General features: G+C 42.4%; 19 protein-coding genes across 25 annotated transcripts; 9 read left to right on the top strand and 10 right to left on the bottom strand.

The window, feature by feature from the left end:
• Positions 1–766: 766 nt before the first annotated feature.
• Positions 767–2076, top strand: mrpl35 (mitochondrial ribosomal protein L35). The gene is made up of 4 exons (XM_070842718.1): positions 767–822; positions 1058–1211; positions 1584–1728; positions 1829–2076. Exons 1-4 carry the CDS (start codon positions 792–794, stop codon positions 2015–2017), a joined length of 519 nt encoding a protein of 172 aa, XP_070698819.1. The 5' UTR covers positions 767–791; the 3' UTR covers positions 2018–2076.
• Positions 2077–2158: 82 nt separating this feature from the next.
• reep1 (receptor accessory protein 1) lies at positions 2159–9861 on the bottom strand. Its single transcript, XM_070842031.1, has 8 exons — positions 9792–9861; positions 8154–8226; positions 7955–8031; positions 7719–7839; positions 7177–7290; positions 6772–6934; positions 5297–5544; positions 2159–4343 (listed from the first exon to the last, which is right to left on the bottom strand). Exons 1-8 carry the CDS (start codon positions 9821–9823, stop codon positions 4272–4274), a joined length of 900 nt encoding a protein of 299 aa, XP_070698132.1. The 5' UTR covers positions 9824–9861; the 3' UTR covers positions 2159–4271.
• A 1548-nt stretch (positions 9862–11409) lies between these two features.
• Positions 11410–14289, bottom strand: chmp3 (charged multivesicular body protein 3). The gene is made up of 6 exons (XM_070842945.1): positions 14148–14289; positions 13561–13621; positions 13144–13323; positions 12872–12993; positions 12618–12732; positions 11410–12446 (listed from the first exon to the last, which is right to left on the bottom strand). The coding sequence occupies exons 1-6, from the start codon at positions 14190–14192 to the stop codon at positions 12307–12309; spliced, it is 663 nt and encodes a 220-aa protein (XP_070699046.1). The 5' UTR covers positions 14193–14289; the 3' UTR covers positions 11410–12306.
• A 1492-nt stretch (positions 14290–15781) lies between these two features.
• On the top strand, positions 15782–23507 carry hspa4l (heat shock protein 4 like). The gene is made up of 19 exons (XM_070841887.1): positions 15782–15888; positions 16910–16967; positions 17082–17222; positions 17477–17599; positions 17686–17785; positions 18049–18182; positions 18269–18513; positions 18601–18677; positions 18765–18916; positions 19034–19140; positions 19326–19459; positions 19824–20020; positions 20642–20716; positions 21294–21437; positions 21720–21845; positions 21966–22073; positions 22253–22372; positions 22698–22859; positions 22960–23507. The coding sequence occupies exons 1-19, from the start codon at positions 15782–15784 to the stop codon at positions 23146–23148; spliced, it is 2499 nt and encodes an 832-aa protein (XP_070697988.1). The 3' UTR covers positions 23149–23507.
• Positions 23508–24920: 1413 nt separating this feature from the next.
• On the top strand, positions 24921–31470 carry plk4 (polo-like kinase 4 (Drosophila)). Of its 2 annotated transcripts, none has more exons than XM_070842273.1 (15): positions 24921–25075; positions 26017–26112; positions 26439–26534; positions 27185–27299; positions 27414–28398; positions 28483–28574; positions 28879–29225; positions 29316–29420; positions 29549–29651; positions 29745–29894; positions 30026–30254; positions 30351–30453; positions 30558–30695; positions 30785–30891; positions 31011–31470. In XM_070842273.1, exons 1-15 carry the CDS (start codon positions 25046–25048, stop codon positions 31120–31122), a joined length of 2808 nt encoding a protein of 935 aa, XP_070698374.1. In that variant the 5' UTR covers positions 24921–25045; the 3' UTR covers positions 31123–31470. The 2 variants fall into 2 exon arrangements, with proteins under 2 accessions (XP_070698374.1, XP_070698375.1); XM_070842274.1 differs by lacking the exon at positions 24921–25075 and adding an exon at positions 25790–25880.
• Positions 31471–31754: 284 nt separating this feature from the next.
• itpk1b (inositol-tetrakisphosphate 1-kinase b) lies at positions 31755–61503 on the bottom strand. The gene is made up of 11 exons (XM_070841956.1): positions 61239–61503; positions 60195–60336; positions 56023–56047; positions 48281–48406; positions 44063–44180; positions 37790–37888; positions 37507–37547; positions 37048–37213; positions 35755–35822; positions 35504–35666; positions 31755–34525 (listed from the first exon to the last, which is right to left on the bottom strand). Exons 2-11 carry the CDS (start codon positions 60287–60289, stop codon positions 34206–34208), a joined length of 1221 nt encoding a protein of 406 aa, XP_070698057.1. The 5' UTR covers positions 60290–60336; positions 61239–61503; the 3' UTR covers positions 31755–34205.
• A 2152-nt stretch (positions 61504–63655) lies between these two features.
• Positions 63656–67780, top strand: LOC139211690 (putative E3 ubiquitin-protein ligase UBR7). Its single transcript, XM_070842017.1, has 11 exons — positions 63656–63772; positions 64118–64251; positions 64341–64401; positions 64510–64605; positions 64727–64780; positions 64889–64994; positions 65120–65262; positions 66341–66535; positions 66710–66866; positions 66970–67031; positions 67173–67780. Exons 1-11 carry the CDS (start codon positions 63656–63658, stop codon positions 67254–67256), a joined length of 1209 nt encoding a protein of 402 aa, XP_070698118.1. The 3' UTR covers positions 67257–67780.
• Positions 67781–67796: 16 nt separating this feature from the next.
• Positions 67797–89321, bottom strand: btbd7 (BTB (POZ) domain containing 7). Its single transcript, XM_070842016.1, has 12 exons — positions 89208–89321; positions 89014–89093; positions 83129–83356; positions 80218–81360; positions 75505–75713; positions 74592–74667; positions 73986–74146; positions 73729–73872; positions 73075–73264; positions 72692–72870; positions 71262–71666; positions 67797–71117 (listed from the first exon to the last, which is right to left on the bottom strand). The coding sequence occupies exons 3-12, from the start codon at positions 83208–83210 to the stop codon at positions 70338–70340; spliced, it is 3369 nt and encodes a 1122-aa protein (XP_070698117.1). The 5' UTR covers positions 83211–83356; positions 89014–89093; positions 89208–89321; the 3' UTR covers positions 67797–70337.
• Positions 89322–93419: 4098 nt separating this feature from the next.
• On the top strand, positions 93420–125581 carry LOC139212036 (protein unc-79 homolog). Its single transcript, XM_070842477.1, has 51 exons — positions 93420–93441; positions 94849–94969; positions 98210–98523; positions 99240–99410; positions 99558–99653; positions 99751–99806; positions 100722–100851; positions 100987–101051; positions 102458–102546; positions 102935–102975; positions 103412–103440; positions 104722–104951; positions 105215–105386; positions 105538–105768; positions 105974–106164; positions 107332–107455; positions 108212–108352; positions 108856–109071; positions 109449–109676; positions 109970–110111; positions 110337–110416; positions 110514–110662; positions 110742–110899; positions 112077–112258; positions 112824–113025; positions 113168–113350; positions 113960–114028; positions 114472–114809; positions 114951–115133; positions 115310–115472; positions 115682–115831; positions 115975–117249; positions 118297–118398; positions 118857–118973; positions 119341–119443; positions 119534–119674; positions 119801–119839; positions 119967–120079; positions 120333–120418; positions 120807–120980; positions 121293–121361; positions 121448–121558; positions 122839–122943; positions 123039–123116; positions 123228–123317; positions 123407–123582; positions 124105–124288; positions 124390–124593; positions 124800–124877; positions 124970–125011; positions 125126–125581. The coding sequence occupies exons 1-51, from the start codon at positions 93420–93422 to the stop codon at positions 125312–125314; spliced, it is 8142 nt and encodes a 2713-aa protein (XP_070698578.1). The 3' UTR covers positions 125315–125581.
• Positions 125582–129791: 4210 nt separating this feature from the next.
• Positions 129792–139983, bottom strand: prima1 (proline rich membrane anchor 1). Its single transcript, XM_070842940.1, has 4 exons — positions 139357–139983; positions 138373–138514; positions 135795–135927; positions 129792–130458 (listed from the first exon to the last, which is right to left on the bottom strand). Exons 1-4 carry the CDS (start codon positions 139636–139638, stop codon positions 130359–130361), a joined length of 657 nt encoding a protein of 218 aa, XP_070699041.1. The 5' UTR covers positions 139639–139983; the 3' UTR covers positions 129792–130358.
• Positions 139984–144915: 4932 nt separating this feature from the next.
• Positions 144916–145715, top strand: LOC139212476 (protein FAM181A-like). Its single transcript, XM_070843023.1, has one exon. It carries the CDS (start codon positions 144933–144935, stop codon positions 145713–145715), a length of 783 nt encoding a protein of 260 aa, XP_070699124.1. The 5' UTR covers positions 144916–144932.
• Positions 145716–146287: 572 nt separating this feature from the next.
• On the bottom strand, positions 146288–158579 carry LOC139212335 (ankyrin repeat and SOCS box protein 2-like). Of its 6 annotated transcripts, XM_070842864.1 has the most exons (13): positions 157026–157093; positions 155768–155880; positions 155147–155275; positions 153191–153290; positions 151919–152048; positions 151190–151394; positions 148662–148831; positions 148323–148478; positions 147989–148234; positions 147734–147905; positions 146926–147529; positions 146688–146841; positions 146288–146538 (listed from the first exon to the last, which is right to left on the bottom strand). In XM_070842864.1, the coding sequence occupies exons 6-13, from the start codon at positions 151309–151311 to the stop codon at positions 146408–146410; spliced, it is 1755 nt and encodes a 584-aa protein (XP_070698965.1). In that variant the 5' UTR covers positions 151312–151394; positions 151919–152048; positions 153191–153290; positions 155147–155275; positions 155768–155880; positions 157026–157093; the 3' UTR covers positions 146288–146407. The 6 variants fall into 6 exon arrangements, with proteins under 6 accessions (XP_070698965.1, XP_070698967.1, XP_070698968.1 ...); XM_070842866.1 differs by lacking the exons at positions 155768–155880; positions 157026–157093 and adding an exon at positions 158554–158579; XM_070842867.1 differs by lacking the exons at positions 155768–155880; positions 157026–157093 and adding an exon at positions 155546–155665.
• ccdc197 (coiled-coil domain containing 197) lies at positions 153977–156223 on the top strand. Its single transcript, XM_070842868.1, has 9 exons — positions 153977–154083; positions 154173–154218; positions 154420–154596; positions 154705–154862; positions 154950–155032; positions 155142–155314; positions 155403–155513; positions 155599–155715; positions 155797–156223. The coding sequence occupies exons 1-9, from the start codon at positions 153977–153979 to the stop codon at positions 155980–155982; spliced, it is 1158 nt and encodes a 385-aa protein (XP_070698969.1). The 3' UTR covers positions 155983–156223.
• LOC139212339 (ubiquitin thioesterase OTUB2-like) lies at positions 157196–159093 on the top strand. The gene is made up of 6 exons (XM_070842870.1): positions 157196–157260; positions 157346–157426; positions 157515–157633; positions 157719–157803; positions 158573–158764; positions 158887–159093. The coding sequence occupies exons 2-6, from the start codon at positions 157346–157348 to the stop codon at positions 159091–159093; spliced, it is 684 nt and encodes a 227-aa protein (XP_070698971.1). The 5' UTR covers positions 157196–157260.
• Positions 159094–159349: 256 nt separating this feature from the next.
• Positions 159350–164651, bottom strand: ddx24 (DEAD (Asp-Glu-Ala-Asp) box helicase 24). Its single transcript, XM_070842861.1, has 9 exons — positions 164568–164651; positions 163469–164364; positions 162888–163373; positions 162646–162799; positions 161238–161753; positions 160609–160684; positions 159918–160106; positions 159705–159834; positions 159350–159609 (listed from the first exon to the last, which is right to left on the bottom strand). Exons 2-9 carry the CDS (start codon positions 164358–164360, stop codon positions 159350–159352), a joined length of 2703 nt encoding a protein of 900 aa, XP_070698962.1. The 5' UTR covers positions 164361–164364; positions 164568–164651.
• A 1196-nt stretch (positions 164652–165847) lies between these two features.
• On the bottom strand, positions 165848–167466 carry serpina10b (serpin peptidase inhibitor, clade A (alpha-1 antiproteinase, antitrypsin), member 10b). The gene is made up of 4 exons (XM_070842995.1): positions 166863–167466; positions 166504–166777; positions 166129–166276; positions 165848–166039 (listed from the first exon to the last, which is right to left on the bottom strand). The coding sequence occupies exons 1-4, from the start codon at positions 167464–167466 to the stop codon at positions 165848–165850; spliced, it is 1218 nt and encodes a 405-aa protein (XP_070699096.1).
• A 1561-nt stretch (positions 167467–169027) lies between these two features.
• On the bottom strand, positions 169028–173800 carry atxn3 (ataxin 3). The gene is made up of 11 exons (XM_070842869.1): positions 173735–173800; positions 173041–173205; positions 172903–172947; positions 172726–172811; positions 172564–172630; positions 172403–172490; positions 172193–172322; positions 171881–172044; positions 171500–171656; positions 171131–171195; positions 169028–171020 (listed from the first exon to the last, which is right to left on the bottom strand). The coding sequence occupies exons 1-11, from the start codon at positions 173777–173779 to the stop codon at positions 170968–170970; spliced, it is 1065 nt and encodes a 354-aa protein (XP_070698970.1). The 5' UTR covers positions 173780–173800; the 3' UTR covers positions 169028–170967.
• Positions 173801–174828: 1028 nt separating this feature from the next.
• Positions 174829–192325, top strand: ubr1 (ubiquitin protein ligase E3 component n-recognin 1). Its single transcript, XM_070841886.1, has 47 exons — positions 174829–174879; positions 176171–176430; positions 178708–178786; positions 179572–179682; positions 180894–181021; positions 181111–181249; positions 181358–181420; positions 181549–181672; positions 181808–181915; positions 182012–182100; positions 182186–182284; positions 182441–182598; positions 182685–182784; positions 182906–183034; positions 183162–183342; positions 183430–183482; positions 183624–183734; positions 183846–183911; positions 184010–184111; positions 184202–184265; positions 184349–184473; positions 184567–184619; positions 184706–184808; positions 184901–184949; positions 185071–185225; positions 185317–185416; positions 185540–185643; positions 185745–185825; positions 186054–186235; positions 186361–186566; positions 186660–186759; positions 186865–187017; positions 187107–187207; positions 187525–187624; positions 187718–187866; positions 187951–188006; positions 188109–188205; positions 188387–188454; positions 188722–188869; positions 188964–189051; positions 190114–190250; positions 190336–190444; positions 190540–190596; positions 190699–190776; positions 190870–191040; positions 191171–191272; positions 191826–192325. Exons 1-47 carry the CDS (start codon positions 174835–174837, stop codon positions 191965–191967), a joined length of 5223 nt encoding a protein of 1740 aa, XP_070697987.1. The 5' UTR covers positions 174829–174834; the 3' UTR covers positions 191968–192325.
• A 2385-nt stretch (positions 192326–194710) lies between these two features.
• Positions 194711–197198, bottom strand: LOC139212291 (photoreceptor outer segment membrane glycoprotein 2-like). Its single transcript, XM_070842806.1, has 3 exons — positions 196618–197198; positions 196003–196249; positions 194711–194983 (listed from the first exon to the last, which is right to left on the bottom strand). Exons 1-3 carry the CDS (start codon positions 197196–197198, stop codon positions 194711–194713), a joined length of 1101 nt encoding a protein of 366 aa, XP_070698907.1.
• Between the last annotated feature and the right edge of the window lie 11258 nt (positions 197199–208456).

Raw genomic sequence — 208456 nt, 5'->3', positions numbered from 1 at the left:
ATGACAAGTGAAAATGTCTGCCATGAAAACTATGTGTTCAGTGGATACTGTAAGTGGATTTACCGGACTAAAGAAAAGAGAGAACCAGGCTGTGACTTGGTCCCACAGCACTAAGCAATTCTTTCCACATTATGTAAACATCCAGCAGGACACTGTGACAAATGGCAGATCTCAGCATCAGCGAAACAAGTTTACAGAGTGTGACAACCATAAAGTAGAAAGACAGATATACAGCTGAAGGTTGCATACAAGACAGTGAGTTACAGAAATACCAGGAACAGAAAGCAGATACTAGAGTACATAACAGAATTTCTGGAAGCTGAGACGTGCCTCTACAGTGATTTTAGGTCTTTTCATTTCATCATTTTTATCTCAGTACCAGACAGTAGGGGGAAGAGGCACTTAGGTCCTTTACTTAAGTAATAACACCAATGCTATAAGTAGAAATATCCTATCACAACTATTGTTAGGTGTTTACAGCTAAATATATAATATGTAAAATATCAAAATATATAGTAATGCAGTAACATGTAGGAAGCAATTTAATGTTGAGGCTGGTAGAGAAACTTATATAAATATTTCCCTCTGAAATTTGGTCGGTACACAGTAGGAAAGGAAATATTCAGGTGAACTACAAGTACCATAAACCTGCAATCTCTACATTGAATCGGATAATTTTCTGGTTATTGTGGAGGTGTCCACTAACAGGTGCTAGGTGGCGTTAAAGCGCTGTGTCGTACTAAGTTTGTCCAAACAGGACTCCGTACTGACACTGACAGGCAGGAGAAAACATGGCGGCCGCCTTGGCAAGGAGAGTGTCCGGTGTGTACCCACTAATGGAGATTCATACTATCTCAATTGTCTTTCCTCAATATGTAAATTTTCAGAGTTTTATTCATGTTTAGTGTTCTGTACTAATGTTGGAGTAATTGTGCGCACGTGTAGTTTATTAGCCTCGTAAAGTCGGGACATTAGCTAACTAGCAACAACGCTAACTACGTTTTCTCTTGACTGTGATGCCTCTCATGTGGTTTCATGTTGTCTGTGTGTCTGACAGGGCTGCTGAGGCCACTCTCTGTGTCTCTGTGTGCCAAGACACCGCAGCTCTGTCAGTTCTCCGGCCTCATCCAGCCGCAGCCTCTTTGCAGCTCCACCGCAGCCGCTGTCCGCGCTCCTGTGTGTCAGACACCCCGGCTCAACATCCTCCAGAGGTAACTCTGCTGTTCCCTCGGGTTTACCCTTCCTGGGGCTGTTTATATTGGTGTTTGTGGGGAGGAAGTCCCCCGCTTCCTGTTCATAAATAAATGCTTTTAAAAAGTTGGTGAATAAGAGGTCAACTGGTCTGCACAGAGCTCTTACCTAACACCTTTGGGATGGATGCTAATAGACTTGTGGCTGAATGGGAGCAAATCTTTGCAGCCAGGTTACAGCATCTTATGGAAAACATTCCCAGAAGAGTGGAGACTATTATAGATTTCCTTTGATCAATATCAATTTCTTGTTGTTTGTGGTATTGATGTCCAAAAAAAAAGCTGAACTAAGCACCCTGAACAAAACAAATAACTGCTTCTGTGTTGTTGCAGGGTAACAGCACTTATTCCCAGTCTGACACTGCAACCAAGCAGAAATCTGACATACTACAGTCTGAAGAAGGGGAAGAGGAAGACTGTGAAATCTGTGACAGAAAGGTTCATGAGGCTGCATTGTGGCCTTTGGGTCAGACGTCAGGTGAGACTTTACTTTTAAATACACTGATATCATTTCACTGATTTTGTGTTCTTCAGACCTTAAAAACACAGCGTGACTTCTTGTTTTCGGGTGTAAACAGGCTGGATACAAGAAGAAACTGTGGAAAAAGAAACCTACCAGACGAAAGCGCCTGAGGGAGCATTTGCTCTGCAACAAAACACAGAGCAAGCTCTTGGATAAAATGACATGCTCTTTTTGGAAAAGGAGGAACTGGTATCCTAATGATCCGTACCTGAAGTACCACGATCGGGTTAACCTCAAATATTAATTTGCTGATTCATGTAGTGACATGTTGTTTCCTTTAAGTATAATGTAATAAAGCTATAATCGTACCAAAGTCATGTGTCTTAAATGATCCTTTTCCATAAGATAAGAAAAACAACACTGACACACAAAGTTTTGCTTCATATTTAATGGATGTAAATCGATTGAAACAGAAATATTTAAACCAGTAGAACAATAAGTTGATAACCATAAACCATCATGTCATCACTTCACTGCTTTTTGTTTCATAATTCCCAATCAAGTTGAAATTTAAGTCATGTGACATTCTGGCCTGCCAGAACAAAATTTCTTAGGATAACCTAGTAAACTGGTGTCTCTTCATGATTACAGTCAAAGTGGCAAATTGATCAGTAAATAAGACATGTTAATCATATATATGTATAGCCAACATGTATGGATAGTCAACATTTTATATTCTTTCTACAAAGCAACCGAAAATGACAGCGAGGCATCTGAAGAGGCCAACAGCTTCTCACAAAATCATTTAAGAAATCCAATTTTCATACAACTGGAGAACAAACATCATGCAACGCTGAGTTTCAGTCTACGCACAAGTGTACAAATCCGCTACTTAACTTGTTTTTTTTTCTCCGTTTTACTTTGCATGAAATTTAATAGAAGAAAATCACCTCCAACACTAACACTGATACTAATGCTGAAACACATAATGAGATTTTTCCTGTTTTATTTTCTTTTTACCATTTATCCATTAAAAGGACATTTCATGTGCATAACAAGTGTATCTACAACATCGGAGTGAATGATGTGTAAACGAACAGTTGTACCTGAGAAGCTTTTGTTTCAAACTTCAAATCACCGTAAATGATACAGATACAATAAGGAAAATTATAAATCTACTGCGCAAGTCCACCCATCGATAACCAACACAGTGGTACTTTGTGTAAAACGTTGCTATGATTCAGGCTCAGTGAATAAAGTACTGGATGAAAACATACAGTGTCTCACCACGCAATATTAAGTGAAATGTAAGTCTGTAAACCTCCAAACCAGGAAAGTCACTCTAATGAATTCCTAAAAACTGAAAGAAGCAAGCTGAAGGTAAGATGGTCGGGTTCAGTGTTGCTCAGTTAACAGCAGAGCACGACACAGTGATTTCAAACATGGAAAAAGAACCATGTTTAAATACAGTAAATATTTACTCATTTTATATCATATTTCTGCTACAGCTGAAAGTGACATATTCCTAAACGGCCATAAATTGCCAAATAAATTGTCAGTTAAATGACACAATGTGCATACAAACTGAACGGTAGATTGTCAAAAACAGTCTGCTCCACTGAGAAAAAAATCCTGTAGTAGTCACCTCTTTCATTAATCTGTGATGTAAATGCTATTACTTGTTACACAAGTAGTTATTTCTTTACCACAGAGGAAATAAGCAACAATGATAAAGTTATTGGTGATAATATTCAGCAATTAATTTATTATGATTGTTGTATTATGTAACTTTTGGCCATTTCAGAGTATCAAGGGCAGTCATTTTATATTCTAAACATAGTGCAAAATGATTGTTTATGACAACATAGTTGTGATAGAAATACTTAAATAATGTGTGGAGACATTTTATATTTTTATGTCTTTCTTTAAGGCTTTAAAAGAGAGGTAAATAACAGAATATTGTCTGTTTCATTACTACAAAGGTAGGGTTGTCTTTTCTTAGAATATGTTCTTGGGTTATTGATCGATACCTTGATGTGAAAATGTATCAGTGCAGAGTTCAGCTGCTCACAGATTGAATATGGGTAAAAACAGCCATGCCTTTTCTTTTGATCCTTGGCTTTTAACACATTCTCCAATAGTGACCACGTCACTCTCAATGCCAGCTGTAGTTTTCAGTGACAGTACATTCTGTTTGATAAACAGCAGACTAATGACAGGGAGGACACACATGCAATTGCCTACCCAAACCCGATATATAAAAACAGTCAAATCAGAAAGATGAAGAACACACAAACTGTACATAAATACATATGCATTAACCCATAAACTGAAAATATCTATCAGCACGGAGCCCATTCATTCATTTGTTCTATCTCAGTGTCACAAACCTCATTTTTTAATCATGAGCCACAAGCTATGTACTATAGAGGGGTCATCATAGGTCACTTTGGTAATACCTTATTCCAAAGCAAGGCTGCTTCAGTCATGTAGCTTTTGGCCATTCAGTATTTTCACTTCTTGCAGCAAAGGCAGCTGGAGGAGTCTTTAGGACAGTTTCACATGGCTTCATTGTTTGAAGAAAGAGCACTCCTGGATCTTGTGAGAGGCCTTAAGACTCTAAGAGGAGGCTAGAAGCAAGGACAGATGAGGATAAGAGCAAAGAAGGAGAGTTTAGTCAGCTAATAGCTACAATGAGTTCACATTTATGTAAAAGATACAACTGGCGTTTGTGCTTTTCATCTTGTCAACAAATCCCAAGCTAAGACCAAAACTAACAATGTGTTGGTCTGTCTCAGTCCACAGCCCACTGGTTCCCACTGAAGACATTTGATGGTCCTGTACTGAGTATTCATGGCAGCAGGATGGTGTATCTGGGATTGCCTTAAATAAACTACAGTGCCCATGTTTATCGTTAAGAAGGAACACATCAACCACTGCATCAGTTTGTCTTATTGAGGCGGTTTTAGTAGTTTTTGAACAGCACTAGACGTCTGTGGTACACAGGAAGAGCAATATCAGGATTCAGCTACAGAGACCATGTGTGTTTATAGGGTCAATTTTATTGTTGGTTTTGTTTTTTTCATGGGATTTGTTGAGAAAAACATAGAAAATTGCCAGTGCTATCCTTTAAAAACTGCTGCTTTATTTAGTTGGGCATCCCCATGCCAAACAAACTGATAGTAGATGTTGACATTTATTAATGATTATGCAGAACCATTTTAAATATACAGATTATCGGAAAATACTGAAATATACTGGAAGGCAATCCATGTCAGTCATGTTTGGACATTTCCCATGCCACATTTCCAAACAATGGAGTAACTGCAGTCATACTAGAACAAGATCACACATTCATTTGAACAAAACAATAATTCCACTAAAGGTAATGCATGATTCTGCTTCATCAGTGCATACGTCCTATCAGCAGCCAGACTCTCCACAGTTGCAGTAGTGCTGAACCATGATGATTCATTTAGCTACACAGCAGCAGAAATTAGTTAATGGGTGAGTAAATCACCACTCTCGAAGGGCTGTTAGAATCAGGTAGCAGCTGAGCAGCCACGTTGACGAGGCGGTGTACCTCTGGAGCCTTCCTCTTAATCAGCCCGAGCTGTGGAGAGCTTGATTTGACCAGCTCCTCAGGCTGCTCCGGAGCTGGAGGAGTGGGGGGTGGAGAGGGCGTGGGAGGTGGGGAGGACTGTGGTGTCAGTGAGTGCGTAATGGGGGTGGACTCAGACTCAGAAGGTGAAGTGGTCTGGGACGGTGAACCCTTAGAGTCCCATTGGTTCAACCCCAACACCTCATACTCAGTCATGTCAAAATCCTGTCCTGCACCATGAGAAGAGGTTGGTGGAAGGGATGAACATGTAAATCCCGTCTCTGCTCGATTCTCTCAGCCCATTTTCAAGCCATGTAATGCCAAACATACAGAGTATATTGACAACATTGTTCAAATGGAGTTTTAAAATGACACGATAGTACTAAAGGACAATTTTGGTGGCAGTATATATTTTTTATATTGTCAACAAATCCCTCGACAAGATCAGAACCAACAATGGATTGATGCTAATAGCATATTCCTCACAGAGCTCCATTGTTGTCCAAAAATGATTAAAAACACATCAGTGAGCTGCACAGTTGCAGTGACATGTTCCTTCATTACTATGAAACTGGGCACTGTAGTTTATTTTGAGTCAATCCCACATAGACCATCCTGCTGTCGTAAATCCTCACTAGAACACTAAATGTGTAATTAATCCGTGGCTATAAAAAGTCGCCAACAAATGGACTGTTTACACCTGTTTTAGTAATGTTTCATACAGTTCCCAGCTGTTTTAGAAAAGTAATGAGCTTTTAAAAATACACATGGCATGGTTAGTTTTTGTCTATTAATGGGATTTGTTGACAACAAGAAAAATAGAGTGTAACACCAGTAGTGAAAAGCAAAAATTAAGTAAAGTCATAAAATGAATTTTAAGAATATACTCAGAAATTAACAATTAATTTGTTTGATATAATAGTAATAATAATAACAGATAACACGGATAGAGATATTTCAATCCAGCGTAAACAGTTGTGTCTGAACATTACGTCTAAATTTATCAATAAAGGAACAATTATAAGCTGAACCAGATCCAGATGAAAACAAACAACAGCTGTTTTCACATGATGTTAAAGTGGGAACAAATCCCCCCAGCTACATGTGAGTTTTATCACAGGATAATTCGCCTGGCAGCCCTGTGAGGCCTGACCTGCTCCAAACAGGAAAGCAGGACTGAGGTTTAGGGGCCAGTCAGGAAAACAGCGGTTCCAAACAATATCTGTCAGCTTAGACAAGCTTGAACAGGAAGACCGAAATCTACATGATAATCAGTTTTACACAAACGAACCAGGCACTCCTACTGCGTTATAATGGCACCATTGTAGCTAATGTTCTCTGAGAACTGGCAGTAAGTTACCCATAGTTATCAATATGTTGTATTACAAAACTGATATATCATTATGTTTCGATAGATTTTTAGCTTGCTAGCCTCTCTGCTGGCTATGTCTGCTCACCTTTGTTGTAGCTCTCTGACTTGCTGCGCATCATAGCTCTGGTCCGATTCTGTGCTGCTGCAGGCTGCGTAGTGTCAGGGCCAGAGTTAACGGCCTCAGACTGGTAGGAAGACAGATCCTGCATGCTGAAACTCCTCAGTCGGTCTGACAGGACCCCTTGGCCCTAAAGCAGGTAACATGTGACAGTTAGAGCAGGGATCTTCTTTACGGGCATAAATAATGTGATACAAACAGGTTACTGGATCTTCTACTAAAAGAACAACCATTCAAAGCTTTATTCAGCAAGCCAACTTCATGAATATTAATGTAGAGAAAACAACATAACATGTGTGATGCCCAGATCTACAATGACCCTCTACTGTACCCCCAGGTCAAAACAAAACAAATGTCCACAGTCTGCATTACCTTTGTTGCAGCCATGACTGCAGCTGTGGCTGCAACATTCAGCCCTTTTCTCCCAAAATGCACCAGTGTGTCATAGCTTTTGTCCTTCGCTTGACCAATGTACTCATCTATGTCCTGAAACAAATACAAAAAAAAGCACATAAAAATAGTGCCTCTCATTGTCATTGTCAAACTCATTTTATGCGCCGTGCTGAAAGATGTTTCTTCTATTTTATTCTCTGTCTGTTATTGTCTCGACCAATTCACAAATGTGTTTCCCGACTCTGCCAGGGAGGAGAGGAAAACGGAAAGGAGAAATGGAGTTACCCATATGACATTTCCTGTCTCCTGTCCTGCAAACCAATCTTTAACAGCTAAAGTGGAAAAGCAAATTAGGACTGAGGCACTTTAGTTCTCTATTCAGCAGTGAAGCTCAAATTCTATTAGTCACTAAACCATGCAGACTAACTATGATCCTACACTGAATAGTTTCACCTAAGCCTTTCCTTGAACCGCACCGGTGAGAGGAAAGGCAGAAGATACAACAAAGGAAGGGTTTTCACCTTTTCTTTTGAGGAAAGCGTGGGATGAACAAACTTCCTGTACAACACACTGGAGCCTTTGGTGTAAGGAGACAGCAGCCACACCACGAAGGCTATCTTCAGTTCATAGTAGAAAGGAAGCCTGCAATGGAGACACAATATGATGGAGCCGCTCGTACAACAAGGCATGATGAAAAACACGCTTTACATGCCATTAACAAAGTATGTTATGTGATACGGCCAAGTGGATCACTTACCAACAAAGAAACATATCTGTAAATACTTCCACAGTAGTGAATAGGGCAAATATTATCCAGTACATCATCCATTTTACCTAAAATGTGATAGAACAGTGAAAGTTAAAGTAGCTGCACATACAGAAACACCTTAAAGACTCACATCAGTAAAGATGACAGTGACTGATAGAATTTCATATCTAAATATAGAAATACTCACGTATTCTTTCACATCTTTTGACTTCACAGCTTTATAAGATGAGTATGCAGGATATAGTGTACCAAACACAAGTCTAGAAAACAGAAAATGTGTCAGTCAATCAATCACAGAAACACAACATTCAACACTGCTGAAAGAAAATGCATGAATTATACATCAAATCAAGACATTTCAAATGTAATAAATCATCATTATGGACAACATATTACAGGTAAAGTGGAGATTTCAAATTAGGCTATTGAAAAATACCTGGGCTAAAATGTTAACTTTATTTCTTTGTCATCATAAATCCGTGTACATTTATTTAGCACATTTTCATCTATGAGGCATCTGAGCTGCAGCCTATAAAAGTAAATTGATAATGTCGACAGGTAATCCAGAGGTAAATCACAAAAGATTAAACACTTTCCAGAAGGAACCTATTGCATCGACAGTGCCAAAAGTTGGATTTTGGCCTGGATGATGCAGCTAAACAAGTCGCCCAGGTACCAAAACTTCCTCACATTAAAATTAGCTCGCATGTGCTTTCTTATTTTTCACTTCTATTCCTGTGTAGACACCTGTGCTGCTGGGTGTCCGGACAGAGACAGGACCCCGTTCAAGTGCTACGGCCAGGCAACAGCTGTGAGTGCGACCTGATCAAATTACTGACCCACATCGTGTTGCACCTCTCCGCCCTGCCAGCTAACTGTGCTCTAACAGTGTAGAAACACAAGGACACTAAAAATAAATAGATCATCTGTGGGAGACGCAGCTAAACCTTTCTGTTGGAGACTGGGCCCGAAACGAGCGCACACAGTAACCAGGTTGTGAACAGACAGTCCTTTATATGCAACATGATCTTGTAATCTAAATTTAATTGCCTCACTATTTTGAGGCCGGACCTCCTGTTGGTATACTCCACACGCTCTGCAATGCTGATTCATACTTTGTGCAGGTTAAAATAGCCATAACTTAGTATAATAAATATTGTTTCATTTTGGTTCCTTCCTTTAAGGAATATATCGATATATGTGCAAGCACCTTATTGCATGGATAACGTTTGCATTGTAACCTGAGAGGGCTGACCCATCCCTGTTGGGTTTTTTTGTCCAATATGGGACATCAACAGAGAATACAGCTCCGGTCAGAGACCGCTCCTGTTGTTCGGTCACCTCGCCACTCATGACATTTAGGTCTCTACCAGTGAAAGGCGCCTCTCATTTCTAGATCTGACTCATATCACCATTTCATGGATGACATTAGATTATTCAGGCAATCGCGTCACCTCTTTGTCTGTAATAAAAAAAAAGCCACTTGATAAACACAAAGAGTGTCAGGCTGCTGCGCTCTGCCAGCCCGTTCACAAATACATGAGGTCCATGCAGGCCTTGCTCAGCAGTCCTGCTGAAATGGCAAAGTACAACCCTGAACAATTACGACCGTTTTTCAGGGAAAAATTAACAGACAGACAGCTGATCTCTTCACGCACTGACGTCTGATTCTGATTAAACATTAGACAAATTGCGGGGGCTTATCAAGCGCGCCGCTCCTGCACCGTCAATGAGCGACACAAATACCCGCAACAACCGCAATTTATTACCGTCATTATTCTATTCTGTGACAGAGAATATGGAGATAAAGAATTTAATTACTTACACCACAAGTCTAGAGATGATCCAGGAGACCATTGCGCTGGGAAGGCGACAGGACGCGCTGTCTGCGGGGAGGAGTTTCCTCCAGATGACAGGCGCGTCCAGGCGGCAGCGTCCGGACGCACACAGGCAGCAACGTGATGCAGGATAAACAGTGAGCGGGCTATAACTCTTATCCATAGATGGCAGTGTTGTATTGCACAGTCAACACAGACATCAGCATCCCGGATGGGCAAAGAAGAGTCCTCAGGTCGAAAGTGTTTCAATCTCATGTGACTGTATGTACTGCTTAGTGGGCCTGGAGGCAAATGTTTTCTGTTGGGCCCCTTTTAATACCCTTTAGCCCTTTTCCTTTGGAGTAGGGGCTCCTCAAGTTCCCACAGTACACCAGCAGACTTTTCTTAGCGGCCTCATTATTAGATCCAAAGACTAACTAATACTCTTATAGGTGAAATCATACCTGCCCCCAGTGTGTCAGTCAGTTTGTGATACTTGTGATCACACACACTACTTTATTAAGAATGATGCTCCATATGAGCAGGGCTGCTGATAGTAACAGTTACTTTTACTACAAATAAATCTGTTGATAATTTGCTAAATTAGTTGCTCTGTCTTTAGATTTGAAATTATTTATTGGTTATCAAATAAGTTCACCATTCATTTTCAATTTATGAATCTATTGCTTGAGTTCTGCAGGTTAGCATAATATAAACTAAAATACTGCAGCTCTAAAAACTAGATGTTGACACTGGACCAATGTTAAAGACAGAGGTTCAATATAACAGGAGCTAATGATTTAGGACTGCCTTTGCTGACCTTGTACTTAAGCAAAAAGGCCACTGTGGCGGTCATTGAATAAATAAATTGCACCTGAGTCTATGTATAGAATACTTTTACAAGATGAATAGGTCTAACAGCTAAGTTTAGTCTCCTTTTGCTCTTTGAGAACTGGGGAAACTCCCAAATGGAGGTTGTCTACAGAAACCAATGCTTTGTCCTGCCTCTACCTGGCCTACATAATGGAGCCAAAGAACAGAGACAAGGTTTTGTTACAGTAGAGCAAAAGCTGCAGAGGGAGGGCTGTGGCTGGTGGAAACACAATCCTGTTGTCCACTCTGAAGACAAGGAATGACTTCAAAACAAGGGTACCCACGTTTCTCGTCCCTCTTAAGAAAACACACTCATATTAACATAATGTAATTTGATCCCATCATCTGACAGGTTAAATATAAAAAGGCCAGAAATTAATTATTTGACATGGTTTCTGATTAACACCTGCAGCAGCTGACTACTGGTAGATTCCAGTCCCTTAACCTGCAGACTGATAAAAAGCAGCTCACCCATTCATTTAAGTCTTTTCTGTTCACACAGTTTGGTTTCAAAACTGCTGAGTGGGCCGGTTCATCTGTCAAGCAGGTGTTTTGTTACAGATTTAGATTGTCCCTGCAGTACAGTTTCTGACCTCTTGAGTGGGCTGTTGCAGGTCGGTAGATTCACACTTCTGAAAAGCTTTTTCCTGATTAGATTAAGCTTTAATGCATTTAGTGTTTATTGTGTTGTTGATGAGCTAAATGTACAGCTAATGTTTATGTGATCAACGCCGGAAGCAGAAACAGCTATAATCCGTTCTTCTTGTTGGCATCCTTTGTTCTTAAAAGTTTATTTCCTCATTGTTTCCCCCGTTCACATAGAAAAATATGCACACAATACTTCCACAATACATAGGTTCTGCACTAACCAACCTTTCCATTTCCGCTGCATCTTCCGGCTGACAAGGAACTCAACCGTGTTACAAAGTCAAACACTTAACAAGCTGAATGTTAATGCAAAAAAATGGGTTAGGTTAGTATGCGTGCATTTTTCTGATGAGTGTACTTTACATGTAGGACCACATATAGAACAGGTACATTTTGACTGTACAGAAAATTAATTATCAAAAGAGAAATCCACACATCACCTCTGGTGTTTCAGATAATGTGGGCTGGATACCAGTAAACAGAACAGCTGTTGTGTACAAAGTGTTTCCTAACAAATTAGAACAACGGCTGAGTAGTGATCTACGATGTGATTTAAGTGCAGAGTGACTTCCATCAACAGTTATTCAGTCACTTGTTTGGATCATAAATACCCAAGTACCTCCTCCACCAGTCCATGACTCAGGACACAAGAATATGACGAAGCACTGTAGGCACAGCAGGCTTTTCATACTTACATTATATACACTTTCTTAAACCTTCCGTTTGACTTTGGATAATAAAGACTCATCTTGGTTTACCCCAGATAATAAAAGACAAAAAGCAAAAACACCTTTTTCCCCAGAATGAGTAGACCAAATGTTCTATAAAAAAACTTTAAGACATTAACTGTCATAGCACAAAATTATCCCCAAATGATTATGTGAAGTAATATTTATAATATAAAGCGGCGAGGATGCTCAGTACTGTAAAACCTGCACTAGAATCGTCTCTGTCCTTATTGGAGTGAGCAAAGTGACTGTGACAGAATAGCGGCAGTTCACCTTAGCTCCTCAGAGCTGCCAATCTCGACTGCATCTCTTCAATGTCCTCCTCGGACTCGTCCTCTGAAGCTGCAGTGGCTCCAGGGGGCTCCACTTCGGGCAGGGCGTCAGTGACTTTGCTCGGCGCTTTGCCAAGGGCACCTAGAAAAGAAAATAGGACCATGAAACAGGGCTTTGTGTATTATTAGTTTGTAGAACAAGTCAGTCTGTGGTTCAGACTTAATTTCTTTGTAAATCTAGGCACCACAAGCTCATAACAAATCACCTATGTAACATTGCACTGCCATGATTTAGTTTGAAAAATAGCTTCACCTGCTGTGATCTCAAAGAGGATCTTGTCAACTTCCTCCTCTGCTGCTTCCTCCATCTCTTCTCCATCTTCCATGCTCTCAAATGTGTCTTCAAGCATTTCCTCAATGATGCCAGCCTGAAAGATGAATGTGTACATGATGCCATGGTTTAGCCACTCTGTCTTCAAACAGTGGAACACTGGGAGTCTTTTTATTTCTTGTAGTAACTTGATTGTAACTAAATTGTATTTGTTTATGTTGGAAACTGCTGCTGACCTTCATCATCTCCTTTGATAGTTCCCTCATGTTGGCCTGGATCTCTGGGATTTTGACAAGGCTCTGCATGGCTTTCATCACCTCTGTGCTTTTCTGCAAGGCCCCAGCTACACGCAGTAGAGCTAGAAACATGCAAATACATTCCTTTCACTAACAGTGCAGAGCAAAACATTAAGTTACATGATAAAAGAGCAAACTGTTCAACTGATGATAACAACATAAATTGACTTCTCCCCTGTGTAATGACCCTGCTACTGTACTCCCAAACGCACCAAGCTGTTGCTTCATGCTGAGTAGCACAGAGTTCATCTGGGCTTTGGAAGCGTAAAGTTTTGTGACCGCTCGTTTCGACTGAATCATCTCCTTTGCGAGAACCACACACACATCCTTCTGGCCCTTTTTGGCAGCATCTTTGATGGATCTCTTAACTTTTTCTTGTTCTCTTTGAATATCTGAAATAAAAGAGCACATCATTACATACATTACACACAACAAAAAAACTTGTACACCTTGTATAATTAGATTACTGTCTAATAAAACTATGCAACATTTTCCATCTTAATAAGTCACTGCCTTTTATGGTCCATATGCCAAGGAGATAACAAAGATAACACAGATCCGATGTTGTGTTTATATTCTTTATTGAAATTTAAAGGGGTTCAGTGGTAGTGCTAACTGCTCAGTCTTACCTCGAATTTGTCTGTCGATCACTCTCATTTCCTTCCTGATCTTTTGAGACCATTCGTTGATCTGAAATGATACATAATCTTATTTCAGTCTGTTCTGATACAGCCCCAACAGTCACAATAAGTTTATAATACCCATGTCAGCATAGCGTTACGTTTAACTTTAGACTGAACCGATAAATAACTTCAAACAAACAGGTAAACTGATGACAATGTAGGCTGGAGCGACCACAATCACGGTTTGTTTACGTTGACGGGACTGACAGCAGACTAGTTTTAGCTCGTGTGCTAACTAGCTAGCTCTCCAGTACAGAAACCAAGATAAAATTGGCTAATAGGTTGATGAGTCATGTACACAAACATACAAAATTACATACGGTATAAATGTTGGCGGTAAATGCCGGATACTATTAGAGGCTCATCTTAAACTAGAGTAACTAATTAGCATGAAGCAGCAACAGATTGGACGGAGAGAGCTGAGGTAAACTGGCAGCTAACGTTAGCATGGTTAGCAAACGCCGCTGTCGTTTTCTCCTTAATACGGACAAAACTCTCAAAGACAGTTCTGGTCCTCAGCAGTCAGTGCTCACCAGCTCTTTTGGTGGTCTCTGCGCTGTTCTGCCGAACAGCCCCATAGTGACTCCTAGGTTAAGTACCGAGCTAAGCTACCCCACTAAGACTGGCTGGCTAGCTCAGCTCGTTCAACCAGCAGCACTTCCTGCTCTGGCCCAAGGGAAGCTAAACAAGACGGACGAGCCATGGCGTCACCGTCCCGACGCTCTGCCCGGTGTCAGACGTCAGTCACATTGAAGTCTACGGGAGGTTCACGTAGCCACGCTATAAAACCCATCATGAAAATACATGGGATGAGCTTTGATAAAGAAATGCAAACAAAAGAACACACTCCAGAGAGCAAAATACTGACTGATTTCTCCAAATAAGACAGGATAAACTTTATTAAACTCACTTGTCACAACAGCTCAATAGTACGACAAATGTGAAAAGAGAGCACAAAAATAGACATAAAAATATAAATGACATAAATACACTGTCAGCATAAATATACAATACGCATCCTCCATATATACAGATAAACGTAAATACACTAGTGTACGTTTACGCGCTACACAGTGACGTAATGAACCTTCCTTTTTTAGTTTCCAAGGAGACGTTTAAAAAAAACTTCACAGGTGTGTTACTCTTTTTTTTTTTTTTTTTTTACTGAAGATAAGGCATCTGGAAATAGCTCATGTAAAATAAAACACAGAAATAAATAAGGAAAATTAAATTACATTTTTAAATTAAATGTTAATGCATTTAAAGAATACTCATAGATATCTGTTATCGAGATAACGAGCGATATCCAGGGTGGTTGGGGCAATATTGCTTTTTATTTTCACTTTTTCTTTCCTTATTTATGAATATTTTCCACATGTGCTATTAAATATTAAATTGTGGATGCACAACTCATCATCTGGCCAGACCACACCTGTGTTACTAGGGTTACGCAATGGGACCTTACTTCCCTGTAAGTAGCCTCTCAGGCAGCTCGTGCTTTCAAGCTGTGCGCCGCCCTTTGCACGCTCCAGATATCAATTTAATGTGTGCAACGCTGATTTCATAGATATGACAATAATGTGCACGCGTCAGTCCTGCAGCACGTGAGATGTGGACGCAGACGCTCTACCTGACAGGTTAGATTTAGGGCAGACATGTCCAAGAACCGCTGCTGTCCCCGCTGCCAGTGACGTATACCACGGTCTCCCTTCCAGGAGGTTCTAGATTGTTCCGTTATCGATTGGTCGTCGCACCAATCACGTAACGACAATGGCTGTGAGGCAGCCAATCAGAGGCGGCGGGGGGCGGACCTCAGTGCGTCAGCCTGCCGGAGCCGCTGGGTGATGTTTAGGCCGCCTTGGAGTGGGAGAATCCGCTCTGGACACCATTGCTCCCTGGGATTACTCTGAATGAGTTTGCTATAAACAGCCCGACTTACATAAGAGCTAGTAATTCAGTTACCCAGCATCCTCAACTAGCTTTCTCGTTTCTTTTCAGAACAGAGGACACGCTTAGTTACATTTCATCTTGGAGCAGACCTTAATTGTATATATATATATATTATATATATATACATATATATATATATACGTTTATTTCTGATAGGTGTCAAGTGCGGTCGTTGCGGAGGATAACTTGACAGTAGGTGAATTTCAGTGCGCTCATCATGTCAGTGGTAGGCATTGATGTGGGTTTCCAAAATTGTTACATCGCCGTGGCCAGGAGCGGCGGCATTGAAACCATCACCAATGATTACAGTGACAGATGCACACCGTAAGTATAAATACTGACAGGCATCATCACCGTGAAATGCGGTCTGGCTGTGGGGTTTGTTACGCAACGTTAGCGACCGGAGATGGTGACGGTGTGGACGCGGCAGGGATGGTGGCGGTGGCTGTGATGCGGCCTGTAACTATTGGTTTATTCACCGTCACAGCAGGTTAACGTAGGTCAAAGTGTCGCATGTGTGTCGCTTTCTAAAATGACCTCTTCTGATAACTAACAGACATGTCCCCTGATAACCACCACGGGGCTGCGCAGTGCGTCTCAAAGTTGCCGGAGAAGCAACTTTTAAGAAGACAGGATGTTAATTATGTGACATATCATGCTAATGTGTTAGTATATAGGTTAAATAGGTTTTGACCTGTCATGTTGCCAAAAAAGCTACATCCTTATTGTCTACAAGGAGAAATATCAGGGAGTTAAATCCCAGGACATACCATAATAGTGACATAATTTCATTTATAGGGGATATCATTAATTACAGTAATAAACATTTTCTATATGGGTTTCTGATTATAGCAGGCTAACTGGAGTACATCTGCTGCAGCATCCTGCAAACAGGCATGTGTAGCTGGGGAGGAGAATGAGCATTGCACCTTTAAGTGAATGAGGATATTTTTGTGGCAAGGTGAAACCAGGGAATGACTTGTCACTGCCGGCCGATGTGAAATAGATCCCTAAACCTTGAATGACTAGAAGCATTCAACTTTGTCAGTAAACACAATGATTTCCTGTTCGCTAAAAGAAGAGTTAAATGAGTTTGGGAGGGTTTTTTTGGGGGGACAGGATGAGCTCACTTTTGAAGGTGAAATGTTCTGTCTCACTGCCCTAGTTTGTGGTTCTTCCTCAGACTCCCATGTGAAATTCTTTTAATCGAAATCCGCCTCTCTGCACCCGACATTTGATTCTGTCTGCTGCAACAATCACTCAATTACAGTTCTGCCTCGTCTGCTAACAGGGTTATTTCTGTTGTAGCCCACCTAATTTGCTAATGTGTTTGTCTTCCATCAAGGGCTTGTGTGTCTTTGGCATCCAAAAACCGCATAATTGGAAATGCAGCCAAAAGTCAAGTAAGATCATCCATTAATTTCTGTAATAAAAGATTACAGAAATTACATTACACATTGTAATGACACATACATTTTACGAAATAGTTTATGTAAAACAGTATCTTCTCATTTTAGGTCATAACAAACTTCAGAAATACAGTCCATGGATTTAAAAAGTTCCACGGCAGAGCATTCGATGACCCGTTTGTCCAAGCGGAAAAACCCAAACTGCCTTACAGCTTACATAAACTGGCCAATGGAAACACTGGAATTAAGGTGAAGCACTGTACAAACTTCCAGCATGTTCTTCCTTACTGCTTTCTGTTTTCCCCCCTTTTCTCGCTGACCCTGACCGTTTTCTGCTGTCATTGCACACCTTTGTTCTTAAAATTCAGTCCTGAATGACCCTGATAAATGAGTGGGATGTACAGATGTTTTTCTGTAATTCACCCCAAAAAAAGCTTGCTGGCTTCATGCTTAACATGCCTTAGTCTCTAGCTAATGAGGCACTAACTGTATCATGTTTATAGGTGCGTTATTTGGATGAGGACAAAGTGTTCACAGTTGAGCAGATCACAGGGATGCTGCTCAACAAGCTGAAGGAGACGTCAGAGGGCGCCCTGAAGAAGCCGGTGGTGGACTGTGTCATCTCTGTGAGTGATAATAAACATTACATATGACCATCAATATAAATCACCAAGCAGTTCACTGAAATATATTGATTTGTGCTCTTTTACAGGTCCCGAGTTTTTTCACAGATGCTGAGAGACGATCAGTGTTTGACGCATCTCAAATTGCAGGGCTGAACTGTTTACGGCTAATTAATGACACTACTGCAGGTCAGTGTTCTTGTAAAAATGTAGTGATATTTGTGATATGTGTGCATAGGACTGAGGTTGTGTTCAAAGTTTTTGAATGGCACAAACCTTTGATGAGATCATTATAGTAAAGTATGTACAGTTACACAGACAGTACCCGAGCTCTTGGTTGTACCTTGAACATTAAATTGAGTTTCTGTACCATATTGTCTCTTGACATTAGGACAAATATTTAATTTATAACTCAACCTAAGATGACAATAAATGTTTTTTATTATGAACAGTGGCTTTGGCCTATGGGATCTACAAACAGGACCTTCCTACTCTTGAGGAGAGGCCAAGAAATGTGGTCTTTGTGGACATGGGACATTCATCGTTCCAGGTCTCCATCACTGCCTTCAACAAAGGCAAACTAAAGGTTAGCCCGTCATCTTTTTCCATCTCAACCTGCACCTACACCTGTACCTCCAAACTCCAGGCTCAGTGTGAACTCCTGTCTGTCAGGTCCTCGCCACGGCGTTTGACCCATACCTCGGTGGGCGCAATTTTGACGAGGTGCTGGTTGATTACTTCTGCGAGGAGTTTAAGGGCAAGTACAAGCTTAATGTAAGGGAGAACCCAAGGGCTCTGCTGCGGCTGCACCAGGAGTGCGAGAAGCTGAAGAAGCTCATGAGCGCCAACTCCTCCGACCTGCCTCTGAACATAGAATGTTTCATGAATGACATTGATGTTTCCAGCAGGATGAACAGGTATGAGTCACAAGCGTGCTTCCTGATCATGCATCTCTAAGGTGGAAATCGAGCCTTACGTGTTTCTCCTTTATTTGTAACCGACAGGGGCCACTTTGAAGACATGAGCGCTCAATATCTGATGAGAGTAGAGATTCCACTGAAAACAGTCCTCGAACAATCAAGTATGTCCCTCAGATGTGGTTACATTTATGAAGGCATAGTGGTTGAATTCTCCTCCACTCAGTCCATTTTGTGTGTTTTGTTGGCAGAGCTGAGCAGGGATGATATCTATGCAGTGGAGGTAGTTGGAGGAGCAACGAGAAGCCCAGCTATCAAAGAGAGAATCTCCAAGTTTTTCAACAAAGACATCAGCACCACGCTCAACGCAGATGAAGCTGTTGCCAGAGGCTGTGCACTTCAGGTGTGACAAATGCATTTTTTTTTTGTTTTCATGTGCTGTACAAGTATTCTGCAGTTCATAAAAGATAATGCAGAATTGTGGTGTGTGTATGTGTGCGTGCTGATGGTTTGGGTGTAGTGTGCAATTTTGTCTCCAGCGTTTAAGGTGCGCGAGTTCTCCATCACTGACGTGGTTCCCTTTCCTATTACTCTGCGCTGGAAATCGCCAACAGAGGATGGATTGGGGTGAGGACTCAATTTGCCCTATGAGACAGCAACGCTACACAAAAAAAAGACATTATATTTCTCTGTAGTCATTTCTCTGTGTGGTAAAGCATTTAGGTCAGCGAGCTTGAAGATACAGTATTTGCTGACTGTGTTTCAACATCCTGACTTAGCTTTTTTTTTTTCTTACTGCGTTTCTGTCACAGAGAGTGCGAGGTGTTCAGTAAGAATCACGCCGCTCCATTTTCCAAAGTTATCACCTTTCACAAGAAGGAACCCTTTGACCTCGAGGCCTTCTACAGCAACCCTCAAGATCTCCCCTACCCAGACCAAAGGATAGGTAACTCTGCTCATTCTGCCCTCTGAAAGTCAGATGTGCGTTTTTACCCCTTGAGAGACGGAGCCACATGTTCTAGGCTGTAACACTACGCAAGTATATTTGGTCTACAGCAAGACAGGTTACTGATGCGTGTGCCATTAGTAGTTTTTTGGTTGGCCCATTTGTGCCTGAGTCCCCATAGGGACGTACATCCTGTATGGGAATTAGTAATATGGTGCAGTGTCCAACACCATCACTGTCTGTCTGTATGTGTTTGGTTGGGTTATCAGTCTGTAGCTTATACCTGTCTGTTAAGGGAACATGTAGAGGGCCGGTAGTTGATGCTCTTTAACAAACCACTCATTTTGTTTCCATCTGTCTCCAGGATGTTTTTCTGTACAGAATGTGGTTCCCCAGCCAGATGGAGACAGCTCTAAAGTGAAGGTCAAAGTGCGCGTTAATGTCCACGGCATCTTCAGCGTGTCCAGCGCCTCCTTGATTGAGAAGCAGAAAGGAGAGGGAGAGGAGATGCAGATTGACTCAGAGCCAATGGTGCAGAATGAGGGCAGGGCAGAGGACCAGGTAAGACGACTTGCCACAGTTGCTTTTGTGATGGCATGGTCAGCGTATTATGCTGCATTCACGTGGATTTAGGCAGACGGCAGAGAGCAAACCGGATGAGAGCAGGATGGTACAACTAGGTGAGGCTGGCAGAGAATACCAGCAACGGTAATGGTAGTAGGCATTGCTGTCCAAAGATACAATATTTTAACTTTTTGTGATCCTCTGCAACAGTATTTACAGCTGAATGTTACAAAGCTGCCTCACATGACGAAAAAACATGCAGTAATGCATAATATACAGTTTCATGCTATATTATAATAATCCAATGTATACAGTGATTTTACTTAATTTATTTTACTCCAGTCTTTGTAAATAATACAATATCACCAAAGCAACATTTCATCATGTGTATTTTGTTTTGCCGTTCTGTTGGACTGTTTGTTCACACTGTATTTCCTGTGCTGTCCAGAAGGTGTCCCACTGCCGTCTAATGTCTGCTTGAATCCATGTGAAGGCAGCAGAAGTCAAATGTGGAACATGTATTCATGATCCCCAGATGATGAGTCTTGATGAATTGTTTAGCCTCTGATTTTTTGAAAGCCTGCTTCCCTCTAAATCTCGGCCATGTATGTGTATCAGACCAAAATGCAGGTGGACCAGGAAGGCCAGAGCCAGGGGGACCAGCAGAATGGGGACAACAGCTCCAGCAGTAAGGTCAGACATGTTTTTTTTAAGATTTTACCAGGATCCTGAGTTTTCCTGCTTCTGTCAGACCATGCTGATATTTAGATATGACACAGGCACCAATCTTGCGGATTTAAAACACATTTTAGCCTTTCAGACTTACCGGTCTTCCATCCATCCATTCCATCCTGGACTGGTCACCAGTCAATAATCACAGAGCCAACACATAAAGACAGACAACCATTCACACTCACACTCATACCTATTGAGATAATTAAGTGTTTTTATAAAAATGACCTCATTACTTTTCTTCTGAAGTGGATTTGACAGCAGTATGACAGCATATTAAGTAACATACAACATAGAAAAATAGTCACAAAAAATGCAAATTCTAAGATAGTGAATTTATATAGATAGTGCATATAGATGCATTTCTACAGGAATACCATAACATTTTATTAATTAGGCTGAAAAATATTCTAATTAGTTTCAGCCTCCTGAAGTGCCCCTATATCTATAAAAATAGAAAGAATACAGAATAAGTTATAGAGGGAATACAGTAGAAAGACTTGGAGAAAGAGTTGTGTTTTCTGGTTTCCACATCCAGGACGGGTCAGCTGGGGAAAAGCAGGACCCAGCAGCAGGGGGAAGCAAGCCCAAAGTCAAGGTGAAGAGTATTGATCTGCCCATCATGGCCAACAGCATTCGACAGCTCGACAGTGATGTCCTTAATGACTTTGTGGAGTACGAGGTGAGTGCTCCTGCTGGCTTTTGGAAAAAGCTGACTCATGGTCTGATTGAAATGCCGATTACCTGAGCACTAATGCACGGAGTTGAATTAAAACCTGATGCATGCTTGATATGTGCTGTACTTGTTTTTTCTATTCTAAAGCACTCAAAGAAAGAGCCAAAGTCTTTATCTAATGCTTACTGGTTGGCCCAATCTGAGCCAGATTAGATTACATTGTATTGTCATGTATTGCTGTTATTGTTTGGCTCCTCTGTGACATTTTAGTGTGTTTTTTCCTCACAGCGTCAGATGATTATCCAGGACAAACTGGTGAAAGAGCTGAATGATGCTAAAAATGCCGTTGAGGAGTATGTATACGATCTGCGGGACAAACTTTGTGGGATCTATGAAAAGTACATCACCGAGGAGGTGAGCGCTGACTTCTTACCTGACCTAATAACGCTGACACTGACAAGTGTGAGAAAATTTACCAAGCAAATAATCTACTGCTGTGTGTACTTAATATCTGTTTTTGGCCATTAATAACAGGACAGTAACCGGCTGACACTGATGCTGGAGGACACAGAGAACTGGCTGTATGAGGATGGAGAGGACCAACCCAAACAAGTCTATGAGGAGAAGCTAGATGCACTCAAGGTTTGTTTTTTATTTCTTCCAAGAACATTTCTATTTTCAATTTCAGATGGGATTATGTAAGATACTAAGATACTACTCTATCAACCTGCAGAGCTTTACTGATGCTAAGAGGCATTTTAAAGGTTTTAAAATAGAAATAGGTGAACACAAATAATATCATAAATTCTGTTATTCTCCAGACGTTGGGTCAACCCATTCAGGACAGGCACAGAGAGCATGAGGACAGGCCGAGGGCTTTTGATGAGCTGGGAAAGAAACTGCAACTCTACATGAAGTTTGTGGATGCCTTTAAGCAGAAGGTAAATCTTTTAGATCTTGGGACGCAACGCCTTTACATTTTTTTAAATGATGCTTAAATGGCAGACATGATGATTTTAAGTCGTCCAAGTCTGAGAATTTACCAGTGCCATATAAAGTTAACTGTGATAAACAGCAATGTATTGGTGTTTTACCTGTGTGATGTTTAACACATTGGTCTGCTATGCTGCTTAACTCTAGCTGTCTTGTTCACACTCTCTAAAATGTGTGTGTCATACTAAGTTTAGTCTCAGTGACACCTACTGCCATTCATTTAGATTTCTAGATGTAATTTTAGTAACTCACTTGTCACAAACTCTTTTCTAGGATGAGAGATACCTGCATTTGAGTGCAGAGGAAATGAGCACTGTGGAGAAGTGTGTGAGTGAAGGCATGGGCTGGATGAACAGCAAGATGAACGCACAGAGTAAACTCGCCATCACTCAAGATCCCGTTGTTAAAGTAGCAGACATCATTGCCAAAATACAGGTATGTAAATTACTACGTAAGATTTCATGCTTAGCATTAGCAGCGATGAGATGTGCTGATTTTCTCATGCCGACATGTTCTACGCTTGTTCTGTCACCAGGAACTAGACGATGTGTGTAATTCAGTGATCAACAGGCCGAAGCCCACAGTGGAGGAGGCCCCTGAAGTGAATGACCAAAACAGTGGAGCTCATAACGGGCCGACAGCCAAGCAAGGAGCAGAAGGGAAGGGAGACGGAAAGGGAAGCCAGCAGACAAAGCCTGGCACGAAAGAGATGGAGGTGGACTGAGACCAGTGTCGGAGAAACAAGCTCTGTAGCCATCACTGCGTTTACCACAACTGACCATTTAGACAGTAGAAACATAAATACCTGGGACCATTTCTCCATCATCACCAGCCACTTTTGTGGATTTTTTTGTGCCCCTCCCTATTGGACTTTTCCTTCTGGGGTTTTTTGTTTTCACCCTTTCATCCTTATGTGTGACAATGGTGTGCTTTTACCCTCTCAAAGGTTTGACATCTTAATAAATGAAAGAATGATGCAATAGATTAAAATCTGATTCTGACATAAAACTGTTTCCTCTGTACCGCACAGGAAGGCACCCTTTGTGTTTGCACTCCATGTGTCTCATAAGCGTCCAGCATCAGCAGTAAATCCTTATCACTCATAAGAGAAATAGATAGTGCTGTCCAAAAAACTGCTACTGCAGAACTATTAGTTTGTACGAAATAATACAAATTATATATATTTGTATTTAAAGAGTTTGAAATGATATCCATGTTTAGAAACTGTAAATACTATTTTAGTAAATAAAAGCAGTCAGCATATATAATATATGTACATAAAGAACATATTCCTAGTGCAATGGCAATGCTTGATACACCAAATCTCTTTAGTAAGTGATTGGTTGCCTATTTCCCTTTTTGTTGTCTTGCATTTTTCCATACATAAGTCATGGGATTTAAAGATGGCAAAAATAAACACATTTGTCTGTAAGACAACATTTCTTTAGTCTGAAATTATTTGATTTTATAAGCTGAAACTGAAAGAAACAGGCCAAATCTCTGTTGTAGATGTGTCTGCGTGAAGCCCTGGGATGAGATCAGGACAGTTCAAAAATGTGTGGCAGATTGTTCCCAGTTGCAGATAAAACTATAGTTGTGGATCTAAAAGTGACACTTTTCTGTCTAAAGGTGTGTGTTTGTACAGACAGACACCTCTGTGTGATTTATTTTTACTCAGATGGTAAAACAAAGCTTTAAGGCATAATGTGTGTGGAGCCCTAAAGACTTCCAGAGTAAATGACTAAATTAGACATTAAGAAAAAATAATCATGTGAACTGCAACAGACAAAACGGTAAATGCAACCAGGAAATTATGAAATAACCAAATACATTTTTAAAGTCCAGCTTATTCTTCACTTTAAAAAAAACAAAACAATAAAATTTTTTATGTAGTTTTAACAGTTTTAACAAAGTCAGCATCTGTTTGTATCTCACAAAGCCATTTTTCCAAATGATAATTATTTCAGAATGCCACTTTTCATCATCAAGTGTTTGTCAATGAAGACAATCATAGCAGAGCCAGTTATGTGGTTTATGATTCAGGAAATCAAAGCAGAAATATCCAGTTGATTAATCAGTTGTTTGATTGCTAATAGGAATTGTTTAGGATTAGGATTGTTAGTTGCAGCCCTTGAGATGGGGAAATAACATATTTCTCCATGTCATGGTTGTATAACATATTGTCTGTGTGCACTGATCTGATTACTTATTGAAGCACTTACTTAGTTAATTTGAGTGAATGCACAGTCTATATGTTCAGACTTCAAAAACATACATAAACGACACAGACATAAACCTGTACAGATACAAACCTGTGCAGTGTAAAAGCCTACACCGTATGATAACAGGTATGACTCCCAGGCTTTAGTCTCACATGTGAGGGAGCCCTTCAGGGGGCGTGGCGAACCCTGCTTGTTGTCATGTGACGTAGCGGTGACGTAGGCACGGGAGTAACGGGCGGATATTTTCAAAATGGAAGAAATGGCGACGTTTTGGAGGGGAACACAGAAACAACATTTATTTACCCTGTGAGAGCTCCTGCACCGACGATCCATGCACTCAGCCGGCCGAGGAAATTTACTACAACCCCGCATGCATCTGTAAGACCAAAAGCAGGCACGATGAGTGTTTCGATCGGCGATAAAATTGAGGTGAGTTATTATTGCCAGGCTAACGCCCCCAAGCTAACTTCAAACTAACTCGGGCTGGCAACGATGTGTTAAAGTGAAGGCAGGAGTTGGCCGTCGAAGTAGCTGGTTAGCCGAGACTTAAACGGTGTTAGTCACTGCAAAGCGCCAAGAAAGCATTCAGTTTGGTACAATTAGCTGAATAAATGCGAATGTTGTATAGCTTAGCCTTGTACTAATGTAACTGAATGAACGCTATTTAATTAGCCAACATCATTAGCGTCATTAGCTACATTTTGGTCTCATCTTGTTGGTTGTTTCATGCAGTAGTTGTAGTGTGCTGCAGTAGTAGTAATAATAATAATAATAATAATAATGGCATTATTATGATATGCATTACTCTTGTTATTAATATCAGAGTCATCATCACGCTGCAGCCTCGGTACCTGGGTGTGTAGCCTCACTCTGGCTCTCCCGGGACAAACCGGGTTGTTTCTCCTCACTGTTTGGTAATTAAACATGCTGCTTGGAAACGGCTACAAGAGGTGCTCTTTAGCGGGAGGAGAGCCGGGATAATAACAGGCTTTGGTTGGCCATATGACGGCGTCAGGTGTTGGTGGCTTGTTTGACAGTTAACGTTTGTTGTGGGAGGATTTCTCCTGTCGGAGCTCGTTAGATGCCGGATGGTCCGTTTTGCTGCTCGTCCAGCATGTCGCAGGCTAAAGGGACGATGTTTGATCAAGTTATTCACTATTTCTTCCAAAACCTCTCTGCCGACACCAGAGATGATGAGAGAAGTTTATCTTGTGCTCGGGAGCTCAGGATCGAGGTATCATGTCTTTAAAGACCCTGTCTGTCTTGGGATCAAAATAGAAGTAAAATCTGAAATCATAGTTGTATTTCCCTGCAGATACCATGTGCTGTTTGTAAAACATCAGTGTTCATTTTTCTTTCTTTTCATGTAGGATTTTAAAGTCCTCACCCTCCTTGGTAAAGGCTCTTTTGCATGTGTTTACCGGGCAAAATCCGTGAACACAGGTCTGGAGGTTGCTATCAAAACGGTAAGAATCCCTCACCTACCATTTATGTCTGATGTGAGTTAATTATAGTGTGTTTTACCTGAAATGTAGACACTTAACCAGCACCCAAGCTGTTGTCAGTGACTGACAGTTGAAGTGTAACCTGGACCAGTTGGATTATTACACCTTAGTTCCCTCCCCAGGGCTTCATGTGGTCCCTCGGCTCCCCACAAACGACAACTGAATAGTTCGCTGCCTTTGTGGGAGACAGATTGATTATTAGCCATCAGACCAAACCACCGTACCACATTACACGTTGACTATAGAAGTGGCAGGTGTATAATTATCTCTGTTGTTGTCATCTGCAGATCGACAAAAAAGCAATGCAGAAAGCTGGCATGGTCCAGCGTGTGACAAACGAGGTGGAGATTCAGTGCCGATTGAAACATCCTTCGATACTTGAGGTAACGTTGGCTGGACACAATTCATTTCTTGTGACAGATTACTGTTGGTTCTTATTACGTCATATAAAGTCTGCTAAAACACTAATTTAATTGTTCTCCTATATTTGTTTTAGATTATCTATGTGATCATTCATTTTTATTTTAAATGTCTACGTAAAATGTACTTTTAAGTAGAAACAGACTTCACAATGTACTGTCTACGTAACTAAACTCTCCTTTATAAGAATTCAGTTGAGTTTTTGGAGCATAAAAAAAACCCCTCTGCAGTTACAGTTCTTCCCAAAACACTCTGTACGTCAGCTGTGTTTGAGTCTGTGTATATCAGCCTTCTGTCATTGTCGCCATGGTTATTTAATGTGGACAACTTGCTCCTAACTCCTCTCATTACTTTGTTCAGTATTATCTTCCCTCTTCCACTTTTTGTCCACTTGGAAAGCACGCTCTTTTGCTTTGTCTGGATATACTGGTGTGAATTTTTAGCAGTCCCACTGTTACCACTTTTCTGGACCACAGAAGTGCATTAAGTTTACTACTTACTACTACTTTACTACTCAAATCCACTTTAGATTTTGTTGCACTCATATTTTTGTGTCTTCTGACTTTGATACGATAATAAATTTTGTATCATATATCATGTCTTTGTATTTAAGCTATACAACTACTTTGAGGACAGCAACTATGTGTATTTGGTGTTGGAGATGTGCCACAATGGAGAGATGAGTCGGTACCTTAAGGAAAGGAAAATGGCATTTTCTGAGGATGAAGGTCAGGCAGAACTATTTTACATATAAAATGAAATGTGAATTATGTTGCAGTAAATTGTTTATTATAACATTATTGCTGCCTGCCTTTTTAAAACATTGTTGTTTTGTTCCACAGCAAGACATTTCATGCATCAAATAGTGAAAGGGATGCTGTATTTACATACCCACGGCATCTTGCATCGAGATCTGACCTTGTCCAATCTTTTGCTGACCAGCAACATGAACATTAAAATAGCAGACTTTGGCCTGGCCACTCAGCTCAAACTCCCAAATGAAAAGCACTTCACCATGTGCGGGACGCCCAACTACATCTCCCCGGAGGTGGCCACCCGCAGTGCGCATGGCCTCGAGTCAGATGTGTGGTCACTGGGGTGCATGTTCTACGCCTTCCTGATGGGACGCCCTCCATTCGACACGGACACAGTCAAGCACACGCTGTCCAAAGTGGTTCTTGGGGAATATGAGATGCCAAGCCATGTTTCACTAGAAGCTCAGGACCTGATCCATCAGCTGCTGCAGAGGGACCCCGCCCACCGGCCCAGCCTCTCTGCCGTGCTGGACCACCCATTTATGACCCAAAGCCTGCTGGTCAGGACCAAGGAGCTTGGGCTGGGGGATGAAGGATCCATGGACAGCGGCATTGCCACCATCTCCACAGCCTGCACCTCCTCCGCTTCAGCCGGCAGCAGCAGCCGCCTCCAGAGGAAAACCAGGCACATGATTGGCTCAGCCTTGCCCAATCGCATGGCGCCTATTGCAAGTCTCCCGCGGCAACCCAGCAGCGCCTGTTTTGAGGACGGAGACCAGTGGCGGCAGCAGCAGCATCCTGCAGACAGATTTCACAGAGAGGGCAGGAGCAGGGGCGTTCATGGTGGAGAGAGTGGGCAGCCTCAGTCTCGCTACCTGCGGAGGACTCACTCTTCAGATCGCTCCGGCTCTTCAGCAGCAGGTCAGGGGCAGAGTCACGGCGAGCTGGGGAGATGCCACTCAGAGGAGACCCTGACTGGTTTAGGAAGACCAGTGTTCCCCACGTCCTCCACTCAGCACCCATTTTCAGAGCATGGAAGGTTCCCGTCTCCCCCTATCAAACAATCAGCAAAGTAAGAAGTCTCTCTATTCATGATCTGACATTCATTTTTGCAAATTTAATAGACAGATTTAACAGACTGCACTTTCTGTTTCAGCTCTGGGTATTCATTATCCACACAGACTGCTCATCCGCCAAACCTGCAATTTCAAGACATGGAGGGAGTCACTAATTGGCTCAATAATGATGGTAACATTTATGCTTTTTGGCTTTTTGATCATCTGTGATTAGATTTCATCACTGTAACTTCAGTTTTATCACTCAGCTAATGTTCTTGTTCAGTGCAACGTTTAGTTTGATGCCTTGGTTGGGTTAAGTTCTAACTGCCTGTTAATGACATTATTCTTTGTTATTAGTGGATTTACCCTTATTAGATATAGAGGGAGGCTACTACGGGGTATAAAAATTGATAATTGGATCTTCAACTGTTTAAACACAAGTCAAACCATCCTGCTTAGGCAAATCTGTACAAATATTTTCTTTTCCATCTCAGCCTCTGGGCACAGGCCCGCAGACAGCAGCACTCACAGCAGCAGCGGCAGCTTCCACAGCAGCAGAGGACCTTCAGGGGTCCACAGTTCCTGGACAGACAAGCCCACGGGCCGAGGCGTGAACCCCCAACACAACCAGCACAACATGCACCACAACCTCCCCTCCGACTCTGACCCATACAGGGAAAACATACCCGGCGCAGAGTTCCAACCTCCTCACGGCAGAGAGTTAAAGCTCCCTTCAGCCAAGACCAGCGCGAATAAAGAGAAGAAAACACTGAGAGGAGTTGTCCCACCGCTGTGTGCGTCCAGACTGAAGCCTATCAGACAGAAGACAAAAAATGCCATTGTAAGACGATGCTGATATATTTGTTTATGTGTCAATGGACGGTTGAGATAATTGTTGATGTCTAATTTGTTTTGAAATAATTTCTTACAGGTGAGCATCATGGACACAGGTGAAGTGTGCATGGAGTTGTTAAAATGCCACAGTGGTCAAGAGAGGGTGAAAGAAGTCCTCCGGATTTCCTGTGATGGGTCAATGGTGAGTTTGATGTATTGCACTCTGAATTGATATTTCCATATGTGACTGATAGAGGGTAGTATAACAACATATGATGCAACGCTGGTGGCTTAATATAATGTAAAGCTCATGATTATGACCTGATGTAGGTGACAATATACCAGCCTAATGGTGGAAAAGGTTTTCCTGTCCTGGACTGCCCTCCTGCTCCCCCAGAAGATATTCTGATTTGTAGCTATGACGACCTTCCAGGTATTCAGATGGATGCATCACAGCCAATAACATCAGCTCATGTAAGGTTAGAAATTCTTCTATATGTTAATTAATTGATTTTTTCTGTCACAGAAAAATACTGGAAAAAGTACCAATATGCCTCCAAGTTTGTGCAGCTCGTGAAATCCAAGACTCCAAAAGTGACCCTTTACACCAAGTATGCAAAGGTCATGCTGATGGAGAACGCTCCCAACGCAGACTTGGAGGTTTGCTTTTATGACGGTGAGCCAAATGTGTCTGTTGAAGCATCACGTGATCATCTCACTGAGGGAGAAGCTGCACTTACACCCCCCCCCCCCCTTTTTTTTTTTTGAGCTAATCTGTAATTATTCATAAAAACTCACGCTGTATAGGAGCAAAGACCCACAAGACGTCAGAGCTCGTGCGAGTGGTGGAGAAGAGTGGGAAGTCGTACACGGTGAAGGGCGAGGTGGGGCTGAGCGGCCTGAGCCCAGAGAGCAGGCTGTATGTGGAGCTGTCTGAGGAGGGCCACAGCATGTGTCTGTCACTGGAGGCCGCCATCACGGCAGAGGAGCAGCGCAGCACCAAGAAAATCCCTTTCTTCCCCATAACTATTGGCAGGTGAGAGGATTGTGCTGTTATTTGTATATTCTTAGTTTTAATGTTGTCCTGGCCTTATGTGGCTAATGTTAGTTCTGCTCACGTTAACCCTCTTAGGAGACCTGCCAACCCAGACTCCCCGTGCTTGTCGTCACAGCCCTCCCACACGATGCCTCCTGATACAGCTTCACCTCCTCAACCTCCACAAATCACTCCTTCAGTGAGTGTCTCACAGCACTGCGCTTCAGGATGCACGAACAGATAGTTTAGAGGCATAAACAGCTAGACTATGTCTTGATTTTTTTTAAACAATTTTATTCCCAGATGATCTCCTACGATGGGTCTGATTTCACCACAGCCAGCCTGAGTAAGAAAAGCTCCCCAGTGCGACAGGACCTCGTACAAAACACAGGAAAAGTGGTCAAGTCGATATTTGTGCCCAATGTTGGCTGGGCATCCCAGGTAATTGATAAATAAATTAACCTAATATTCTGTAATCAGCACGAGTTGTCTTTACGATGAAAAGACTGAATCTGTTTTCCTGGGCGTAGCTGACGAGCGGAGAGGTGTGGGTGCAGTTCAACGACGGGTCTCAGCTGGTGGTTCAGGCAGGAGTTTCCTGCATCACCTACACGTCTCCAGAGGGGAGGATCACCAGGTGCGAGACATGTCAGAATTGTGTTTTGTCACTTCATGGGCTTGTGCGTTTAACAGCTTTATGTCAGAACTGTAGATAATGTCTACGGCTGCTCTTGCTGATATCTGTCTTCTTCACAGGTATAAGGAGAACGAGAAGCTGCCAGAGCATGTCAAGGAGAAGCTGCACTGTCTCTCCACCATCCTGGGACTGCTGGCCAACCCGACAGCACATCACCTACAACCTCATTAACACTGTTTAAAAAAAAAAAAAAAACCATCTCAGCAGCAGCCTGGCAGCAAACAGAAAGTAGCAGTGGAAACCTTTATACCGTCTCTTGTCTGGTGCTCTTGTAAATATCTGTTTTTTTTTTACATGTACAGAAAACTAAGATTATGAAAATATATTTTATTTTAATAAGAAACCATTTTGTATAGAGTTTCAATAGGCCTTGTTGGAAAGTTTGTGTCATGAAGTGTGTGTCATTTTTACTGCTTCTCCAGTTCTATGAAATGTGTGATACTGAGGCAATAAACATCTGGAGGCTGGGTGGAGAAATGCTGCATGTTGTTTTGCAGTCCTCTCTTTGCACTCGATACATTCATGAAGGATTTTTTTGTAAAAAGAAATTAAAGAATTTAGAGCTACCTCATGGTTTCAGTAATACAGACTTTCTAAATACATCTACTACACATGCTAAGTACGATTCAAACTTGGATAAAAGGTGTAAATGTCATGTATCGGCTATAAGGAGTGAGGGAATGTGCAGTAGAGGATTATCCCTCACTTTATTCAAAGAGACACATGTTTAAGGCTCTGTACAAGATGACATTTACCCAGAGATCATCAGTGAGGAAAACAAAGCTGAATTAACTAGAGCCAGATATGGTTTCACATGTTTATTTCGCCCCGTTGTTTTGGCCATTTAATTTAAAAAAAAAAAAAAAAGGTCACAAAATCGTGGATTCCTCTCAATTACAGAACTGATACAAAACAACATACTGTACGGATGTAAGCCTCGGCGTATATACACGTACTGTACGAGACACCCAAGACGTAAACATTCAGGTGGAAGCTGGGAGCACGATGACACTGTCTGGGCTGCAGAAATGACCACGGGTAGGATTAACCATTTATTTCCCATTTAAAAGCACGATAAGGAACACAACATAGGACACGCGGTATAGTGGTGTACACAGACAGCCTTTCCAGCCTAAACAGGGACGCACCCTCAACATTGCCCCTGTTTCTAGATGGGAGGGGAAGGATGTGAAAGGTTCCCCTGAACCTGCTGCAATACCTTTAAATTTTGAATTCATTCAGATACACTCAAATTGTGGGAGATTTAAACAGGATACAAACCCTGTTGTGGAAATATTCTCACAATATGAGGTGTCTAGTGAAAACCAGTTTACATAGAGCCATTTGGTATCCTTTTGTCCCAGAGAGATGCTGGTGAGATGGCTGCGCTGACACTGTTATTTATGATCACAGGGCGAACGAGAGGACGTTCGGTTCCCTCGCACTCTGATGGGGGAAATAAAACTGCTAGAAGGAGCTCTCTGGGACAAGAGAAGGAGGAGGAGCAGGCTTAAAAGGAATGCAAAAATCTGTATGCGCTGCAGGTTGGCACTCCTTCCTACGAGATGCTAGAGGGAGACAACAGCAGCAACCACAAGCTCGTGAGTCCCTTTGACAACCAGACCCAGCATTTTACTACACCTCTGGTAAATATCCACTGTTTGTTCAAAAACAGCCCGTGCTTTCATTTCATTTATATAAAACATTTTTTCCCATAAAATCTCAATAAAATAAAGTTGCTCTTAGTAGATATCAGGACAAAGATATTAACAAAATTGGAGTAAAAAAATCTCACAGTGAACACTGGGAACAAGAGCTGGACCATCTCCCCCACTTCTCCTCCAAATGATTTTAACATGTGACAAATACAGCAGCTGGATCAGAAGACGCGTCAGAGAATTTATGCATGAAGCAAATGAACCGACTAGACCGAAGGTTTCTTTAACTGCAGTTAGTATGACATGCTGTCATAGAGTGAAAGAAAATCAAACGAGAGGTAATAAAGCCGAACAAATACCTCAGTTATATAGAACTGTTGTCATTTAATGGTAGCAGAATAATTAATACCCAGCTGGCAGGTATTCAGACACACATTTCACCCTTATTTTAGTGGAATAATTGATTTTCTGATGAACAATTCAATGTAAAATGTCTGGCCTCAGGAGAACAGTTTGCTCACATGTACAGATACAAGCACTGAAGACACACGGAGAGTCTGTTTAAGGAGATTACACACCCATGAAGTGTTGAGAGAAATCTCACAAGATCCCACTGGAATTCGGAAAAATCATGGAATTCTCTCTGGAAACATCCACAAACACAAAAAGGAATGTGATCCTCGTCTTCCTGTACTGAAGCGACTCAAACTGGGACTCAAACAAGCACACGGTTTGTTTCTTGAACACTAACAACCGACATCTGACGTACAGTAAAACAAGACCGATTAACATTGACAAAAAAAAACAAAAACCAAAAAAAAAACTTGGTCACATGGTCATGGAGGCTTTCTTCTGTCTAATGTTTGAGGATGTTTTTTTTCTGCCGGCGTCCTTCCTACACTTGAAGTAAATTTGATGGCACTCGGAAAAGTAAACGGATCACCTGTTTGTTCAAGCTAACGAAGCCCAAAACTGTCGTCGTTCATGTTCAGACTCATTATGTCCTCTGCCAACAGTTGGCCACAGTCACATAGCAGCCTGGGATCTGAGGAGTAGTGTTCAAATGTCCAGCCACCTTTCCTCCCCCTCACTCTGTGCGGAGGAGTCAGTGGTATTCACCAGAACACAAACACACATGTACAATGTAAACGTACCTGTGTGTGTGTGTATGTGTGTGTGTGTGTGTGTGTGTGAGATACAACAGATCAATACATTGCACATCTAGTGGCACATCTTTCTCCAGTCCTGATTCGGCCAGTCCCGTTAGCTACCTCGCCTGGACCCTTTCATTACAGAGAACTCACACAAGAGAGAAAAATAAAATCAGCTATTAGGCAAAAGTTCCCAAAAGTTCACATTACAGTACTGTTAAGTCTCATTAGACAAAACGAAAAATACAAAAAGGCAGAGAGAAAAAAGCTTACACCCAATCACCATCATTTTCAATAACTATATAGGAAAAGGTTTGTTTTTGATTAGATATATTATCATCATTAACATCATAATTATTATGATTATTATTCATTATTATTGTCACCATTGTCATCCGTTTTTTTTTTTTTTTGTTCAGGGATCAAACGGAGTGGGGGAGATCAGTCACTGGGAGGAAGCCTTGGTAGCTATCGTGGAGACACAGTGCTGCTGGAAGTTGGGGGACATGGCCGAGTTGCAGCCCAGTCTCTGACGCGGGCCCTTCAGCCCTCCGTCGCCCTCTACGATCCAGGGGCTGCCACTGGCCTCTTTTCCCAGCATGCTGCAGCAGCCGGAGGCCGGCGGGGCGGCGTTGGGTACCGTGGTGCTCACTGGCAGGCCTTTGGGCTGCTCGCTGGCCGGGGCGAAGTCTGGGTTGTGGCTCTGAAGCACGCTGGTGATGTGGTTCAGGAGGTCATTGAAAAACTCCGGGACGCCCTCGTAACCTGGGAACACGTGAGGACATTCAGTCAGTTCTGCTGCTCCAAATGCTTAAATGCTTGTTGATGATATTCCTGTTCAGATGCTATGCAGCCGTCTTTTGTGCATCGTGAGTATACACGTATGTGGAGTTCAGCATATTTACTAGTCAGTAATAATCAGACTGAACTGAAACTCTGTTTTTATCTATTATCTGAGTCGCTTAAAGCGAAACAAAGCGATTCAGAGGTCTGGAACCAGGCTATCTATCAGTTTTATCCAGTCGGGTTTCCTTTTAAGGTTAGCAGATAAATCTAAAGCATCACCGTAGAGAGGAAAAAACACAAAGCTCTGCCACCCAAATTTCTAGTAACTGTTTTGAATCATCTATTCATTTAGTTTTGTAAAAAACTTTGGGAGGAAATAGCCAAGCTTTACTCACTCTGTTAAACACTAAATAAATACTGATTGTTCTGTGAGCTGACAGTCAGTTCAAACAAATGACCCCGTTTTCCCAGGGGACTAGTCTATTAGTAGAGAGCACTTGTAAATAAGAGGTTTGGAACAGTTTGTCCTCCTGCATTATCAAGTAAATAGGTTGCTGTAAAGGTGACAAAGTGCTGAAACTTCTAGAGTCACAATGTGATTAAGGTTTTTCTGCAATGCGGCTTAAATTGGAATAATCCATGTCTGAATGGAGGTTCGTAGAGGAGGAATAATACAGTGACTGAGACCTGCATGTGTGTTAACCTTAAACAAAGGTTTAAGTTTGTGGTTACGAAGGTGACAGGGGAGAGGCATTTATTTCAAAAGAACTGGTTGCAGAGGAGAATGACATCACCGTGTCTCTCAGTTTTCAGACAATGGCGCCTGAACGAGTGAGAGCCGAGAACCTGTTCACCACAGAAAGATGCCTCTGTACAGGTGAGGCCGGTTATCTCAGATAAACTAAACAAGATGACCAAACAAAATAAACAGACATACACACCATAGGCTGCACCTACCAGGGAATGCATTGATGTCAATGACGGCATGTTGGCCTGTTTGGTTATTGATGATGACGTCGATGCCAAACAGGGACACGCCCAGCGCCTGCCGCAATGATCTGGACAACTCCCTGATGACATCATCGCTGGGTGGCTGGGACACTCCCTCTACGTTCTCTCTCTGAGATACAACAGTAACATTTATTAGCAACAGAGACCACATCAATAAAAATCTTAGGGGACAGCAGCCGGTGACTGTTTGGACGTACCGTGGTCAGGTCAGAGGACGACTCTGGTTTGGAGACGTTGTGGCTGTTGAAGAAAATTGCTTTCCTGTCTGGAGAGGAAACAGACAAAAAAGGTGAGGCTGAATCTTAACGAGCTCAGACTGCACTTAGACGTCATTCGTCAGTGTAGTCGCCTACATACATGTTTCACATCTCAGGCACTAGGTGGCAGCAACGCTCAGCTGGTTCCACAGTGCAATGAGAGCTTTACTAATGTCTGTATTTACTGGTTCCGGCACCAAACAGAAACCTAAAACTAAACCATGCTGGCGTGACCTTTAACCCTCTCAGTCATAACGTGTCATGTTGAGTGTTCACTTAAGAATGAAACAGCAAGTAACTTGTTTGCCTCGGGTGAGGGATTTTCTTTGGAGCAGTAACAGGATGAATCGCAAAAATGTATTGCCCCTTTTTTCCTGTTGTCAACATTTTAGTGATTAACATTAGAGAGTGTTGGAGGGAAGGAAGAGGGGTAGAGAGTTGGGGGAAGAAGTAAATTCCATCACTGTCCAAATAAATATGCCCCTCGGCTTGTAGCGGGTCGTGGTAATGAAGTGTTACGCAGAGGAGCTCTGACACTATGACACTGGATGAACAAACACCAGTTTAACTTGACAGCAGCATGGGAAGGAAGGCTGGATGGGACAGACCATCTCTGACACTGTTATTTTTAAGTTCTTTCCAAACACTAACCCCTACTTCTCTTTACGCCTTTCATCCAGCCTTTCCCTCCGCTTACTGGATACTAAACACAATATATAGCTCTGGGCTGCGGAGCACGTTCATCCAAATGCTGTGCAGATGATGGACGCTGTGGTATGTTGCTTCATGTGTTTGACAAGGGCCGAGCTTTGCTGCCGGACCACTCAGCATTCCAGGATGAAAGCAACTGTTCTCTGTGCGCCGTTACACAAAGCAGACTAGTACGCTGATGGTCAAATCTGGTTTGCATGAGGGCCTCTACTGTATCACATGCAAATATTGGACCCGTCTGTATCAGGGGACAACCCTGTATTCAAAGCTGCGTCATGGGTAAAGCCTCTGAAATGTTAATGGGGAAAAACGCCGCTCCTCATGTTTGTTTTCAACACCATGTACCAACAGGGCAAGACCTGATTGCTCTCTGCTACATCCCTTAAAAGGGTGAGCAGGTCCAATCGCAGGGACTATAAAGCCATTTTATGAGGTCTTTTATTGGGTAATTTGCAATTCGCACAGTGTGGCTGCAGCCCTTGGACTGTCTCTCTCTCTCTGTCCATCTGCCCGTCTCCTCACCTGCTGGTCCGGCAGGGAAGTTCTTGAGTGAAGGTCTCTCCACCACGGTGTAGGAGTCTCCCACCACAAACACTTTGTAGAGCACTGCGTTGTGGTTGATGAAGCTCTGGATCACACATGGAGGCTTCACGTCCTTCAGGTCCTCTTCACTGAAGATAATGGCCATCTGAGGACAGGAGGACACACAGTGATGACACGCCTTAAACTTGCAAGGACCAACATTCATCGACCAAAGCACTAGTTAAGTCCTAACTTAGAGTCAATGCAGTGAGTGTGGAGGAATGAGGACTATCTGGCCGGCCTGACAGGGGTATTGATTTACATGAGGTACAGCACTTTATCTGATCTTGTTGTTTGGACTTGAGTTAAATGACAATCCTGTGACAGGGCGAGTGTTACTGCTTGCACAAAGCAAACTGTGGAGGGTGTGAGTGAACTCTGAGCCCTGTGGCCTCTTACCTCATGGGAGTTGGTTCCATGAGCCACCCGTGTTTTGCAAACTGAGAAAGAAATAAAAAAGAAGAACAACAGAGAATTTAGCAAGGTAACCGACAAACATGCTGACATCTCACTCCTTGTGCTGTTGTATTTTTTTGTTGCGTAAATTCACCACCTGTCTCACATTTCAGTGTTTCACTGTTAATAAGTGACTAACGGTACAGCAGTAGGCCTAAATAATGCATGGAAAGTATAGCTTTAAGTCCTCCATATCTACAGGATGAGTGAGGTGAAGAATACTTACTGAAGGGGAATGTGAGTCCTTGCCTCTTGATCTGCTCCAGCACATCTGGGCTGCACTCCGTGTTCAGGACCATGAATGGAGGAGAGCAGATCCTCTCATCTAATGAAAAGTAAGATCGATGTGGAGGGAGTTAGCACAGCGGCAGAATAATCTGTAACTCTTCAGCTAAACTGATATAATGATGGATAATAAATGCCAATTATTTTTACTAGTGTGGGCTTCCAGAGAGGAATTAAATTACACTACGGCTGCAGCTGAGCTTTTCATTATCAGCAAATGTATTGATTATTTTTCAAATTAATTGATTCATATTACCTGGTACATAAAATGTAAAAAGAAACTATCACTCAGAGCCTGAGGTGACATCTTCAAAATGTCTTTGATGCAAAATATAGAAAAGCATTGTAGTCTATCCATTTCCTAACAACTAATCGCTTCAGGTTCACTTTTCACCACTGAAACACATTTTTACACCACCAACTACGCTTGGGCACAAAAAAGGCCCCAGTGTGTACTATGATCCATGTACAAAAGGTAAAATACATCTTGCTTTGGTGTAACATAAAAACAGTTAAGTCTTTGCTCTCTGGTGAATACAGCTCTACTGGATGGTGATTTATGTTCCTTGTTTTTTCCAGAAATAGCAGCACTCGAAGCTATTCTTTGTCTTATCATCCATAGCCTACTTAGAAATAAATGAAGGGCAGCACATCTTAATGTAGTCTGAGCAAATTTGCTAAAGACCTGTTAGACAAGGGGAAGCAGAGGAGTCTCTCGTGTATACAGACACACCTTACTTCGCTTAACTTATTTATATTTCATCCTTGTGACAGGTTTAGACGACAAACAGCAGAGGCCATCTGATGCCTCGGGGGACAAATGACTCCTGTCCAAATAAATACAGCGGAAAGCTGCCATGCTCCTCCCAACACACACACTCGGACACACACACACACGCAAAAATGCTGAAATACAGGAAGACACAATCTCACGAGGAACTACAGACAGGTCAAACCTGCTGAGGACATGACAGTCACCAGATACGTCACCTGACTGAGAGCCGAAATTTGATAGCTCATCAGTCGGCCAACAGCAGAAAAAAGAGGTGCAAATACACACACTATAAACCCGGCCAAACCTTAATTCAACATAACTGAGGCCAGGACCAACATTCAGCCTCTTTCTCACACATCTCCACCATGTTTTTACATCACATCATACTTGTTTTCATCACATCCTGTAGTGGTAAATAACAAACATCCTGGAGCTCCATCATACTTCATATCAGCATTTAGAGTGCATCTTTATTAAAGTCCTGCCTTCTGTAATTTCCCCTCTACAGTGCATACGCAGGGGTGATAAGGCAGCTGTTTGGAGATATCACCACAGGAAATCAGTGAGGGGGGCCAAACCAAGAGCTGGCAAATTGCTAATGACAAAAACACAATAGAAACATGCCGGTCTTTGTGTGCTGTGGGCCTCAGCAGTAGCAGGGCTCTCTGCTCCCGCTAGTGCTGAGGTCAGGAGAATCTCATTTGCCTACGTTTACTCCAGTGCTGAGCACTGAGCTCTGGGTGCACACTGGGCCCCACAGACATCTACGGCTTCCGCAGCAGCCAGATAGTGCAGATACACACAATAACATTTGAAACCCCCCCAATGAAAGCTGATGCATGAGGCAAAAATGGCAGCACAAACAGTAGTTAAGGATCCTTTTACTGTAATAAGGCTGCATGATGGTGTAGCAACTGGGGAGATATATAATTAAAGGATAATTCTGGATTGTTATTGTAGCTGTGGTCAATAGTAATTATATTATACTAGAACTGAAGCAATTAGTCAATTCATTGATTCCTAAAAAATGAATAGGCACCTATTTTGATAATGGTTCATACTTAGTGCCAAAGATTCACTGGCTGTGACTTTTAAACTTAAAGAAAATAGCTGGCATATACATTAACAATAAAAATAACTAACATTGTTGCAGTCACATTTTGTATTTTATATAGTTGTGTGCTGAGTTTGGGGAATGTGACGACACTGCTACTAAACTCATCAGCAGGATAATGAACATGAGCGTCTGGCAAGTCTTAAACAAAAACCAAGGTTAGCCAACCCTCTTCACTGCTTATAGTTTATAGTAATTTCTAGTAATGTGGACCCCACCCTTAAAAATTGGTTTAGATAATCAGGCTTGTTCACCCGCTCATAGCATGTTTACAACCTGTCTGATCGTCTGGCTTTGTTGTAGTGGCCAGTAAGACGCTATCACAACTGATAGAAGTGACGACCACAGCTACAGAAATAAGACCTTAGAAGTCCTACAAGCATCCTCTTTGCTGATGTGCCTTCCAGCTGAAGAACTGCTCCACTGCAGCTGAACATGTGCTTTGACCACTATGAACAAAACTAATTTCCTAATAGGAACACTTTTATCTTTACTTCAAAAAGGAATAAATCTGCATCATTAAAGCAAGCCAAAACAGATCTAGCGTGGTAGAAATGGCTGTAACATGACAGATGAACACTGAATACTCCTATTCTCTCTCACAGGCACATACTTGTTCTGTGTTCTGTAACCTTTCCTTGTGCTGCTGGACCCATTCCAGTGTTGGCTCTGCAAGCAGTCACTTTTGGGAGCGGGAAGCCTGGAGGGTTACCCATCAGTCATCTTTGTACTGGCTACAGCCACGCTCGTCATACTGATGTTATTTTACCAGGACAGGAATAGCAACATAATGTCTTTCAGAAAACAGCCTGGTAGGGAAAATATCCCCATTGCATCGCCAAGTTCCCAAAGACAGATGGCGTTAAATTTTGTCAAACAAAAAACCATCAAAACATATAAACCTTGTCAAACGGAAAACATTTCATGCTTCAAGTTGGAGATTTATAATAAAGAGACAAGGGGATGGTGGATAAGAGAGTGTGGCCAAGTTTGTAATAGCGTGCATGCTTGGCTCCGGTTGACGCTTTAGGGATGAGGGGATGGAGGGGAGGACTGGAGAGGGGGGAATCAATCTCTGGCTCTGTCTAAACACTGTGTGCTCACAGCAGACCCAGCGGAGCCGAGGACGACGTTTACGGGTCTTCACGATGGGATGCTTTTTAAATGCCATTATTCAGTTACACTACTCTTTTTGTTTCTCTTGTGCTTCTATCACATCGGGACATCCGCTGCAATTCCTCATCTGTCCACTCTGTTACATCATACTCATGCAAACAGATGTATAAACTTATAGGCAATAACTGGTGTGACCGAGAATGAACAGGGAAGAGATTCCTCAGCAGGCGTGTTTATAACACCTGACATTCAGATCACAGCTTCCTGCAGAAAACAACAGAGCACCCAGTTACATTAAGCTCCATAAAGTGCGGTGCTGTTTAGGTGAAGGCTGTTGCTATTTAGAGCTTGTTTCCTGGAAACCCCAGCATCCTCTCTGACTGTTCTCTCTGCGTCCCCCCACCTCGAGGCAAAGCAGCAGGTTTTTCAATATTTTAAATTGAACTCTAAACACGGCTATGCACCGAGAATAATGCAATTCTCAGTATTTTGCTGTAAGAGGCTTACGCTCCAATTACAATTATGAGCCATTTATTTTGAAAAGAAAAATTTGATGGGTTTTCTCACAAGACGTAAATCCTATACGTTTGATGAGATATTCCTCCTTTGGCACGGAATCTTTTACTCAAGTTAGGCAATCCTGTCTGCCCACTTGGCTTACTGGACGAGTGTTTGGGTCCTGAAGTGACTCAGTGTTTGTCTTTCTCACACTGCAACTATGATTAAATATTGATCACTTGCATAAACGTGACACTTCTGTTCTGTTGGTCTTAGCAGAGGCGTGGATTAATACCAGCACAGGGACCTCTGATTAATACATGAATAAACCCAGCAGGGTTTCAGTTTGATCCTGAGGAATCTGCTTGTGTTCAGGAGAATTCTTTTATCGTGAGCTGGAGAGGGATAAGCTCAAAACATTTAGAGAGGCTTTCGTTTTATAGAACAGTTGACTTGGCGACGGTTTCTGTCTATAAAAACAGTCCAAGATATCAAAACTCAAGCATACACAGGAACCAGTGGATTCCACTAAGTAACATAAACAGTTACCTTGCCCTGGCTCACAAAGGAAACACAAAACCAAGTCAGACAACAGAGCAGCGCCAAAGCACCAATAAGCGCAACTATGAATCAGTGACACTGATCCATTAGTGCTCATGTGGCCCTTGTCTAGCTATTTTCTATTAAACATAACATTAAGATGAGCTAATTCTTGTCCCCATGTTTATATTAATTTAAACAATTCTGAGCAGAACAGCTAAATGTACTGTGACTGGAGCCATTTAACATTGGGAGAACACTCAAGTGATTAAATATGGTTTGCTTTTCCAGAGAAAGCATGAGCACACCTCAAGTGCTTCCTCCTATTGACTACTATTCTGAGTCATGCAGGCTGTGAAGCAGCGGCTGGCTCTCTATGGCCTTTTAGTACTGGGTTGCCCTGGCAGCTGCTCCAGGACTCCATGGCCTCCGCTGATAAGGAGGAGGAAGTGGCTGTGCCTAAGAAAGCAAGGTTTCCCCACTCTCAAACGATCCCCGATTATGTACTTTACTCTAACCTTAATCCAGTTCTCCCAGTCACTTTTTTTTGCTGACTGAAAAAAGTAAATTTCTCCTCGGTCACATGCCGTTTTTTTGTGGAATCATGGTGGTGTGGTGTGGGATTATAATGGCTTACACTCCATGCTTGCGTATAAACCAACCACGTTTGTCTGGGTGGTTTGGTATGCAGGCCTAAGTGTGAGCAGAGAGTACCACTTGAATTAATGGAAGGATTCAAAAAATGCTTCCTAGAAATGCAGCCAGTGAGCCATCCTCCTCTTCAAACCAAATGCACGCAGTAAAGACAGAGCAATGCAGCTTATACTCTTTGTTACGCAACAGCTATCATGTCTGTTTAGATGAAAAGACGGTTTCTTTTGGTTCTATTTTAAGAAACTAGTGACACTGCCGACATGCTGAAACGCCTCTGATCTGCTGCTCTGACACCAGACTGCGGCCCCTCGCGCAGTCATGGACACTCTGAAGTAATAATTAAAAGGTTTATGTTCCCTGCCATGTATGGGGTTAAAGGAAATGTGGATGAGTCACAGGTGTGTTTAAAGTGAGCGTGGGTAGGGAATGTGCTCCTGTCGTCATTGCATTTCTCTGCCTCCAGCAAAAAGACGTGATTAGTTTGTGGGCTCAGTGACGGAGGAAGGTGCTGCTGGACCCGCTGGAAGACGAGCTCTGATCCCTCAGTGAGAAACTTACACAGAGCCAAGTTCATACTGGGTTCACGCAGGGGGAAATGGAGAGGTGCTTTTGTTGCGTGAAAAGGAGAAGAGAAATTATATCAGCAGAGTGCTCAACCGGCAAGAATTAAACATCTGCTCGGAAGCATCGAGTAACATAATTCAAGTGAGAGGCGACAGAGCACTCATATGTTATCCACGTGTCCCCTCTGGAAGAGAGGAGGAAAGACAGAGAACCACAACTCTACCCTTGTAATAATATTAGCCATGTTCAGTAATGTAGAGGGTAATGGCTGTGGAATCAACAGTTCCTTTTTTATTTTAAGTTACTTCTGCTTTTATAGAATATAGAGGAGAGAAACAGAGACACTGATGGTGTTTACTCAGATTGAACCCATGATGCCGTAAAGGGCTGATCACAAAGTGAGACAGCAAAATACACCGCCAGTTGATCAGGTACACAAGGCAGTCTAATACAACACTTCAGCAGCAAAATTCACAAATGTCTTAACAAAATGTCACAAGTTGCGATTGGTCATTAACCAGAAAACACATTTAAATGGTTATTTTCAATGGACGTTATCTGTACCATCCACTCTACTCACACAGTCGATTGCAAACCATGCTGAATCTCTTTAGTGGAGCAGTATAGAGAGCAGCTGAGAGAGCAGGGGTATAAAGAATGGATGGTGTGACACAGCTAATGCCACAGCTTCCTCCATTTTGGAGTTTTATTTCTCTTTGTCCCCTTAAGGGTCAGCACAGGTCATTGGGCAGCAGTTTGAATTTCCATGTTAAGTTTCACCAAATGTGAGCTCTGTGTCAAAGCACAGCCCAAATTTACTTCCCCTCTGTGAGCAAATTCGCTAATTGCAACTTCGCAATCATTGAAGAATTTACTAAAAGATGCGTGTCTGGTCCAGCTCGTCAGTGAGAGACGGCTGTGCACGTGTCGCCAAGTTACATGAGACATCTCACCCTGCATACAGCTCTCTATCCTGTGGATGAGCTGGTAGGACTTGCAGCGGTCCAGCAGAGTTCGGATGGCTGGAAGTGGATCCAGGACGATGGTCTCTGGGTGGGCATCAATGTAGTCCTGAAACACAGCGACACATTTTCTTAAATTTTATTTTATTTTTATGAAAGTATGTCCATACCCTCCTTGGCCATGATCCATAACCCATCCTAAAAAGGTGGAAATAGGAACATCTCCTCCAATTGTGTTAACTGGTGAAAACACACTAGAAGCTACAACCTGTGTGTGTGTGTGTGTGTGTGTGTGCAGGAATAAAATGATTATTCATGCATCAACACTGAATTTTCTATTTTCTGAAATTAATCAGAAAAGTATCTTACTGAATCAATAATGAAAATAATGGGAATATGTAGGTGTGTTACTGGAACACAAAATATGGAAACAAAAAAGTGCAAACAAAGGAGCAGCACACAACCATCTGCCATGACACATGACACACACGCAAATAGATCCATACAGATTAGAAATACCTAACATATTGAAGCAGACAAACTACAAAGACAAACAAAGAGTTGAAGGGTCAACATGCCCCACTCTGCTCTGTGTGTTTGTGTGTGCGCACACTAGAGAGAGCATGAGATGTATGCCAGCGGGTCTGTGTAGGTTACATCACTGCATCTCCGCACGGCCGGCTGTTGGGTCAGCGTGAGGTTCGCTATTTTACATAACTGCACTCCCCATCTCCTCTCTCTTCTTGTCGGCTCTCCTCTGGCTCTGTCCCCACACCACCTCCTCTGCACTTTTGCAGCTCTCCATGCTCTCCACATTTCCATCTTTGTTCTGTGAATTTCTCTGCCAGCCATTCCTTCAGAGCAATTTTTTTACTGAGTTGCTGTCTGGTGAAGCTGGCTGGCCTGCACATTTACACAAACAGCCTGACAGCTCACATCACAGCCCTTTAAAAAAAAAAAAAAAAATCCCAACTCAGCTGCCATACACGCTTGCATGAAATTAAAGACACGCTTGCATGAAATTAAACACATGCATGCTGCGATGTCAGACATCTGCCAGACATAAATGGTGGGGAAAAACTGCACACGTACTGTCGTATGCAGCATGTAAACAAATGCCTTTGTGTTGACATGGAGGACCCATCTGTAGGATCTGCCGGGATCTAACGGGCAATGCTGATCAAAGCCAGTTTAGCGGTTATGTAAGTCAACCATGCTGCCGCCAAAAAATAGATTCAGACTAATCTTCCAAGAGTTTAGAGGAATACTCTCCTGATAAGGAATGTCACTTGCTGATGTCTGGATTTCAGAAAAAGAAATGCATTCAAACACAGACAAGAGGGGGATGCGAGATGGAAATGTGCGCTGGCTGGCAGGTGTTAGAGAGGAAAAGAGCCAGACGTATGTCGGTGTGGGTGGAAGGGAGTGGGTGTAAGGGTGGCACATTTTCTGTTCGCTTTTCCAAGCAGATCTGTTTCCATAGGGAAAAAAACTGTTCAAAGTCTCACAAAATATGGTCAGCACAAAATCTAATCTAAGCTGCTGGTTGTGAGCCACGTCTGTGATGACACACGCATCAAACCGTCAGTAGAAAATAATTTTTAGCACTTCACAGCAACCAGATGGGTTTGTTATTTATCACATCAGCTCGAGTAACATGAGTTATTGATCACAGGGTAGCCCACTAGACCGGACATTTAATTTATGTTTGGAACAAACGATACCTATATGGCAACAAGTTAAACAAAACAAGTGTTTACAAATGTTAATAACACAGTTTATAATTGCAACTTGAAAATGTAGTCGTAATAGGTAAATAGCATAACTGTCATTTTCATTCATTGTGATTTTTTAGGTAGCTGACAACTCCAAAAATGCTGATAAAAGATAAAAAGGTCAGCAAACTAATTTAGTTCCTTAAACCACAGTCTCCCACATGATTTCTACTAATGATCATTACTATGATTGTCATCGCACCCATAATCATGTGGTTCACACCTCAGGCGACTGAATCACTGGAGTGCAGACATTTCATCTCAAATAAGGAGGTATTTTAGGGAGGAAGTCTTATTCCCTCCACCTCACAAAAGGTTATCAAAGATCCCAGCTGTGTCATACCAGAAATGTGCTTATATCTCGAGGAAAACCTAATCACAGATGACAGCTTTGTTCGGGTGAACAGGCAAAACTGAAGAACAGGTACAGCTGGCTGAGCCACGAAACTGAGCTGTTGATTTACCAGCTAATACTTGATCCAATCATTATCTACAGTCACAAGCTGGTGAGTGAAAGACAATGTTGGACTAAAACCACTGTTTCTCTGCCCAAAGGAAGGCCTGCCCGGGTAGTTTGGTACTTGTCATTGATGCTTACAGGATACCAATCTCTGTCTGCTATAATCTGACGACGATTCAGCCTCTGGGGGCCATCTGTTTATGGAGACAAGGTGCCGCCCTTTAGAGCTGTAATGTACACAGCAGGCTAAGAGGAGACCTTTGGTTAAGATGAGGACACACTGGGTGCTTGAGGATTGTATAATTTTATCAGCACTTCTTTGACTTAGTGTATCTCTGTGTGTTCTTGTGTTGGGGTCAAAGTTCACCTCTAAGAGAAAACCAGGCAGCTACTGGAAACAAATGATACACTTTTTGGTTACCACACAGGATTTCAAAGGTAACAAGTTATGATGCTGCTTGTGGATGGACACCCAATTGAACCTATGGCCACAGGTGCATAGTCTGTCTTCTCTCATGTCAGAGAGATTTTTTAACTTTTGAGGCAAAAGCTATGCATTGTTGTAGGAAAGCCGTGACCTATGATAGAGATGTATGGCGGCCTTTTGTATCAGCTACTGTGAAAAATATTTCTATTTGAACATGCACCTTGAAGGATTAGTAGAAAAAATTCCACAGTTATAATCATACACGATCACCATCGTTGCTATCCATACAACGTGGAGATCTATACTTTGATTGGGGTTATTCAGAGTGCTTGTTCTTCATGAAGTTCTTTGCATGAAAGAATAGCAAAGACTGCCATAAAAGTGTGCAAATGTCATGTTGTCTTAATATTAACCAGGTTCTGCGGTTTAAGTGATTGCTTCACACTGACATCCTGTTTGTCCTTCTGAATTGAGCAGTCAGGAACATGTTGACAGAATTTTGTGACGCTGATCACGATAATGGCTCCTCTGAATCATACAGAGGGAGAGACAGAGACAGAGATAGAGACAGAGACAGAGATAGAGACAGAGACAGAGACAGAGAGAGAGACAGAGAGAGAGAGAGAGGGAGGCAGAGCTGGTTGAAGAAAAATATTTTCACACAATCTATAGCACTGCTAGATTAATGAACATGCACACACACACGTTTTCTGAAGTGTGTTCACAGTGCCACAATTGGAGCTGTGACCTACTGTGCATGTGAGATTTTTCTCACCGCAGGAGGAGCAAGAAAAAACTTTTTAAACAATTTTGAGCAACAGCATTTAGGTTTTCAATGAGTCACCACAGACTCTAATGTAGCAGCCAGTGTCCTTCATGTTCCCGGGGCTAAGTTAAGGATCTTTAGCCTGTCTGTTGGATTCCTCAAACTGGGACATTTACATTAAACACAAAATTCTGTCATCCATAAATGCTTATTGCCTGTAGCAGAGCTGCGGTGGTAAACATAACACTATCCTTGTACACTTTTTCCTTGATTTTGCCAAATTCAAATTCACCTAAATGACATGATCTAAAATTAAACAATACGTAAGCGACATAACAAATCTGACATTGTTTGTCAGCTCGTGCTACACAGTTTTTGATACCTGGCACTGAGGTTGTGATATAATTTTTTTAACATGACAAATAGAAAAGCATGTGAATTTCGTTTGCTGAGCCATAAAAAGCCAATAAGTGGACCTTTGAACTGAGATTATTTTGTTACTCATACTGTTGCCAGCATCAAGAATGAACGTCAGTGGTCAAACATTTAGAATGACAGAACATGGAGCAAGTCTAACAAATTGATTACATAGTCAAACATGTACTGGAAAGACATTTTTGATATGGTATATCTACGCCCATCTCTACGCAAATTGTGCAATTATGTAAATGTCAGAGGGGGGTTTTAAGAACTGGAAATGATCATTTCCTTTCCTCTGTGCTTGTATTCTTCTTATCACCTATGAATACTCAGAAGAAATGGGGGAAGACAAGATGCGTACCTGTACTCTTTGCACCAGCAGCACAGCCTGTGAATCATTCTGGTCAGCCTCCAGGATGAGGTCAGTCAGCTTATGGATGATGACGTCCAGGGGGCCCTGCTCCTCCAGAGGCTGGCTGAGGTCCAGCTAAGGAGAGAAGGACAGCCATGGGTCAATGTCTGTGGTGCAAACACAGCAATCGAACATTCAGGTATTGATTTATCACATTTAGAAATGGTTCAGCAGTCAGCCATGCATTTCTAAAACTGCTGTGATACATCTTTGTAATAAAAAAAGTGTTCAACTGTTCAATAAAAATCCCAAATCAGGACTGATTCTGAATCATCTTTGTCCTCATTTATTTATAGCTGTCATTTTTGTGCAGTCAGAGTTTATGTTCAATTTGTTTTGAATTACACCATCAGCATTTATTTCTGGTGTGATCTATTTTACTATGAGGTACAAACTCTCTCCCTCTAGCCAGACCTCGAGTCTCGCTGAGAATATTCGGTAGCCTCAGAGAAAACACCAAATTAGCATTTGTTTGAAGTTTACCACAGCCGAAAGATCGACTGCACTGGCCAAGTAGTTCACAAGTAGTCGGAGCTCCTCTCCAAGTGTGATAAGACTTATGTGGGTCACATGCAAACACACACAGACACACATGCAGCAACATTACATAAGACAGAGAGATGCTAGGCGGTAGCAACCAAAGTTGAGTCCTCTGCTAATGAAAATGCTAAATCTAATTCACAAAAGCACACTATTCAGGTTGAATGTGTCTGTCACAGGTTGTTGTGACAGAGGGAGTCCAGTTAGGTATGTGTGTGAGACAGGACTTTTCACGTTAGAAGGGTGCTTGGAGTTGTGACTCCTTGTTTGTTGCTATATAACGAAGGACCTTCAGAATTTGAGAGGCAGGACTGTGTGAAAGAAGGACAGACAGACAGACAGTCAGAGAGGCAGATAAAGCGACCTTCAGTACGTGGCTAAGCATAGTATTTGCTGAAAGATATTTTGAGATAAAGGAAAAAATCTAAAATTTATCAAAAATAGTCCTTAGGCCATATGTTTTATAACAGCAGTAATAGGCTCTGTCCTGGTTGTGCCATTGTTTTCCTATGGGAAGAGCCATGGCGCCATACTAGGCGGAGGCCCCACTCTGGGTGTGGTACATTACTCAAAGTTGCCAACGCTCGCTTCAATCAAAGTTCAAATTATTTCAACTTTGAAAGGTCAGTGTCAACCAAGGTCAAAGCACAACCGATGAAATGGCAGCTGAATGTGACACAGCCAGAAGCGATGACATACCTGCACTGCACATTGCTTCTGCATGTGTGCCTGCACGATGCTCTGTGTAAATCATCTCAAGGCCAAAGGCTTAAGAGACAGTACAACTGAAACCAGAGCAAACACATCAGCGTTGTACTGAGAAGACTGTGTCAAAAAGAGCCAATTGTGTTGGTTGGAGCGTTGCTGTTGCGTAATGCAGGCGTACACCACCTCATTAGCTAATCAGCAAATGGGGATCACCTGATCAATACAGACAAAAGACAATTCAGCAACACCTGTGTAAATAAGCCAGACCTCACTGTCCTTTGTTTCATCCAGACAGTACGCAAACCAAGAGTGAATACACCTTAGTCACACTGCTGTGGATCAATCCAAGAACTGTAAAACTGTACAGAGTTTCAGTTGGTTTAGGGTTGGCCAACACTTCCTGGTTAATGATTGTGAGAGATGTGATGGATGGATGACTAATTAGAGTACCCTTGGTCCAGCCCTGAAAAGTCAATGTGGTAAATCGGTTGTATATATCAGATGATTTAGATACCACGTTCCTTACACTGGTTTCATCAGGAAGAACAAAATGTCCAAGGTAAGACCTTGTTTTGACAAAGATATGTTCGCTGTTCTCATCAGAGACTAATGAACAGAATATGGGCTTGTCCTATACGACACATCATACAGTCTGTACACAGTATCCCGACATGCAAAGAGATGCCAACACACACATGCAGTGTTCAAGTCAAACTGCATTCTCTCCAGAGCTCATTATTACAACAATACGGCATGTCTTTCCCTGCCCATCTTAACGATGTTGGATCTCGTTCTCCTCCACGCTCCATTCCTCCTGCCTGTAGAAACACGCACTTCAGCTCAAAAGTGGCATGCCATCATGAGCTGCAAAAATAATATGCAGAGCACTGAGGTTTGCTAGAACTGACACACAGACAACATTTTCAAATCAACTGTGGCTCAGGGACGGCTGAGGTTACATGTGGGCGTAAATAAAATCCACTATCACAGTATATGCAACGTTATATGATTATGATATTGATATATATATTTGGACAAAATATATTTTCTGGAAAACTAATTGATAAATTGCGAATGTTGAACAGAATGAATTAATCAAAGATTATTTTTTTTGGCATTTTCTGCGTTATAAGATAGTGACAGGAATTAGGGGACAGAGAGAGGATGACATGCAGCAAAGGGCCAGACTCTGTCACAGGCCGCTGCAGTAAGGACTAAGCCTTAAGGGTAATACCAGGAGAGCTATTGAACAAGAGAATCTGATTTTGGTTAATCGAACACAATGGATGCCTCAAAAATGAAAGAATAACCAAAAACACCACTTCATTGCCAAAATAATGTAAAATTCCAATATTCCATCCATAAAACATCGGCGGCAATTGATTAGTTTTTTCCCCAAAATGGCCTAATACACCTGTGGTGTTAGGGATAGATACCACTGCATGAGCAGTATGTCAAAAACTCATTTATCGATTTTTATCATCTGACAGTATGTATCATCAATTTGGCCACCAAAGCGAAGGTATCTCTGAAATTAGACACGTGCAAAACCGTTGCAAAAATGTGACTTGTTCAGTAGCAGAAGTTACTATACAGTGACAGTGGCTGATAAAGTATGTATAGATTGGAGCAACGTCTAACTGATGATGCACTGCTGGTATGGAAGGATTCAGGAGGTCATATGCGACACTACAGTAAAAAACAGTGACAAAATCAACCAATGTGATTTAGGGCTACATAAAGTAGAACAGTAGGGCCCAGGGGTAAAAACAAACTGCACAGGGTGACTTAGTGTCTCAGCAGTCCAGCTGGTTTATCAGGAACTGTGTGGTAGACACAGAGGTGTGAGCATATGGTAGATGCATAAAACACACAAGCATACTGCCATAACCTTAATGGCACGGTTGCTAAGTCAACACACATCTAATGTGTTGTCACCTGCGGATGACCTATTAATGGGTCTATGACACTAGCTGGTGCGAGCAGCAGTGGTGACAGGGCCTCAGCAGTGGTATGAGGTACAGCAGGTCAGTAAAAACTGAAGCGATCACTTGTTTTCTGTCTAGCTAGCAGTGTCAGTGTCACAGGGCCGGGTGGAAGGGAATTTGTCTGTACTCCACTGAGGCATGGCTTTTAATCTTTTGCTTGCACAACACAGAGGGCCCATCCACAGCCTGGCCCCTCCACAAAATCAGGGCTCTACACTGTGGGGGTCAACAACCACTGGCAAAGACACATCGCAGAGGATGAAGCTCTCCTCTCCCTGTGCGTAGACAGAGTGACCCTGCTTTAGAGCTAATCCAAAAACCCAGCAGTAAAGTCACTGATGTCCTGCTAAATGCTAAAAGCAGAAATGTCAGCTGACGTCTTTGCAAGTCCCTCTGGGACTGAGTCCTAGCAGTGAGCCACCGTGGTGATAGACAGCATAGAAAACACGCTGGATCCTGGAGGGAGAGAGAGGGTCAGGGCCAACATATTTTCAGCTTTGATGTAGTTGCACAGTGGCCCCCGGGGACATCTAAGAACAGCAGGGACAGAGCTCATATGCGCACCTTGGTTTTCAACATAATTGTATACCAGTATGATGAACACATACTGTATGTATAGTCCGGAGCACTTGCTTGTCTCTATGCCTGCTGAGGTTTTACCATAGAGCTGCATCATCCTTTAGACGTCTCCTTCTAGTTACCCTCAGCTGTATCTAATCTCCCTTGGCTTTTGCTTTGTTGCCAGGCTAGACCAGAGAGAGTGCAGACAGACATGTGATGAATGATTTATTTTGTATGCTGTGTGTCAGTTGACACCCTCGTGTAACAGAAACATATGCGTCTGAGACAAACTGTGGCTGTCAACCACACCTTGCATGAAGTGCAAGACTAAACATGAGAGGGGATCGACATGAAGGTGAATCTCCACCCAAAAACCATATGGATGATAAAATGGGAGCTCATTAGGCTAATGGCTGTCCTCTCAGGAGTCCTCACTGCTGACAATGTAGTGCAATGGTGAATGGATGAAAAAGACTACTTTCAGAATGAAAGAGAATGAAAGAGACTTCATACCTCTACCAGGTCTAGAGATATAGACGTCACTGTGAAGTTCATCATGGTTAAACTGATGAATCTCTCAATCATCATCATCATTTTTGCCCCGACCTCTAGACCACGAAACAACCCCTCACACACTTCTCACAGCACTTAAAAAACTTGTGTCAGATATTTGTCAAATCAACAACAGGTAGAGTAAAAATTACTTGACTCAGACATTTATAATTATCTGCTTCATCTTAACGTCCCTGTATGCTAATTGCAAATAATGACTGCCAATTGGGTTTCTTTGGGTCGTGATACACTGGAGGATCAATACATATCATATCAGACAATCTCGTTTGTCAGCCTCCACAAATTCAATATGTGTGGGAGATACAGTAGCATGTCGGAAATTTACTTTAAATTCTTAGGCACTTACCATATAATAAAAACAGTGACTCAATAACTTTTTCTGGACAGCCTCGAACGATGGCCATTTGCTGTGATAGGTTCTCTCTCTATGAGCGAATATTGGCCTCCTAAAGGCAGAGCCTGGCGAGTTAATCTCATCAGCTCTGTGATACAGACAGGCTAATGTACAGAGCAACGGGAGGATGGCTCTCATGAGCTCTGGGCTAAGGGGTCGATATTGATGAGCTGGTGCAAAATCTGTAGGAGGAGAGAGAGAGGAAGGATGGAGGGGTGAAAAGTAGAGACAAGATGCGCGTGATAATGGATTACTTAAAAAAAGAGCTTGACTGGAAAGATGCTAGAGGGTAAAGATGCTAACATTAAAAGTCAAACAAAAGAACCTTGTGTTGTTTTTTAAGTCCTGATGGGCATACATGTAGATTTCCCACGCTAGGGATGGAAATATAAAGTGAACTCTCTTGGGCTGCCAGATTTAGCAAAGATCTGTTCACACAGGGTGATGTCATAACCACTGCCAACCCTCTGGAGGATCCAAACTCTTGTGGCAAATACCATATATCGCTAGGTGGTGTTATGTGACACATCAATGTCATTTTGGCTTCTTTTGCAAATTTTTCATTTAGTAGATTGTATGGCTGCAGGTATTTTCATAATAGAAGTATCTGTTGCTTATTGTCTTGATTAATCGGTGAATCATTTAGTCCAAATATGCACATCACAACATCCCGAAACTCAAAAGTAACTTCACAAGACACCCTTTTTTTGACAAACAATCCAAAACCACCAGACTTTGAGTTTAGTATCACATAAGACAAAGAAAAGCAGCAAATACTCACATTTGAGAAGCTAAACCCAGGGAGTGTTTGGCATTTGTGGCTTACAAAATGATCTACTGACAAAACAGATTAACTGAAGGTTTCAGATTTAGCTCACTGATATTACACCAACAAATCTGTGACACACAACAAATGTGAAAGTGAATTAGCTTCTACGAAGGCTGTGAACAACATTAACTAATGGTTTATTGTGCTAGAAAAAGCCCAGGATTCACATATCCTTGGCAATCCAAGGCTGAGTTGTTATCATCTGGCTCAGCTAGTCTGCCAGACCACAGGGACAAGGTTATGTGGTAAAATTGGCTGCAAGAGATAAATCTGCTCATAAATCAGCTATGGTCTCCTCCAGCGTCCTAGAGGTGGACTTTATATCTACATAACAGCAACACCCCTACCCGGCTGTAAAACTTTAAAAAAATCAAATGAATAAAACATAAACAAATTGCGAGCTGAATGGTTTATCGACAATGAAACACATTTTCTATTTTGAAGCTACAATAGTGTAGACAGGTTTTAGGGCTACATTTTTTTCTGTGTAATGTGTGATGTAATTGTGTATGTAATGTAATTGTCTCAATGGGGAAATTCGTCTTCAGTTTCAATGAGACTGGACTTAATAATATTAAATCACAGCACCTTAAGGACAAGACATACGGGGGAAATATGGAGAATAACAAGGCTTCAATTACATAACAAGAAATAGCATAATTAATTGCATAATAGCAGTCTGAGGGAAAATCTAAGGGTTGCTGGACTCAGAATTCACTGGTGCAATAGGAGAAGACAGCTTTGTACACAGACTTGTATAACAAGCCCAGCGCATTACAATGGCTACCATTATCTTAGCTTGTAATAACAGCCATGACAGCACAGGCACTGACTGGCATTGGGTGCATCTGAGGCAGCAGAGTCACTGGTGTGTCTGAGTAAACTGAGCTTCCGCAATTAGCAGCGACAGCCCAGCTTAAAATACAGACAGTCTGTGCTGATTTGTGGGAGAAAGATAACTCTCTGGACAACAGGTTGTCCTGGAAAAAGAGAAATGTTTAAGGCCAGAGGGCTGTTCGTGTCCCTGGGTACCCCTAGTGGAGGGTCTATGAGGATCTGCTGTCTCCCAGGAGGGGCTGAATGCACAGTGGGAAACAAAGCCCTGCTTACTTTGGGACTATTCCCAGGACAAGGCTCTTTCTGGGTGTGCTTATATCGTCAGCACAGTGAGAGGAAAAAAATAACCTCAAAGCGAGGGGAAAAAAACAAGAACCCCCCAAGAAGACAAGAGACAGCATTTAAAAAAAAGAAAAAACAGAGTCTGAGAGAAAAGGCAGGATGATTTCCTGCTCAATTGCAAGAAAGCACTTAAACTGACAAGTACTTTTCAGCACTTAGCTCCCAGGACTTAGTAACAATTGTTACTATGCTGCTGTATGTGCTGTTTACTTACTCAGTGTGGTGTACTGTGCAATATCCATTAATGACAGCAGCCTTTACATTCTTGGAGCCTGTATTTATCTGAACACAACTCACCCATCCTGTGCCTAAGCTAAGAAATTACTGCTGATAGAACACCACTTCTTTTGGCACATCTACATGACACAGAATACATTTAAGTGACTGCAATTAGTGATCTGTTCACTCACACATTTATGCAGTATTATACTATAGAAAATATTGCTCTTGGTGTAGGTGACTGATACTGCTGTCAGACACTGTGAAGACCTCTTTCCCCTCTTCTCACACACACACACACACACACACACACACACACACACACACACACACACACACACACACACACACACACACACACACACACACACACACACACACACACACACACACACACACACACACACACACACACACACACACACACACACACACAATGAGTAGCCATTGGAGTTTACAGAGTTGAGGCCAGGTGTTGAAACATCATGCTGGGATGAGTTGCGTCACAGCTTAACAATGAACATGGTCTGGTCTGGTCAACTGTGACTGATGATGCTTACAGACTGAAAATAGCAAGACTGTGAAGCAACTGCATCAGGTATGTGGGAGGTAGCAAACTCACAGCAGTTTACAGCAGGCATTTCAACAGGGATCTAAATAGAAGATTTCCCAACTAAAACAGTGAATGTTGTCCACTTACCTGAACAACTTCAATTCCTCTTTTCCTGAAAAAGGAGACAAAAGTAACAGTCATTATTTTTTAATTGACCAAAAATAAACTGAAGCAATCAATTAAAACAAATAAATAGACATTGAAATGCACTGAAGGTACATAAAAACTACAAGATGCACATTAGGGTTATGTCAGGTACCGTCGGTGAGGATATCTGTGGCTTAACAGTGGGCTCAAAGGCTCAGAAAAAAAAACACTTGAAAGAGCCCACAGAGTGTAAAAGATGAAATCCAAGTGATGCAACACATAGGCTCTTCTTGCATGTAAAACATGTTTTTGCATCCGTGGCCCTCACTGTGTTTCTTTGCTTTATTATTTCAAAGTTCCTTTTACTCATCTTGTAAATGCATGTCAAAACAGTTCCTCTCCATAAGAAGAATCAAACAGAAAGTCACTGACGTTTTCAAAAAAATGGACTACTTGACAATTACAGACATGAGCTACTGACACATAGGCCTTTCTGTGCTGAGATGTCAAAACTGAATTATACTGAATTGTTCAGTAAATTTGTGTGGGGCCATTGTGACTGAAAATATGAAAAAAAACCATCCCTGCTGGAGAATATTCTACTTCTTAGGAACGGCACAAAAATACTGGTCTTTAGATGAAAGTCGGTTGCTTGGCAACCAGCAGACCACCACAAGAGTGGAGTTGTTAGAAGAGGTGACCATCATTACACAGTGCACCACTAAGCAGTAAGCGAGGAACCTGAGCACATCTCTTCTCCTCACCTCTGACACTATACAGTATATCTGACCATTTGTGCAAACATTTGAATGTGAAGTGACTTCTTCTCTTTTTAAAAGGGAGTTTTTCTAGAAATCTGTCAATGCCACAGAAGAAGACTCTTCAAAGCTTTAAAGTTTAAAGCTGCCGGATTTCTCATAGTCCTAACTCCACCCATGACAGAAAAACAACAGCCAACATTTGTGGTTCACACATTTGTGGAAGAGCAGGCTTGTCAACTGTTCTGCCTATCTTAATGTCACAGATTGGCAAGAGGGATTTGGCAAAAAAATACCAAAACAAGTAAAACTTGATTGACCAAAATACCACATCTCCTTGTTGGGGAAATTACGATGAGGACAAAACCACCAATCCAGCAGTGCTACAAACTCAGCCTGTCCAGCCCAGTTGTTTTTGAGGTTACAGCCCCATGGAAACAGCCGTGCAGCCATTCACTGCTTCACAACAATGTGGATATTTAATACTGCAGCTGGCATGTTTCATGTGGTGTGAATGGGGGCCTTTAGTTTCGTCCCATCTCAGATATGGAGATCATTCTGCTCTCCTATATTGTTACACGGCGAGCAGAGTGAAAGAGATGTAGAAGACCCAGAGCAGAAAATAGGCTCGGCAAACAAGAACATGGAGATGTATAATGACAAACAAGAGTTTCTTTATTGCACCATGTTTTACTAACACACAGTATCATATATCAATAAACTGTAACCGTAAGGTTTGGTATTTATGGTACAACATAGATTTGACTACTGCACTGCATAACAGCATGTGATAAAGTTTAAAAGAGGATGTATTTGAGATTATACTGACTTGCAGATGGAGCTAAATCATAGCAGGACTGGCTGAAGCTCAAACCAACAGACTATGGTGAAAACACTATGAATAAATGCAGCCTTCTTCTTATGGATAACACTGGGCAGAGACAGTTATAGCAGCCCTACTGGGTGAAGCAGCTTTACTTGTTTGGGCTATTAAAACCTTGTGCTGTCTGTTCCTTTACGTCAACACAATGCCTTCTTTACATGTTAAATAGATTTTCATGCGATACTCGTCACAGGTTCTGAATAATCACAGCCTTCCCATCACTACAGTAAATTGCTTCATTTGGGTGAAAGCCTACGTATAAGCACACAGTGGGTATAGCTCAAAGTAATCTCATCAGACCTGTCGTCCTAGACTGCAGCGGCCTTGCCTTGATGAAGTGGCAATATTTTCATTATTGACGCTAAGGCTGACTGTTCTCAAGGACATCACATTTTTCCTAATTAGCTAAATGTGAGTAATTGCTGTGCAAGCTTATGGGACACAAACATAAACCCCTCTGTGGATCTGACCAGCGGGAATCCCTTAAGTCCAGCTGTACGAGACAAGGCAGGCTCAACACTGAGGCACCCCCAATGTCAGCAGCATGCCACATGATGAGAGGGAGAAAACCTGGTTGGTTCCTATCAGAGCATGAAACTGGCACTTTCTGTTAAGCACTTGGTTTATCTTTGATCATAAAGCCTGACAAATCAAAAACCTGCACTTATCCATCTGGAAAGTAAAATCAAGGGTGCCAAGAATAACATTTCTTAATAAAGAAGACTGCTTTATAAATAATAAAGTGGCATTAATGCCACTATAATAATAATAATAAACAGCAGCTCTGGAGACAGTTTACAAATGACTGATATACCCTTTGAGAGGAAAAATGTCTTTTAAAACAGTTCAGTTCAAGTATACCTATGGGAGCCACACATACACTAGAAAGGTTCTTAGTTCCATCTTTTCCTTCCTCTTTGACGATGACTCTTGCTTTCTAACATGGTATATGACGGGGGGGGGAAACATGTCAGCAAAAAGGAGAACCAGAAGACAAGTTTCAGTGGCTGACTCGAGGAAGCAGTCATGTGGTGATCATATATGGGACACACCCACATTCACTTGGTGGCTCTTCCCCATCTAAATGTGCAGGTATTTGTTGTTGTCTTGTATAAAGACTATTAATGCGACTTGATCTTCTTGATCTTCTGTCACAACACAAACACCACTTCTTAACCACCCGCCCTTCATAAGAAGGGTACAGGGAGGGAGGGAGGGGGGGGGTTACTAGGAGGTTTATGGAGAGATTAAAAATGTTTTGTGGATTACACGGTGGTAATCTGTGCTGGCTCAACCAGGTCGCTTTGTGAGACAACAACTCTTTTAAAAAAATGTGAAAGTGCTACAAAGCAATTGCCTGCTATAACAGACACTGACAACACACCTGCCCTGCTAGGTCAGATGTGCTGTCGTGCATATTATAGCTCCAACATGTTTTCTCTATTCGCCCTTGTTGCTAGCTGCTGCCATTGTTTGTGTTTTCAGTATAACTGCGGCCCTCACACGGCACACTCAGATAGGTGATGTTGCAATAAGAGACGATAAGGTTGCTGCCAAACCTTGGAGACTTTCCCCAATCCAGTATACTGTAGAGCAGCTACCGTAAATCAGTGAGGGCGAGTCTGCGTCTCCTGAAGTCATGTCTGCTGAGAAAATCCATGCCCTACTTTACAGCACCTTATATAACCTTTTACTTAGCTGGAGATGGATAAGCTACAAGAAGATAACATACATACAGCACCAACGTAACTTCCCCCTCAAGGCTGGAGAATCAGAACAAATCCTTGCTACAGTAGAAATACACCCTTGAATCAATTCATGCTATGACTATGTATTTGGATGGATATATCTCTTCTTTTTTAGATAAATAAAATGTTTCAAAACTAAAGACAAAAAGCCAAGATTGGTCTATGTTATAGTACTGTTCCAGTTACTATCGATGAAATAAGATCACATATTTTGGTTTAGATATGTGAATAACATGGCAGAGAATCCTTTTTTCAGTCCTCACACACCTGCCTCACAATTTAACTAAATAATGGCACTTGTTTTAGCTGCTTGTCCTGCTAAACTGCACCTTAGGCCACTGAGCGGATCCACCTATACACATTACCTCCTCGCATCATGTCTCAACATAAACAAAAAATAAATCAACTTGAGCTACTTCCACCTCCCCTTGGGGCACGCATTCACACAATTTTCAAAGAATACCTTTGCAATACAGCAGAGCAGCAAGGCTATACAGACATGAGCAGGGGAGTCACTGATGCTGTCTGTAGGCATACAAAAAAGTGCTAATGAAAACTGCAAAAGGGATATTCCCTGTAAGAAGAGATGACAATTAGCCTCTTTTGTCATGGAGTCATTAGGAGAAAGTGCCGTGTCAGCACACCTCTTAACTCACTGTGCTGTGACATGAATTGTTAATGATGTAGGCCTACAGTGTGAACACATGTCAAGCTGTTTCTGTTAGTTGCACTAAAAATCACTTGACCCCACACGCTGTAAATCCGTGTTGCAGCCCCACATACCTGCACAGGTCAGCAAAGGCCTGAAAATTCAGCTTCTTCATCTTCTTCTCGCTGAGCCAGTAGCCGACTCGCCGGCCTTTCAGGAAGGTCTGCATCTCCACTGTGCCCCTGATCCTGTAAACGGTGTGACTGAAGGCTCGACCTGGATAGATGAAAACAGGAAGGATAAGTCTCACTACAGTCAACAATGGGTGATGAGGAGGGGGGGGGGGGGGGGGGGGGGGCCACACACTCAAGTTCAGGACTTGGCTGTGCTGCGTTTACGTTCCTCAAACAGAGCCCGAAGTGGCGCTTTTCTACTTGTCTGCCTCATGGAGCTATACGCCCCCGTGGTTCACATTATCTAGTTTCTAAATGTAATATTACAGTGTGTGTGGTTCAGCAGACACTCCTTTTTTCAGTACACACACACACACACACACACACCTGCCTTGCCACTTAACCAACTGCTTTATCGGTCTGTCCTGCTGTACTGCACCTTAGGCCACTATCAGCAGACCCGCCTACACACATTTCCTCACACGGTGTCTCAACAAGCGCTTTCTCTACTTTCTCTTCTTCTCTAAATAATTTCACTTTAAGCTAGTTCCACCTTCCCTTGGAGCACGAATACACACCATTTTCAAAAAAAAGCATTTGCAATACAGCAGAGCAGCCACGGGCCTTATGAACTGTGCTTACGGGAAAACTAGTGCTTTACTGTCGTGAGCAGGAGACTCACTGATGCTGTCTGTCGGCATTAAAGAGTGCTTCAGAATCAGCGAACCACACACACACACACACACTCACACACACACACACTGTCCCCCTTTAGCTAACCTCAGCTGCTAACCTTAGCTGGCTAGCTGAGTAGTGACAATCTGCATAGCTGATAACAATTAGGAAACGTGAGCTAGCATGCTAACAAGGCTGCCCTACATTAACAGATCCACACCACGTATAGGTATCAAGTGAGTTAGCTGCGGCGACGGCTAGTTAGCTACAGGATGAAACAACTGACTAACTACGTCAAGGAGAGGCTGTGGTAAGCTAGCAGTAACTAACCTGGCAATTTTAGCACAGTTCCCCCCCCTGAATGTGTGTCCTCTTCCAAAACTAGCTCGGGTAGTTTCCCATTCTCGGTCCGTCCGATGGAGAAGGAGAAGTTTCCCAACGAGGTGACAGATGACAGACACAGCTGGACTCAGGTTCAGATGTTCCTGGTATTTTCTCTCTCAGTGTGTGTGTGTGTGAGTGTGTGTGTATGTGTGTGTGTGTGTGTTGAACTGGCTGCACACACCCAGGAGCCAGGAGACTGATGCTGCCTTCACCGGCCCCTCGGAAAATACCACTCCCCCACCACTGCCTGCTGTCCTGATTTCACTTACTGGCCTGCCCTCATTGTCGATTAACTTACATATTGTTTTATGGGGTAATCGATAAGTTGATGCCGATGAACTATGATAAAACAATAAGCTTCCTAGATATGTTGTTTTTCTGGTCAACAGTCACAAACTCAAATACATTTCACTGTCAAAGATAATAAAACTTGTAATGACTAATTTATTAATCGACTACTTTCGGATCTACATAAGTAAACGTCCTCTTGAAAGGGGCATGAGGCTGATAATGGACCCTGAAGAGTAAATGTGGATAAACATTTATAAGTGTGTTGTTAGTTATGAAACACTTTAATGAGCAGCTGTTCATTGTTAACGTTGACAGTAATATTGTGTTCATCATTACAACGACAGATACATAGACAGATTATAGGCGCCCATAGGATGACTTTATTTATTTTTTTATCTTAGCTCTGCCCCCTGGATATCTACCATCTCCTGGGGCCCTACACGGTGGCGCCACCATATTTCCGACAGCTCCTGAAAGCAGCCGGGATGCGTTCAAAGAAGTTCAGTTTGTTCGCGGTGCGCCGCCTCGCGGTCTGTCAGCCCACCCTCCAGACCACGAGATGGGAGAAAGTTTAACACGAAATATGGATCAGTGGATCTGTATGCAAACCGGCTGCAGTTTGAGTTGATCCTGTACCTGTGGGCCAGTCACAGCTTGCATAATGGGAGCACCCACGTGCGACAATCTGCTGCCTCCATCGAGCTGATGGCAGAAACAGAGAAACATGTCACAGTGGCGCCATCCATTGGAAACACACTTTTATTGTCCTGGGTGTACAGCAAAACAACAGCAGACAGCTACAACTATGGCTCAAAATAACACAAAACAGTTACATGAAAATACATTAAAAAACAAAACAAAACTCAAAACTTAAAAAATACACAGCAACAGAGACGCTGCTCAGGTGGCTGCAGGGAGAGCAGACCACAGGGATAGGTAAACAGGTAAATGTCCAAATACCTCCTTTCTTAGACCAAATCTAAGTCTTTTCACTGATGTGTCTGGTGTGTTTGTTTGGGTTGCTAAATTGTTTTTTTAATGGATTGTCTCTCAAATATTCACTTTAACTGCACATGTCTTGTCTAACTTGTTTATCTTGACCACATGCCACCATAACCTCCATAGCCGGTGCCTGCTGATATGGTCATTAGAGACATATCATATAATCATTACATACTTAAATACAATTTAATGCAAACAATCTATTTAGCTTAAACTGTATATATTCAATTTCTGTGAGTGTGGACATAATTTGTAATGGTGTGGCCTCGCTTTTTCCTTTATAAATCTAAATAATTCTACCTGCTGGAACTGAAACCTTTGCTGAAAAGATATTAAATGTTGATCGGAGGTTTATGATCCCACTGGGGAGGGTTTAAAACTGTAAACTTAAATGGTTTTGGGTCCTACTTTCTGATAATGCAGCCTTAATAAAATGGTTAATAATTGCAGCAAATAGTTTTGTTAATGGTTCACACATCTACTAATGCACTCTAAATGAGTTAGTTATTGATAACATCCAATATTGGGTGTCAGGTTGTAAAAAAAAAATCCCTTTGGTTGCCATCCGTCCTTTCCATTAGCCAATATTGACTGAATCAATGTTGGTCATTAATCAATGAATGCTTAATAAGTCGTTGTTCCATATCTTGTGCAACCCTTTTCTGGTAGTGTTCATTTCTGAGTTTTTGGCAAAGTGACAACTCTCCAGTTTTACCCACTGATGGCTCTTATCAAGACATGATTAAATGATTAATTAACCATTGATTACTATTGGTTACCCGGCAACTTGTAAACATTTTATAAAGTGTGCCTTATTTGAAAGTTGTATCCAAAACAAATCAAAGTAATCAAATTTAAAAGTAAACCTACTGAAACCATAGATATAGTAAATCTAATAGCACCATTAAATAGCAGCAGGCTCCGTGTATCGATTATTAATCAGTCTCTTGCGTCACTTCCTCCACGTGGTCTCGGCCCAAACTCCCGCCCGGAACAGTCGTTTGTCAACACTGTTGTTTCTCACCGGAGTCTGTGTGAGTCTTTGTGTCTTTTTACTCTCTCTTACCAGAATGGCAGCAAACAAATCCGACGCAGACTTTGACGATTTCCTCGCCTCCGAGGAGGACCTGGAGAGCGCCCTGTGCGTGCTGGCTGGAAGCGACCCGGAAAACTGCTCTTATTCACGGGTAAGAAAAGCTTCCTGCCCCGCAGCCCTGCAGCCGTCGGCTCCATCCGCCTGCTCGCTTTTGTCCCAATGCAGCAGCAGCTTGAGATGTGTAGCTGTGTGCACGTTGTGACTGTGTGCAGTGTGTTTTATATATGTGTGCTGCTATAATTTCTCCTAAGGGGTTTGTACTTTCTGAGGGGAACTGAAGAGTTAAACTATGTTGAAATTATTGTCCTTTTGGTTGGTGCAGTATTTCTAACCTAACCTGCAAAAAAAAAAAAAAAAGAATATCCTAGTGTTTTTATTATTGTCATAGATAATATATACTGCTGCATATTTCTACATGCTGTGCTTATTGCTGCAGGGCTATGTGAAGAGACAGGCTGTGTTTGCCTGCAACACCTGCACTCCCAGTGCTGCAGAGCCTGCTGGGATTTGTCTGGCCTGTGCTAATAAATGCCACGATGGACATGACATCTTTGAACTGTACACCAAAAGGTATTTTGTGTTACGATAAAGCAAAAAGCAGGATTGAGTTTGTGTGCTTCGGAGTTGTTTTTATAATCTTTTTATTTTTCTGGATGTAGGAACTTTCGCTGTGATTGTGGAAATAGCAAGTTTGGAGACTTTACATGCCAGCTAATTCCTGTGAGTCCTTTGGTTTTGACGCTGTTTCTAAAGTGAGTCTGTATCCCCCAGCCTGTCTGCCACTGATGCTCTAACTGATTGGAGGTATCCCATCTTTTGCATTCACAGGCCAAAGACGAGCAGAATGATAGAAATCACTACAATCACAACTTCAATGGCTGCTACTGCACGTGTGACCGGCCGTACCCCGACACAGACGATCAGGTGCTCCTTTTTATTTTATCCCTGATCCCTACTGTAGTTCAGATCATTTGGATGAAATCTACTGTTTATGTTTGTCTGTCATCTGTTGTGACACAAAACACCTTTTTAATTACCCGAACAGGCCAACGATGAGATGATTCAGTGCGTCGTCTGTGAGGACTGGTTCCATATCAGGGTAAGCACAAGTCATATTATTAAAATGAAAGGATTGATTGTAATTTCCATTTTATCACCACTTTGAGTCTTCTTCTCACTGTGCAGTCATTCTGTTTGTCTTCGACAGCATCTGGGTTGCACGACAGTGGAACCTGAGGAGCTGCAGGAGATGGTGTGTGAGGCCTGCATGAACAAGGCTCCTTTCCTGTGGACGTATGCTGCTCACTTTGCAGGTAACTGTTGATCCTGGGCTGCTTGTTACAAGTCAGCAAGGACAATCCCGCACGTCTAACTTTGCACACATTAAACTGTAAAATCCAGAAAATCATATTTTCCCCGCCTTGCCTTTCGTCTGCAGTGCCGCCTGTGGTCAGCGTCAGTCGTCCTGAGGAGGACGTAGACGTCGATGTTGAGGAAGAAGCAGAGAAGGAAGCAGAAGCCACTGAGCCCCGTCAAAGAGATGAGGCACCGTCCACCAGTGCTGAGAGCACAACGCAGGAGGTGAGAACCCCCCCCCCCCCCCCCCCCCACCTCTGTTTCTATGTTATCATGGAGGGTTCGCCCTTTTAGGAGGGAACACAGATAAAGAGTTAGTGAACAAGAAGACCTACCGACTCCAAATCTGTTCTTTGTTGTTGTTTTGATTTGTGCTGAGCGTTCACACCATAGGGGAACTGAAGGCGGTTGCCAGAGTCAGAAGCTTATAGTTACAAAAAATCCTGTGACATGAAGGCAGCATTGTCATACTCCACTATCCATACACACACATGCATGTGTCAGAAAATGGAGAGAACAGGAATTTAGGTTTCCTCTTGTTGTTTTTTTTGACATGATAACAACATATAAGTCCAAAACCCAACTTATTTTTCTTGTTACTTTTTCATTCATGGTTTTGTTCGTATTATGTATGATTCAGAAAAAATAATTTAACGTGTCTTGTACACACAAATTGCACAAATTCACAAATTGCACAAAACTCATAAATATTCATTGTTTTGTAGATTTTTTTGTATTTAAAGATCAGATTTCTGTCAGTTTCTGTTCTGTTTGTCAGCCATGGTTGGTATTGTCTGGATATAAACTAACTAACTAACAAAAAGCTGAGTGAGCATCGTGTGTGTCTCCATCAGGTGTTTACTACTTATGGTAGTCTGGTGTTTCTGACAGTTCACTTGTGTATATGTACTCCCCTAACAAGGGGACATGGAAGGGTATTTGCTAGGAAAAAGGGCCCTACGACACAGTGTAGGAGTGTTCACTGTGCAGCTTCCCTCTGTGGAGATGCTGTTTTTGCTGCCACAAGATGGGGCTGTAGGGTAATGAGCAGACTGCAGCTCCCAGCTGTCCCCTCCTCTGGGTAATTAGAGGAGAAATGACCCATGAGGCGCTGCTTCTCCTGCTCTGTAGACTGCGTTGGCTGGGCTTCACAGGACAGCTTACTGTAAACTGGTGATTTTCATCACCCAATCATCTCGTCGTGTCAGTCGCCTTGAGCCTTCCCCCGGATGAGTCTGCAGTGCTGTTTTACAAAGGCCAGGTGTTACCATCTGCTCCTCCTCTGTCGTCATTTATTTCTTAGGAAGCTGCAAACAGGAGTTCCCCTTGCAAGCGGACCCACGAGGAAATGACTGGCAGTCCCGCAAATGCTGCAACCAAAGCTGTCGTGTGCACACTGAAGGAGCTGCAGGCCCAGGGGCTGCAGAGGCTCTCACAGGGAGCGGTGTTCTGGCCTTACAGTTGGCGCTCAGAGCTCTGCACCTGCACAGACTGCAAGGTAGGCCACAAATACTAGTGCTCAGATTATAATGCAGGCTTTGGCAAAGGGCACAAGAAAGTGCACGTTGCAGGTGTTAGCTCTACATGTGATCCTGGTTCGTGTAAAAGTGTTATGAAGTACTTAAGCTTCTTTTAATTAATGTTTCCCAACTGTGTGTGGATTGTTGAGCAGAGGGCCTACGTAGCTGCTGAGGTGCCGTTTCTTATGGATCAGACGGACACCATTCTGGCCTATGAGAACAAAGGCTTGGATGAGCCGTTTGGGCAGCACCCACTGATGGCGCTGACAAACTCGATGAACCGTGTACAGCAGCTGGAGGTCATTTACGGTGAGCGTGGGGAGGGCAGAGGGGAAGACGCTTGGACAATCACGTAAAGTGAATTTTATGGGTGAGGCCATTGATTGAAACTAATCATGTGCTCTTCCTGCAGGTTTCAACGAGCTGACTACTTCGATCAGTGCATTTTTAGAAGAGTGTGTTGCTGAAGGAAAGGTGAGAAATGGATTTCAAGGTGCAAATATAGTCTGAACATTTAGGATTAATCACCTATGAGGTATCTGTTCATTTAGTATTCACATTACTGGGTCTTATCCCTCCTTCCTCCGAATCTCAAACCTGCTTTTTCTCTGTCAGACGGTCACAGTTGAAGCCGTACATCAGTTCTTTGAGGAGATGCGGGCTAGAAAACGACGCAGAACCAATGCAGGATATCAGTAACAAGGAGGCCATGCTGCCATCATATGGTGCTTTGAATGAATGTGCAACTTGAAAGATAAACCTTTTTTTCTCCTGTTGAATAAAGGGCTTCTTGCTAGAACCAATGTGACCCTAATGCTTGAACTATTAGTGCAAAGAGTACTGACTGGCAGTGTTGTAAAATGTGACATCTAGGTTGAGGGATTGTGTGTGTGTGAGTATCATGTTCAGCATTTTTACGTGATTTATAATGATGCCTCAACTTCTGAAGCTCATAATGAAAGTTTACTTGAAGTATTTATGAACAGAAGAAATTGTTTTAGTACTGTTTGCTTTAAAGTGTCTTTCTGTAACATTACGAGAGTATTTCAAACGTGATTCTGCCACATGCATTCCTGTAAACATATCCAGTGCAATGTTAGGAGGTTTCCTGGTGGCGACCATTTGAGACAAACCTGTTTGTAAAAGTGCCGTGAAGAAATCACTGTTTTATGTGGAATCATGTTCCAAATAAAGTTGTCACGTGTTTCTACAGCACAAAACAACCCAACTGAGATCAAATGAATTCCATAATATCAAACCAGTTTATTTTGAGGATGCCCAAGTTGACCACTGTTACGCACCTTCTGAGGTGACAGTAGAAAAATAGATTCAGTGAAACTAAATGCAACCTAATATCAATCTACAAACATGTTTTCTATGATACCATACAAGTACAATGTACCTGTTTAGAATTCAATACAAGCAATCACACATTTCAGATGGTTCAATTTCCAAAAAAAAGGTGCTAAATAACACTATGTACACAAAACGAGCTACATGTGATTTCAAAGAACTATCTGATGCAGGCTGGTAAGCTGGTAGAAAAGAGCTTGCATAGACATCAAAGTCACTTCTCCAATAAAAGCCCAGCCGCAGGCGGGGGAAGGCACTGACTTCTCTACAGCAAAGAGCAAAACAAGGGCTTTTATTAAATGGAACATTGTCCTGGAAAATAAAACAACTACCCAACATGAACATGGGGAGGAATCTGGAGTTTTGCATTTTTTCCCCATGAAGCAAACTAGATGGAAAAATGATTTTTCTGCTTGGCAACTTCATCACTGCTAAGCTGAGAGCTAATGTCTTCAGATCCTCTACATATTCCTGTTACTTAGAAAGTAAAAGGAAAACAGGGGGAAAAATGTCTCTACAAACATGGTTATCCACACCACCTACAACATTGAACAAACTGCCCTAATGCATAACATTTAAGAACAAAATAGATTCTGAGACACAATCTTTATGTTTTATACCACACATTCTTAGTGAGATTTCATGACAAAGACAAATACACAGTGTTGTCCACTACAGTAAAAACACAAACCTTCAACAACCACTAAAAAGGTGATAGAAACCGTTAAAAATTCATCAGAACATGTGGAACTCAATTCATTATATACAATTACCATTGGAGATATGAGCCAGCAATCGCCAACTTTTCTTCAATATAAGATTCCTTTTGTTCAAAATTATTTTGTTCCTTTTCCCTTCAGCTAATAGACAGGTGGCTCCTACAGTGCAATGATACTCGAATGTGAGGTTGTGTGCCAGCTGTTGGCTGTGACAGGCTTTTATGTGTGTACTTGCAGGGTTCTGGAGCTACAGCTGCTGCGGCTCTGTAACAGTATATTTAACAGCATCAACACTGGCTGTGCAGGTCCGCAATCTCCCATGAGGTGGCAAGATGGAGGCCTGATGTATATATACATGGTTTTAGCATTTGGGTTCTGTTAAATCCACCTCTACCACCCAGAAAAACTGCAGTGAATGTGTCCAGAGTGAACAGAACAGTCAAATAAGCAATTAACAGGGGTTGCAATATAATGACATCATACTTAATTGAATAAAGGTAGCTAAAACTGAATATTCCTAAGCACTGATTAAGGCTTTAGATTTGATTACTTGATGCTATTGGATTAAACAGAGGAGAGGAGGGAGCTCTAGCACACTGACCACCGCACTCTGTGCCAAAGACTCGCGGGTTCTCTGATATGTACAAACAGACCTGACTAAAGATGGGAGTGTACAGTACTGAGATTGTCTAAACACCTGTGTGTATCAAAGTTATTCTCGCACACAGACACGCGCGCACACACACCTGTTCCAGCTGAAAAACCAACAAATCCCCAGCACTTGATCACTAAGTCAGTTGCCATGGCACCCGTGTATTTTCCACTGTATCTCAGTAATGAACCTGCCTGTGATCCTTCTGCCCCCACCCCCGAAAACGATAGGCTTCAGCGTCTAAGCTACACACTCATGGGCTGTGATAGTTAAAGCCTGACACAATTATCAGACTGGGTTACAGGAGAATGAAGAGCTCTGATGACCTACTTCCTGTCAGATCCAATTCCTGCTTTGTGTGACCAAGCCCGGCCCATTACTCATCGGCACTGCAGAACCAGGGCCAGGAGGCAAAAACTAGTCAGGTGGGTTGCTATAGGCATGCTACAGGAAGAAATGGAAATACAAGTCAGGTAGGAAAAGAACACAGCCAGACGAATTTACATAATTTTATCACAATACTGTGTCCCAGACTGGGTGCCATTGTTTGCTTGTGTAAATTGAGATTTCCATCCTGACGTCTATGCTGAAGAAGACAACAGAACTTATGAATATAGTCTTTGTTAAACTGTCAGTTCATAACTGAGCTACATTTAGTGTTGTGACCTCCTCATGCAGGATTCACACAGCATAGAGCTAACTGCTTTCTTTCCAATCAAACGCAAGAGATGAATCCATCCCAGTAGGGCCTGAGTCATCCTCTAAACCAGCAGGACTAAGCAGACTTGCAGAGATCAATTACAAGCTTTGACAATTAACCTACAGCTCTTACTCTTTCCATACTCTGACTGTGTGATGGATAGCACAGTGTGGTAGAGGTAGGACAAAAGGACAGATCCTATAAATAGCAACCATCGACCACCCCTTTTCTCTGCTCCTCTCAAACACACACACATATACGCAGGCACACATTTAGTGCTATGCCATCCATTGTGATGGACAGCCACTCATCACACTTTCCCTTTTCTTAACTCAACCCCTGATCCTCAACTGGGGTTAAAGTGCAGACTTCTTATAAGGGTAGTCAGGCTTGCTGGGTGACCTGCGGTCCCTGGCGATCTCCTCGCTGACACTGTTCCTGTGAGGCTGCTGGAGGGGCCCCAGGCCTGATGATTCTCCAGTTAGAACCATCTCCTCTGGGGCATCTCTAGATCCTGTGTGCCTCTCCTCATAGCTGTCCATATTCCCGCTGGGAGATCGTAAATGGCCTAAGCCATGAGTCAGGTCTGTCTCATTTGAACGTCCCCTTGGGATGTGTCCCATTCTAGGCTGAGCCCCAGAGGGGCTGGCTAGGACTCCGTCATGCCTCTGAGAGGTCATACTGAGGACATCAAGACGTAGTGGGTCTGGGGCAGTTCGTCCCTGCGGGTGACCCTGGGACTGAGAGTCAGAAATGTAGGGAGGTGGATAAGAGCTGGAGGGGGTGCAGCTGTGGCTGTAGAGATCTGGTCCTGCAAAGGAGGGGAGAGGGTGAGTGGAGGTCGGGGTTGCAGGTCGGCACGAGAAGTCATACAGGTCAGGGAATTCGGCTTGAGCCTCCAGCTTGGGTTCAGGGGCGTGTCTCTTGCAGGAGTGGCCGTGTCCTGGACCGTGGCCATGGCTGAGGCGGGTAGAAGGGCAGGGTCCATGGGGAAGATGGTGTCCTGACGGAGCCATTGGGCTGTGAGGGCCTTCCCTGTCCATCTCTGCCATGTGCTGCTGCTCCCTCAGGGACATGACCGAGACACCCAGCGCAATGTCAGGCATGAACTCCCTCATGACAGGCTCCATGCTCATCTGCATCAGAAAACATATACAATGTGTGACATCATCTGACAGTTGAGCTAATCTTGATCCCACGCACAAACCATGACGCTGCATATGAATAAACAAAAACGTAGCACAAGGACTCTAGGAAGCAACACACACACACACACTCACCACTTGCCGGTCTGAAAGCAAAGCTCGGCCCATAGCCTGTGGGTTGGTGCAGTCTGGGGGTTGGGGCCTGGGCACAGAGGAGTAGTCTGAGCTGCCATGCTTGGCCGCTGCATGGCGCTGGATCAGGGTACGGTTGCAGGGGTAGGAGAAGGAACGGGTGGGGGTCGGCATGGGTACACGAGGTCGCCAGGCACCCTTGAGCTGAGCATGGCTGGGTGTGGCAGGGGGATGGTATGGGGGAGGTGGAGGAGGTAGGGGAGGATGGAAGCCCGCTACCCCTTCCAGCTCTGCGAACATGCTATCCATGGCTGGGCTGCTGTTTACCCGACACCGACCCACCTGGCGCAGAGCCAGAATTGGACTCTCATCTCCAAACCGTTCATCAGGGAAGAATTTGTATGGGTTCTAAAAAGACAAAAAAACAAAACAAAAAAAACAAGAGCTTAAGAAATTGATACTCATTGTGGTGCTGACAAAGCAAACCATACTGTACGTTTTTTCTGAAGATTTATCTGCCTGGGGTTGTTCAAGGTCTATGTCTGCTGAATTACTAAGGACTATGTGTCCTCAGCCTCATCAGCCCTGTTTGTATCCCAGCCTTAGCGATCTCATCCCTCTAACCCAGGGGTGTCAAACTCAATCAAAGAAAGGGCCAAAATTTAAAACACGGTCTAAGTCGCGGGCCAAACGGGCTCAACATTTAGTGAAGACTCTAAAAGTGACTCTTTTATTATAGTATATAATATAATATAATAATAATAATATATATATTATCCAGAAATATGAATTTAAACAGCCAAACTTCAACAACTTTTCCTCAATAAAATAAATAGAATTTTAAATAATTTTTTTATTTTTTGTACTATCCTGATGTTTTGTCTCATAGTGTCGTCTTATATTTATATTCTTTAATTATGGCCACATCAGCTCCACAAACAAGACACATAGGTTCACCTGCGACAGACAAACAGGTAAAACTCTGCCCCCCACCTGCTTTGAAAGTCTCTGTTTTCAAAGTCCACTTTTCGTTTAGCCATTTATTTTGGGGGGGGGCTAGCTTAATGGCGCGCTTCCACTAGTACCTACTCCGTACCTACGCCAAGTAGAGCTGAGTAGGTACTAGTGGAAACACGCCATAAGTGTCGCTATAACAGCGCTGACCGATGCATTGATCCGCTGATCGGTGTGTCATTATACCTGCGGGAGGAGGGGCTGCTCAGGTCCTGACTAGCGCGGCAGCTGTTCAGTGCATTGTGGGATTTGTAGTATTAGAGGTGAGAGTGCTGTTTACCAACGGGCCATTCTTAATAGTCACATGAAATTATCTCGCGGGCCGTATATAATTTTATCGCAGGCCGGATGTGGCCCGCGGGCCTTGAGTTTGACATATATGCTCTAACCCCTGAGGACAAGCTCTGCTTTCTGCTAACCTGCAGTAGCTCAGTGGCTCCATCTGCCAGACCAAACTCCCTCAGCACCCGCAGCTGCAGCTCATAGCTGACGGTGGCTCCTTCACCACAGTTGAGAGCATAAGCTCTCTGGACCTGCTCTGTGTGTCTCAGTTCCTGCAGCCTCCGAATCATCTCCTTTACCACCGACAGCTGAGGCACTGAAAGATGCACACAATACAAACATGAGTGGATTTTTCACTTAAATAAAGTCATATTATAGCTTGAAAGTTTATTGCTCAGAAAATTCAGCTGAGGAGCTCAGAGTTAGTCACAGATCAGCATCATGTTTAAGTGTAGTTTGAATTTTTGCAGACATGAGTGCTAGGTTGTAAAGTTTGGTCATCCCTCAACAATTTTCTTACCTGGAATTTCATTGGCCACAACCGATGGAGCTGTGGTTGAGGCGCTTGCCATTTGCTGGTGGTTGATCATGTGACAGCACTGAGGCACAGCATTGTTGACCATGTAGAGAGTGTCTGGGACGTTGGACATGCGCACTAATCGCAGACGCACCAGGTCTGTCTGCTCCACCATCATTTCATCAAGCACAGACTATGGACAGGTAGACGAGAGAGGGGAAGTTTGACCAGAAATTCTAAAAAATAAAAGTCCTATATGCAACTCAAGGACACTGAGACAGTTTGCAAATTAGTTCCACTTGATTGACACTTCATCTAATAATGACTCTCTCTGGTCTAGGGATATGTTCATAAATATTCATGGCCCTGGGAAGGCCTATGAGTTATTAGGAAAGTGTGCAAATGGACATAAATTGAATTTCAGTCAAGATGATGGAGGCAACTATTAAAACTGGTGAGTATGCATTGCAACATGGATTATTTTAGCACGTCTGAGCTATGAAAAGGTCTACAAATTTTCCCCAAGGCTCTTAATGGTTAACTGGCCCTCTTCACAGAGCCTCTACTTTCTTTGATGATAGCTATATGGGGCACAAATAATCCACCGCTTCCTGCAATGCTTGGAAGCTCCATTAATCAGACGTGAATGAGCCATACCTTAGCCTCCTCCACATAAGGAGAGAAGAGGCGCGGGCGCACGTAGATGCCGGCGTTCTTCTGCCGTAACCAAGCATTGGCTTTTCCCCCTTCGGCTGTGGGCAGCATGTCTGACGGAGGGGTGCTTATCAAACCCCTTTTAAGCTGTGAACAGGGTGAAGAATATGGATCAATGCTCAGTTTATGAAGGTCGTGATAACTCAGGTGCACATTGAGTCCCACAGCAGATGAGAAAAGGCAGATAAAGTGTCATGTACCGCATCAGCGAGGACGTCACTGTTGGGAGGTAAGATGTGCTCAGTTCGGATGAAGGGCAGGAGAGGAGACAGGATCTCCTTTAGCTCCTCCACATCCAGGTCTCTCCTTTTCACTCCCCTCTTGTTTACGCTGTGGGCCGTGCCACTCAACAGGTTGGGCTCTAGGTAAATGAGGACAAGAGCAGACATTAGCAGATTTTAACTTAATGCATATAATCATGACTATGTGTGCAACTATAATTAAGCTTTTATGCATTTAAAAACAACCTGGCTATTTTTCACAATGTTCAGGCAATTTAACAAATCACACGGATGAATATTGTATTACATGCAGTTTAGCTCAGCTTCAAATAGCAGGTTGCTAGTATTACAACATCATGAGTAATAACCTTGACCATAAACACTGCAGAGGACAACTGCTTACTAAGTCAGAGCACACAATGACATTGCCACTCACTACGAGGCCACTTCCTGCTGACTTGGGTAAAGTTTGGCTGCTTTTTGCAGTGCTTTTAAGTGTATTTTGGAGGCTCTGGTAAGTGGGTAATTTCCTCAGAGCCATTCGGGGGGCTGCTCAGAGGGTAATTATAGAGTGTATTATCTTACCCCTGTCTGCCATCCTCTTAATAAGCTGCTGCTCGCCCCACTTAACAACATACTTGAGAATGTCCTGTTCACTCGCCTGTGAATAAAGCCATGGTACAGAGAAAGAGAAAGACAGGGAGAAAGAAATATAGGACAGGGAGAAAGAACGACACAAAAGCATTAATAGGACAAGGTTAGATATTGTCAAGAACAAAACTGGAAAGCTGTTAAATGAGGATAAGGTGGAAATACAATATGTCCAGGCCGTGTCTCAGCAAAGCTCAGGCCTGGTTGGTTTGTGTTTGTGTAGCTGAATTACAACACATCACCTCAACCATCTGGTCTGAGGCCCAAGTAGCTTGGCAGTGCAGATGATGGCTCAGCTTTGATTAGTTTTTGGGTTTGAAGGCATTTCCCTCCAGGGAATGGTGTTACTCAACTTTGGAGACCCTGAACATTGTGTGTGTGTGTGTGTGTGTGTGTGTGTGTGTGTGTGTGTGTGTGTGTGTGTGTGTGTGTGTGTGTGTGTGTGTGTGTGTGTGTGTGTGTAGTGTGTGTCTGAGGTGATGGCAATTTAATTTATAGAGCTCATTTCATTAAAGTCAATGTGCTTTACATTAAAAATATAAAAATACAAACATGAGAACATAAGCAACATAAATATAAGAATAGAAGTTAAAAAAAACCATTGCAGAATATATAAAACATTAAACATACCACAAAACAAAAGAAAAAAAAACATCAACACAATCAAACAGAAACCCGTGTAACCAGCTGTACAAGTGCGACCTGACAAGTACACACACACAAATTAACCATACGCCTAGGAGGCAGATATTCTGTTAATGAGTGTGTGTGTGTTTGTACTGTATTATCAAACATTGATGTCATGAAGAGTGACAACAGACTGACAGGTGATGCTCCGTCTCATTACCTGTAGGTAGTCAGACTGGATTGCACTGAGAAGGTGCTCCTTGCCAAGCTCATAGAGAACATCTGAGGTGACAACCTGACTGAACTCCTCACACAGGAAGTGCATGGCCTGCCTGTGGACCCACTTGGAGCCATATGGCTGAGAGCTCCACTTCAGGATGGGGACGAGTGAGTCCAGAGACAGGCTTTCCACAACAATGTCCTCGCAGCCTGACAGAACCAATGAGATAGACAAGCAAGGTACGCTTAGATATTCAATCAAGTCACTTTATGAACACAAATACATCACATTATAAAACAAGTACAGATATTAAAGACAGCAATACAATATTTAACAAAAGAAAAGAAATAAAATTGAAAATCATGTGATGGAACGATCATTGCAAAAGGTACAATACAAAAGGTAATTCTGCAGCCACTGCCAGACCATTGGCAGCTTAGACTTGTATTCACTGACCCAGGGAGTCTCCCCCTAGAAGCCCCCACATCCTCCTTGCTGTGTTTTCTAAATCAGAGCACATACCAGAACAGCAGGCAGCGGTTTAACTCTGTAACACACAAACCCACAGAAATGCCTTTGATACCTTGATGTGTTTCAGTCTCAAGCTGCCTCCTCTTAACCGTGATGAGTAAACATAGCAGCCTGAGGAAATGTGCTGCCGCTACACACATACACACACACACACTTTTGTGCATAATTCAAAAATGCATTAAAAAGCCACAGGCAGCTTAGGGAATAATGTACCTGCTGCTCTAGCCATTTAAAAAAAAGCAAAGTTTTGAAAATTCAGCCTACCCCTAAACTCACACTTATTCTAAAAGGGATCCATTTAGGCAGAATTAAACCTCCTAACATCCACTCAGATTAACACATGACTGGCTAGGTCAAGCTATCTATGCCAAACTCCACCATGGCAGAACGTCAGTGGCTCTTATTTTCAGCCTTTCTCTGATCAATAACATTTAATACAAAATGGACATCAATGGAGATGAAGCCAGACTGACTGACGTCCAGTTAGAGCTGCTCTGAACTGAGACACAAGCTTGCCAGCTTCCTCATTCCAGGCCATCCTGCCCATCAGCTCATGGCTGGGCCAGCAGCAATGCTCCTCTGGGAAACTCTTATCTTAAACCGGGAGATCTAAGCTGCCTTTCCGCCCCCAAACCACCACTCTGAACTTACACTCTGGGAAACTGGACACCAGACTTGAGAGTGATGGCTCCAGCTTTTGCTTTTGAATCTAAAGCTTCATATCCGTCCAAGCCCAACTCAAACATGTTAAAGATGAACACATACACACATGTAAGCAATAACCTACATGCACATAAATACATGGATGCTCACACTGATGATGCACTTCCTGTTTTGGGCTCCTTCAGAGAAAGTTAAGAGAAAAGCAAACCAGACACCTGCAGTGTTTTAAACGAAATCCTGCAACATCTGTGCCTCTGTCTCCACCACTCGTCCCTGTGCTGTCTGTCTTCTTAGAAAGTGTTTTTGCTCATGTCAGTCTATCACCTTTCATCTTTGCCCTCTCCTAAAAGCAGACACACAGGCACACCTTCAGAAGAAGCAGACAATTCCCCACTTGGGACCAGTGGCACAGGAAAGCAACAGCTCCGCTCTCTTTTAGCCCATTAGAATTCACTGCGAGAGTCAGTCTTTTAAAATGCAGCACTTTATTATGAGCCTGAGATTAGAATCAGCATTATATCCAATACTAACCCACGTCCCCTTCTCTCCACGGGTGGTACACCACATTCACTGGGGCTTAACTGAATGACAAGAACATCAACCTAACATCAGTAACAACAACAGCCAGCTCTACATTAAACTAAGTTAGGAGGACATATGCATTTTGTCTTGCTGTTATTATTTGGAGCGCTCTGTTTATGCAGCACACAGTCTCTACAGCCACTTAAAACATCAACTGCACTCAATGGCCTGTAAACAAGCCTGTGGATGTAAATCATGTCTGATGATCACTCAAGGACTGGGACTTCAGTCAACACACTCCAAACACAAGACAGGGCACTGAAAGCATTGGTCAGTCATAGAGCATGGAGAGAAAAGAGATACTACAGTGCACATGCTAAAACCACACCAACAGGCAATCATCTCTGCGGTGCAATAAAAAAAATTAATAAAGCTTTTAATATTGGCTGCTATTTGAGTGAGATGGAGTCATAAAGGGATACACATCTTGAGGATTAATAAGGAGGAATGACAGAGATCTCAAATGCTCCACAAAAACCTCTGTGGGCCAAAACTTCACACAGCCAGAGGGTAGCAGTCGAGGAGCACACGAGGAGGAAGACGTTGTGACAGATGAGAAGGCTATCTCCATATGAAACTAGTGACATAAGCCTCTCTGCTGCCTCCTGAAGAGACGTGGCAGATACTTAAGTCTCCATCAATGGTATTAACTCTGATTTTTTTTTCATTTCAAGTGTTTAAGTTTTTTTGAATTAGATGTAAAAGAGAGATCTCATAAAGTGTATAGTAACAGGAAGTTACAAAATAGACAAAGAATGGAAACTTGGATAAAATGACACCGGGGCGACCTCAACCATCTCACCACATTCCACATTGAGGTTTCATGGGAGCTGATTAGAGCGATGCAGCAGAGAGGGAGGATAGGGGATAAAAATACCCTCCAGTAGGGGTTTGTTGAGAAGGGGGATGGGAAGGAAGAGGAGGTGATGGTGTGCTGGGATGACACCATTTGGCTTCTACTGCTCGTCGGCTTAAGCTGCCAGAGTGACCCTGAGAGACACTAGAGCCTGAGGGCGGGAGACGGTGTATAACCGGTTTTGTGTATGATGTTTGTATACAGTGCTATTCAGATCACTGCACAGGTCTTGAAAAGAAGAGTGGTTTTTGGACTTTTCAGTCAATTTAGTTGCATTTCAAACTATGGTTTATAAATCCCTGTGTTAGCGCAGCACACAGAGAGGCTCTGAGTACGTTGCGCATCTGCAGCTGCTTCACAGTAAAAGCTCACAAGAATCTGAGTGAAAGTAAGGCACAAAGGAAGGACGTGTCACTTTCATAGTAAAACAGCTTCATGGAAATGTTTTGAGCTGCATACAAACTATACTGAGTGCATTCTGAATGTTGAATATCCTTGTAAACTTGGTGTTTTAAGTTGGAAATAATATGGTTTTGATTTCATCACACAGCATGATGCAGTGAAATTTTATGCTTAAATCATTGAATGCATCTCATATCACCATTTCAATATTTGACCAACTAATTCCCATCATTGTGGCCCTATGAAAGATAAGATGGGTTTAGGATATGATAGCAGTGTTGAAAGATACAGCCTCTCTGGATCTGTATAGTCATGACAGGCAGGCCAAATGCAGTACTTTGTGTGCATTTGAAATAACATATTGAAAAGGTTATTCTGATTTACAAAGAGTTTTGTTAAATGTCCTGGAAAGTGGACAACCCTCTGACATGAACCAGTCACTTCATCACTCTGACCTCCTCCAGAGTGGCATGTCTAACCATGGCTGTAACCTTTGGCATGTTACTGGGGTCATTCTGAAACAGGGGCGAGAGTCAAAAAGACATCTGTGACATCCGAGTAAAGATAGACCAGTGACTAAGTGGACGACCAGTGACGAGTTGTTGACAGAAGCTCAGATGTGCTGCATGTATCAGACAGTAAGCTGTCTGCCCCTGGAGACACACACAAACCCTGCAGCCTACATCAATCTGTTACTGGCAGCCGCAGCTCTAACACCCATCACATTCAGCCAAGCTGTTTAACACTAGTCTGGTGTGCACAGCCATACTGCACATATGCCAGCATATGCATTATGCAGTTTTAAGAAAAGGTTGGAATATTAAGACAATGAGTGTGAGACACATGAGATGTATAGAGGGAGAGATTCAAGTAGGCATTAGTCTTGCAAGGCTTAACTCAAAAATCCAGCCAGTTATGACAAAATCGAACTCATTAATGAATCCACAAACACTGACACTATAATTATCTCAGTCCAGACTGACAAATTAACTATGAAATTCATGGCAAATGCTATTTAATTGCATTACCACAACTTCTATTGAGGGTTTGAAACAATTTGTCTAAGCTGAGACCTTAGTCAGTGTACACATTATTAAAGAATGAAACCAGGCTGAAGTGTGAGGCAGATTACTCTCAAAAGTGGAGCTGGCCAATTAAACAAATTTATCACATTCGCTGAAACATTGCGAGTTTCTTTTTGTCTTGAAGTTAGTATATTACAATTTAAAATAAGTGTCCATAAAATGAGAAAAGCTACAGCAAGCTTTGAAACAGTAATTGAAACAGCTCTCCAGTATCTTTACGTTTTTGTTAGCTGTAATATAGCAGGACAAGCACATCAGAAGTGAGTCTGTGAAGAATCTCAGTCATCCAGGTCATAGTTATTCCTTAAGAGTTGAGCAAAAGTAAACTTTTGCCTAGAGGCGAAACGTCTTAAAGTACCTTCAACAAGTCCAGTTGACTTTTGCTCAACTCCTAAGGAATCAGAAGTGAGCCAATATGACATTGGAAATACTTGCACCAATGTTAAAAAACATATCACATTTATGTTTCAAGGTCAATTTGATAATATGGCTTCATAAAGATTTTAGTGTGGACAACATTTTCTTTCTATCTCATGGAGCAATATTGATTTTTGTGTATGTGCATTTTAAGTGTGTGAGATTGATTGTGTGTACCTTGAGCCAGCATACTGAACTCCAAGAACAGAGCGATATGGTACAGCTCCATGGCCTCCTCTGTGCGTGTGCTGGCTCCACGACCCCCAGACACCAGGGCCTGGACCTCACCGAGGCTACCTGCTGAGGGACTGCCCCGCAGCACCAGCCCGAGCTCCACCACATCTGTGTACATGCAGTGGAGAATAACCTGCACATATTTCCGTGGGATGATGGACTCATCCAGCACAATGCGGGTGGGGGTCTGCAATGTGCGCTCTGTCATTTCCTCTCCGGTGCGGATGCGCCTTTGCAAAAGGTTCCTAAAGAAGGGAGAGCGTGCTGAGAGGATAGCTTTATGAGCCCTAAGGTCCTCGTCTGGGGTCCCGGGGAGCACATTGCCTCCTGAGCTCCCTGTTGGTACTGCAGCCACAGCCCCTCGCTCATTACAGCTCTCTATCATCTCAGAGTCTGATGAGAAGCTAAGTAGAGCGTCGTAGTAACACATGTAGTCAAACAAGCCCTTCATATCAGCCTCCAGGGAGTTGGGTGTACCAAACTCCTCACTGAGTTGCACCAGTACATCCACGTTCTGCAGCCTGGTATCCTCCGCTCCGCCCACTCCAAACTCCCCAGTGTACAGGTAGTGAAGTAGGGCAGAGAACATGGGCACATCAATGCCAGCTGTCTCAATGTCCATGAGAACCTCTGCTCCATAGCCAGGGGAAGAGGACAGCAGAGTCTTGAAAAAAGGGCAGCGGGCAGCTAGGATGGCCCGGTGAGCTGGGAAGCAAGTCCCTTGGAAGATGAGGTCCACATCAGTACAGTACTTATGCTGGTAGAGGGCAGCCAGATCCCGCTGCAAGCTAGGTGCTTCGGCACGTGCCAGGCTGGCCTGGAAGCTCAGCTCCTTGAGGGCCGCTGTGCCCTCATATTCCTCCACCAGGGCATTTGTGTCACGGACGTCCCACCCCGACAAAAGCTCTCGCATCTGCCGCGCATGATCTGCTGAGCGGCTGGACTTTCTCCTTTTGATGAACCTCCGTTTGAGGGTTGCCAGACCAAGGCTCTTCTTCTTCCTGTCTGTGGGCCTCTCATGTCCGTGCTCAAGGCTGTATAGCTTAGATTCCCAGCCATATCCCTGCTGAGAGTAGGATGAGGTCCCTGGAATGAACACACAATGCAAGTTAGTTTCATAAAAATTGTTTAAGAATTTATACAAACAAAAATCTTAACATATGTTGGATATGAAGTTAGAGACTTCTCATTATTAAAGGACTATAATAGTTTTTGCTCAAAAACTGTTATGGCGAGACACTAATTTTTTAACCTAAACACCAGTTCACTCTTGAGGCCAGACTGCTGGAAACACAATCTGCCTCTAGCACCCTTGTGGTGTGGCCAGCTCCGTCAGGCCAAGCACACAGTACCCTGACCCAGCTACCAAAGCATTTGGATCCTGTTCAACAATAGCAGAAAAAAAAGAAAACGAATCACTTTATTTAGTTTTGTTTTAGACCAAACTACGGTTCAGCACAGACCAAGAACCAATTAGCTCATAGAGGACTTTGTCCTGCTTTGTACCTCAGCCCATTCGCATACTTGGGCCCAATCAATTACACTAAACAGCAGTTATCCTTGGCTTGAGAGACAGGACTCGCACGTCAGAAGAAGCTCTGCCAAGGAGATCCTCTCTGCCTGCCCTTCTCTCAGCATCCATCAGTGTGACCCAAATAGTAATCATTCTAACACTGTGAATCATCTGTGGCCCAGCTCAACCAAGCAGCTCCAGGGCTCTGAGTAAACCACGGAGGGGCTGCAGAGTAAATTTGGGTCCTTTAACAATACTATGACTTTCAAGAAGTCGTCTACAAAAACCCCAAAGCCATTTTGAAAGTGAAATAAGCAATGTTTTTGTTAAGGACAGATTTATTCAAATTAATCTCCGAAACAGTTCTCCAAACCCTCTGGCACTTAGGGCTGCAGGGGAAGATTTAAAAACCATAAAACAGAAAGACTCAAATGGTTGACAATTTAGGAGTAACAAATTTGCCTCCTGACATGCCTCAGACACAGACAGTGATCTCCAGCAGCCACTCAAAACCACAAAATATATACAAGAAATACAGAATGATATCTATCTATCTATCTAAATAAAAGCAATACATGCAAGTAACTAATGTAACCTACAGTATATGTCAGAAACATGCTAGCTGCAGTAAAATGACATCACTACTGTTGAACCTAGAGGTCTGTAGCCGAGACTGTACTGTTGTGCCATTCAGTTAAAAAAAAAAAAAGTGACAGCAGATTAGCTCCCATCCCGTCTGATAGCCAGCAGCCTTATCATGATCACATCACGACAACAGCACACAGTAGCAACAAACAAAGAACAGCCAGACTGCAAGGCTGGTGCTCTTACACTTGGTAGAAGTTAATTATAAACTCTGCAAGTTAATAATTCTTAATGCAAGTTTGGTTAAACGCCCACGTTGGTCACACGTTTCTTTTCATATCTGCCTCTCATTATACATAATACTACCATAAAATCCATAGAGCACAGAAAGTACATGCATTGCTTTTTAATGCATTTGTGCCCATTGCACGAGTAAATGGCCCAGTTCAAGAGCTCTCATACATAAAAACATTCACCTGATCGCACCATTAGTTGTCATGGAGGCAGGTTATTCTAATCTTAAGTGTGTGTTTGGCAAAGGTAGACCCCCATTGTGTTTATACATGGTGTGCCAAAGTGGGATCAGGAATACAGCTTTAACACTTCACTTAAGTTCAGAAGACAATTGGACAGAGAGACAGAGATGTCATATATATTTGCTGACTGAAAATACAGAATCATCCATGAGAGTTCACTTTGTGTTAACTGTGTAACCAGTCAGAATGCCCTTAATAAATCCACAGATAAAATACCTACCTATAAAAGTCTGCTGTGCATGTGCATTTCCCCCTATGCGTGGGGAGCATGAGTGTGGATAGCTGGATCCATTGGCACCCATCCTCACTTCTCTTCACTTGCTATTTGGGGGTCCCCCCTCTTGCTGAGTCATTCTGCTCAGACAATGTATTCCTCTCAATCCTCAGTCGTGGGTCAAGCACAGATCCTCCAGGGCGTCTTCAGAGCCCCAGGCCCAGCCTGCCATGCCTGGAGGAAGGAAGATAAAAGGGGACAGAAAGAAGAGTAAGAGAGATGTTTAAGTCGAAGAGGGGGTGCTTTTTAAAATGTTGCTGACTAGCAGCTTGCAGGGATAACAACATGATGAGTTTGGACTGTTTGGTCAAAGATAAAAAATGGCCAAGGGCGTCAATGTCAGGTAAGCTAAGCAGAGGGACATCTATTACTATCTATCACAGTTTCAGCCATATTGATTTCAGTGCAGTCATGAATCATAGCTGCCTTGGCAATTTTAAAGGCCTGAAATTTGGGTTAAAAATTGGGTTGAGGTTTTTTTTTATTATTATCAGAATGACTGTCTTTATCAGAAGACTATTTTTTCAGATTTCCATCTATAAACAGTGGCTTAGGTTAACAGAGACTTCCTCTGCTCGGCCCTCAGGGACCACTGACTGGCAGTCAACAACAAATCAGTGATTTTTGGAGGAAAGTACATCCCACTCTGCCTTTCCTCATCTTGTCCATTTTATTCCTTTAACACTTGGTGTCGAATGAATAATTTGGATGTTTTTCCAGCTCAGTGTGTACAATTTTAGTGACAATTCATTGACCAATCTCATGTCAATTAGAGGCAAGCAGTTTAGTATCACATTTTAATGACTACAGAAGTATCTCTGAGCTAGCTGTCAAACTTTGGATCTCTATTTAGTTCATGTCAGTACAGTCAGACTAAACACTGTGAGATGATGCAAATTCACAAATCAGTCAAAGATTGTGCCATGCCATTTATACAGTGCATCCCCAATACTTCTGTTTGTATTATGACTTTGTAGACAGGACAACATTAGTGCAATACTGGATTTTATTAAGATTCATTTTTGGGGGGGTTATTTAGGTAGTAGCTGGTAGAGAGACAGAACAGACAGGGCAGAGAGAGGGCATGACATGTAGCAGGTCAGGTTCAGATTTTGACTCAGCCTTGTGGTACACACTCTACCAGGTGAGCTACTGAGATGCCCCTACAATACTGGATGTTTTATGTGATTTTTGTACCAACATGATGATTTACTTTGATTTGTTGGGAAAATAATCAATTAGATATTAAATTAAACAGACTTTGAGAGAGGATTTTATTTATGTCACGTATCTCTTATATGATGCTAATTATACAGGACAAGAGATTAGATCATTTAGGTTGTTAATTTATATGGTCTGGTTTATATGGTCTGGTCACACAAACATAAACCCAATGAAGAAATCGCTGTGTGACAGAGGTGAGCAGCTGAAAACTGCCCCAGACAGTTATATTCCCTCACACTATTCTTGCCAGCAACGGCGCCAGTCATGACACTTCCTGTAACTTTTCTTTTCTCTCCTTTGTACGATCACTGGTAAAAATCTAACAGAAAACAGGGCACGTCATTAATTAAGCATACCCATAAGGCTATTAATTACAAAATGAGTGTATCTGGCTTCGAAGGAGATCATAATTATTTCGATTATTTTTAAAGCCAAAGGGACAGGTTTAATTTTCCATGGCACTAATATCTTGGTTAACTTTGCATTAACATACCCTTTTTAAACATTATTTAGAGTCGTGGAAATATACTTCTCATCATTCTGGACCTTTAAATAACTCTCACTACATAAAGTCATTCATGCACATTTCGTCTCTTTCCTATGTGAAACCAGAATGAGAACTGGAGTGTGATGGGAGATCCGTTATATCTCAGCCTACTAGCTTTCCTGCCCACCATACTAATAAATCATTGTGTCTGCCCCTGTAGAGCAGCACTTCGCAGCCCCCCAAGGGTTCAATGGAAAACCACAGCCTCTTACTCCACAAACACAAATACTCACCAAGCAGTCACACTGGAGAACTCCAGTAAAAATGTTGGTTGATCTTTATTTCATTAGACTTTAAATAAACATCGTCTTCACAGGGAATTCATTTGGACAAAATTAGAAATTGAATTTGAATATGTAGGAGAGAGGAGGAAGCCCTTGAGATATATACTGTCTTGTTTACAAAAGAAGGTGTGGGAAGGAGGGAGGATAGGGGGGGTCCTCAAAGGAGCACAGGAGAGGCAGAATAAAATAAAGCAACCAACACATCAATTGAACAATACACTCACTCCCAGCTAGGCAGACTCACAGCTTTAACTCATTCAAATGAGTGAACCAAATTTAACTTTAGCTGCAGTGCAGAATTCCAAAAGCATAATTTAGGACAGCTATTTCCTTGAGACCTGACTCACACTATTCAATAAAAGGCATCTCTGCCATAATCTCTCTGATGTCGAACATCAGGACACTTTTCCGCAGTTTAGACTGAAACAGTGTGCTGCTCTGTTGTGCTCAGGCAGGGAGCAGAGGAGGGCAGTGCCACAGACGGGGGAAGGCAGACGCCAGCCGAGCTGGACTATACGTCCCTAATGAGAGGTGACAGCAGACACTCCCTACCCCCACCTCTCTCTCTTTCTCTCGATACACACGCACACACAAAAACACACACAAACACAACCTTTCAAACTGCTCACCTTTCCTCAGTCCTTTGGATCATTTCATTTTATTTAAATCAGCCACATGCGGAGGTTCAAAAGACAGAACCCCAGCCTCCCATAGAGCATTACCATACAAAAATGCTTGGCACAAGAGCAGGACCGATGTATTATTCAAATGACAGCAAAGGCACTTTATCAATCATTCATGTGGATTTCCTCATCATGGCTTGAGAAAAGGGAAGCGGTAGGTATCTGGATTTCCTTTCCTGTCAAAAACCCCAAATTTCAGCAGCACATTCTGATTATTTCAGTGCTGATTTTTACAGGTCATCCCACTTAACCAAAGCTCTGGTAACGAAACACACACAGCCCACATTTTGAATCAAAGTGACAGCGGTAATGAAGTTACGACAGCATGACAAGACTTCAGCAATCAGAAGTGATGTGAAGAATTACTTGGGCAGTGTAGCAGATGATTGAGAAATGCCTTTCTGATAATGTAACAGTTTGTGAATATAAACACACACACCGCTTCTCTCAAATGGAAAAAAGAAATCCAGGTGTCGTGTTCTCCATTGGCTGCACTCTGTATCCTAAGAGTGAAATGATGAAATCATCACCTTTTGATAGTAATCTTTGTTAGTCTCAATGACGCAGGCCCTAATCCTCTGAAGAAGAGCAATCACTGTGCCAGTATCACAGTCAGGCCTGAATGAAAGGGCAGCGATTGCAGAAACCCCCACATGCTTTCATGTCTAAAATTACACTGTTGCTGCAAAGTGCTCTATATGCAAACCTCCCAAATACACAGCTCTTCAAAATAATTTCTTCAACAGGGGATCAACAGGGTCTATTGTTGGCATGTTATTATGTCATGATGTCCCTTCACACTGATCCCAGCAGAAATGTAGATAAATTACTTTCTTTCACATACAAAAAAAAGAAAGATGCTGGTCTAGTCCAATTAGAATAAAAAATATAATTATATTATTTCGACTAATCCCTTATCATAATTGCAGTTTATAACAAGTTTAGGAGGATAAAACGACAAAAAACAAGAAGTTTTGCTGTCACAAAAGCTGTTAAATGATGTGTGGGGAGAATTGGCCGTTATGTGCTTCGCTAGCCAAGCTGGACAAAAATACTGCTTCAAGCAGTAATTATAGACTGTTTGACTCTTTGGATATTTGATACGATCAGAAGCGGTCTAAAAAGGGTCATAATAAGCAATCCAGCGGGGAGCACAAACCAGAAATTTCTAACAGAGTGACCTCAATGGTACTGATACGTCTGCACCCATTTCTCAGCAAGATGAGCAAGAGGAATTTTAACCACAGGTGAAAAGAAAACTGAATTAATGACTCCCCCTAAGATAATAATGATGTCATATTTTGTCTGACATGATAGGTGAAGAGACAAAAGTCTGTGTGGCAGAGCACACTGCTTACCTCTGCAGTGTTTTTGCCAATCAGGTCAATCAGTCTAACAGTTAATCAGGCCATTCGACTGATTACAGACTCTGCCGGGAGAGGTACAGGAAACTACAGGAATCAGAACAGGCTGGAAACAGCAACACACTGAACTGACAGACACAGACAGACGAGACAAAAGTCCCCACAATGATGACTCATGGTGGGCAGCCTCTGGATTAGCCAGTGTCAACCGACAGTATGAACCATAGTGCTGCATATTTGGGATTTCGCGGACAACATTGTCAGCTGATGCTGATGTTTTTGCTCTGGAGGCCATGACACAAACAACAAGGTGGATATCACGCATCATTTTTCATCAGCACCGACCTGTTCTTTTCTACCTGGCTGAAAACATGACGACATCTAAAGTGACACAGAATAAATGGATGAATGTCATGCTCCAGGTCAGCTTGCATAAAAACACTGAACAGGGCCTTCTTGTCAATAAAGAAATGTTAAGTGTGCACACACTAACGACTATACAAACACAGCCAGGCAGTCAATCTCCAGAGAATGAATGGCAGCCCAGGAAACAATAAGTACTTATTTTAAGTGAGTTGTCAGTGCTCCTTGTTGAATTCACCGTCCTACTGGCCAGGGTAAACAGCATCCAGGCCAAAGTCCGGCTCATTCAGTTACTCTGTGGCAAATACTTGCAAGGTTGCGGCCTTTCGGGCCAGTCACAGACTTCTGAACATGTAACTCCAATAATTACACGTCATTATATGACCCTGGGGCACTGATATAAATACTAGACCTGGTAAAATAACAAACCTACATGCTGAGGAGTGCATTGAATGCACCTTTGCCAAATGAAAAGGTAGAGAGACACTAACAGGTTGCCTTTCAGAGGATGTACAGAGGGCTCACCAGAATTTCAGTCAGATTACCACAGGATTATCACGGTGTGCATATGGCTCCTCACCACTTAAATAGATGGTGGAACCAACAACTATCATATGCATAGTTAGAGAAACACCTTGGGACGGCAATACAAACAGGATTCTTTGGGTGGGTTAGGCAAGACTGTGAATGAGACAGGAGAGCTAAAATAACGTTTCCCTGCAAATCTAAGTAATTACTGACCTCTAAATCTGTACTGGATACTTTCTGACTACAGAAAATTACTGTAGGACTTTGACACACCAGTAAACCATTATGCACAAGTAGGTATAGACTGCAATAGCTGACAGGCCACATTGTTGCCATAGCAGATCTATCAACAACTGCCTGACACAGAGGCAATAAACAGCAACATGTAGGTTGATGCGCAGAGTGAAAATGCACTTTCATCCCAAACTTTTCTATCGATCTAGCCTCACAAAATCGAAAGAGGTGCCCCCTTCTGCAACCCGTGCATGCAGAAATCAATCTTTGGCGATGGCTTTGTTAGCCTTACGTTAACGCGGAGCTATTGTTGCTCCTCGGGCTACTGGTGGGCTATAGCTGCTCAGCGGAAGCTTTGGCTAAAAGTGCTTGTAAGAGCAAAAGCCAAGTGGGCTGAATGTCTCAGCTGATAAAAATGGGAAGTAGTGTCTAAATATTTCACAACAACCTAGCAAGAGGAGTCATATTCACCCCAGCCCTGTAATTAGTAGCATATCCTAAGAGGCTAGGCTATCTCTGCTGTGTCGCTTTGACTTTACCCCTCGGAAACAGCAATTTACTTAAGAGCAGGATGCGACGCAACTGTTGAAAAGAAAACATTTACCAGAAAGTGGAGAGCTTCGTGGGCATTATTTTTCTTCGTATGGTCTCGTAGTTTAGGCAGTACTCCGACCCAAGTTGTCTCTGGCAGAGAGAAAAAATGCAGCTCAACACCTTCTTTTTCCAACTCTGCTCATTACGCACGACTCGACGTCAACGTCCACATTTGATCCCTAATGTGCGATAATTTCCACTTACATCGACTTTCCGGCGAATTCCTCGCATTCACCTCGACTAAAAACTAGACCTAAACCGTTTTTATTCTCGGCTCGGTTCGGTATTTCCCCATAGTAGATAAAACGCCTTGTTGGGTGGTTGTTATGGCCTATCCCAACGTTACTCGTTTCAAGCTAGACAGTATATCAAACTTCGCTTCTGGTAAAAACTTTCAAAATAAAGGCACGGACTGTTACAATTGTGCACTAGCAGAGAAATATGTCCGATGAAAAACTAATGTTACATATTCTACCTTGACTCCAAATAACTGTTGGAGAAACATTGAAATACTCGTCGTGTTAGATAAGGTAAGCCTACACTGTGCCTCTGTCACGCCTTTAGTTTGGAAGTACAGTAACCTCGTTTCCTGTATTACTGTGAGCTTTACAGGCCCATCCGTGCTCCTGCAGCCTGAGCAATAACACGTTTGCGAACGTCCTCTAGCGGCGTGTGTGTGGCAGTGGACACTATGTGGACTACGTACACGTCAGGATATTTTATTTTATTCATATTTTATTCACTCATTTTAATCATGTTTTTCCTTTGATGAGAAAGTCAGGTATTTTAAAGAGGGCTGAGAATACGTAGGTGCGTATGGCAGTGAGCCATTATGGTTGACAGGTAAGTATAGTATAGTTTAATAGAAATACACATAATTTCCCAATGCAACATATTTTAATTATTCATTAACTTTTATCAATTTTATATAAATCTGTCAATGTGAGATTACCATGATTTAGTCTATATGGCAAATTCAGGCCATAAATGCATATTAAAACTATGTAGCTTTATCTATTTACCCAATGCACATGTAGTAACCCCACTGCAGTACGCTATAATTTGCAAACTATTTTTTGTTGTGTAATATGATTTTATTTTTTTTGATGAAGCTAAAAAAATAAATCATTAGAAAAGTCATTATTTTAAAAGAAATTGTATCAGTAAAGGCGTTAGAGCTGAAAGTGGCTGCCTCTCATCTGATTGAAGTTCTTTTGGCCTCCTGCTGAGGGCGACACAGTACATCTAATGCAGGCCAAAACCTCCTCAGCATACATATAGCTTTCCCCTTTATTCATAGTCTGCGGACTCCAAGGTCATTTAGGCAGTTGTGCTATAAACGGAATCCCAGAATAATTTTATACATTCAAAAACCCCTGAGACTTCTCATAATGACATATAAAAGTGGGATACATCTGAATAAGTAACTAAAAAAAAAAACAACCGAATGTGACTCTTACAAGACCAAAGTCATGCCATAATTGTTGTGCTTAACTACATAGTTTAAGCACTTATGGTTCAATTAAACAGCCTGTGCCCTAATCTGGCAAAGTAGGGGGGATATCAGTCATCAATTCAGAGAACTGAGTGAGACAAAATTTATATTAAGGAGTGTTATTCTAGATAATGGGATGATAAAGGACTTTTTAAGCTCTCAAAGGTCTTTAAAATGTTCCTCAGCTGTTAGCAGGTTTGGTGCTAACTTCCTGAACAAATGCATACCATCTTTTTCCCCAGACAAATTCAACTGCTTTTCTACTTAACTGCTTCCCTCAAAAGTCTGCAAGCATTTTTATTTCCAACACTGAACAAAATATAAACATTATTATACTATCTTTATGTCTAAGAGTGCACAAACCTGATTAAAGCAATAAAAGATATGCAAAATTCTGATGATAACTCTGTTTACAGTAAGAGCTCAACATCACATTTGTATAAAGGTGAGACTCTGCACTTTTGGCATTTTTTCATGATTTGAGTGATGAGTCAGTCACCGAGGGCTGCTTCTTCATCACAAATATTCCTATTTACATAACCCGTAAGAAATACCCACTACCTATTGAGAGCACACAAGAGGTTGGTGCACAATAATTACTGATTTTTAAAATAGTAAGTTTGAAGTTTTGAAGAAATGTTGGCTGAGTTGATTGATGTTATTCAGCTGATGTTGACCTGCAGTGTAACAAACAAAGTCAGATTTCTTATCCTGATGAGCTCATTATGTTTAAGGGAGTGTCTCAGGCCCATGTAACTGTGCTGGGAATGAGCTGGAAGTGTCGGCATCTTACAGAATATGAGGAAACATTTCCACAGAAACATTTCCCTACAGTAGAGGAGAGCAGAGATCCACTGTGACCTGGTCCAGGTTTGTGAAAGCCATTCACCAAAATCACAGAACAACCATCCACAGCAAGTGGAAGTTTATGTAGAGACATCCCAGGTTGTTTGACTGTATCAAAATGTCCCACAGCAGCAGGAGCTCTAGTAATATTTTTACCTGCACTATCTGCGATGCTGAACTGCGATTAATCAAATTCTAAAGACCGCATTGGAACTCAAATAATATAAACAGTCCAACAAAGTCAGTCTTGGGAGGATTCTTCCCTGTATTTCCCCCTAATGCGAGGTATTCAAGCGAACTGTGTTCCCCAGCCTGCAGAGCGGGATAGATGTTTTATTCATTTCTTATCCATAAGTCAGTCTGAGACTCTGGCCTCTGTAAAGGGATCCCATGATGGAACTGCAACAAAGCGGCTGGTGTTTATGCCACTATAAATCTGTTGATCTGTCCTCAGGGACATGCACTGGGGCTTTTTGCAAAGCCTGGCTCGGGTTAGGTATACCAAATTGCAGAGGGACAAAGGGACTATCACGTTCAGTAGATATAAATGGGGGCTGCTGTTATATCACAGGATGACTCACTGAGATCGGGACCCTCTGTTGTGGACACAGGTGTTCAATCATCTCCATCCAACCTGTAGCTGATGGCAGTAGAGGTTTCAGAGCTATGATACAATGCTGTAAAATGAGCATTAAATATAATCCTTCATGCAGTCGTTTGATTCACTTCCAATGAACATAATGTTTATGAATTAAGCATTTATGTTTGTGTTGCAGTGGACTTTGTTACAGCAATCCGTCTTTACCATATGCGTGTTTACTTCAGCTATTTTGGCCCCAGCTGGATGGATCACATCCCAGACTAAGGGCGGAGATCACCTCCACAACCCTGACTCCTGCAAGAACTCTGCATTCAGGAAAACACCCCTGCTACTGTGTGTAGCCCTTTTCCAGTGTGCTAAGTCTTATGAAGGGAAGTAAAACTTGCTGATGACACTGTTTCCATGTATAAAAACTTTGATATGGTGTCTGCTGTGGTATGTTTTTATTTCTAAGGAACATATCTGATTGCTGTTGTGCTTAAAACATGATTAATATCAGCAGTAGTAACATACACAGGGGTCATTCCAGGTGCTGTCTGCAGTGGCAGGATGTCGCTCCCTTCTTCTTGGCACAAACTGTAATGGGGAAGATCTCTCAGTCTGTCAGTGCTTCAGACCCTGACATCTGTTTATCTGTCAGCTCCTAGAAAAGGATGGAGAATTTAATTTGTAAAATGCTGCATTTATCACAACATTAAAGAGTGGTATATGACTACATGTATAGATTTTAAAAAGCTGACTTAATGTTAATTTACTCTTTACGTGATAATGGGAATCAATATTAGCCTGATGACAGACCTGTATTCACTGTTTGTTACCAAAATAAGGAAAAGCTGTCACACAAAAGCACGAATAAAGGAACATTTTCCATTAAAAGATAAAAACAAAACACAAAAACAATTTTTTTTGTTTATTTCTAATAATAATTTTCCTCCAGGACACGTCATGATCCTGATTATGACAATGTGACAACCATCTGTTGCATGTTTATCCTTTTATATGCAGCAGAGATGCACAAATGCGCAGGAATATGTGGGTGAACACACTGAGGTCCTCGGTATTTCCCTCCTACAATCACCCCGGAGAGGACTGACAGGGTTGTTGGAATTCTTGAATGACAATTTGTCAAAGCCGGATCAGTCCATTTGGAAAGGTGTGCTGTGGCTGATGGATATCAACATTTCTCTCCGGCCCGAAAAAATACAATTCTCAAAACTGGAGAAAAAAAAAACTGACTCACAAAATGGGTCTTCTTCTCAATTCCGCTAAAAGCTCCCGAAAACGACCGCACCACCGCTGAAGAGCCACAGCGTATAAATCCATCGCGCAGAGTGGTACAATCAAGCCGAGCCTCATCTGCAAGGGGGGTATATTCACTTTTTCACGACTGAGGGAAACACAGCGCCGGGGAGGAAAAAAAAAACACTAAAACAATTGACAATCTGGGGTTTATGTTTTACCAAGTGTCTGCGAAATGTCTACGAAGGCAGAGCAGTGTAAGTACGGCAGTGTGTGTGTGTGTGTGTGTGTGTGTGTGTTCTCCTGTTTAGTCACGGGGGTTTGGAAACTGGAAATGTAATTTCTTGTTTTAACCAAGAAGGCGAATGAGGGGAGCTGTCCTTGGTGATGAAACCGCGGTTGCCATGGCAGGTTGCAACACGTCCTCTCACTGCAGAGGATGGCTGGAGGGCTCCGGAAGCCAAAGAATATGTTTCTGCATTTCTCTTCATGATAAAGGAGAAACAGTCTTACGGCTACATCGCACAGCCGTCACCTTATTATCATTAATATTTTTGATTGACGTGGCTGGATGAGGCGAAAAGCGAGGTGTGCTCAAGGTCGACCTGGCACATTCTTTACTGAACAATATGGTGGCGTTAGATTGATCAATAATGTGGATTGATCACGCCGTGGACTGAGGGCTCATTTCCTTCTCCTTCCTCTTCTGGTTGCTTCTGAACAGGTGGAAATCAGCCTCTGTTCTCAGATTCTTTTCCATATTACTGAATGATCTCTGCACACTTTGAATGTAAATTTAAATGTTGCTTGCTTTAATAGACATAAATTATGTGATAAAACTTGGAGGCTCCATTTCAATTGGCTAAAACCTGTGTGTTGCTCATGTTGTTTAGTGGCCAATATATGACATAATTAATCCAGCTCTTATCAGAAAAAAGATGAACCACTTCTAATGTTAAACAACAGATTTACAGCTGTTATCTATATTTTTTAGTGTGTTAAGGTGTCAAAATGATTAATTAATTTGGTACTGAAGATGTTTTTCATTCAAGAAGAGAGAAGCATGTGTGCTACAGCAGAACAGGCTTTGACCAAAGCCTGCAGCTGTTATTGTTATTTTGAGGTTTGTTATTTACAGGTCAGGGAGGAAGCTGAACACAACTGCCCAAAGTCACAGAAAATGGGTCAGCGATCACTCGCTCCAACTTATTCTAACTCTTATTCGACCCGGCACAATGAACTAATAACACATGCTAAATCAGGTACAAGGGAGTGGTTGAACAGAGTAAGCAGCTGCAGGTCATTGCTGAAATGTCCCTCAGTATCATCTGTATAGGGATGAATAAGCCCTCTCTCATTTTACCCCCTGGACTACCTTTTCCCAGCTTGCCAGGGGACTTGAAGTAGCAACCTTTTGTACACGAGCGTGTTTCTGTAAGCAATAGTTCGCTGCCTCCTCTAGGGCTTCCTGTGACCTCGCTGCTATACCAAAAAGGTCACCTGGTGAAGGCCAGAGAGCCATGGGAACACAGACTCTTTGTTTGACTGGATAATTGGATGTGCAACCATTTGCCTTATCTTTGTACTCAGATTCATATTTTTACCCTCCATGATAGCCTCACTAGTGTTGATTTGCCTCTTACTCTGCTCTTTATTTTGTCTAGTTGCCTCTAAGATACGATACTTGCAAGAGTATCACAACCGTGTGCAACACAATATTTACCCTGTGCCCTCCGGAACAGACATTGCAAACACACTGAAATACTTTTCCCAAACGCTGCTCAGGTAAGTACCCTGCTCTGGAGCCGACAGGTGAAGTAACAGAGTGTAGTATGTTTGATATTTAGCTTCCTTAATGACCAGATGATACACAGTAGCTTGTACTGACACACTTTCTGAAAGGGAAGACAGTGACACTATTAAATGTCTAATATGACTTTAGTATGTCAAAAGGAAGTTAGGGAAGTGGCCAACTCTGTCAAATGCCTTGCCTGCCCTGCTTTGAAACATAGGAGAAGATAGAGCTCCTGCTCCTGTGGAGGTATGGTGTTAAATCAGCGGCAGAGATAAACGGCTCAGTGTTATTTCTTGATACAGTGGTCAGCTGCGAGATGAATGCTTCCCTGAGGCAGCCTGTTGTGTCCTTCCCAAAGGGGCAGACGGAGGGCAGCTCCTCCGGCTCTCCAGTTGCAGGGTCAGCTCGCCCCCCTGGGTGCTGTGAAAGCCTGAGGAAGGAACAGCATGTGTTTTCCTCCTCCAACACAGGTCAAGTAGGCAGCCATTTTGGACACATCTTATTTCACAATGTGTCTTTTCCCCAGCTGGAGCATCTGTCTATATGAAAATAAGCAGCAGTGATGGGATGTTTCTGTATGTCATATGGTTTGTTAAGTCTTACTGCCCACTGGCTTCTTAGAAAATACCAGAGCTGTCCTAACTTATTAGCTATTTTACAAAAAGGGTGGGATTACTGGAGGCAGAACTTGTATGCATCACTTTTATTATTATTATCAGCTTAGGGTGCAGTCTATTTGAGATTGGCGGCCGGCCTCAATTCCACACATTATGCCTGAGCCCCATAATGATTATCACTGTGCTGAGTGATCCTCACAGAGTATTCTGGATGCTGCTTTGCTGAAGGACTGTCCAGCACCAGCAGCCACTGTGCTCTTTTAAACACAGCCTCTCACATGTCTTTGGCACAGATGGAGCAGGACATGGGCTGCTACCGAGGTAGTCTGGGTAAACTCAAGTGACATGTCTCTAAGGGGCTGTGTCATTTGAGTGCGAAAGAAATCGCTTGCTATGATGCCACTTTTAACAGTTGCTTGATATTTTCCCGGAGCAGGCCCTCTCAGACTCAGATATGCAGAGCAAATAATTCTCCCCACGATTAGAGAGGTCTGGTTTCCTCAACAGGGACTCCAGGATTATCCATACACCTGTGCCCCCTGAAGCCTGGGGTGAAAAAAGAGAGAAAATGAAAGAGAGAGGGAGAGAGAGAGTAGTGAGCCTTGAAAAGTGGAGCAGGCATGTGTCATTCTCCTGGAAAGAAACAGTGAAATGGCCAAATAGGTGGTTGCTGATTCATACACCAAATGCAGGTTCAGGGTTCAGGTCAGACGCAGAGCACAGTTAAAGGCAGGTATACATTTTTCAATTTACTGACAATTAGATATGCCTCCAAAAAGATGAGGCATAGCTTTGTCAGACTGAGCTCTCTGCATCAGTGAGCCACGCTGACATCATGCCAAGCTCAGAGGAATGACTGTAGGGAGCAGAAATCACATCTAGTATCGTTTAGGCATTATTTTACATGCAGCACAGGTTTGTTTCTACCACACACACTTAAAAATCAGTTAAGTGAGGAAGTCTAATTGTGTTTTGACGCACAGTCACTGATTTTGTATTGACAGTTCAGGGTTTGACAGTCAATGTATGTCATGTGTCTGTATCAGTGCATTTCTACATGTGTTTTACATGTCGTATATGTTAGTAAATTTTTGTGTCGTATGTATGTATGTATGTATGTACGTACGTATGTGTGTGTGTATGTATGTATGTATGTATGTATGTATGCAAATATGTCTGTTCAATGGATGCGTGTGAGTGTGTGTGAGTGTGTCTGTTAATGTCTGTGTTCATTGTTCAAAATAATGATGTTTTCTATATGAGAAATGGGCAGTGAAAAAGTCATACTCTGAGATACAGTCTGTTGTTAAGAATTAGTTTGAGTTTATGCTGTATAATAACGCATCTTTATGAATGGATCTACACTGACTAAAATCTTACAGAGTATAACTTTGAGGGGATAAGTCAGAAATTGTTATGTTAAATTTTTTTTAATGAAATCCCCTTTCTCACTTGCCAAAAATGCTGTAACTCTACTTTTTGAGTGACCTTTTCGAAAAAAAAAAAAAAACAATAATGCATCAACATTTATATAATCTGGGCTCTCATGATAAATCCCAATCATTTTCCCGATAGAACAGCTTAGCTCTTTAATAATGTGCAGTAAAAAGAGCAATGCTCTCTGCCCCCCCCTTCCCCCCCCTCCACCCTAGACGCTCCACACTCAACCCAACTAGTTTTTGCTTTTGTTTTTCCTCTCTTAAAATTGAATATGTCCACCACCTTCCCCAGGGGACAGCAAACACAATTGTCCATCCTGCATTAGCTCACAAACATAATGCTACCAGTCATCTCCCCCTGATACAACCTATTCCTTTGTCATTATAGTTTCTCCTCTACCGTAGATTAGTTGTTACATTTATTTTAGAAACCTGAATCCATATGCCTGTTGGATCTCATTATTTCTCCTGATGATACTGGTACAGTATCATAACGTATGCATACGGACATTATTTCTCTGGTGCAATAAACATGTGCTGTGACCTAGGAGCACTTGATCTAACCTCACACACATGTTTATTACTGGCTGAAGCATGTTTCAAAAGTGTCACCTCTGTATTTTCCCGAACCAATTTGGTGTCACTCCCATCTTTGACAGCCCCACTAAAGACAAGGAAATTTTTTTTTAATTCCACGTCTCATTGGCCTTTTTGCATGGTAGCCTCTGACCTTGCTGATTGGAAGAAGGCAGCCATCGAGGGACAGTCATTTGTACTGTGCCTTTTTGGAGAAGTATGGGGTTGCCACTGAAAACATGCCATTTTTTATATTTTTGCTCCTTGTCACCAGATACGCATGAGATGCAGTGATCATTGCAGTTTGTGCTCATGTTTTTTTTGTTTTCCAAGTTCCTAGACAAAACGAGATAAATTGAATTCAAGTCACTCTGGACAGACAAAGCAGGGAAAAATTGCCCGTGCCTTCAGTGATACAGTCAAATAGTGAGACACTGCATCCTATGTGGGGTTTATCTGGGTTTGTTTTTTTCTATTTACGCTGTCTCTGTAGTGCCATTTCAATGTAATGTGCTGTTTTTTTGTGTCTTTGTTGTCTCTTTTTTTCCCTTGTTCCCTTCCCCTACCCTCCCTCCCCTCCCCTCCCGCCCCGGAGCAGCATTCTGTCCCGCACAGGCAGGAAGGAGAACCAGGAAGCTTCCAATTTGGCCGTGCCCATGACCATGTGTCTTTTTCCTGTGCCATTCCCACTCACCCCATCTCTAAGACCACAAGTCAGTTCCATCAACCCTACAGTTACTCGCTCCCTCCTTTACAGCGTTCTGCGCGATGCCCCATCAGACCGCGGGGGGCAGGGGCAGCAGAGTCGGGACGCTCAGCTCTCAGAGTACCCCTCTCTGGACTATCAGGGCCTCTATGTGACCCTCGTGACCCTGCTTGACCTGGTGCCCCTGCTGCAGCATGGTCAGCATGGTGAGTCAAGGCCCAGTGCACCACTGTTTGTCATCATCATCCCCGAGCCGTCTGGCCTGCATGAAGCCACTGCTGCTTTTTTGGCCTCTTTTGTAACGGGAGGAGAGAAGTCCTGCTGAGGATCTTGAGGGATGCATGGGGTGATTGGGAGCACGCTGGATCCTATCAACTTAATCGTTCATAAGCCATTGGATACACCAGACATAGGCCCTCTCTTCTGTGTATCATACTTGACTGCATGTTTGTTATGTAAAGTGGGAGAAATGTTTTACTGATGTTGTCATGTGCAAATATACAAGTTAAATGGAAAACCTATATAGGCAAATGTAATGTTATATTTCTTTTCATACATGTAGAATACTTATTTCACAGGCTCAAGGCTGCATCACAGTCTGTGCTCTTGTTTTTCATGAATATTTTACCACTGTTAAAAAAAGCTCAAAAGCATGAAAACCCATCTCTTTGGCTAGAATGCTCTACTTTTCCTGAGGGCAAATTTTACTTCAGTGGCTTTTAAAGAAAGCTCACTGCCCTCAACTAAAGCTCATTGTCCAAATGTTCTCTTTTTTTTCACTGTTATACTGTCAGAAGACTGAAATGTCATGTAACTTTGACATATGTGGCTGCATACAGTATGTGAATACTGTATGTACTGTTAATTGAATGGGTGTCTGTGTATCTCTCTGTCTTTTTTTGCCTTTTCCCTTTCTCATCAGATCTGGGACAGTCCATATTTTACACAACCACATGCCTCCTGCCCTTTCTCAGTGACGATATTCTCAGCACTTTGCCATATACTATGATCTCCACTTTAGCTACATTTCCCCCTTTCCTCCACAAAGACATCATTGAGTACCTGAGCACCTCTTTCCTTCCCATGGCTATATGTGAGTATGACTGATGATAAGATAATTTAGGCAACTGATTCGCCTCTTGCCATAATGAAATTCTACCTATGCGGTGGGATATTTGGTGATTTATCCTGCGTGTGGTGGTTATCATTCTTTCTATTTTTCTTCCTTGATCATCTGTAGTGGGCTCCACTCGGAGGGAGGGGGGAGTCCCGGCCTATGTCAATCTGTCAGCCTCCTCTATGCTCATGATTGCAATGCAGTACACCACAAATCCAGGTAGACCATCCTTTGGGCTGCTTTCGAAGCACATGTGCAAATTTAAGCTACATTGTAATGCTGTGTAGTAATGGCTCTCTTCTCTTCTTCTTTCCAGTATATCACTGTCAATTGTTGGAGTGTCTAATGAAGCACAAACAGGAAGTGTGGAAGGTACTTCCCCTCTAAACACTTAATTCAGATATAATGTCATTTATGCAAAGAGTTTAATTCCAAATAGAGAGCCGAAGTCGTGATGCCTAGCTTCTGTTCCACTAGCTTCTGTAACTACGTGCAATCTCTCAATTGGTCATTCTAAAAGGAGGGCTTGGGTTTACTTTCTATATTCCAAGACAGATTACCACCCACTACATCACTGCTGTAAGAAATTGAAACCTCAGTGATTTTAACAAAGTTAAATGTCTTTTATCTTGTGAGCACAAAAAACACAGCTCCAATTGATAAACTACTAGCACGGCAGCACAGGTGCTTCCCTCATTGAAACTTCCGTATTCATAAAACTCACGGCTCTCCTCTAAAGTCATCTTTCCAACCTCAGCTGTAATCTCTGCCCTCTGAAAACATCTACAGCAGTCACTCCTCTCTGTCCTGCTGTTTTACAAACATGTCTGAGCTAGCCGTTCGCACCTAAACATATGAAGCCACATTGCATACAGTTAAGAGAGGCTCTGTCTATAGTCTATAAAAAAAAAGCTGAGAATCCATGCATAATTACCACTGAAACTACAACTTTTTCATACATTTCAGGCTAGCTGTTTTCCTTTCCTCCCAATCTTTAGGCCAGACTGAGCTAACAGTCAACGCCAGTTTTATTATTTTATTTTTTAGTTTTTATTATTTAGCAACATTTGAGTGGTATTCATTTTTAAACAGACAAAAAATAATTAGGGTCCCCAATGTTTAGAAATATCGAGTGTTGGCCACAAGGCAACAGTTAGTGTTTACAAAATGGACATAAAGCATGTTGGAGTGGATGCCTTTAAGCAATTGCCTCCATTCATTACTATGCAAATGTCTTTGAGTGTCATTACACTTTGTGATTAATGTTGATGTCTGTACTGTGTGCAGGACCTCCTTTATGTCATATCCTATGGCCCGTCCCAAGTAAAGCCGCCAGCTGTGCAGATGCTGTTTCATTACTGGCCCAACCTGAAGCCACCAGGAGCCATCAGTGAATACAGAGGGCTGCAGTACACAGGTCAGATTCTCTTGATGTCAAATCTGCTGCTTGATCTGTCCTCGAACTGACTGAAGGTCTAACCTATCCAACATTTTTCTCCTTTTGTCCTCCCCTACTGCCAATCTTCTGTCTCTCTTCAATTTCCTGGATCAGCCTGGAACCCCATCCACTGTCAGCATATCGAGTGCCACAATGCCATCAATAAACCTGCTGTCAAGGTGACTTCAGTCTGAAAGAGTATTTTAAACAGGCCTTAAACACTAACTCTTACATTATTGATGGATGTATGGATGCTGGATGCATAGAAAAGATCCCTTTACGTCTACAGTGCCTTATTACTGTAAGAGGATAGATTAGCAGTGCATTCTGTATTCAAAAGCTGCGTCCCTTGAGAACTTCATCGGGAATGCATGGGGCATATGCCAGATTGCCTTGCCGATTTCAGCCGTGTGTGTTGGCGTGTTTGCTTTTGTGAGCCCCTCGGTAAATAAATCAGTGCATGCCCAGGCAGCTGTGGGAGCGGGGTAATGATATCAGCCTCCATGCTTCTTTACACCAGTCTCTGCTGCTGCTGCTGTTGCTCTGCTTTATCAGCTCTGCCTGCTTTTCCTCAACTGTGCTCAAAACCGACAAATAGAGTAGGAACAGGGGCACGGACAGGGGCCGGATTTCAATTACCAGGAGCAGGGAGGGGGTACGTAGGGAGGGGGGCTTAATTGGAAGCAGTGACCCCGCCTAGCCCTTGAGGATAGGGTGGCATCAAGTGCGCACAGTAAATTACAGTGCACCATCTGAACATTGAGGCCATGAGCATTGAGGTTTAACGCAGGGCCAGGCACAGGTTACAGAGAACAGAGTGCAGCATATGTACGCAGCCATCCACACAGAGGAGTGGGGAGACAGGTATATGTGTCACATGATTTCTTGGGCAAGATCATGATATACTACTCTTAGAAAGTGATAGCCACAGTAAACGCAGTGTGTGATACACTTCTGTGTAAAAATTACCAGGGTGAAAGGAGGTTCAGAAAAGGGGAGGACTAGGCATTTTTTCTTTCTGCTGAAGGGAGAACAAGCTAATATTTCTGACAAAGTGGGGGGGTCTTTAGTGAATGAACGTCATTTGTCACTGTGTAGCAACTCCCACCTTGACTTTATTCTGCATCTCAACAGAAAACAGAACTACAGTGAAGTTAAGATGTGTCAAAAAATGCACATGTCTTATATATAAAGTGACAGTGAAAGCTTTTTGGTTCAAACATAAAGAATTGCTGGAATATTTGATAAACAAGATGCATAATTGTGGCATTTTCTGATTCCACTTCAATTTGCAGCTATGTGAAAATTATCACTCCATTAACAAGGTTTAGATTGGAGTAAACCATCTTAAACTCTTGATGCACTTCTGGTTGTTAATGGCTAAATCATTTGTACCAATGCCATTCTGGTAATTCCTTTTTCAAGCATAATGTTCAGTCCTTCACCCCAGCCCAAAAACTTTTACCATTCTTTTATTATTTCCCTCCTTTGCATGAAAATAAAAGATCAAAGTGTCAATATATTCACCTTTTAAATACATATACACATCTATGTATATTCTAACGCTACCTGTCCTTCTTTGCAGATGTGTATAGATCCTACTCTCTCTGTTGCCGTGGGAGACAAGCCCCCTCCTCTATATATATGCGAGGAGTGCAGCCAGAGGATAGCTGGGTATGCATCTGTTTCACCTCATTCTCTCATCCTCCCCGTTCAATAAGATGTCATTCCAGTCATACATCACCTACTGCCTGCCTCATTATTCCTCACTCTAACCCAGGGGAAATATATCGCCATGGTTATGTAATTCCCTTGTGCTGATAATGAGATCATCATCACAAAACCATGCAGCCACTTGTTTCTCTTTTCTCCAGCACGTAGCATGCCATACATGTATAGTTTTGTATTTTCTTTGATATTGAGGGAAGATATTTTGCTTTTCCAGCTCTGCTAGAAAGTTGACACTACTGTGTGTGCTAGGTGGAATTGTGTATAGGCTCTGAGGAGCAGATTGCCTCTAAATCAAGCGTTTTAAAAAACTATATTTCCTTGACCTTTTCAGAGACCACGCTGAATGGCTTGTTGACGTACTGCTGCCCCAAGGTGAGCATTCACAAGCAGAAAGGCATTTCTATCAGCCTGTCTTGCCCCCCACAGATAAAGAGACATACAGTATATATAATGGGATATCCATGAAACATATCCAGTGCAATCTACGTTATACAGGGAGGTTTTTAGCACAATAATATGATACACAGTTCACATATTAGGATAGGTACACATATTTCTTTATTTACTGTGATTATGTTCATAGCCATAATTAAATCTGGTACATAATACAGAAGTTGTTTGTATCATATTACAAATAAGTATTACTTAATTCATTTTTGGAGTTGTATGTCATGTACAAAAGCTGCTATGTAGGCTCCTGCGGGTAAAGTTTTTGCAATAGTTTATATTTCCCAATGAAACATAACACTAATTTTAAAAAGCGACTTCTCTTGTCTGCAAACCCATTTTTGTTCATTTGTCTTTGCAGCAGAGATATCTGCCATTTGTCAAAAGAAGGTAAGATATTTGGACCGAAACATGAACATTAATGTCACTGTCTACTATTGTTTTCTTATGTTCATTGTGATCTATCCCATTACAGCATGATGTCATATTGAACTCTATGAAAGTCTCTTATATTAAGGACAAATAAACCTCTCCAGTCATTTCTTGTTACTGACTAACCTCACTGCATCTTCAGTGTAATGAAGTTCCACCTGAAACTGCACACACATAACACAAATTAAACAATACACATACATGAAATGGGTTTAATACTGAAAACAGAAACTAACTGAGCCTCTTAACCTTGTGGAAGATATTTCAAGAAATCCTATTTTTACCTGTGGTCTATAGCAAGGTCATTTATTTATGAACCTTAAATGTTTTTGTCACTGAGAGGTCCATTCACTGGAGCAGCTCCATAAAGGCCGAATCATTTAAAATGGAGCTGCTGGGGCGTGATGCTTGTTGGCTGTTGACGTGCCGAGGGCAAGTGCTCCCTGCTGGTTTCCAAGGAGACACCGGGAAAACTGAGTGTGAGATGATCTCAGGTATTCCCATCAGGCTGAGCAGCCGCCCAGTGTTGTCAGGGGAAACAGCTGGCCTCCACCCTGGTTGGTCCAGCAGTTTATAATCCAAAGCCTCCCCTTCTGATCAGGCTTTGTCACACTAATTTCAGAAAGCCCTTTAAACTCCCACCTGGACTTACACAACCCCTGTCCTTACTGACTGAGACATTACTCTTCATCTGAGAATAGCTACTTATAAATACACCATGATACCGAAGATAGAACATACTGTAAACATCATCAGCAACATCAGGGTATTGTTTTTTCTTGTTGAAAGCCAAAAGGGTGAATGAGAGACCTCACCATCAGAGGACAGATATGTTAATTTGATAGGGAGCACTGCATCTCTCTAATGGCACAAGATTAGAGGCTGATCAGATTAGGATGGCTCTCTCGTGCCATGCTTTTTATTTTTAGAAACCTGAGACACCATGGGGACACATAAAGACTTTCTCTGTCACTGCTGATGTGGACAGATCAACATCTCTCCACAAACGCATATTAGAGAAGGCGATACTCATTGTCTGAGCAGTTATTTGCTGCTGAGCCCTGGAAATATGTTTATTTTTAGAGACTTGTCATAAGGAATAATTGGCTGATTTGCTGTGATTCTAGCATGGTTCTATTTTTTATTTTTTGCCTACTGCCCAGAATAGAAAATAAACTGATCTGTCCTCTTCCTCCTCCTCCTCTTCCACCTCCTTCCCTCTATTTCTTGGCTTTGTAGAACTGTAGCTCTCATGTTAGGAGGGCTGTGGTCACCTGCTTCTCGGCTGGCTGCTGTGGGCGCCATGGCAACCGGCCTGTCCGCTACTGCAAGCGTTGCCATGTCAACCACCACAGCAGTGAGGTGGGGGCTGCGGCGGAGACCCATCTGTACCAGACCTCGCCCCCTCCCATCAACACCCGAGAGTGCGGAGCAGAGGAGCTAGTGTGCACTGTGGAAGCTGTTATAAGGTGCATTCACAGTATTTACACTAACATATCACATCCACAGTTAGAAGGCATATGCCTGCAATGCTGTGAAACATGTTTTTACATGAATATATAGACAACAATACTGCATGAAATAAGATTACTGTATGTGCTGCGTCAGGGTAATTGTATCTGTGTTTTTATTTCTCTCCTGCTCTTTCAGCATCGATAATCTTTCTTACGTCTTCTCTCTGACTCTCTGTGAATCCTCTGCAATCTCTCTCATCCTCAACATGTTCATCCAGCCTTCTCAAGGAGGCAGAAATACACGCAGAGCAGCGTGAGTTTGAGTTGAACAGGCGTCGTCAGATGGGCCTGTCTGCCTCCCACCACTCCCTGGACAACATTGAGTTTGATAACAAGGAGGACGACCAGCACGACCAGAGGCTCCTCAGTCAGTTTGGCATCTGGTTCCTGGTGTGTAATCACGGGCTTTTGCTGTCTGTCAATAACAGGGCTTTGTGAGATAAGGAAGTGTACAGTACATGGCCTCTTATCATCACCCTGCTGAATTCATGGTTACCTGGCTGATTAGTTTTACTTCTCTGACCTTCGCTCACATCTGCAGGTGAGCCTGTGTACACCCAATGAGAACACGCCCACAGAGAGTCTGGCTCGGCTGGTCAGCATGGTCTTCCAGTGGTTTCACTCCACCGCCTACATGATGGACGATGAGGTTGGAAGCCTGGTGGAGAAGCTGAAGCCTCAGTTTGTCACCAAGTGGCTAAAGACAGTGTGTGAAGTGCGATTTGACGTCATGGTCATGTGTCTGCTGCCCAAGCCTGTTGAGTTTGCCAGGGTAAGGCCAAGAATTACAATATAGGGTTAAGGAGGATAGAGCGTGTAGAGGGGGCTGATGGGGGTGGGAAAAGGTTATATCTGTTCAGAAAATGTCATAACAGCATCAGTATGTCACTGAAGGCTGAGATTATGGAGGGCAGGTCACCATCTCAACTCTCCTGGCAGTGTTGGATAAAAGCCTGTCCTTGCATACTTTTCCACAGGTGGGGGGATACTGGGACAAGTCGTGTAGCACAGTGACCCAGCTGAAGGAGGGTCTGAACCGGATCCTGTGTCTGATACCTTACAATGTCATCAGTCAGCCGCTGTGGGAATGCTTTATGCCTGAGTGGCTGGAGGCCATCCGCACCGAGGTGCCGGACAACCAGCTCAAAGAGTTCCGGGAAGTGCTCAGGTACATCTGCCACCTTGATGTGTTTGCATATTGTAGTTGTTATTCCTGTAATAAAGGCATTTGTTATGACTTCACAAACAGGGGTGAGGGTGATTAAATATTATCAGAATTAAAAAACGGAGTTACTTATATATGCGTATTCTGATACACCTTATATACAGGACCTACAGACTAATCTGTTCTTTCTGGGTGCCTGTTTTATCATTTACTGGCGTAATTTTCTCCTTCTTACGGCAGATATGATTTTAGTAGTTTAATATTAAGATACATTTTTGGTTTTTGGTTTTGGTGTGAACTCCACAGAATCCACGAAAAAACCCTATTTTCCAAAAATATCATCTACTGAGATTCAGCTGCCAGACAGGGAGTAGTTACTTTAGTTTTCGGCTTCAACAGTCTGTAATGACGACATTAGCACAGAAAAATCTCAGCTCAGAATCTCAGCTCAGAATGAAGAGCTGGATGGATTCTGGGCTACAGGGCTTATGTGCAGTAGGTGTGTCATCATTGAAAAGCTTAACAAATGTAGCAGTTTGACATTTTGGGAAATAGCTCTTTTGCTTTCTTGCTGAGAGTTGACTGATACTGCTCTGATGTCCGTGGGCCAGAACCAGGAGGCGATTAGCTTATCTTAGCATAAGGGCTGTAAGCAGGGGGAAACAGCTTGGTTGGTAGTTAACAAATTGTATGTTGTTTGGTTAAGCCGTGTTGTAGTTTTAGGTTTCATGGAATCTTGTCATCACAGCAAGTTTGCCAGGCAACAAGCAGAGACTCTAGGAAATCACTGCATCCGGCTGGCCGGCTGTTTGCCAAAAAGTTGTTGCAACGCACACCTTCCTAGATACTATAGCTCGCCAATTTTACATTCTGCTTGTCCACTGATTTTTTATTTACAGTGATATCAATCTTCTCATTTAACTCAAAAAAGCAAATAAGCACATCTCCCAAATGTTAAACTATTCCTTTGATAATACCCAACCTTAATAAAGCTGATCACTTTGGATGAAACACATATAATCACAGAGGAAATAGAGCAGAGGCAGTGTGAGGACAGTAAAACTGCAGAGTGAAACATTAATACTAACAGCAGTGAACTGAACATCACTGATTGTGTAACAGTATTGAGGAGTGTAATATTCTACTCTGTTCTGTGCCTTCTGCTTGCAGTAAGATGTTTGATATTGAGCTGTGCCCCCTGCCTTTCTCCATGGAGGAAATGTTTGGCTTCATCAGCTGCAGATTCTCTGGCTACCCGGCGTCTGTGCAAGAGCAGGCTCTGCTGTGGCTGCATGTAAGCACGCACGCACACACGCATGCACGCACACACACACACACACACACACACACACACAAAAACACACACACACCCTGTCTTGGGTCCAGTTTGTGTCCTGGGGTTCTGTCCACAGTGCGTGTGAATTGAACAGGTTGTCATAGAGTGTGAGAGTCTGGGCAGATGCCCTGCTGAATATGGATCTGGGTCACAGAATGAGACTGAGAGAAATAGGAGGGGTTTTGCCTTTCATCCCATATGCACTCACAGCTTGCTGCCCTGTATACATGGATCAATTTCAAGTTTTCTGTCACAAATATAATCAAGAGATTGCATGAATGTACCCTCATTAGATAGGTCACATTCAAATCAGACAGAGAAGTGGTGCCCAGTTTGGACATGGTGCACCTCTGCTTTATGTTCATGGTATATGTCATATAGGTATTTGTATTGTTATAATTGTCAGTTCACTCAGGTAATACATCCAAACAGCTCAACAACTGTTTTCACAGTTTTTCTTTAGAATAAAATGGTTCCTGATAAAAACACAATGACATCATGCTGAGTAACAGAGTCACATTTCTGTTGAGTTGATGGTTTTCAATACTTTGAGCAGCATGAGCAAAATTTCATTCACCTGCACTATACTGGGAAGATATCAGACTGTTTAGCACTGGAAAGAAAACCATAACTTTATGTTTGGTAATTAGAAAACTTTTTTGAAATTATTATGAATGGACTCTTTAAATGTTCGCATGTCTTCTTTGGACCTAGGTGCTGTCAGAACTGGACATCGTGGTGCCTCTTCAGCTGCTGATTGGGATGTTCTCTGATGGAGTGAACTCTTTGAAGGAGCTGGCCAATCAGAGGAAGGCTCGCGCCTCAGATCTGTCTGGCAACACGGGGGCTCGCAGGGTGAGGGATACAGCACTGCCATAGCTACCCTCCAAAACAATAAAAAATATGAGAAATCAATGCTTGTTTTCAATTCAGTTTAGTTATCACATTAGCAATAAGTCAGAGCTCACAGTATAATTCCAAAATACTCACTTTACTCTGCTCAAAACACTTTTGGGAGGTTTTTTGGACATTTTGCACTCTGTCAGATGACTGTTTAGGATTTGGATGCACACGTCTACTCTTCTTGGATTTACTACCATTCATTGGGACATACTGTATGTTGCCATGGTAACTGTCAATGTCTAAATATAGCTCCCTTAAAGGGCTTAATTGAACTTGACTCTGATGTAGATTTATCATTGAAATGTATTGCCAGGCAACTCTGCACTCCTGTCATCATAACTGGCAGTTACAGAGGAACGTCGGAGATGAAAAGACTGTCATAGGCATGAATGGTTTAAGTCTGAAGTGAAACATATATATTTTACTTTACACAGTGATGTCCTCTTTACCTGCAGGTGAGTGTGGTGTCAGATCCAGGACGCCGTGGGCAGCACAACACCCTCAGTCCGTTTCCAAGCCCCTTCAGGAGCCCCTTTCGCAGCCCTCTGCGCTGCAGCCCCTTTAAAAACCTGGGCCACGCCACCGGCCACTGTGCTCTGGATCTGGACTGTGATGATGATGACATGAACCTCGGCTGCTTCATCCTCATGTTTGACCTCATCCTAAAGCAGGTGACCACACTATCCTGATGAAACAAGGCTAAAGTTATAATAATCATATTCCTAAATGCACGAAGAGTCCATTTCTGATGCTTGGTGATAGTATTTCGACAAAGTTCTTATAGGATTTTATTTTGTGTCTTGCTGTTTGTATGGGAAGAACAAACTCTCTCATATTGTATTACAAATCATATACCAAAAAGGTACACAGAGGTGCATTTGTACATAATATGCTACACTGTTTAAAAACAATTATTTTTGCTCATTCATATACAGAAAAACGACACATTGCGTCAACAACAATGCACACAGGTGGGATCTTGAGATTTGCGTGTCGTGCTCCTCTTTTTGTTCCCCTGTTTTTACGGTCGTCTCCCACGTTGCCCCAGATGGAGCTTCAGGACGACGGTGTGATGCTGGGTCTAGACAGCAGCCTGGGGAAGGATATCGTGGGCATCATCAACAATGTCTTCCAGGCCCCGTGGGGGGGCTCACACACCTGCCAGAAGGATGAGAAGGCCCTTGAGTGCAGCCTGTGCCAATCCAGCATCCTGTGCTACCAGCTGGGCTGTGAGCTCCTGGAGAGGCTGACCCCCCGGGAAGAGATACGTCTTGTGGTGAGACATGCAGCATGAATTTTTATGCACCAAATATAAACGAATCCTGAGCATTAAGCAGGTAAGGCTTTGAAATTAATCCCATGTAGCTCCTAAGCCACAATGCCAGAAACAGCACTGTGTGCCTGGCTGAGCTAATGTAGTTGTAGATGACATAAATCTTTGTTTTTGCCAACTTACAGGTTAGCAGCTCTAAAATTACTTTTCAGTGACACTAATGAATATCACGCTCATTACTGATGAATGTATAAACATGAAGGAGATATTTTGACGGGGTTTGATTTCTTCTGCAGGAGCCTACGGACAGTTTGGAAGAAACCTTGCTCTTGTCTCAGCCGGATTTCTCTGTAGGAACGGAGAATGGAAGTGAGGAAGGAGACAACCCAAGTGGCTTGCATGCCGACAACCCCACGAACCATTCCCCTGATAACGCACGTGCGTGTCAGCTCTGTACAGTGTTGTTCAAACAACAATTGTTGATGTGCTCAATAGTTTTTTCTTACTGTCAGATGAGAAGATTGTTACCTCTCTTTTATCTGTGTATGAAATAGATATATTCATATCTAGAAATATAGAAATATATATTCAAATAACTATTGCATATGAAAATCATTGAATGTTGTTTCTAACATTACACACACTTTTAACACTTCCTTCCAGCCATGAAGAATAACGCTGATAAAAAGTTCTCCTACCAGCAGCTCCCTGTTTCTCTGAAGCTTATATACACCATCCTGCAGGTACTTGTTCTGAATGACTAAATATCAAAAGTGGGCTGGAGGCATTTTCTCAGATTTATTTGAGTACACTGAGTCCGTACTTGTCCTCTGTATTCAGGAAATGTCCAAGTTTGAGGAGCCTGACATCTTGTTCAACATGCTGAACTGTCTGAAGATCCTGTGTCTCCATGGAGAGTGTTTGTACCTTTCCCGCAAGGATCACCCCCAGTTCCTGGCCTACATCCAGGAAAAGATGCTCATCCCAAGGTGTGTGCAGACTGGTCGCTTTAATAGAAATTGTTGGGTTTAACTAACCACTTGACAGCAATTTGGTGTCTGTTTTCAGTCTTTGGTCCATGCTGAAGTCAGAGTTTTGCCAGCTAGCCTCCCTGGCTGTGCCTCAGCTCCTCCATGCCCTCTCTCTGTCGCATGGGGCAGACATCTTCTGGAACCTCATCAACACAAACTTCAACAGCAAAGACTGGAAAATACGATTCGAAGCAGGTGAGAGATAGGCTTGGGTTTGTGTGACTGAAGCGTTAATGGAAACGCCCCAGTATGCTCATATAATGTACCACCTTAACCACTGTCTGCCAAAATCTCCCCCTTCTGTTGTCATGGTTACCGTGTGGCTCAAAGAGGAATTGTGGGATTAATAAGGTTTTTCTCGCCTTGTGATTGGTGTGAGGAACTGTATGACCTTGAGACAGATGCAGAGGACAGGTCCTCTGTCTCAGTGTATGAATAGAGGGAAAAGGGTAGAATTGAAGTGACGATAGCCCCAAACATACAGTATATATTTCTCAGAAGGTTATTGGCCCACTGTGTGTTTAAATACCCCAGAAATGGTCAAATGAATTCAGTTATTACTTCTCCAAATAATAACATTATGCATCATGATGACAGGTTGAAATGCTGATGATCTATATGATGACCACAAGGTGTAACAATGTTATTATACATCCTTTAGTTAGTAGTGTTGAAAAACACTATTGTATGATTGTAGGTGCAAATCACATAAAAGAAAAAAAAACAAAACATACATATATATGTATGTATATATGATGCCTTTTAACCCCCACACTGACATCTAGTGGTCTATACTGGGTACTATCCATCAGCCCAGAGTGGGTGAGAGTTAATGGGTTTCAGAATAAGGTGTCTATTTTTAGATTTTTATCTGAATCATGTTAAATAAAGACAACAATTACTGGAAGGATCCTATTTTTTGAAATTACAGAATGCATTTTTATTTCACTCCACACAGGGTATGGGGTATATTGTGGTATTAATGTGTGGATGTGAACAGTGAGCATTACATAAATGTATTTTTACACCCATAGAGTAGATGACCACTTAGATTTGACCTCTGTTCATAGTTTTTCCTATTAAAGTAACATACAAGTGCAGACAGATTTTCATGTTCATTCTGTCTGGTACCTGCAATTTATTGTGTTTGATGTGCGTCCTTCCACAAACTATATTAGCTGAAATATTTGCTTAGTTAAAAATCAATATAATATATAATACTTTACTTTTAATACTTTTTACCTAAGTAATACATAATAACTCATCTTCATCAATGATGCCATATCTGGTTCTATTTAATATAAGTAATTCATTACGTCAGACAGCTCAGTTGTCTGGGTCGCTGATGACGTCTGCTTTCTCTCTGCCACAGTGGAGAAGGTAGCAGTGCTGTGTCGGTTCCTGGACATAGGTGCGGTGACAAAAAACCACTTGCTGAAGTACTCCCTGGCCCACGCTTTCTGCTGCTTCCTGGCATCTGTAGAGGACGTCAACCCAGCCGTGGCCACCCGAGCCAGACTGCTGCTGGACACCATCAAGAGGCCGGCCCTGCAGGTGCTGCTGCTCACAGTCACAGCAGTCAGTCAGAGTGCAAAAATGAATGTGTTCCAAGCTGCATATGAGTCTAATGTTAAGCACTGGACTTACATTATCTAAATTTGTTTAATTACTAACACTTAAATATTATATATATATTTTTGTCTCTCTGCACCAAAATTTTGTGTTATATTTGTCATCACCTCTAGATTACAGTCTTTCTTAAGGAGTGCAGATTCTGTTGCAAAATGGCAACTACATATACATCATACATGCTATAACAGGATTGAGATATTTGCATTAGTAATAAAACAATAGTCTGTGGGTCAGGCAGTGAACCTTAAAAATAACCCTTAATGCAAACCTGTAAAGAATATGTGTGTAAGTGTGTGTGCAGCCAGAACCAACAACTTTTAATGAGCTTATAGTGCTTTGTCTTTACTTTTGAAACCAAATGAAAAATGCAGTATACTGTGTTTTGGCATTCATCCATTAGCAACAGATTAGTGAGTCTAAATAATGTGGTTCTACCTTTGTGGGAGAAATATTGCAGATTTACATGAGTGCCTTGTTTGTTATCCAGGGGTTATGCCTCTGCCTGGATTTCCAGTTCGACACTGTTGTGAGGGATCGGCCCATTATCCTCAGCAAACTCCTGCTGCTGCACTTCCTGAAGAAAGACATTCCTGCTCTTAGTTGGGAGTTCTTTGTCAACCGCTTTGAAACATTGTCTTTGGAGGCTCAGTTACACCTGGACTGCAACAAGGAGTTCCCTTTCCCCACTAGTATGTAGCTGCTGTGTCCCCATTCAGGGTTTTTACAGCTGCTCCACCTACTCTGCATTTTTCTTCACATAACATTAATTCGAACAGAAACATTACAGTCTGATAGTGACCCAAATTAAGTTTGTACTGTATCTTTTGGCAGCCATCACGGCCGTGCGAACCAATGTAGCCAACCTCAGTGATGCAGCAATGTGGAAGATACGACGGGCCCGATTTGCCAGGAATCGGCAGAAGAGTGTGCGTTCCCTCCGTGACAGTGTGAAGGGAGGCCCGACAGAATCCAAACGGGCGTTTTCACTCCCTGAGTCACTGAGCAATCGACTTCGTGAGTAGCATAGATCAGCCAGTCTATGTCTCAGTCTGAATCTGAACCTGTGTCACTTTCACTCAGTCTGTGGTCCAAAAGTGTTTGCAAATACCCTCTAAAACTTTAGTTTACTACCAGTATCTATGTAAAGAGGCAAGGTGACACAGTTTGGATTGTCCTTTTGTGGTAATCACTGCCCCTTCTCTATTACATGTGGGAGAAAACTAATTATTTTTAGTTTGCAAATACTGTTTGACCAAGGCATTTTCCTGATGTTTCTCTCCTCACTCGTTTGTTTCCAACGTTCATTCCACTAGAGTGTGTGAACACTAGTTTGCTTAATAACAGAGGGATTCCCTACCATGCCATCATTTTGTCTTTGCCTCTGCACAGACTGTCTGAGTTTTACTTGTGTTGGCTTCAAACATGCTGTGGTTATTTGATATTTATGATTAGTCAAAATACCCTAATTCTTGATAAGACTTGGATTTTATACTGTTTTGAGGCCATATAGTGTGGTTTTGTCTGTGTCTGTGTGTGCATGTGTTGGATGAAGCTCACACACGTGTCCTGTACTACCTCCCCTGTACATTCTCCTAAATTGTGTTCTTCATATGTGGTTTTTAGCTCTAAGGCTTACGAGGCAAGAGCACTCTGCCCCGACACTGGGAGATATGATAGAGAAAGTCCTGCCAGGTAAATAACAACCTAAATCTGAAACATGCAATATTATTCTACATAATCTCATCATATTGAGGGAGAAGTGCAGTAAGATTATCAATAATGCTAACATGTAAAATTAGGAATGGAAAATATGAAAAAGCAATATTTGCTCTGTAGTGGCAGTCATTGTTTTTTCATCCAGTTTTACTCTCACTCTGACACTGAAAAGAGGAAAAAGCAACACTCTTGCTAACAGCTAGCTGGTCAGGGTTTTTTGTGTTTACCCCTTTTACATATTCCGTGGACGTGTTGCACTTATGTATGTTTATCGCATGATGATGTCCCTGCCTCTGAGAAGTGGACAGGATGTGTTGACTCCACCCATCTCTGTGTTGTCACCCCCCCTTGCTCCTGCACCCTTCCCTCTCCCCTGTCCTCTCCCCTGTCCTCTCCCCTGTCCTCTCCCCTGTCTGCAGCGCGTTTCCTCCCGCACTTTAACCCTGACGCTTCAGCCCCTCTTGTAGGCCAGACCCCATCTCCCGAGGAAGACGCCGTGATCAGAGACCTGCTTCCTGAGGATGCCGGCATCGATCACCAGACGGTTCACCAGCTGATCATGGTGCTCATGAAATTCATGGCCAAGGACCAGAGCAGTGCAGAGGCTGACATTGGTAGTGCCAAGGCTTTCAACACAGTGAAGCGTCACCTGTACGTGCTGCTGGGCTATGACCAACAGGAGGGCTGCTTCATGATTGCACCTCAGAAGATGCGCACCTCTACCTGCTTCAACGCCTTCATTGCCGGCATTGCTCAAGTAACTGATACATAATCCATTATCACCTTTTCTGGTGTTCTGTGATTGTAGCTAGATATTAACTTTCATGTTTGATAGAAGGTGATAGCATTATAACAGCATAACATGAATGCAAATCAATTTAACTGTTCTTCCTTCCAGGTGATGGACTACAACATTGGTTTGGGGAAGCAGCTGCTCCCCCTGGTGGTCCAGGTGTTGAAGTACTGCACATGCCCCCAGCTGAGACACTATTTCCAGCAGCCACCTCGATGCTCTCTCTGGGCCCTTAGGCCACACATCAGACAGATGTGGCTCAAAGCCCTGCTAGTTATCCTCTATAAGGTACTCTTTGTCTTATCATGTGTCAGCGTCATTGCATGGCTCATTATTTGTTCTCAGATAACATGTTTTGGGTCTCTATGTGATTGCTGTAACATATTTTCTTTAGATCTTATGATATACAGTATGAACTACAGTTAACCAACATAAGCTTATAATATTTTGTCTGTGCACTGCAGTACCCTTACAGAGACATGGACGGCAGTAAAGTGGTCCTCCATCTGATCCACATCACCATCAACACGCTTAATGCACAGTATCACAGCTGTCGTCCACATGCTACAGCAGGGCCCCTCTACAGCGACAATTCTAACATGAGTCGCTATAGCGAGAAAGAAAAAGGTAAAGCTAAATAAAAGAAGTTGTTTATCTCAACACCAGACTTATCAAACAATTGTTGATTTTAGTTTCGGAAATCTTTTTTTTTTTTAATGGATACCATGCTGTGTAGGTTATAATGTCAAGATAAACTGAAAGTAACACTCTCCTGAGTGAATGTTGCTGTTTGCTTCTTAAATGCAGTACTGACGTTAATTTTTTCTCCATCTTAGAAGAGGACAGTGTATTCGATGAGTCAGACGTCCATGACACACCGACTGGTGCTGCAAACAAGGAGTCACAGACTTTCTTTGCCCGTCTCAAGAGGATTGGTGGCAGCAAGTCTGTGAAGTACCAGCCGGTAGAGCTGAATGCCAAGAAAAGTAAGAAGCAGAGGCTTTCGGAGTAAAGTACAGTATAACAGCACATTGGTTGAATCTTTTTCAGCAGAGCATATTTTTTAAACTGCATGAGGCTTACTGCTGTCACTGGGATGACGTCTACATCTTTTTTTTCTGTGTATCAGGTGAAATTGAGCTGTCAGAGTACCGTGAAGCCAGCGCCCTTCAAGACAGCATTCTACACTGTGTGAGGGAGGAGAGCACCAGGAAGAAGCGACTGCAGGCCATGCACAAGCAGAAGTCTCTGGACATTTCTAACACTGACTCCATCCTCTTCAATCTGGACGAACACCGACGTAAATCCTGCATTGATCGCTGTGACATGCAGGTGCCTCCTGTGGTCCTGCCCCCATCCTTAGTGACGTCCCACAGCAGGCATCAAGGGAAAGGATCATCAGATGGCTCCTCGGTTCGGGTGGAGGGCAGCGATGCTGTGGACAGGCGAGGGTCTCGAGGCAGCCACTCCGACACCTCCAAGCCTGTCATCCCAGAGGTCCGCCTCAGCTGCATGGAGACCTTTGAGGACAAGTTGGACCAGGGGTCACTGGGAGGCTCAGCTCAGGGAAAGGAGGATCAAGACCTCATTGACCTCTCCTCTGACTGCACCTCCATTCCAGAAAAACACTCGCTGCTCTCCATGTCTGACAGCGACTCCTTGGTGTTTGAACCATTGCCTCCTTTGAGGATTGTAGAGAGCGATGAGGAGTTTGACCTTAACACCATTTTAGCCTCCAAGTTTAACGGGAGTCCAAAGATTTCTGCTTCTCCTGCAAGCAGCAACACTTTGCGATTGTCTCCTGTGATTCAGGTGAGTGTAGAGGAATGTTCTAGTGACCAGAAGACCCCAGGCCTTCTGGGAAGCTCAGAGCAGCCACTTCTGGAGAGGAAGCCAAGACCTGTGACTCCCGGCACCTCACTGGATCTTCCTGACCGACTGGATAATGTCTGCCATGAAAGCCCCATGACCCTGAAGCAGAAGAGAGACCTGCTGAGGAAGACCCCACATGTCCCTTACACCTCCCTCGACGACACTCTTGTGACCTCTGAGGAGGTAAAGATCGGAGCGGGACCAGGGACAAGTCCCTCTGGCAGGACCATCTTCTTAGACATCCCAGAGGACAAATCAGAGCCTCTTTCCTCACCAGAAAAAAGCAAGAGCAACAGCAATGATGAAGAAGAGGATGGGGATGATGAAGACGATGATGACATGGGTGATGAAGAGGACAGCGACCCCAAACCTGACAATGGGGACGACAATGATGAGGCGGAGTTTAAAATCCAGATTGTTCCCCGACAAAGGAAGCAGAGGAAGATAGCTGTTAGTGCCATCCAGAGGGAATACCTGGACATCTCGTTCAATATGTTCGATAAGCTGGGCGGTGAGCAGACCACAGAGGCCGGTAAGAAGGAGGGATGGATAAGGATAAGTCCTGCTTTACCAGTGTGCTGGTCAGGTGCAGTGTACTTAGTCAAAATGATGTTTTAAGGAGAGGTCTGAGGTTTGAGGAGGCTTATCCAAACCTTTTTAGAAGCAGAACAATCACTTTTTGTACCAGTGTGGTCCAAAGTGCTTTAAACTTCTTTTTAAACATTTTACCCCATTTACTACAAATAATTTAGACTTTAGGTCACAAATAACCATTTTGCAAACCACACTGATGTGTTTGTCTGTGATTTCAGTCATCTGGTGGTTTTCATTTATGTACAATATGAAAATCAATTAGTTGAAAAGTTGTATTATTTATTTGTTGCTGTCTAAGCAACATTATCAGTATGAGGAAATGTTAGTACTGACTTTTCACATCAATCTCCTCTTGAATTACCTTACTGCATAACTATAATTAACACTGAGAAAAATGAACAGAGACGCGAAGTCCACTGATTTTCACACCGTATTCCAAATAAAAAATGGAAACCACTTACAGCCAGGCAAGCCAGGAAAAATGCCCCCAAAACCTAAAAGTGATGCTGGCTATGCTCCTGTATATTTTTGGAATACAAGTGCACTCTGAAACGTGTGCAAGCGGCCTCAAATCTTTATTTAACTAACAACTCCAGCTGTGTGGTGTCCTGTGGTGTGTTTTTATGTGCGTATTCACTCTTCCTTTCCTTTCATACTAACAATTCAGAGGTTTTTCAGCACACATCAGAGGCTGTGAATCTACATAATTTGACTTAACTTAAAAGATGCAGAAGAGCAAGACAGAAAATCATTAGATTTTCTAATTCTGAAACTGGTGGCGAGGGAAACAAAACACTAAACCTCACATAAGATACTGTTATTAAATCATATGATAATTAAATAACCTTTAACTATATCCTGATGGTAGCAAAAATAGTGCTTATCGATACTGAATGCCTATATCTTGTGCAGTTTTTATTGGCATATAAAGGCATATACTCTGGTGCCAATGCCCCGTCCATTGTTCACCCATATTGCCTTGCAGATCACAAAGTTCTGTCTACATTGGAAAAGCCACGAGAATCTGCCTCAGCCCCAACGCTTGAAGCTGCTATGCCTGAAACAAGCCACCGCTCTTCAGTATCAAGTAGGATCCAAATACTTCTTAGTCTCCTCATAAACCTCAATAAATCTGACTGTTGTGCTATCTTAATGAGGGGCTCAATTTACCATTTTCATTTTGATTACTTGAACATATTCTATACTTTCTTTTTGCAAACTTCATATTGGGGCTGGAAATTTGCAATAGAATCACTTATTATTGTTTGACATCTTATTATAAAGCCAGTAAAATTCCTGAGAAAATAGAAAAAATGTTTTATAAGTTCATTTTCAAATTAGTTTCACTCTAAAATATTGCTATAATGTTGAAGTTCCTCAAAAATGCAGAGCTAAATACTTGACTTCGTGTTTATGATATGATCAAATTTCATTGACCATCTCTTTTCATGTGCGTCTTATCTATTTCCACATGACTACGCCAACTTGTTGCAGAAACGGTCTTAGCAGGTAACCCAGGTGTTGTTTTTTGTGTCTGACCTCCAGCTCAGTACCGTCAGGTGAAGCGAGGCTCTCTGGGAGCTCTGACCATGAGCCAGCTAATGAAGAGACAGCTGGAACATCAATCCAGTGCGCCACACAACATCAGCACCTGGGAGACGGGTCGGTCACTTTAGACTTTTCTTTATCCATTAATGACCCCCTTGAGAAGATTTAAGGACATATTTGTAAGGACAAGTGTAAGAATTCAAAAGTAACAATAACAAATAGTAACAAAGTAACAAATAAAGAACGTAGAAAACGTCACTGACTGACCAATAATTGAAATCAAACTCTGTGCAAACTTAAAACAATACAAAAGGAAAAATAAGTAAGCAAATAAATACGCAAATGATACTCTGTAATGAATAACGTAGCATTTTTCAAACCAGCACGTTATTCCTCATTGACATCGTCCAGCATCTAATAACTGAATCTTACCAAAAGCTTCCTGTTCTTTTATTTCATCACTGATGTTCTCCCTTTCTAGGTCCGACAAAGACCAGTCTGCTCTCAGCACCGAGCACAGTCAGCATGTTTGTTCCAGCGCCTGAAGAGTTCATTGATGAGCAGCCCACCACAATGTCTGACAGGTGAATGAGTCAATCAACAGCTACACCCGACTTGAAATAAGTCATCTTAATGCTTAAACCGGCCTGGTTTATTTCTATGTGATGTCCCAGGTGTCGGGACTGTGCAGCCGTGCTGGAGGAATACGACGAGGAGACTCTCGGCCTCGCAGTGGTCGTTCTTTCTATGTTCATCCACCTCAGCCCTGATTTGGCCGCTCCAATGCTTCTCGACATCATGCAGTCTGTGGGCAGGTACAGCTGCTCCAACATTCAACATCCACACAGCACTTCACCGTTAAATGAAGTTTCATAACTCACCCTTAGAACTCATGCATAATTCATCCCCGAGACCTAATCCACTGCTTTGACTTCTTTCAGGTTGGCATCTAGTGCCAATTTTTCTGGACAAGCTGAGAGGTATGAGACGTTAAAGCTGTCACACCGGCATGCTCAGATATTCAGCAGGCTTATGCATGAGTTTAATAATAGACGGGAAGTGTGACCGCCTGTCCAATGCAGCCATTCTCCCTGTGATGTTTTACAGTATGTTGATCCCAGGGAATGTTGCGGGTGTAGCCAAGCAGTTCCTCCGCTGTATGTTTCACCAGCTGGCCCCTAATGGCATCTTGCCCCAACTCTTCCAGAGTAACATCAAAGGTCTGTTCATACCACTGACCACTAAACTCAAATATCCGTAAAATGTAGCTGCACTCTTTTTACAGAGTCTTACAGAAAGTCTTAGCTGTCCATTTCTGTGGGTTTTGACCATGACCAAGGTTTATATTCATAGCCTATAGTAGATGCATATTTTACTGGTTTCTTTACATATTTGTGTTAATGTATCTGTTTTTTTCCCCCAATGATAAGACTGTTACCTCCATTCTGTGTGTCTATCTTTCTTTATTCGCAGATGGAAGTTTTCTACGAACACTGGCATCTTCCCTGATAGATTTTAATGAACTGAGCTCTGTTGCTGCCCTCAACATGCTGCTTGAGGTGGGATTTGTCTTCATGTTATTGTGTTGAGTCATTTAGCCAGCAGGAGGAGCTCTTGTCAAAGCAAAATCTTTTGTGGTTCCAGCTACATGCACAGCATAAGCCCATCTAAAACAACAAATCATCGGGGCAGCCAAGGAAACCTGCCTTAGTCTGCATCACTGTACCAGTTTATTGTTACTGTTCAGCTAAATAAATGACACAGATAAGAACTCTTGATGCATGAGCTCAACCAAGCAATCATCTGTGCTTCGATGTCCTAAATCCTTTGCTCTCATCATGACCACTGTAATTGATCAGGACTGAATGATCAGTTAAATGGAAATATCTTCGCGTATAGAAATTCATTATGTAACCCTGTTATGATTTATGCCTCTGTGCCCTCAAGGGCTTGAACAACAAGAAGAGTCTGCCAGCAGGGGGCACAATGCTGCACTGCCTGGAAAACATTGCCACCTTCATGGAGGCTCTCCCCATGGACTCTCCTAGCAACCTGTGGACAACCATCTGCAACCAGTTCCAGACCTTCCTCACAAAACTGCCCTCTGTGCTTCCTCTTAAGGTAGATATCGACTCTTCCGTTCACTTAGTCATGGTCTGATATGGTTTAATGTGATTATGGCCGGAGGAAAAAGCATCTAGCAGTGCCCTTGTCGGGTTCAATAGTCTTAAAATTGTAATTGATTTGAATCTGACGCTTTTGACCTTGGAGGTCAAATTAGTGTCCTCTAATCAATTTATTGCTGCAGATAAATTTAAAACACCAGGTCCAAGAATAGAGCTTTGCACCATGCAATATTTTTCAACTTTTGCACTTTAAAACCTGCTGACCTTTAACACTTTTTTCAACTGTTTTTTTTTTTGCAATCATTAGTGCCCCATGGATTCCAGTTTGAGGATTATCATTTGTCTACTGAAAATCCCTACTACAAATGCAACCCGAGTAAGCCCAGAGCAAAATTTACATATTTATATGTCAGAATTCTGGCCTTTAATATCTCACATTTCTATTCTTTTTCTATCCTACAGAGCCTCCTGGAGCCTTTCTCCAAGCTGCTGAGCTTTGTCATCCAGTATGGCATGTTCAGTCTTTCCTACCTCGTAGAACTATGTGGACTGTGTTACAAAGCCTTTAACAAGGTACTTATGAGTGTGCTGACATGCCATCCTTTTGTGCAAGTAGTAGGAATAAACCATGAGCTAAAGTCCAAAATGTAAGCAGACTTGAAAGAGTTAAACCTTTTAAACTAATCTGCAGTGTTAAAAATGTTGAGCTCCTGTCCGCAGGCCTCCCGCTCATCACTCTTGTGGTGCTACACCTACTTCCCCGACTCTCCAGTCAGCCAGAAATGTTGCCATGTGTCACAGATGATTAAGTAGGCAATCAGCCAGTATTGATTAACATGATTAGTTGGTGTGCTAGTGCAGAGGATGTATGGTGTGTTTCGAAGTGGCTGTCTCAGACGGAGATGGAGCCAGGGCTGTCTGCACTGTTGGACCAGATGGCTCCTCAGTCCTCCACCACTGTCAGCGCTGCATGCTTTATGTCTCCTGCAGTATTGATTTTCTACACCCTCTTTAATTCCTCACCATATAATATCCGCTTTTCAAAACCCAGAGTCACTGTGAGCAATTGCTTTTGGACCCTGTCCTGTGCAGTTGTTTTATGGAGAGGTGATGTTTCTGGGAAGCACATGGAGGATTTTTCAGCCAGTTCAGTTATCTTTGGAGGTCAGGTTTTAAGGACACAAAGTCAGGTTTCCTAGACCTACTAAAGTTTGTCACACCATGCACCATTTATCACAGCTGCACTGCACTATACGCCGAATGCGACTGGGCCCTCTAGCTTAAGAACAGCCTATGATTTGCTATTTACCAAATGGACATGCTCCATTAACTTTTAATTATGAGAGTGCTGCGTACAGGTATGCGCATTACCAAGCCACACATTGAGAAATGTCAGAGGCAGCTCTGCATTCTGTAAGAGCGGAGGAGCATGTGCCTGCTCCTAACATAAGCAAACATGACTGCATAGAGAAAGAGAGAGGCAAAGTGGAAGCCAGAAGATGACAGTGTGGTTTGTAAACAGGCAGCTGGGCTTTGTGTGGAAGGGATGAACAAAGAGAGCAGCCTGTCCTCAGGGAGGGAGAAGGCAGCCTGACAGCCTCATCTGAGCTGCCTGGGACTCTGGGAGGAGAGATCTGGACTGGCCTAAATCTACTCCTCAGCTTCACTATTCTCTGTCTATTCTCTGTCTCCCTGCCTCCCCTCCCTCCCCTCTCGCTGCCTGTCCTTCCCCCTCTATTCAGGCTACAGAGTTTATGCTCTCCTCGCAGCATGAGTAAGGGAGTGTGATAATAGAAAAAGGCAGTCTTGCTGCATCAGTACATTTACTCCACTCTCTATCTCCTCGCATCCAGGAGAGAGATAAGTTCTACATGTCCCGCATTGTGGTGTTAGAGCTTCTGCAGGCTCTCAAGTTCAAGTCTCCTCTGCCTGACACAAACTTGTTACTGCTGGTCCAGGTAAAAAAAAATACAGTCTTTTATGCACTTCAGTTTACAAGAAACAAATAAATCATCTTGAATACAATTGTAAAACTTGCCATGGGATTTCTCAGTTTGTTTGTGCAGATATTGGTACACGACTAGCAGAATCCACCATCATCCAAAAGCACATGATCTCAACACTGCCGGTGGTAAGACTTTAACGGATGTGTGTTTAGAATCAGCCTCATAAAGCAGCAGGGAATAAAGATGGACCCCACTGTGATTCCTCCTAAAGGATAAACTGTTTTTGCTCCCTACAGTGCACCACAGCAGCCATGGAATGCATGAGACAATACATAAGTGAACTCCTGGACTTCATTGCAGATATGCACACGCTAACCAAACTTAAAGTGAGTCTTGTTCTTCGTGTGACACAACTCTTCTTATGATGGACTTTTTTGTCCATATTTTGCCTATTCAACATTTTCCTGTTATTCAGAGCCATATGAAGGCTTGCTGTCAGCCGCTGCATGAGGACACTTTCGGGGGGAACCTGAAAGTGGGCTTGGCACAAGTCGCAGCCATGGAGATCAGCAAAGGCAATCACCGTGATAACAAAGCTGTGGTCCGTTATCTTCCCTGGCTTTATCATCCGCCATCCACCATGCAACAAGGGTAAGAATGTCAAAACTACAGATGACTTTAGTAGTGCTTCAATGACATGAAGGGTCAACTCACCCACATTACATAAATCCCTTTTTCCTCAGCTCATATGTAGCTTTATTTGTTCAGGTTGTGAGATATCCATCCATGAGACTTCTGCCTCCAGCTCAAGACAATGGAGGCGAATGTGATTTGTTTTGTGATGCTTACAGCAAAAAAAATGTGTTGCTTTACAGCAGAATCCACAGTCCTGCTTTCGATAACTCACAGAATTGCAAACAGTGTTGTATATAAAACAGCTGATAGTGTTTTGGTGTGAAGGCAGACATCTCAAAAATTGCAACAAAAAATCTTCATGGTAGATACCACTAGAGAGAAAATATGTTAACTTAGGTGAGCCAACAAAAATGTCAGCACAATTAACTGATAGTGAAATACTGAGTATAATCCTGAGAAATACGATTGTGAGATTGCATAAAATATGTTGTTGGCTGGTTTGTAAAACTGATTTTCAATGTTTTTTTTTCTCTGCAGACCAAAAGAATTCATCGAATGCGTGTCCCACATTCGTCAGCTGTCCTGGCTACTTTTGGGCTCCCTGACGCACTGTGCCCTGCACCAGGGCTCCACCTCCTGTATGCCCATCCCCTTAGATGCCGGCTCCCACATCGCAGATCATCTTATAGTCATCCTCATTGGTTTCCCAGAGCAGTCAAAGGTCTGGCAGAAACAAATTCCTTCAAATGACCACACCCAGGTTTCGTTAATATGATCTATAACCACCTCACTTTCTGTTTTCGTCTCGATCTCTGTCCTCAGACGTCAGTGCTGCACATGTGCTCTCTGTTCCACGCCTTCATGTTTGCCCAGCTGTGGACCATCTACTGCGAGCAGGCGGCCGCTGCTCCGTCCCTGCTGAACCAGAATCAGACTGAGTTTTCGTCCAGCGCCATCCTCACTGGCCTGGAGTTCTGGAGTCGGGTTACACCCAGCATCCTGCAGCTCATGGCCCACAATAAAGTGGTGAGTGCTCTGTCTCATCCTTTTCCACTGGGGATCAATCTAAGCTAGCTAAGGCAGGAATAGGGGCCTGGAAATGCGATGTGGTTGTTCATATGTGAAATATGAAGAGAGGAGTTTTGTGTCATGTTTTGGAATTTATTCCTGTTTTATGATGACAGACCTGTAACAGAGAAAATCACAGCTTTGATTGAAATGTTTTCTCTCAGATGGTAGAGATGGTGTGTCTTCATGTCATTAGTTTGATGGAAGCCCTGCAGGAGTGCAACTCAACCATCTTTGTCAAGGTTTGCTATAACTCTTATATTTTCCCACATGGTAAAATATGATCACCTCAGCACGTAGCCTAATACTTACCTATCCTCATGATTTCCCATAGCTGATTCCTATGTGGCTACCCATGATTCAGTCAAACCTTAAGGTGAGGTTTTTAACCAACTATGTGTCATTATTGATGCAGACTAATAATATGCAACTATTGACTCTTTATATGATTTCAAACTAAAACAATATCCTCCCTTTCTTCCCTCATCAGCATCTGTCTGCGGGGCTGCAGTTGCGTCTCCAGGCCATCCAGAACCGGGTGAACCACCAGTGTCTGCAGGGCCAGACATCCGGAGCCCCTCCATTTGCGCTGCGCAAATGGCTGCAGTGCACCCAGTTCAAAATGGCTCAGGTGGAGATCCAGTCCTCTGAGGCTGCCTCACAGTTCTACCCCATGTGACCTGCTCTGTGGTCACCTTGGGTCTGGACTGGGTCCTAAGACCTGCATGCACCCTCTCTGGCTGAACCCTCAGACCAAAAAAGGACTCTGTGTGGGATTCTTGTGGACTGAATCATTTTCTGCACCTTTAGTATAATACCTGTAAATGTACAGTAAATCTATGCTATTTTAAAGTACTAGCACTGGAGCTGATAATTAAAGGTTTGGTAGGTTCGTGTGAGATAATTGTATCAGGTGCCTAACTGTTGTATTCAACAGATTTGAAGAGTCAGGGATGACTAAGAGAATTTCTATAGACCCGCTTCTAGGTTCTGACAGCAAATGCTTGTTGAATCTCAGATATGCTCACCCTGTGACATTCATATTCTATCACTTTTTAAGTTGCTTGGTTACAAGCTGGATAATAAAAGTACGAGTTTTTCTAAATGTTGAGATACTTTGTCATTTCATATGAATCGCAGACCCCTTCAAAATTCAAATGTGGCATTTACTGCCCTTTGATGTCCTGACTGATGTGGAAAATGTCCAGTTTACCATAATGCAGATGGCAGAGCGATAAAATCGGCTCTGTTGTTTACTCTTCTGGACGAGAAACTGAACCTCAGGTGTCTCTCCGGGAAAATGACATGACATGCATTACTCAGCTCCTGTCTGAGATCCTTGTCAGCCTGTCAGTCATGCTGCCTCTCTCCATCAGAGCTCAGATCAATCAGAGGCCAATCTGACTTGCAGCAGCAGCTTTGTAACTCGATAAGGTGGAGCCAGACATTGGAGGTAAACAAGACTATTTTGGTTGTGCCCTCCTCCCCGCCCCAAAGTGGAAAGCCCACCCCCCCCTTCTCCATCCTCTTCATTGGCAGCAGCGAAACAGATTGACCCACGCATATACCAAGCAAACACAATTACCTTTGGCATAATGTAGTTTGTTGTGATTAAGCATTGTTGTGAGGTCTAACCACATTACCACGAAGCTCTTGTCTGAGAATAACAGATGACATGACAGCAGGGCTAGAAAGCCGAACAGCACATTAATCTTTGTTTTGATCTTCACTGCTGCAAGGATTTCATTATCAAGCTTTAAGATGAATTAGATCTGATGATATAAATGTATTCTGCAAGAACAAATTGGTTTATTAGACAAAAATAATTCCAATTTGATTTGCATACATTTTTTTTTTTTAAATTGCTTTTTAGTCACTGCATGTATAAGAGGACCCGTGTTGAGAGGTGTGTGACAAATGAGTCACTAGTATAATGATATCACACAATGTGACTAATGAACACACACACACACAGACGCAGACACAGACACATACACACACAAACATACAACCATACACACACACACTCCCCGGTGACCCCAGGCTAGCTGAATCAGGCTGCAGTGCCCCTTCTCATCAACCTCTAGTCTTGGCTCATCAAAGAGCCCCTCTCCTGCTGCGTGCCTCTGTGAGTGTGAGCGTGTATTAAAGTGATGCTGGATGCAAGTGTGTATGTGCATGTGTCCCTGCACGTGCACAGGTGTGTGTGTGTGTTTAATCAAGTCCCTCTTGCTCTGGGGTTGCATCTGTCAGCCACTGCCACTGTTGTGATCGTTTGAACTCGCAGCCCTTTTCGAAAGAACCTCTCTCATTAGCAGCAGCTTATGTAATCAGTGTCCCACAGGTATCCAGCACTTTCCCCGCCCCTGCTTGCCTGCCTGCTACCTCCTGGAGGACCATATGGGAGCACTGACCTGATGAGCAGGCAGCAGGAGGTACTGAGGATAATTAACGCTGACCAAAGGCCTCTCAAGCAGAGGAGTGTGAGTGGGTCTTCAAAGATTGTGAAGGTCAGCTTTGAAAGGACTGTGCGAGCTCTCACACCACACACACGCACACATATGCATCATCAGGTGCGTGCACTGGTGACATTCCTTGATTAAAGAGCAGGTTGAGAGAGGTAGCCTCATACAGGCTGCAGAAAAAAAACAGTAGTTTTGTACAGAAACAATTTTAAGAACCAAAATTTTTGTCTGTGTATCAGCGTCCTTTCCCTCTATGGAAATACCCTCTGAAAGCCTCATAAGCTTGTTGAGACAGTGACAATCCCTGGTTCCCCCGCCTAGTGCTGTCACATTGCTTTTATTACAGTGAGATCCACAGCGCCCTGGCTGGACAATGCATGAATGTTTAAATTGCTCAGTGTCCTTTGGCATTACCATCAAGTGGCACATCTAACGCAGGGAAGGCAAAGTACTCTATGGTCCCTCATTCACATTGTAATTCATTGACATTCCTCTTCAGTGCACCTCTGCATCAGCCTGTATATTACAGGTTTGTTCCCCCTGTTTGTTTCACATCATTAGCTACATTTAATGTATAATGTGCAAATTAAAGTAGAAATGGGAAAATGACTGAGTGATTTAATGTATGATTGTAGCCTCTGTCAGAGGGGTGTTTGAACCATTTACCCTCTTTTAGCTCTCCTTAAAATCCTAACTTTGTTTTAGCAACTTGTGTTCTTGCTGTAGCTGCAGAAATCTTTCACACACATCCATGATTTTCTTTCCACACTATTATTTATCGAGCCCCGAGCTAGCACAATGCGTAACCTATAAGTTTTCTTGTTTGCGTCATTAAACCCCATGGAGTGGAATACGCTTGATAATCGCAGTTCATTAAAGATGCACTGTGTGAGACAGACTGAGAACATGTCTTCCACTGCAGGGGGCCCAGGAGACACGGCCAGCACAGCTCTGCCCAAGACACAACACAGCACAGGGCAGAATGGATGGGCACAGGCTAAATATAACAGTCTCACTTTTGTCACCTTCGCCAGTTTGTCTGCCATAAAATAACAACAGATTTCTGCACATATATCTCTTTAAACACAATAGACTGTAAGTCTGTTGTTATGTACAGTTTTATTTACAACTGAAAAACTCAGCAATGAAATCAACTTATGCACATCTTTCTATTTGTTTGGTATAATGCATAAATTGTGTATGTACTATTGATTGCCATATATACATTAATGGCTTGCTCCATCAACATGACAACATTGACATAATTCTAAATGGTAGCACATTGTTTAAGATTAACTATGTATAAACATATGTTCTGTTACACTGTACATTAATTAACAGTCCAGAAGGCAGATATTTAAATATCAATATTTACATTCATGCATCCATCATTTCTCTCATATAGGTACATGGTGGGGTATACTGTTAGCTAATACCTGTGCATGTTTAGATGCAAGCATGTGTTTTTCCAAATTTCCACAGTTTAGCCAATATCTATACTTAACTGACAGCCACAGAGTACAGCCCACTCTCACTGAGTACACTCATCTGCATGCACACACATAGACAGACAGACAGACTGACCGACAAACAGGCAGACAGACAGGCACGCGCACACACACACACACACACACACACTCACACACACGCATGCACGCACAGACGCACGCAGATTTAATGTTTAAAAAAAAGCAGAGCAGCGTTGAGTGATGCTCCAGTTCAGCTCAGTTGTGTTTTTTCCAAGCGGGGATGTGGAGGATGCCTGTGACAGCACTGAGTCACACACATCCCTGCTGAGGCCATCCTCTGTGCAACCTGATCTCTGGCTATTGGCTAAATCTCCTGTCTCTCACCAGTCACAAGGTCAGCCCTGGGCTCATGTCCCCTGTTTCTATAGCGATGGGCTAAGCCCTTCTTGACAGATAGAAAAATGAAGATTGTCAAACCCAAACAAAACATGGCTGAAGGCATCTAGCTGACCCCAAGACTCTGAAACAACAAGGTATAACCAAGTGACTTGTGATAGCAGGCTTAACTTTTGGGGGGGTCTTGGACTGAGTTAACAGATTGAAAATGGGGACTGGCATATGATGCACCACAGAAATGTCTGAAAAACACACATTCACATAGCACATCATAGACACCCCTGACTTTCTAGTTGAAGTCTCAGGAAAACAGAGAAAAGCATATCAAAACACCCAGAGACAACACAACTGATACAAAAACTCTTTGCAGAGCAAGCGTGTTTTCTGCATCAGTGTCTCAACAAACTGACAGCAGGCTTAAAGCATCGGAGCATCACAAATGAATTATATGGTTTATAAATTATTCACTTAAAAAACAGAGCTATCAAGAAATAAAATGAATTCATCAAGATCTTCAAAATTTGTAAAGATGTGATTAACTTACAAGACAGTTTTTTTTCCTTTTAAGTAGAAAAATAAATTCAAAGGTAGATAAGTAAATAAATAGAGCAAATAAATCGATGATAAATAGATGAATGAAGTATACTGAAGTATATTACATTGAGCCTAAGTCTTCGGTGGCATTTTTGGCAGGGTAAAATAACCAGAACGTCCCATGCTGATGTCGTTGCTCCTCTTTTTTTTTTTTTGAAATGGATTTCTTTAAATTGCATAGTCAGATGAATCCACATCTCAGAGCCAAGGCCAACTAACATCATGCCCCTCACAAAGCATCTGTCTCAAAAATGGAGAACAAAAGATGGACAGTGTGTGGATTGGAATATAAAAAATGTTGCATTCTCTGTAAAAACTGCATGCATGTTATTTATTGTGTGGGTTGGGCTGTCCTGTCTGGCCGCCCATGGGACTGCAGGGCTGCTGTATTGTCTGTTGTTCCATTGCAGATGTCAACAGTGTGTGAGGTCTGGATCTGCGGCAGACTGGCAGACAGTCCATCTCCAGCCAGCAGCCAACCAGCCTGTCAGCAACACTTGCTGTTACTAAAAGCATAATGTTCAGCCTGCTGTGCCACTTTCCACACCATGGGGGTTTGTGGATTTCTTCTATCCATCCTTTCTGCCTTGATTTTTTTTCCTTCCGTCGTTTACAGCTCCTTTTGAGCTGAATGGCGTCTTCAGTCCAGGCAACATGCCAAGCAAAGAGGGAAGGTTTACCTATTCGAAAACCTCGGAGAAAACCCAGTTGCATTCTGGGTGAGAAGGGATTGTTGTATTCGGGGTAAGGTGATGGACGGTAATGGTGATGTCACTTCCTGCGTCTACCAGGAGACAGTCTATACCACAGTGTTGTTCGTACCCATGGCCTTCTTGTTGCGGATGCTCATGGCATATTCCCCACGACTTGTCCCGTTCTCTTCTTTTCTAAGTGGTTTCCTGGAAAATAAACATTTTCTTGTGAGGACAAATTGACAAGAGAGATGTGACGTTACCTAAAGGCCATGTCATTAAACACAGTTTCTAGACTGTTAACCTTTGGCTGATTTGATTTCACGGGCTGCTCTGAGTGGATACGCTGCTCTCAGCGATCCTTTCTAATAAGCTCAAAGGTCACTTTTGCAAGGAGACAGGAGGAAAAGAAACATAGCAACACAGGGGATAAGGCGATTACCTTCTCTGACTGCTAGATGCAATCTTCCCCCAAAGTAATGAGTATGTGTGTGGCTGTCAAAACAACTTGGGAATAACATCGATACATAAACTCTGGTGAAATTTCCTCCCAATACTACTGACTGTAATACTCAGTCACTTCTATGAGTACGTTCTGGTGCAAAATAAAGCTGCAGCACATGATCCCCTTGCTGCTACTGGCCTATGAAGAGCAGTATCTTTCAATACAGCCCTTTTCATGCACTCCTCTGTGCCTTTGTGGTTATTATATTTGTCCAGTGTACTGTGGCTGCTGCACCGACCCCCTCAGCTGCTCTCCCCTGCTTGGGCTTATGTAACTCTGAGACAGATCTGAATACAGTTAGTACAGTCATTGTCCCACTCAACACTGTACAGTGCCTTCATTGCCACAGAGGACCCTTGAGCGACATCTTAGCTCAGTGTCTCTCCTCCTCTGAAAGCGCTGGCTGGCCAGTCCAACTTTGACGAACAGTCATTCCCAGTCCAGTCCAGCACAAATCTTTTTCCCTTCTCAGGCATCGTGCAGAGAGGGAATCCGTACAGTGTGAAATGAGCTCATACATGACATAATTCAATCTAATGCAACAGGCCTGCAAGAAAAATTGTTAGTAACTTATTATGTTTAGTTTGAATACTGTGTCATAGAGGTGAGGTAATTATTTTCAATAAGGCCTCTTACAAATGAAAAGTTGAATTATTGAACAAAAAATTGTGCTGTTCTTCAATTCAGTACAGTGCGTGGGGCTTTGCTGCTACAGCCTTTTCTGGTCTGGTATGGTCAGTAGCTTATGGCAGCTAATTTTAGCTCACTTTGCATAAATGGTGCTGAAATTACTGAGTTAGTTAATTGACTTTATGAGTCCTCTCTACGTGTGCTTCCGCACACTTCAATTTAGCATATGCCATTATCCCACAATTGTCACTTTTAGCAACGGTGGCAGAAGTTCAGCAAAAAAACACACAGACTAGTTTCAAGACACAATTTTGTGCTGTTGTACTATATTTTGTTATATTGTTTCTGCTCTGGTTTGATTGTGTTTCTGTTATCATGTCCAGGAGTCTTGCCATTGTGTGGAAAGAAGAAGTGTACAAGGTCAGTCCAGTAAATGTTCAATTAGGATTTGTACTTTTCATGCGAATGCTCATTTTCCCCTTGCTGTCACCTCAATTTGTAAGCTGTCTTTTTTGCTGCACCCATACACTTAAGCCAATCTGATTTTGCCACACCTGTTAAACAACTGTCTTGTTGCTGTCAGGTTTTAAAACTGTGCCTGTCTTGGCTGTTTTTCAGCTGTCGTTTCAGCGTTGTGAACCACCTCCGCCCCTCCACCTCCTGAATTCCATGGTCTCCAGAGGATGAACCAACTGACTTTGATGACCCCTAATTTCCCCTCTACCAATAGTTTGAAATGTATTGTTTTTGGTGAAATATCTCAACAGCTATTGAACAGATTGCCATGAATTTTTTTCCAGACATTTATGCCTCAAGCCAAAGTGTCTTTGGCTATAGGCCTACTAATTGTTCGTTTAGTGTCATCATCGGTTCAACATTTTAGTTTGTCCAATACTTTCCTTTGTGACAGAAAACCTTCAAAGTTAATGACATTCCCATCAGCATTGGCTGTACTTTGTATTTAGTGCTGATCAGCAAATGTTGGCATGCTAACATGCTAAACTCAGATAGCAATCATTATAAACATAACACCTGCTTAGCATCAGAGTTAGCGTTGTCACTGTGAGCATGTTAGCCAATGTTAGCATTTAGCTCAGGGCATGACTGTGTCTGAGTACAGCCTCGCAGAGCCGCTTGCATGGTTTTTGTCTTGTTATGACATTATTAATTATATAAATAATAATAACTGTCCTCACTTTTAAATTAAACTTGACACTGTACCTTGAGTTTTTTTTTGCCAGTTTATGGTCTTAGATTGATTATAATATTTGTGTTTATATTTTGGCCTGTCGTGTATGATCAGATGATCATAACATAAATGACAGGCTTTTCTTGTGAACATCGCATACTTCATTTAATCTGCAGTGGTCGGGGTAGTTGGAGGTTATGTGAGCTAATGGTTCTCGAGCAAAAGCTGTGAATAAAATGTGAGCCGCTGACTACAACTTTCTGAGGGACTCTGTCAGCTGGGAGGGGTCGTATAGCTTAGGACACCAGGGATACATGCTGGCCATGTAGGACAGATGCTGCTTGCTGTGTCCCTGTGGGACCCGGGGAAAGCCTCAGAAAGGAAACTGTCCAGCTCCAGGGTGGAAACACATTCTGCTGCGGGGGAGATGATTGGCTGAGGTTGCTGCAGCTAGGGGAGTTGGGATATACCAAAATATGCCAAAAAGGGACAGACGGCATTGTTTACAGCCAGCTTGGGAATTCTTCTACTTGGAATAGAAAGTCAGTGGGGACGTTATTCGTTATGAAACAACATCCTAGCAGCTAACTAATGGTTTATTATGAATATTTTTTACAGGTCAGTATTTCACCTACTATATTATTACATTCTGTTTACCAGTGGTGATCTATAGCCTGCTGGAAGGTGCTTTGGGCCTGTTTATTTCTCCCAGGATGTAATCGCTGCTCAGACTGACCATGTCGCTTTGGGCCACCACACAGGGCAGAGCACTGAGGCCTCAAACCAACCTCTACCCAGGCCTTCAATAATAAATGCCATGCTGTTGACACATGGCAGGTGGCAACACAACACTTCACAGGTTAGATGAATATTTCATATCAAAGCTGTGCAATCACAGCACACATTCCTGTTTGAAGTTTGGGGAATGGATCATGGTGAAATTAGGACATGTGTTGAGCTGTTTACAATTACTCTAGCCATCTGGAAATTAGAGTAACATGCCATGGTTCAAAGAAAAAGCATTAAAAAACAGACTGCAAAAATCTGTCACCCGTTTTGATGGGGCCAGTATAGTAATTCTGAAAATAAAACAAGAGTATATTAATAATGTATTGGTAAATATTAGATTTTAAACCATTTTGCCCGACTAGTATTTTCCTTTTATTGTATCTCCGGTTGAGTGTTTTGGATAGACTGTATTGCCCTTAGACAGAACCAGCTGTGATGTATTATTATCCATCTTTGGACAAGCTTCCCAGAGCGGTAAGTGATTGGGGGAAGCATCTAGCTTCATTAGTCAGTTGGTTTGCGTTTTGTTTGTTTTGGCTTCTTGGATGGCTGACAGCCTGGACTGCAGCATCATGTCTTTAGCTTTGGATGGCACAGCAACACTGAAACGCAGCATGTGTCTGAATCCTCTTCTCTATGCTTGCAAACACCAGCCTCCCTGGTGCTGTGGATTCTGAATAGAATTGTATGGAAGTGTTTTTTTCTTTTCAGCCCCTTTGCCTCTGACAGATGACTGGCAGACAAAGATTATAAAAAATAACAAAAGGCCAGGAGGGCTGGGACCCGCAGAGCTCTCTCCTCTGCTGTCTGTGGTGCTCAGGCCTTGGCCCTCGGCCAGCTGATTTTCATTGGGAAAGCCCGGAGCACTGAGGGGCTGGAAGGGCTATATATAACTGGCTGTGTTTTTCTCACTGACAAACCCTTTCTCACATTGTTATTGACTAAGACGCTCAATTACTGCCTCTGCTTGCTTTGGTAGACAACATTTCGTCGTTTTCGCTGTGTTGTTTCCTTTCCCTTCCACCCAGAAATGATGGATGTTTAGAGAATCCATGACAAATGTTGAAGGAATCACATTTTTCCTTCGATTGCTCTCCTATTGGCTGGTGACTAATGAATGTCTAATGAGGCCAGTCTGGCTGGACCTGAGTATTTTTCCCTTCTCATTCAGAGTGGAGGGCAGCTTGGCGTGGCATAAAGTCTGCAGTCTAGAGCCCACAGAGCTTCAGGACACGACCCGCTTGCATGTATAAAAGATGTGGCCTGCGACTGAATGACTGCGCAAATTAATTCATAAATAATGACTTGGGTTTGGGGCTAGAGCCCGTATTGCAACAACACTTTCCTACCACTGCTGCATTAAAAAAGGTGCCCCTTGGCTACACAGGGGGCTGGAGAATTGCCATAATGAATTCCTGAGCCAACCGCCCATTACTTCCGCAGCCTGACTTTGCCCATTTGTTGTTTAAAGAAGGGAAAAATAGAGTTCTGCTGAGGAAAGACATATCTGGTGTGCAGGCTTAATATAGTTTCAGAAATATAATAAGGTATGATACTAAATCAATTTAAATACACATAAATAACACATAGCTCCCTAATTTAGCACACATATCTATGGCTGTTTTCATATGGGTGTGTGCGAGTCAATGTTTATGACATATTTTATAGAGTGTGTAAATATGCCAAGATGATGTATCCATGTATGTAAAGATGTTGTGTGTTTACGGGTGGGTGCACACAAGTATCCTCTGCATGCCTCTTTGTGCATGTGTAGTGCTTTGCACGATGTGGAAGTGTGTGTGTGTTTGTTAAATGTCTGCAAACATTAACGTGGATGTCAGAGTGCATGTGTGACACCGTGCTGCCTGAATGTCACACAGAGAATTGGGTCTGGGTTGTGCTGCAGGCTAAAACCTCACGCAGCTTTTTCTCTAATAAGCCAAATGGGGGAAACAGTCCCTGCTGCAACAACAGCGTCTTGGGATTCCTCTGCTCGCCTCTTGCTTTCACCTCCGTGAATCCAGCTGCCATTCTAGGAAGCTTCAGACACTATGCAAATTAAATTAAAATCAACACAGTACTATAAAGTCAGGTCAACGTGCAGCTCAATTAATTCATTTAGAATATAGGATGTTTCTGGTGACTCAGTGTAGTGAATCTTCCTCTGTGACATTTACAGCCTATTCCATTATCTAACCTCTGACCTCAGTGTGACCCAGCAGGGTGATGACAGGGTCAACATATCCTCCTGCGCTAAGGGCAGAAGAGATGGCTCAGTGTCCCGTGGGTCAAATTACGTATGATATGTTGAGTAGCCTGGCTGTGACAGTTCCAATTTCAATTTGTCATTACTTGAAAATATTTCGTGAGAGTCAAGTCTAACTGAAATACCACAAGAAAAAGACAGAAAAGAGAAAAATGACATCCAACCTCTTGATGGCCTTGTAGCAGATGATGATGGCTGAGAGAAGGAAGACAACTGAGGCACAGCCCACTGTTCCAAGCACTATAATGTCCATCTCCATCCACCAGGGCCTCAACAAGGGCACCATGGGATCTACCACTTAGAAAAAGAGAAGAGGACAGGGCAGGAGGGAGACATTTGGATACAGAAGAAGAAAATGAATAGAACGCATTTAACAAAAATAAAACAAAGAAATCTAAGATTACAGTCACTTTAGGTTCAACAGTGACTTGAGTGTTGTTATTTGAGACTTAGTGGTTGTATTATACAACACAGTAACAGAGCAGCATGGAGGTGAATTTTCTTCCTTGGACTCTGAGTTGGGAAGGCGCTGTGTCCTCGCCTGTTCTGTAGGTCTTAGGTTCAACGTTCAAAGATATCTAACCCGACACCATGAATCATTTAAGGTCCCGTCAGCCTTCCTTACACCAGCACTCTTGTCCACACCAATTACTGTTGCAGGAACCTCCTGCTCTTTCCACATTAGATTTGTGGAGTAAGACCACTCACCAGGAATGTTGAATAACATTATGTGCATCAGCAACTTCGTGTCTGTAATGCAGAACTTTTCTCTTTCTCTTTCTGCAGCATTTGATGCTCTCCCACTGTCTATAAATCAGTTTAATCATGTGCACATCTATCTATGAATGCTGATTTGTTCCAGTTTTATGCTCCTGGGGGAATACACTGCGCTGTGTATACAATAACAAACTCATAGCTGCTGCATTTACAGTTATTTTGTTATGAATGAGAGGAAGGGTTTACACCATAGTGACAAATACTCCTTAGTAATGCTGTAGACTATTTTCCAACACAGCACATTTCCACAGTGCAAATAACAAGGCACGGCTCTCCCCCGGTACAGCACATCACGTCATAAGTCACTATGAATTTAAAAGCTCCTCTCAGCCAAACTTCCATTTTAATCCTGCGTTTTGTCAACGGCTGTAGGATTTAATTCAGTCAGTGGTAAGGATCTTCTTCATTGTGATAAAGCACAGTCCTTTGAAGGACTCCGGAAACCATTTTTAGCACACACAGACTTACTTAACATTGCTGATTTCTCACTTTTTTTTTTTGGACTTTTAGCAGATAGATAAGATCTCAGTCATTGTCCCCGTTTTTCATGTTAGCTATGCATATTCATTGCATTTTTAAAGACTACAGTTTAAAGCAAAATTTCAGCTCTAACTGTTCTGCAAATTGGGCTACTGAAGGAATATCAAGAGAATTATGCGCCCGTATAGATTAAATTAAGAACTGAAGAAAAAAAAAACTCCCTTTAAGTGAATTATTCATGGCGTCTCCACCCTCATTCCTCATTTCTGTGAAAAGCTGAAAAGGAATAAAAATTGGCCTGCTTATGGTATTTATCGTGACATACTGCTGTTTATGGAGGCATCAGACACTGTAAATGCAGCGTTGCACTCATGCGTTGGCTATAATTGGCCATTCAAACCCCCACCTTAGCTTCCAGTCAGATGGTCCTGGCAGCATTTATGCAGTGACCAACATTCACAGAAGGGTCTATAACTCCCGGTTCATGGGTAGCTGACATGGTGAGTCAGGGGGAAAAAAGAGGCACTTCTAAATTAACCAGAAAGAAAAAAATCATTGGAACTGATTGATTAAAACCTTTACACTGCTGTCCGTTGAGACTTTAATGATAAAGTACTCCTCCCAACTCATAATATTCAGGGCTCAGGGTGAGTGATTCTAAAGAGTCATAGTAATAGCTCAGGATGGCTGCATCATCAGCAACGCCTGTCCCATATTTCAGTGCACTGTTCATTAAGGTGCTTCAGACTACATACAAATCATATTAACTTTCAGCGGGCAGGCTGGTGAAATATGTTCGCATATCTGTTAGTGGATTTGCCATCTCAGAGTGGGATGACAGAGGGAGTGTCGGAAAGAAAACTGCTGCAACAGGCAGGGGGTCCACGCAGGTATACGCGCTTGTTGTTCACAAGCAGTAACACAAACACGCAAACACACAAACACACACACACACCCTTATTGCCGCCAGCTCAACTTCAAAATGAAGCTGGAACCACTGGGCTGGTTCATTAGTCCCTTATCTCTATCGAATTAAAGCTAATTTAATTAACTCATCTGTGTTTTAATCAGGGGTCCTCCGGGGGAAACCCTACCACTGAACCACTGAGCTTAGCAGCCCAGCAGGCATGGATTTCACAGGCAGCTGGGTACTCCCCAAGGTCAGACCTGGCATATATTAGTCCTGTGTTCAGCTGTCAACATCCTGCTGGCTCTATCACACGCACAGAGGCGCACGTGCAAAACTGCACCCATGCACGGGCACTCACACAGCAATCTCAGGGGGTTGAGGGTACATTTTTCTTTGGAGCATAAAAGGAAACACTTCACGTCAAAACAGTCTTCACACTAGCCAGTTGCTTGACACCTGCACCTGGCTAGGAATGACCTCCAACTGTGGGGTGAGAGCAGACTGAGAGTGAGACAGACAGACTTGGAGCGAGACAGGTGTTAAACCTGGGTGGGAGTGTGAGCTGGGAGCCCTACCTGTGGTGCTCAGTAGCCGTGGAGGAGGTGGCGGAGGCGGTGGAGGAGGAAGAGGAGGGTATCTTCTACAGTGGCATGCCAGCTGGCACTGTTCGCTAACTTTCTCCGCCACAGTCCGTGAGCATGACCTCTGGAGTTCTCCCTTATGGTGAGGGAGAGAGAAAGAGAGAGACATTGAAATGACTGAGTCCTTCAGTGCATTACTCAGAAGTACCATCAGCACAACACTGTGCAGCACAAATGGAGATGCTTGAACACTCAGCAGCCTCTTAGTTAGCAGCACTGTGGATATCCTCTCAGCATTCTTTTCATATCGCAGCAGTGTTGTTGTCACCGGGGCTGCTGTGTATGTAGTACATGCACAAAAGTATCACGTCTATGGCTGCAGCCCGCTCCCTGTAAGAAACCACCCACCAACAGAGTGGGCAGCAGGCTGCCCCGAGGAGTGTGCGTGGGTGGACTTGGAAACTCAAGCAGATCACATTACACATGAACCCTGGCAACACTGTGTGCGTGTGAACAACAGCTCACCACTATCTGTAGGCAGCAGCATGGGGCAGAGGTTAGAATACTCATCACTAACATATGCCTGCTGCAGGGATCCTGGTGGGATAACTGAATATTGTTATCATAAAAACACAGTTGGCTACTCCATGTTCCCACTACAAGAGAGCTGAGTGTCTGTGTGTGTATGTGTGTGTGGTGTGCATAGCTGTATTTCTCATGCCTTGGAAACTCTACTCGTGCATGCCTGTCAGTATTTCCTCAACACAGGTGTGCCCTGGACTGATGACACCAACATCTGGTGCCAACACACATGCAATGTATTGTGTATTAATTGCAGCACGATAAGTACTTAAGTTACTTGAAAACAGAACATTAGTTCTCATGCACAGTCCATCAGTAAATCTAACTCCAGTTGCATTAGTGTAACCTCTTCTCATGCGTAAATTGACAAGTGGCGCGCCTGAACATAGTTCTTACCTGGCACGAGAGTAAAAACAGTGAGAGAAGGCAATGACCGAAGAAAAAAGGCCAAAAACTTAAAGTAAATGGCATTAGATCTTGGACCAGCATTCCTCTTGCGCTGTTCTCGAAGATACTAGGCAGCGTTTCCAACAAATGAATGCAGTATACATAGGCTTGAACAGTTTGGGAAATAACCATCCACCCTGTCCAGTTCAGCGGCGATATCTGTGACAAGCGTCTCCAGAAATAGTTTATGCCACAATCATTTTCCTCTTGAAATCCCGTTGTCGATAGCATAGGACAGGCGAGCCGGTGGAATGAGTAGCAAATCTCGATAATTCACATCTCGAAAGTAGTTTTTTTTCTCTTATTGGCACTCAGATAGCGACCTGAATCACGCCGCTACTCCGTGCAATGTGAGGGCGGTAGATGGCCCGTACCTTACATCCCTCCTCGGCTGCAAGCATGAGTGCAAATGGGCCACTCAAGCCATCGAAGTTGAAGAAAAAAAAAAAAACGAACAGAGGAGAGATCCTCAGGAATATCGTGCGGCAGGATTCCTCACAATGGGATCACACATGCCCTCAACTTATCTAGGCTGAGTACTGTATGGGCGAGTCCGGAGGGCAGAGCCGAGGGTTAAACTGATGCATCCCCCTCTGAGCCAAAATACAGCGGGCTGCTTTATAGCGGAGCATCACCACCGCGCACTTGATGCAACGCTCACATCAGCTCATCCTGACAGCGTGTGCTCAAACAAATTCACCCTCCGCTTCTCAAAAAGTCCCCCCTCCCCTCCAAAAAAAACAAAACAACAACACACACACATACACACACACACATACACACACACGCGCGCACGCACAGGAGGTGAAGGGGATGTGGTTATGAAGGCGTTGGTAATACCAGGTGGGATTGGCTTGTTTTGTTTTTGTTAGCTTGTTTATGTTTTTTCTTTCTTTCTTTCTTTTTTTTTTTTTTTTTTTTTTTTTTAAAACAGTGGTCCAGGCTGAAAGTATAAGCCCACGATGCGTGGAGGCGAGTCCGTAAGGATGACGCGTACTAGACCGAATTAAAGTGGAGTGCAGAGAGAGAGAGAGGGAGAGGGAGTGCAAGACGCCTACCGACTGAAAACATTGCCATTCCCATGTTTGATGTGCTGTGCGCCTGCTAGAGCACTCTGTGGTCCAATGTCCCAAAGTAGGGCTGAGATCAACAACACTGATGTAACCTGGCATTTGCTGCTAATGCCCAACAACAAAGACAATTGTAAGATATTTATTAGATGCTTATTTTTAAACTCAAGCTTAAATTTTTTTTTCATGCCGCCCCATCTTTGACACCATACTGTTGTAGTTTGATGCTGTGGGCCAGAGTGCAAAGAGTCAGACTGCAGTGGGTAGTTTTTAAGAGCAGAGTTGCATAATGTTGTTGGTGGTCTCCACTAGGCACAGTTATGAAATTACCCCACAGCCCACAGCCATGTACACGGTACCACAGAGCCAAAGTGACATTCTCAGTTTATTGGAATTCACTAAAACAGTTAACTGACCACGGTTATAAAACCTTGGTGCTCATCTCAGTGTCGTTAATAGATGAGGCAATATAGAAGAATTGTGTTTAGATCTGTATGCTGTGTCTGACTCTTTGACACCGCCACATTATTTTACATTACATCATCCGTAGAGGTCCTGGCACTAACAACTCATTGTAATAAAAGCACAGACAATGGGCTACTTTATTGGTCACAGTTCTCGAGATGAAGCCATTTATCGATTCATTGGTTCGAGGGTGACAGAGAATTATTCTGCTACTATTTTTGTCACTCTACAGGAAAAAAAAAACTGCAAAACAATACTAAGCTCTGGCTTCTCAAATGTGAGAATTGCTGTTTTACATCACGGTGAAATGAATATTTTGAGCTCTAACACTGTAGACTGGACAAACAAGGACATTTGAAGACTTTTCCTTGAGATTTAAGAAATGCAGGTGGTGATTTTTCACTGCTTTCTGACATTTTATAGACTTTCATCAAATACCAAAATAACTGTTGGTTGCAGCTCTTAACATATTAAACACTCGAGTGTCCAGGCATCATTCCTTAAACTGTTTAAGATCCATTGGCTTGCTTAAAGACACTTCAGCAGGGGTTATGCTTTGAGGCTGACATGCTTTTCAGGACAGTTTCTCTGCTCAGTGCACCAACGTGCTGCCCAACCTGTATGTCATTTTCACTGCTTATTCACGCTTCATACATCCACAAACATTTGCTGTGCCCAGAGGACTTCTAATGGTGGTTTAAATAACAGAAGTGACAGCCAATTGTGTCACAGTGTGCTTATTCCAAATAACACAAACAGCATCTAAGCCAACTATTCAAACAACTCTGGATTAAGATCAATGGATTCAGCATCCAGCCCCACAGCCTTTTGCTGCGGCTGAGCATTTATCACATCTCTTGCCTATCAAAAAGCTCTTCACACACAGTAATGGGGTGAGCTCATGCACAAGAGCTGTGGATGACTTTTAGAGTGGAAAATCCACAGCTGCTGTTAAACTGCATATGCACACACAATGCTGAGATTTCAGGGTTCAGAGTTTTCAAAGTACACAACAAGCCTGGATTTGGCATACAGTGTGCCCAGCGGTTCAGCTCGTCCATCCTCTCCTACAGTCTGTTCCTGTATTGATTATCTGACAAGAGAAAAGCACTACATCCTCCTTGTTCCTTCCTGCTGCCTTACCTCATTCCAACAAGCAGCAATCTGCCACAACATACATCACATCCCTTTTAAACTCAGATAAGAAACCCTCTTAATAAGATTACTGTGGTCTTTCAGCGTTATTATTCTTGCCAAGATACTTAATTAGCACCTCTGCAAACAAACAGAGCCCCAAAATATTACTTACATCAAACAGATATTTTAAGACGCCCTGTCATTTAAGGGATATTAATGTTCAGAGAAGATTAATTCAGCTTCATTAATCTTTACTATTTGTGTATTTAGCATATCTATGTGCATCGTAGTGGAGGTAGATTGCCATCTAGTGGCAAAGTCTGGGAACACATGACGTTAAGGTGCTCTGTTCAAATATGTTAACAGATCATTGAGTAAGTAAACAAATTAAGATATGTGAACATTTATCTCCAACCCTGCTGTTGAGAATGGATTTGTTTGATGTGATGAAGAAACAAATGAACTTCTTCCAACCAAAGTCTCTTAATTTCCTGGAATTTGTGGATTTTTTTCTTATGCTCACAGAGTGCCAATCCTCCTCTTATATTCTAATGACTTCTATTTTACTTTGACCTATACAGAGATATTGTAGAGCTCTGAACTGTGTATGTATATACTATGTATGGCTTTATTTACTTTGGAATTATAGTTTAGCTCTCCTAACTATTTATTTCTTTGCTCTGTTTTATATTTCTTGTATCTTATCTGGTCTTTTTCTTGTGTTTCTCCCACAAGGCTGCGTTGGGCTGTAGGGGAAACACAGCCTTATCTTATTTAGATAATTTTGAGCAAAGCTAGCAAAAGTATAGTGCTTACCATAGAGAGTTCAACTAATGGATATATTTTGGACAGCTTCTGCCAAGGAGCTAATACAGACAGAGTCAGATTTCAGTAGTATTACGGCTTCTGTCACAGAATGCAAACATGGTGAAGATTTATGGTTCAGCAGTTTGTAACACAACTGCACGTATTTGGAGATGCCAAACGCCTCCCGGCTGCAACCTTTTCTGAATGCTATTTGCATGAGTGCCAGAGATATGCAAGTTAGGTTCATATCTTTGGTGCACACACGTAACGGCTAAAGTGACGCTTTAACTTGTGTGTTGGTGTGTCTGCTTGTCTGTGGGAGCAGGATTGATGGTGTGTGCAGGCAGACTCGCATGACCCCCTTAAAGCGATATTGGTAAATATAGAAAAAGTTCCATAACTCAGCTTGACCCTCCAAACATCTGAAATGATCGACGTCCCATCCACCTGTCTTGGCACGAGGACAGGGAGACATTGTGGGATTTATGGATGCCGCTATGCTTCCTCTTCCTCTTTCTCCCTCACTTCAAAAGCACAGGAGTGGGGTGACAGGCCAGGGGAGGGGAGCACCATTGTTAATTGGCCTTTTCAGCTGAGCAGAGAGGTGAAGGGAAGAAGAAGAGAGGAGGACAATAGGGTCCTATTGCTTTTCCAGAACAAGAGGGATGCACCGCCTAAAAAGATAGACCAGTCAGAGCACATATAGACCTGCAGGGCTCTCCTCAGACAACCCCAAACTGAGTGAATGAGGCTATCAATCATGTTGCCTGCAGCTGACTCTGAATAAATGGCCTGTAGCTTTGATATAGACTGCAGATTTTCTCCTGGTGCTAAAGTGGCTCAGGGTGTATATGAGGGCAGCATAGTGCACAAACATGAGGTGTTACTCACCAGACAAACAGTTTCCTCACATCTCACTCCACTGCTGCTGCGGTTCAATGGAACGATAGGTACCCTTTTTCCACTTCAATAAGGGGATGAAGCTCAATTAGCATTTCACAAGTCCCCTTTTCCTCCTCCATTGCAACCTTCCCCGCGGAGCCCATGCTTTCTCTGGGGATTGTCCTGTTTTGGGCCCTTGTTGCCGTTGGCAGGGTGACAGTATTCGAGTGTGCAAACTTGTGCTATTGTCCGCGGGCCAGAGGGAGCCATGGAGACCCCATAATATGACACAGGAAAATGTTTGCTGATGGCAATTCTATGGGCTTTGTCCGACTCTTTCTCCTTCATGACGACTCGATTTAAGTCTCTAAATGTTTGACTACAAATGCAGGAGTGCTATCCAGCTCCTTTCCCTTTGTCCCGCGAGGTTTGAATGAGTAATTCAGCTTTTGTGTCGCTCGATTGAGGGGGCAAACAGAAAGACAAGATTCTTGAGCGTTCAAGCCCCTTTCCATGGTTATGCACTCTTTAGATCCCCCCTCACCAAATCCTACAGCTGACATCACTCTTGGGGAGGGCACGAGGGGTATGTTACAAACTATAACAGCTCCAGAATTAAGTTAGAATTCATGCATATTTCAGCACTCATTTTCATTTGCGCACACTCCGGATTTTAGGAGATATATATGTAGTTTTTTTTTGCCAACGCGCAGAAATCACCGCGTAGGAAAAATATCACATCCCCTCGGCGGCTTTTTCCAGATCTCCATGACAACAATTTGCAATGGAGAAGAATTCGATACCAGGGCGCTTGGAGGCTGATTGGGGTGCATTGTGAGGGGCCTGGGGTCGCTGATTGGTTCAAGGAAAGCACCATAACTACAAGGAGTTTATATTCATTCAACTTGTTGAAGTGCTCCTACTGCAGCCTGGAGAGAAGTCTGTGACTGGACTGTGGTTTCGAGAGAGAGAGTGTCTGGATTCATCCAGCAGTGGTGGGTAAAGAGTTATTACACATTAATACAGGCTTACTTGCAGAATTCCTATAACAGAGAACAGTGCGCAATTACGCAAAGCCTAACTTTGTTTTCTGGCTTTCTTTTAGATCTTGGTGGTGGACTACAAGTTCTAACATGGACTGATTTGATCAAAGTCTCTGCAGAAATGGCAAACGCAGACAGTGAAGTCAAGACGCTGTTGAATTTTGTGAATTTGGCATCCAGCGATATCAAAGCGGCCTTGGACAAGTCAGCTCCGTGCAGACGCTCCGTGGATCACAGGAAATATCTGCAGAAGCAACTGAAGCGTTTCTCTCAGAAGTACTCCAGAGTCCCAAGATGCCACACACACAGGTCTGCTGAGTATGGGTGCGCCAAACCGGTGGGGACTGTTCACCAGAGCGTGAAGGTCGCAGAGAAGGCCAGTTCTGATGCTCAGGGTGTGGAGAATGTGGGGAGCGCCGTGGAGCAGGTGCCTATGAGGAAACGCCAACTACCGGCCTCATTTTGGGAGGAACCCAAGTTGACCCAGACTAAGAGGGAGCACTCACATTTAGGACTGAAAAGGAACCCTGCAGATACATCTCAGGGAAGTGAAAACGAAAAGAGGAAAAGGAGCTACGATGATGATAATGCAAAGGCCACTCTGTCTGCGTCCAGTCGACGCAGCGCTGTGGACAAAGAGACGCTGAAATTGGACCTGACCTCTCATCACTGTGTGAGTGTGTGCGGCTGCTGCCCCTTCCAGTACCACGGACACCAGGTCCTCCACAGTCACATTATCGTCCCTCACCCGCCTCTGGGGCTGTGGAGCAAAGCAGCAGGGACTGAGACAGAGAGACCTGAGCATCATTATGGACAGAAAATCCACACACACGTTGTGGTCAAACCCATACCGACCAAACCCACCGTCCAGTCACCGATCTTCAGTGTGTTTGGATTCATTTAGTCACCCCACTAAAGGACCAGTCACACCAAGAACTGTGTAAATAGGATTAATTACTTTCATGTTGTGTTATCCACAGCCAAGTCTTCCTCTTTCAACATTTCAACATGCGTTTCTCCCTCAAGCACTTATTGGAATGATTAATCTATTTTTATTGTTTAAACCTAAAGGACTAAGTTGCACTTGCAGAATAACTTCACTTTCATGCCAGTCTGATGCCCCCAGTTATCTGAAAAATGACAGTAAGTTAAAAGGTTTCTACTTTTAGGTATCTTCAGAGAGGGACTGTTCATTTTAAGTACCAAAAGTCATGCAAATGAATGAAAGCATCCTGTTTTAGTTTTCTGTTTCTAAGATGAGAATAGAATGTGGGACGTACAGTAGATTGCTTTTTCTTTGTCGGAGTTATGTTTGATAGGCACATTTGAAACAATGACTTATTTTCAAATAAATGATTCAACTTCCTGCAAGATCTCCTTTGGGCCTTATATAATTTTCACTTTCACAGAGCGTTTCTGTGAAAGTACAAAACATTCTGACAGACAGATGAAATAAACTTACTGTCACGTTAGATATGTTATAAATAGATGGTTTATACATGGACAATTGCATTTACAGATTCAAGATATTAGATGCAACTAAAAAAAGAAACATCACATCTCTGATGCCTATATTACTTAAAGTTCATCTTAAAGTCAGTCAGCCAGGCTCAAGTATCTGATGAGTCTGTCTGGCAGAGGTAGGCTTGTCAGAGATTTCAGTCTCTGTCTCCCCATTTGGGTCCGAATCCTCATTCTGCAGAGGTGCAGCAGTGGACGAGGCGACACTGTAGACAAGACAAAGAGGATGGTCACATCCATATTTGTACTCATCATTTGTGTTGTATGCATATGTGAGGAAGTGAAAGGGGCCATAAAAGAGACACATTTGCATTTTAGGATGTAAGTGAATGATAAGATTTTAACAGACACTTACGTGACTTCCTCTTAACAGCGAGCCACTCTTCTCGGCTGTCCAGTTGCTCAGTGAGCTTGCTGCACAGCTGAACTTGACCTACATGCTCCAGCAGCAGGTCTATGATTGGTCCTGCCCATTTACACATGACTGATGTTGTGATCCACTCACAGAACTGGAGAAGAAAAGCAGAAAAAAATCTAAATTACTTATAAAGACTATAAGATTTTGAATTGTGTGTCACTGTTATTTTTCACACCTGTGTTGCCCTGTCTGGTGGCTCACTGCAGTTTAATGGAAGCATGCTGTCATTCTGCAAAATGTATCCAGTGCTGCCAACAGTTCTTATATGGGATCCTCCTGACGTTGGGTGACGGCCGCTGCCGTATGTACAGGAAAAGCAAGAGAGAGCATCGCAGCCATTGTCCAAAAGGAACTTGAGTAGAGGCAGATTATTCATGCATAGTGCCACAACAGCAGGAAACGTAGTAGCATACGACGGGATCCTGGCATTGACATCGGCCCCTCTCTCCAGCATTAAGGACACAGTGCTGACACAGCCCTTCCGCACGGCCATGAGTAGAGGACTGACTGGGTCCAGGCTCAGACTAGCGCCAGCGTTCAGTAACACCTCTGCTGTCTCGGTGCTGCTGTTGGCAATAGCAAAGTAGAGGGCTGTTGCGCGTCGATCAGCGTACTGGATGGAGTGACTGTGGGCCAGTGTGGCATTTACATCTGCACCTGTCTTGAGTAGCACAGCTGCCACAGTGTGTCTGTTGTACTCTGCTGCCAGGTGGAGGGGGCTGATACAACTGTGGCGGAGCCTGGCTCTACTTGTCACTGGCACAAGCAGGGTCACAATCCTGAACACAAAACATGGATGTTAACAACACAAAATATACAAAGACAACAAATACAGCACTGTTTCTCTTATAGTTTCATTTGCAATAACCACGCTATTGTACATTATAACCACAAATTTCGTGTCTGAAAACAATGGTTTTATCTTCGCTCATGTTTTCTACTGTAGTAATACCTCATTATGAAGTTGTTGTATCTTAACTTACTCATGGTGTCCATATTTGGCAGCAACATGCAGCGGCAGCAGTCCTGAGTTAGTGGGCTTGTTGGCATCTGCGTTTTTAGTCAACAGCACAGCTACGCTTTCCTTGTGGCCATGTTTACAAGCCTCATGCAGCGCTGTGACACCATCACATGTCTGCATGTTCACATCTGCACCTACAGAACAGTATTCTTCTTTTACAACCTTTAAACAGGGATCAGAATCAACACAAGGCGGAATATTTTGTGCAGAAAAGTACCTTTCCCAATAAGGTAACACAGTGCCCTCATCTGTCCTCGCTGAGCTGCTACAATGAGCGGTGTGACGCTGTAGGTATTGGCTGGGTTGATTGTGGCCCCGGCTCTTATTAGTATCTCGCAGATCTCTGTGTTGTTCCTGGATACAGCCTCATGGAGGGCTGTCCAACCCTGACCACACCGCTGGGTCACAGTGGCCCCATAGGACAGCATGAGGCTCACCATGTCCACATTCTCCAGTTCACAGGCTGCAGAAACAGACAGGACACACAGCTATCTACACCCGTTTTGGTCCCTAAATAGTTCTGTTGTATACAATTGATTTCATAGCTGTACCTTTGTACAATGGGGTTTCTTTGTTCTTGCTGCTGATGTCAGGGTCGGCGCCTGCCTCCAGAAGGCACTGCACACATGACAAGTGTTCACAAGACACAGCAAGCAGCAAGGCCGTCTGCTCCTGCAAGGTACGTTTGTCGACAGAACCTGGATGGGCTGGAGGGGAAAATATACAGCTTCACACAAACCATCTTTGACACTCAAGTAGAAAATATGCAAACAACCCATCACAACACCTCCTTTGAATAGATCTATGTCCTCCTTTCCTACATCAGCACACTGAACCCATGTGATTTAACAAATGCATGGGACCCTCAATAATGTCTTTCAATGTCATACCTTTCAGCAGGGTCCCCAGGCACTCTGTCTGTCCACAGAAGGCAGCATCATGCAAAGGTATCCATCCATCTTTGTTCTCCTTCAGCAGGCTGTGAGGAGCCGATGTTGTCAGATCATTAACAGCCCTCACATCTCCTCTTCTGATGGCAAAGACCACCGGGTCAGCATCCCTTGAGGGGAGGGGGGGGGGAAAAAGCACCTTAATTGACTTGAACCTAAATGTGATTAAGTATAATTTCAGACAGACATCAGCTCTGTTTGAGGACCACAGTTTTGTTGCAAACACGGATCTTATGTCTTTATATTTAGGTGATTATCTAAATTTTTTGGCTTTATTCAACCTAAATAAGCAAATGTACCTAATGTGGTGTGGTATAAAATCAATCAAGATTATATTGGCTACTCTTCACAAAAGACCCCCAACACACACACACACACACACACACACACACACACACACACACACACAGCCTCGTGTCAAACACCCCAACAAAAGACTCACTCCGGCTCTGACGTTCCGCCGCTCTGACCGTCTCCTCTCCTCCTATCTCCTCGCTGTGGCGGCTGAACATTATTACATTTAGCTCCAGTATTACGGAACTGAGATAAGTATTCAGAATAGCTGAATTTCGTCATTACTGATGACAGATCTCACGGCGGTGTTTGTCCACACAGAGAAGCGGCGAAGCAGCGAGCAGCGCCGAGCGGGGCTCAGCTGTGATCGCTCAGATTATTCTGGGACTGTATTGTCAGGCGGCAGGGTGACGGGTTTATCCATATATGTCAAGAGACTCGGACATACAGAGATAAGGCGAGCAGCACCGGGGATAATGCAGTCTAAGCCGAGATGTCTGTCTTTACATGAAGCCTTTCTTTCATTGGCCGGTTTCCACATTAAACAACCAAGATAATAAGGCGCTCTAATCTTAAAGGGGGATTTTTAGAGGAATAAGCCTTGCACAAAGACACAAAAACAAGGAGTAACAATGGCTACAACCGAAGATAACTAAATGGTAGAAATGACACATTTCATGAGTCAAGACTCTCTTACCATCAAATGGACCATACAGTAACAGGGCCACAGCAAGGATTTCAGAAACATTGGAGTCATGAGTTCCCCCACTGTCCCCCCTGGACATTTATCATTGGCCATCAAGATTTTTGGTTTGGACATTTTCTTTGACATTTTAACTGTGCAATTATATCTTCATTCAATTAAATGTTCCTAAGTGATGGTCTAGAATTACATTAATTGCTTTTATTATTAATTTCATTTTGTTTGAATAAAAAGAGACTCATAATCCCTTCGAAGTTTGCTCTCCTTGATCAGAGAGGCACCTGATTCAGCTACACACTGCTCTAAAATATTGGAATCACACCTTTAAAATACCACCATATGAAATGTGTGTAAAATATGTAAAAATCCCAGAAACAATACTGAGGATATGACTCCTTCCTGTGGAAATTATTTTCCTTTGTCCTATTGTGGGCAAATTGGTTAAAATACGGTTTGACTGGCATTTGGAAAAACTACAATTATTTTAAAAAGATTCCTTTCCCTTTAAAGAAAAGCAGCAGACAATGTTAGCGCCTGTAGAGTCACATGGGTACAAAGACATAATTATTCACGTTCATGACCTCTAGGCAGTGCTCATGTGTCGGAGAATTGTTTTAGGATCTCCTACTGGCTCGTAACTTACTCGATAACTGCTTTATTCACGTTAAACAGGCCACAGTTTCTCCACAAGAGGAAGGTGTTTTGTGATTGGCAAACCACATGCCAACCTATATGGCATCTGCAGGAAATTAAAGTCATTATAATGCAGATATGTACATTTCAAAGTCTCTTACCGGTGACAGTTAAAGCTGCTGCACACTTACAGTCAGGCCACATGCAGGCAATTAGTATTAGAGCAATGGTGTTTTTTTTAGTTGATCTTTCCTTTGTTCAGGTATTTTTAAAGATTTAGATGTAAAACTTGAGGTGAAATGATGAATGATAATGGAATATCATTTTGTCACAATTCACCTCCAGTGTATTCTAACTATTCAAGTACTGCAGAACTACAGTTCAGCGTGTTGCTGTAAACACCAAATGTTCGATTATTGTTGTGTTCGAGATTTATTTTAATGTTATTTTATCATTTATCACTTCTTTCCTCCCACGAAACAGATTTATGATTAAGCTTATTTCCAGGCGCCTGACCACTGTGAGAGTTTTTTTGTTTGGGGAAAACAGCCAACGAGCTTCACATATTTACATGATTTCATAAACACCCAAGTTTCTACTTCAAATATTCGGCACTGCTAAAACTTAGTCAACTGACAACACTTTCTTTGTTTTATAATTGTACCATATTAGAAACTACTGAATTACTTTATATTTATGTAGAATATACTAACTACTTTAAACATTTTAAAAGGATTACTCAGGGATATTTTGTGAAGGTTAATCTCATGGTCATGTGCATACCACACCATAACTCATATAAAAAGGTGCCTTATAAAGCAATATTATCTGTTCTCACCTGAGCAAGTTTCCTGTTGAATTGGCTGAAGAGTGGAGACTTGGGGAGTAGACAGACAGCCTGTCATTGATATCATTGTTTAGTCTCTGGTAAAGAGACCTGGATCTGCTGACTGCGATCATCACAGGATGAGATGTGCTATCCAGTCTAAGGACCCGAACGTCCAACAGTGTGCTGCCGTCTTCTTCATAGACCTCGGATGAGGCTGATAATCAAGACCAAAAGATCAGAAAACCAAAGTCAGAACAGTAACATCAGCAACTGTAAAGTCAGGTTTTGCAAAGTCGTTAAAATGAAGGATAATATACCAACTTACAGCAGTTGTATGTAGTAATACAGACATACTATGTGGTCATATTGTATGAAATAGAGACCAAGCTCATTTGACAGAGCTGAAACCTGCACTGGCAGACATCAGAGAGCAGCAGCTCCGGCAAACAGGGTAGATGCCTTTTAAGGGCATGTTTAACTGTGCTTGATTCCACTTGATTCTGCTGCTCCAGAGGCAACACTGGTGTGAGGTCGTGTGGAGTGCTACAGTGAGCTCAGCAGCACAGAGATGCCATAAGAGTAACACATAAAGCTGGAGTTACTGTTTACTTGCTCAACTGTGGACTAAGAAGTGGCTGTTTATTCACCATTTCTTCAAACAAAGATGAAATACATGCGCATTCACAGAAACACCAGATGTATAAAACTTTCATTTAAAGCTTGAAGACTGTAACTCACCGTGTGTCAGAGTTCCTCATCCTCGTTCACAGAAGCTGCTCTGCCATTGCAAATGTGTCGATCCCCTCACAGAACAATGACATCAGATCTTTGTCTTCTTCTTTGGAAGGTTGCTTCCTGCATCTTCCTGCTTTTGGTTTGACACAAACAAGTCCTTCAGCATATCTATTTACAGCTGGAGGAACTAGACTGTGCAGACTAGCTCTCAAGCTGTTGCCAAATTTCTGAGAAGCCCAACATTTTTGACCAACAAAGACAAATTTGCCTGTGTTTGACTACACTGTGAAAACTGCACCATTCTGCAACTGTACATCCAAAAAAAGTGATATGTAGATAGTGCATTTGTTACTGTGAAGGGTATATTTATTGCATATTTCATATTTATATGAAAAGTAGAATATATCACTCTATCCCTAATATGAATGGATTAGACAAAATACTAGAAACACCTCTATAACACAATACAATTAAAAACTACACCCTTTAAAATACCACAAAACACTGAACATTATAACCATCATGGAGGTATGATTTAATGCAGGACTGTTGCATAACAGTATGAGAATATGAAGAAGAAACAGTGGCAATACTGACACGTGATCAACTGCAAGCTAAATTTTCACAATAATGCAAGTTCATGTTTTTCCTCTGTAGATTACTGTTTAGTACAGTAAATACAGACTTTTTCACAGAAACGCCGCAGCAGAAAATGCCTTGGTGGAACTAATACCATTAACGAGATCAATGCTCCATGTCCCAGGAAGCCTGGAATGAGTCTTTTTCACAGCAGATTTTTCGAGTCATTGCAGGAGAAGCACAGGTGTAATCAATACCATTAACAGTGGCTGTGCTCCATTAAAGTGTATCAGGAAGCCTTGTCAGTGATCCTGATAGCTGAAGCTAGCAAAGCTAAATGATGTTTGGCTCTTATTAACATCACTAATTACACTTGTGGGCTTTCTGTTATTTCATGTCAAAACGTGTGCTGGGTGAAAAGGTCTGCTGGTAAAACCAATGTGGATGCAGCCATCGTCAGTGGTATTAATTTAACCTGTAGTTCTGCTGTTAAGACACGGTGAAGAGCTATTTAAGCTAATATTAAGTCCTACTTCACTCAAAATGTGTTTTGCTTATTGTAACTTCCCTTGGATATTTGGCTCTCACTGCAGAATGATGTATGTGTAGAGTTTGACACCAGAGGGCTGTTTTCACATTCATCTGCTGCAGGGGGGAGATTTCTCTGTGCTTGCGTCAAATCTGGGGTGAACAAACCTGGGTAAAAGTAGGATTGTGTGACATCACAGCTAGTCTGGAGGCCAGTCATGGTTCGTTGTGAAACCTGCACAAGCGTGATGTGGAAACTTGAAACCTCCTGTGCACATGATAAGACAGGCCTTTTCAGTGAAGCAAGCCACATCTTGCATCCTCCACTTTAACTTCTGAAACGAAAAAAAACGAGATATATATCTATATATTCTATTTTTAACAAGATATTCAAGCCAAAACACACAAATTATAATTCAAAACAGTGCTTTTATATTTTTACATGACTGAAGGGAATCTCTAAAGGGAAGTTGGAAAGCAGAAGCATTTTTTTTTTTTTTTTTTCAAATGAATGCTTTTATTTTTCATTCTGTGTCAATGACAGGATAACTGTGGGACATATCTAACCAGTAAACTCTGCAGGGAAGCACAAGTAATCATGTGAGCTGAATATCCCAAACAGCCTCCTGGTCTCAGACTGCGGCCCTCCGGTTCACTGTTGGGGGGCATCAGAGCGGGGAGAGCGCTCTCCATCCCCTCCTCATCCCGGACCTCTACCGACCTCATTTCTATGCCTCTCACTCAGTCACCAACACGGAGCTGCCTCCCCTGCCAGTTGCCATGACAACGGAGAAACGGTATCCCGGCACATTCCCTGTTGTCGCGCCTGCGGTTTCCCGGGCAACAGCTACACAAATCCAGGAAAACATCCGGAAAAGAGCCTCGGTCGTCCCTCTGATCGGCCGAACGTGGAATAAGTGCAGGACCTGTTCCCTCATCAGACAGTGAAAAGACATGGCGACTTCTCCCCTTCCTGCTTTAGATAACAGCGATCCCCGTCTACTACTGGCGGTGGAAAACAGAGTAAAAAACATCTTCGTGACACAGTCGGAAGACACCAGGTAGGCCTGTGCCTTTATTACAGAGGACTGCCTCTTCTTCTTAAAAATAAATGCATGGTGTCCTTACTGAAAGTCTGTTTTCTCCTCAGAATTAAAAAAGCTGAAAATGTCAATTACATACCTGTTGTAACAGAGGTAAGACAGAGTAAGTAAGCCAAAAATCTGATAAAAATAGGGATAAAATGGTTTATCATCAACCTGTGCATTTAGGAAATATTATAACAATAAAAGAATACTGAAAATTAGACTTGTTGCTTGTGATGTCTCACTTTTTTAAGAGCTTTCAGTACATGGAACGTGTTTCTGTGATATTAGTATTTTTTAATCTATGTGTAGACCTCAAGCAAAGTCCTTGAAGCAGGAGTGAACACTCTGCAAAAGACCCTGGTTTTGAAGAAACAGGCTGAGCTGGATGAGGTTGACAAGCAGCTCGCACTCAAACGGCAAGAGTTTAAGAGCTGCGCGGAGGCTCTAGCTCAGAGAAGGTCTGAACTGGAGATAAAACAGCAGCAGGTGAACTGAAACCTCTTCAGACTACTTGAATGCGAGAATGATCAGGGAGTAGATATCTGTCACTGTCAAATGACACTGTCCTAATCCAGCTGGGGTTTGTTTACCCAGACTAAAGAGAGGGCGATGAAATTTGAGAAGTTTGTAGCTGAAAATGAAGCAAAGAGACACAGGGCACTGAGGAAGTACGAGGCTGCACGGGAGCAGAACATTTCGAAGAAGAAGGAGAAAGAAGATCTGACACAGCAGCTGAAACACCTCAGAGCCAGGTGAGACCTGTAAACCAGAGCCGGAGCGCAAAGATCTCGCTCCCACGGTTGCTTTTTACCCCAGTTTTTCCATATGTCAATTTGCAGACATCAAGTTCTGAAGGAGAGAATGGCCAAATACAAAATCTATGAGGACTACTTGATGAAAACACTAGATTATCTCCCCAGCAGTAAGTTCAAGACCGACTTTGTCACCTCTATGACTGAACTGCTGCACCCCCTGCTGATATAAATACACACTAGTTCTAAGAAGATCCCTATATCATACATATTTTTCAGCTTACCATGATAACGGGTCTGAGTCTTTGGTTATGCCCATCATTCGGCGCCATGAGACCCTGTCCATCACCCACCAGGAGCTGCTGCAGCGTTTGGGGCGTCTGGAAGAGGAGGTGGAGCAGGGCCAGCGACAACTGCGGACCATGAAGCACGGGCACAGCATAAAAAAATTGGTCAGACATGCAGATATTCACTGCAGCTTGTTTTAACAGACAGTGCTTGAGTGGAAAACCTGTTAAAGAGCTTTTGTGTGTGTTGCAGATGGCCAATAAGGAACTGTCTGAACTCCAGAGTGAGTTAGAAACGCTCAAAGAGAAGAACAAGCAGGCCGAGGTTAACCTGCTGTTGGAGCAAGGCCTGTCCAGAGAGAAGGTATGATTTCAAGATTATGAGATGGAAATGACCCGTAGCTGATTTGCAGATACCACTTTTGGATAGAAATGTTGTCATCACTCAGGTTGAAGAAGTGGGAAGCTTGCTTATGGCCATCAACAACCTTGCAGAGCAGTGTTATCTACCAGCGTATGGACCTCTGGAAAACATGGACACACTGACAATGATGGACATGGTGAAGGTAATGTCTTTGGGACAATAGCTATTAATACTCCTAATTTAGCTTCCTCTACCTTTTAACTAAGCAAGAGTTTGATTTCAGGAGTACATTCTGGACAAGGCAGACACAGAGAGGAGAGCGAGGAGACTGATGGAGTCGGGGTCGGCGCTGACAAGTAGAACAGCTCTGACGGACAAAAGAGACAGGGGATCAATGAAGAACATCGGCAGTAAAACACAAATCAAAAGTTCAAGTAAAGCCAGTAGAAAGAGCGAGATGACGAGTTGATGCGGAACTTTTACAATGTCTCCCGCAATTAAAAACAAAAAAAAACAATCTGTGAAAAACTAGTAAATGGACCTTGTGTTAAGATATTTTTGTCAACATTTAAGGGTGTTTTGCCTCTGACTCTCTGCACCAAGTTGTGCACTTAAAATGTGTGTTTCATAAATAAGGTAAACAGTGTGTGTTTGAGCATCAGAACCTTATGAAAAAGTGGATTTCTGGAATGTAAACATTGCAATTTTCAATAAAAATGGCCGCAATCAAATGATGCACTGAATGATATCCACTAAAACGGTCTTCACAATGGTATGTGTGCAATTTTCTCAAATTTAGATCAAACATTCATTCATTAAAAGCAAAGTTAATTCTTGATCCAGTCCTGCTCTATGTTGTCAGACACTGCTAAACAGGTTTTCTCAGTCTTCCAGTGCAGACAGTGATCATCAGATATGCTGCAATGCTACTCCTCGGGGCAATGCAGTTAAAACTGGAAAATATGTTAAGCACATGTTTTGGGCTCTTATTTTGTCAGTAGCATGCGCTCCTAAGGATTAGGTGATAATCTGGGTTTGTCAGGCTGTGAGAAATCTCCTCAGTGTAAAATACTTGTGGTTGGTGTGAGTGTCCTCTGCCATAGCAGCTTGTTTTTTAGAGGCGTCTCTGTTAATGAGGACCCTAACCCACCCCCCTCACCCTACATTCAAGATAGTGTTGGAGAGTAACTGAGCAGACTACATTTACTCAAGCATTGTACTTAAGGATATTCTGAAATGTGTGTACTTTACTTGAGTATTTCCATTGCATGCCACTACAATAATGTGCCACATGTAGTTATTTGTTACATTAGAAATTCTAAACATTACAATAGATCAATATGAATATTATTGTATATTAAGTATTAATATCTTAAGTATATATGGAGTGAATGCAATATTAAGTAGTTATAGTTACCCCCACCTTGACTATTGGGATACTTCAAGTACAATTTGCACGTAATGCTTTTCCAAAGCATTTTAAATATGTGACAAATGTCTGAACACTCATACCTGATGACACAACAGTGATGGAAACCGACAGAAAGGAGGACAGCCCAGACACAGTAGCCTGACTGTGGGTTGCCATGTTTTGTGCAGACACGTTTCAACATTCAACAAATCGTGCACTGTCCCTTTAACACGAACACGTGGTACCTGCAAACATCCGGTTTTCAGCAGATGGAAATAAAAAAAGCTGCAACAATGTTTTGACGCGCAGCTTTGACGCACGCAGTCTTGCCAAACTGTAATTACATTTTCTCACACAGTTTCCATGTTGCTGAAACACGACGGTGTGTGCTGTAACTGTAACGCTGCGTGTTTCTCCACAGATGGAGGCTGGCTGCCTGGTCTCAGGCAGGGAGGACATCTCTTCGCTGTTTCCTGAGCAGACACCGGGTGCCAAATATAAAGTAGGCTGTTTAGCTGGGGTGGGCTGGTGCACTTCAGGCGGCCTTCACTCGCTGCAGCATTTTAACCACGTCTATTGTCCCCTGGTAGGAGCTAAGCAGCCAGTTTTCCTCCGTGAGACAAGTGCGCGGAGATGGAAACTGCTTCTACAGAGCCGTCTGCTTGGCACACCTGGAGTCAGTCCTACACAATGCCAGGGTTTTGCAGAGGTCAGTTATCATCAGGACTGCCTTTTCATCAAACTGAAGTGCCTTCAAAGCTAAGGTGGCCCTGACTCATTGCTTTCACTTTCAGATTTAAAGAGAAAATCATTCAAACCGGCCAAGATCTGTCTTCTGCGGGATTTGATGAGGGCTCCTTCAAGCACCACCTGAACACAGTAAAGAAAACTTTTCCTTTTACAGTCACGCCCATTTATTTTACTGACCAGGGATCCATAAGGGGGATTTATTTGTTGGAATAAACATTCTGAAATTACTCTATGTCAAGTAATACAACAAACTTAGGAGCAAGACAAGCCGATTAAAAAAATGTCCATATTATTACCTCTTTGGAAGATACATTAAAAACTCAGTTTTGGCCTCTTGGTAGTCCACAACAGTCCCCGTAAAAGGCACTGTGATGTTTTTGACATATTACACGCTAACAGGGTGTGTAGTACAACATAGATGCTTATGACAACTATTTGGATGAGTAAGAAAGTGTGTGTCAATCCCTTAAATCCAACACTTAATAAGATTTAATTCAAAAGCCAACCTGTAACTGTACTTAAATCTGGCATTTTATTAGATCTTGAGTGAGTCCAGGAAAACGTACACAAGCACAAATGCATTCCATGGTTATATATGGGTAAAAATCTGTTACCAGCTTACAGCTGTGTGTTAATGAATCTTGAGTGATGCTAACTGAAACAGGATGGGCCCACTGATCTGTCACCACGTCATCTTGTGACTGATAAAGATCCGCCCATGAATAGCTCCCAACTACTACTATCCTCCAAGTGTGATTCATCTACTATTAGAACTCTGTTCATTAAAAAGGTGCTGGGAACGGCCATCAAAGCAAAAGCACATTTAATGCATTTGTAGTAATAGGAGCAGTTTTTGTACAACCAATACGGTAAAAATACCTGTTCTGTTTCTCTGAAGGTTGTAAGCGTTGTGGAGCAGTGCCAGGCTGATGAGCAGGAAGACGGGCTGCTCAGGCTCTTCAATGAGCGGGCGACCTCTGACAGTGTGGTGCAGTATCTCAGGCTGCTCACCTCAGCACACCTGCAAAACCACGCCGACTTCTTCTGCAACTTTGTGGAGTCGCCCAACCTGCAACTGTACTGTCATCAAGTCAGTATCAAAGCGTTGCTGCCATCTAGTGATTCAATTATGATAATCTTTTACTGACCACGCTTTTTACATAGGATAAGTCGCAGAAATACACATATAAAGTCTTCGTTCTCTTCATTTAGGAAGTGGAGGCCATGGCGATGGAGTGTGATCATGTGGACATCTTAGCGTTGTCACAGGCCCTGGATATTTGCATCCACATCGTCTCCATGGAGGGTGATGAACAGCAGCTGGCTCACCACGTCATTCCAGAGGGTGCTGAACCCTCCCTGCACCTCCTCTACCAAACGTCACATTATAACATTCTCTACCCACGACCTCGACACTGACCAGTGAGCCACCAGGACTCAGCTCAACTCAGGAATAAAGACTTTGGTTGAATAAAACCCCACCTGGGCTTTAAGACGCTTATGGAAAAAAGATTTTATAAAAGCTTGCAGTGTACAGCAATTCAACATCTGGAAATACAATTTTTGCTCATTGTGCAATAAGTATTTAAATGACTTCAGACCAAATTATGTAAAGAAATAATTACATAAATCCTGTCAATGATGGCCTCGTTAAACACACATTTCCATTAACACGTCATTGCTGCTGTACTTTCTTCTGTTTCTGCTGCTGTGGAACGCCTCTCTTTAACTTCTGTTTCTGCTCCTCTGTCGAAACCTTGGTAAGAGCACTTTCTTTCCCTGCTAGAGGCAGTGAGAGCTTTCCCATCTGGGTGGGGTACTTGGTCTTTATCACATTCTTAAATACAGGCTGGGAGACCAAGTGCTTCAAATGCTTTTTCATCCCCTTCACCATCTTCTGCTGCTCTCTGTCAGTGTCCTCGTCCCGTGCTCTGCCTGTGGACATGGACGGTGTATTCAGGTGTCAGTATTTGAACATTTGTAAATAGACTGATCGTGTTAAAGGAAATTCTCTGTTTTGCTGGTTTTACCAATTAAAAGATCATCATCCAGGTCCACATCCAGGGCCTCTGCTGCGTGTTTGAGCCAGGAGTTGTGCTGCTGCGCCCTGCTGTTGTGGAACTCAATCTTCTCTATCTGTCGGGCCAGGTTCACCCGTTCCTGTGAAGGGACACACTCAACAATAAACAATCAAGTATTATAATTAACGTCACATAAACACAGGGCCTAGTGCTGAATCTCACCTTGATTGCTTCCATGCATTTGGTCTCTATGGGGAACATGGGGAGCTCCTCGTCCTTCCCAAGAGTCTTGTAAATCTTTTTGAAGTTCATCATGTCGTCGGGGCCTATTAGCAGCAAACTGAGACCCTCTTTTGTGGCTCTTGCTGTTCTGCCACTCCGATGGACATAAGTCTCAGATGTCCTGGGAACCTGATTTCCACAAGAGAATATTATTAGAGTTAATTACACCAGGTAATACTCTCTTCATGTACTGTACAGGTCTTTTTCACAGCAGACATTTTGACTTGTCCTAGCAGGAAAAACAGAAGGATTTGTTAATAACAGTAATGATGGCTCTGTCCCAGTAAGCTGCTACAGTGAGCCAGCCTGCACACGGCCAGTACCCTGAGACTAAAGCAGCTAAATGGAATTCAGCCATCATTCATTTCATTAGCTACACCTGTGCTTTCCCTACTGTGACAAAGCAAAATGTCCTCTGCCCATTCTTTAAAATGAAAAACTTGGCCATGTAAAACGAATGCTGACAAACTAAGAAAAATCCATGCTCTCATGGCTCAGTGATGTGTAGTGGTTAGTGTTACAATTAATTAGTACCCCTGTTTATGTAGGGCAATACTTAGGCAGTCTGAATACAAGCAACTCTTTTTCAGTCAAAAATGATAAACGCTATGGACAGCCAAAAAAAGCTTACCTGGTAATGAATAACATGCTGAACATTGGGGATATCCAGTCCTCTTGCAGCCACATCAGTAGTCAGCAGAACACAACTGTGAATTAAATCCAGCCAATTTTTTAAATTAATTTTGTTTACACTAGAGATTGAATGCCAAGGAAAGTGCCATGAGATGCCAAATAATCAGGGTTTGTAGTATCTGCTACTAAAGAATAAAGATCAAGCGAGCACGGGGCTACTGCTGATTACAGGAACTGAAAACATGTCTTCAAAGTGACCAAATTAATGTTATGAGCCTAAAATAAGTACATCTTACTGTGTAAAATGATTATCCATATATGCAACTTCTATTGTTTAAGTTCAACTAAGGGACACCTTGCCGAGATGGCAGCAACACAAGCACATACTCGAGTTGTTTCTCCAGTCTCAATTTCGAGGAACGTGTAAAAACAAGTCTGTTTAGTGAAGAATATATTATGAACTCAACGTTGGAACTAGTAACGGGAAACACAATCCAGTTCCCATAAACCAGATACAATTTTATTTGCAGATAACAGGTTTTTGTGTTTCATCATAGGTAAACCTGTGATAGATTAACCTGAGGCAAATACCTTCAGACCGCTACTGCAAGTGTGTGCAAAGCTCACCTCTCCCTCTCAGCAAACCGTTCCAGGTTTTTGAGGCGTTGTTTCTGGTGCATGTTGGCATGAAGAGGCAGTGGAGTACAGTCCAAGATAACCAGCAGGGAGTTCAGTCTCTTGATACAGTCGATACTGTTGGCGAACACCATGGTGCGGCCAGGGTACTGGAGCAAAAAGTAATACAGGTAGAAGTCCATCTCCTCCTTCTGACAGTGGATTCGTGTCTCAGTCAGGGTCTCCACAGTCGCCTCCTTCCTGGTCAGGTCGATGATTTTGGGTTTGGACTGGATCCCCACTTTTTCAATGAGATTCTCCAGCTTGCTCCTCTGGTCCAGATTCTTCTTCTTCTTCTTCTGTAGGACGCGGGAGGGCAGGCTGTGAGCCATGGTCAGTGTGGCCGAGAACACAAATGTTTGCCTCGTGGGGTTAAAGTGCACGGTGTTCAGCATCTCCAGCAGACTCTCCAGCTCTGCAAAATGGCCTCTCTCTACCATGCGATCTGCTTCATCAATGACCAGGCACCTGTTGAATAACACAACCAAGAGTCGGTAAAAAATACTAGCCCGGGAACCTAACAAGCCAACGAATAATCTGTAACATAGAAATACTGATCACACTTCTGATATCCCTCTTCCCATCTTTCATAAAGAGATCCGAATGAAACACACTGCGACAGAGTTTTATTCTTGACTTAGAATTCTTACAGGCAGCTACCAGAAGTAAAAGCCCACTGATTAGCATTCACTGCATTAGGAGCTGCCCAGTCAGGACGCTACTGAAGACACAAGTTCCTACTCAGATGTCACTAAATTCTGGAGGGAAGTTAAATTCAGTAAAAGCCACTGGTCACCACCTCTGCTATCTGTTTAGCTGTCAGCAAAAATTTTGCTGCTGGCCTTCTGTTTGAAATGATTGCACAGGGATCACTTTTACAAACAGCAATAATGTGCCTGCAGTCAACGCTAGGACTGTTTGCTTTATTTAGCCTTTCACTGCTGATGTTGTACCTCAGGCCCACAGACCACAGATTAAAGTCAACATGTCTTCTTCAGCCCATTCATGTACCGATCAATACAGGGCATTTTAGCTTAGTAGATGTATTTGTCAGAGATCATGAAAAATAAATATGCTCAGTAATTTCATTTATTTTTCATTGCAAATGTAAACAAGATGTTACCATAAAAAGCATTTATTGTTAGTTATGGCTAGTCATATAAAATAATTATATTAAGTTACTGCAGTTTTTGTCCTCCGTGTGAAAGGAACGTTTGGGACGCAGTTGTAAATTTGATCATCTCATCAGTGATTTTGCATGTTTGCCACATCCTTATATAGATTACATATTATGTTTTATAATGCCATACTGATTTTTACCATATCGCCCAATCATTTAAGAAAGACAATTGTGACTTACTTGAGCTGCCTGAGGTTCAACAGATGTGGATGTCTCTCCTGGATCAAGTCCCACAGACGTCCTGGAGTGGCAATAATGATCTCTGGTCTTCGCTTTAGCATCCTTCTTTGTTTCTGTTGTGCCATCCCACCCACCACTATCGCTGTTTTGATGTCTGCACAACGGTAACATCTTGAGTATCTTGACATTCATAATTATGCTTTATTCATTTAAAAATCTCATCCTGAAACTTAATGACTTACCTGTGAATTTTGCCACAGCATCGATGTGGTGTTTGACCTGAACAGCCAGCTCTCTGGTGGGAGTGAGCACTAGTCCGAGCAGAGGCTGACTCCGACCGGCAGCAGAATTTTCTTCTGCTTTCGCAAAGTCAAACTCTGCATCTTTGATCACTCGAACACATCCAAGCCTCTCATCGTCATCTTTTTCTTCTACGCCATCTTCATCTTCGCTGTCATGTTCATCACTGTCACTGCCATCCTGCTCCATGATGCTTTCACCCTCTTCATCCTCTTCATCCTCAGCCCCCACGTCGTCCCCCGCGACCTCGTCTATTGTGGATTCAGCTGCGTCTCCTGACTTTGCCGACTCCTCCACAGCTGGTAAATACAAACTCTCCACCTTAGTGGTTGTTTCAGTGCTCTCACCATGAGGCTTTTCTGAACCGTTCCTCCACTCCAGGATGGTGTGGATCATGGGAATACCAAAAGCAAGTGTCTTCCCACTTCCTGTAATGACAGTGCTCACGTTAGCTTATCTTATGAAGGAAACATAGGAAGATAGATTGTTTCGGGACAAAAGAGCAAAAGGTATTTTATCTTACCTGTCTCAGCTGCCCCCAGTATATCCATACGATCCCTGATAGCTGAAGGCAAAGCCAGGGCTTGAATAGGAGTCGGTGAACCAAATCCAAGACTGCTCAGTGCCTTTAGCACCGGGGAGGGAACAAACAGGTCTTTCCATGCGCTCACATCAGTACTTTTCTCATTAGAGCCAGAAAGTGCCGCATTCGTCCAGTTCTTTGCCTGCTTTTTAGGGGGCTTTGTCGCTTTCTCTTGAGCGGATTTTTCTTCAGGACCCTGAAGTTCTGATGCAGACTCCTGGTTTGGTTGTGCCTCGCAGACTGCATCCTTTTCTACCTGCTGCTTCTGTTTCTTCTTTTTCTTCTTCTTCTTCTTGCTCTTCTTTGTGGGTTTTGATTGGGCACCTGGCTCTGAGCTAACGGCTGTATCTTTTACAGTGTCTTCTTTAGCCGTTTCATCCTCCATCTCTCCCTCCTCACCTGCAGCTTCATCCTTCTGTGGCACTCCTGCACAAATGTTATCTTGCTGGGCTGATTCCTTTGCAGTCAGCTTCTTATTTTTCTTCTTCTTGGCTCTTTTCTTGGCAGGTTCAACTGTCTTCTCCCCCTCTTCGCCCTCCACACTCACCTTCTCTCCAGCCCCCTCTACCTCGCTGGCTTTTCTCTTTTTCGCTTTGTTCTTCTTCGCGTTTTTCAGTTGTTTCGCCGCTTTAGCTGCAGCCTTTTCGGTGTCTATCAGACGGTAATTTGTCAGCTCTTCAAAACACACCAGACCCTCCATGCCCTCCTCGGAGAAGAGACTGGGATCGAGCTCTATAGCCTGCCATTTGCCTTTCACATGGATGCCCCGTTTAGTTTTTTGCAGCCCGTGGGACAGACGCTTGCTCTTCGGCTTCATCTTATTTGTCTTCATTTTTCTACAAAAAAAAGTCATTCCAATATGTTAAACTCCATCCCTTGAATTGAGATGTTAAAGCCTAACTTTATGTGTGAGGTTTGCTAGCAGCTTGGTGCCGAGCCATTCCTCATAGGACGACACTCATAAAAACATCAGCTCCTGTGAGCTTAGTAAACCATAAGCAACCACACAACTACAAGTAAGTTAATAAAAAACACCTACCTCGACGGACTGTAAACTCTCGAAGAGTCAAAATATTGTTACAGATGATAACAACCACGCATGACACGAGGGCGCAGCCATGACAGTGTTGATCACGTGGTTTGAAAAAACTTTATTTAGCCAACAACAGCTACACAGATGTTTTTTCTTGCTGAAAAGAAATTTATATCTATAATAATCATGTGATTTATTTTTCTCTGGGAGTAATCAGTCGCCCCTGCAGCTACGGATTATCAGCAAAAGTTCACAATGTTTCGTGCTTGAAATGATCAGTAGCCAGATATCTGGTGATCACCCTCTTAAATCAGACATTAACGGGAGAAAGTAAGATCATACATTTCTAATCTGACTAAAGTGTCGTCTACTTAAAACTGGATTCACTGATATCTTGTCCTCATAAACCACCAATAATAATAATAATTTAAAACATCTACCAATACTTTATACAGGGTTCACAAAAAGTTAGGGATATTCAACTTTCAGGTGAAATTTATGGAAAATGTAAAAAGTGAATGCTACAGTGATATTATATCATGAAAGTAGGACATTTAAGTATCAGCATGCAATGGTAGTTTCTTCATCTTAAACAATTTATTGAAAGAAAATCTACCAACAGTGGAGGGTAAACAAGGGTAAACGTAAAATTGGGATGTGGCCAAAGGACGTCCACTCCTCTCCTTTCTGTGACTCTTCCAGTCTCTGTATCTCTGTTGCAACATGCTGATGACACTCTGTGACCCTCTAAGCTCAGTGGACACTTCTGTCTGAGGACCTGTTTGAAGCCTCCAGTTTTGAGGTGCTGCTGATCAATAGTTAGGTGTCGTCTTGGTCTCATGATGTCAGAATGTGAACAGCACGATGAGGAGGACTGTTAAAATACCAATTCTAACTGAACCAGGAAATGTATTGGTGGTGGTTCATCCTGAAATTTCACCTGAAAGCCGAATATCCCTAACTTTTTGTGAGTAGTGTATATTAGTTATAATTCATTTAGAAGAACAACTTACATGTTACCAGGTTGTGAAAAATATCTTAAAGCTTTTGCAATTGATTCACTTCACATGTCCATACACTTCATTATTGAAGAGCAGAAATTATTTGACTTAATCCAAAAGAGGCACACTCATGTCCATTTTTTATTACTAGGGATCCTGCACAGGCAGGAGCAAGGAGCACAAGCATTTGAAGCAAAAAAGTAAGAAAATAGGCTTTTTTAAGGCCTGAATGAACAAAATGTCACATGCAAGCATTTCAGAGCTCAAACACAATAGTCATGACTGCTAGTTTTTGGTGGGGTCAATCACCCTGCCCATGAACAGCAGACAGTTTGTGTCTTCATGGTATATGAAGAAGAAAAAAGGTCTGTTGACAAAGAAGGTCCTGGGTAAGGAATATGGAGTAATGCCAATTGATGTAGCTGCTGCTGCAGTGGTCCCAGCCTCATCCACCTCGATCACAGCCTTGTGCAGCACCTGTGATTTCAAACAAAGGATAAAAATTCATCTGCAGACGTTGGAATATGAAAGTATGTTGTTACCGCATGGGGAAGTTGAAAACTAACCTCTGACACTTTGAGGCCATGGTCCTGACTCAGCTTTGTCAGATTGGCTGAATTACTGAAGATACTGGCCATGCCCATATCTGGTAGAAGTTTGTGCAGGGAATATGACTGCTCCATCTTGAATTTAGGTATGCTGATTTCCAGTTTACTGTGAACAAGACATGGCGGCCATGTTGAGTAGACTTACTTATCTTTTGCTGTATATGATATAATGTATTTGCACATTTGTTACTGGGTGCTTTTCACAGCCCCTCTCTAGAGAGGTTGATAATATTCAAAATATAACAGATTACAGAGGATAAAAAAGTGGAAAAGCCAAAGGCAGACAAGCCTGACGTGTGGGAGTAAAGCATGATGCTTTGTCACTTAACTTACGTTTTTTGCAGGTTTTTGATCCAGTTGAGGAATTTGTCAGTAGTGATCTCATCATCAATGACAGTGTAGTCCATGCCTTTGTTGGGTAGCAGGATAAGCATGGAAACGCCATCCTGATATGGTAGCTTCAGCACTTTAGCACCAAGAGGATAATCTACCATTGTATAGAATTTATCTTCTTTAAACATCATCGGCACTTGCACAACACTATAGTTGTCAATATAGAAGGAAGCACTGTCAGTAAAATTGGGGTTGAAAGGCATCTGCCAGGTTCCTGTGGAAGGAATAATACAGTTAAAGGCACAATTAACAATGACCCAAGAAGCAGTTCTAAACTAAACAAGATTGATTCAACTTACCCTGGAAGAAAATTGTGTTGATTAACATGAGTTGAGTCGCTACGTTCAAGGTGGAAATCATATCTGTCACTTTGTCCTCAGTTTTGTGCTTGATATACTCATTGATTAAGCTGATGCTCCGTTTTGTGTCCATAAAGTCCAAACTTTTGATGTCGCCGTCAAAAAATGTCTTGATCTGCTCTTCAAATAACTTCTCCACCTCAAACTGGTGGTGCAAAAAGAGAGCCATGCTTTGATCCAGCTTCAGTGATCCATTTTGTGTGACGTTCTCATTGAGAAGCTGAAAGAGTTTCGGGATCAGCTCCGGCTGGTCAGCCTGCCCCAGCTGCTCCAGGTTGAGTCCCTTCAGTATTTCCTCATGTGTGACTCCATCACAAGCCAGTAAGAGAGCAGCAAAGCTGGTAGAGATGCTCAGAGGTGAGAAAAATATGTTCTTGTCATGGTAGCTGGATATTTTCCTGTATAGGTTCATTGCAAAGTCCATATTTTTGAAGGAAAGATCAGAAATGGTGACATTAGGTGGGTGTGCTTGGTGGACAGGAGCAAGGAAGCACATGTAGGTAACAATGAAAATAAATCCCATCATCATTTTGTATACCGCCATATCTTAAGTCCAGCAAGGTTTGGGTGCGCAACCTGAAACATGTAAACATGCAGAGATAAATATATGATATATAAAAAAGATAAAAAAGCACAATTAACTTATTTTCTTCCACTCACATTACTACCAAAACCACTTAAATAAAATTAGTTCTGAAATGCAATGGATAGTTTTGACTGAATTACATTTACTTACATCTCATACATTCTCCAAAATTAACTAACTCTCATACGTACCATTCAGCTTGGGCAAGATTATGTCTGGAAGCCCAATCTATTATTTGGGGAGACAAAGTGCAAGTATGCTCTGAGCGTTACATATTAACCATGACATAGTGCCTGCTGTGTTGTCTCAGATGGAGTCAGAGCTGTTTGTCAAACATTTGAGGCCTTTTGGTCCAGAGGTGATGTCACAAGAACCATCAATAACTGCAGCCATGAACTGGCCTAAAGTCATTAACAAAAAAAAAAAAAACATGAAATAAACCTTCATGTGTGATTTTGTGCTTTGTTAAGCACAAAAATTAGTACCCTTGTTCCACGATGAGCATTGTGAGCATCTGTGTAATATAAATCAAAGTTACCAACTTCCAAACAAAACCGTGCACCTAATCACCCAAAGGCAGACCCGACTTATTTAATGCCAAAACATGATCAAGGATAACTCAGTCCTGTGCATCGGCTTCTCCTTCAAACCATGTTCAGAATGTACATGGAACTCTTTTCAGTAAATTTACATTAGTGGCCATTTTTTAAAGATAACCTAGAAATAGAATTTCCAAATCACTAGAAAAATATAATATATAAAGTACAATATCAGGTAGGGGACAACCACCACAACAACAAAGAATAAGGGAAATTAAAACAAAACGGGGAAGAGAGATTACTCCTGACCCCACCAAACAAATAGTACTTTCCCTAAAACCTGCATCCAGGGAACAAAATATTGTGCAATTTAACGTGCAAAACCCCCTCCACACACTTTAATAAGGTCATGTGGATACTACGGCTTACAAAATGTGTGAGCAAATGTGTTCTAGTTTTGACGAGAAAATTAGGCCAACAAACAGTCCCACAATAAGCCAATTTGCCTATTAAATTTGAAATTGTCCTGGACAACCCCCAATTTGTCACAAATTGGCCTAGTTAGTGTGACAAAAAAGGGGATTCAAGTATGAAATAAACTTTAAACATGTTGAATTTAACATAAACTTGAGGTGAAATAAAAAGAATTATGTTAATCTAGCAGATCAGTAATGTGCGTAGAGTGTGATGGGTGCAAACAAGACAAAATCTTACACCAAACTGGCTGGTGGAGGACTGGGAGGAAGAAAGCAGCAAAGAGCACGCCACTTCAATAGGCTGAGGCCCATTTTACTCAGGTGTTGGCTGTTTCCTGATGTCCCTCCCCGCTCTGCCCATTGGCTCCTGAGCTAAGAAGCCAATCAGCCATACACGCAAGAGGCAGAGAGGAGGGACGGACGTCACGCTGCATATTGACCACAAATTACAATAAATGAGACACGGGAAGCATCAGGAGTAGTGAATGTCACTTTAATCCTGGAACAAGAACTAATACATTAAATGAAAAAATGTGCTATGATATCGTGAAATATAACAAAAATTCTGAGTATTGTACTCATCAGTACTTATTGTAAGAAGGTAGTGAGTGAAAATAATGTAATGATGAAACCCCAACTACCAACATTTCAATTTTATCCTCTTTCACAAGTGCATTTTAAATAGAAAAAAAGCAAAGCAAACTAAAACTAAAACAATATCATGGAATCTTCTTGGAAGTCATCCAGCACAAGAAGTCAAACTTTGCACAACGTCCAATACCTCTGTGGACGCATCAAGATATATCCATGCTAAGCAGTCATCAGTTCCAGAAAACATAATAACTGTAAACAAATGTCCCTGTTTTAATGCTGTAATGTGATCTATTCTTTAACATTGTGTCCTGTAACCAGATTTTGGTTTCAGGGACTGAATGGAAGCTTGTAGAGGTGATGCAAACACATCTAATGAACACTTAAAAGTGGGTAGTACAAGTTCAATTTTTTGTTTCTGTCTTTGGATTCTAAATTACACAGATCATAAGGTTTAGTAACAGCCGCCCTTCATTCTTATTATCTTAATTTCATTTTGATTATTTTGAATGTCATCTATCAGCCAGTGGCTTCCATAGTTTTAACCCCTGGCAACCTCAGTGCAAATGAATGTATCTTTGTACAACCTATGTGTACAACATTGCTCTAAGTATTATTGGGATACAGGGTGAAGCAAATCAGTGCAATTTAAACAAATATTTCAGGGGCTGTAACAAACGAGTAAAACTATAAACAGTTTGTGAAAGGGAGTCCAAAAGGAATATGATTATTTTAACAATTTTTTTTTTTTTTTTATTAATAAATTCCCTGTAGGGTTCATGACAAATACTGATGAGGAGAAAGGCTGGCTGGACACGCCAGACTTTTTTTTGGTTTTAAGTGATCATACTGTGCAGGAATGAATAACGTATTATTTATCTACCAGCTGCAGTTTCATGGTGTGTTTACAGGTTGCTTCTTTGTTCCCAAATCCATCCCAACTAATTCTGGGCATAGATATGAAAAATATGCATCAGTCAAATGTATCTTAGATTCAGCAAATAGCTCTACGGAATCATTCTGTCCACGGTCTGTCCAAAAACACCCTTAAATCAAGTGTGTATGAGCTGTGTGATCTTACATTATTCATTATTCTTACTTACACACTTAAAAAGGTAAAAACAAAGCCACAAGATTAAAATGAGATGTTGTCTAAATTCCTTGGGAGGTCACTCTTAGACATCCACAAGTAAAATGATGGATGATGTCAGGAATAAATGACCCACACATGTTAGTGCTGCTGACTAAAAGGTATTTCAGTACACTGCAACAAGAAAGGATTTCAGAACTACAATAGTTTGGTGGTGGGGAGGGTGTTGGAATCACATTTTACATCCTACAAACCAAGTCCAATATAAAGGAAGGAGGCTCTGTCATTATCCATCAAACCTTTACTGTGGTCTTAACATAAGCGTCCTATGGCTTTCACAGAACACCCATATCTGTATGTATTCACCCTCATACAAGTAAACACACCCTTTGTATGCTGAAGATTCCTCTTCATCTCTTCCAGTGGAAAAAAAGAGAATAAAAAAACAGTATACAATAGAAATAGAAGGCGCCATGGTAAAAAGGCATTTGCAAACTTGGATTAACTGCATCATGAGTTCTGTGGTCACCCTTTTCCCAGCCTCGGTGCCTCAGTGAGTTAGATGAAACTAACTGCTGCTTTTTCTTTGTCGTCGTTCTCTTCTCTATAGCCTGTCAGCGAACTAACCGGGGGAAACGTGTCAGCTTTCTGACTGTCCTTATGTTCGCGTGTGCAAAAGGTTAGAGGAAGGAGCGAAGCTACCCTTGTATGGGGTTGCCAATCCAGGCAGCTGGTAAACAACATAAGCAAACCTTTCACTTCTTCACTGGCTAGGCTTTTGTTGTTGGTCCTCTTCAGAGCTTGTGTTTACTGATCCTAGAGGAGGGAAGAGGGCTTAGGTTAGTATATTTCATGCGTTTCTGCAAAAGGTTTTTTTTTTTTTTTTTAATAAAATGCATTGAACAAAAAAAATCAGATGTGCTTACCTGAGCCTCCTGTTGGTTTTGTTTCCAGCTGTTGAGGAATGTTTGTCTGAGCTTGTTGCTGCTGCCTAAGAGGTCAACAGAGAGAATTTGTATGAAAATTCATGCATCAATTTTCCAGTCAAGAATAAAATACAACAACATTAACTATGGCCTCTAAAAATACCCCCACAACACCGTCTATGTCAACAGATGTCGATATACATTAAGCTCTTAATTTTAATGAAGACACATTTACAACATAAAACTGAACATCATAAAATTCAGAAAGTAGTGCTTATCGCAGGACTATTGAATTGGATTACTAATAAGTGCTTACAGTATTGTGTGCACCTGCTGTGCAGTAATCACCAGACATGCAGCTAAACCTACCGATCAAAATAGGCTTGTCTCCTCTTCCTCAGTTCCTCGGCTGTGAGCGCCTCATTCTGGCCTTCTTTTTTTCCTCCTGCAGCACTACCAGCTACCTGGCTCTCTGATTTCACATTTCCCATTTCAGACTCTGAGGATCTGTTGCTCATCACTGCTCCTATAATGTAGTATATATATATGTCATTATGTGCTATTATTATTATTGTGAACCTGGAATACAATTTGTGAAAATAAGACTAACTGATATAACTTAATTAGGTAAAAGCCTTATTGATAGTACAGTGTAAGAAATGTGAGTCTACGAAATCAACTGTTTTGTTGCCATTAATCGTGAAAGAAACAATGTAACACTTTAAAACCTTTGGATAAGTCACTCTTTACCTTGCATGCTGAGCTGTATTGCCCTGCGAAGATCAGCCTCTTCATCTTCCACATCTATGTCCTGTCTGCTCAGTGCCAGAGCTCTCTTCAGCTCGTCATCTTCATCTACTACATCTTCCTCCACACCAAAGCCCATCTCCGCCTGGCTCAGGGCTGCTGACCTGCTGCTCACATTTTAAGGCTTGATCAATTGTCATAAGTAAATTAAAGGGTTTTTTTCAGCAACTTGAAACAAAGACATAAACGAAGATACTGCTTTCCAAGTAATTTCTGAGTCTGCCCTATTATACTGTCTGCATATATACTACATACCCTGCGCTTGTCTGGGCCTCATCCTCCCCAATAAGCCTTGGCCGCTGCTGCTGATGCACTCTCATGATCCCAAGGATCTGCTCTGCTTCACACTCAGGGAGATTTCCTCTGATCACAAATATGGAATAACCTGCACAAATACAACTCTTATAACCTCTTCTGCATAGCAACACCTAAACATACTGTTAATAAAAGTAAATTGTACAATACCTTCTTGTTGTAACTGTGCAAGGAAAAGTGCTAGATAGGTGTCTGATATCAACTCTGGTCCAGTCAACAGTGAATTCAGATTAAACCACTGCAATGAAAACAAAACAGTGTTTTTTAATGAGTAATTGAGCTGTATTAAAATTGTTTATGATGCCTCATACCTGTTGTCCAAGTTTACGTATAGTAAACCAGTGCTCCTTGTAGTTGCAAATGAAGGCTTTCTCATTTCTGAAACGTGAAAGCAGGAGTAGCTGTCATCATCGACTCATACTGTAAATTAGCTTTGTGATATTTACAAAACAGTCTTGAAAAAGTAACTTTACATTGGGTTAATCATCAGGCTCTGGTACTCCCGGCTGTTGAAGAGGATTAGCTCCAAGCCCCACACTCGCAGGGCATTGCTAATTACCTAAATGAATTAGACGACAGACAAATATACATGTAATACTGACTTATATCGTTTAGTGATCTGAATGAATAAGGGAATCTCTTTGACTCACTTGTATTGAAAAGAACCCACTGTCATCCATGTTCCCAGATGGTTGCTGGAGACACATTCATAAACTTAGAAACTGTTTAGTAATAACATGTAAAATAAGCTGATGCGCCAACATTAATCTTTAATAATGACTCCTCACCTGTAAGAATGTCCTATACTCTTCACTGGCCATACCTCCCTCTGCCATCCTCATTCTCTCCTCTTCATCAAGCTGGTGAGCAATGGAGGACAGATCCACAGGGGTGAAATACTCACCCTGCAGCAGGTTGTTGAGACAGTGTTGGGCGCAGAGAGAGCCCTCTTGCTACAAATTAAAGATCAGTTATTGTTGAGACACTAGCGCAAATGACACTGCTAACATGACAGCACGATGAAACAGCTTTATGAACGACTTAGTTAGCTTTGCGGACATGGAATTAGCAAACACTAACATTGTAAGGATTTGGTCTGTCCCCACGGGTAGACTCATACACCAGTGGAGCTACATACAGCTAGCTTACGTACAACTACACTTAATACTCCTTATTAAGACCTGATGTCTCTGATAAACCAGTTCGTTTAGTAACTTGTGAGAAACAACATATTTGCGGATGTTACAAAGCTTTTTGCGTTGTTATTCACAGCTGAAAAGAAACTTTTCATATATCTGACTAGCAAGTGCAATTAGCATTTTAGCTGTCTGGACAACAATACTGCCAAACACCACCACTAATGTCTTGACACCGGACAGATAGCGTCGGCTAACTAATGGCCGCCAGAAGATCCAGGGCTTTCTGAACAAACACAATGAATTGCTTGTAGCTAAATGTTTTAAATTAAACGTTTTAACTTACTTTCTCATGAAATATGGAATCCATATTCAGCTTTCTGTCAAACATTCACCTCTGACCTCTAGCACCGCTCCATTCATCACCATAGAAAGACGGGACAGTCCCGAGCGGCGCCCTCTAGTGGCCGGACCCCCTCAGCGCAACCATCTCCATTCAAAACTCCATTGGCAGATTTCACATTTTTACACCAGCGATATCATTGAAATCACTGGCTGTGCGGGGCACACAGAGCAGTCTAACTACTATACAAGGAGAAGCTGACCACAAAGTGTCTTTTTTTTGTTTGTATATATGCTCCATGCATGGGAGCCAAGTTATCATTAAAAGTGGGGGTGCATGGCTACTAATGGGCAAGGGGAGGTATTGCAGGAAAATGTACCCTGTAATACTGTACCATGCCATAGACTACCATACATTACCATATATTACCATAGAATGCCATACCATACAATACCATAGATTACTGTTGAATACAGTATAGTAATAGTGTAAAATAAACAATACATACAATGTAAATACAATACATTGGATATCATACCATACTGTAGAGTACCATAGATTACTATTCCATAGATTACCAGTGAATACTGTACAATACCATACAATACCATAGAATATCATACCATACTGTAGAGTACCATAGATTACTATTCCATAGATTACCATAGAATATTGTACAATACCATAGATTACCAGTGAATACTGTAGGATACTGTACAGTACTATACAATACCATAGATGATCATGGATACCGTATTATACCATAGATTTCCGTACCATATATGGACTCAAAACCTAATTTAATAATTGTCCTATCATGTATGCAGACCTTGTACACTGGGCTACCACCAGAGGGCGAGTCTAGCAGAATATTTTGTTTATAAAATGCTCAGTGTGACCAGAAGAATATAACTACTACAAGAAACTGATATTTTTTTCTCTAAATACGTGTCCAGTTTGATTAGTAGACTGATGTACGCCTGCTTTGCTAGGTCCAAATATCCCTGACTATTCCAATTGTGGTCTAATAGCGTCGCAAAAGGTTTTCTATTACAAGGGGAACAGTCTCCTGGTTACACCTCCTCCTTTACGGCAAATGGAATATGGCGGAGGGCGAGAAATCCATAGACGGACTGGAGCTCAGCAAGGTACGATTTTCAAACAGCTAATGTAGCTGACAGTGGTTACTGAGACTCGGGGACCAAACGCTGAAGTATAACCTGGTAGTTTCTATGTACGATGCAGTTTGACCGTGTAGTGAAAGGCTGTCTGCTTACTAGGCTAGCATTCGTAGTTAGCTCCTAAGCTAGCTAACTCCCCAAATGGTTAAAACGTCCCTGCAGGAGCTACAATATTTATCGCCCTCAAACGGTCCGTGTTGCTGGTTTAGGAGTCACGATTTGTCAGAGTAGTTGGGGGAAATATGGCAGTGTTCTTCGCGGTATTTTATTCACGGTCCTATTGTGTTTTGGTGGTCGCTTTTGCCCAAAGCGCCTCAACATGAGTTACAATGAGTTTTTACAAATTTTGAGTTCTTTTATTCCGACTGTTTTTGGACCACAAGCTCTTTTAAGACTGTTGTCCAACATGTCGTTCCCCGTCTGGGATTGAAACTGGCCTGGTTGGATATTATTGTATTACGTTAGATATTTACAGTTGTGCAACAAACAAAATGCAGAAGGCTGAAGGAAGTGAGGCTTATTAAACCTTGCTGAACCAGGACTATAACATTTGACAACGATTTGATATCTAATGTAACTCGAGCCTCCACGTACAATGTGCAGTATGCAGCTACAGTGCATTACATACCAGCATGAATGCGGTTAAAATAAACACACCGGTATTATTTCCACCCAATCATCTCAACTAACCATTTATAGACTTAAATACTGAAGATGAGTAGCCAAACAGGCCCCTGTCTCTCTATATGCTTCCTAATGTTGGCCTAAAAACACAAAACTATCAAAGATGCTCTGATGACGTTCACTTGGCTAGCATGGTTAGCATGGTTGTTAGCATGGTTGTTGACATGGCCATGATAAATTGGTGAAATGATGATGTTGTTCTGAACATCTGTGGTGTGTGTTACCTTCTACCTTTGGGTATTCAGCGCCGTTACCAAAGATCACCTCTAGTTGATGACTGATTGGATATTTTTGTAATGACACTAATGATATTTGCCAGATCCAACAGTAGAAAGTACCCTGTGTACTTGGTGATTAGTTGGTCATTTTATCATACTTTGTCATTTTAATTCCATTTTAATGTTTATGGTGCACATTCCCAGTTCAGATTTCTAAGGATCAAACAACGTGAACGTTTTACTTAGCGGTAGCATCAGCAGTCAATACAAAATAACATGCGTCAGCATTCATCACAAGCAATTGCATCATCATAGATTTTAACAAATGCCCTAATGCCCCTCTCTGTTCCCTGCAGGAATGGCTGGAGGCTGCAGACAGCATGGCGGAGCTGCTCAGCTACCTGAAGGAGCAGGTGCCACAGATCTTCTGCCTGAAGAAGGAGCCCAGCCCTCAGGAGGAAGAGGAGCTCACGCAGAGACGACTCCTTCATCCTCTGGAGTGCTTCCTGTTTGGAGAGGATCCGCAGGAGGGTTTGGAGAAGCTGAAGCAGGGCAGCACCTCCTCCCAGCTCTGTGGACGTGTCTTCAAAGAGGGAGAGACTGTCTACTCCTGCAGGTCTGAACAGACCCTCTGATCTTCTGTAATAAATATGTTATAACAGCAAAAATAATAGTAGCTATGATAAAATACTAAATATGTATTTGATGCATTAGTAATTAGTAATTATCATTTTGGCATGAAATGCAGGTATCAAACGGTATGCGCACAGTACTTTTCTCTAGTCAAATCTCATTATTGGATGAGATAAAAAGCTACAGAGTGCAAAGACAGGAATATACATACATGGAGGCTATTTAACATCATTTAATACTTTTAGAGGAAATAGTTTGGCCTCAGTAGGTTTTACTTCTACAGCGATCTGATTACATGACAACCCCACAGTATTTAGGCTAAGTGTTAAAAATGAATAGTTAATGATTAAACTCTCAGGTTTCAGCAAGGGGCAGTCCGCGAGTAGATCTGAATGATGTGAAATGCTGTATGACTCACATTGATATGCACATTTGTTCGTCTGTCAGAGTTTTTCTCAATATACTTCATCAAGCTTAATTATGCAAGTTTTATGTCAGCATGAGGCACATTTAAGAAAGTCCTGACAGATTCTCGAATAATTTTACATAATAGAAGTCAGCGGTGTATCCCAGTAGGTATTCTCTATGAATTACTGTCTGCTGTCACTGTATTCAAACTGATGATGGATAAATAGAGTAGTTTAGTAATATTGTCTTCATAAACAGCATATACAACAGGACAAAACAATTGTTAATGTCTTGACAAAAAAAAATTATTTGTTACATAGATATAACAATAAGTACCTTTATTAAAAAAAAAAAACTGAAGGAATACTATTAAAGGGTGTCTGTTTCAAAAAAATGTGTACATACACAGTACTGTGCAAACGTTTTAGACAGGTGTGAAGAAATGCTGTAAAGTAAAATGCTTTAAAAAATATAAAAATCAATTGTTTATTTTTATCGATTTACAAAATGCAAAATGAGCGAACAGAAGAAAAATCTAAATCAAAACATGGTGCGACCACCCTTTGCCTTCAAAACGGCATAAATTCTTCTAGGTGCACTTGAACACAGTTTTTGAAGGAACTCGGCAGGTAGGTTCTTCCAAACATCTTGGAGAACTCTCCAGCCTTTCGGTGAACAAACTGCCTTCTGCTACACCAAATATTTCAAATTTTGACTCATCAGTCCAGAGGACCTGCTGCCTTTTTTCTGCACCCCAGTTCCTGTGTTTTTGTGCATAGTTGAGTCTCTTGGCCATGTTTCCACATCAGAGGTTTGGCTTTTTGACCGTAATTCTTCCATTAAGACCACTTCTGGCCAGACTTCTCTGGACAGTAGATGGGTTTACCAGGGTCCCACTGGTTTCTGCTAGTTCTGAGCTGATGGACCTGCTGGACATCTTCCAATTTTGAAGGGAAGTAAGCATAATGTGCCTTTCATCTGCTGTACTAAGGTTCCTTGGCCAACCGCTGTGTCTACGATCCTCAGCGTTGCCCGTTTCTTTGTGCTTCTTCGAAAGAGCTTGAACAGCACATCTTGAAACTCCAGTCTACTTTGAAATCTTTGCCTGGGAGAGACCTTGCTGATGCAGTATAAGTACCTTGTGTCTTGTTGCTGTGCTCAGTCTTGCTGTGATGACCTGTGACATGAAACCGTCTTCCACAGCATCACCTTGGTAGCAGAGTTTGTTGCTCACCCAGTTTTAACCCTCCTACAGCTGTTTCTGTCTCAGTTAATGACTGTGTTTCAACCTACATATGAAATAGATGATCATTATCATTGTTTGGTATAATTGGTTAATCATACACCTGAATATGATTTTATCAAATCCCTTTGATTTTAGATTTTTCTTCTGTTCGCTCACTTTGCATTTTGTAAATCAATGAACTGAATTTTATAATTTTTGGAAGCATTTTTACTTCACACCATTTCTTCACACCTGCCCAATACTTTTGCACAGTAATGAATGTGTTATATATTATAATTAATTACTTAAATGACTAAAATTAGCACAGAGACATATAATATAAAATGGGACAAGTGTGTTTTTGTTATTGTCTGAAATGGCTCTTGTGATACATTCATCGATATGATATGCAGCCAATAACAGTGAATTTGTATCAACACAAAATACGACTGAAATTCATGTGCTCAACAAGTTTACACTGTGTTTGCACTGTTTGGTTAATGCAGAAGAGGTCATCATGCATACCAGGCTGTACAGTAACTTGAGTGGTTTGTCTTCAGCAGCAGATGATGCACTTTTGTCTATATTTGATTGATCAAGTAACACATCGTCCTCAACCTTTTCCAGGGATTGTGCAATAGATCCCACTTGTGTCCTGTGCATGGACTGCTTCCAGGATAGCGTGCACAAAAGTCATCGTTACAAGGTTGGTGCCCATGTAAATGTTTGTAATGAACAAAATGAACATGTTGTATCTAAATACAGTAATTGAATGCAGTTGGCATGTTCCATCATGAATACATGGGAATAATAGAAAATCACTCATCATTGGGTTTCTTTTCTGAGATTTGACATCTCTACATGAGCATCCTTACCTTGTCCTTGTCTGACACTAGTCTCTGTGATTCACTCCCTTGAACATTTTGCTGTAATGTCAACTTGATGACTCTCCTCAAAACATAACAAATAACATAGCAGAGAACCTTCCTCTATGCCCCTTAAACTTTGGGAATAAGCTAGAGTTTAAACTATTAGTCAATTAATTGATAATCCAAATTTACAGACCATTAATGCACAACTATTTTGAAGACAGAATAATTGTTTGAGTTGCCTTTCAATCAGAACTGTCCAAGAAATTATGCATCCGACTCCTTAAATGTGAGGATTTACTGCTTTTTATGTTTTCCATCATTGTAAAATTTGGACATTTGGAGATGTCACGTTGATCTCTGGGAAACTTAGACATCTTATACACCCAATGGATAATGAATTAATCAATAATGGAAATAATCATCAGTCGTAGCCCTTGTATAAAACATTTAAGTACTTGATTCACTTTTAATCATTATAGGACTTATGTGGCCTTTGATGTTGGAACCCCAGGGTCCATGATAATGCATTCCCACAGTTAAAGCAACTGTATAATTTAACTGTTGTTTGTATCCATTACTTGCCCCCAGTGACATGCTATATGTGCATTTTTTCCCCCAGATGCACGCGTCATCAGGCGGGGGCTTCTGTGATTGTGGGGATGTCGAAGCTTGGAAGATCGGTCCCTGTTGCTCCAAACACGACCCAGGGGCAGCCACTGCCATGGTAACGGTGAGTTACATAATAGAGCGGAAAGAGGGACGTGGGAGGGGCATACTTATCCCATTCTGTGTCAGTGACCCCCAGAATGCTTATTTTCCCATCTCAGTCCTGGATGCTGCTCTCTTGGCTAAGGCTTTGGCTCCGGAAACAAGAATGAAAAGCACTTTGTTGACCTCCACCAACTGAGAAAATTTATAACTAGGTTAAGAGCTTGGGAGGGTGATTGAGTGCATGAAAACTGGGGTAAAACAAATGATGGTGATGCTGGTAGAGAGCAGTCTTTCTACAGTTGCTGAAATCCTGCTGAACAGTACAGGGATGTATTCAGTGTACAGTTTCACCTACCAAACTGCTGCTGGGACACATTTTGATGATTGGGTGTTTCTGTTCATCACTTGTTTGCCAGGCCTTTCTTTGCTGATCACAGTATTTGGGATTGTCTCTGATAAGATCATGCTCAGGGGCTTTGAGCAGATGTACAGCTTGACAGCTCTGTGCCTGTTTCCATAAACAGCAGGTGCTTCTATTAACAGAGAGATCACTGACCCCAGTCTGGGAGGCTGCTCTGTGTTTTCTACACCAGATCAGAACCTGTGCTTAACAAGCAGTGACGCATGACATGAACATGAAAACCCATTATGCTGTTTTAGACGTCATGTTGTTAATACTCCAGTTTTTGTTCTCACACAGTAGTGTGACGTAGAGAATACACAGATAAATACACAGACTCATTGTATGTTTGGTTTGTGTGTCAAATGTCAGACATTTGTATGAAATACTTGGCTGCAATGTGGAATGTTTGTTTTCAGGGATTTTGATAATAACTTTAAGGAGCCAGCTTTTATTAAACAAAACATCTAGAACGGTTCCTTGTCATATCCACTGCTGGCGACACAGGAAATAGGGAATTAGTAAACGTTTTTACAGCAAACTTTGTCCATGTCAGATTAGGTGCAGTTTCTCTGCAGTTGAATATTTGTGTTGAAGGCTGCTTCAATAATTTTGTGTAGTTATGATCTTGGCAAATTACAATAATAGGAAAAAAAATACAAAATTTAACTTGTATCTCCATATTTATTGAATTAGTCCAGGTTCAATACTGATGTCACCAACTAATGGCAGTTTGTTGAAGGATGTTCATTTTTGTAGCAAGAGGAGTCCTCAGAGTGTTTGTGGTGTGCTCAAAAACAGATCCTGTGCGTTTGTCTCATTTTGTGCAGGATGACTGTGTGTTGGAGCCGGAGTTGTATGAGCGGGCTGAGAAGCTGTTCCGGGTGCTGCTGCAGTACGTCACAGATTTTTTGGTTTGGGAGGAAAATTTGGAGCTGTCACCTGAACTCCAGCCCCGGTACGGCCTGTTTAATCACATGTAAATGCATAAATCCGTACGCAAAGCACTCAACGTAATTTTGACAGTGTATTTCTCAATCCATGCAGGACAAAAGACAATGCTTACTACTGTGTACTGTACAATGATGAGCACCACTCGTATGACCACGTGATCTACACCCTGCAGCGTTCTGTTAACTGTAATGAGGCTGAAGCACAGACACACACAGCACTTATTGACAAGGAGGTAATTTTTGGTTTTGTTTTCTCTTGACCTTTCCTTTACAATACTGTCATTTGAAAGGGAAGCATTGTAGAATACACCCGTGTGTAATTATTGTGAACTGTCGCACAGGGTCGGCGAGCAGTAAAGAGAGGAACGCTTCGTTCCTGCCAGCAAGCAAAGGATCTCATCAGGGTAAACACTGGCCACTGACTCTGCATCAGTTTAGACATTAAAATTATGTTTAATCTTGAACCTGAAATAATTATTTCCCAGTTTTTCATTTCTAAGTGAGCTCTAACTCTTTCACTGCTGTGCTGCAGTCCAACTCGGAGCACATTTCTCTGCAGCCACTTCGTGTGGAGATCCTTCATGCAGCAGTAATGGCTCATCAAACTTTTGCTCTGCGTCTGGGCACCTGGTTCCAGAAGATCATCAGTTACTCAGGTGCTACCATCGTTGCCATCGCACAAATTTCATTGCTTTATTTAATGATTGCACACCTTTTTTAGATAATGTGTCTACACCTTAGGACACAGTTGTCCATGCACAGCTTCTTGAACCTATGTGTGTCTTATGCAGTGGGCTTCAGGCAGGCCTTCTGTCAGGTGGCACTAGAGACCAACACAGACGGAGACCAGCCGTGCCTCATCAGCAGACTCATGCTGCACGATGCCAGGATGTACAAAGGCAAGCAGATCTTATCTTGGTTTTCATACACAGTGTAATCTCACCTCAGTTCTGTATGACACTAACATGAAGATTTTTTTCTCTTATTTCCTCAAGGAGCTCGCAAGATAGTACATGAACTGATTTTCTGTAGCATGCTAATGGAGACAGAGTTCAAGAGGCTTTTTGCGATTGAATTTACAAAGGTAAAAAGGGATATGTTGTAATTTTTTGCAATTCTTTCATTTGCTTAAATTAATAAAATTAATTCCCCATCTTTGTCTTTTTCAGCACTTTAAGCAGCTGCAAAAGGATTTCATAAATGATGACCATGAGAGGAGTATATCCATCACTGCTCTGTCTGTTCAAATATTCACTGTACCCACATTGGTAAGTGTTTGTTGTTAGGGCATCAATGTAGATATTATGTTATAGTGAGTTAAATATAATATAACATTAAAATTTATACTAGTTTAGGAAGACCATACTGCACATATCTGTGCATTATCATCCATCTCTATTGTCGCTTTCCTGTTCCTCTTCTAGGCCAGACAACTGATCGAACAGGCCAATGTCATTAAAGTGATAGTTGATACAGTCATGGAATTGCTGCGCGAACATCTGGATGTCAACGATCGCTTTTTCTTCCTTGGCTACAACTCAGACAAGTTCTCACGCATCCAGGTCATCTTCCACGACCTCAGGTCATTAAACGGGAAGCAATTTTGACAAAATTCTCATTTGTAACTGTTGGGATCTTTATCTAAGATGTAAATTTTGTCTCTCTCAGGTATATTCTGATCAGTAAGCCCTCAGTATGGACAGAAGATCTGCAGACACAGTTCTTAGAGGGGTTCAAAGTCTTTCTTGGTCTCCTCAAATGCATGCAGGTAGTCTTCATCTTCACCCTGATTGATTCTGTGATAATGTTTTTGTCCTTACATCAGGTTACAGTAACTCGACAAACCAGATTTCGGAGAAATGCTGGAACTCTTTTGCTTTGCTTTTCAGGGCATGGAGGAGGTGAAGCGCCAGTTTGGTCAACACATTGCAGTGGAGCCAGAATGGGAAGCTGGGTTTTCCCTTCAGATCCAGCTCCGCCACATTCTTGCAATGTTTCAGGACTGGTGTTCCTCTGATGTGAGTTATCAATTTGTCCATTCACAAATGGAGGAAACATTCGATAAAACCCCCTCGCTGTCCATTTACTCAGAAGTAGTAGAAGTAAAGACAGGACAAGTTAATTTTTGGTTGTTTGCTCCCTCAGGACAAGATCTTGCTGCTTGCATTTAAAGAGTGCCACAAAGTCCTGATGCAGTGCAATAACCAGCCCTTCCATAGGAAGGCCACCGACTATTACATGTGCAAGCACATTCTCCATGTTCGTCCGTACAAAGTGTCTCAGGAGCCTGTCAGCATACATCTGCCCATCTCCAGGCTACTGGCTGGTAGGATAATATTTGAAGCTCTTAGTGTTTTATTGGTGGTTTCTCAGTCAATTGTGACCTTACTACTCTGTGCCTTGTGATCCCTAGGCCTGTACGTACTTCTGTGCAGAACAGGGGCAATTGAACATCTGGATGATCCTGTAAGTGACGTGATTTAAATGTTTAGTAAGCTACTGGTGTCAGTGTCAATATTCAATGTGTGCTGTGTTGTGGTGTTTGTTGAAGAAGCTTTAACTCCCTGCTGGCATTTAAGAGTTGTGGTTTATTTCTGTCTGTTGCAGGAGAGCTATGACTTCACCCAGCTGGCAGAGTATCCTCTGCGCTGTGTGGTGCTGGCTGCACAGGTCTCCGCTGAAATGTGGCGGAGAAATGGGCTCTCATTGGTCAGCCAGGTATACTACATTCTGTAGATATTCAATGTATTGTTTTTATTCTGTGCGATCTGTTAATATTTCTTCAATTAATAAATAACAAAGACATTAATTGTTGTTTCACATGATCAGGTCTACTACTATCAGGACGTAAAATGCAGGGATGAGATGTACGATAAGGACGTTCTCATGCTTCAGGTTGGTGGCAGTCAGACACAGAATGCCCTTACCTTGCCTTTACTTTTTACATTTACACAATGTGGTGACGTATGATCCTCCCCACAATTTATTTACAGATAGCTGCTTCCAAAATGGACTCCAACCACTTCCTCATGCTGATCTTGTTGAGATTTGAGCTCTTTGATTACTTCAATGGGAGTTGTTCAAGCAAAGACCAGGTGAGCAACACCTCAGTTATTCAGAAAATAAGGTTGTCATGCCACCAGATGCCTTACTTATTGATGTTTTTTTTTTTTAATGATTTGCAGGATGAACTGATACAGTGGAATCGCTTGACAGAAGAGATGCTGTACCTCATTATTGTCATCACTGGTACTGTCTACTAATCAAACTTGGGAAGTTAGTTGGTTGGATTTGAACCACATGACAGTGTCTCATCAGTGTTGTGTTTCCAGGTGAGCGCTATGTCCCCGGTATCAGTCAGGTGACCAAAGAGGACGTGACCATGAGGGAGGTTATCCACCTGCTGTGCATTGAGCCCATGGCTCATAGTAACCTGGTCAAGGGTCTGCCGGAGAACGTAAGATACACATACTGTCTCACTTATTGAGTTATTTTCTTAATTTTTATGAAAGAATAATTTAAAAATGAGTTTAAAATGTTTTCTCTGCAGGAGAGCCATGAAACTGGCCTGGAGAGTGTAATTACCAAAGTTGCCACCTTCAAGTATGTAAAGACTGAGAGAGTTTGAGTTTAATCCTAACAGTCATTTTGGATTTGGTTTAATCTGTCCACTCTGCTTCTGCTTTCAGAAAACCAGGAGTTTCAGGACATGGATTGTATGAAGTAAAAAAAGAGCGTATGATAGAATTCAACCCTTTCTTCTACCATTATTCAAGATCTCAGCATAGCAAGGTAACACACTGCCTCAACATCGGTTCTGCATTAAACGGACACAACTCCTCTTGAATAGTCCTCATATTATTCTTACCTTTTACTTGTTGTAGGCAGAAGAGTCTCAGAAGAAGAGGAGGATTCAGGAGAGCAATGATAAAGGTGACCAATGTCTTTGCTTAGCACAAGCCTCCATACAGCTCTGACATGTGACAATCTTCTCCACTCCAGTTGCTAATGAATCAGCTACGCTAACATTCCCTCTGTTTTTGTTGATTCTCAGCGCTGCGTCCTCCAGTGCCCCCACCATTCTGCCCAGCTTTCGCCAGCATAGTGCGCCTGCTCTGCAGCGACATTATCATCCACATCCTGAGACGTGTCCTGCAGAGAGCTGCAGAGGACCGGGCAACTCATTGGACAGAAGCCATGATCCAGAGGGTACACATTTCATCCTTTTTACTTTATTCAACCTTTAGAATTTATTACTCAAACCGCTTCCAGTAACAAAGTGCATGCATTTACCACACAGGCCCTGCACTTGATAGGTCAGGCATTGCTTGAAGAGAAAACACAGCTTGAAGATAGCACTGTGGAGGAAGCAACCTTTGACTTCAGCCTCAAGGCCCGCCGTGAGTTAAAAACAATTTTTTGTTTGATGTTTTCATCACTGATTTAACCATTCGACATAATTCTCAAAGCTTTGAATTGGTTTGGTTTTGCAAACTTTGAGTGTGTCTCCTTTGTTCTTCCAGGGATTGGTTCAGAACACGGCAAGTCAGTGTTCCTCTTGCTGTCCAAGATTAAAGCTCTTCCTTCCCTTGAAGCTCAAAAAGACATGGTCAAATGGGTTCTACAGGTAGGCTATTCAGTTAGCCAATTCAAATTTTTTATCATTTACATCACATAAGAGTTTCTAACATTCTTGTTATCCTCACCATTTTATATTGTTTCTGATAGATGTTTGAGATTGTCAAGTGCCTTAGAGAGAAGTCCAGTCCAACAACCTCAATGAGTGTGGAGACAACTAAGCCTGAAGAGGTAAAAGAACCATGAATAATAAATGTAAAAATGTGAATTTACCTATAAAATTGACTCAGGTGAAGTTCTGGACATCACACTGATTGATTTGGTTTCCCTTAGTGCCAAACACAGTCAAGCCATCATTTGTGCCCTTTTCTGAAATTATAAGAAATAACTAAAACTTAATTGCATTGTATATCCTCTCAGCATTGAGAAGTTTTACCGTCTGACTTGTTATTATTCCAGAGTGCTCAGGATAAAGAGAAAGCTGAGCGCAAAAGGAAGGCAGAGGCAGCTAAACTCCACCGGCAGAAGATTATGGCTCAGATGTCGGCAATGCAGAAAAACTTCATTGAGTCAAACAAGATGCTATATGACAACATGCCAGAGAGTGGTACACAGGGAGAGCCTGTTACAGCTACTGAGAGGTGAGGAGGACCATTTGTGAAAAAAAAAAAAAAAAACACATGAGGGTGTTCAACTGGCTTGAGATCAAGAACCAAACCAAAGCAATTTGACTAATTCCACTTTGGGTCATCTTTATTCCTCCTAGTGCCATGGAGCAGATGGAGCTGCGTGTAGCCATTGGGCCGCATCGAGGCTCCACTCCAGCCGAGAGGGAGGTGCTCACCTGCATTCTTTGCCAGGAAGAACAAGAAGTGGCAGCCCAGGCTCAAGCCATGGTGCTGACTGCATGTGTTCAGAGGTCCACAGTGCTGACACAGTGCAGAGGAAAGATACCGACCAACAGAGCAGATGGTCAGTCTCCATTTACTATCATTTCATTCAACTGTTAACAACCGTAATTTCATAGGAAAAATTAAACATGTTCTTGTCATTGATCCCTTACAGGAACAGGGACATCATATCCCCTCTTCATGCCTCCTGAACTTGCAGTTGGGACCCACACTGGCAGCTGCGGACATGTCATGCATGCCACATGTTGGCAGAAGTGAGTAATTACAAAAACATGTTTTCTTTTCATGTATGTGGTAACAGTAGAAAGCACGATTGACAGTTCATTTGCCATTTAAGCGTTTTCCTCTGTATCCTTCAGATATTTTGAGGCTGTTCAGAATACGACCAGGAATCGTCTTCACGCTGAGCTGATCATTGACCTGGAGAATGGAGAGTACTTGTGTCCGCTGTGCAAGTCTCTGTGCAATACTGTTGTCCCTCTCATCCCATTGGAACCACTAATGTTTAACTAGTAAGTCTAGGGTACCACCTTCAAGCCAATCTGCAGTGGGTTGTTGGTTGTACAAGGAAGTTCTTTGAGTGTTTGTTTCTTATGTGTAGTGAAAATGCAGAGATAATTGGACAGCATTTGACCCTGCCTCGCTGGATCCAGATCCTCTCTGCCAGGATTAAAGGACTCAAGTCAGTCACTCAGGATAATGGTAAGAAGACATACTCAACATATAATGCTTGCATCTCTTCAGATGGATGAACAGCAGTGGCATGGTAACTGCATTGCTTTCTGTGGCATCGCTTACGAGTGTTAGAGGTTTTAGGTTCAGCCATTGCAGCTCTTTGCCTTCCACACCAATGGAAACAGATGTATTATCTAACCTGGTACAGCATCACATGTGAATGCAGTTTGAAATGTTGGTATACTGTTAATATTCACTCAACAGTGCAGATCAATTGTCATTATGTGCGACACTAAATTGACAATGTGGCACGAGATAATTGATTATTTTTCCCCTTTGTGTAGATTGCAACACAGAAGGCAGTGGTGTTGATGGGGACACAGGGCTGTGTGGAGAGGGCCAGCCAGACTTCAGGTCCATTCTGAGCTATGGAGTCCAAGAACCGTGAGTGAAACTGCCAGCTCAGTCAGCATTACTCAAGTATCTGTGTTTCCTGTAGGGCTGCAGTCTGAATCCTCTGCTGCTGGTTGTTTTTAGGAGGAAATTCTCAGATAGCATCGTGGAGATGCTGGTTGTGTGTGCCACTACGGTCCACAGGGTGGGACTGCAGACGGCACCCAATGAGCTGTGCCCACGTGTGCCCCTTATGGCTTGGAACACATGTGCCTTCACAATTCAGGCCATAGGTACAGTAAGAACTGTGGCTTATTGTGTCACTATGCCCACTTTCATGTTTTTGCAGTTCTCACAAGGTTTGCATGTCTTCACAGAAAACATACTGCAGGAGGAGGACAAGCCACTCTTTGGATCCTTACAGAACAGACAGGTTGGAAGCCACTTATGACAGCTGTCACATCATGCATGTAATGTACATTGGTTTGGGTTTGAATTTCAGACATCAGTTTTGTGAAATGCATCTCTATTTTAGCTTGCAGGTCTGAAGGCAATTGTTCAGTTTTCAGCAGCTCAGAGACTTAAGAGCTCCCAGGCTGTCATCCAGAGGCACTTCTCCGACATGTTGGGGGGTATGTGGTTATTTAAGAATACATGATGTTTATCTATCTATCCGATGTATTTGTGCAGTTTTCCTTTTTACAGGAAAGCAATTGTGCTTTCCCCTTTGAATGAAATGTGCTATATACTATAAATAAAGGGTGCCTTGCGGTCCATTTGCCTTGTGGTCACAACTGCAACCTCTTTCCCCAGTCTTGCTACCGGTCATGAGCAGAAAGAACACCCCTTCTATTATGGAGGTGGACTTCTTCCATCTTCTGGTAGGTTTCCCCTAAAGGGAACAGCTCTGTTCAGAATGATGGACTCCAGCTCTTCTTGTCCTCATCTCTCACTAACATCTCTTCAATTAGAAATGATAGATAAAACTACTAATAATTACAGGAATGTTTTCAAGCTCTAATGATGAAACTTAATAGTATTATATTTTTATATAGTTCCTATTTAAGTGTCTTGCAATGTTGAGCTTTTGCATGCCATTATTTGCATTTTTTTCTTAATGGCTTATGTGTTCTTTTGTGTTCGGTCAGGTGGGGTTGGTGTTGTCTGTGCCCTCTCTATATCAGGAGGAGGCTGTAGACTTACAGCCGTCTGCTGTCAGCTCTGCCTACAACCACTTGCACATCCTGCATGTGGTCACCATGGCTCACATGCTGCAGGTCCTGTTGTCTTCTACAGGTACTATACTTTCTGGTCTAACAACACTACATATCTGCCTCAGAATGCTCTACGGTGATTATGATGAATAATGGATGTTGTTGATTCTGTCTAGATTTCCCTGCAGTAGCGAGTGGAGAGGAGACAGAGGAGGCGAGAGCAGCAGCAGAGCTGTGCGCTATGGTGTCACAGCACACTGGGAGGTACAGCTGTTTCTCATCATATCATTATTTATCAGGCAACATCTATTAAAAGCTAAGACAAGGATGGCAGAGAATAGATTCCCTTGCGTAGATGTGCAACTCTTGTGAATTCAAATCCCATGAACAGAATATCAACTAAACTAAAAGGTTGTATGCTCTGATGTCTTAATCATAAAAGACAATACAAATGTAGGCTGAAATTATTGCTTCAGAAGTTGTGCTTCAGATAGAAATATATTCTTTATATTTTGTGCTTATTTTTTATACAAGTCATACTACTGTGCTCAGAATTTCTCAAAAAATCCCAAAAGGGACTTTATTAACTGCATCCAGTGGTTTCAGTGCAAATATGGACATGGCTGTGGATTGTGCAAACGTCCATTATGATCAGTACAGTGAACAGTCAATGAATGGATGTCAGTCTTAGCAGTGTTCGTACAGAATCCTGGTAGAAGTTTCTTTTCTTTCTACTGTGAGACATGAATGTCTCCATGGTGCTACTTAATCCCTCATGCTGCTGCTGAAATTAAGTCTCTGAAAATGTAAGCTGCTTGCAGCTTGGGGGCAAAAAGCCTGTTATTTCGCCCACAAAGGTTTGTTTGAAATCTTAATTTCTACCAACGCACATTAACTTATAAGCTCACTTTGACCATTCCTCCACAATAAGGAGAAAATTGTTCTTTTGCTGTTGCTAAGGCTGTCATCCTGGGGTTGAAGCCACTCACCCATTTGTCAGGGAACATATGCTGCTTGTTACCTTTTACCTCCAGAAATTCTGCCATTTCACCACCATGTTCCTAAATGAACACAGTCTATTGATATTTTCACTGAGTGTTGGGAAAGTTTAATGTAGCAGGAATTAGTTGGTTTTTTTTTAATTTGCCTGCATGATCAAACGTGACAGGAATCAACCTTGCCTCTTGGCCCTCCCATTAGAGGCAAACATTGCTCCTTGTGCTTTGTTGTAGAGGCCCTTTTCCGTGCTGCATGTCCAGAGACAAGCACGATAATGAAGACTACCTTCAGCTTGTTTGACACGTTGTTCTGTGCTTTGCTCATCAGGCTCATTCCAGATGTGTCTGGAAGCTCTGTGGCTGAAAGAGTGAAGAGAGGAATCGAACCTTTCTTGCGCTGCGCTGCTCTCTTCTTCAATTGCCTTACAGGAGTGCATCCTCCAGAGGAGCTCTCTAGTAGCGCTGGTAGGTCAAATATATTATTAGAATGATATCATTCTAGTGCATATGATGACTAATTAATTCAAGCTGGTGTTTGGGGTCTTTGCAGTTACCTCTCAAGGACAGATAGAGGCACTATGCAGCTACTTGGCAATACCCTCCAATGTGTTCCAGCTCTTCCAGGAGCACAGAGACTCTGTTACTCCACTGCTGCAGAGGTAAATGAGGAACATCGAAGCAAGGTTGATAAATTAGATCGATAGCTTCTTAGTATTCACAGAAGAGGTTTATGACAATGTGTTCTCCTCCTTAGGTGGTGTGGGAGCCCAGCTGTTACCAAAGTCCTGAAAGGCAAAATCCAGACAGTCAGGTAGACGTTGGCCTTTGTATTCATCTTCAGCATCTCCAAATAAATAAGATAAATAAAAAATAAAATAAATTAACCCAAATTAATAAAATTAAACTCTTTCAGATACCCCAGGAGAAGGAATCGTTTGATTGATCTTCCCGATGATTACAGTGCTCTCCTCAATCAAGCCAGCCATTTTCAGTAAGTGGGGACTTTAACTCCTTTCAGTTATCACCTTTCAGCAGTAGATCTGCCAGAGATGTTTAATCCACTTGTCTCCTCTGTTGCCCTCAGGTGTCCCAAGTCTACCGATGATGAGAGGAAGCATCCAACCCTGTGCCTGTTTTGTGGGGCCATGCTCTGCTCTCAGAGCTCCTGCTGTCTCAGCCAGCTGGATGGGGAAGATGTGGGAGCGTGCACCGCCCACGCTGCTACCTGTGGTGCTGGAGTGGGCATGTTCCTCAGGTGGGTCAATTCCAGGTCTTATAGGGATTAGAATAATTGTTTTTCAATGCTCTGAAGCATGCTTTTTATCTGCATCTTTTTTTTTTTTAACCGTATCCTTCTGTATTTTTCTTTGATATCATATTGGCAGGATAAGAGAGTGTGAAATCGTACTGATGGCCAGTAAGACTCGAGGAAGCACATACCCTGCTCCTTACCTGGATGATTATGGGGAGACTGATCCTCACCTCGGGTAAAAATGATAGCTTCTTTTCCAGGTGTTGAATTATTATTCCTTCTACTCAGAGCCACACCTGTAGGTATGTCAATATTGTCTCCTGCAGGCTGACAACTAACAGCTGCTACAATTTAAACACCTCCACCCCCTACAGACGATGACTGCTGCAGCTGCAGTTTTATATAGAACTACAAGTCTGATGCTCCTTGTGTTTTGGCCCGGTGCTTTTCATCCATGGCGCCATGTCTCCTTGTTTGAAACTTGTTGCTACTAGACCATATCGACTTGACTGAAAGATTATTTCACACATTTTTTTTTTTCTAATCAAATTGTGTCATGCTGTTCTATTTTGTAAAAGCCTTCAATTTAAATCTTGTAGAGTTCAAAGTCATCCAGCAATGAAAAACTAATTATACTACTAATTATACGAAGGATTGCTGTTTGTACATTTTAAGTTTATGGTACCTTTCATTTGACTGCATATAATCATGGGCATGAAATGCATAGTTTGTAATTGCAAATGTATTATATATTGAATAAATCAGACTTTCTGTCTTTAAATTTGCAGAAGGGGCAATCCGCTGCACCTTTGCCCGGAGCGCTACAGGAAGCTGAACCAGCTGTGGCAGCAGCACTGCATTCTGGAAGAAATCGCCCGCAGCCTGGAGGTGGTCAACGTTATGTTTGCCTTTGAGTGGCAGATGTTGTGATGACTGCTCCAGCTGTGTTAGCCAGAGTGTTAAGAGCACAGCCATAGAGTACAATCTGCTCCAGTGCTCCTGAGACACACACACACGCACACACACATACACATGTACACAAACAGCCCTCCTGCAATCAATGGAGGCCTGAGCAGCCAATCCTCTCCTGAAGAAAACCGCTGCTGGAGTCTAGAGAAGTGGGACAGTCCAAAAAAGAAGATAAGGAAGATGAATAACGGAGGGTGATGGATAATGAGAAAACCCAAGTCGCCTTGTTTTAATTTGATTGTCTGCTGTGAGAATGAGTTTCTCCTCAAGTAATGTTATTTGCAAAGAGACTCATTCAAATAAAGACAAACCTCAGATACACACTAACATGTTTCTGTTATCAGTTTATGTATTTGATTTCTCTCAGTAATGCTGTGAATTTTCTGCATTTTCGTTTTATGTTAGAAATTCTGATTTGTCATAAGTTATAATTGTAGAATTGTACTGTTTAGGAAGGTACATTCATTTGGAAATGTTTAGGTGAGGTGGGAGATGCAGCACATTTTTGTGTATGCAGTCAAAATGATCCACATCCTACTGTTACCTTTAACACACACACACACGTAATGCGTATATTGTGTATACAACATTTATAGAATATATATCGTTTTCAAAGTTGTAAAGCAGATTCAGTATTCTGGGAGAAGTATACAATAATCTTCCAATATTTCCTGATAATGTATGCACACAACTAAACAGACATTTTGACAAGTTTTCTGAATATTTTAGCCTTTTGACATTTATCTTTACTCACTAATCTTAAGAATAAGTGAATAAATTATATGAAACAGTCTACCATACTATATAGTATTATGAGATGCTGGTTTAGAAAAAAAACCCTTTTAGCGAAACTTCTTATAATTGTCAGATATCCATGATTAAAACATATTGAAGGGACCATTGCTGGACAGAATAGTAGTCAAATTTCACCATATGGTGCTGATTCACTCAACATAAATTGAATTTAAGTAAATATGATTTCAATATAATATTTAAGAAATAATTGTACTTTTTATTGAAAAAGAAATCAAAGGTAGAATATATGATATTCTTCAGTCAATACATTCATTTAAGCTCAGCCTTTCCAGGAAAATGTATGAATATTAAATTTCCTCCTTTTGTTTGATGATACTATATGACTTCCAGGCTGTGGGAATAAAGACACCAGCCTCTATACAGATCAACTGTCCCGTGCCCTGAATTCATCTGATAACAGTGGTGTCACCATTTCTAAAATCTAATGTGTTATCAAGTTAGATTTGTTTCATAGTAGTGGAACAAAATCTCCTCTCATGTCGCTCATCCATAGAATAAAAGTAATAATCCATTTTCCATCCTCTATATTATTTCATCCATCAAGTGAGCGCCAGATGAGGAAAAACAGGCAGCGTTCCCTTTCTTCATTGGTTTAATACATTTACATGGTTTGTACATTTTAACACAGTAATGTCTCATTGCCAGAATCAAAACTTTATTCATCTACATGCTTTAATTTAGCAACCTGCAGAAACCTCCAGTGTCTTCCCCCCCCCCAAATGCGTAAGCTGATTTCCTTTGACCAACAGACAAGATCCTGCCACCAGCCAATACATTGAAGGCTTTATCATTAAAACAAAATGAGACATAGTAGCCTAGTTTGTACTGTGAACTGTTTGGAGCCTTACAAAACAATCACAAACTATAAAACCCAGCCATCACCAGCTCAGATGGTTTATTGTCAAGCTTTTGGTAGCTCATCCCAGCGGAGATGACTGAGGTGTTTTTATAAGACCATGGTGGCATTGCTGAGGCACATGAGATCCATTGTAGTGACAGCTCAGACGATCTAGAGTGTATTATTATGGGTTATCAATTAGATTTCTGTCTGGTTATGTGCTTTTAACTAATGTGAAAGCAAAAACATATATTGTTTAGTACCTCTGGAACAACTTTGTTTGCTAAAGTCAGGTAAAATGCACAGAAGGAAACCAAAAATGTTACTGTTGATCTAAACACCCAGAACTAATGTAAAATGTAATGTATAAATCCTCATGCTCTTCCAGTTCTTAAACTCACTTCGACCTGTTTAAGGGGCCAGATCACCCCTTTTCTTTAATTTATACATCCTATAAATTCTTGTAATTCTAAACTCTTCTGATTGCTTTTTATATCATACTTTGAGGCAAAATCAGGCAAAAAAAAAAAATGTGGGCTTGTGATCCACATCACTACTTTAACTTCAAACAATTCAAGTTCTTTCTGACTCCAGTGTTGCAACTGACCGGTGTATTAAACAATTTTGGACACCTGTTGCAAAACCCCTCGATACACAGGCAACAAGATATCATTTGTAAACAACAAATTACAGTACAGATGTGTACAGATGTACAGAAAAACATCTACATTTGTGGTGATTTATGATTTTTTTTTGTGCTATTTGCAACAATGAAAAAGGAAGAAATTTATTTTTGATTGAGAGATTTTGATTAATGGTTGTAAAAAGTCAGCAAGGCATTATCTGCATTTTGGAAAAGATGTGTGATATTCCGCACAATAGTTCCATTTTACACACACACCTCTATAGGTATTTTTCTCAGTTGTAATTCTTTACCCAACTGATATTGATTAAAACCAATAAATGTAACAAGAGGAACTATTTTAAGTGGTCTGGATGAAGGCCCTTACTCAGGCCTGCAGGGAAGCTGTTCACTGAGGCGGACAGAGGTCAACTGGCCTCAGGTATTTCCTTCGGTGGGACATTGTCTGGTCCATAGTGTGCTTTAGAGGTTGAGGGAACATCAATATTGGGGTCTCCGTTGTCGGCTGTGTGTATGTGGTTGCACTTGCCAAGGCTCTTGATGATGTTCAGGTTGGTGCGGGCTGTTTCCATTAAGCTGTTTTCCAGCAGCCAGCCGTCAGACTCAGAGTTGGGGTCACCCTGCCTTAGTACATTTTCCAGGGAGGTCTGGAGGAAACGAACCCCTGTCAACACTGACAGCTAAAATGAGACAGACACACAGACACATCCACGCATATTAGTGACACCAAATGTGAATTATGATACAAAAAAACAAAGAAGAGGAGTTTTGTTTGGCTCCATATAATACGTAGTAATTTTGTATCTAATTTGTATCTTAAGCTTTGTGATTCGGAAACTGAGTAGAGGACAGTAGGAGAGTCCATTTCAAGTGCTGCATGGATGACCCAGAGATTATATGAGAGGATAGATTTACTCAAGGATTAGTACTGTGAGTGAGCGTGCAATGAGGTGACACCAATCATGTCCTCCATTAGTGACTATAAATCTTTTCATACAGTGGGGAAGAGAAAAAGCTGATAACTTTTCTTGTTACGTGATTTAGCATATCTGACGGAGTACTTTCTCGTATTTCTAAATGTTTTGAGATGAACAAGAATCATAAGAGTCCAACAGGGGTAGCACCTATGCAAATGCAGTGCTTTTGCAGACAGCTGTCTCTTTAAAAGATCCTCCAAGGATCTCAACAAAAAGTCCATTACACTCCTTTAACATTGTCATACTCACAATGGACATTTAAAAAAAACAAATGCATCAAAATAGATGCAGCAGAGGCAAAGATGTAGTCTTCTTCACTGTCAGACCCTGGTGCCTACATTACCCACAATGCAACTTGTTGGAGATTCAGGTGTGTTAAGGGCTACTGTAGCCTTGAGCCGCTAGCCTAAAACACAGATGAGGAGCAGACTACAGTGGTCTGGTAAGCTCACTTCTTTCAAACTTGACACCCATCATTTTTTTAATATGCAAACTTGGAGTCTTCAGTTCCAACAGACATTGACTCAGGTCACGTCGCTTCAGGCAATTTATCAAACTTTTGAAGCCACAAAAAACTTCATCCAACTTTTTTTTTCACATATGCAGAAATGGATGTTAGTACTCCCCAGCACCTGTAAAAAGACTGCTGTGCTAAAAAAGTGGAGTTCCCCTTTAACTTCACCTTTAAGACCTTTTGCTGTAACTAACTTTCATCCTCTCACCTCAAACAGCCAGGTGATGAGGACTGTCAGGCCAATGGACTGCATGATGTGGGTGTAGTACTCCAGCAGCGCCTGGCGACATCCTTTCATCCACAGGTTTAGCTCCTCCATCTGATGCTCGTAGTTGAAGTGAGCGGAGTTGTTGGTGATCTGCTGCTGGATGCAGGGCCTGGGGGAGTTGATGTTGCAGCAGCTGAAGGGGACTCCATCTATCAGGTACTTCCCCTCCACGTTACTTCTTAGCCGACTAGAAAACAGGAAAAAGAAGGAGGAGCTCAGGGTCTGCCTCTGTGGTTTGACCATAGTGTGTCATTGTTTGGGAAAGTTTAACCTCTTATTTAGTTGTTATTATTCTAAAAAAAGTGGCAGGAATATTCATAATTTCTTAGGCCCGTCATGGAAATTTCTCATCACACATTTATTACACTGACTTTGAACAGATTTTTATTTTTCACGATTTGCTTATTGGTGAAAGGAGTTGCCCTAGCACATGTTTTGAGATATTAGGTGTTGCAGCTTTTTTTCTATGTCAATAGTCCTTTTTTATGTCATTCTATGTGTGAATATGTGAATATACTCTTTATGAAATCAGTGTCTTCTGTAGTTTGCACTTACTCTGCCACCTCCTTGTTGGATATATCCAGGTAACGACTGCTGATCCACTGGATCTGAAACCAGTCCTTGTAGCCATTGTTTCCACAGCACTGGAAGTCTATCTGCAGCATGTCCACAGTGCGCTTCAGGAAGCATCGTCCTGGTGTGTCTGTGTCCTTATAGAACCTGATGGCCTCTGTCAGCCCCAGGTTCAGAGACTCCTCAAGCTCCCCACGCATGCTGTAGCACATCAGAGCCCCCACCAGCACACAGAAGGTGAAGAAGAAGGTGCATATAATGTAGGGCAGCATGATCAGTTTCCAGCGCAGGAACTTGGTGGAGTCCACGCAGTCGTAGCAGATCTTCCCTCCCAGGAAGTTTATGGCACAGGCGATGAGGCCCACAGCAATCAGCATGTTGGGCACGTACTGGATGTCCCTCTTAGTCATCAGTTCTACTCGCTTGTTGAGCTCCACCTTGAGGAAGAGCCCCAGGCTGAACAGGATGGCCCCTGTCACCACTGAGATCCAATTTAGGATCCACAGAACCTGGGCCAGCTTGTCCCTCTTGGTCTTGGTGAACTTCACTCTCAAGACGGCCATATTATGTTAAAATATATCTCCTCTTTAAGTTTCCTTTAAGTTCAGGGGGGGATTAAGGGTAGGATGCAGGTAGAACACGGGAGAGGAACAGGTTATCCTCAAGGGGGTGTACGGGACCGAGGGGAGGGGGATTGGTTGTACAGGTCTCTGAAGGTAGTCTCATAAGCAGCTTAGCCTGGTAGTCATGATAGATGTATTGTGGACGCTGCATTACAGTTATACTGTAGATGCAGGCAGGTCTGTGACACTACAGAGGAGAGAGTATGAAAAATTAAATGTGCTCACATGGCACAATATCTTGGAATGGAAAACACTGTTAAGACTAAATAAAATGACATGTGATCAGTTGTATGCAAGCAGGAAACAATCTGAATGTGAGACAAACTATAGAGCAGATCAGCTAGATGTACTTTGGTTTAAAACAAAAAAAAAACACAACAGTCTCCTTTTAAATCCAGTGATCCAAGTGTTTCTGTCTGTTCCTAAAAATAAAATGTGAGAAATAACTGACATTATGAAACAGAATCCAAGAAGTGCACTGTACCTGCCTTTTCCTGGTCAACATTCACCTTGAACATCTGACATCATTCTCCTCTCGTTTTCCAGCGGACATTCTCAGATTTAGTCCTGTGAGTGGCGAGTGGTCGTAGTGACACAGATAGTATGAAGGCAGCCAAAGCAGCATCAGGGTGAGACTAGTAACCAAGTCCTGACCCTCCTTCTAATCCCCTTTAATCATTAATCATCCCTGGGCCCTATGAGGGATTTGGACCTACCTTCTGCCACCTCCGCAAATCTGACTGTCCCAGCACTGAGAGTAATGGATGATGGCCATTGTGGATGTGTGTGAGTGTGTGTGTTTTAATTTGTGTCAAAAGTAAAAGTGTTCGAAAAAAATGCATAGACGTCTAACTGGACATGGAAATGTTGCATTCTATAATTCATCTCCAGTATCTATAGCATCAGCATGAATACACATTTTAATTAAACATTAAACTAGCTTGTTGTGACAAATAAAGCCAGATTAATGTTTGCAGAATTAAAAATGAATCATTTCTATGATACTTTTAAAATATGTTGTGTGCCTAGCTCGAAATCTTGCAGCAGCATCAAAACAAAGAGAACATCAGCACCCACAGATCAGTAGTCCTCTTATCGATTGTGGGCAAAAACAAATGCATTTCAGCTACAAGACATCGTCATTGTAATTAAAGCCAGCAGAGATGACAATTCTATACATAGGTGAGGTCTTAAACACACTATTCAGCAAAGACAATACATAATGGCAAAATAGGATCCATCTGTGAATAACTGGCCAGATATGAAGGAAGTGTGACAGCAGCACTCAGAAAAACAAAGACTAGTGCCATGACTAGAAACATATAGTTAAAAGTAAATATAGCCACATAATCCAGATCAATAAATGAAGATGCGCATAGATATGAAGCTAAGAGCAACAGAACATTATCAAGAAATATCCAATTTCAACTGACATTGTATGTGACCCTAATTGAGGAGAAGTAGTAGTTTACTATTAATAAAATGAGTCTTGTTTATGTATAAAACTGATAAAAAATACACTATAAAGTAATAATAGTATTGCCCACACACACTGGTGGACTGCTTTACAGGTGGAAACTTTTCAGTAGGGCTGCCACAGATTGATCGTTTTTTCTGTAAAATGTCTACAAAAATGAAAAATGACTGCCAGAACACACACACCACAGCTCAAAACTGATATTTTCAAATGTCTTACTTTGTCCCAACAACTGTCCAAAATCCAAAGATACTCATTTTACAGTCATATATGACAAAGAAAAGCCTCAAATCGTCACATCATTAATTAGGCCATTATTAAAATTAAAATAAACATTGTAGTCTATACTTTCAATGCATGCAGTGCTTTCCACCATAATGAGAGATGTCATAGCAGGTATTTTAACTAATGTAGCCAAAAGTGTCAAATATCTGAAAGAAGCAGGATAGTTTTCTTCCTTCTGTCATTTAAGATGTTCGTTTTCACCTTCTGCTATCATCCCTCCCCTGCTGGTCTCCAACTTTCATTTCAACACACACACACACACACACACACACACACACACACACACACACACACACACACACACACACACACACACACACACACACACACACATGCTAATATACACTCACAGCCACGCTGCAAGTCAGCCAATGAAATGTTAACTGAGAGCACGATTAGTGGATTAACATGTACCAAAGTAGCTGCTGTAAGAAGAGAGTGGTACTGTAGCCGCTTAGCAAATCCACAAGGCAGACAGAAGACGCTGCTGACCAGACCAAGAGAGTGTGTGTGACAGAACTATTGGACAACTGAACCACATCTCCAAGTAAGTCTTGAAAATCCATCAAACCTTTGCAATTTTCTCAAAATAAAGGCTACCACATTCACGCTTTAATCCGTTCTTGCACAATCCAATGATCTAATTATGGAAATGTCTACGAAAGGTTTTCCAGGCTTAAGTGCACAAGTTATTTAACCACTCGTTGAGATACCCTGAGTATTTTACATTAGCTTTCTAGTACATAATATGTAAGATGTTTTCATAATTGACAATTTGTTTCATTTGTTACAATGAGTCACAGGTTTCAGCATTTTTTCTTTCAGTAATGGTCCCTTGATCCCACCATGTGAACTCCCTTCTCTCTGTGTGGGCCACAGGGTCTGAGGGCATCATGCTGGATACAGAGGGCCAGTGGTCCGAGGCGCTAGCCAGAAACAACATAAGAGCCATTATCAGCTGGCTACAGAAGCTTACAGCTGAGGGTACATTAAGAGCATTAGGAGCAAAAACGCACCTTTGTGAATTCTTTAATGCGTGACTCATTAACAATTGATGACCGTTAATACCTTGCTGCAGGTGATGTTGATGTGGAGGAAATCCTGCCAACTTTCAGCTGCTGGGTACAGAGGACATCAGAGTTTGCTAAAAAGGAGCTGTTAACCTTATGTAAGAACATGTTCCTTCATCAATCAATCACATTTAAATGTTTAAATTCCCAACTACACACTGAGGATCTTTGCATCTCACCCACAGGTTTCAGTCGCTGCCAGGGCTTGTGGATGTTTCTGGACCGGAGCTGTTTCACCAGAGTGCACATGCTGCTTCAGAGACTGAGGAACTTGCTCACCTTGGCCCAGTGGGCAAGAAAGCAGCTCAGTTCAGCCCACCTGTGGCATGGTACACACCTCAGAGCACACACAGAATACAGCTGGAACAGCAAGATGGTTTGGCTGATATTCATCACTGACACTGTTGTCCTAACCTTCTGACATGTCAACTTGAAATCACAAGAATCAACACTTTTCTGTTTTTCTTTAGGTGTGGGAGTCCCATGTGTGGTGTGCAGGGATATGTTCAGCTCCTCAGATGTCAGATGGCGCTGCTGGAACAGAGAGCACAGGGCTCTAAAGCAACACATCTGGCTGGGACAGCTGGTTCAGTGGTGGGGCATCATGGGGCTTCTGCCAAAGTACCCTGGTACAGGCCACGATCACGATTTACATTATATGGACGTTATGAGCTGTTATGACGCCTGTAAATGCTTTTCTGTTCTTTGCTGTTGCTGTCAGAGGCTCATGAGGTGAAGCGCATCTCTCAGATGTGGAAGGAAATGGGTCACAGCCATCGGAAAGCTTGTCTCGAGACACCTGGGTAATTTAAATGATTTGACTGATGAATTTCAAGCAATTGTAGTTGCTTTTCTCCCACTGAAGGCTTTCCCTTTATGTCTTCTCTGCCTTTCTTACCCCTGACCAGATGGAAGGAGGGAGACAGGGGAAGATTTAGGTCTCTGATACAGGGGATGGTGGCTCAGCTGGACAGACAGTATGGGTGCATTTGGACTTCTGAAGACTGCACAGACCAGTGCTACCCTCCTCCTAATCTGCAGGCCCTGCTGAAGCTTGTGCTGGTGCCTCATATTGACAACATGTCAGTCCAAGCACTTGTATCCATCCAAACGCCACATAAACAAAGCCCTCTGAGGGGCATTTTTCATCTATTGTGCTCTGTTCTGTTTTAATACAGATGAATACCATGAATATATACATATGTATGTATATAAGTATGTATAAGTATCTTCTATGTTTGATTCAGGTTACATACTTCTTAACCTGTCTGTATCACAGCTCATGTACTTTGTCCTGGATATGGCTAACTTCCTGCAATGTAAAGACGACCTCCTCCAGTCTTTCTGCCATGCCTTCACTATTCCCTCCAGCTTTTCTCAACAAATCAGGGCATTCTGGATGCTTGATCATGGACACATCAAGGTGCATAATCAATACCAGAAGAAATTGTGATTGGCGCATTAGTTTAGTGACTGATTCTGATTTTGATGAAGTCATTATAATGAACATGTGCAAGTTGACTGTGATGTGATTGTGATTCAAAGGTCAGTTGATCCCGTTGATTACATTACTGTCCTTGTTTCAGCCATAATGGTCTGCAGGTGACACTAATGGGCCACTTAAGTAGTGCAAATGACAAATGTAATAACTCTCCACATTCATTAGTGATGGAATTAGAGTAGGTCTCTCTTTTGGAAGAGAAGATGGTTTCATGGATGTTTTTGTCAGTTTATTTCTCGATAAAGAACAAGTAGGAGAAATGTAACGGATTGTAGGTAAAAAAAAAAAAAGAAAAACTTATAATGCTGCTTTATGTCTTGTTACATGACACCCAGGCCTCCATGGAGCTATTACTGAGCCCCAGGGCTGCTGTTCCCTGGCTCTCCTGGCAGCATCGTTGCATTATCCACTGTCTGCTAATGAGGAAGCAGCCTCATTTGGCGTTAAGGTACCTCCACTGGACCAGACCCACAGTGGAGAGCGCTGAGGATGCTAAGCTCTGTGCAGATGTACTTCTTCAAAACAGGTACATTCATTCATTACGGACTTACTGCTTTTAATGTTGATTTTTGACGTAGATCTAAAAATCCCATCTGATCATCTCGTCTTATTGTGTGTTGTTGATGACATTCTCTGGTTACCAGTTGTGTCTCTGAAGCCTGGGCTCTGCTGAAGAGAGGACATACACAAAGTGATGACATGGTCGTGTATTTCCTCCAGGCGTGTAATGGATTTGGCCTGTGTGCAGAGGCTTTAAAGTGCATCCCTGCAGGATACAATGTGGGTGAATCTCTGGAAATACAGCAAAACAGATGCACCAGATATTCAGCACTGAAATATTTTTTTCTCTCTAAAAATCAATTTATCAGGGTGAAGAGGTCAATGTAAATGGGATGCAGACTACAGAGTCAAAGTTGCCGCTGATGCAGAAAGGTGAAGCAGGTTCAGTGAATAGAATATTACATGGTATCGGGACATTCTATGTAACCATGAGATTTCATTTTATATGACCATTCAGTAGGAAGGCCGCCCTGCCCGCTGTCTGCCAAACTGTATCAGGCTCAGAAAGTGAACAGAGTGTCCCCAGAGAAACTGGTCCAACTAGTCAGAGAGGCTGTGACGGAAGTGAGAAAACCTCATCACAACATAAGGTACTGAGGATAGAAGCAACTGGACCATATATAAACGTATGCGGAGAACTCGGCTGATCATTTCTCCATGTTCTGTATCCCAGTGAGGTGGTGTGGCCCATGCACACACAGAGAAAATCAAGCAGCAGAGAGATGTTTCTGTCAACCCAGGCTCTATGTCATCTCACGCCCAGTCCCTCCCCAATGGACATGATAGAAGAAATGGAGCAAACCACACATACATCTGAACCAGAAGAGGAACAGTCTATCCCAAATGTACACATTCCATTTCTAAAAGATTATTGATTTTTTACAACATGTGATTTTGAAATAATGCCTTTCACGTGTCTTCTTGTCCCTGCAGCAACTCGAGTCACCAGAGCATATTTCTTCGGAGGATCTGAGCTCTGAGTCTGTCTCCTCCTTCACCTCAGCCTCCTCCTTGCCCCTGTTAAGACGGGACCGTCCTCATGTGTATGAAAGTACCTTGACTCTGCAGAGGATCTCTTCTTTCCTCACTGATGGAGAGAACCACAGCGAGGAGGAGGAAGACGAAGAAGAGAGCAGAACCTCATCATTGACTGATGAGTTGCCAGATTGCCCTGAGCTGATGCTGACACCAGATGGCGCCACAGACCCCATTTACACCAGCAGCTTGAACAAAGGCGCTTTGGTGGAGCTGTTGCTTTCTGCACAGGGTAAGCTTTGTGTTGAATTTGATTTGAGCAACATTCACATTCGGAGAAGGTCAAACGATGAATAGAAACTTCAATTCTTTTCTAGGTGGAGAAGATGATGTTAAGACAGATGTTATTATAAATGAGGACTTTCTCAGTGTTGACGCCCTTTCAGGACCTTCCAAGAATGAAACCCTATCTGTGTATAAGAGGTCTGAGGTCACCTTATCTCACACTATACTTATGGTTGATTTACCACCACCGAGTAAATTAAAACTGAATAATTTTGTTTCCTCTTGTTCTTCCACCTTTGCTTTAAAGCAATGACGGCAGCCAATCAGTGGCCTCCCTCTGTGAGCCCCAGGTGGAGAGTCACGGCTTCCTTTCACCTGACGATGGTGTGTATGTGCATCCAGCTGGAGTCACAAAATGATCAGGCTGCATTGTGATCTACTGAATGTCCACATCACTGGATCAACTTTTATCTGCAGAGAAAATGGCCCGTTGTGAAGGAGTGTTTGAAGAAAGTCCCTCAGATGTTACTGATCTGTGGAGCTCTGTGGTGTCACTCAACCAAGAAGACCAAACAGACTGCATCCCTTATGAGATTATCAGTTTTAGTGAGGCAACCACATCTGACGGCTTCCTGGAACAACATCAGGTACGCAGTATCTCGATCAATCAGTCCATCAATCCTTATATAGTGCCAATTCATAATAGTGTTATCTCAAGACGCTTTCCATAAAGAGCAGCTCTAAACTCTCATCCCTACATGAGCAAACATCAGATATTATATTAGGCAACAGTGGCAAGGACAATCTTTCTGTCAGGATCCATGTTGGGTGGAGGTTGGACAGAGAGAGAGAGAGAGAGGGGGGGGGGGGGGGGGGGGGGGTGCAGTGACAATAGGAATATGACTAATAATTAGCATTAGTATCTCTCTTAAACTGAACAGTACATACTGTAGGTTGATTTTTATGTGTAATGTTTTACTCTGTATGTGCCCAGACAACATATGAGCATCATCAACAAGAAGAAGAGGGGGAAAGCTTCAGTCGAGGCTTCTTCTGCACCATGTCTGAAACCACACAGGAGCTGCTGATTGACCTTCACCAGAGCCTCCTGTCAGAGGATCCTGTGGCCAGTGGCTCAAAGGCCTCAGGGATGGGCTGTCCTGACAGCTCCCTCCTCTGCCCCGCGCAGCTTCAGCAGATCTCTGGTAGCTCTCTGCTCTCCAGCTCTACCGACAACATCAAAACCACCTCTGCTCCTTCTGACAGCACCTTTGAGAGCTCTCGTACAGCCCAGGTACAGATGGATGATCCCTGCCTCCACAACAGTGCAGCCTGGCTCGAACATTGCTTAAAGGGCAACTGGTGGAAACAGGACGTGGAAGCCCATAAGGCCTCTAGTGGCCTTCTATCCGCTACAAAGTCGGGAGCTATCACGTCAGGTGAAGAATTTTGGACGCTTCTTTACCTTTGCAAATAAACAATATCATGCATATACAACCATTTACAAAACAATGCAACCAAATGATGAACAGGACTTAGTAGAGATAATGAAATATGTGCCCCCGGTTGCCTTAATGACTTTCAGGGATCCCAAAATATTGCAAATGGTCATTAGAAATATGCTAATTTAAAGAAGCTGTTTATGCCATTGCTAGCATTAGTGTGAGGCTGAATACATTTATGTGTGTGTGTGTGTGTTTTGGCCAAACATAATTGCATGTCAGAGGTCCTGCTGTCCACTGCAGGGTGCAGGACACAAGTACATGCATCAAAGGCGGGGGGTCTTGGCTGCTAGGAGAGGGAGACTGTGAGGAAGTGAAGTGTCAGAGATTGGTTCCCTTAACCTTGCTGGAGCAGTCAGTCATCCATGAAACAACCCTCACTCTGTCCCCCCCTCCCTCCCTCCCTCCCTCCCTCGTGCCTTCTATGGGGGGTGAACTGTCTACCACTGCAAGCAGACCTCCCTCCATCTGCTGGTTTGTGCTGATCACCACTGGGCCTCAGGGACCTACGGCCTGTTGCCCCAACCTTGTCACTGGGACATGGGTTAAAGCCATAATAGTGGCGCAATGTTGCATAAAATTAAAAAAAAAGTAGTATCAGATATTTATTCCACTGTGTGTTGTTTTTAACAATGGATCATGTCGACAGAAAGCAATTCATAGAATGTTAACACGGTCTTCTGTACGGTTTTCTTACTGTTCATTCACAGATAATAAAAGGCCTTCTTCTCCTGCACCGAGCCAACCATATTCCTACAACCTGGTCAACTTAATAGACCTCACTGGAAAAGAAAAAGGAGACAACAGAGACAGCAAACAGGTACTTTCTACTAATGCTACATATTGTATGGTGAAATCTGGGGCTGTCTCATCATGAGAAAATAAAAGCCATCCTGGTCAGTAGGGGTCACTATTGTTCCAGTTAAGAAGCTTGACAGCATCTCTGATTTGGATGATCTCATTTCTGGTCCCTGAGGATTGTGCTTCATCACATCCCAGCAGGTGCCCTCTTTACTACCCTTCATCCCTCTTTCTCCCATCCTCCAACATAAACACCATCGCTTTTAAGATCTCCACCTACAATGATGTCACTGTGGAAACATGAAGGTAGTATTTATGGGATATAACTCAATTGTTTTGTATCCTAAAACACACAGTGCAGATGTGTGTGAAATGCCACAGAATGTAGATAGTATCCATTTGTTAACAACAGTATCTGACGCTAATGCAGCCACCTTTGTATATTGTGTAATTTTGCTTGTTGTTCATCATGGACATTACACTGCTAAGCACTGTAATACCATCTCACGGATATGACCAGGTAATTGTTTTACAGAGGTTTCATTGGATAATTGTTTAATTGGGATGCAGCCACCTAATTATTTTGTTCAGAATTGGGGACCATATGGAGCTTGGCAGGTGAAACATAATTAGGCCATGTTAATTTATGATGATTATACCTTGGGCCAGAGTAGCCTGTATATACTGTACAAATAGTGTGTGTCTACACCGTCAATGTATTTTGGTTGTACAGCGCATGCTTGTAGTAAATGCATTACATTCATTAACTTGCGGTCTCAGCGTGGGATATTGCTTCCAGGGGGTTGTTTCGAAAGAAGTGCCGTTAGAGTTATCTAATTGTTCATCTACGCCAGAAATTATGCTTGCTTCATAGAGATGTATTAATGACTAATGTGTGAAAATTAGTTTAAGACAAACCCTTAATGACTGATCAAACTATCATCTATTCAACGCCACGGCTTGGCTAAAGATAAGGAAATCAGGATATTAAACATAGTTATTAGTGCAAACTATGAATTTTGAGTTCATCCCATATGACCTCATACTTGACTGTTTATGATGATTATTGCTGCACAGTTATAAATGAGGTATTCACCTTGGTGAAAACAAATCCATCGATCAAATCGTATTAGATCATGGCCGCTTAAGAAGATATCGCAGAATGAAATATTATCGACTTTGCCGTCTTTATGAAAATGCCAATATTTGCACAGAGGCGGAGAGTAGCTGTGTTGGGTGATGTCGCATGTTGAAACATTCAAGATTCAAGGGGAGACGAATGGCCTCTATTAGGAGCATTTAATCAGTGTCCCCAGTCTACTGCGCCCCCTGGGGAAAGATTAATGGGTACAGGATATTTCATCAGGCCCTCCACATCACTGCTCAGGATATGAGGCTGTAATTGTGTCTGTATTTGCTGTTGTTTTGTGTTACAGGCAGACAAAGAGGAGTCCGCAGGTTGGAGTTTGGGGAGGGGTTCACAAGGTGCCATCAGAAGTGGGAGAACACGGTTGAGGAAAGGAAAACGAGTGAAGAGAGCATGAAGAAGAGCATGGACTGAACTAGAAGTGCATTCAGAAATCTTAAAATGATGCATCTTTGTTTTTAATTCAGAGATACATTTTGAATCCAAATCTAGATTCAATTTATCAACCCAAAGAATTCTGTAAGGATTAGCTCACACCAAGATGAACTTACTGATCATTCTACAGCCTCGATCTCCACACAGACGTTTCACCTTGACGTGATCCATCTCCCCTCATCAGTCAGCTGGTCAGGTTCTTCTGACAGCTGCTGCTACAGCTGCTCCTATCAGTGACCTTTCCCACCCAGTGATATTGTCGCGCCGCACCCGTTTTCTTCCACTGTAACGCCACATGTCAGAAACACTCACTCAATAATGAATTTCTCAGGAATTATTGATAAACGTAAATTATTAAATATTTTTTTTGCTATTTAAAACTCCAGTAATATCTGATACTGTGTGCTTTTATTATCTTGTGAGTATTACAAGGCTACATGTTGGTCCATTTGCTACATGAATGCTCTACATTTAAAATGCAGTGATGGTGTCCTTGAAAATGATTCTGCACATTAGATTCTTCACTGTATTTTTCATCTTGAAAAAGGATGTTTGCTTTGCTGCCATTGCAACTCATGAAAAATGGATAACCTCCCAGTGCTTCCTGCTGCCCATCGCTCCCTATATTTGCAGAGAGCGCAGGGACTGCATTTGGGTTAGCATCTTCCCTCCCTCCCTCCCTCCATGGCTTGTTCTGGGGGTGAATAACTTAACACATATTTCAGCTTGACACACTTCTGCTCTTGGTCTCCCCTGGGTGCCCAGTTCATGAGCCCACACATGCTGTATTATTTAAAAGTGTGGTTTGGAGTTCTGTGTGTGTGGATGTGCGTGTAATCTCCTGTTTGTGAAAAGGGGAATGCCTTATGGAGTTGTTAGGCCTTTCCTTATGACCTTGCAGGTGTAGCAGCACCTCTGATACCAGATTATGCCTGAGGTCTAGCCAGACGTTAAAAGCATGTCAGCATGGTTATAGTTTCCTGCTCCTACTTCCTACCACTGATTCACAAGCAGTACAATACTCCACCAATACTGTAATGAATCATTTTGCAGTTAAGATCTTTGCGTTATGATAAAAGAAATCAAGACAAATTTTCATACACTCAGGAATAAAGAGATCTACTGGTGCCAAAAAAAAAGCCCAAGGAGCATGAAATTA

The sequence above is a fragment of the Pempheris klunzingeri genome, chromosome 13 (assembly GCF_042242105.1).
Source record: "Pempheris klunzingeri isolate RE-2024b chromosome 13, fPemKlu1.hap1, whole genome shotgun sequence".
Lineage (NCBI taxonomy): Eukaryota > Metazoa > Chordata > Actinopteri > Acropomatiformes > Pempheridae > Pempheris > Pempheris klunzingeri.
The sequence above is the reverse complement of the archived record's forward strand: the minus strand, read 5'-3'. Positions and strand labels throughout refer to the sequence as shown.

Coding starts and splice junctions, on each gene's coding strand:
- chmp3 (XM_070842945.1), bottom strand. CDS start 14,192: ATGGGGCTGTTCGGCAGAACAGCGCAGAGACCACCAAAAGAGCTG. Junction 13,324..13,560: donor GATCGACAGACAAATTCGAG/GTAAGACTGAGC, acceptor CTTTTATTTCAG/ATATTCAAAGAGAACAAGAA. Junction 12,733..12,871: donor TATCAAAGGAGATGATGAAG/GTCAGCAGCAGT, acceptor TTCATCTTTCAG/GCTGGCATCATTGAGGAAAT.
- prima1 (XM_070842940.1), bottom strand. CDS start 139,638: ATGCTATCGACAACGGGATTTCAAGAGGAAAATGATTGTGGCATAAAC. Junction 138,515..139,356: donor TGTTTTTACTCTCGTGCCAG/GTAAGAACTATG, acceptor CCTCACCATAAG/GGAGAACTCCAGAGGTCATG. Junction 135,928..138,372: donor ACGGCTACTGAGCACCACAG/GTAGGGCTCCCA, acceptor TCTTTTTCTAAG/TGGTAGATCCCATGGTGCCC.
- LOC139211690 (XM_070842017.1), top strand. CDS start 63,656: ATGGCAGCAAACAAATCCGACGCAGACTTTGACGATTTCCTCGCCTCC. Junction 65,263..66,340: donor CTGAGAGCACAACGCAGGAG/GTGAGAACCCCC, acceptor TTTATTTCTTAG/GAAGCTGCAAACAGGAGTTC. Junction 66,536..66,709: donor GCACCTGCACAGACTGCAAG/GTAGGCCACAAA, acceptor ATTGTTGAGCAG/AGGGCCTACGTAGCTGCTGA.
- atxn3 (XM_070842869.1), bottom strand. CDS start 173,779: ATGTTTGACAGAAAGCTGAATATGGATTCCATATTTCATGAGAAA. Junction 172,812..172,902: donor GTGGGTTCTTTTCAATACAA/GTGAGTCAAAGA, acceptor TAATTCATTTAG/GTAATTAGCAATGCCCTGCG. Junction 171,021..171,130: donor AAAACCAACAGGAGGCTCAG/GTAAGCACATCT, acceptor TCCCTCCTCTAG/GATCAGTAAACACAAGCTCT.
- btbd7 (XM_070842016.1), bottom strand. CDS start 83,210: ATGGGTGCCAATGGATCCAGCTATCCACACTCATGCTCCCCACGCATA. Junction 74,147..74,591: donor TAAGAGGATGGCAGACAGGG/GTAAGATAATAC, acceptor TCATTTACCTAG/AGCCCAACCTGTTGAGTGGC. Junction 73,873..73,985: donor GTGACGTCCTCGCTGATGCG/GTACATGACACT, acceptor CCCTGTTCACAG/CTTAAAAGGGGTTTGATAAG.
- plk4 (XM_070842273.1), top strand. CDS start 25,046: ATGAGTGTTTCGATCGGCGATAAAATTGAG. Junction 25,076..26,016: donor CGATCGGCGATAAAATTGAG/GTGAGTTATTAT, acceptor CTTTTCATGTAG/GATTTTAAAGTCCTCACCCT. Junction 29,226..29,315: donor AGAAGACAAAAAATGCCATT/GTAAGACGATGC, acceptor AATTTCTTACAG/GTGAGCATCATGGACACAGG.
- LOC139212476 (XM_070843023.1), top strand. CDS start 144,933: ATGGCAAACGCAGACAGTGAAGTCAAGACGCTGTTGAATTTTGTGAAT.
- LOC139212335 (XM_070842862.1), bottom strand. CDS start 149,297: ATGACGAAATTCAGCTATTCTGAATACTTATCTCAGTTCCGTAATACT. Junction 147,530..147,733: donor GCCAAATATGGACACCATGA/GTAAGTTAAGAT, acceptor TTTTGTGTTCAG/GATTGTGACCCTGCTTGTGC. Junction 146,842..146,925: donor CACCAGACAGGGCAACACAG/GTGTGAAAAATA, acceptor TTTCTTCTCCAG/TTCTGTGAGTGGATCACAAC.
- hspa4l (XM_070841887.1), top strand. CDS start 15,782: ATGTCAGTGGTAGGCATTGATGTGGGTTTCCAAAATTGTTACATCGCC. Junction 17,223..17,476: donor ATGGAAACACTGGAATTAAG/GTGAAGCACTGT, acceptor TCATGTTTATAG/GTGCGTTATTTGGATGAGGA. Junction 19,460..19,823: donor CTACCCAGACCAAAGGATAG/GTAACTCTGCTC, acceptor ATCTGTCTCCAG/GATGTTTTTCTGTACAGAAT.
- itpk1b (XM_070841956.1), bottom strand. CDS start 60,289: ATGCAGACCTTCCTGAAAGGCCGGCGAGTCGGCTACTGGCTCAGCGAG. Junction 44,181..48,280: donor TGCTGGTGCAAAGAGTACAG/GTACGCATCTTG, acceptor GCTGTGTTTCAG/GACTACATTGATGCCCACCC. Junction 34,526..35,503: donor TGACATCAATGCATTCCCTG/GTAGGTGCAGCC, acceptor ACGTGTTCCCAG/GTTACGAGGGCGTCCCGGAG.
- serpina10b (XM_070842995.1), bottom strand. CDS start 167,466: ATGGCGGTATACAAAATGATGATGGGATTTATTTTCATTGTTACCTAC. Junction 166,778..166,862: donor CAACACAATTTTCTTCCAGG/GTAAGTTGAATC, acceptor TTCCTTCCACAG/GAACCTGGCAGATGCCTTTC. Junction 166,040..166,128: donor ATGGCCTCAAAGTGTCAGAG/GTTAGTTTTCAA, acceptor TTGAAATCACAG/GTGCTGCACAAGGCTGTGAT.
- reep1 (XM_070842031.1), bottom strand. CDS start 9,823: ATGGTCTCCTGGATCATCTCTAGACTTGTGGT. Junction 7,840..7,954: donor ACAGATATGTTTCTTTGTTG/GTAAGTGATCCA, acceptor TCTCCATTGCAG/GCTTCCTTTCTACTATGAAC. Junction 6,935..7,176: donor CAGTCATGGCTGCAACAAAG/GTAATGCAGACT, acceptor TACCTGCTTTAG/GGCCAAGGGGTCCTGTCAGA.
- LOC139212291 (XM_070842806.1), bottom strand. CDS start 197,198: ATGGCCGTCTTGAGAGTGAAGTTCACCAAGACCAAGAGGGACAAGCTG. Junction 196,250..196,617: donor TCCAACAAGGAGGTGGCAGA/GTAAGTGCAAAC, acceptor CCTGTTTTCTAG/TCGGCTAAGAAGTAACGTGG. Junction 194,984..196,002: donor TCATCACCTGGCTGTTTGAG/GTGAGAGGATGA, acceptor GTCTCATTTTAG/CTGTCAGTGTTGACAGGGGT.
- ubr1 (XM_070841886.1), top strand. CDS start 174,835: ATGGCGGAGGGCGAGAAATCCATAGACGGACTGGAGCTCAGCAAG. Junction 174,880..176,170: donor ACGGACTGGAGCTCAGCAAG/GTACGATTTTCA, acceptor TGTTCCCTGCAG/GAATGGCTGGAGGCTGCAGA. Junction 187,625..187,717: donor AGCTATGGAGTCCAAGAACC/GTGAGTGAAACT, acceptor GGTTGTTTTTAG/GAGGAAATTCTCAGATAGCA.
- mrpl35 (XM_070842718.1), top strand. CDS start 792: ATGGCGGCCGCCTTGGCAAGGAGAGTGTCCG. Junction 823..1,057: donor CTTGGCAAGGAGAGTGTCCG/GTGTGTACCCAC, acceptor TGTGTCTGACAG/GGCTGCTGAGGCCACTCTCT. Junction 1,212..1,583: donor CGGCTCAACATCCTCCAGAG/GTAACTCTGCTG, acceptor GTGTTGTTGCAG/GGTAACAGCACTTATTCCCA.
- LOC139212339 (XM_070842870.1), top strand. CDS start 157,346: ATGGAGGCTGGCTGCCTGGTCTCAGGCAGGGAGGACATCTCTTCGCTG. Junction 157,804..158,572: donor TCAAGCACCACCTGAACACA/GTAAAGAAAACT, acceptor GTTTCTCTGAAG/GTTGTAAGCGTTGTGGAGCA. Junction 158,765..158,886: donor TGCAACTGTACTGTCATCAA/GTCAGTATCAAA, acceptor CTCTTCATTTAG/GAAGTGGAGGCCATGGCGAT.
- ccdc197 (XM_070842868.1), top strand. CDS start 153,977: ATGGCGACTTCTCCCCTTCCTGCTTTAGATAACAGCGATCCCCGTCTA. Junction 154,597..154,704: donor TGGAGATAAAACAGCAGCAG/GTGAACTGAAAC, acceptor TTGTTTACCCAG/ACTAAAGAGAGGGCGATGAA. Junction 155,514..155,598: donor AAGGCCTGTCCAGAGAGAAG/GTATGATTTCAA, acceptor GTCATCACTCAG/GTTGAAGAAGTGGGAAGCTT.
- LOC139212036 (XM_070842477.1), top strand. CDS start 93,420: ATGTCTACGAAGGCAGAGCAGT. Junction 99,411..99,557: donor TTTCCTTCCCATGGCTATAT/GTGAGTATGACT, acceptor GATCATCTGTAG/TGGGCTCCACTCGGAGGGAG. Junction 115,473..115,681: donor CTATAGCGAGAAAGAAAAAG/GTAAAGCTAAAT, acceptor TCTCCATCTTAG/AAGAGGACAGTGTATTCGAT.
- ddx24 (XM_070842861.1), bottom strand. CDS start 164,360: ATGAAGACAAATAAGATGAAGCCGAAGAGCAAGCGTCTGTCCCACGGG. Junction 163,374..163,468: donor ACTGGGGGCAGCTGAGACAG/GTAAGATAAAAT, acceptor CTGTCATTACAG/GAAGTGGGAAGACACTTGCT. Junction 162,800..162,887: donor TGCTGTGGCAAAATTCACAG/GTAAGTCATTAA, acceptor ACCGTTGTGCAG/ACATCAAAACAGCGATAGTG.